This window comes from Urtica dioica, chromosome 12 (genome assembly GCF_054948205.1).
Source record: "Urtica dioica subsp. dioica isolate 48M chromosome 12, U.dioica_male_clone48M_v1_H2, whole genome shotgun sequence".
Taxonomy (NCBI): domain Eukaryota; kingdom Viridiplantae; phylum Streptophyta; class Magnoliopsida; order Rosales; family Urticaceae; genus Urtica; species Urtica dioica.
In genome coordinates this window covers 17965470-18210361 of record NC_142767.1, presented here as the reverse complement: position 1 = coordinate 18210361, position 244892 = coordinate 17965470, and the positions used below count along the sequence as shown (strand labels likewise).

Below are 244892 nucleotides of genomic sequence, written 5' to 3'. Positions count from 1 at the left end.
ACTGATCTGAGCTCCGGTTCGGGAGTACCAACCTATCTTACAACTACGTTGGATAGTGATGCAAAAGATGAACCAACAAGAAGAATCAAACCAAGCTGTCTCGGCCCAAATGGAGTACCATCCGAGCTTGAATCTGTTTGGGTGTGGGTATTATCACTCGGTAACTCAGCTGGACTTATTTGTACTTTAAGCTCCTGATCGCTCGGGGATGGGTGTTGGAACTCCTTGGCCGCATGAATTTCAGGCTCGCCTATACATTTCATGGGGTCCGATACAACTCGTAGGTCGGCTAGAGACCCGAGTTCAAGCTGTCCTATAGGGTCAACTCGGAACCTCAGTTCTGTTTGCCTCCTTAGAGCAGCTAGGAACCCCACTTTGTAAGAAAACGTCAGACGAACTCTATTAAAGAAAATGAATGGCAAGCAGTAAAAATAACCGATTGATTAAAAGAAAAAATGGTAAAATTTGAGTTTTAATATCAATTATTAACCGAACTGAATAAGGCAGTCAACGAAATTTTTACCATCAAATTATATTTTGGTCGATAATTTATTTTCATTCAGATAAAAAGCCAAACAAGACATTTATTTACCGGATAAAAGTTTTAAATGATTTTTTTTTTTTTATTAAAAATGAAAAATCGAATAGAAAAACCGTAAAAAAAACTTTAGAAAAATATTCTATGTTTAAAAAATAAAAATATACACAAAAAGTACGCGGCGGGGAAGCTAGATCATCAACAATATCCGAGAATTCAAAGACGTCACTGAGAACTATTGATTATTTTTATATTAAAAAGTCTATTGGTACCGAATAGAACACGTCTGAATGTCTAAATACACCGATAATAAATTAGAGCAATAGTGTTTTAAAAGTACAATATTTTCAAATTAATTATTGTTTTAAATAATTTTGGTAAGAAAATCCAAACTTTCGTATTAATCCATCAAAATATCAGGACAAACAAATAAGTTAAGTTTTTTTTTTGGCATATTGTCATTGCCAATCAATAGGCTTGTAATGAGTAAACCTATAATGGGTTCAATCAATAGGTTTTTTTTTTGGCATATTGTCATTGCCAATCAATAGGCTTGTAATGAGTAAACAAAAGTGGAACTAGGATAGCCTAGTGGTAATTCCACACCATCTCCTGTGTGGAGGTCGTGGGTTCAATCCCCACCGCAGCAAAAAGCTGCCTTAAAAAAAAAATGAGTAAACCTATAATTACGATTTCAACTTTTTTAGCCGTCATTCACACATACCATTTGGGGTTTTATAATAAACCATAATCTTAACCATATTAAAAAATAATAATTTTCTTATTTTTTTTCATCTCATTCATGCTCTAATACTCATGATGGCAAGTTTGGAATTTTTTTTTTTTTTTAATGGAAGCTTATAGTTGTAAGGTAAGATTTGAGTTTGATGTGTATTTTACCTTCTTTTGTTTATTTGCATTTTAGAACATAGAAAAATTATGTCCACTAGTAAATATGCTTCGGGTGAAGAAGAAGAAGAAGAAGAAGAAGAAGAAGAAGAAGAAGAAGAAGAAGAAGTAGTTGATTTTCAAAAATTAGATCTTGAAAAATTTATTAAAAAACGATTTAGTAATCAACACAGGTGAATAAAATATAAAGAAGTGAGCGAGTATTACATTTTATTTTGTATTTTATGAAAGCTATGTATTATTTAAATATTTATTAAAAAATAACGACCAAGGCTTATACTTTTCTTATCAATTTGTTATATCATTATTGATTTTTTTTTAATAAGGAACCGTTTTTTAGATTTCAGTTCAGGCCCGATAAATGTTGGGCCGACCTTGACTTAGACCTTCTAAATTTTGAGGCCCAAAGCAATAGCGCTGGAGCCGGCCATGGTGAAACAAATAGGTCCTAAGTAGTACTCAAAAATTTAAATTTCTATAAACATATTCATTGACAATCAGCCATGTTGTTACATTAATTGGCGATTTAATGTTGGCAAAATATTTAAAGAATCGTGATATATTATTTCGGATAGAATTGTGTCTTGTTACGATTATTCAGGAAGCGTTACAGTTTCTGTTGTAACAGTTTGCACAACAATTACGGCCCATTCACTTTTGGGCTTTTCTATTCCGAATTGAAGTATGATTCCAGTGTGCATTGATGATATAATGGGCTGGTGATCCTAATCCGACTTCAAAATTCGTTTTGACCTAATTTTCTCTATAAATAGGTCATAACCACACCATCTTCACTCACGCCTTTGGAGAGATTTATTTGAGTGTTTTAGCTGAGCTTAGAACGACCTGTGTTCAAGCTTTTAATGTGTCTTTTACCTCTGCTTTGTTGCCTATATACGGGTGATTGTATTAGAAGCTAGAGGTTAGGTTTTTCAATTGTTTTTGTTGGGAAACACGTTTAGAAGTCTCGGGAGAGATATTCTGTGGGAATCGAGGGGATCTCGAACTTAGGGGGAGCCTGAGTTGCTGTTGAAGATGATAGACGTAGGTTGGGTAGCTAGCGAGGGAGTCGTTGAGTGTAAATCCGTATTGTACCACGTTATCATAGTAAATTGCTTTCCACCGGGCAAAGGCCCTCCAGACGTAGGCACGAATTGCCGAACTGGGTTACCAACTCTGGTGTCTATTTATTATTTCCGCACTCATATCGTTTATCTTTTGTTTCTCTAAATTTCAGCAACTGTCGCACTTTTTGTTACAAACACTTTCTGAAACAGTTTCAGTAATTTCAAGCCAACTTTTGTTAGTTTGGTTAAAATAATAATGAGACTCGGTGCTATGCTATGCTAGTATAAATTAAATTTTTACGTATAATTTTTTGCATATGACTCCCGACAATGTATTAGATTTCTTCTGAAATTTCACTAAATTCTTCATAAAAAAAAAAAAAAAAAAAAAAAAAAAAAAAAAAAAACGATTTAAATTTAAACGACATATATTTTTTTAAAAAAACTTGAAAACGACATAAACAAACTTAAGACCGAGTAAGTAAAAGGAATTTAAAGTAATGGATAAAACACAAGTTCGACTTGTTTAGAAAAACAATCAACTTTTCCAAATAGGAATCCTAATTCGACAATGCTTTTGTTTACCTATAAAATAACACCTCGAAACCACTTTCATTATTCACTCCACACAACACAATCGCCGATCATCGACTCACACCAAACCAAACCATGGCTACCAAAACAAACTTCATCGTCCTCTTTCTCTTCTCTCTCTTCATCTCCGCCGCCGCCACGGCCATGCCGGATTCTCCGGCCGCCGTGTGCGCCTCCACCCTCTACCCAAGAGTCTGCCGGTCCTTCTTCGCCTCCGTCGAATCTCCGGCGGCAGTGTCTCCGTACTATCACGAGAGACAGTTTCTCATCGAAAGAGCTCTGAGAGTGTCCTCTCTCGTCCACCGCCGCCTCGGAAACACCACCCACTCCGACGCCGCGGCGGCGGTGGAGGACTGCCGTGAGCTCTTCCAAGACAACGTCGAGCTCATCAACTCCGTCGCCGACGATCTCCGCTCGCTCGAACTCGAATACAGCCACGACGCCGTTCACCGCGTTCGGACCCGACTCAGCGCCGTCGTAGCCAACGGCCGAACCTGCCGCGAGGGCTTACCGGAGAGTGTGAGGAATCACGAGTCGGTGGTCACTGCTTTGAGTCAGTCCCAGAGAGTCTACAGCGTCGCTTTGGGGTTAGTCACTCAGGCGCTGAGTCAACGATCGCCGCCGCACCGGAGAAACTCCGGCGGAGGACATCACCACCACCACCACCACCACCACAGCCACCACCACAATGCAGGCCAATCTCCGCCGGCGCCGATCAGAGTGACTCAAAGCTCAACTCCGCCTCCGGCGAGGGTCTCCAGCGACGGAATTCGGAGTGACTCGCCGGCGCCTGCGGTGGTTCCGGCGCCGATAATGCCGGAGGGGATGCAATCGCTGACTGACGTGATTAAGGTACCGTACGTGCATGTGTACTTATTATTGATAATTTGTATCGCTTTATTATATGAACAGTCCAAATTAGTTGCGTTATAGCTAGCTAGGCACCTAGTAATACTATAAAGGAATTACGTTCATTACTTGCATGGATGTTTTCTTACTATGCTTTGCCTTTCCGTACTATTATTAATTAGTTTGCTTACAGTTGATTGCATCCAATTGATATACTTTTAGCTTTAGGTTTATTATATTGGGAAGTTATTCAATAAAACATAAAATAAATTTTATAGTTCTACTGCTACCCTAATTATTTCTGATTGTATACAATTACAAATTTATTGTATCTCTATCACGTAACTGTAGTAATATGATGATATTGTTCAAATTATTTATTCTGCTATATTGTTTGATAAAAGTCAAAGTGAGCAATATTTGCACCCATCAATTTTAAATAATTTGTTTTAACGTGTATTTTTTTTTCTTCTTCTAATTTTTAAAGAGTTTGAAGAAACCATCCAAGTGTCTAACGTGCAAACCGGGAAGATTGTATCTTCAAGGACTACGAGGGAACGGAATTCCAGTGGGTGACGCCGTGACTGTCAGCAAAGACCGCACCGGAGATTTCGAATCCATCTCAGACGCAATCAACTCTGCGCCGTATAGATTAAAGCCTAAAGATGGCTATTTCGTCATATACGCCAAAAAAGGAGAGTACAAAGAATACGTCAGCATTACGAGACACAAAACCAACATACTTTTGCTCGGCGACGGAATAAACAACACCATCATCACCGGCAACCGGAGCAACGCCACTGGCTGGGGTACTTCAAACTCGGCCACTTTCGGTAAGTTAAAAATTTACATAAATGCCCTCTTCAATTTTTTATATTCCGATTCTAACGGCAAAGCCCTATAAAAAAAAATACGCACAGGTGTCCGAGGAGACCGGTTCATCGCGATCGGCGTGACGTTCCGGAACACGTACGGCCCGGGATCCATGGCTGTGGCGGTGCGGAACCAGGCGGACCAGTCGGCGTTCTTCCGGTGCAGCTTCGAGGGATACCAAGACACGCTCTTCGCGCACTCGGGGAACCAATTCTACCGCGAGTGCCATGTGTACGGCACCATCGACTTCGTCTTTGGCGACGCGGCCGCGGTCCTCCAGAAGTGCCACGTCATCGGGCGGCGCCCGGGCCGCGGCGAGACGGTGGTGGTTTCGGCGCAGAGCCGCGAGCAGAGCGACGAGGCCACGGGGATTTCGTTCCACAACTGCACGGTGGACTCGGCGGAGCCGGGGTCGGGGCTGGTGTTTCTGGGCCGGCCGTGGAGGCCGTACTCGAGGGTGGTTTTCATGCAGTCGTATTTGGGTGAGGCGGTGGATCCGAGGGGTTGGATGGAGTGGGACACGAATCAGACGGAGCACAGCACGGTGTACTACGGCGAGTATCAGAATAACGGCCCCGGCTCCGGGATCGACGGCAGGGTTGACTGGCCCGGGGTCACGAGAAACTTGACTGACTCCGCGGCCGAGTCGTTTACGGTTCGCAGTTTGACAAACGGCGGATCTTGGCTTCCGGATATGGACATACCTTTCGACATTGGCATGATATAGATTCTTCTTCCTCGGGACAATTTTTTTATTTTTCTCTGTTTATATTTTTAGGTTTTTTTTTAGGTTGATTTTTTTTTTGTTGTGATATGCAGCCAGCTTAAGTGAGCTGGAATTTGAGGAAACTGCATTATTTATTTTTGTTGATTATTGATGTATTTTGGGTAAATTGGTACATTCAAATAGTAGTTGCTTTTGTTATGCACTTGTGTTAATTCCTAACTATATTAACTCAAGGGTATGGGAATGAATACGAAGGTTATATGAAAAGGTTAAGAGAAGAAACAAGTGATGGAATGACCTAGAAAGAACATTAGCAAGATTTATAAGGAATATAGAGGAAAGCTACGAAGTAAAGCAAAGCAAAGCAATGCATGAGTAGTTACACACCTAAGTGTTAAGTATGGCGTACTATTTGCAGACCTTATTGACAATCAGTTTATGGAATTCTAATTGGAAAAAATAAAAAAAAAGATCCCCCTAGACTTGAGCTTTTAATCAATTAGCAAATAAGCATAAACTTTCACCGTTTAGGTTGGAATCAATAATTTTGAGTTTTGACGTTATCTTTTTCTGATTTTCTCTGTTCTAAGTTTAAGAGCCAAATCAAATGACTGTCTAATATGAGAACTTGAACCCATTACACATTGACATCTACCCAACAATAAAAATAAAATAAAAAAAACACTAATGTACAAGAACTCTCTTACCAGTAAGCTTTCAGAGTGTAAAATCCTTATAAATTGTGATCTGAGAGTAATCAACAGGAAATAGGAATACACTTTTTATGTAAACAAATCAGGGAGTTTTACGATCACTACCGGTTTCTTCTATTGCTCGCTCGAACTTCATTTCAACTCTCTTTCCTGCAACAGCAAACACTTATTCATCAGAATATTTGTCCAAATATTTATCCCCTACTTTTTTTCGCCCTCACTTTCACTACAATTAAAAAGGGTAAAATCACCTAGACCTGTAGTTAAAAAAATAAAAAAAAAATAATACTCACTTCCTCTTTCTTCGGTCGATCCCACTATTTCTGATATCAGATTTCCCAACAGAAGATCCCGGCGGGTTGTTAGCAAATTGCATCGGAGAGAGACCGGTGGCGGCGGTGGGAACGGTGGTTGCCGCCGGGACAGGTGGCGGGGTCGGCACAGGCGGAGCCGCTGGGGGCTCGGGAAGTGGTCTCGGTAATATGTGTTTCAGTCTGTTGTTTCTATAGTTCTTCCAGAAGTAAAATTGCTGTCTGTGCGCCAATTCCTATAAGTTATGAACCCCAAAAAAAATTGGTAAAAAATGCTCTTATATAACACATGACAGCAAGTTATCAACTTCATAGTTCCAAAAATTAAGAAATAAAAAAATAAAATAAACCAACTCAAACAGGTTTTTTGAAAAGGATATTTGAATTGGTATATCTTCCTATTTCTGATTAAAAACTAATAAAAATGTTAGGACCTGAGATATTAAGGGTAGCATAATAAAATAGTATATAGTTAGGGGGTTAATTATAGAATTTAACGGGCCTGAAAATTCTTCCGCAAGGAAGTAATTCCTATTTGGGACCTCTCGAATGTCCGACACCAGTCATTATAATTCCTTTTGCTCTTATCCCGATTAATACAAAATATGGAACAGCGGTTTAATTTATAACTCAAAACAGTTACTTAAACTGACTTTATCCCGAAATGTTATTCGATGGGTGGGAATTAAGATCGCAAACAGACTAAGCTAATGGTCAAAAACTCACCTTGTTTCCAGGATGAGCCATTGCGGTACGGAAGTTTGCATTTTGGAGAAGTTCGAGAAAAAATAAGCAATGGGGGTACCTGAAAATCAGCCAAGAAAGTGAATACACAGATTCACAAGATATAATTCAAGGACGGAAGAAAAAATAGTAGGGTTAGAGCTCACATTATAAACTTGACATATTCGGGCCGTTGCCAATACTGAAGATACTTTAAGTAACCAATGAATGCTTCATCTTCGAAATACCGATTCTGAGCCAAATCTGTATAAAAAAAAAAATATAAAAAAAAAAAAAAACCCGAGGTAATTTAAAAAGAGTTCAACTTGATTAAGACGCAGAGATATTCAGAGACATGATTGAGAAACGGAAAAGACTTACAGTGTATATACGTAGGATTAGCTAGGCATTGAACGAATTCCAATTCAAGCAAGAGCCTTTGTCGTCCATCATCGGGATCCTTGTACACGCTCTTTCGCCTGCAAAATCTCCAAATTTTCACACAATTGTTGTTTCGCACACAATCGAACTCGGTCCTTAACCACACAACTTCAAACGTAGATTAGGGCTTAAGAAATCATCAACATTTGGGGTCGAGACAGCGAACAGCAGATTAATATAAGCTCTTCATATCGTTTTTCTCACGTTTTCTCGGAAATCAAACAGAGAGAAAAGCGGAGAGGAATCTATTTAGAAATGAGAAGCGCAGTGGAAACTTACGAATTCGAAGTGTCTTCCGAAGAATCGCTCTCTTTGCCTGACGCCATTGAAAGAAAGTTCCGAAAATTCTTGTTTCCCAGAAGCTGGTTGATGACTGGACTTGGGTGCGATGAGTAGATCTAATTGAAGTCCATATTCTCTTACAATTGGGCCTTATTAAGGAACGTTTATTTGGGGAAAAATAAATTACGTAACTATGAGTCTATGACACATAAATTCCTAAATTCTCAAGTGTGATTGGAATACTTTAAATATCTGGACAAAAATGTCTTTGAGATTATGCTTCATATTTATTTTGTCCGTTTCCTTTGTTTTATTATTTTCGTGAATACTATCGCCTCCGACGAGTATAAAATAGTAACTTGTTTTTTTAAAAGAATATGAAGACATAATTAAACCCGGGCTATATGGTACGAAAGATGAATGGAAATCCCTTCCTTCCGGCCTTGAAATTCGAGCAGAATGATTCCTTCCGCGGGAAAGTGTGAGTGGAAGGATTTCCTTCCAGTGGATGAGCGGATGTTGACTTCCACCAACGGGAATGATTTTTTCCACACGTATAGCTTTATTTTTTATGTTTTTTTAAAAATAAAAATTATGAGCCATTCAATTTGAGGGAATTGCAAATCCAACGGCTCTAAATTGTGCAAAAAAATGATTATGACCGGAAGGAAATTTATTTCCATATACATTGAATGGAAATTTCATTTCCAAATCCAGTGAAATTTCGGTCAATATTGCAAAGAATAATTCCTTCCAAATCCGAAATTCCATGACTCATGGAAATTGAAATGCATTTCCTTCCGCATACAATAAATTATGTATTTTTAAGTAAGAATAATCAGCGAGATATTATAAGATTTTTTTTTTAAAAAAATATGGTAACTCGAATTATGTTCACGGTGCTGGAGAGTTAGCTTATTATTTCTAAATAGCTCAAATTTTAAAACCTTCTACTAATACTTCTGTATTTTTTTGGCAACTTTTTCAATATTTTAAATTAAATTGTTTTAACACAAAGTAAAATGTTACATTAACCTATGCCATTAAATAAAGAAAAATTAGTCGATCTAAGCCACATCAAACGTTGCAATTATAATCTAGCCAACGTTTCGTTTAATTTTCGAATCTAGCCAAATTTGATGACGTGTCATATTTATGTAAGATGATATTTACTATATTAGTCTTGGTTTGGTTTCAAAAATACTAGCCAACATTTTGAAACTTGGTTTTGTAGCCGAATTTGTTATATTCGGTTTATATTTCGAATTTTAAAAAAAATTCTATACTTGGCAAAGTTGGTTATTGAGCGTTTTTTTCTTTAATGAACATTATAGCCGTGTAAGCAAATACAGTGTAAATGTTCGTAAATTTTTGTTAATCTCCGTTGCTTTATTAATTTATGTTAATTATGGTAAATTTACATATGTGCAGATAGAGCCGATTTATTTCCTTTCCTTTAATATACATTTAATACGGTATTTTTGTTTTCCAAATTTATTTTCTAATTTTGAAAGGGATTTTATCATAATTACGTGTATTCATTATCTTGTTTGACTTATTCAATCAAATAAATATTTCCTTTCCCTTTTAATTACATCACCGAATCTCATATTATGAATTCAAAAAGCTGAAATTAAATTGCTGAAATTATAACCGTGTAAGTAAATACAATGTAAATGTTTGTAAATTTTTGTTAATCTCCGCTGATTTGTTAATTTCTGTTAATTATGGTAATTTTTTTGTGCATTTATTGCATTAAATTTTATCTTTTAATTACATCACCGAATCTCCTATTAAATTAGCTAAATATCCAATTAAATTGCGAAAAAATATGAAATTAATTGGCTGTATACAATTCAAACCGGTCAAACGTGGGCTAGTGTTTTGATCAAGTAAGTATAAGAAAAATGGTAAATTAGGTATTTTATATCCGTAAATTTCAGTAAATGACTAGATTGCAAAATTTACCAAACGTTGGCTAGATTCCAAAAACCATGTTTCAAAATGGTTACGTTGCTAGTTTACCCTTAAATAAAGGAAAAATAAAAAGTCAAATAGAACAATAAATAACAATAATTTTTTTTTGTTGTAAAAAGTGGTATATATGAAATGAAAACTAAATATGCTATTTGAGGTATTAAGTTTGAAACAGTTCCACTTTACTTTATCTGCCTTCAATGGTCAGCACTGGAGACGATAAATTAGGAAAAATGCCTCTTTCTTTTTAAACTTAATCCCTCGAATTGCCTCCTTTACTTTTTTATTCCTCCATGTATAGTAAATATATATTTTTGCTATACTTTGCAGGATCTATCTTCTTATTTATTTATTACTATTGTCAAGACATTTGTGGCCTATAATAAAACTTGGAAAAACGAGCCCAAAAAAATAACCTCGTCTTGAGAGTTTACTTGATTTCGATCGCCAGTCCGGTTTGAACAATATATCACTTCACTGCATGACCTACCAATACTAAAAATTTTATGCTGTACTCAACTCCAAATTTCAGTCCAAGTCAATCTTGATAATTAGAGACTTCTTACATAATTAAAGCTAGATTCCCAATACCCTCAATGGTAAAACACCTCATGAACGAATACGACCCATTCATGTTAAATTTTCCAGTCTCGGCTTAAAAAAGATTACAAATGTAAAAGAGTGATTATAACTAAGAATTTTCCAATCACACGCTAATAATAGGTATTTTTTATCCTCTTGAAAACATATAGTTGCGTCGTCTCACATCTCCTGAATATGATAAATCTCTTCTCTGCATTGTCCCAATTCAAGAAAATATGAAATTGGCCACTGCTGAAGCAAATGACAAGTTCTTACAGGCACAGAAACATTTTCGGGGCAGTCCTTTTTTCTGTTAAAGCCTCCCAGCCCCGAGTGATCATCTAAATCCTCAGTATGGTCTGTACCTCATCGGTCGCCTGAACCTTGGAACCCTCCTGAAAATTAGAGAGACCAAACATTGAATACAAAACCTTTTCTGTAATATATATTTCTGGGGAAACATTAGACAATACACTAAATAGTTTTTAAAACGGGTTCTTCTTCTTAAGGCTTCAAGTGCTGAATCGCAACAACCCATTTAAAGGCAATTATTTAGGACCAAAAACTGAAGCGAACAGACAAAATAATCTGAAATGTTTGGGCTTTTGATCATATCTTGAGGCATTTATCATACCTAAACAAGAAATGACAGCTATGCCTATCTAATTGACCTTATATTACAAAACATAAATTTTCGAGATTATGAAGATTTATGTCCTCACCCATAGCCATAAGTTGGGTAGAAAACTCCTCCGGGAGGCATGAATGGCCTCCGGGGTCGGGAGAACGGAGAGAAGGGACCGCCGCCCCTCCTTCCTCGAAACTGCTTCAATCCAGGAACATTTGTCCTCTTAGCAGAGACCTATCGACGTTCACGAGCATAATGACCATCAAAAGACTGAACGATGATTATTATTATTACTATTATTATTATTATTATTAAGTGGGTAAGAATATGGGAGAAAACTAGGGAACCTTTATTTGACGACCGTGCAACTCTGATTCATTTAACAAGAGAGCATTTTGAACGGCATCAACTTCAACAAACTCGACATAGGCGAATCCTTTTGGTTGTCCGAACTTGTCTGTCAAGATTGTGACTCTGTTGACAGTTCCGCAAGACTGAAAATGTTGTTGGACTTCCTCCGGCGTGCACGCATAGTCGACCTTCACTCAAGAAATACAAGTTAAGGCTTTAAACATTATGTTCTCCAAAAGAATAAAAAGTACATAATACACACATGAGTGAGCTTGAACAACATATTGTTCTTGTATAGAAACCTTAAATTTCATACAAAGAAAGCTTGGATATAAAAAAATTAAAACTAGCATTTAGTTAGTCCTAAATACGTTTTAAATATATTTAAGCCTAGGGTTTTAAAAATAGATATTTAAAACTAGAAAGTCTTAGCCCTAGGGGTTGATCCAGTGGTAAGATTCTAGGGAATTTATCAGTCATCGGTTCGATTATCCAAGGTGCAACAATTGGGGACACTGGGATAGTCTCCCAGTCTATAATGCTAGGCCTCGTGGATTTAGATAGGATTAACCCAGACACCACAGTTACAAAGAAAACTAGGGTTTAGTCCCTAGCTACGGATTTCTAGGCGAAGACCTTTAGAGAGGCTAGAACCCAGAGCCTCTGGGAAATAAACCAAGGACTTGGCCGCTAAAATCACATACAGCACTTTCCTCAAGCAAGTTGATTTCATGATTGATTACAACTGATGCCTGAACTAAACTAGACTAAGGGATAAAGTCCATATAACTAAGCAAAAAACTGTCTAGCAGAGAATACGTAACGATAAAACTAAGCTATCAAAACTGTCTTGCAGAGGATATGTTACTATGAGCAGGGTAACAATGAAACTAAATTAGCTTTCACAGAGTATTAAGGACTTCAAGTAATGCCATCCATAAAGATCTCATGTCCCAGAGTACCTTTCTTTCAACCCTCCAAACAGTAAACCAAAGTGTATTACAAACTCATGGAGAATCAAGCCCATCATCTCATGTGAGGACCCATGTTCCAATGTACTCATACAAATCCTAACAAGTTCTAGAGATTAATAAACAATGACGCAGCGGAAACAGAGTGGAATCCAGTTTATTGTAGATAAGAAGAAGAAAAAAAGATGGAAGTCTTGATATAAACAAAGTGGAATCCAGTTTATTGCAAATTAAGTAGAAGAAAAAAAGATGAAAAACTCATATGACCGATATAAACAAAGTGGAATCCTAAAAACACAAAATGCTACAATGTACACATTAAAATTCTTACAGACTCTCGAGACTACAAAATAATGAATTCTGCTCAGCGATTCACTTTGCAGTAAATTAAGAAGAAAATTAAAAAGATGGGATCCTCACATTACCGACGTAAATCGAACGGGCATCCACCTCCTCTTTTTCAGCTTGAGTTGCAGATGTATTGGATGGATCTAAACATATATTCAAACGAAATCAAAACATGTACCAGTGATGATCTCGCACTGTGACTAAACGAAGCATATGACACATCGCAAATTCAGATACATCGTGAAACAAAAATTTATTTCACAAAGTTAGTACTTTGTAAAAACATGGAAACCCCCAAAATTTTAGAGTAAATTGAAACACATCGCCAAATAAACTCAAATTTTTCATAAGATTCTTATCAGTGTTACTAATCTTGCTTAATTAGAAGCTCATTTAGCCTATCAAACAATTCAAAAGATCTTTACAAAAAAAAACAACGAAAACATGTCTCTAAGTATCTTCAAATTCACTGCTAAAAACGTGCAATTCATATATGAGAGAAGAAGAAAAACAGACATTTTAACCTAAAATCTAAAAATCACACACAAATATAAATATATATGTATGTATATATATATATATATATATATATACATACATACCTTGTACAGCGCCCATCTCCTTCTCGACCTTGGCCTGCATCTCGCGAAGAGCACCGGCTTCTTCCTCCATCTCCTTCAGCCTCTTTTTCATATCCTCCAAGTCCTGCCAAACAACAAACCCTAGACCGATTAAAACCAGATCACGAGCCGCCAAAGAGCAAGAGGAAGAGAAAGAATAGGTGCCTTGGAGTTAGGGTCGTCGTATTCCTCTTGACCTTCCACGTCGTTTTCAGTCCGTTCGTAATCAGCTTCCATGTCGCCGTCGTCGCCGGGAATCTCAGCGCCGTAGACCTCGTGCTCTTGCTCGTCCTCCATAGTTACTCAATCTGAAACGAATTATTCGGTTTCGATTTCGGAAGTACGGACTTTAGGACTGGTTGTGTTGGGTTGAGTTGAGTTAGGGCACAAATATTATATATTTAGGGGCGATAGTTCGTTTGAGTGGTTGAAGAAGAAAGGGTTAATCTCGGAATTTGGTCGTGATATTATGCTCTTTTCTTATTGAAATTTATAACTAGACCGCTTTAAACATATGATTTTAAATCTATTCTAAGTTTGATAATTTTTAGGCATATAGTCAAATGATTTATGTGTCAATAATTAAGGTCTGATTTGACCTTATTTATTAATAAATTCGTCATTTTTTCTCTAATTTTTTTCAATTTTTTTTTTTCATCAAAATTTCAAAAATTCATATATTTCTCATACGAACTCGAAATTGAGTGATTTTAGATCCTACAAATTCGTGGCGTCGAGATATTCAAAAATAAACTCATTGTGTTTGATGAAAAATTATGTTTAATGCATCATATTTACGTTTCCATATATTTTTTTGATAATTTCAAAAAATTTCAGTTATTTCTATATTTGAGGTAATAATGTGATTTTTCTACATCCATTATATTAAACATGATTTTTCATCAAACACAATGGATCTATTTTTGAAGATCTAGGCGTCACGAATCCGTAAGATTTGGAATCACTCAATTTCGAGTTCATATGAGATATATATGGTTTTTTGAAGTTTTTATGTAAAAAAAAATAAGTGTAGGAAAAAAGTATGAGAGAGAAAATGACGAATTTGGTAATAAATAAGGGCAAATCAGACCTTAATTATTGTCACATAAACTTGTTCGTTATTTCCTAAAAAGTTGTGAAACGTAGACTAAAAACAAATTTCATAGTTTCATTTTGCCTAGTTTGCTACACTGCCCTTTCTTATTTTTGTTTTATCAAATATAAATTTAAATATGATTTCTTTTTAGATAAATGTATAGACACTGAAGAAAATCCATGTGCACTGCTCATGTCATCATTCATTTATTTTATTTTGGATGTGTTTGATATATTTATCTACTAAGAGGTATACTATTTCATGATAACATCAAATATTATGACATTTTAAGAAATTTAATTAAATAGTTGTATTTAATAAGATCTTTTTGTTTCATCTACATTATATATGAAAATAGATGTTATATATTATAATGAAGCTATAATTAATTTTTTTAATTAGACATGACATTATTGCGTCTAAAGTCTTGTGGTAATCGCTTAGATGATTGAAATACATTATAAATTATTGTGTGACGTTACATTATAAATTATTATAAAGATATGATCGTGTTATATATTTCGGGGCCGATAGTTCGTTTCCTATGGTTGAAGAAGAAATGGTCAATCTCGGAATTTCGCTATGTGGGTGATATTATGCTCTTTTCTTATTTTTGTTTTATCAAATATAAATTTTAATATGATTTTTTATAGATAAATGTATAGACATCCGGAGAGAACGCCGGCGACGAGGGCGGAGAGAACGCCGGCGATGAGGGCGGAGAGAACGCCGGCGAGGGTGGCAGAGGGCGTGGCGCCGAGGGCGGAGAGAAAGTGGGAATGGGTGGCGGAGGGCATGGCGGCGACGGGGGAGAGAGCACCGGAGATGGCGGCGACGGTGGAGAGGTCGGCGAGTTGGGCATGAAGCATGGTGGCCATACCGATGATCTTCTTTTCTCAGGGAACCTTCTCTCCATTTTGTTTCTGTTGAGTTTATCGTGAGTCTATGCGTATATATTTCGGGGCCGATAGTTTGTTTGAGCTTGAATTTGGCCTGTGATTGAAGAAGAAAAGGTCAATCTCGAAATTTCGCTATGTGAGAGATATTATGCTCTTTTCTTATTTTTGTTTTATCAAATATAAATTGTAATATGATTTTTTTTAGATAAATGTGTAGACATTGAAGAAAATCCATGTGCACTGCTCATCTCATTATTCATTTGTTTTATTTTGGATGTGTTTGATATATATATATATCTACTAAGGGTATACTATTTCATGATAACATCAAATATTATGGCATTTTAAGAAATTTAATTAAATAGTTGTATTTAATAAGATCTTTTTGTTTTATCTACATTATAGATGAAAATAGATGTTATACATTATTATAAAGCTTTAATTAATTTTTTAATTAGACATTACATTACTGCGTTTAAAGTCTTGTGGTATCCTCTTAGATGATTGAAATACATTATAAATTATTGTGTGACGTTACATTATAAATTATTATAAAGATATAATCGTGTTACATATTTCGGGGCCGATAGTTCGTTTTAGCTTGGATTTGGCCTGTGGTTAAAGAATAAAGGGTCAACCTCGGAATTTCGCTATGTGGGTGATATTATGATCTTTTCTTATTTTTGTTTTATCAAATATAAATTTTAATATGATTTTTTATAGATAAATGTATAGACATCCGGAGAGAACGCCGGCGATGAGGGCGGAGAGAACGCCGGCGAGGGTGGTAGAGGGCGTGGCGCCGAGGGCGGAGAGAAAGTGGGAATGGGTGGCCGAGGGCATGGCGGCGACGGGGGAGAGAGCACCGGAGATGGTGGCGACGTCGGAGAGAGCACCGAAGATGGCGGCGACGGTGGAGAGGTCGGCGAGTTGGGCATGAAGCATGGTGGCGATACCCATGATCTTCTTTTCTCATGGAACCTTCTCTCCATTTTGTTTCTGTTGAGTTTATCGTGAGTCTATGCGTATATATTTAGGGACCGATAGTTTGTTTGAGCTTGGATTTGGCTTGTGATTGAAGAAGAAAAGGTCAATCACGAAATTTCGCTATGTGGGTGATATTATGCTCTTTTCTTATTTTTGTTTTATCAAATATAAATTGTAATATGATTTTTTTTTAGATAAATGTGTAGACATTGAAGAAAATCCATGTGCACTGCTCATCTCATTATTCATTTATTGTATTTTGGATGTGTTTGATATATATATCTACTAAGGGTATACTATTTCATGATAACATCAAATATTATAACATTTTAAGAAATTTAATTAAATAGTTGTATTTAATAAGATCTTTTTGTTTTATCTACATTATAGATGAAAATAGATGTTATACATTATTATAAGCTATAATTAATTTTTTAATTTGACATTACATTACTGCGTCTAAAGTCTTGTGGTAACCGCTTAGATTATTGAAATACATTATAAATTTTTGTGTGACTTTACATTATAAATTATTATAAAGATATAATCGTGTTAAATTAAATCAATAATTGAAATAAAGCTTTATGTCGTCACGCCTTACTTATGATTTTATTGATAATTTGTCTATCGTTTTGGAGTATGTCTAATTTTGGGCATCAGACGATAACGGAAGGATCGTTTTCAATGACGCTGACATTTTGTTCCTATCATAACGAAAATTTCCAATTGCAAAAGTCATAAATTTCAAGTTATCGAAAATGGTGCTAAGGATATTGGAAATACTATTTGAGATAATTTATGATATTAAATTAAAAATTGTAGCAACATCATTTCAATCAGAAAAAATATATCACACATTGTCGCGGCGAGTAAAAAATGACGGAATAAAAACAACGGAAATAACCGATCATTGCCGTTGCTTCCAAGATTCCTTTGGAACTGAATATTCCAACTATCGGAGCGGTAGTTTCGATAGCATAAAGCCAACCATCGAAATCAGAAGTTTCAATCTCTTCCGGTTTCGATGTCCAAAATTAAGTATGGCTAACACTAGTGATATATTGTTATCACAAGAGGTAACCACAAAAATGGGTATCTAACACATATTTGAATAATAAATAAATTTTCAAAAAAATAAAATTTGCATGCATAAAATTTTAAAAAATATAATTTGTGTATAAAATTTTTATATATAATTTTCGTACACATTAAAATACAAATCACTCACGAAAAATAAAAATAAAAATAACTATTGTGGTTGAAATGTTGAAGATTGTAACTTGGTTGGTTTGATATCCCAAATAAACTTTTGTCCGAGTGGCATTTAAAAAATTATTTCAAGCATGATATATATAAGAAATTCCGTGTCCAGTTTGAGTTAGTTACGTAATTCCCCATCTAAAACCCACCGTTGGAGTCCAATACTTATTCTAAAGCCCAGTCCCGTTACGCGAAGAGTTGCCAGAGCCCAATTCGCTCCAACGGAAAAAGTGTCCGTTGAAAATTTGGCGGGAGATATCGACGCCTTATATCATCAACCCAAACGCTTCTTCTTTCCTTTCTTTCCTCATTCTATTTCTTCTCCAAGATAATTTTTATTTTCTTCAACTTTCTCGCTCACCAAACCATAAACAATTCGTTTGTGTTCAGATCACAGAACAAGAAATAAATAAAAAATGTCGGAGCTTCAACCTGATTGGTGCTCTCCAAAACGCCTCCAAATCAGTCCGACCACTCAGTACGATTTCCAGGTACGATTCCGATTCTCTCTTCTTCGAAATCTTGATCCGATCACTGATTTCTTGATCTTCTATAATTTATCGCTTTATCATCTGTACAGGGAGATCGGTTTATACCTAGTACGAGTTTGATGGATCTAGATCAAGCCCATAGTTTGTTGACAAACCGAAATAGACCGCGCTATAATTCCAGTTTCGGAGTAAGTAATAACAGAACAATCTTCATTATTTTTCCTTCTTCTACTTTATTTAATGAATTCAAGAGTTAGGGTTTATGGTTTATTCGTTTTTTTTTTTTTTTTTTTTTTTTTTTTAAATTATAATCATTGGGTCTGTTACAGGAATCATACCGCAGAAAATTAGAGGAGAAGCTGAATTTGGACTCCAAAGGAAACCCCTTCAGAATGCTGGTTTTCAGAGGAAGCCCCAAATCAAACCGTCGATCGTTCCGCTGCATCGACGAGATGCGACGAGACGATGCACAAGAACTCGAAAACAACGCCAAACAGAAAGTTCTTCGAAAAGTGCCAAAGGTGAACGTTGTTCGAAATTTCTTTAGCCGATCAACTATCTGCGACCCAGCATGTTTAGTTTAGCTTTTCTTCTGTTTTCTTTTTTGTCAGAAAGAATCCATGATTCTTGATGCTCCGAATATCAAGAACGATTTCTACATGAACATCTTGAATTGGGGGAAGAATAACGTCCTCGCCGTCGCTCTTGGCTCGCAGCTGTATCTATGGAATTCAGAGACTCGAAATGTGGATACCCTTTTGAAAGAGGCTGACCCGAGAGACTACCCGACAAGTGTGGCCTGGTCTAGGGATGCCAAAACTTTGGCCGTCGGTTATAAAGGCTCGAACCTTCAACTTTGGGACGCCGAGACTTTGCAACTCGTAAACAACAATCTCTCTCTCTCTCATGATAATAATAACAATAATCATACCATTCTAGTTATTTCTCTTTCGTCGAGTCAAAGATCCTAACTTTGACCGCAAACAGGTTAGAAGCTTCGGCGATCACACAGAACGGGTCGCAGCTATTGCGTGGAATGGTGACACTCTCACATCGGGAAGCAAAGACAAGTCGATCATCAACCATGACAGTGAGGGTTTTTGCATTCTTCTATAATTTATTTTAGTTTGGTTCGTGTTTGATATTAATTATACTGTCGTATAAATAACTAGATTGGTTCGCGGCTCGAATTGTGAACTGAGTTTTTTTTTTTTTTTTTGGCAGTGAGGGCGGGGAGGAATGTGGCGTCCCGGGTGGTGCGGGCCCACGGGGATGAGGTATGTGGCCTGAAGTGGTCAGAGCGAGGCAGCGTTTTGGCAAGCGGAGGCAACGAGAACTTGCTCTACTTGTGGGATTGTTCGAAGATGAGGTCTTCGAGTTTTTTGCACCGTTTTGAGGACCACACGGCGGCCGTGAAGGCGCTGGCATGGTGTCCCTACCAGCCGGAGCTGCTTGCCTCCGGAGGCGGGACCCAAGACGGGACCATCAAGATTTGGAATACTCAAAAGGGTGTTTTAGTCAATACCTTACACACCCATGCCCAGGCGAGTTCTCTGTCACTAAACCTGTCCTATGGAACCAGAGGGGGTTTGAAGGAAGCAAATTAGGGAAAATGAAATCGGGCATTTTGTCGTGCTTTGTAATATTTCAGGTATGTGGGCTTGAGTGGAACAGACATCACAAAGAGCTGCTAAGCGGACACGGTTTCACTGCGGGCGAGCCGCCGAATCAAATGTCTCTCTGGCGATACCCGTCCATGACCAAAGTCGGAGACTGGAAGGGTCATTCGTCCAGAATTCTCCACCTTTCTCAGGTTCGGTTATTTTCATCTTAAAAAAAAAAAAAAAAGACCAGTATAGACCTGATTTTTTTTTTTGCAGAGCCCAGACGGTTTAACTGTGGTTTCAGCCGGAGCAGACGAGACTCTACGATTTTGGGAGACATTTGGACCGCCTCGCACAGACGATTCAAAGCTTTCGGAACTCGACGGTTTTTTGTCTTTGAAAACCTCCCCAATCAGATGATATTAGGAACAGAAAACTAGATGTGAATGTCAACACAAACACAAGATTTTTTGTAATTTTATTCTCGATGAAATTGTCGCGGATACAGAAAGAAAGCTTATATAATACTAATAGTGCCTGCTGAGTAGACCCTCTCTCTTAGTCACAAGTACAATAGCCAAACAAAAAGCACTCTTCTTTTCATAGTTATATTTTATTGTCGTTGAAAAAGCAAAATGAAATTGATTCCCTCTTCACGCTTGGTTGTTTTGCTTCATCTTGTTCAGCAGCTTGCCTTGGCAGCTTCAAGCCTGGCCGTCACAGCGTCCCATGACACAAGCTTGTCCATAAACAGACTTATGTAATCAACTCGACGGTTCTGCGCAAAATAACCAAAGATCTCAGGTTTTAGAATAAGAGAACAAGTTATAAGGAAAAACCGAATTCCATTACTAAGTCAGAATAACAAAAACTGACCTGGAAGTCGAGATAGTAAGCATGCTGTTGAAAGAGGACAAACAAAAAAAAGAAGTTAGTAATTTGCAAATTTTCATTTTCTTACATAGAAGTATTTGAATTTATATAATTCTGTTAATCTATTTACCTCCCAGACATCAATGGTTAGAATAGGCTGCAATTAACAAAAAAGGAAAAAAGTTCATTAGCCAAAATACAAGAAATGAGCTTTTTTAGGTGATATATATTTGTTCATAAAATAAGTCGATAAAATCACTCACGGAAGAACCGAAAACGAGAGGGTTCACGGCGTTCGGGGTCTTAACGATGGACAACTTCTTGTCTTGGTCTGTTGGACAAAAAACAAAAACTATCAGAGGCGTGACATAATTAGAGTCGTGTGACTTAAACAAACAAAATGTCGAGACTTACACACAAGCCAAGCCCAACCAGACCCGAACTGGGTAAGAGCGGCGGTCCTGAACTCCCCGACAAAGGCGTCGTACGAACCGAAATCCCTTTCGATGAGCTCAAGAAGCTCGCCGGTCGGCTTTCCTCCGCCGCCGGGTTTCATGGATTGCCAAAAGAAATCGTGGTTCCAAACCTGCCCAAATTACCTCACTACCCTTAATACCCGGTGCACTAGAAACTAGAAAGCTCAAAGAACGGGGCTTTTACGTAATTTGTACCTGAGCGGCGTTGTTAAAGGGCGGAAGAAGATCGCCCTTGTTGTAGGTGGCGAGGATGACCTCTTCCAAGGACAGAGGCTCGAGATCGTTCCCAGCCACCTGTTTGTTCAAATTGTCCACGTAAGTCCTGTGGTGCTTTCCCCAGTGAAACTCCAGTGTGTTCTTGCTCATATGCGGCTCCAAAGCATCCTATATTCACACAGTATTTAGTCGTCAACAATAATTTACTGATTTGGTTCTAGAGAATATTGCATTAGTGTGTTTGGTTAAGATTAGCATGTGTTGTGGTTTTTTTCTAATGCTAATATTTTTCTAGGGTAATCTAAATCACACATATTCACTTTCCTAGGAATATTTTTTAAACGTACCGAACTGTTAAGTGATTTTCTAATCATCTTTTTGTTGTCCTCCTATAAATTGCATTACTTGGCCGTGTAGATCTAGTATGATTAGCAAAAGTGTGGAAATAAAAATCACTTCAAATGATAAAGAGATTTATCTCTGTCTCTCTCTCTCGGGACTTATCACAAACAGCTGGTGGGCAAACAAATGTAGAGAGAAAGCTACGGAAACTATGAACCCAAAAATTACCAGTGCATATGGAGGAGGCTGTAGCTCAAACTTGGCGCTGATTGTACTGGCCTGATTATATATCAAGGAAAAAAAAAAGTAATTAAATACTAAAAAAAAAAAAAAATTAGTACAGTAAAAGTTCAAATGAAAAAAGAAAATGGAATAGTTATACCATTGTCTTGGAGAATCGAACTCTGCGAGGGACGGCGAAATTCGCAGTCGATGGGAAAGAACTAAGCTGAAGAGTTGGCTTAGTAGTCGATGAGACTGGTAAGACTAAAGCCACCATTTTCAGATGGGTTTTAATACTATCTTGAGAGCTTCGAGAGTTACGTGGTTGAATTGGTAGGTGAAGAAATGAGGAAAGTGTCGGCATTTTTGGTACTACAAATTGGCAGTACATGTACTGGATAGACTCGCTGTACTAACTAACCCTGATTAGCTAATTGGTCGTCGAGTTAGAGGGTAGTTAATTGCGGAGCTCTTTTGGAAAAATAAAAAATTAATCAAGTGTTAATTCATTTGTTCAGTTTGTAATTTTGGTTTCGTCCTAATTTACAACGATTGTTTAATTAATGTTTCGAATAATATCGTTTTTTCGAGTCTTATCTTTACGTTTTGCTTTTTGATAAAAAGGATGATTTTGGCACTCGTATGGTCACCACACGCCAGCTATAAGGCGATCTTGGCACCACCATTCCACACGCCACTCGTATATATGAATTTTTTAAATAAGAAATATTTGATATAGGACATTTTGGCTCTAGGATTCCACAAGCCAATCTTATTTGGAAATAAGACATTTATGTGTAGAAAAAAATATTTTTTAAAATCATAATAAAAGAATTGTGATAGTAAATAGTCAATTCACCCCAAAATTTTATTTTATTTTATGAATAAACAATAAAGTTAGGTATCTTCTTACAATTTGCTACTTTATTTTCTGCATAACGACATGCTTGAAAATATAAATTTTCCTTTGATTTTTGTGTTTTGTTTTTAAATAGAAAACATAAATCGTTTTTTGGTAACATATAATTATATGAAATTGAGCGTCGTTACCTCATTACAAAAAAAATTTATTAATAATAATGATCTCTGATTTATCTCACTATATACGATGCATCATTACTTCTCTAAAATTGAATGCTTTGATCTATGGTGTAATTAGTTCAAATTCTTTCATAAGCGGAATTGAAGATTTGAGGCTCAACAATCAAGTCGGGCCCCTTTGTCCAAAAGCCACCTCGATGACTAAATCTGATATGTCATTCTCTCATTCTGACACTTTTATTTTTTTATTCCTCTTCAAAATTTCGAAAACTCGTATCTCCTTCATATGAAGTCGGATTTGGGCGCTCCCTATAGATTCATGTTGACGAGATCTTGAAGAGCATAGTCACTGTATCAGTTGAAATTTATATTCACCGATGTTAAAGTTCACCGAAGAGGAACTCCGCCCACTGATAGTTTTTTGACCACCGACAAGAGGTGATTTCCACTTCCGATCTAAAAAGAAAATTTACAATGTGGGTTACTAAATCCATCAACATATTTCTCACATTGGTGATCGGAGATACTTCAATTTGCCCAAGATAAGTTTTAATATCTTCTTTATCTCTGATCTCTTCTTCGGTTTTTAGAGAATGACTTTCGTATTGATTTGGTGATTATCTGAAGTTGGTGTTGGTATTTTTTTTTTAAATCGCGCATAGTTAATATCATAAGTCTCATTGACTTGATTGTTCCCAAAGTCTGAATATCATAAGTCCCCCCCTCCCCCCCTTCTCAAATTTGGTGTGTCATGTCTTGCTCTACAAGATTATTATTTCATTTGACTTGTCTTTTCTCTTGAAACGTGACCGAGTGACAATTATTTTCGTTAAGGTAGAGTGTAATGTAGATTTTAATCTAGGTAGTGAATGATTATACTTATTTATTTTATCATATTTGCTCTATAAGATTATACTGGTCAACTTGAACTTTTTTTCTTATTCTCGTTTTTCGATTTAGAATGATGTACATCAACCATATTTGTATACTTTGAATTGCTTATTATTTATATAAAAAATAATGACTACAGACTTTAATAAATTCTAAATTACACACAATTTTCGCACGTGATCCCTCCATAAACAATTTCCACTTCTTAAAATAGCACACTAAAAAAAGGTCATATTTGCAAATTCATAAAATTAAATCATTCGCGCCTCTTTATATATAGTAACCGTCATTTCATACGGTACATCCCAAAAGGTGCAAAGCAACGGTCGACCATTTTAACGAGTCATGCCCATTCCCAAACCATTTCGCTTCTTTCTCTTTTAAACAAACCAAAATCCATCAAGATTCAATTCAACGTATTCAATTTTTAAAAAAAAATGGACTCAAACAATTCCATAAATTCACCGATAACGAACACACCATCACCGATATCCGCCTCTCAAACGCCTATCCAACTCTCCGGCTTCCTCACCGGAGACACAATCCAAGTCACCGGCGACACCGGTGACCTCCGATTCTCCGTTCGCCTCGACCTCGTCAACAAAAAACTCTTCCCCGAAGAAAAACCTGTCGAACCAGAAGAAGAAGAAGAAGAAGAAATCTTCAATTCCTTTTCCTCCGATCCCTACGCGACACCTGTCGCTTTTCCCGGAGAAAGCGAGACCGCCGGGATCGGCGGAGGCGCGACGACGAGGCTGAGGAGCGGGGCTATATCTCCGGTGTCGTACTTTCCGCGGGCTTCGATCGGACGGTCGACAAGGGTTCGGAGTCGGAGGAGTAATAGTAAGACCGGAGATGTGTTGGAGAGGATGTGGAGAAGGAGGAGTTTTCCAGTGCGGCCATGCACATCGTACTCGTTTTTCGTGATGTCGTCTTGGGGACGTGTCAAGGCTTCTTCGTTCGCCGAGACGAGTAAGAGGATTGCTCAGATGTGGTACAAACTTCCCGCCAATCAGAAAAAGGTTTGTTTTAGTGTCCTATAATCCTGAATTTGTGTGATTAATGACATTTTAGTTCGTTATTTTTTAGGATTTTAGTCTATAAGTTATTGATATTGGCCCATGATACATTCTTCAGCGTTATAAATCAAACTAATTAGAATATATTTGGACTTTGATCCTAAAAAAAAATACTAAATAAAAGTTTAAAGTGTTTTTTTTTTTTTTTTTTTTTTGTAATATGAGCTTAAATGTTCTATCTAATTAAATCTGCAATATATGTGGATATATAAATGAAAAATAGTAAAAAAAAAAACAAAAAAAAGTTAAACAATTTTGGATTTTTAGGGTAGATTTTTTTTTAATTTAGGTACTGGATTTTTTTACGTAAAAAAAAGGATCCAAAATGCTATAAAATCAATATATTAGAGAACAAAAAAAAAAAAAGGTTAGAGAACAAAATACTATGATCATAAAAGTTTCAAGAGTATTGCGTAAAAAATTAATTACATGATTGAAAAAGTGCTCAAATGTTGGTGTTGTGTGTGTTTGTGTAGTTGTATGAAGATATGGCTGTGAAGGACAGTGAGAGATACAAGTGGCAAGCAGAGCTGTTAGAGCAAAGACCGTTTGAAGATGTCCAAGAAGAAGATCATGGGATTGGGCTGTGAAGTTTTTTTTTTTTTTTTTTAATTCTTATTCATTATTCATTAGTGCTGAAATGTTTGAAGTTTTGTGTGTTCGTTTATTCTATATTTATTTTTAGTGACATTTTCTACCAATCTGGTTCATAAAGTCGTATAGATAGTATTTATAGGAATGTGAGCGGGCCAGAGCCCAGAACCAGAAACAAGTCAAATTTATTTGTGTAGTCAATTCATTTCAAGCGTAGATTTAAAATTACATGTCAAACTCAAAAGAACTATCAAAGAATGAAAAAGAGATCTCAAAAAAAAAAAAAAAATGAAAAGGGGAACCTTCTTTCCCAAGAAACAGAACTATTCACAAACTCAGAAAGACAATCGTGTTAAAGAGAAAATGGCTTTGTATGCACATCAAATTGCACATTGGCTGTCAGCTGTGGTTCTTGCTGCAAGTTAACGCATAAAAAAAAAAATTATAAATATAGTAATTTAAATAACAAAAAATTAGTGCTTAGAAAAATAACAATCTTTTTTTTTTTTTTTTTTAATATACCGTATACCTGTTTTAGTTTATAACCTCCAGCGGACAACATGGTGATGAGTGAAGTGACGAGACCGGCCCCGAGGCCGCTTTCTGCGTTCCTTACGGTGGACCTCATCGCGGTCAACATATCCCCATAAGTAGTCCCGTGCCCACGCTCGATCGCTTGTATGAAAGAATAAGTCATCGCGCCCGTTGAAGCGCCGTTCGAGAGAGACTATATATGTCGAGAGAAAATAAAATTTATTTTTTCATAATTCTTGAAATATGTTACATTCCGAAAAAAATTAAAAAAAAAAAAAAATTATGTTCACATACGGAAGTATCTGAGGAGATTTGATTGTCATCGCAGCCGCTGAAGGAAATGACTTCGCCTCCGCTCGTTCCTTTCCATACGCCTGACCGCGGCCGATGATCCTCCCACGAGTACTTCCCGTGTCTACAAAAAACGATATCGAGTTTCAAACACAAACATACCAAAAATATATTATGTATCACTATAGGTGAGATAAACAGACATGCCCTGCTCTGTTATTAGGCAGATTAGGCACCAATTTAGGGAAAATGATATCATCAAATTATCATCTGGTGCCTATCTAACCCAATGATTAAAAACCAGCTATTTATTATCAATTTTCAGTTTGACATGCTGCTGAAAATGAATATCCGATGAAAAATTGCCGGCCATACAAAATTCTTGTGAGATTCCGGTGAATTATATAGTACTCTATCCAAAATTTGCAAAATATTCAGTAATCCGGAAAAAAAATTCAAAATTTCCATTTTTTTTTACCTCATTGATATTTAACTAATGGATAAAACAAATCATCAGCCAACTACATTTTAAATTTGAAGAAACTGCTTAATTAGCCCAATAACTGTTTCACAAATAATTAAGCTAAAATTCTCTAGCATCCCCTTTAAATTCAATAACCAATAGATTCTTTTGACCAAGTTCATAAACACTTAAATATTAAAAACAACAATTCGAGGATGGTTAAAAAATCCGAGTCGTCACCTCTACGGGTTTAGCTTGGATGACAAGACCTCCTGTCCATAAGGAGACCTCTGCGAGAGTACAAGGGTTCAATCCCTAATAAACTTAATATTTATTGACGTTTGAAGATTATATCTTGTGCTTAAATGTTTAACGTAATTGATGATATAATGTATGATATAAAAGAAAAAAAAATCCGAGTCGTCAAAATTTTAAATTTGTTGGTTTTCTAATCCTTTTTCCTCTTCCTCTCTGTTTTTCATATTCTACTATAAGATTTTATGGAGCCCCATCTAAATGACGCGCGCAATATAGAGTTCGGCATCATGAACTCTTTGAATTTTATCCTATTGACTGGGCTCATCCCCCAAAAGTATCTTGAAATCGGAATATCTTAATGAAACCGTGGACCATTTTCCACACAAGTAAAGCTAACCGTCGGGTCTCACGACAGAACAACACCCAACACCCATATTTGGGGCTCTCGGGTGCGTTTATCAATAGAGCAGAACACATAAAATTTACCTGTCCATTCTGCAGAGGAAAGGCAGGTCCAACACGGTGCCGCTGTGACAAGCGTCGATGATGGCGTGGAGTTTGACTCCGGCGGGGAGGGGCTTGACAATGGTGGCGTTGATCTCGTCGTCGACGATCATCCCGTGAGTCTCGAAGTCGACGGGGCAGAGGGTCTCGTCAAACCCGTCGATCTCGTCCCCGTCAGCGTCCTTTTGCTGGGACCCGTGGCCCGAGAACTGGAACACCAGCGAGTCACCCGACCGACACCCTTCCACCAGCCACCGCAGAGCCGTCCTAATGTTCCGCTTCGTGGGCCATCGGGCCGGGTCGCTCTCTTCCTCTGAAAGGTGCCTTGTATTGTAAGAAACCGTGAATCACACACCACGCTTCTTCTTATATATAAGAAGTAAAAAAAAAAATAGTATTTCATTGAATTTTATGAAGACGGACATTAAAAGAGATTATTATTATTATCAAGGAAAATGTCGTTCATTGTTTTTTTTTTTTTAGACTTGATTACAATTCTCTTTAATTAATTTTGCAATTTTTTTTTTCTCATTCAGTGTTAATTTGTCCAAATAGCAGTTCCAGATTATCGATTAAATTAATTAAAAATATCATTTCATTGAATTTTATGCATAGAGAAAAAAAGAAGATTATTATCAGCGAAAATGTCATTCTTAGTCGACAGTTTAGTAGTTTTTTCATCGGCCTTAATTTCTCCACATAGCAATTCTCGATCATCGATTTAAATTCATAACAAATGTAATTTTCTGACAAATCGACACTAAAAGTCAACCAATAGAACCATTAGGGAATAAATTTATAATGATCAATAAACATAAGTCCAATTCTACGATATAAAACTAATTGGTAAAAAAATTGTGATCAAATTGAGAATATAGATGTCATTTTCTCTTGTAATGATGATGATGATGATGATGATGATTGTTATTATTATTTTATTACCTGTGAGCATAAGAACAGAGGATTCAGGGAATTTGAACCTGTTGACCAACAAGTACTTCATACACTTGGCGTCGTTGATGCAACCTTTCAGCTCTCGCCGCGTGTCCTTGTACGACACCCCGCATATCACCGCCCTCTTCCGTCCCCGCCACGCCGGCGACGGCGGTCCCGTCAGCGCGTGGCCGTTGGGGGACGGCGGCGCGTGGAGGTGGCCGCGTCGGAACAGGTGGAACGCTCGTGGAGATGCTGCGGCGACGACGGCGCGTGGATCGTCGACGAGCGTGACGGCGTTGCACAGCGCGCACCGGATTGATTCGGCTCCCGAGGGAAGCTGTAGAGGGATTCGGCAGTTTGAGCAATCTACTAAAATGGACATTGTTTGTATTCTTATTTCTTCACTTTTTCGCGTCTTGAGAGAATTGAGAGAGAGAGAGAGAGATTTTGAGAGAAATGAATTATTGGACGTGTTTTTCAAATGTGGAAATGGTTTTGGTCGACGGAGAAAGGAAGGAGATGAGAAGTGCAAGTGGGTGATCTTTTCTAAAAAAAGAATTGACTAGGTATTATATTATATGATTATATATCTAGTGTACCTTCCTTTAATTCCATGTTATATACTATATTGAAAAACACGGTTTTGTGACATTATTAGAATATGTTTGAATAGGAGGAGGTCCAAAGTGTGGTGCTTGTGGTGTGATGATAAATTATGGAGTGTGATTAAATTCTAGGTTCTAGATTCTAATAGATTGATGCATAACTCTTCTTTAAAAGAATTTTAATGTTGACTTTGTTTAATTATAAGAATGGAAAAAGGCATGATTTTTTTTTTAAATTTTTTTTCTTTTTATTTTATAAAGAGAAAGAGTGATTTTAATATAAATCAAAACACCAACAGCCGACAAATTATTCCAAACCGTTGTACCTTAAAAAGTGAACTTATCTGTGCCGTTGATGAGTTATAGCAATGCCAAGAAATTAAAATAGTTGGAGAGTTAGACTTGTACCCAAATTTTGTTGGTGAATTTAAAGTTTTTATTTTTATTTTTTATCTTATTCCTAAATAGAAACAAAAAACTCTACCTTATAATGACAATAATGATATATATTTAATAAAATATCAAACGTGGTTATGATTACGTGTGAAGATAACAATGAAGAAGTGTATGAATTCTTATTTTGTCTTCACATGCTTGATATAATTAAGAAAAAAAAATATTATATTATATGTCTCTTGTTTTGCAAAGTTAATTAATCAGTTATCAAAGAAGTCTATTGGATGTAACCAGTGAAATCGCATGATCCATGCACATACATACCGAAGATGCATATAAATTGAATTGGTGTGGTATATTGTATACATTCATATCATTATATGTGAACAATAAGATTTAACACATAATTGAGGATTCAAAGATAAAGTTTCAAACAACTATTTCGTCCTTTCTTTTTCCTTTTTCTTTCCTCAGTAGTTGCAGGGACACAAATATACTTTTGATAGTATCACATTAATATAATAGATTTTAGAAAATGTTGGGTATACATGAATATAGTTTTGATATTATCACTTTAATATAATAGATTTTAGAAAAACTTGGGTATGAAGAAATGTTAAAAACTCAAAATTTATAATTTCTTTTACAGATGTATGCTATGTTCGAAATTTCAAAATAAAAAATAGTACTGGTTAAAGAAGGCTACTTCAAACTTGATATAATGCTCTAACTCTAACTTGAAAAATTTCCTCTAATTTGATCCTAAAAAAATATTTAATAAAAGTTAAAACAATTTTAAAGAATTATTTTTTGGGGTAGTATGAGCTTAAATGTTCTATCTAATTAAATATACAATATATGTGGATATAATAGTAAAAAAAAAAAAACAGATGCCTAATTCTGTAACTATCTCAAAACAGATGCCTAATTCCCTAAACAACTCGCGTTTCAAATGCTTTTTGAAATATCTCATGTGTTAAAAATCTGGATAAAAATACCTTTGGAATTCTTATTCATGTATATATGCCTGAATTATTTTTATTTATTTTCGTGAATTTCTTTTCTCCTTAATAGTCTCTGAAAAATATACTTGTCGGCGAAGACTTATTGGCACAATTTAGAAGCGAATGGGAGAGTTGATAAACAAGAAAGAATGTATTATTAAAAAAAAAATGCAAATAGTGAACAAAGTATTTTCGAAATAAGAATGAGACGGAAAAAAGTTTTGAAATGGAGTCATTTTCGTTGAATTTAATATTTTCAATTACATCTTGATATTTCACCATCGCATTTTGATTTCAAATTTCCACTTCGTATTTTCTAAAATTTGGTTAAATACTTTTATTAAATTTTAAAATGGTATTTTTATATTTTCAAGTTTTGAATTTGATATATTTCAATGTATATATTTTTTATATTTTAATGTATATTAAATTTTAAAATGATATTTTTATATTTTTCAAGTTTTGAATTAGATATATTTTAATATATTTTTTTTTATATACTTAAATTAAAGTTTGTTATGAGGTAAAAAAAATGTGGTTGAATGTTCCTCACATATCATGATTTGCTTTAGGTGAGCCTGATAATCGTTGTTATCTCTACATCTCTACCTGTAGCTTATAATTCCCACCCAATCCCATTTTCAACCACTGGGCATAAGTAGCTTATAATTCCCTTTGCTTATCTCTACCTGTCAATTCAGTAGCACAGACAAAACAAGAAGTTCGTCTGCGGTTCAAAGAATAGCACCAACATTTTTAGATCAAGCTGAATTTAACTCGTGTATAATCTAAATCCCGATTTAACGTTGCATCAAGTAGATCGCAGCAATGAAAACGATAACGTTGTTTACGAATATTTGCTGATCTTGAAGCCATAAAGTCTTGGCACATAGCTTTGACTCGACTTGTGTGGCCTAAGGTGCTCGTAGCTCAAGTAGAACATATGAGGGAATGTTGTCCCAAAATAAGCTCCATCAATATCTATTAATACTCAAAGGAAACAAACAAACAATCTCATTGAATCACTAATTACTTAGCTAGGTGCCTTGCATCACAAGGATACTCTTTTGGTCTTTGAATTTTGGCGCGTAAATATCTTGGCATTTGGGGCAGTAGATTTTCACTGTCCTCGATCGAGGCGTGTCTGACTCACCAACTGGCAAACATCTTTGTTCACTACAGTGAAATCTTGGGCAAACCCCAAACTCACATCTCCTATATTTCTCCACCTGAAAAACATAACTGCTATGAATTAATTTTGGCTTTTTTGCATCCAGATCCCTAAACTTTATTGGTTGTAGCGGATTGACCTCTATCTTCTTTCTACACCAAGAATTTCTTAACTTTGAGAATTTATCTAGCCTGGATAATTTTTTTTGGAAACAATCTCAAGTGCGTGACTCATATAAATTAAACTTGTTTTTTAGGGGTTAAAATGGTCCAATTATGAGTTTGGAACAACAATTAATAGGGAACATTATACGAAGATGACTGAGATGTGAATAGAATGTGAAAAAGAAAAATGGTTTTTTGAGTATAAAATCACAGGAAATGAAAATTTTAACTTAAAAAATAAGGTCACACACTTGAAATTCCATCCGAAAACCTAGAAAATTCATCAACAGGTGCCAAATCTGCAACCTGTGTACTCGTGCGAAAAAAAAAACTAAAAAGACTATGCCAGATCCGCAAATAAGCCATAAATTGTTGCTCCGCCCAAAAATAGTTGAACAATCTCAAAATATCGATTTTCTTACCATGGCAGACAATCCTTTGGTGGTTAATATGTAGCGAGCATGAACAAGACCGTAAAGTATCTCTGCCGCCAATTCGACCACCTCATTTTGCTCATCGGTGAACTCGTCTGTTTCAATTAAGTTGTGACATCGATATTCCTAATAAACAAGTAAATAATACTTCCAATACAAACAAAATTACACTTTCCATGACAAATAGTTATTGTCGCGCAAAGATTTTGTGTGCGACATAAATGCCAGTCATACGAAACCAAACTGTCGCGGAAAACACATATAATATCGTATATAACTTATACCATGAGAAGATTCAGCGTCCAAAATCAAGTCAAGGGCATAATCATAGCAAGGCACTTTGGAGCTTAAGCCATTGAGATTGGTGTCATCAAGGAAATATGATTCGTCAACTTGGCAAAACATTTCATTTCCTTTTTTATTGCAGAACCGTGTCACCCAAGACTCAATCTCACGATTTACTTCTTTCATGTTTGTCTCTGTTTCCTCTGCATTCATAATCAATGTTGCAAATCAATAACACAATGAATCAACCAAGTTAACACACACACACGTGTAGGATATTAATTTGCAGTATTGCCAGCCAGCCAAATTTCTATGATAATATAACAAATATTGTATCATTCACTATATATAAATATATAAAAGTACTGGCCTTCGGTGACAGTGGTTGGTGATGACGTGGAAGGGACTGGGATGTCTGTGACTGGGCTTCCTGTGGTGGAATTATTTGATGTGGACAACGTCTGGCGATGATCTTGATGCGAGATTAAGTCTCTCATTATTAATTAATTCGTCAACATGAATGAAATGAAAGCATATTATTTTTGTTATATTACTATGATTATTATCCACTGATTTGGCAACCGCACACCTGGATCTGGAGAGTAATTAACTGACAAAGTCTCTCTCCGGATTTTCTTCGTTTATAAACAAACGTGAAAAGGGAATATACAAACACGTATACGAAGTACAAACATTGTATATTCCTTGAATAAAAAGGTTGATAAACGACATATACCGTTATGTCGTTGGGTGAGAAAAAAAAAATTGTTTGAGAACTATATAACAAGATAAGTTCTTTAAATACCTTCTCAAAGAAGAAGTATTCATTTCTTCATATAGAGAACAATAATTTTTATTCATGACCATTGATATATAAGATTATATATATATAATTTTTTTTAATAATAACAAAGAGCCTTGATGTTTATGTATGTTAATTCATTAAAATCCAAATAGGTAAAAGACAAGAAATTAAATTTCCTAATAATTTTTTTAAAAAACTGATGCGAAGAGCTTTAATTAAAATACCCTAATAAAAAAGGTAAAAAAATTCGAGATTACATACATTTAATGAATTTTGAGAAGGTGAAAAAGCTTCCTAGGCCTGGAGAAGAAAGACAACAATATATGCACATCAATTAAAAGCACACATTACATCAAATTAAAAGTTTTGCTAATCTTATTGCTGTATAAATTAAAACAAAATACTCTACCTACAAAAACGATACATTTGATCAAATACTAAACGTGGTTATGATGATTATAAAGAAAAGTGAAAATGAATTTTCTTCGATCAAACCCAAGGTATAAAACTTAATATAAGTCGATTTTTGTATAAGTAAGTGTTAACTCTTTTTTAAAACAGTTTAGTTTTATGTGCTTATATATGAATATGATTAATTACTTTTGAAACTATTTTGAAAAGCAAAATAAAATAGATGATTGGGCTTTTATATTTTTGTAAGCCAAGCCCAATTATTTTAAAAAGGGTTTGTTTATTCTATTTTATTTTATTTTTTGAAATTACTTAACTCAAAATAATTTTTCTACTTTTTATAACTTAAGGAAACACTTCCTTTTTAATTATAACATTATATTATATAACATTTTAAGTAAATCATTGTTTTGTGTTTTAAGTTATGTCACGATTTTGACTGATAGGTTTCGGAAAAAAACGGTTTCAATGAGTTGTAAAACCCTAGGACGTTAGACTAGGATTTCTTCCAAGTCATTAAGAGAGGAAACAAGTTACGTTTTCTATAAATATTTCAACCGATCGGGACTCTATTCTAACTGGAATATATGGTTGAGTACGATCTCTTATGTTCCTTAGCTTAGATTTGAGAAGAGACGCTAAGGTCTTGTCCTCAGAATCCGATTTTATATCTTTGTCTCTGTCTATGTCCATATATGTGGCTATGTTTTCTCTGCTTCTCTGAATTGAGAAGGTCTGATTGGAATAGTATTAGTGAAATTTTACTTTTCTCCTTTGGTGAGAATAAGTGTTTTAGCGTATCAATGAGAGACGGGCTAATCATGCTCGATATTAGACTTTTTCATTTCCTAGATAAGCTCCTAAATCGCCTTAAGGTTGGCCTCAAGAGGAAATGAGCTCTCATGAGCTGGTGTTGAAGTGAACCTGAAGGTCTCGGATACAATAAGTGCCGAAAGGAAAATAGCATACATTGGGAGCAAATAAGCTTGCATGGTGTGGATTTCGGGTAAGTGAGAATTGGGTCACCTCATTATCAAGGGTTTCACATGTTTATGTGCATTCTTTATGCTAGTAATAACGACTAGGTGAAAAATTTGAAACTTTGCAAACTAATTAATCTAAACTAATCAAGATTAAGGCTTCGACCACTATTATCAAATATGTAGATTCGGGCTAACAACGCAAACCTTTATTTATGTGATTAGTTAATCATTCCCTTAACTGCTACTAACAATTTGGTTTCACCTGACAGATGGGTTTACTGGAGAAGCAAGACAGTCGTCTCTCAGATTCCAACTGAGAATCATGTCCTAGAGGCTTTAAGTGTCATGACTTGAACTCTCTTTAAAACACTCACGTCGAGGAAAGTGAAAACTCTAATTAACTTGGAATTCATTGTGAGATATTCTATGATAGCAAAGAATACCAAAACACGAGTAGAGCCATTTCGATGGTACCGAGATGTTACAAGACTTATATTTTCACAGTGGGGCCAAAGGTTGGCATAATCAACCCTGTCGGCCCAGGTAAATTATATTTAAAAACGGTACCATTAATGGATCTCTGACTAAATCTTCTAAGTCACCATCACCAAGATGACTTTATGCTCAGGTATGAGGTAGCTTTCTTGTCTGTTCTGAAGGTAGTGACACCAAGTACTTAGTCTCCTGAAGGTAGTGACGACAAGTGACAATTGATCTTGTATGATTGACAGATTGAGTAGGTTTATTCATATGAAAATTAATATTACAAATTTCTCATCTTGACTTTTCTAGACTAACTTTTAGAATTGACTTTTCGTATCCCCGATTAAGAGATATTTTTGAAATGCTACTTCTAAATTCTAATACAAACAATATATATACAGACATCAGCCCCAAAAAAAATAACCAACCAACTAATCCAATCATAACTGCACTCTTCAAATTTATAATGAACTCAAGCATCAGGTAATATTTATCTTTTCCTTTCTTGACCACTTTATCTTTTCCTTTCTTGACAGCACCAAATTTATCTATTAATTTCTTCTTGTTGTTTATTTCCAGACTCCACCATTGTTGTGTAGCTGTATTCTTCAAACCTGCAAGAGTTATCAGGTAATATCCAGACCCCACCATCTTCAAACTTTTCTACTTATTATTCAATTACTTATCTAAAATCAGAAACTCCAATACACCAAGCACGGTCGAAACATAATGCTTCTACTAAAAAAAATTATTTTCTTCTAACCTTTCTAAAAAAATATAGATCTAATTTATTTTCCTCTAATTTGTTTTCTCGATTAGCATTAATACGCAGAATATTGTCAGGGTGTAAAACAATCGAAGAACATTATTATGAATATGTACGTAATATGCAAGAGAAAGACTTACTTCAATATATATACACAAACAACACATTAACACAACTAACAATCGGAACTCAAAGTTGGAAAGAAAATTAGATTATATCGTCATTAGCTGGAGTTGGACTCAAGATTAAACAACGGAATCAATCAATTAAGAATTCCAAATTCCAGCCACTATTATCATCAAATCAGTCCTCTCGGTCTCAACAATCACTTTTATTATTTCAAATTACGAATATGAGATGAGTTTCAATCTCATTTTCAGATTCAAACATCACAAGCCAACTAATTCTACATGACTCAATCTATTTTCCCGAACAGTTTTCGTCAACAACAACACAAAACCGAAACCCCGATTTCAATTTCCAAATTCGGTCTAATAAACACATAGAATTCGGAAAGAGAATTCAAACTATAACCAACGACATTACTTGAGCTCCAATTAAAAAACCCATAACTAAGAAACCTAGGGGCTTGTTTGTTTCTTAACTTGAAAACTGTTTTTGACTTTTCTAACTTGAACAGTTTTATCAAAAAAACTGAATTCACTGTTTGTTTGATGATTCTTAGAATACAACTCAAAAAGTTTTCAAACTGTTTTCTGTTTAAATGAAAAAAAAATCAGAAAACAGTTTCTAAGTGTTTTCCAATTTTTTCACTCAACTTTTTTAAACAATCGGAATTCCATTTTATAAACTATTAATTGGTCGTGATCCTCTCGTCGAGCACATAAGTTTTCACTATTTTTAGTCAATATTATGTATCAAAATTTGATATTTGTTGTATTGACTACAAAGACAAACGGTGTTTTCCAATGAACTTGTGAACAATCATTATAACTAAAGGTACGACCATTATATTCGCAACAAAGACTTTCAATTAGTATATATCTCGACGTCTAATTCTTATGTGAATTAATTATTACACTACAATTACAAAAAAAACTGAATAAAAAAAATTGAAATCCTTACCAAACAGTTATTTGAAAACAACTGCAAAAAAATTCTTTTCCTTAGTACAATCGATGCATCTTTTTTTTGTTTACCATCTTCTTCTTTTTCTTTCGCCATCTTCTTCTTTCTCATTTCGTATGACGCTTGAGATCTTCTTCTTCTCCTCTTTTTTCACAAACACGAGTGCCAAGGAATCCCCCTTCAGATGATAGAAAACTAATCTATCGCTCAAAAGAACTCGTCGTGGGTCAAGTATTTTGGGGCTAGGGTTTCGGTGTATCTCAAAATGAAGAGGCGAGGAAGAAGATGTGGTAGTTTTTTTTATTTATGTTTAGAGAATTTTATGTCAGCTCCAACACTGATTCACTTCAAGTACATCTCAGCCACACGTTGTCTTCAATCCGATGGCTCAGCTCTCTCCTTCGTTCATAGCCCTCCGACCACCAAAATCGACGCTGCAGATCTGCTCCAGAATGAAACTTGCGTTTCATTTGAACGTGGAAAATCACAATCTTGCGTTATTCCCTTCGGCAACAACGAAATGGGTTTCATTAAATCTCCAGCCCACCAGGCTTTAGCCTTCTCTTCTTCCTTGCTGTATGTGCTTGGCCCGAGTGAAGATGTTTGACCTTTTCATTCTAACTATGTGTTCAATACTTTAGGACCAGAATCCCATAAGTCAAAATTAATCCAAACATATGACTTCCATATATGTGTAACTACAAAAATAACCAAAGAAATATTTTTTATTTTCTTTTGTATTTAATTTTGTTATTTACTTAATGGTCACAAAAGAAAAGTTAGAGATCGTTTTTTGTTTGGTATGTGAAGTTAAAAAAAATGGAAATTTGTTTGAAGATTTATTGACATTTTGTCTTTTAATTGACATGAATGTCAATATATCTTCAAACGATTCTGGAAAATTCTTTAAAGAAGATGTCAATAAATTTTATGCATGTCAATAAATCTTCAACATATCAAATTCTTTGAAGATTTATTGACATCCAGAAAATTTATTGACATTGATGTTAATAAATCTTCAAAGAATTTCTCAGAATCGTTTGAAGATTTATTGACATTGATGTCAATAAAAAGACAAAATGTCAATAAATCTTCAAACAAATTTTTAAATTCTTAAAACCATTTTTTTTTCTTTAGATTTCCCAAATTATTAGGTATATATGAGGTTTTAGAGGGAGTGGAATCATGAAACACGTTGATATGGACATAAATCGCTCTCTCTCCTCTCTTTCTCTTCACCTCCACGTCAATTCATCTTTTTCTCCGTCATGATTTATTCTTCTTCTTCTTCTTCTTCTGTGTCCAAAATGAAAAAAAAACACTAATACACAAACCAAACCCAAACCCTTAAGTTAAAGTCATGACAATAAATCTAAATCATTATCGATAAATGGAGAGTGGCTCGAAACGAGATTGATTTCGTATGTATAGTTGTTTTTTTTTCCAAATTTTTCAGGTTTCAAAAAAAAAAATCGTAATATCGATAATGTCAATAAATCAAGTAGATTATTGACGATAATGTAAATAAACTAGACAGATGAAATAAAAGAAAATGATATTTCATTGAGGGTAGTTTTGTACCGATAAATACAAGGAAGACATAATTTTGGATTAATTTTGACGTATTAAAATTTGGTCCAAAAGTATTGAGGAAGTCATATTCCTTATAACTATAAAAATGCCATATTTGTATTCCATATTTCACTAATCATACTAATCAATTATTGTAAAAATGGTTGATTAACGATCGTATTGTTTGTTACAATATTCACTTAAAAAGTTGGAATTTCATCGATAAGTTGTAAATTCCATAAATTTAAAATTTGAAAGATTACATAAATATGATGTTCTCATTTGTATTGAGCAATATATTAATTATATGATGCTTATTACCTTGATTCATGTTCAATGGATAAACATTTTCAAATTTAACTCATATAATTATGGCCATTCCAAAGAGATTAATATAGTTATTTGTGCTTCTTTCACCTATATATTTATGAATATATTTAATTTATCATTATAAAAAAAATGCATCAATCATTTCCGCGGCAACGCGTAGGTATATTGCTTGTTATAATATAATAGTTTCTTTTTCTTTTCTTTGTACTTTCTAAGTATTGTTATCAAAGTAAATAATTGATGTGATAAAAAAACAGACATTTCTATTTTGAATAACTAAAGAATGAAAATAAGATAAATTTACATATTTAGAAGCATGAACTTGTGGAAAAGGTTCTATCTTTCTCAGTTACTTAAATTGAAAAAGGTTTCATAAAATTCCCACCCAATCCCATTTTCAACCACTGGGCATAAGTAGCTTATAATTCCCTTTGCTTATCTCTACCTGTCAATTCAGTAGCACAGACAAAACAAGAAGTTCGTCTGCGGTTCAAAGAATAGCACCAACATTTTTAGATCAAGCTGAATTTAACTCGTGTATAATCTAAATCCCGATTTAACGTTGCATCAAGTAGATCACAGCAATGAAAGCGCTGACGTTGTTTGCGAATATTTGCTGATCTTGAAGCCATAAAGTCTTGGCACATAGCTTTGACTCGACTTGTGTGGCCTAAGGTGCTCGTAGCTCAAGTAGAACATATGAGGGAATGTTGTCCCAAAATAAGCTCCATCAATATCTGTTAATACTCAAAGGAAACAAAACAAACAATCTCATTGATCACTAATTACTTAGCTAGGTGCCTTGCATCACAAGGATACTCTTTTGGTCTTTGAATTTTGGCGCGTAAATATCTTGGCATTGGGGGCAGTAGATTTTCACCGTCCTCGATCGAGGCGTGTCTGACTCACCAACTGGCAAACATCTTTGTTTACTACAGTGAAATCTTGGGCAAACCCCAAACTCACATCTCCTATATTTCTCCAACTGAAAAACATAACTGCTATATTAATTTTGGCTTTTTTGCGTCCAGGTCCCTAAACTTTATTTGTTATAGCGGATGGACCTCTATCTTCTTTCTACACCAAAAATTTCTTAACTTTGAGAATTTGGTACCCGTGAGTCCGTGACCCTCTTATCTAGCTTGCACAATTTTTTTGGAAACAATCTCGAGTGCGTGACTTGTGTAAATTTAACTTGTTTTTTAGGGGTTAAAATGGTCTAATTACGTGATTTAATAAGAGTTTGGAACTACAATTAATAGGAAACATTATACGAAGATGACTGAGATGTGACAAGAATGTGAAAAAGAAAAATGGCTTTTGAGTATAAAATCACAGGAAATGAAAATTTGAACTTAAAAAATAAGGTCACGCACTTGAAATTCCATCCAAAAACCTAGAAAATTCAGCAACATGACAACAGGTGCCAAATCTGCAAACTGTGTCTTAGTGCGAAAAAAAAAAAAAAAAAAAAAAAACTAAAAAGACTATGCCAGATCTGCTAATAGCCCAAAAATAGTTGAACAATCTCAAAATATCGATTTTCTTACCATGGAAGACAATCCTTTGGTGGTTAATATGTAGCGAGCATGAACAAGACCGTAAAGTATCTCTGCCGCCAAATCGACCACCTCATTTTGCTCATCGGTGAACTCGTCTGTTTCAATTAAGTTGTGACATCGATATTCCTAATAAACAAGTAAATAATACTTGCAATACAAACAAAATTACACTTTCCATGACAAATAGTTATTGTCGCGCAAAGATTTTGTGTGCGACATAAATGCCAGTCATACGAAACCAAAACTGTCGCGGAAAACACATATAATATCGTATATAACTTATACCATGAGAAGATTCAGCGTCCAAAATCAAGTCAAGGGCATAATCATAGCAAGGCACTTTGGAGCTTAAGCCATTGAGATTGTTGTCATCAAGGAAGTATGATTCATCAACTTGGCAAAACATTTCATTTCCTTTTTCATTGCAGAACCGAGTCACCCAAGACTCAATCTCACGATTTACTTCTTTCCTCTTCGTCTCTGTTTCCTCTGCATTCATAATCAATGTGCAAATAAATAACACAATGAATCAACCAAATTTAACACACACACACATATATAGGAAATTTTGTATCATTCGCTATATATAAATATACAGAAGTACTGGCCTTCGGTGACATTGGTTGGTGATGACGTGGAAGGGACTGAGATGTCTCTGACTGGGCTTCCTGTGGTGGAATTATTTGATGTGGACAACGTCTGGCGATGATCTTGATGCGAGATTAAGTCTCTCATTATTAATTAATACATCAACATGAATGAAATGAAAGCATATTGTTTTTGTTATATTATTATGATTATTATCCATTGATTTGGCAACCGCACACCTGGATCTGGAGATTAAGTAACAGACAAAGTCTCTCTCCGGATTTTCTTCGTTTATATACAAACGTGAAAAGGGAATATACAGACACGTATACGAAGTACAAACATTGTATATTCCTCGAATAAAAAGGTTGATAAACGACATATACCGTTAAGTCGTTGGTTGAGAAAAAAAAATATTTTGTTTGAGACTACTCAACAAGATAAGTTCTTTAAATACCTTCTCAAAGAAGAAGTATTCATTTCTTCATATAAAGAACCATAATTTTTATTCGTGACCATTAAATAACCAAGAGCCTTGATGTTTATGTGCGTTAGTTCATTAAAATCCAAATCGGTAAAAGACTAGAAATTAAATTTCCTAATAATTTTTTTTTAAATGATGCGAAGAGCTTTAATTCAAATAATAAAAAAGGTAAAAAATTCTAGATTACATACATCTAAGGAATTTTGACAAGGTGAAAAAGCTTCCTGCAGAAGAAAAACAACAATATGCACACTCAATTAAAAGCACATGCTCGATCGACACTTTTGAGTTACCAGATGTGGTTGATAGAAAAACTAACTGAGGTCCACCGACCAAGGAAAATAGAAAAACTTCTAATGATCCATTCTTATTGAATCCATTTCCACTCTAACTACAACCAAAATAAAAGAAAATTGAAATATATAAACTAAAGTTAAACAAACGTTAAGTAAAAAACAGAAAAATGAAACAAAAAGCCTTTCGAGGTGAGCAGATCCAATCAAACCAAGGGAATTTGATACTCATCTACATGGTATCCGCGGCCCAGAAAATCAAGTCAGGGGCCAAATTTGAAAAAATAATTCTAAGAGGGGCAATTTGAAAAATTTATATAAATTTGAGCCAAAAATATAAACAATGCTAAAAATTTTAAGTAAAAATTACAATTTCTAAAAATCCAGGGGGACATTTGTCCCTCTTGAGCCCAAAATTGCTCCACCCCTGACGACAGTTGCAAAAGAATTATCATGCAAGACCATTGAACATCCGTAGTGCCGCCTCTGATCATCGTACCCAACCACGGTTATTAGCGACACACCCACAACCAGTGACGGAGCCAGGATTTCAATAAAGGGGGGGGGGGGAGGGCAAATTTGAGAAATATTTTTTAGGAGGGGCATTATTGAAAAAAAACATACAAATTTGGGTCAAAAACATAATTATTTGTAAAATTTAGGAGTAAAATTATAAAAAAGTATAAAAATTTGGGATTAAAAAAATAATTTTGAAAAATTGAAGGGGGGCATTGGCCCACCCTAGTCCCCACCTGGCTCCGTCAGTGCCCACAACGGCATGTCAAGCCTTGACATCCACCAGCCAAAGACACGCTGCTCCTCAAATAAGGTAAAAAATGTAATGCAGAAGAAGAGCTCAATAGCCCGCCACCAGAGCTCCGCGAGCCCCACAAGTTGCTGACCCAGATTTTTTAAAAAATATGAAATATAAATTATAATTATAATATGCAAGAATTTTTTTAAGAATTTTCTTTTTAAGTAAATTTTTAAAAGTTAAAGGGGATGGTCTCCGCCATTGACTACCACCACCGCTGCGAGCAGTGGCGGAGCTAGTAATTTCAATGAGGGGGAGCATATTTGAAAAAAAATCAAGTGGGACAAATTATAAACTTTTGTAAATATTGTAAGGTAAAAATTGCAATTTTCAAAAGTCTAAGGGGGCATTATTATTGTCTCAGCGCTTGCATTATAGCTACCATAAAGGACGACAGACTCTCATAGATAGTTCCGAGTCAACAAGCCCTGGGGATAAGTGGGGACGCGCCAATTTAAGGAAAAAAAAATGGAGAAGCTCTCTCCCGCGGTTAGAGATAATATTTTAATTTAGGTAACTAGTATGGTGAGTTTACAATATGTATCTCACACGCACACCCATATAATAGTACAGATGCCATACCAGAATATAATAATTAATATTTAACCACATCTCATATTGATTATTTTCTAAAAAAAGTCTACCTATAGGCATCAATTTTTCTTGTGGCAATTAAAAGATTCCCATGCTTAATTTGCCTAACAATACCATCAAGTAATAAATGACTAGTAAGAGATGGCCGGCTAATAACATGTAAAACACTTAGAACCAGCCGTCATCTCCCATGGAGACCCTCAAACTTTCATTTTGAAGGCTTTTGCATTTCCAATAGAAGACACTAAACCTTCATTATGGAGTTCTAAATAGTATACTCTCATATTTGAGGGTGCACTATTTGAATCCTAAAAAATTATGGTGTAATAATTTATTAGCCCTACTCTTTCTATAAATTGTTAAAAATTACCCAATTTTACAAAATTTAGCAATTTTTTTTTTTGGGTACATAAACATAAAAATATTTTTAATTAGATATTTTTTAATCAATTGATATATTTACTAGTGGATAAATATATATAAAAAAAACATATATTATCAATATTATACATTTAAATTAGGACAAACTATAATTCAAGAGTAAAAAATTTAATACACTAACACTCAAATAAATACTCACTGACTTTATGGAGACACACGTACAGTAATTTAATAAGGGTTTAAGCACAAATTAATAAGGGATTAAAAAAATTAAGACTCATTGACTTTATGTAGAATATGTGTAATATTACGTATTAATATGATTAAACATTAAGGATTAATATGCAGTATTTAAAAATTTATAAGAATAAATTTGAAGGCCAAAGTAGAGGGCCCTTAAACCCTGATCAATTTGAAGATAAGGGCCTCATGCCCATTGCAGATGCTCTTAGTGCGTGCATATGTCTATATATATAATATATGCATGTAAAATACTTTACACACGAGATTAAATAATTAATAATTGGTTAGATATATCACTCAGCAAATGGAGAACAGCCATGCCGTTGGGTTATCTCTTCTTTTCTCTGCATGCCTTTATATGTTCATCCAGTTCATTAACCCAAAAGGTCTCGACTCATTAAATCTCACGTTTCAAAATTACGGAAACTCAACGAAGGTACGTAAATAAGCTTTACAAATGTACTGTGTTTACGAAGCATATATATCTCTGAAACATTTTTTTTTTAATACAGACGACGAACATCCAAAAAGATGCCCTGGATTTAGCCCTTTCAAAGGCCTCAATGGCAAACAAGACCGTTATAATAGCTATAATAAACAAAGCCTACGTGGAGCAAGAAACCGGCGATGATCGCAACACGAAGCGAATGTTTGACTTGTTCTTGGACGGCTTTTGGGTCGGAGAAGGTACACGTGGCCTGACCGACCACCTTCTGATCGTGGCCGTTGACCAAACCTCGTTCGAGCGGTGCGAGTTTTTGCGGCTCCGATGCTTCAAGCTCGAGACCGAAGGCATGGATTTTGCGGCGGAGAAAGTGTTCATGTCAAGTGATTTCATCAACATGATGTGGCAGAGGACTCGCTTTCTTGGAGAGGTTCTCAGTCGTGGGTATAGTTTCATTTTCACGGTTAGTCCATTTAGTTAATGACATTTTCAATGGGTTTGTGACGTGGCAATATCAACTATAACAAAATGTGAATGAGAAAAAGGGACATGAGATCAGAATTCGTAAAAGGAAAAATTGTACAAAATAGTCATCTGAAACTTATTGATTAGCAAAATAACCAAAGTTTCAACTTTTCACCAAAGTAGTCAAATTTACGTTTTCAAACAAAATTTGACAGCTAAGGTTAAATTTTTTGACGATTATTATAAGTAATTTATCACTTTAAAAAAAATAATCTTGAGGTAAAAAACACTTTTGAAATATGATTACTGCACATTTTGGATATTTCACTAAATTAAAACAAATCTTAGTTATTTTGTAAATTCATAACTTTAAATTGACTATTTAGCTACATCAACCTTCCTAAAATGGTAATTGTTTTAAAATTTAATAATTTGCTATTTTTTTTCTTTTCTTTTCATTCATTTAAATTGTTTACATCTATGTTGACACACTTGATGAATTTATATTAATAAGTTGTAAAAATGTAAATAAAATTAGCAAAATGTTATAATTATAAAGAATAGAGGAAATGCAATGTATTTTTAGAATCAAATTAATTTAGGCGTGCTATTTGAAATTAAAGTTACTATAGGTAATTTCTTTGTAGGAAAATAATATTGTAGTTTTAAAAACCTTGTTTATAGGACTAGTCTAAGCCGTCTTAACACAGTAGAATATGGACTACGTACCTTTGAAAATGATGAACTTAGGATCTTGTATTTGGATCCTTTTTTTTAGCCATTTAACATCATAAACATATTATAAACAAGAGTATTAATTTGTCCATAAAAGTAAATTCACGAAAATGATAGTTTTCGTGTGCAATATTTTTCGTAAATAAAAGCCACATATTACTTGATTATATTACAAAATTATTTCGCGAAAGATGACATTATAAAATTTATAATGCAAAGCAAAACATAATATAGTTTCTTAATATATATGTCTCTAATAGTTGTATGCTACCAATTATAAAACTATGTGATGAGTACGGCCCTATAAACAGTGACGGATCCGGGATTTCAATCAAGGGGGGGCAAATTTGAGAAATATTTTTTAGGAGGGGCATTATTGAAAAAAAAACTTACAAATTTGGGTAAAAAAACATAATTATTAGTAAAATTTAGGGGTAAAATTATAAAAAAAATATAAAAATTTGGGGTTAAAAAAATAATTTTCAAAAATTGAGGGGGGGCATTGGCCCACCCTGGCCCCCACCTAGATCCGTCACTGCCTATAAACCATAGTTGTATGCTACCAATTACGGCAAATGATGATGGTTTTAATTAGGGTGATTATTAATATTGGTATTAATAAACTTATGTTAAAGCGGTTTAACTTTTATGTAATAACGATATAAATATAGTACTTAGTTTGGTAAGTAGCTAGTTAATTTGGCCATAGTAGCAGTGCTGAGGAGATCGAAATAATGGCTAGTTTGTATTTATATTTACGGCAATAGTAGGCAGAAAAAATCCGTTCTAGATATAGTAGCACTATATATGTGTAATAAAATTAAATTATCTTACTACTTTTTTTCGACATTTAAATTCCTAGCACTGTAATTTTATGTCCTTTAAACAATGCCACTAATTTTATGATGTAATAAATATTAATTGAAATGGCAAACACACAAATAATTTAGATCTATAATAGTTAAAGGGGCATATAAATTATCGTTTTATACGTACGTAAGAGTATATTAACATAACTACACATACATCATATTCATATAGTAATATCGGAGGTCCAAAATCTCATCATAAAACAATAAATAATGCACTATTTTAGAAAATATAAACAAAAGGTGGATTTAATTATCTCTAATAATGGTTAATTATATACAGGACACAGATGTGATGTGGCTAAGAAACCCATTCCAAAAGCTGAGCAACGACACAAACATAGATCTCCAATTCAGCGTTGACTCATTCAATGGCGACCCAAGTTACAAAGCGAGCCCCATCAACACGGGCTTCTACATGGTGAGGTCTAACAACAAGACCGTTTCGCTGTTCGATTCTTGGTACGCAAGAAAGAACTCCTCCGCGGGGATGAAAGAGCAAGACGTGTTGCAGAGCATGGCGAGAGAAGGCGCTTTCGAAGCCCTAGACCTAACGGCTAGATTTCTGGACACACTCCATTTCAGTGGGTTTTGCCAAGATAGCAGGGACTTCCGGGCTGTCACAACGGTCCACGCGAACTGTTGCCGTACGATCAATGCCAAGATACACGATCTGACGGCTGTTATTCGCGATTGGAAGAGGTTTAGGAGCTTACTGTCTTCTAACCAGTCAACGACATCGATGACGTGGACTAGTCACAAGGCATGCATGGAATCATGGCACTAATTAACTCATACCTCTATATTATTATTATTATTATAATATTTTTATCGAATCTCTTATATATCCTGTCATGCATCATATTCTCACCAAATAAAACCTTGTAATGTAGGATTTAATATTTTAAGTTATAGAAACAATTTATGCAAAATTTCAATATATCTACGTATATATTATAAGTATGAATAAAGATTTAATGTTCGAGTGATGTATCACATAAGCCACATCTTCTCTATAACTATTACATGTACTAGCTAGACAAAGGATTATAATATAACGTAAACAGAAATGTAATACAACATAAAGTATGTTATATGGGCTACGTCATTATTTATTTAACTTCATTTATATGCTACGAATTATTATTTTTCGTTTAAATTGTATTATCTAAGATGCCAGCATGCATGATCATTTTTTAGAGCATGAGAATATAAATCATATTTATATATATATATATATATATATATATATATATATATATATATATATATATATATATATTATAAGTATTAGATTATCTAACAAACTTTATCATTATTTATGGTTTTTAAAATATATAGAGAGCGTTGGTTTAATATGTACTATAGGTAGAGAGAGTGTTAAAAAAAGTATAGAGAGAGAGAGAGATTTAATTTTGATAATTTATAATAGAGAGAGAGAGAGAGAGAGACTTTTTGGATTTTGATAATTAAAATACTATTGTACTAAATTGCTTTCTACTGGACAAATGCTCCCCAGATGGCATCATGTTGCGATTTTTACGCGCGCAAGTGCACGTGTCGCTCAAGTAATATAGTGAATTAAGTACGAGTGTCGATCCCACGAGGAACAAACTTAATTAACAAACAAATTAACTAGCACGAATTGAACTAAAGATGGGATGGAAAGATGTCACAAATTATTGACAAGTTCTAACGCAAATAAATAACAAAATACTCAAATAAAAGTTGTAAGCAGAAAGAGAGGCTAAAGACCAAGGCTTCACGGGTTTGTTCAACGGTTTGGATACACGAATTTGACGCACAATCAATAATCAACTCACTACTCTTTGCTAACCATACTCACGAAAATAATATTGCTAAATCTCTCTCGAGCATCTAACAACCTATGTCAAAATTAGGAAAATCTTCTCTCGATCTCAATCCCTAACAACAACATGCATTCATATCAAGAGCATTCACACGATTCTATGGCAACCTAGCTATCTCTAGCCTAGGCATGCATCATAGTAATTCAAACCAAAACACTAACAACATAATCTTTCTCACTACTACAAATTAACATATTGGGTGCGGAAGGGTATTAGGTGCGACATGCACTAGTACAAAAAACAGCATTGGGTGCGACTTTTTTCGCACCTGAAAGTCAATTTTCGCACCCAATGATACCTTTAGGTGCGACTTTAGGTGCGACATTTTCGCACCCGAAAGTTCGCACCTAAAGGTCATGGGTGCGAAAAGTCGCACCCGAAGGTCATAACTTTTAGGTGCGGTTTTTCGCACCCATATTTGCACCCATAAGTCAGAAAAAATGTGCGAAAAATTTGGCGGGTAGGCCAACGGGTGCGACTAGTCGCACCCAAAAATTTGGCTGGTAGGCCTTTGGGTGCGACCAGTCGCACCCAAAAATTTGGCGGGTAGGCCAACGGGTGCGACCAGTCGCACCCAAAGGCCTACCCGCCAAATTTTTGTAGAGCCAATATGAGGTAAAATTGTTTAGGATCATTTCCGTCCGATGCATTCTTGAATGTAAACAAGTTAGGGTATTTGTAGACAAAGAAGCCCACAATTTATGATATTGTAGACCTATAAGTTGGAGACATCTGTGGTTGTAGACATATATGTCTACAATTACAGTAACCGTAGACATATAAGTCTATAATGCGAAAATATCTAGAGTATCCCTCGTGTTTAATCGAAATGCGAGATTTATCCCCTCTATTTCTAGAAATATCAGACATATCCCTTCAGTTTAATAAGGGGTTATATCAAATTAATCTCAATTACATTAACAAATTTTACTAATTATATCAAATTAATTTCAATTACATAATTAACAATTTTTATAATTATATCAAATTAATTTCAATTACATAATTAACAATTTTATCAAACTAACTACATTATTAATACATTTATACATATAAAAAAACTATTTAATTACCTAACTAATTAACGATTAGACTAATTATACTAATTACAATTAATCTAAATTAATTAAAAACACAATTAAAAAGGCTTCGAGAGGCTAACCTGTATGCGGGACTTGAGCACGGCGAGGCTGCGAGAGGCACGACGGTGCTGCGACGGGGAGTTCGTGGGCGTCGCTGCCTGGGTTTCGCCTAACCAACTGAAACAAAAAGAAAAAAACACACATACACACTGAGTAATTTATTCCGTTTTATATGCAATATCAGCAGCATTGTCTTTTTCCTAAGTGTCTAGAAACCAAAAGCAGTTGAGAAACGCAATGCAAACAGTGAGAGCACATGATCATGACAATAAGCACATCTATCATTTATATATACACGAAAATTTTAGATAAAATACCCAATAATACTCTGGTTGAGAGACGGACCTATGAAATTTGATCTCTTTGGGCTTGGCTATACACCTGCTGCGATTACATAAGGCCAGAATTAAAAAAAAGTCGGAAATGGAATTCAGATTAAAAAAAAAGTTGTTGAGCAAGGACGAGGAAGTGTTACCCGAGCCGAGTCAAACAGATAGAGAGGAGAATCTAGTGTTTGTGCGGCGAGGAAAGGCAGAGGGCGAGGGCGCTGGGTAGGTTGGGGGGTCGTCGAGTTTGTGGGACTGCGAAGCCAAGTAGTCGGCGGGCCCGAGCACAGACAGCCGTCACGCAGTGGTAGTCGCTCGCCGCGGGAGCAGAGGCCGGGCGGAGAGCCGTCGGTGGTGGTCGGAGAGAGCGACGGTGGACTGTGGTGGTAGGAGAGAGGGACGGATTGATGAGATAGGGTCGGATTGAGAGAGATGGAGTGATTATGAATGAAAATCGCATAGAAAATTTCTTTTATATCCTGACCTAGACTTTCGGTGCGACTTTCTCGGACCCAAAAGTTTCATTGGGTGCGACAAAGTCGCACCCAATGACCTGTGACGGACTATTGGGTGCGATAAAGTCGCACCCAATGACGTGTGTCAGTACTTTTGGGTGCGACTTTGTCGCACCCAATGATATTTGAAAACAGAGGGGGGAAATTTGGCCGCCGAAAAATTTAAGACATGTGGGTGCGACAGAGTCGCACCTAATAGTTAGGATACAGTATTGGGTGCGACTTAGTCGCACCCAAAAGTTTTGACGGACTTTTGGGTGCGACTTATCGCACCCAACATAATAAAAAATCGCGAAAATTTTCCAGTGCTTGTTTGACTTATGTGTCCGACTTTTCGCACTCGAAAGTCTTTTGGGTGCGACTTTTAGGTGCGAAAAGTCGCACCCAAAAGTCTTCCGCACCGAAAAACTATATTTGTAGTAGTGATGTCGCACCTAAACCCATATTAGATGCGACATGTCGCACCGGATACTCATCCGGATGACTAAAAATTTCGCTAATGTTTAGTGTTATTCTGTGCGACAATGTCGCACCTAATATGAAATTGTCGCACCTAATACCTTTAGGTGCGACAAATGTCGCACCTAATACCTTTAGGTGCGACATTTTTAGGTGCGACAAATGTCGCACCCAATGAGTTTTAAACTTAATTTTGTCAGCGAATCCCGCCGAATTTTTTTTGGATCTGGGATTTCATATGTCGCACCCAATATGATTATTAGGGTTTTAAACCCGACTTTTCTCATTTTTTCACACATTCACTCACTCTCTCTCTCTCTCACCGTCTCACAACGTCTCTCTCTCTCAGCCAGCCCCCGCCGCCGTCCTTCCCCGCTCCGCCGCTGCCGGCCCATCCTGGTATGTCCCCATCTCTCTCTCTATATCTCACCGGCCGTCTCTCACCGTCTCACTCTGTCTCTCTCTCTCAGCCAATCCCCGCCGCCGTCCCTCTCCGCTCCGCCGCTGCCGGCCCTCCCTGGTACGTCCCCCTCTATTTCTCTCTCTCTCTCTGTCTCACCGGCCATCTCTCACTCTGTCTCTCTCTCCCAGCATGCCCCGCCGCCGCTTGGACCAGCCCCGCCCCGCCGCCTGGACCAGCCCCCTACCCGCCCACCCCACCGCCGCCTGGACCAGCCCCCCGCCCCGCCCCACCGCCGCCTAGACCAGCCCCCTGCCCGGCCGCCCCACCGCCGCCTGGACCAGCCCCCCGCCCCGCCGCCTGGATCGATCAGCATCCGGTCTATTTCTGATTTTATATTTTTTTTTAATTTAAAAAACATATTAGGTGCGACATTGTCGCACCTAGAGGTATGACTATTAGGTGCGACATGTCGCACCTAATGCCTTTTGCTACGGGTTATCCGATGCGACGCCGTCACACCTAATAAACTTTTAGGTGCGACATTTGAAGTATTCGGTGCGACATTCGTCGCACCGGATAACGTTTTTTGTCCTAGTGTCTCAAGCATCAAGTTGTAGTACAAAATCATGAACAAGGTAGCTAATCTCGATCAAGCATTAAAACATATTTGAATTAAACAAAGTAGTAGAGAATGGAAATTGAATTTCAATATATTAAATCATATCCATAACCGAATCCTAAACCGGCTACGCCATAGTCCTTAATAATGAAATTAGTTCATGACGTAGCGAGAAAATAAAAGAATTAGGAAGAAGAAGAAACCATAATTAAAAACTAAATTGAAAATTAAAATACGGGAGTTCAAGAGTAAAGGAGAAGAATAAAACTGTAATTGGCGCGAATTGATGAAGAACGGCTCTCCTCTTTTTCTCTATCTCTCCCAAATACTAAGTGAAAACAATAAAAAAAAAAAGTGCTAAGATCCCTAAACAAGAGGTTGAGAAGTGTATTTATAGGCTTAGGTCGAAATTAGGGTGTTTCCTCTAATTTTCGGAGTAGACTGGGTAACAAAACTTGATCCGACGGCTCAGATTGCTCCAGAAAACACGTTTCCTTCTTTTGGTTTCGCGCACCTCGCGACGCGTGGTAGATGGGTCGCGGCGCGAGGTAGATCTTCTCGGGAGGTCGCGTTCCGCGCTTGACGCTCGGGGATTTTCAATGCTAAAGTTCTTCAACCTCGCGGCGCGCGGTATGGGGGTCGCGGCGCGAGGTCAACACTTCCATACCATTGCGGAACGCGCAAACTGCTCGGAGATGGCTCGGAATGATTTCCAGACCTCGCGGCGCGCGCTATGAGGGTCGCGACGCGAGGTTCTGAGGTCTTCTTGCTACATTCTTCATTTTTTACTCGCTTTTTGATCCCGAATGCCTCGATTTGTACAGATTTGCCCAGAGTATCATAAAAATCTCACTTTTGACCTGAAAACCTTCAAAACACACGAAAAACCTCAAAACTGCTCTAGAACAAGCTCGGATTTAGTCTGGATGATTGGAGTTTTCTACGTACGACACGCACCTATCACATCACTAGCTGAAATGGGTCATCAATTAGTTTATTATTTTGTATTCGTTATATTCACAAAGTATTCTCATAAATTTAAGCGACCGTGACAGAAATTGCATTTCATTAAGTTTCATCTCAAAACCAATTTTTAATCAGAGAAATAACTCATGACCTTATAAATTTATCTTTGTCCTGTCCGAAACAAAAGCTACCACTATTGCTCTTGGGGCCTCAAGTAAAGATGCGGTCAAATTTCATATAACTACCGGTTAGAAAAATCTCATAGATTTCCTACCATCGGTTTTTCCGATTGTATGTATCCGCACAATACAAACATTTATTCCTCTCCACAAAAACCATAGATTTCACTTCCCTATATATATTCACATACAAAAACAAATCCAAAAGCTCGCACAAATTAAAAAAATTAAAAAAAAAAAAAATGTCTTCAATAACAATAATAACGGCCGTCCAATTATCCTTATTAATAACCCTCGCCGGAGCATACGACAACCTGATGATACCGCCGGCGAAGAGCCAGCTGACGTCATGGTGGAGCCACGTGGTGAGGCCGGTCAACGAGCGCGGGTCGAGGCTTGACCCGGCTCTTGCGGCGGCAGAGAAGGGCGCGAGTGTGGTGACGGTGAGGCAGGACGGGAGGGGTAACTTTAGGACTGTGACGGAGGCCGTGCAGAGCATTCCGGCGGGAAACAGTCGGCGCGTGGTGATCAACATCGGGCCCGGCGAGTACAGAGAGAAGGTGACGATAGATGCGAGCAAGAGGTTCGTGACTCTGTACGGAAACCCTAGAGCCATGCCTGTGCTCACCTACTCCGGCACGGCGCTCCAGTACGGCACCGTTGGAAGCGGGACTTTGATGGCCTTGGCCGACTATTTTGTCGGAGCTAATCTCATTATTAAGGTATGTATATATAATATATATATATATATATATATATATATATAGTAAACCATTTTAAATGTTGACTATTTTTGTGTTTTCATTTGATTCATTCGGACCAAGAATATAGGTCATGTTATTATTTTTAGTATTTTTTTTTTAAATATTACAATATTAAACAGTAATAACGTGGGCTTATTACAGTTTATATAACAACCGGATTCATTAAAAATATTCTATACTAAATTTTTATTCTCGAGATTATCTTTTTTTTTTTTTTGTCGCGAGATTATTATTTGGTAAAGCACAACAAGTAATAGTGCGAAACAAACAATAGAGTGCCACGTCATCATGTGTTATAAACCGACGAGACAGTAGATAAAAGAGCCACGTCCTTAGCGTGGAAAATTGACACACAGAAAATAAAACGGTGAGCACATGAGTAGGAGAATTTTAGTATGTCAAAAAAATAATTAGAAAAAATAATGAAGCAACTTGAGCAAAAAAATCGAAAACTTTAAAAATATGTCGGATCCGACCGGATCGATTTAAGTCACTAAAATTTAACTATTGCGTATGACCATAGCCAATGACATTTTTTGTTTTCTTTTAATGTTACTTGCTCAAAATTGTATTTAGTTACTTGCAATAGCTGAATTAGTTTGGGAGTTTTAGTGCTATATATCATTTTACAAAGTCAGTTAAAAAGTTTCTACTAACATTCAGTGACGGAGCCAGGATTTCAATCAAGGGGGACAAATTTGAGAAATATTTTTTAGGAGGGGCATTATTGAAAAATAACTTACAAATTTGGGTCAAAACATAATTACTAGTAAAATTTAGGGGTAAAATTATAAAAAAAATATAAAAATTTGGGGTTAAAAAATAATTTTCAAAAATCGAGGGGGGGGGGGGGGGGGGGGGGGGGGGGGGCATTGGCCCACCCTGGCCCCTACCTGGATCCGGTCACTGCTAACATTGGAAAAATATAAGAAAATACCTTAAAAAAAAAAGAATTAGGGATTTTAAGTTGTTTGAATGAGGTAGATTATTGGTTTAGTGCAAACTTGGTATAAAATGTTGCGTGTGGCTGATATTTTGAACAGAATTCAGCTCCGCAACCAGATGGGATACGAAAAGGAGCTCAAGCGACGGCGCTGAGGGTATCAGGAGATAAATCGGCATTATATAACTGCAAAATCATCGGATTTCAAGACACACTTTGCGATGACAGAGGAAACCATTTGTACAAGGATTGCTACATTGAAGGCATTGTTGATTTCGTCTTCGGGAGTGGGACTTCTCTCTTTCTGGTACACCAACTTTTTATTACAATACAAATGATATATCGAAGATTTCAGTACAAATTACAAGTAATCTTTTAAGCTTCATAATTGTTGATGATCCTTTAACATCCGACATTTTTTTTCCTTCGGATAATTTTAATTTTTCGTGACTGAAAGTCATCTCATAATTTGAGATGTCATTCGTGTTTACCACCGAGCTAGCCTCTTTAATTGTTTAACATATGATACTTGATCACCGTACTCATTTATGAATAAACTAATAAGTATGGATCTATTTATTATATAAACCATTTTATTTTCGTTTAACATATTTTCCAACTTAAATAGTTTGTTAATTTAAATAAATAAAAAATCAAAACTACTATAGTCTAGCCCTGATAAACTATATCTTTAGAGTAAGATTTTTAATGTTATTGTTAAGTTTATAGATATGTGATAAACTGTTAAGGCGATGAATTTCATTAGAGTAAGTTTAGAACTTTTTATGTGAGCAAAAAAAGTTTAGAACTTTTTATGTGAGCAAAAAAAAGTTTAGAACTTTTTTATAATTAAAACGTTAAAATAACAAAAAAAAAAAAATAGAATTCTTTTAGCAATAGATCTATAGTTTACATAATATAGTATCACTTATATAATAATTCAACGACTATTTACGTTAAAAATAACCATTTATAAATCGTAACAAATTTAAAACTCAAAACTAGTTTTTTTTTTCAAATATTAAATTACGAATGGCGTGTGCGCGTTAATTTATTTTATTTTATTTTGGGGACAGAACACAGAGCTACACGTGGTAGGACCCCCGGGGATGTCGGTGATAGCAGCGCAGGCTCGGGAGTCGAACACGGAGAGCACGGGATATTCCTTTGTGCACTGCTCCGTGACCGGGGGCACGGGTCAAACCTATTTGGGTCGGGCCTGGCAAAACTGCCCGAGAGTCGTCTACGCCTACTCCAACTTGGGCAACGCAATCCTTCCCTACGGTTGGAGCGACAATTTCCACCCCGAACGACGCAGGTCATTAATTAATCAATTAATTGACGGAAATTTCATCGACCTAACTAGCTATCATTTATTTAGCTGATAAAGAAAAAATTGTACAAAATAGTCATTTGAAATTTATTGATTAGTAAAATAGCCAAAGTTTCAATTTTTCAGCAAAGTAGCCAAATTTACGTTTTCAAAAATAATTTGACAGCCAAGATTAAATTTTTTTACGATTATTATAAGTAATTTATCACTTTCAAAAAAAATTATTCTTGGAGTAAAAAAATCTTTTTGAAAAGATTACTAGACATTTTAGCTATTTCAATAAATTAAGTCAAACTTTAACTATTTTATAAATTCATAACTTTAAATTTACTAATTTATGTGTTTGATTCTTATATTAATTGGTACAGGACTGTGTTCTACGGAGAGTACAAGAACATGGGAATTGGGTCAAGGATGATTGGGCGAGCCAAGTTCTCAAAGGAACTCACACCTGCTCAAGCCAAGCCTTTTGTTAGCCTTGCCTTTATCAATGCTTCTTCTTGGTTGCTACCACCACCAAGCTTGTAATTTATATCTACACATTTATACATAAGTACGTGTGTAAATTATATATGCATGCATTTAGAAAGGCTTGTGGTGCAAAATTAATTTTTTTTATTAGGTTTAAATAAGAGCACGAGAGACAATTTTGTCATCGTAGATATGTAACTAGCTTATAATAATGCGCTGTATGGAATGAAGCTGTAGAATTTCAGTCTCAAATCATTATCACGGTGTGCCAATAGTTTTTGAGATCTCATAGTTTTTTTTTCTTCTAAAAAAATTAGGTTAGTAATAAGTTTTTTTAACCTTGAATTCCATGCGGTTCCGGTTTTAAAAAATAACACATAAAACTAACTGTTTTAACTTTAAGGATGAAAAACTACTTCATAAATTAACTCTATACATAAAGACACATTTACTAAAATAAATATTTAATATTTTTTCATTCTCTTGTGTTGTTTAAAGAAATCATTTTAAATTAGGGAAAATGACGGTAAAAATAAATATTTAATATTTTTTCATGCTCAAATTTATACTTATATACCTATTTTTTTTTTCTTTTTTTATGTGGCGAAAATAGCTCATGTTAAATTTTAGTTGCATTTAAGTACTTCCGTCGTTAACTTCAAACGAAGTTCAATGTGGAGCGCATAAATTTAATGTATCGATTTTTGTATTAAAAAAACAATTAAAATATCTATAAAAAATGAAAAGAATTATATAAAATGTTAAAAAAAAAAGCTAAATCATATTTTTTAAACAATAATGAAACCCCTAATCTTGTTGCTCTTCGTCAAGATTCATCAAAAGTAGTGGTCGATCGTGTATGGTGCTGCACCACCGCTCCACCTGATATAGTTTAGGACCCATAACAACGAAATCCTCACTCCAAACACGCTGATATCACTCCTCAGTACCGCACCACGCTCCATCGATGAAGAATCTCGAGACCAAGGTCAACGGTCTAGCGCTCGCTCCAGCCCCAGAGAAGAACACGTCCACCAAAAGTCTTGGAGGAAGCGTGATCGGTCCGTCTGCCGTCGCCGCAGAGGCGTGACCTAGAGCGAGGATTTCAGAGACCCACAATTTCAAATTGTTTTTAAAAAATAATAACTTAGGTTACTATCCAACCAAAACGTTTGAAATTGTTATATAGTCAATGTTTCATAAATCTTAAGTAAATAGTCATAAAGATGACGTGACATTTATGATTTGTCCTTTCATTAAAATAAAAATGTGGGGTATTTACATAAATTTACGCGCATGAATACATGGACATAGCTATTTACCTAATATTTACGTAACTTAACTATATAGCAATGTGAAACCGTAAATATGGCTATATATATATCCAATACATGTATCCCATATTTGTATTTTTATTTTTCAATTGATTATTTCAATCAAAAGTAACATATATAAATAAATAAATATAAAAAAAATAGTAATTGGGATACATGTTCCGCTCCACTTTCTAGATGTGACACCGAGGCAAAAATCGGTATCATTTATTTAGAATATATATATATATATATATATATATATAGTGACGGAGCCAGAAAAGCCCATCAGGGGGGGCTAATTTGAAAAAAAAATTCAGGGGGGGGCTTGATTGTAAAAAATTTATAAAAATTGGGCCAAAAGTATAAATTTTCAAGGGAAAAAATGTAATTTTTTTTAAAATGGGCAAAAAGTGCAAAAAAAAAAATTTGAGAGTGGGCTTAAGGCCTTAGTTGGCTCCGTCACTATATATATATATATATATATATATATATATATATATATATATATATATATATATATATATATATATATATATATATATATATAGTGACGGAGCCAACTAAGGCCTTAAGCCCCCTCTCAAATTTATGAGAAATATATATATATATATATATATATTTCTCATACGATACCAATAAAATATAAAATGGGATACCGCATGATCTCATATGCCTATTTTTAATGTTGAGCGATAATAATGAAATTAGTGAGTTTTCAGCAATTTGTATTTTATTATTAAATTTTTCTTGTTATTTTTGGAATCTCAATGAAAAATCAGCTACTCTCATAGAAAAATATTGAAATTTTGAACCCAAAAAAAAAAACAGTGAAATGAAATTTGTTTCCGTCATTTTTCTTGTAAAATAAATTTATTGGCCGATTTTCGACGAGTTTAATATTGATTATAAGTTAAAGTTATATATAACCTTGTACATGAAAGTTAGGATAAAAGCTAGTAAGTTGGGTGCGTCTCGTCAAGCAAAATCTCGTTGTCTAGAATTAGTTGCAACAAAACAAGACACATATGGCAAAAATTTTGACAAAAAAATATTGTAGATAATTTTGCTGACTAAAAATAACAACTACGTTTTTATTCAATTAGAAAATAACAATACTAACTATTAACAGTTAACAACTATTTTATTTTTCAAAATCAACAGTTCCAAATCGATTCTAGCTTGTCTTAAATGATCTCATCTAAGAAAGAGACTATTATTGTATGTCTCATATTATTCAAAAAATAATACAAAATCGAAAACTAATCAATGGTAATTACAGCTGACGCCCCCCCGTTTTTAGATCACCAGTCTTTTGACTATTATAGAGTAGTTTTAGACCAGAATAAGACTAGTCCACGTCATTAAAAAGCTCTTGTTTAAATAAACGGAAACAACCAAAAATTGCAAAATAATAATAATAGTTGCATCAAAATAAAAGTTGTAACAGCTAAATTTATGTTTGCAAAAAACACGGCTTTTCTAGTATTCATTAAGGAAGTTCGCCGCCTATAACATAGCGAATTGCAAATATCCTTAATTACTTGAAGCTTAAGCGTCAAACAACTCATAAACATAAATAGTTAGCTATACTCATTGAGGCAAATTCGCATCATATATTAATTAATTGACCTTACCCCCATTTTTAGCAAAACTTCTGTGTCCTCTAACTAATGCTTTTGGCTGAACATTAAAAATGGTATAGAAATTTCCAATAAGGACAGTCGTAAATATTAAATTCAGTACATTTGTACAAATATTAAAAAAAAATGTTTGGAAGTTTAAAGGGATAATGCTAACTATATATTTTATTGAGAAAATCAGTTTAAATAATATTAAATATAATGTTCTGATGTATAAAAAAATTAAATATGAAATATTGCTCTTATATTGAAGAAATACTAAAAAGTAATTTAATTAACTTTATTTTAACAAATTTTTCAATGAATGGGAATATCCTAAGCGTGGCAATATATGTGTATATATATATATTAAACTAAATACATTGATGTAAGATGTATGTAAAACAACAAAACATACATTGATTTTATCACTTATTACATTACATCCTAATTTATTGACAAAAGGAGTGAGTTGAAACTTGAAACAGATTTGGAAGGCAAAAGACTAAACATATAGAACTGATAGCAAGTAAATTATTGAAGCATAAATCCCTCACATTATAGAGCATCGCTGGTAGAGCTTAATTATCACAGGCTGTGGCGTATTAAATACAAATAAATTACGATCTGTCACGATTCTACTCGAATTCCATACGTTCGATAATTGACTAACACAAATTTCCTTTATTAGACCGCAAGTAATTAATTATTTTAAAAAACCCATCTGTATTCCCCCACTTTTTTTTCCCTCCACAAAAACCTTACAAGCTAATAATACTAATAATCCGTGATAAATAAATAAAAATATTACAAAAACTTAAAACCAACAACCCCCGAAAACACCTCCAAATCCTACATATTCTCAAACACCCACAAAAATATCCATACAACGACACATATATAAAGTATAAACCCCACAACTCTCTTCCCATCAATCCATTATATGCAATAAAAAAAAAAGGTCAATCGAAAAAGAAAAAAAGATGGCTGCAATGAGGACACGCAGAGGCCGCATGACCGCCTTCTTGACGATCCTCATTGTCGCCGCCGCCGCTGCCACGTCAGCTCTCGCCGGAGAATCGCCGGCGCCGGCGAACAGAGCGCAGGTGAACTCGTGGTTCAACCAGCAAATTAGGCCTCACAACGAGAGGAAGGGCTCGCTCGACCCGGCTCTTGCCAAGGCCGAGGCTAACGCGCTGATCGTTAAGGTGAGGAAAGACGGCTCCGGGGATTTCGTGAAAATCGGGGACGCGATCAAGAAATCCGTCCCCGCCGGGAACACGAGGCGTGTGATCATAGACATCGGCCCCGGAGTTTACCACGAGAAGATTTTGATTGATTACAGCCAGCCCTTTGTGACCCTTGTTGGATACTCGCCTAATGACCGCCCCACCATAACTTACGGTGGGACGGCGAAGCAATACGGCACTGTCGATAGCGCTACCGTCATCGCTCTCGCCCCTTATTTCGTCTGCGCTAATCTTATCATCAAGGTACCGGAAGTCAAAAAATTAAAATTAAAATTAATATACTATAGTTGTTTTTACTAATTTTGAGTTGCATTGAAATTTTTAAGATCATAAGTTACTAGCATTAAATGTTAGTTTTTGTTTACCATGAACACCTCCCTAAAAAAAAAATACACTTTTTCTAGCTTTTATTTTTTTTTTCTCTTTTTATACCCACAAAATTTTTAAAATAGCCCCCGTTAATTATTTATGCATATTAATCTCCCCTAATTAACATTTTTGCTTACGCACGAGTCATCCTATGCTCGTGCTCAGGGCCGACCCAAACTCACCGGGGCTCTAGGCGATTCAATAATTTGGGGCCCTATAATACTAATAAAAATTTAAATTTTCAAGGTAAAAAATATAAATTTTTTAGAAAATAGGCCAAAAGTGTAAATTTTTAGAGTAAAAAATGTAAATTTTCTTAAAAAAATTTAGGGGTCCATTCACATATGGGGTTCTAGGCCTGGGCCTAGCCCGCCTTAGCCCAAGGCCGGCAGTGCTCGCGCTAATATGACAACATATATTTAATATAATTAATACTATTTGTCGAGTATAATGAGATGTTGTGAGATTTAATTTCGTTATCGAATATTTATATTTTGTTTTCATGGGTTTTAAATGGAATGTAGAATTCGTCGCCGAGGCCGGACCCATACAAAAAGGACGGACAAGCATTGGCTTTGAGGATTAACGGTGACAAGGCGGCCTTCTTCAACTCGAAATTCATCGGATTTCAAGACACGTTGTGCGACGACAGGGGTTACCACTTCTTCAAGGATTGTTACGTCGAGGGCACAGTCGATTTCATCTTCGGCCGAGGCACTTCGCTCTACGTGGTACATATTCATAATAATAAATAACAAGGGCACAATTAAAATGAATTAAAATAATGAAATATTTATAATAACGTGAACGGTTTGGTTTGGTTTGGTCTTGGTCTGATCAGAACGCGGAAATATTTGTGCTCGGAGACAAAGGGCTCACGGTGATAACGGCTCAAGGAAGGAGTTCGGCGAGCGAGAACACGGGATTCTCATTCGTCCATAGCAAAATCTCGGGCCTAGGAAAAGGCACGACGTATCTGGGCCGGCCTTGGGGAACCAGGCCCAGAGTCGTCTACGCCTACACCGACATGAGCAACGTCGTTCAACCCTCCGGCTGGGAGAGCAAATCCATGCCCAACGGGTATGTATCTCAATTTTTTTTCAAAAAAAAAATTGATTTGTCGTTTTGGTGACTAAATGTCGTTTTATTGTCATTGAAGAAATATGTACTACGGAGAGTACAAGAGCACCGGAGCTGGTGGAGGGGCACATAGTAGAGTGAAATTTGGAAGACAGCTCAGCTACAACGAAGTCAAGCCTTTCCTTTCTCTCTCCTACATCAAGGCTTCTTCTTGGTTGCTTCCTCCTCCAAAGCCATGAGACTTCACTTCATATATATTGACTATGATTTTGTTCTTGAAGAAAACAAGAAAAAAAAAAAATTGTGACATAATTTAAGCGTGACTCGATCGATTGACCTAACTGCATATGTATAGACAGAAATTATTTAAATTTATACCGCATTGATTATACTAGTGAAGGAATATATGTTGTTGTTTTCTTCTTAAGTAATTGCTGTATTTTAAGTACCTCATAAACTAATTTTATGATCCTGATAAATAAGTTTTAATTCCAGTTTACTGTTGCAACCTAAATACGTACGTGTGTGAGGCTAACAAGTTCATTATATTAAAAGAGGAAATGAATACTTAATATTTTAATCTGGATACACTTAAATACTTAATTTTTTTTCGACGTCTAAAATACTTATTCTTTATTTTCAGTTACACTGTTATTACACCGTTACTATTAAGATTGTTAAGATACACATGGATGGCTCAAATTTAAAGCAATTTAATTTTTTCTTAAAAAACTAATTAAGCAAAAGCCCCGATATTTGATTCGCCTTCCAATCGTCAACATGGAGCTTCCGCACCGAAGCAACATAGTTCGCCAAAGAAGCCATCGATGGCGGTTAGGAGGAAGAATGTATGGGAGGTGGATCTGGAGCTGCGAATAGTTCATCGGATGTGGTTGAAAAGACCATGGACGCCTCTTATTTCGATGTGGTGGTCCTCACGGCCAAGTTGTTCGGAACCCCTACACGGTCTAGGAGCTTCAGTTGTTTTCCGGGAAGAGGAACCTCGTCCCGATCTTCTTAAGCTCGAATGCAACCCCGACATCGCTGTGAAAAAGGTTGACCCGTGAGGAACCAGCCGGGAATTCGTGGAAGCCTAGTCGGAACTGGCTCGTTTTGGTGGGTTTCTTATGTTCGTCAGATTTCGTCTAATTCATTTATATTTCCTCCATATCAGCTTATATTTGGGTAATTAATATCAGGAAATGGCCTCAACTAATAGCAATTTTGACAATTTGAACAAAAGTAGTATTAACTATGTATTTGTACACTTTTATCAATATCTGTAGACATGAAAGTATACAGTTGTCATAAACTGTAGACTTACAAGTCTACAATTAACAACAATTGTCCATAGATAAGTATTAAAAGTATCAAAAAACATAGTTGCTACTATTTTAGTCAAAAATATCAAAGTTGCTACTAATTGAGGTCATTTCTCATTAATATCCTTTGTTGTTCAAGCAAGGGGATAAATATTTGGACAAATATTCTGATGAATAAGTGTTTGCTGTTGCAGGAAAGAGAGTTGAAATGAAGTTCGAGCGGGCAATAGAAGAAACCGGTAGAGATCGTAAAACTCCCTGATTTGTTTACATAAAAAGTGTATTCCTATTTCCTGTTGATTACTCTCAGATAACACTCTGAAAGCTTACTGGTAAGAGAGTTCTTGTACATTAGTGTTTATTTATTTATTGTTGGGTAGATGTCAATGTGTAATGGGTTCAAGTTCTCATATCAGACAGTCATTTGATTTGGCTCTTAGACTTAGAACATAGAAAATCAGAAAAAGAAAACGTCAAAACTCAAAATTATTGATTCCAACCTAAACGGTGAAAGTTTATGCATATTTGCTAATTGATTAAGCTCAAGTCTAGGGGGATTTTTTTTTTTTCAATTAGAATTTTCCATAAACTGATTGTCAATAAGGTCTGCAAATAGTACGCCATACTTAAAACTTAGGTGTGTAACTACTCATGCATTTCTTTGCTTTGCTTTACTTCGTAGCTTTCCTCTATATTCCTTATAAATCTTGCTAATGTTCTTTCTAGGTCATTCCATCACTTGTTTCTTCTCTTAACCTTTTCATATAACCTTCATATTCATTCCCATACCCTCGAGTTAATATAGTTAAGAATTAACACAAGTGCATAACAAAAGCAACTACTATTTGAATGCACCAATTTACCCAAAATACATCAATAATCAACAAAAATAAATAATGCAGTTTCCCCAAATTCCAGCTCACTTGAGCTGGCTGCATATCACAACCAAAAAAAAAAAATCAACCTAAAAAAAAACCTAAACATATAAACAGAGAAAAATAAAAAAAAATTGTCCGGAGGAAGAAGAATCTATATCATGCCAATGTCGAAAGGTATGTCCATATCCGGAAGCCAAGATCCGCCGTTTGTCAAACTGCGAACCGTAAACGACTCGGCCGCGGAGTCAGTCAAGTTTCTCGTAACCCCGGGCCAGTCAACCCTGCCGTCGATCCCGGAGCCGGGGCCGTTATTCTGATACTCGCCGTAGTACACCGTGCTGTGCTCCGTCTGATTCGTGTCCCACTCCATCCAACCCCTCGGATCCACAGCCTCGCCCAAATACGACTGCATGAAAACCACCCTCGAGTACGGCCTCCACGGCCGGCCCAGAAACACCGGCCCCGACCCCGGCTCCGCCGAGTCCACCGTGCAGTTGTGGAACGAAATCCCCGTGGCCTCGTCGCTCTGCTCGCGGCTCTGCGCCGAAACCACCACCGTCTCGCCGCGGCCCGGGCGCCGCCCGATGACGTGGCACTTCTGGAGGACCGCGGCCGCGTCGCCGAAGACGAAGTCGATGGTGCCGTACACGTGGCACTCGCGGTAGAACTGGTTCCCCGAGTGAGCGAAGAGCGTGTCTTGGTATCCCTCGAAGCTGCATCGGAAGAACGCCGACTGGTCCGCCTGGTTCCGCACCGCCACAGCCATGGATCCCGGGCCGTACGTGTTCCGGAACGTCACGCCGATCGCGATGAACCGGTCTCCTCGGACACCTGTGCGTATTTTTTTTTTTATATAGGGCTTTGTCGTTAGAATCGGAATATAAAAAATTGAAGAGGGCATTTATGTAAATTTTTAACTTACCGAAAGTGGCCGAGTTTGAAGTACCCCAGCCAGTGGCGTTGCTCCGGTTTCCGGTGATGATGGTGTTGTTTATTCCGTCGCCGAGCAAAAGTATGTTTGTTTTGTGTCTCGTAATACTGACGTATTCTTTGTACTCTCCTTTTTTGGCGTATATGACGAAATAGCCATCTTTAGGCTTTAATCTATACGGCGCAGAGTTGATTGCGTCTGAGATGGATTCGAAATCTCCGGTGCGGTCTTTGCTGACAGTCACGGCGTCACCCACTGGAATTCCGTTCCCTCGTAGTCCTTGAAGATACAATCTTCCCGGTTTGCACGTTAGACACTTGGATGGTTTCTTCAAACTCTTTAAAAATTAGAAGAAGAAAAAAAATACATGTTAAAACAAATTATTTAAAACTGATGGGTGCAAATATTGCTCACTTTGACTTTTATCAAACAATATAGCAGAATAAATAATTTGAACAATATCATCATATTAGAACTATAAAATTTATTTTATGTTTTATTGAATAACTTCCCAATATAATAAACCTAAAGCTAAAAGTATATCAATTGGATGCAATCAACTGTAAGCAAACTAATTAATAATAGTACGCAAAGGCAAAGCATAGTAAGAAAACATCCATGCAAGTAATGAACGTAATTCCTTTATAGTATTACTAGGTGCCTAGCTAGCTATAACGCAACTAATTTGGACTGTTCATATAATAAAGCGATACAAATTATCAATAATAAGTACACATGCACGTACGGTACCTTAATCAAGTCAGTCAGCGATTGCATCCCCTCCGGCATTATCGGCGCCGGAACCACCGCAGGCGCCGGCGAGTCACTCCGAATTCCGTCGCCGGAGACCCTCGCCGGAGGCGGAGTTGAGCTTTGAGTCACTCTGATCGGCGCCGCCGGAGATTGGCCTGCATTGTGGTGGTGGCTGTGGTGGTGGTGGTGGTGGTGGTGATGTCCTCCGCCGGAGTTTCTCCGGTGCGGCGGCGATCGTTGACTCAGCGCCTGAGTGACTAATCCCAAAGCGACGCTGTAGACTCTCTGGGACTGACTCAAAGCAGTGACCACCGACTCGTGATTCCTCACACTCTCCGGTAAGCCCTCGCGGCAGGTTCGGCCGTTGGCTACGACGGCGCTGAGTCGGGTCCGAACGCGGTGAACGGCGTCGTGGCTGTATTCGAGTTCGAGCGAGCGGAGATCGTCGGCGACGGAGTTGATGAGCTCGACGTTGTCTTGGAAGAGCTCACGGCAGTCCTCCACCGCCGCCGCGGCGTCGGAGTGGGTGGTGTTTCCGAGGCGGCGGTGGACGAGAGAGGACACTCTCAGAGCTCTTTCGATGAGAAACTGTCTCTCGTGAGAGTACGGAGACACTGCCGCCGGAGATTCGACGGAGGCGAAGAAGGACCGGCAGACTCTCGGGTAGAGGGTGGAGGCGCACACGGCGGCCGGAGAATCCGGAATGGCCGTGGCGGCGGCGGAGATGAATAGAGAGAAGAGAAAGAGGACGATGAAGTTTGTTTTGGTAGCCATGGTTTGGTTTGGTGTGAGTCGATGATCGGCGATTGTGTTGTGTGGAGTGATTAATGAAAGTGGTTTCGAGGTGTTATTTTATAGGTAAACAAAAGCATTGTCGAATTAGGACTCCTATTTGGAAAAGTTGATTGTTTTTCTAAACAAGTCGAACTTGTGTTTTATCCATTACTTTAAATTCCTTTTACTTGCTCTAATGTTTACGTCTTAAGTTTGTTTTATGTCGTTTTCAAGTTTTTTTTTTAAAATATGTCGTTTAAATTTAAATCGTAATTTTTTATTTATTTATTTATTAAGAATCTAGTGAAATTTCAGAAGAAATCTAATACATTGTGAGGAGTCATATTAAAAATTATACATAAAAAATGTATTTAATACTAGCATAGCATAGCACCGAGTCTCATTATTATTTTTAACCAAACTAGGGTGCAAATCAGAAAACAGTTTTTATAAACTAACAAAAACTGGCTGATTGTCAATGAAAAGTTTATAGGAAAATAAATTTAAATTTTTGAGTAACTCCTTAGGACCTATTTGTTTCACCATAGCCGGCTCCAGTGCTATCGCTTTGGGCCTCAAAATTTAGAAGGTCTAAGTCAAGGTCGGCCCGACATTTATCGGAGCCTTAACCGAAATCTAAAAACGGTGCCTTATTAAAAAAAATCAATAATGATATAACAAATTGATAAGAAAAGTATAACCCTTGATCGCTATTTTTAATAAATATTAAATTAATACATAGCTTTCATAAAACACAAAATAAAATGTAATATTCGCTCACTTCTATATGTTTTATTCACCTATGTTGATTACTAAATCATTTTTTAATCAATTTTTCAAGATCTAATTTTTGAAAATTAACCACTTCTTCTTCTTCTGCTAGTGGACATAATTTTTCTATGTTCTAAAATGCAAATAAACAAAAGAAGGTAAAATATACATCAAACTCAAATCATACCTTACAACTATAAGCTTCCATGAAAAAAAAAAACAATTTTTCCAAACTTGCCAACATGAGTATTAGACCATGAATGAGATGAAAAAATAAGAAAATTATTATTGTATAACATGATTAAGCTTATGGCTTATTATAAAACCCCAAATGGTATATGTGAATGACGGCTAAAAACGTTGAAATCATAATTATAGGTTTACTCATTCAAGCCTATTAATTAGCAATGATAATAAGCCAAAAAAAAAAACTTAATTTATTTGTTTGTCCTGATATTTCGATGGATTAATACGAAAGTTTGGATTTTCTTACCAAAATTATTTAAAACAATAATTAATTTGAAAATATTGTTCTTTTAAAACACTATTGCTCTAATTTATTATCGGTGTATTTAGACATTCAGACGTGTTCGATTCGGTACCAACAGAGTTTTTAATATAAAAATAATCAATAGTTCTCAGTGACGTCTTTGAATTCTCGGAGGTTGTTGATGATCTAGCTTCCTCGCCGCGTACTTTTTTGTGTGTATTTTTTTTTTTTTACATAAAATCATTTTCTAAGTTTTTTTACGGTTTTTCTATTCGATTTTTCATTTTTAATCATTTTCTTTTCTGGGCCATTAAGCCAAAAAAAAAAAAATTAAAATCTTGGTTTTATCCGGTAAATAAATGTCTTGTTTGGCTTTTTATCTGAATGAAAATAAATTATCGACCAAAATATAATTTGATGGTAAAAATTTCGTTGACTGCCTTATTCAGTTCGGTTAACAATTGATATTAAAACTCAAATTTTACCATTTTTTTCTTTTAATCAATCGGTTATTTTTACTGCTTGCCATTCATTTTCTTTAATAGAGTTCGTCTGACGTTTTCTTACGAAGTGGGGTTCCTAGCTGCTCTAGGGAGGCAAAAAGAACTGAGGTTCCGAGTTGAACCTATAGGACAGCTTGAACTCGGGTCTATAGCCGACCTACGAGCTGTATCGGACCCCATGAAATATATAGGCGAGCCTGAAATTAATGCCAGCAAGGAGTTCCGACACCCACATCCCCGAGCGATTGGGAGCTTAAAGTACAAATAAGTCCAGCTGAGTTACCGAGTGATATTACCCACACCCAAACAGATTCAAGCTCGGATGACTCGTCGATTTTTTTTTTTTTTTTTTTTTTTTTTTCATTTGGGCTGAGACAGCTTGGTTTGATTCTTCTTGTTGGTTCATCTTTTGCATCACTATCAACATTAGGTATTTTATGTCGTCATTTACTCTTATATTAATTCAGGCTTATTATTTTGACAGGAAATTACAATATGTGAAATGAACGATATAACGTGGATCCAAAAAAAAAAATGAACGATATAACGTATGTTTGGAGGCCAGTCTTGATGTAGTGATTTTAAATTATTTTTAATGCAATAATATCAATTATTAGTAAAAATATATATATTAAACATAGATAGTCTGGCACATTCATTTTCCAGAATGTTCAGTCTTCAGTGCATAAAAACGAAGCATTAATTCAAATAAATAAGGATTCACTCCATACATCTTCTGTCTATGCAATTGGGCAGATAAATGAAGATTGAAGAGTAAGAGACAAAACACAAAATTATTCCACATTGATTTGAGCATTTATGTATTTAAGATTTTGAGCATAAAATTTCGTATTTTTTATAAAAAAAAATAAAAGAATAAAAAAGAACATAAAATTCCCTATTAATAACCATCCTGAAAAAAAAAAGTGCATTCTATAAATATAACAAAAAACAAACTTTTTTTTTTTTTTTTTTTAGTCCATATTTGTCAAACTTCAGAAATATAATCAAACGGACTGATAAGCCAAAAAAAGAAGTCTGATTTGCCCTTATCTATTAATTAATTCGTCACTTTCTCTCTTTTATTTTTTTCCTACACTTTTTTCATAAAAACTTCAAAAAAATCATATCTATCTCATATGAACTCGAAATTGAGTGATTTCAAATCCTACGGATTCGTAACGCCGAGATCTTCAAAAATAGATCCATTGTGTTTGATAAAAAAAATCATGTTTAATGTCATAGATGTAGAAAAATCACGTTACTACCTTAGACATGGAAATAACTGAAAATTTTCGGAAATCATCAGAAAATAAATGAAAACCTAAACATGATGCATTAAACATGATTTTTCATCAAACACAATGAGTCTATTTTTGAAGATCTCGATGCCACGAATCTGTAGGATTTGGAATCACTCAATTTCGAGTTCGTATGAGATAGATATTTTTGAAGTTTTGATGTAAAAAAAATGTTTGAAATAAAATAGGAGAGAGAAAGTGACGAATTAAAAAACAAGAGAGAGAAAGTGATGTATTTAGAAAAAAAAAAAACGTTATATTTATTTAAGGATAAATATGAAATTTTAACGCATTACCTCTAGTGTCACTTAATATAATTGGCTATTTTTCTAAGTTAAATTCCAAACTTTGAGTTTAAAGTGTCTTGGTTAGTTGCAAAATTAAAAAATAAAAAAAATAAATAAATAAAAAAGTCTCGTGTAATGGAGGCCCCACATACGATGACGTGGCACAAATCCTAGCCACTTGTCTACGCACATAAAACGATGATACATACAAGAAAGCCAAACGAAGCGATAGACGAACCCAAACACCCAAAAAAAAAAAAAAGCCATGGCAACTTCTCCACTCTCCTCATCTCTCCGCATCCTCAATCTCTCTCACTCCCACCACCGAAGACCTTCCGTGTCGCGACCCGTTTCGACTCGGACCCGACTCGCTCGCCGTAGAAGCTTCGCCGTCCGTGCAGATCAGAACGACATGCTTGGAGACTTCGGGGCTCGGGACCCTTTTCCGGCGGAAATTGAGAGCAGGTTCGGCGAGAAGGTTCTGGGAAACATGAACACAGAGCACAAGATTCTCATTCCAAACTTGGCCGCCTTGTCTCTCGCCACGCTTCAAGTACAGCCTCTCTCTCCTCTTCAGCCTCCCATGTCAGAAGATGATGCTAAGAAGATTCTCCGAAAGGTGATCTCTTTTTTTTTTATATATATACATTGTGTTCGACGAAATGACTCACTGGGTGTTGATATACTGTGAACATAATTAAATGATTGGTGGTGTTATGGGGTCCAAGTTTTTTTTTTTTATTTTTTTTATTTATTTTATGTGATAAGGTTCTTGTACAAAAATAGTCAATTTGAAAGTTTTGAAACTAATAGAAATTGCAAAATAGTAAGGTTTGTGTGAAATAGTTCAATTTCACAAAATTGTACAAAAATTGGCTATTTTGCTAATCGTATTTTTTTTTTCTAGGTGATTTATTTTTCCTTGCTTGAAAAAAAACTCACATTCTTAAGGAAATAAAAAAGTGAATTTGAATTTTAGGAGAGGTATTTTATTTTGGAGTATTGGATTTATTTTTGTTAGCGTGTGTGAGTAAGAAAATCCCGTTGATATAAGTTGAAAAAAGCTATAATAGTATACATGCATTTTGTTATTTGATATGGTGTGCTTAAGTTAGAGATGTTTATTTATTTCCTTTTGGGCTGTAGGGATTAGCTTACTCTAAGAGAAGGCCTAATAATTTCCAGTCGTAGTCACTGATAATTGTTAATTCAATTTATTGATCCTTTTCTGTTTGTTACCAATTAGAGCTTTAATATTGAACTCGCTAATGACTTTGTGCACAGGTTCTTGGTTGGAGACTGATAAATGAAGAAGGCGTATTGAAGCTGCAATGCGTGTGGAAACTGAGAGACAATCAATGTTGTGTTGATCTCGTTGATATGATAAACAAGGTTGTTGAATCTACAGGTCATTTGCCACAACTCCAAGTGGAAGAATCTAATCAAGTCAAAGCTACACTATGGACGTCTTCCATTGGTAAACAAACGTCTTTCTTCTTCTACTTTTTTTTTTTTTTTTTAAATAATTGGGTTGAAGCTGAAAAGGGTTTGGTTGTAATTGCAGGAGGATTGAGTATGAATGATTTTATTGTGGCAGCCAAAATAGACGAGATAAAAACATCAGATCTTGTCGCAAGAAAAAGAGCTTGGGCATAAATATATGTGTAGTTAAGATTATTTATTGATCCTTGTCAAATCAAGATAGATTTGTGTTGCTGCACATGTTTATAGAGGCTTTAGACATTCTTGGAATGTAAGTAATATTGAAGCAACGGATAGTAGCGCTTGTCTTTAGAAGTCAACAATTTTGAGATAGTAATTTTATACGTATAATTATGTGTAAAATGATCTCTGGACCATTTTTCAAACTTTATAGATATCGAGCAATTCTTGGATGTATTTTCGCACACCAGCCTTATTGCAGTTTTAGTACTACTCATATTTTATCAAAATTTCAACGTAGTCCGAACTATCTGGTATCACCTCTTGTAGCTTTTAAAATAATCAAGACCATGGCTTCAAGCAATCACGTAGGAATGGCGTTCACTAGCTTGTATAATGACAGCCATCAACAGTGGCGGAGCCAGGATTTCAATTAAGGGGGGCAAATTTGAGAAATATTTTTGAGGAGGGGCATTATTGAAAAAAAACTTATAAATTTGGGTCAAAAACATAATTATTAGTAAAATTTAGGGGTAAAATTATAAAAAAAGTATAAAAATTTGGGTTTAAAAAATAATTTTCAAAAATTGAGGGGGGGCACTGGCCCACCCTGGCCCCCACCTGGCTCCGCCTTTGGCCATCAATACCTTTTTGTATCTAGTTTTGATGTATCGATTGCAACATTTAATCTCGTTGGAGTTTTAGGTAAGCAGTGGTAATTTTAGGTATTTCTCTAGGAAAACATTATGTCGATCATAAATTTCTCAACGAATGAAACAAATTGGAGTTTGGAGAATAAGTATTTTACATTTGATATCTTCGTATCCGCGAATCCACAAATTTCTTTCTCACCTTATATCTTTCATAAACTGATCGATTAGGATATTACTTGATTTTTTCAATAGTAGAAAGAAATATATTGTTCCATTTCAATGTTTATTTCGTGAATTCGGGATCGGAGGCGAAGGAGTTGGCGATGCTGATGGCCCGACTCTACATCGGCAATCTTGGGATGATTTTGTTACGGAACACTTATCACGGTGAAAGATCTAGTACAATTGAATTCACAGCTTCGAAAACCTGGAAGTATTCAATCCCAGAGGTTTGGATACCGGAAGCCAAACTGGATTCGTTCACAACCGGAAGCAATTACTGGGATTTCGAGACACAGGGTGTCATTCCCAACATAGTTAGAATGGCAAAGGTCTCTTCCGTTTCCAATAGTACAACACAATGTGTGCTGTTTCAATCTCAATCCTCTCAGGGGAAGAAAAACAATTTTTATTTATGAAATTACTACTTAGAAGAAGGTTGTTCAACTATGTTGATAGAACTACTTGTTGAACAACTTATTGATTTTAGCAGGATTAATTAAATCGACAATCAAACAGAAAGCAATAAAGTACACATAAAATTGGTAACCATGTTCGGTGATAAAGCATCTACTCAGGAGGAATGATATGTTCGGTGGTGGAGAGCAATTCACTATAATAATCGAAGGTACAAGGACTCAAGTTTGCAGACTCCGTCTCAAACAACAGTCTCCTCCAATCTCCGATGAATTGCAATTTGAGCTTCCCTCAGCTCTGAGACTCCCTCTCACTTCCACACGACTTTTCCTATCGAAGATCGCACGATCCTCTCTCGAAGATCTTCTCAGCGTAACAACGCAAACACACGAACTCACAAACTCTGTACAGATAAAGCACAACTGTAGTAAGCTATCTTAAACCAATTGTCGATGTGGATCTCCGATAGAGAGACTGGTTTTAGGTTAATGTCCGTGTTTATAGACCTAAAAGTGCCAATCGACCTAATGAAATTCTAGGGGGATTTTATAGGCATCAATAACATAATCTCCGCAAATTAAATCAATCAAGAAACCAAATTTGACAGTATCTCCATAAAAATTAGAACTAAAATTATTCTTTTTTTAGCTTAGTTCGCGCAGACTGTGCCACGTGTCTTGTACAACACAGGTATTGAACAAGTAGTTGCGTCATCATCTTTAACAACTTAGAACACACAGTTTTGTCAAACTATGACCATGCCACAGAAGGAACCAACAATTTATTTGTCGAGGAATAGGAAACGGTCTACCGCTCGAAGCTGTGGTGACGAGTCCAGATCAGATAGCGAGCGAGCTAGCACAAAAAAATCCAATTCAACACTTTTAGAGGCATTGAATATTTGTATCTCTCTTGGGAAGTTATTGGAGACGTGAGAGGCCGGGACTTGATGGCTTTAAAGATTTTTATTTGGACAAATAAATTTTTTAGTTAATGTTTGAATTGAATTTTTATTCAGTATTGACTATTTGAAGTCACTGTTCAAAAAAGTGACATCAATTATAACTTTATATTTTATGTTTTACAAAGATTTAACGTCGTTTTATCATAGAATGAAATTGATTTTGGACGCGGGAGTAATTCCGATGAATTCAGATGAAATTCATCGGAATTCATCGAAAATTACAGGTTAAATTAGCTAAAAAAAACATTTTTATTCGAACTTTGATCAAAAGTATAATTTTGTATAATTTTCAAATAAAAGCCGAATATTGATATTCTTTCAATTTGGATGTCTAAAAAAAATGAAATAACGACCGAAGTTCTAACAGTCACACTCACAACTGAGAAGAGAAGCTGAGAAGAGAAGAAGTCGGCGGGGGAAAAGCAATGGAGAAACTCAAAGCCTCGATTCCAAACAGCCTCAAGCGAACGATTTCCGACGCCACCGTCGATCAACTTCCTCTCTCATCTTCTTCTCTCATCGACTATCTTCTTTGCTTTCCTCCATTTCGCCAGGTACATTTTTCTTCAGTGTATCTTCGTCACTTTCTTAGTGTATGTATCTGTGTATCTCTGTTTCAATTAGGTCACTTTTTTCTCTGGTATTGAAAATCCTAGATGGTTGAGGACTTGGTGGCGAGGTCTGAGGGAGGTCTGTGCGAGAAGAGCGTGGACGAGGCTTTTCGGTTCAAGGCCAACGCTAACCGCCTCTTCTCTGCCGGAGACTATTCCCGCGCTTTGTCTTTCTATTCACAGGTTTGTTCTCATTTCTCTGATTTCAGAATGAAAAAATAATGAAGTAATTATCTGTTGTGACCACAGGCATTGAGAGTTGCTCCCATGGATGCTGATGAGTGGGGAAGAAATCTGGTGGCAACTTTGTATGTGAATCGTGCTTTTACTTTCCATGTAAGGTCTCTCTCTCTCTCTCTCTCTCTCTCTCTCTCTCTCTATATATATATATATATATATATATATAAGTAGATTTGTGTACTGTAGTTAATTGTGCTTTAAATCATTGTATTGTTCTCTGTGCCATTATTATCTGAGTGAAAATAATTAGCTTATGTCTGTTAATTTTCAGAAAATGAGTCTTCTGTCCGAGTGTGTACGCGACTGCAATCGTGCGATTCAAATTTCGCCAAGTTACGCAAAGGTGTGAATTCCTGTTTCGAGTAGGCATTTTATGATATTATTTTTTTGTTTGTTTCTTCTGTGTAAAAAGGAAGATATGTGGAAGGCAATTTGTGCTTTACTTATAGCTGAATTTGAATATTACAGATGAGCAGGAGAATTTGGGGACTTTGTTAGAGACCCATAGGAATCACAAATGAACTCGTTTTTGTTATTTTATGTTTGAGGTCTGGTTGATATTCATCCCTGAATGTGTGCAGGCATGGTACAGAAGAGGTATTGCAAATGCTTCTTTGAAAAATTACAGTGAAGCAATTAACGACTTGAATTTGGCCAAGACAGTGGAACTGTCAACGAAAGGAAAGGCCCAAATAGAAAAGGAGCTCAATACTGTTTTAGGTCAAGCTAGTGGAACATTAACTCCTCCGATAGAACAAACTGTGAAGAACTCGGATACTTTGGGTAAGAAATGTTTTTTTGTTTCTGTTTTGTATTGATGTATCCAAATTTCTACGCTGTAGTGAGATTACATCGATACTAACTTGGCAGACGAGCAACCCCTAAGGAAGCTACAATGTGTCAACACTCCAGATAAAGCGAAGGGTATGGCTTCAACGAGCAACATTCTTCCAGCCTCATTAGTTCATACGGAAGAACCTTTTGCAGCTGTACGACCAGGAAAATTGATCATCAACAAAATGATATCTAGACAACAGTTTTCAAAACCAAGTTTTATTTTATGATATATCAGTCGAATGGCGGGGATATTTATGATTACCCTGTTTTCTATATCCTGTAGATAATTTTGAAGAGCTATCGGGATACTCACTGTCATTACTGCTTCAATGAACTACCTGTTGATAAAGTCCCTTGTACATCATGCTCAATACCGTTTTATTGCTCCGTGAAGTGTCAACTACGAGCAAAAGGGACACTATTTGGTTACCCCAAGAATCACTTCATGAAAGAAAAGCTACCCGGCGTTCTTGAGAAATATGCTTCGGATATAATTTCAGGTGCTGATTCAGAAACAGTCACAGAGTATGTGCCTGAGCATAAGCACGAGTGTCAAAGTGGCTCGTGGCCGTTGGTATTGCCATCAGAGATAGTTTTGGCGGGTCGAATAGTAGTGAAGTCGTTGATGGGTAGAACAGTTTCCCATGAGAATGCTAATTTCTCTGAAATTTTGGTACTTTTTTTTACTTGTCTGATTTATCCCCACCATTAACAGATTTTACTCGATCCATTGTGAAGTGTTTAATGAACAGGTTTGAATTCCTGATCTTGATTTCTGTCATTTATGCAGGAGCTCGCTCACCATTACCCGCAAATGTCCTCCGAAACCAAATTGGAACTACATATATATTCTATTGTTTTGTTATGCTGTCTTGAGCGTTCCGGTAGACTTGAAATTCAGATAAATGGATTCCTTGCATCACAGGTATCTCTCTCGCCCCCTCTCGTTGCTGTTTGAAAATGGCAGTTCCTTTCTTCCGCTATGCAGAAAAAGGAAGCTAATTGCTTGTCATTGGTTTCTGAACTATTATTATTGTCGAGTGTTCTAGAATATTACATTAGATAATTAGATATCAGTTTTTTTACTTATCGTGTGGTTAGGTCTTCGTGTATTCATCTATTTATTTCATTCTAGGTGAGTCGTTGTTTATATCTTAAATTTACATATCCTAATATTATGTTGAGTAGGTTAGACTTGTATTTTATTTCATATTCTGAGGATTAATTAGAAGTAACCATGACGGCTCAATAATTTTTACCTTCAATTATGATTTAAATGTTGCTGCTGCAGTTCTGGGAAGTTGACAATTTTCACCGTCGTACCTATCATTTTTTTTTCCTTATGGCATGTAATATGATCTAAGCACTATCATTGCAAATCTTCCAAGACTTTTTGTCTCCATGTTGTAGGTTATCATTCTTGTATCTCAAATTCGAGTGAACTCTATGTCGATTGTTCGTATCAAATCCACGGACGTAGGGCTTGTACACGAGCATGCAAAATCTTCATTGAGAGCAATGACTAGTAATGTGGAACAGGTCAGTATAAATGTCTCTCGTCAGAATGATAATTTTACAGTATTTACCTAATTTAGATCTCGTAAAGTATGCTTGATAACAGGGTTTTTGCTTTCATAGGTCAAAGTAGGTCAAGCAATTTACAAGACTGGCAGTTTATTCAACCATTCTTGCAGGCCAAACATCCATGCGTATTTCTTGTCACGCACACTATTCATACGAACGACAGAATTTGTAGAAGCTGAGTGTCCTCTGGAGCTTTCCTATGGTCCACAGGTATCAATTGGACCACTCTTAAGCTTCATAACTAAAATTATTCGGAATATGATTAGGGTTTTTTTTTTAAAACAGGTTGGAGAGTGGGACTGTAATGACCGCACCAAGTCTCTAGAAGATGAGTACTCCTTCCTTTGTCGGTGCGACGGCTGTTCGAAAGCAAATTTGTCTGATCTTGTTCTAAAGGCTTTTCATTGTGTGAAACCGGATTGTCTTGGCGTGGTATTAGACTGCACTGTTCTGGACCATGAAAAGAAAAAAATTAAGCACTTCACCGACCGACTCAGTAAGGTACACAATCCGATATTTCTGACTACAAATTTTTCAGACACCTCCGCGTACAAGACACACTCCACCATATGCAACTTTCATTCTTATTTTTAACTTTGTACTTCATGTTAAGATCGAGAGCTCGGAAAACGATGTCATCAACAAAGTTGCAGCAAATGCGTCTTTGTCTGATATGAATCCGGGGTATTGTCTGAAATGTGGCTCTTACCGCGATCTGGAATCTTCAATCGCATCAGTAGATAAATCTTGGAAAGGTGTCAGAAGGTATGTAACAAAACCGGTGCTTTCTATCTTGTTACATACTCCATGTTCAGTCTGGGTACTAAATGTCTTATACCTCATGACAGATTAGAAAATGCTATAGTTTCCGAAGATATATCCAGTTCCAACCTTTCGGATGCCTTGAGATCCCTTAACACACTAAAATCGACTCTACATCCGTATAACCGGAGAATCGCAGTGGTAAAAAGTTTCAACCATTAAAACACTCTCTCCTTTTTTTTTTCTTCTGAGAATCCTTGGATTCCCATATCGATTCAACTCAATTAGCCACATAGATTAGTGTGTTTAATCGACGGCTGTGGGTGATTTGATCTTTTTTTAGGTGGAAGACACCATTGCTCAGGCCTATAGTTTGGCTGGAGACTTACAATCAGCAAGGGACCACTGCAAAGCATCCATGGAGGTAAGTTGACTTTTATAGATAACTCCCAACGTGGTGGGACCTTGACTAATAAATTGCGTCATGATTATTATTATTACCAATTATTTCAGTTCCTTTTGAGTTTCCAAAATTTTATTTTCAATTCAATTTTGATTAGATCTTGGAAAAGCTCTACACAAGCAATCACATCGCCATCGGGCACGAGCTCGTGAAGCTGGCATCAATTCAGCTCCCTTTGGCAGATCCAAATGCCGTCGACGCAATCAATCGGCTTGATAAAATATTTTCGTGTTACTACGGATCGCACGCCGATACTGTATTGCCTCTTCTCAAACTACTTAGGAAACAAGTTATGAATGGTGATTGTTAAGTCTGATGTTCTGACATCATCAAGACGCTCATGTAAAAAAGACCCAGTTTGTATTTTGGTGCAAATGATACCCCTAACCTTATTATTCTACTAAACCATACCAAGATTATGTTTTGAATCCATTTTGACAACAAAATACCATAATAAAAAAAAAGTATCGGTTAGTTGACTAAACAATTTTAACTAGACGGTTCTCGAGATAACTACGCATGGCATAGTGGGATTCTAGAACCAGGGCAAATTGAATGTACAACCCAGTATATAAATAATAAAAAATTCAAATAATAACAGAACTAAATTCCAAAGGGCCTTCTTTTCGCCAAACCTTGCTCTGTGCTTTAATATTGAACAAAGGCGAAATCGCACTGTTAGCTTTGAATTCGATATTCATGGCTAGAAACCAAGGAAAATTTCTATCATTTTGCGCTGCCCCTGAATGCTGAAAGGGAGAAGAATGATCTTGTTCCTGAAAGACAAGAAAAATTTAAATGTATGAAGTACGATTCTTGTAAGGAAGCACAAATGAAAAATTTAGATAAAATGTCGATTTATGCATGTTACGAGCATGGTAGAGTGATCAAACTCGTCCATGAAATTTAATTTAAAGCGTTAAAGAAACCCACCTTTGGCCGTGGGTACTGCAGCTAAGTCGCTCTCTTGCAACTTTTGCAAGTTGCTCCGAGCATTGAATTTTCCGATGCCTGATTGAGCTGCAACACAATGCCAATGCCATATCTTTAGCTTCTCCAATAGCAAAAACTATAATGAAATGGTTTTTCTAAATTCTTCCATAAAGTATCTGTACAAATTTGTTGTGTATTTCATATTTGCAACAGAGAAACTAATGGAGTGAAAACTGACCAGAGTAAAGTTCGCGAGCCTCGTGGTTCTTCGAACTCAGAGCACCCTTTTTCATGAACCCATCGGAATCATCTTCGCCTTCGGAAAAGACCGACGGGCTCGAAAATCCGCTGTTGTTCGCGTCCCCTTTGCTCTTGCGAGCAAACTTCAAGAGCCTCTTCAAGCCTTTCGGAGCGTCTTTCTGGTACAGTATTGCGGGAGGGTTTTCGGCGTTACCCCATTCGACGATATCGGGTTCGTTGGTCTCTTCCAGAAGCATCTGGGACAGAGAATGGCGGACCCGTGGGCTCGCTGAACCCGCCGCAGAAGAGGCTTGCTGAGGTGGCAAGGCCTCTATTTCAACCCAGGCCGACGGTGAAATGATGGATTCTTCCTCGGCTTGAATTTCCGTCGACAACTCTTCGATACTTTTCTTCATGAAGTCACCGTTGTCCTCAGTAGGAACTGAATCAGAGTTCTCTGTGCCACTAGATTCCTGATGGCTATTTATTTGGGGGTCTTCTGAATCCAGAGCAGCAATCGGGTTTGAATCCAGTTCCCTGTGATTCTCAATCACTGTTTCTTCTTCAGTAACACTAGGAACCACATCGTCTTCTCGCGATTCAGCGAGATTTTCGCTGCCTTTCTGAGGTTCTTCTGGTTGAGAAGGATTCTTTTTATTGACGGTTGGGTTAACACTAGGGTTTGCCCTAGAACCCTTACGAAGAAAAGGTTTCGGTTCCACGGGCACTACGGCGCTCTTTCTTGCTACCTTGCTGTACAAACCGGTCTTCGTGGGGACCACGACGTCGGAACATTCCTCGGTTACCACTTTTTTCACTTTTGTAGTGGTACCATTCTTTTTCGGTGCACTTTTCACAGTCTTTGAATTCTTACCACTCTCAACCAGAGGCTCTTTTACGCTTCTCTGCAGCGGCTGAGGCTTTTCCGCTTTGGGGCCGATTCGAGGGAGGGAAGTCGTTTGCTGAGCTTTCCTCCGCGTTGGAGTAGTGCTGGCAGAGGTATTAGCAGTGGGTGTTTTCGCCGGAGATATTGCTCGGGCCGGCGGAGTCGATGGCCACGACTTTCGTGTCGGAGGCAGCGCCGATGTTCGAGGCAAAGCCTTCTTCGGAAGAGATGCTTTAGGCGCTTCCTTGATGGGTTTCGCCGGTTGAGGCGAACTGTTTTTCAATGGCTTTTGGGACTTACGGACAGCGGGTTTTTTCTCAACTCCCTTTGCGTTTTTGGAAGTCATTTCGGCTTTCCTCTCGTCGAGAATCTGCTGCATCGCTTTGAACTGAGCCTCTTTCTCTGCCTTCTTCTTAGTGTTTTCTCCGCGAAGCTTCTCGTCCCTCTTCTCCTTGTAGTGGTCGTAAAATCCGCCTCTCTGCCCCGACGGGAGAGACTGCTTTCTGCTCGGTTGAGTTTTCGTATACTTGGCAGGCTTTGACTCCATCATTTGAATCAGCATCTGATTCAACTCTGCTTCCTTCAGCCGATTCCACTCGGTTGTGGCCGCTGACTTCTTAGTATCATCCTCTTCCTTGCCTACATTTGTATCTTCTTCGATATCGATCGGGTCAGAATCACTCTTTTCATATCTCTCCGAGTTGACATGGTCCTCGTGGGTTTCTTCAGTCTCCTGACTTGTGGGTACGGTTTGCAACATCGATTTATCTTCACCTGAATACTGCGGACTCTCGTAGATCTCTGGGTCACAGGTAGCGTCGGCGATATCGCCTTCGTGTTCCCGTTCGCTCTGGCCAGAAGTTTCGCCCATACCCGAGCTCCATCTTCTCAATACTGATTTACTTGCAGTGGCTGAGATACTCGACATTGACTTCCGCAATTGAGGATTTTCTTCCGTGTGATCCTTTTGCTTGCTCTCGAAAAGATTGATCGCATCTTGAACTGACATCCTCCGAACGTGAGTCTCGGTTCTTTTGATTGGCTGTTGAGCTTCTTCTTCTTCGCTGCTATTTCCAGTGCCATCTTTGTACGGGAAGCTTTTATCCCTCGCTGGAATATAGCCTATGCTCTTAATGGTCAGCGCAGCTGCCCGGCGGGACCCACCTCTTCCTATTTGTACTCTCCGCATAGGAGACGCCGACCTTCTTGGTGAAGCGGATCTTATAAGAGTTCGGCTTCTTTCTGCGGAAGCTCTCTCATCGTCACTCGGCCCAGAAGACTCGTCGCTTTCAGATGCATTCTGACGCTCAACCTGAGCAGCTTTTGCAGGCGAAACACCATATTTTACGTGTGTATCGGAAGGCGTCGGTTTTAATGTTTGAACATCTCCTCCGAGCTTGGTTACATCGTTTCTTGAATTGCCGGTGACAGAATGCTTTGTGATTTTTTCGCCATCGCTGCCTTTTCTCTCCTCGTTCAGTTGCGAAAGCTTGTGTAAACAATCCCTGGAACATCCCATGATCTTTAATAAGAACATATAGATGACCAACAACTGAGACCAAAATACATTAGTATTCGTGAAACGTTTTGGTCAGCGAGCAGTTCGACGTACCTTAATTCAACTCCTCCAAAATGTTCAGAAAAGTTAGCCAAATTGGCGATATCTTTCGATGAGCAAATGGCTGAAGCAGCCTTGCAAAACGCAGAGGTTAATTCTGCTCTTAATGCCATCAGCCTCAAGTCCATAGCTCTCAACAACTCATTCCTGGTTATTCGTAAACGTCCATTAACTTTAGCGATAATACAGAAAAAGAAAAAATCGTTCACCGCAAAGAGTTTGACGTGACATACTTTGAAGCGTCCGACGATGCTTTCTCTACTTTGGGCTGTCGCAAAGCAGCAAACATATTAGTAATCCGTTGGTCAAATAAACCTTTATTGAAGAAAGTAGCGTTTCTTTAAAGAGGAGGCGATCCCACACCTGCCCGTACAGAGAAAGATGAAACTTTCTAGCTTCCTCCAATTGCAACATCTCATCTTTGATCGAACTAGTGGTATGTACCACATCGGAAGATCGAACAATCTGTAAGAATCTGCCAACCGTAAAAGAAACCACTATTAGGGAATTGGAAAAATACGCAAGCAATGTAAAAAGATGAAGAAAAAAAAAGGGAAGCCCATAATGAATTCATTGAGAACTAAGGTACGAGCAATCAAGAGGTACCTGCTTAAAGTAGACTTTGTAAACCATGCCACCGCGTTCGAATTTCCCGGTGGTGAGAGTTTGCATGTGGCATTGCATCCTTTAGAACACAGCTCTTTTACCACCGGTAAATGCGGTGAGAGTAACTCAAGAACCCCATCTTCCAAACTTTCGATATCTCCCTCATTGCAAATGCTCACCTCATACCTAGAGCATGCAAATCACAACATCATTTTAGAGTATATCATTGACTCAAAACAAAAAAAACAAGAGAATGTTCATATAAACTGATGTCATTACAAGGTATCTATTATTATCGTTAGACAAAGAATATAACCTGTTCTGAGATGGAAAAATCTGGATTTCGGCGTAACGAAGAGGTACGTGGCCATCCACTCGACCCGCCATTTTCAAATTTTAACCCACTTGCTGCTTAAGTAGGAAAATTTTCCTAAACAAGTGAAAAAAAATCAATATAAAAATAGCTTAATTTAATATATTTAAAATAAATGCTAGTTCCGATTTAGCAACTGAGCGGTTCAGAAATGTTAGAATAGTACACTAAAACTAATTAGGAAATAAATTTAAATGGAAATTAAAAATTAAAAATATATCCCTCAAAAGCACCAGATTAGTCCGAGTCTTCTTCCGGTTACTCTTTATCACCAAGCATATATGCTCTCACCATTCAACAAGCCAAGAATATGTTGCTAAAAAAAGATACAATAAAGTAATCGAACTGTAATAATCTCAATGCAAATCGAATCAAGGAAAGCAATATTTAGATTCCACATCAAGCAAAAAGAAAATGCATTCTCAATCAGATCTAAATGATAAACAAACCAAAACCCCATCGAAAATTTGAACTTAAATAGGAATTCGTCGCCGCGCTAACCAGGCGTTGAAAAACTAAATATATAAATAAATCATCTCAAAAAGGTCAAATGCTAATCTAAACAAACCGACATTGTACTACATCAAGCTCGTACAACTAAAATCCAAATCCCAAAGACAAAACCAAAAAAAAAAAAGAGATGATATAATCGAAGTGAAATCCTATTAGTTTCAGAGAAAACAATAGATGCAATCATTTTGTTTTACTTCGTTCTTCTTTACCTCCGGGCGAGTCAATGCAGCGAGAGTGAATCAGTGAGTGAGTGAATCGGGAGATGAAACTCAGAGTCGATATGGAAATGAAAATGAGAGAAAGAGAGAGAGAAAATAAAACAAAAGTCTTATCAGTGGCAACAACTACTCTGCTTAGCTATAAGGCATTTATCTCTCTCTCTCTCCTTCGTCTCTAGTCTACTCTACTGAGTTTATTTAAAAAATAAAAATAAAAAATAAAAAGTAAAAAATAATAAAAATGGAAAATATTAAATCACATGAGGAAAATAGAAAAATGATCAATTAAAATATCAATTGACCATTAATAATAATGTGAAAATAGTGGATTAAAAAGAAATAAAATAGAATATACCAATATAAAGGCAATAATAAGAAAGAACTATTGATACTCTTCAGAAAAAAAAAAATACTAATAAATACAAATTGTTTTTTTCTGTTGGGTTAAGTAAAGAAAAGATAAAATCATTTACTCAAAAGCCCAGACACGTAGTCCATTGCGTCTGTGTTGTTGTGTGTGTTCGACTTCGCTATAAATTCAACACCAAAGTTGTATGTCATCGTCCTGCGTGAAACTCACGCGCTCTGTTATTACATTGTTTCCTTCCTCATCATCTCTTCTCTTGTCGGTTTTCTTTTTTTCTTTTTCTTTTTTGATCAAAGGTTTTCTTTATTTTCTTCTTCTTTTTTCTTTGTTTTGCTTTTTCTTAATTTAATTCTATAATTTTGTTTTGATTGATTCCATTTTCGAAAGCAACTGGCGCTTCATGGCTCTCCCTCTTCACACTAAAACCACATGGTCGTGTCGTGATGCTCAAAGGGACAAATTTTAAGAATATAAAATATATTTTTTTTGAGCTTTTGTTGATTTCACGGGATTTTTCTTTTCTGTCAATAAATTTAGCACTAATCATTTGAAATTCAAAGGACATGTGTTCTCATTTTTGCTTTCAAGATCTAAAAATATGCCTAATGGCACACACCCTTTTGCTACGACCCCTTTTTTTTTTTTTTAATCTTTAATGTTTTCTTAAGTGATCTGATTGACAAAATAAAATAAATAAATATAAAAGGTGGAAATAAAAAACATATCTAAATCCATGAATGCTAATAAAATCGTTTATTTGGATCGGCAAATAGCTTTAACAACTTCTATAATTGCGATTGTCAGAATGCAAAACTCTAATACAGCCCCAATAAATTGAATCCTAGAAGGCAAGCCAAAAAGTAGATTTTCTTATACACAAGACCTCAATAAGTATCTAATCAATAGAGACCACTAGAATTTCATCTCTGCAAATTCGTCAACGAATTAGATGTACGTAACGTGTATGCGAAAAATAAAAGTTGGAAGGCATAAAATATCATATTATCGTGTATGGTATGGGCACCATAGAATGAAAATAACGCCCTTGCTTTGCTTCCTATTTTCTTTTTCATTTTTTATATTTTACTTCAGGCTATGAATTTTTTTTTCTCAAGACTATGATGGTCTGTCTAGGCTATTTATATTAAAATTGTAAGCAAACAATGTACAACTTTTGTGGCCAAGGAAGAGACTGTATATATTGACGAAGGAAAATGGAAGTTGCCGAATCTTAAAGCTTTAACTTTACTCATGGCTTCTTTGCTTTGAGGTAAATAACACACTTCAAGCCATGAAAAATTGCAATACATTATTAAATAGGAAAAATCATCATAAATCTTACAAAACCCGAAATCTCAAACAGAAAAGCTTGAGAATGGAAGTTTGGTTTTTGGGTTGGCTATGCCAACTAGCGAGAAAATTAAAGTACATAATATTACTTTGTGGGAATTGTATGAAGCATTTTAAAACTAATGACAGGAACAAGGCCTTTCTCAAAAAAAAATAATAATAATAACATGAAATGTCTATAAGAATAATCGTTAAAATAGTTTTTTCAAATTGTAAATAGTTTCAAATTTTTTATAAAAAAAAAATTTGTTTGCTATTTGTTTACAAATCATTTATAATTAAAATCCCAAATCACTAATTAATTCTGCACCAAACAAGCTGAATATTATTTAGAACGTTTAATTCAGCCACCATCTTAGAAATATTACACTTTAAAAATAGTATTAGTTTTCCTAATTACTTTGATAAATGGATTTAGGCAGAAAAAAAAAATCGGGATTCCAACGATGAGATTAAATTCGCATTGCTTAGGTAAGGAAATAAAATGAAATTATGTCGTTTAACAGCAAAGAAAAGGGATATTATCACATGGTTTTTCCAGCGCATGTCATAAGGCAAGTCAGTGGCCAAAAAGGGCTCACTGATATGACCTATTAAAGCCCTGAGCTCCATGTTTTATTTTTCACTCTTTAGTTTTTCACCAACACTTCAACCTAACACCACTTACATAAGGGAAAAAATTAACAATAATGTCAAGACTCAAGACCATGTTCTTTGGCAGCTTATCTATGGCAGCATTGTTTTTAATACACCAGACTAGAACGGAATATTCACACAAAAATAAATAAAAAATTAAAAAGCACTCTATGCATACGTATTAAAATTCAATACCGTTACATTGCACAGAAAAGAGGGAATAATATTTTTTGTTAAAACAGACTCGATGGTACAAGCGATGATTTAGTGATACAAGCACGAGGGGTTCTTGGATGGAACAGCACACAGACACAGACTCAAAAGTACTTGACAACAATTGATTGCGTAAAAAACAACGATAATGAATCTAATAGAGACACCAATCGAAACCCAAAAAACAAAAAACAAAAAACAAAAAAACCAAAAGAAAATTTAGTTGGACCATACATGTACTAGACCGTGCCTGTTGCCCGTGTAGATCTCGTTACGCTCTTCGTCGTAAAAGAGAGCGGTAATGTCTTCCAAAGCTTCGGCGACCATGCTTCGTATTCTCGAGGTTTGGGCTCGCTTCTTCGACTTGCAATTACTACTGCACGGTTTGGAGCCACAACAGTTTTCGCTTTCCATCGGGACACTATTACTTGCCCTTATTTTGGCTAGACATTTCCCCGTTAAAATGTTACTGATATTTATCGATCCTGCTGAGATTCAAATGCATTTCAAGTATTAGACACACTGGACTAACTTCACAAACACGGTTAGCAAGGTTAAGAATCAGAGATTGCATGAACCTGATATTCTTGTCAAGATAGTTGGGACTTTAGATATTAGAAAAATTATAATAATAATTAGATGAGTAAGTATTTAGTATAGAATACTTAGAAGCTAAGTTAGCCTATAGATAAGAGGAATTAGTAAACAAGAGGGTCATGACTCGTGAAAAATGTAGGAGACATTTTCCTAGTGGGAGAGTACAGACCTCTTAAATGTTCCAATATCCATCACTATAATTTATTTTCTATTATGTTTACAAACAAATACACCAGTTTGTATCACAGAACCTTCGGATTTCATTGATTACAAAATAAAAGAAGAAGCAGGGGACTCTCCGAGATAGTAAACTTGTTCCTTCCTAAATTATTATATCTAACCTCTATTTATAGATTTATACTCTTAGTAATACTATTTATTGCTCTAAACCGTCAAATAATTAGTTCTATATCTGTGGTCCTACTACGAGTGAGATCAAAGTATATGATCAATCCTACACCAACGACAAGGTTGTAACTTATATGGCTGATTCAATTCACTGACCATTTTCATGAACTCAATCTATGTTCTAAACTTCTAGCCAGGGCATGGCTTTTCCAATGGTTGCCCTGCTTATGATAGACGAAAGAAGATCAAGTTGAAAAGGAATTACCACTTCCTTCGGATAATGGATCATCTGAATCGGCCTTGCAGTAAGAAATGATGAGGTCTTGATCGCTTGTGATGTAAATGTTGTTGGTGTTGCAATCAGGGTGCCACAAAAGGTGGTCCTCGAAAGAAGTTACGAGCTCGCCGCGGAAGTTCCAAACAGCCACAGTTCGGTTTCTGAATGTCAGAAACAACTGGTTCTCGTACAGAAATATGAAAGCCGACGGTGTCATAAACTCGGTCCTGCTGACTTCGGTCAACTCAAAGTTGCGAACCTGCCAGATCACCAGTAAGATATCAAGGAGGTACCAAGATGAAAACTTCTAAAACAGACAGTAGATTTACAAAAACTACTCTCACATCAAGTATCTGGAGGTTTTCATTTTCTTGCTTGACCAGAAGTTTCTCATTGAACTGTTCGATGAAATCCACCTTCTTATTTCGATGCAGTGGATGGTTGAATGATTTAAGAACAGTACCGTCTTCGATGGAGAGAATCTTGAGAGGAACATGGCCACTAGCCTTGTTTAATATCAACAGCATGATCCCGGGACTGTTAAAAGAAATAAGGGAATTAGAGAACGAGGGGTTATAAATAAAAGACTGGTATATGAGAAGAAAGCATACCTGATCTTTATTTCCTGAACATTTTTATCAGAAATTGAGTATAGCATTGTATAGTTCTTCAGGTCAAACACCTTGTATATACTGAACAACACAAAAAAAAAATAAAAAAATGGAGCGATGTCAGCGTTGTATATCTAAAGACGAGCTTATAACGATGATGTATGAACTCTGATCAAGCAGAAGATTACTTATCCTGTGCAGAATATGTGAGAACTTTCCCATTTACATCATCAAACTCTACAAAACCAGGCCATTTCAACGACTCTGATTCGAAAAGAGCAAAGCCAGCGTCTGGTTTTCCTCTCCGTATGTATCTGAACCATTAAAGAAAAACATCAAGTTTAGCAAATAACCAATACAAAACAAACAAACAAACGAAATTAGGACAACACAATACCAAAGTAGCTATTTATTTCATTTACTAGTAGTGCAGCAACTACTTACTCAATCCTTGTGCTCCTACACTTCAAGGAACTGAAATTGTCCGAGGCATAAACCGAAACTGTGATAAGAGAGTCATTATTTTTGTTGTAAAACAGGCTGCGGATAACTTCATCGGGACTGACGTTGAGAAAGCATATCCTCTGGTTCGTCTCTGCATCAAGTTAAAGAAAAAGTTTAAGATTCATGTCAATCCAACTGAAACAAAAGCATTAAGACTGCTTAGTTGATTATATTACCTCTGCTGAAAGCTGCACAAGCACCGGACTGTGCAAGAGCAAATACGATATCACGAGCTGCAACAATCTCAATGATCTTTGACCTCTTCCGCAAAAAGGGAAGCACCATAGAACAATGACCTTTTGGGTCATGTGTGTCGTACGCTTCCTGGAAAAATATTGTGAAACATATGATTATTTAATAACTGTAAAACCCAGCAGGAATAGTACAACAAATCCTAAACATTCTATTTACTAAATATCTCAGATGAGATTAATCACTCAATTTTGTTTCTCCTTTCACTATTCTATTCTCCACTTTGAACATTATTGAGCAAAGAGACATCTACGTGATCCAGAAAAGCTTCGATAAACAAACAAAGATTATAATCACAGTTTTTAGTATCATATTAGACAAGCGCAATCACTTCAATTCTAACTATAAAAGGTATTTTTCTAGGAAAAAACTATAAAACCTCAGATGTAATAAAAAGTGCCACAATTAAAAAAGACCAAAGACCCTAACCACCAAATAACATAAACCCTCAAACCATCTGGTTACTACAAAATTATGATTAACGAACGGGTCACTTTAAATCTTCTACAAGAGTAATTCTAGTACAAGGATCAATCGTAGTTATTCAAAAATCCCTTAATATCAACCTAAAATGTCCAATTTAATCATTCTTTTCTAATGGTAATCCACACTTCAGACTCGAAATGCTTCTCCGTAAAACATTTACAACACAAAAATTCCACTCAATTACCCAAAATTAGACACGACCCAATATTCAAACAACCTTACGAAACTATTAACAAAAGTTCAACTCTTACAACCCTTTCACTAAACTCAATTGCACAAAAAAGTAATTCGATATCCAGATTTTTCATCCCTGAATTCAGAAAACAAAAGCCCTAAATTTTCCTCGGAAACCCTAAATCAGAGAAGCACAAACCTGGAGACGAATATTGCGAAACCTCTCTTGCGCGTCGCTCATGGTGAAAGCTCTGTCGCGCTTGGAACTGATTTCTCGTCTCTGGAGCTTCTTAACGCTGTTCACGAACCCGTCGACACCACCAACCCTAGGTCTCTTCTTCGCGAGAACTCTCCGACCACTGCACGGCCTAGGGCTCGCCGATATCCTTCTTCCTCCGACCTCCATAACCCCCCACTCTCTCTATATCTATCCCTTCCTATCTCTCTCTCTCCCCTTTTCTCTCCAAAACCCTCGCTTTGAACTTCAGACTCTCTAATCACAGCCCTCTCATCTCAGTCCCGACTCCGGATACCAAGATTCTCCAGCTCAACTCCCATGGAATGCAAACCCTGACTCTAAGGGCTTGCTCTTCCTTTATTTCGCTTCCGTTCCCTTCTTTAGCTATCTCTTTTCTCCTTCAAACAGACGAACAAAGAGACCGGGGTTTTTTTCGAAGAGTAACAACAAGATCGACACTTTCCTTACTTATACGATTTTTTGAACTGTGTATTTTTTAAATCTTGCAAATCAGATTTAGAGCGAGAGCGAGAGAGACAGAGCGAGGAAGAAGACGAGAGAGCAAGACGAAGAGATTTACGAAGAGCGAGAGAGAGCAGAGAGAGTGACAGATGATTTCATTTTCAACGAGTGTGTGTTTCTGTGCGTCAATTTTCAAAATCCAAATTTTTTTGATCGACTCCGTTGGGCTGGGCCGATTAATTGTTCATTTGGGACTCTGGGCCGAATAGCCAAATTCTAGGGTATGGACTCGCCTATGTTTTTTACAAAAAAAAAACCTGGGAAAAAATTCAGTATTTTAGGATAAGGGATAATTCTACGACCCTTAGAAAGTTTTTGACCAAAATTTAATACTTGTTTCTTATTTTAAAATTATAATAATTTATTGACAAAGTAAACTGCATTTATTGAAATTATTATTATTATTATTATATATATATATATATATATATATATATATATTTAAGATGAGACTTTCTCTCTCACGAAACATTGTTCAATGAACAGTGTTTTTTTTTTTACTTTTCTTTTTGGAAATTTAAAAAAAAAAAAAAAGATATTGGACCCTAAATACAAGTAGTGTTCATTCGTACCGATTTTTTTATCTGTAAGATAAAAAAAAAATCGTAAAACTTTAAATACATTTTTTCAAACCTAAATATTTATGGACATATCTCTGTATATATCTTTTTTCAAACTAAAATATATTAATTATTCCGCAGCAACGCGCGGGACATATATTGCTTGTAACATATCAATAAAATATGTTTTTTATTGATAAATTTTGTCATAGTTTTGGAATAAAAAATAATTATTGAATTTAGGTCAAAAACTTTCTAAATGATCATAGTTTTGGAATAATACCTTATGATAATTGCTCAAGATAATAAATTACCCAAGCTACCGCCTTCAAAAACTTTTTATCAAAGGATGAGAAAGATTAAAGTCGTTGCCCCATATAGAAATAGGTATTTGTACGATAAAATTTACAATTTCTTTTCAATTTTTCGGACCTCTGATCATTCAAGGTCTCATAGTTAACATTCTGCTCAATATATTTTCCAATTTTATTAAAATGCTAAAATTTTTCCAAATACGTTAATTCAGCTTAATAATAGTATGTTGATTTGTTTATTGAGAAACCTAAATACCTTATTTGATAAATGGTTCGAGAAAAGCCAAAGTCCACAAGAAGACATTGTTTGGTGCTAGTTTGTATTTATTTTTGTTACGCTGTGTTTTTTTATTCCCTTTACACCTTATTCTTAGCTCAACTCTATTTTCAATTTTCCGGGAAGAGAAACAGAGTTCCTGAAGAAGCAGCTTGGAGTTCCAATGGTGCTGGAAAAGGTACCAGATTTGACATATTTACGACTATGCTTTATTTCTAATTTTAATCTCTGAGCTTTGTCTAGTATGTAATTAATCACTGCGAATGTGCGTTGTGTGATTCATATTGATTGTTTGCGGTTTTTCATTGTGATGTTTTTATGTTTTATAAATCTCTAATCTTCAATTCCTGATTTTTTTATAATGCCTAGTTCAACTCATCATGAAAAATGGTACTTCAATCATCAATGCCTCTAAAATTTTTATCGAAGCATGAAACAGTTTCATCGCCAAGTGTATTAGGGACTAATGAAGAAAGTGGGTCAGGACATGTTCAAAGAGAGCAACGTTGACCCGTAATTGACGAAATATGCAAAGGCAATTTGTTGATAAAGGCTGTTGGAACAAACATGTTCAGATCAAACAAGAGTGGGATTTTGGCACAGATGCAAAAGCATCTCGAAGAGCCTAATGCCTCGATTAAGAGGTTATTTGAAGAAGTCCAAATGCTAAAAAATACCATTGAAAGCATAAGTGATGCGACATTACGAGAAGAAGACTAACAGAACAATACCATGAAAGCGCAAAATCTTCTTGAGGAAGTTTCATTTCTGAAAGATTTTATCGTTGCCAGTGGGGAATCTCTTGCTTCCACTATGGGATATCATATATTAGTTGGGATTTTTAAATAAATAAAAACTTATTAGTGGTGTTACGAATTGAACGCGGAAAAACTTAATTCTATAGGTTATCAAATAGAAAATCAGCTCAAAACACAAAACCAGCGATAACTTCGATTGGAGGTTATTTGCGTAAAAATGGCGTGAAGAACAAAACACACGAAGAATGAAAGGAAGAAGGAGAAGAAGACGCGTTGATTTATCATGGTTCAGATTCAGAATGAATCCTAATCCAATCAGGCCTTGAGAGAGTCCTATTTCGACGATCCACTATCTTCAAACTGAGTACAAGTACAAATTTGATTAAACCCTTGACTTTGGCTTCAAGCTTCAGCCCAAAACCCAAACAACATCACAACAGTTTATCTATCGTGTTTCTTGTGAGATCGATCTATTCTTGATCGCTTACATTTTCTCTCATATCACACTTCTCTCTCTTTGTTTTTCTCTAACCAGAATGAATGGGATAAGATGTAAACTACCTAGGTCAGTGTTTATATACTCATACATTTCTAGTTATGACTTACCTAAACAACTTGCAGCTCCTATCTAATTCTTCAGCCCGTGCTCTTGAGTTATTGCTGACGTGTAGTCATGATGACAAGGCACAACTTTTACAAGTGGCTTATTTGAACGAATGATCCTTGAATTTTCCGCGCGTAAACTGATGTCATTAATTTGTACAAAGAAAAAAAAATTAAAGGGGACAACATTCGTTATGTTACTCTCATAACATTAACTAGCTGTTGTACTTAATTTAGTTTAGTGGTAATTGTATGCTTCCTCTAAATTAAAAGTAGTGGTTCAATCATCATTGTCAATAAATATTCCCTCAAAAAAGACATCAACAAGTTAGTAGAGTTGGTGGTATTTTTTCATGTAACAAACAAAACTTAGCTAATAAGTCAAATTTAATATAAAATTTGAAATAATTAAGTTTTGAACAAGGTTGTATTTTCAAATTAGCGACAAAACACATATGTAATGTGCAAGGTCAAGTGAATATTCCCATGTAAGAGTGGCTTGTTATTATATTTATATTTTGTCGATGATAAAAACTTGCTATAACATTTATCTTAACTAAAATTATGTCGTCTAGGATACGATGATTAGAACAAGCTGGCTATAACATGTCCGAGTACATGAAAATTAACTAGGCCAGTTATACGTAAAACATAAAAATAAAAAGTAAATACAGTAATTAATATTAAGAGTGCTAATGATAGATGAGATGAGAGCTATATAGAATGTCAACAATAAAGAGCTTCATTTTCTTTCATCTTTTTGCTTGTCTTTTATAACTTTTTATTTCATTGTATGTGGGTTTATTAAACTCAAATTTAATAGTTACATTTTAATAATCGTTAAATACGTGGCTTCCTATTTTTTTCTAAATAATAATCGTTGATTTCGTGGTCAAAATAATTATTTTGTAATTATATGGCCACGTTTATTTATTCGATTAATTTGTCTTTTTTAAATGCCAACTTTTTCGGTATTTATTTTTTATCAAATTTTTATCTTTATAAACTATAATGAATGTCTTTCCTCTTCATTTTTCCTAAATCTCCATATCTTATCTAATGTCTGGGGTCCCTTTTTATTTTGATAGGATATACTAATTATTGGTTTCTGTTTTTTCTTAAATTACTATTTGGCTAAATTTTGTCGGAATTTATTTGTCCAAAATGTCTCTGTAATCTGAACTCGACCCGATCCATTTTATGGCTGTTGTGATTAGATAACAAAGTCCATGTGACAATCAGTTGAAAATTAGTTCTTAAAAAAAAAAAAAAAAAAAAAGAGTGGTCCATTTGTTGAGCTTGAAACTCGTCTGAAAGGTCCAATCCAAGGAGGAAAAAGTGTGGTCCACACATCACATCTAAGTTAGATATATTACAGCTACATATGAGCGTGTAATATCAATAGGGTAGTCAAACTGAAAGTGGCGATAGAGAATCTAAGCCAACAACGTTAGTTTTGGTCCATGTAAATAAGTATATATCGTTAAGTAATGTTACCTTAGGAGTAACTAGTTAGTCTTGGACATGCGTGAGATAATGAATCTCCTTGTTTATTTGATTCCGCAACAAAACCAAATTCCAAGTTTGAGATGTTAATCTATCAAGATAATGAATCTCCTTTTTTATTTGATTCCGCAACAACAAAACCAAATTCCAAGTTTGAGATGTTAATCTATCAAGATAATAATGAATCTCCTTTTTTATTTGATTCCGCAACAAAACCAAATTCCAAGTTTGAGATGGTAATCTATCAAGCGGGTCAGTACAGCCCTCTCAGTCAGTCCCCATCTATTTTAGTATTGTTGTAATATATATATATATATATATATATATATATATATATATATATATATATATATATATATATAAGTCTTAGAATAGTGCAACTAAGAGCATATCTGTAAAAAAAATGAGGGGGATGGAATGTGAAAAATAGAATATAAGAGCATAAAAATCAAATATATAAATTGACAAAATAAACTTAAAAGGTTTAAGAAAATAATTTTTTCATAAAATTTATTTTAATTGTAAGAGCATATAGAGGGGATAATATTTAATTTTACTAGATAATAGAATATAAAAGCTATTAAAAGAAATTAAAAGAGGCCAAGTACTTATTCCATCATATAAAAACGGACTAGAGTGCGAAATTGAAAAGAAAGAGAACTACCCGTGGCGGAGCCTGCTCACACTTCTAATATCGGGACAAATTTAAAATCCTTAAAATTTAAGTTTGGCAAATATATAAAAGTGATTTGTCGCTTCTAAATTCTAGATATTTAACATTTAAATTATTTAATAAAAATGATGATATTAGAAGCGGTTACCCACTTCTAAAAGCAAAATATCGTTTGTCGTTAGAAGCGACTATTTGCTTCTAAAAATGCAGTAATTATCAGTCGAAATAAACTGCTAATCAAGAATATAATCAATCAACGGTTCAAGGCAAATGTCGAATATAAAATACCCTAAAGTAGCAGTTGAGAGCCAAAAAATGCAATATATATGCTCTTAAAATAGGACTAAGTTTGAGCCAATGGAAAGGCTAATCAAATATTTAACACAGTTATTTATAAGTCTTCGATAAAGATTGATTTGGAGGATGGTTCTAAAATAAGCACAAAGCAATGCCAATTTGCTTGTAAATAGAAGCCAAAACCAAAACAAAACAAACAAAAAAAGTCCAATAGAACTAACTGAACTAAACGAGCAATCAAACAATTCATGGTCCAAATCGAATGGTTCCACTTCAGATTGTCTTATATTGCCGAATAGCAATGCCTAAGAGTTTAGTCTGTCCTTCTGTCTGTCTACGCATCATAAACTATTTAAAAAAAAAAACAAAAACAAAAAACAATAAACAATAAACAAACACACACACACACCTATGATTCTCTCAAGTGGGTGAAAACGACAATGTGTACGTCGACGCTCTCGGACCGTTTATTATTATCAGAAATACAGGCTTGCGTCCAAAGTATCCTTATATATATCTGATATCTCATGTGAGCTCTGAACTGAGATACCTCAGAAATTCCAAAGTGTACGCCTCTAATATGTACTTATCTCATAGCATGTAACTTTATCTTTTATTTCTTTTTCACTTTGCGTGACATGTGTGTGTGTGTGTGTGTGTGTGTGTTATTTCTGTTATTTAAAGCCTGAATTGTTATTTGGATGTTATTGTCATTTAAATTATGGTGGTCTAGGTCAAATTACTGGAAAAAAATATGTGTTGTGATTGTGAATTCTTAGAGGCACGAGTCTTAGTGTCCGTGCCTTATATGTACAAATTATTGAGCAAGTTATTTACTTATGAAAGTTTAAAGACTCATATGAGAGTATCTCTTCTGGCGAGATCGAACCAAAGTTCACGCCATTCCCAAAACAATAATGATCGCCAGTGGGGACACCGAACTTCAAATTGGAGGAATAATTTACAAAACATAGAATTATTAACTAAATAATCATGAATAATTTGTCAATTATCAATAAAAAGCTAACAATGCTATTAATTAACCTAACTACCACAAACTCAATTCACGAAATTACATTAAGTTTCCAATTAAACAAACTCATTCATTATTATTATTGGAGAAATTGCGGTATAAATACAAAATATTTTTGAGTTCATACACTTATATATTCATTCTTCTAAGAAAAATCTCACGGACTAGGTCACTTGAAACGTTGGATTTACAATATATTTGACGTCTTAAAAATATGCTTAAAATATAACCATATTTGGTGATGTGGCATCATTAATCGGATAGTGGTACCGTTTGGCATAGCTTTGTTTAAAAAAAAACGCTTTTAGATTCAGTTTTTCTCAAAAAACTGTTTTTTTTTTTAAACTGACAGGTGTTTGGTGAAGTATTTATAAAACAGTTGTTACTGGTAATAAAAGCTGATTTTGGGTTTTGTAAAATAAATATATTATAGTAAAAAGACTAAAAAAGACATGTTTAAAAAAATTAAATAATAATAATTAATATGATGATTTATATGCATATACATGAATTATAATAATAAACTAGATATATATGGACAACAAAAATTTATTTTATTTTTAAAATATTTTTTTTAATTATTAACCAAAAAAAATTAATAATGTTTTTTAATAATTTTTTAATATAAATTAGATAAATTTTTTTATTTTTAATATAAATTAGATAAAGTTTTTTTTAGGAGATAATTTCGAGATTTCACAAAAAATGAGAATATTAAAGTAATTGTATATCAAGATACATAAACGTTTTTTCCAAAAGTTAGGATTCTTAACTTTTTCGTTTCATGTACAATTTCTAAAATCGCTTTTGAAGTTTTTTCTAAAAATTGTTTTACCAAACGCAAACAAACGGTTTAGTTTATTTTTTTTTTTTTCTAAAAACAAAAACAGAGATTCATATAAGCTTTACCAAACGGGGTCAGTATTTGACATTATTGTTTTTAGCATTTTCATACATTAATTTTAGTAAATGACTAATTCATTAAAATAAAAGAAAGTTGGCTAGTTCATTAAAATTAAGTTTGACGTTGGCTAAATAGTTACGGCGCCCTTCTTTTAAATTGTAATCTCCATGTGTTTGTTTAGTGACCTTTCTGCTAATAGAGACACAAATACAATATTTAGTATTTACATTGACGAAAAAAAAAGCAATACACAAATGTATAAAATTCAAAACAATAAATATTTATGCAGCCGTTAATCCTAAACTATATACCTAGATCTCCTTTAAAAACTAGACTTATATCTACAAAATAGCATATAGAATTCTTACCACCATAATTACATTTAGGATAATTAAGTTAAATAGCCTCCTGAAAATAGGCAATTTATTTTTAGCCCACATTTTGTTAATAAATGGTAAATAGCCAGGAGGATTTATTTACAGCCAATATAGGACGAGACTACCCTTATATTTTCCCGCCCATTAACCTCATGAAATTTAATATCATTAAACGCAATATCTTCGGATAATAACTGCCGTGTAATTATAACCACAGATCACGCAATCTTCTCTCTCATAGAAACAGAAATTTCAAACACGAAATTCCACTCCTTCTCTTTCTTCTCTTCTGCGCGCGGCCACCAGCACCAGCCCGAGCTTCTCTTCCTCGCGCGCGCCATCCCGCTGAGACCGAGCGCCGCCGTCTTCTTCTCCTTCTTCTCTTCTGCGCGCGGCCACCAGCACCAGCCCGAGCCCGAGCTTCTCTTCCTCGCGCGCGCCATCCCGTTGAGACCGAGCGCCTCCGTCTTCTTCTCCTTCTTCTCTTCTGCGCGCGGCCACCAGCACCAGCCCGAGTCCGAGCTTCTCTTCCTCGCGCGCGCCATCCCGCTGAGCCGCCGAGCGCGCCGCCGACGAAGAGACACCGGAGAATAGGTGGAAGTGCGCTGGAGAGTTCAATTCCAGCAGTATCTTTGAATGTGGGTTGTGGCTTCATGAAAGTGTTTGGCCGTGTCTTTGATTTTGAGTTTAGGCCGAGTGGTAAATACGAAGCTTATTTACAGTATATATATTGTAAATACGAAGCTTATTTACAGTATATTCATTGTAAATACGAAGCTTATTTACAAAATATTCATTGTAAATACGAAGTTTATTTACAGTATATTCGTGGCCAAATGACAGTATATTATCGCCAATAATGAATGAAAATAAAGATAATAAATGCTAATTATATTGAGATATGGTGTATATTCTATTCTGCCACAAAAATAGAAACAAATTTTCTAAAACCAACCGCTATATATTTCAAATACACACGTCCAACATATCAGGAAATGCAATAACTGCTTTCCAAAACAGTTTATTCCGAAAATAAAAAAAATGAGAATAAAATATTAAAAACCGATATTAAATGAGCCAACACACGTCCATATAACTACTTTCCCTTTCGGTTTATTTCAAATTTAAAAAAAAAAAAACTGCCTCTAATATAATGGAGGCGAAATTAATAAGGGCAAAACAGTAAAAAAAATTCAGTTAATATTATGCCACGTAAGCGTATTGGCTATTTACAGACAATTAACGAAAGGTTGACTAAAAATAAATCGGTACACATTTCGTGGCTCAAGCAGCCAATTATTTGTTACATTTATTCCTCAAATGTCTCCGTCGGCTAGTGACAACGTGGCTCGCTACTATTCTCTACCCTACTCGGCATGCTTCATGTATTTCATTTTTAACTTCGCATGTAGTATTTTTTTTTTTCATGCAAACATTTTCATTTTATAACAGCTATGTCAGTGTTAACATCACTTTAATTTTCTGTTCGATAAGAAATTCTAGTGTGGGGGTCCTGGCAAAGAAGATAAAATATATCTGTGGGTGTGGGTTACTGCAATATAAATGCCCTTTTTTTTTTAGATTTTTCATTTCATATCCCAAGAAGGAGATATTTTTTGTTTTCTTATTACGATGGAAGAAAAAAAATAAAATTGACCCCGTATCTGTTCTAGTATGTTTCAGTAGAGACAAGGAGAAACAGCATTCATGAATCATGCTTACCAACTAAATTCTTATACTATTCAGCATAATAAATGTGAATTGTTTTGTGTTACCCTAATTTCTACAATTTTTTTTAGTTTTAGTTTTACTTTTACTTCAATTCTTTTTTGCTTAAAGGTTTGGACGGTAACGCATTGTTACATTTAATGTAGTGAGTTGAAGTAATCCTAATAATTACAATTACTACTAATAAGTAAGTGGGGTTTCCCGTGATGAAAGATAATACGTTTGTGGTTTGTGGTAATTAGTTTGATTTAGTAACAATTTCACACATATTTTATCTAAGACGTCCTAAGTTCAAATCTCATAAGTTGCAGAAATGCCTATAATTGATTTCTTCTGTGTAATACTAATCGATAGGGCAAATCAATGCAATTTAGGGTCCCTTTGAGATTTTTTCTAAATCATGTAATCTTGGTCAATATTGCCACATGCGTTTACAATGCTATTATATCATTTAATTTTGCATCTCAAAAAAAAAAAAAAAAAAAAACTATTTGGGTAAATGGAATCTCAAAATTTTGTTCCGTTTTGCCCAAAAAATAATAATATTGGAGTTCAATTTTAATATTGTTTACATAAGTGTTAAAGTCATGATTAAAAAAAAAAAGTGTAAATCCTGAACTGCTTTGAATATTTTTTTTCAATGCTAGTATATTTTAATTTTCAATTTTTGCATTCCTAAACGGTGCGGGAACAGAGTGTTTCAGTCCAAAAGTAAAAAACACCGCTCCCATCGGTTATAAAATTAGGGAGAGGACAATACATATATATATATATATATATATATATATATATATATATAATATATATAGAGGAAATGGCGGCATAAGTGCCCAAAGTTTTCGGGTTTTTACACTTATGTACCCAAACTTTTTTTTTCGCGGCATAAGTGCCCAAAATCACTTCTCCGTTACGCTGTTAGTGTTTTGGACGTTAAATATAGATGGTCTTTGAAATGGAAGGTTGTGACTGATTTGCTTAAATAAAATAATTTTGAAACGAAAAATAAAAAAATAAAATAATTTTGAAACGAAAAATAAAAAAATAAAATAAAATACCTAAATCCCTAAACCATAAACTCATTCGCTCGCTCGTGTCCACCTCACCCCACGCCGTCCCCTCCACCACCTGATCGAACACCGGCGGCGAATCTCCGCCGTCGAAACCGCCGCCCCGCCTCCGCCGGCACCGCGAAGCAGTACTTCCGCGCCGCCGCCTCCGGGAAGTACCGCAGCGTCGCTAAGACGGGGACGGCCACAGATGCGTTGTCAATGGCCGCTTTCTTTCCGACAGATACGAAGCCCTCGTCGGAGACGCACCGGAGGCCGTTCTCCGCCGTGGGGCCTCCGCCGCCGCAGTCGATGTGGAACTTCTTCTTGCCGTCATCATCTATTTGACGTAAAATATAAAAACATAATCTCGGTATTTTATATACATGATGATTAATTGTTACCTGTTGGTGTTGGTGTGGATTGAGAGTTGGAGAGGAGAGGGGTCCAGAGGAGGCATAGGAGGAAGATGCGGAGATACATCATAGCTTTTTTTTTTTCTCATAATATGCGAAAGAGGCCTCTATGCGAAATGGTCTTTATCTCGGTAGTTTTATTTCTCAATTTATTATAATTTATTCTCGTTTATTAACTCAGACATTGTATGATGAAGACACGTGACTCGCCGTTTACATTTAACGTCCAAAACACTTACAGCGTAACGGAGAAGTGACTTTGGGCACTTATACCGCGAAAAAAAAAGTTTGGGTACATAAGTGTAAAAACCCAAAAACTTTGGACACTTATGCCGCCATTTCCTCTAATATATATATATATATATATATATATATATATATATATACACACACATATATTACGTCCATATGCGCAAGTTGAAGCAAATATCCTAAAAAATGAAAGAAAATTCCAACGAAGCACTACTCATCTACGACAACAATTAACCTAAAGTAATTTACTCCATATATACACATTGTTTACACAATATTATTAGCAAAAAATATATTATATGTACGAAATACAAATGAACTCACTATGTAAAAAAAAAAAAGGGCCTTCTGCAGCCTAGTAAATTGAACTCACTACGAATGTGTTGTAAAATTACCGATAGGCTAATCTAAGAATCACAAAAACAAGATAAAAACTCGATGTAGCAAATTAGCTCAAATAAGTTTGTCGGCCATTTACAAAAGTAGTCATGATTTGCAAAGTTATTAAATAATAGCCACAGTGATGTTGAGATATCAAATATACCATTTGTGAAACACTAAATAACATACATACTAACAATCAAAGATCGTACATCATTGAGACGTTTTTTGAGGGATTATATTCGGAGAGAGACCAATGCGATTGATTGACATACCAAATCTCATGTTTAATATCATCTCCTTATTTACAATGATTTTTTTCTTTCTTAAGTTAATGTGACATAATTTTTCCCATATTGAACATTAAATCTCACATTCTCCCATCTGAAGTAACATCACATTTTGTCCGTTTGTAAAATAACAAGCCATATCAACAAATTAGCTTGCAATTAAAATCGCAATTACCGGGATATCCAGTTCTTGACATACACGAAGTAGTTGAAGCAGTCGTGATATATGACATATCCTTTACGAAATAATAACAAAAGCCATGTTTACCTCGAGCAGACAATTCTAAATAACATTCGTAAACATAATAACTACAAGCAAGTAGCTTGTTTAGCAACAAAAAAAACGTGTAAATTTGAATCTAGCTAAACCAAACGAACTTTTTTTTTTGTGTGTAGTATTTTAAATATGTTATTTGAACTTGGTCGCTTTCATTTTATAAACAAACAAAAGGTGTAGATGTGGATAGTTGTCGACAAAACAAAAAAAATCATTATTTGTAATTAAACGTGGAATCTGCCCTACGAACGTGATATCTGAGTATAAGTAATTGTGACGTAAAATAAAGTTACTAATAGGTCATTATAACAAACCGCCAAATATGTTACGATTATCTGAGATCGAACGTAGGAAAGTTACAAATAAGACATGATAATTGTTGAAATGAGAATCCTCCCGGTTTGAATTTGTATTATACATGCATTGAATTCCCGTCGATGAGATTCGAAACGGTATGGATATGAATTAATAACAAATATTAAAATATATAGAACAATATATGAAATTGAATAAATGTAGAATAGTTATTAATTGGATTTGAAGGGTTGGGTTACATGAATAAAGAAAGTGTTTATTGTGTCGGATCGGAGAAAGAAGAAAATTAGATGCTAGTTTTGTGCTACGTATGTATATTTATAGTAAAACTCATCATCGATCAATGAGCTTGAGGATTTGCGGGAAACATGTCCTTAGCGAATAGTCGTCTTCTCTTCTCACCAGCTTGTTCCGAATCACAGCGTATATTTAGATCGGTCTTGCCTATTAGTCTGGATCTCGCGCGAGACTAATTCCTTGCTTCATTACACTTACTTAGAATGGGGTCGAGCTTGCTACTCATTAAATCAAATGGGTTAGACCACATTATTTAGGCTCATTATGGTATTTCTTTTAAGGATGAAATCTTACGTCAACAATGATAAATTAAATTGTCAAATTTTTTTACGATTAATTGAGATAAAACAAGGGAAAGCTACTAATAAGTTATGATAACAAACTGCCAAATTTGTTACAACTAATTAAGATAAAACAAATGAAAGTTACTTAGAAATCATGATAGCAAACTGTCAAATTTGTTACAATTTAATAGACCGAATTAATTAATATTAAAAAATGTTAACAATAGTTGTAACTTGTAATTTAGGATTAAAATTAAAATGGAATAAAAACTTTTGAAATATCAACAACAATAATCTTTCATTTTTTTTAAACCGACAAAAAAAATGATAAATTAGTAAAATGTAAACCAATATCAAACACGTATGAATGGCAATTCTCTTTAGAAAATTGAAATATTATGAATTATTTTCATTAAATTAATTTCAAGTGACTTAAATTGAATTATTTCTCTAAACTTTATAAAACACTAAAAATAATTATTCGTGGTTAGATATAAATTCTGTGGGGACATAACCTTTGTCTTTTCTTATTTGGAAATTGTATTAGAGAGATATGCTAACAAAAAGTGGATGTACACTTCTTATAGTTACTGATTTATGCCTTTAATATCCCTACATATAGATATATTTTTATTAATTGGTCGAACTTATCTTCGGATTTATTTGTTAGAGAGAGAGAGAGAGGTGGAACTTAACAATTTCTTATTCTTATAAACTCTATGACTCTATCTGCTAAAATAATACATAAAAAAAAAAGTATCTAACGTCCATATGTCATAACTCATAACTCATAAATGATGTGATCCAACTTGTTAATTAGTGGATCCTTAATCTAACGATATGACTTCGAAGCTCGGACAGCCTCGAAAAAATTAGAAAAAGATTGCTAGATTCGATCGATCAGACCTTCAAAGATTTAATGCGGTGCACTAAAATATAGTAATAGAATTTAGTGATTAACCCACAATTATAACATAAGTCGCATGCTCAAAGTAGCAATAACCAACTATCTAATTATATTCTTATGATGACGATCAATGTCAATCACACTCATCATCAATGATAACTCATTTTTTTTTATTAAATAGCATATGTTGGAAAATTGAAAATTGATAACTAATAGATAAACATCTATTAACTAATGATATTTTGTCTAATGGGCCAAATAAAATTATATTCCCTTGAGTGGCCACCATAACTTGGCTTGGTTCGATTTGTCGTCAGAAATTTTTATAATTATTTTCAAAGCATGATAAATAGAAAGTTTTTTTTTTTCTATCATTCATAAGTAAGTTTTTTTTTTTTTTTTTCATTTTTATGATGCAAATGTTATGAGAAATTACATTCAATAACAAACATGTCATAAAAAATATCTATTTAATGATAATTATAATTATAAAAGTGAAATAGAAGTTTAACTAATCGATAATGAGAAGAAAAAAAATATCCTTTATTTAATCATATTTTTGAAATAATCCTCACAAATTTTAGTGGTTTAATTTTATTTATTATATATGAGCTGAGATGTAGTTGAGGTGGAAGCCACTCATCAATTAAGAATTATAACAAATAAATGCACTTTTGAGATTTTCGTACTTTATTTGTTCTCGAGAAATTATAATGATACCTTTAAAATAAAAATAAAAAGATAAACATATCTATCCTCAACCCAAATAATAGAATTAGATCCAAATGCTGATAAAAAGGTTTATTACTCAATGGATTGTGACCACTAGCCATAATTAGGTCACAATGATACTCCCCAGCGATATTCACGTAATGATTTAGATTTTATTTATTTAAAAGTATTTTTACATGTAATATATATATATATATATATATATATATATATATTTAAAATACTGTATATTAATTTCTAGCTTCATTAGTATTAAAATTGAAAAGCTATGTCTATTTGATTTAAATATAAAAAAAATACTTGTCACTCTATAAAATTCATGTTCTCTCTCATTTGCGCTCAAAATCAATAAGTACTTCTCCATATTGATAAATATAGATAAATTTCATATTGTAGACTCTAAAAAATTGACAAAATATTGTGACATAATCTCTTATGACGAAAATATTTAAAATTGGGTTTTTGGCTATTATTTGGACAAAAATATCCTTGAAAGTCTTGTAAACACCATATTCTCTTTTTTTTTTCATTTTTTAATTTCTCTCTCTTACTCTAAATCTCAAATTCTCTAAAAAAAATATTAATTTCATCGATTGAAGTTCAAAAGAATGGATAAGTTTACTTGTTTAATCATTTCGAATCAATTTATATCATGTTATATTTGATATTTTTACTTAAGGTTAGATTCATCTTTATAAATCTAGAATTTTATAAATATTTGCGATGGTTTGATAATGCCTAAAGATAAAATTCAACAAAATTGGAGATGAAATTTAAGAATTTTTTGCGATGATTTGTGATGGTTTAAGATGACTTAGATTATTAGTGGGATAGCGATGGTTTACGACAGTTTAAGATGGTTTAAGACATTTTAAGATGGAACAAGAATTGAGAGATATCTTGTGTAAAAATACACATATTCATATATTTTTAAAATAAAAATAATGAAGAAAAATATTTTCATTTTTTAATAAAGAAGTTATCGCTACTATAAAAAAATGAGCTTTGCTAACGTGTTTTCAGCGGTGTTTTTTTTGCGTCATTAAAACACGATTTGTAATTGCGACTGGTTTTTATAGAAAAATTCCAATAAAACAGCATCCCATCATTTCATTTAACCTGCAATCGAAACGTATTAATGCCGTGTATATTTTGAACTCCATTGAATATACAAAACCCAGCCATACAACGCCATAGGTTTATGTTTATAAATTTCAAATACTATTAGCTAGCAAAAATTCGTTGAATAAACCTAGTTACTGGCCGACGCATGAAGCATGATTTTAATGGCGTTCAAAATATGAACGCCATGAAAACTTTACGCCCATAGCCACATGGCGTCTCTTGGTTGGACATAATTTTTAATGGAATTCTATCAAAGCTAGAAACATGAATTTTATTGCCACGTCCCTTTACACGTGGATTTTTTTAATGGTGCATTTCTACAAATACCATTAATAAATTTTAGCGGCACTAGTTTCTATGGCGTTTAATGGCAGATTTTGAATGCTATTAAATGCAATTTTTTTTTTCTAGTAGCTTGTGTACTGAAATTAGAAATTAAGGATGTATTGAGATTATTTCATCTTGAATGATAACTTCTTCAAATTAATAATGTACTTGAAATTATGAACTTAAATATGAAAACAAGAGAGATGATGGTGAAGAGATAGATACGGATAAAGAAGCAAAAAAAATAAATGAAAACTAGTGGACTTGTCACAACGTAACAACATAAATATAAATATGAGAGAGAATGATCAGGAGCCAAATCTTTCAACTTTACTTTGGGGAGTCTCTATATAGATGTAAATTTATTTAAATCTGAGTTCTTATAGGTTTGTTTGCATTCCAAGCTCAAAAATTATACACATCTTTGTCCTTAATGAGGTATTTTATTTATTTGAATTGTTGAGTCTCATTTGACATGAAATATATATATATATATATATATATATATATATATATATATATATATATATATTTCAAGACTTTCAAAGTTTACATAGGCACGGATTTATATCAGGTTATATTTGATATTTTTACTTAAGGTTAGATTCATCGTTTATAAATCTAAAATTATATAAATATTTGCGATGCCTAAAGATGAAATTCAACAAAATTGGAGATGAAATTTTATAAATATTTTTATATATCAAGACTTTCAAAGTTTACATAGGCACGGATTTCTCCCAAATAAAAAAAACTTTCAATTTATAATTATTTATTTATTACGTTGAATAACATACCTAAATAGTAGATGTCATATAGTCCCCCCATAAATTTAAGTTAGGAGGGGCTAATATGCAAAAAAAAGTTGATGAGTGGCTGATTTGTAAATTTTTAGAGTAAAAAATATTAAAAATAAATAAAAAAACAGGCAAAAATGCAAAAAAAAAATTAGGGGGCTATAACCCCCTCTGGTTCTTTACTGGGTTCGTGCCTGTCAGTGTGTGTGTGACTTCACAACTCACAAATATCCAATTTAAAATAAAATAATAATAATAATCAAGTAAATTGTAGCTCACATATAATTGAGGCCCCTTTGGTATTTATCATGGTGTATACTATTTTCTATCAGAGCCAATACACACACACATACACAGTATGTCCACAACTTTAATAATAGCCCGTTTCACACACACACACTAATATTGGTCCTATACTTTCTCTTTCTACATGTGTCAAATACAGCTCAGTCCATCTCTCTCTTCCTCTCACCATCCCTTTCTCTCTCTATAAATAGACGCGTATACACTCACGAAACATAACATAACACAACACAACACAACACACACACTTCTCAAACAGCCTTCAGAGAGAGAGAAGAGAGAGAGAGAGAGAGAGAGATGGGTCAATTACTATGGAACTCTAATGATAATATTATAGTTGGGGTGAGAGTTTTGATGTCTCTACTATTCATAGGACTGGTTTGGGTTTTGGTTCACTTGTACAACAACGTGTGGTTGAAATCCGAGAGGCTTCGAGTGAAGCTGAGAATGCAAGGCATCAAAGGTCCAACGCCGTCGTTTCTGTACGGAAACCTCTCGGAGATGCAGAAGATTCAGCTCCGGGCCGCCAAATCTTCTCCGACGGCCGTGCGCGGCGGCGATCGATCGGAGTTCGTGGCTCACGATTACACATCCACTCTCTTCCCTTACTTGGAACAGTGGAGAAAAGAATATGGTAAGCTTTATAATTAGCTCTTTTCTTCTCCACAACCCTAGCTATCAACTTTAATATATTCATTTTTTTTATAGCACAATATAAAAAAGTTTTAAATATGCGTAAAAACATTGACGTTACCGGTATGAAATTTTTTTTATATATATTATATGTAAAACTTTATTTTATTTCGTGGTGAAGTAATTTCTGGTCATGAATAGTTTGCTTAGCAAAATCCAAATAAGTTACTATTTAATTATAAAGTGTAGACGAGGTGAAATTAATATCTTCAAAATAGCATTTATTTTTCACTAAAAAAATAAGTGGACATTCGGATAAGCTCTAAACTTGTGTCGTAGTTGTATATAGTATATTAGTGGGAATTTATCAATAGCAGAATTTGTGCTAAGAGCTATAAATCGTTCAAGAAAATCTCTGGATTCGGTTTTGGAAGTACAGTCCAGTTTTAGTTTATCTGAGCTCAGCGGTATCAAAGTATTGGGGATATTTATATGCGATAACAGCTTGGCAATTTTCTAATCAATAATGTACGTTTATTATGCTATGATTTTATTATTTAAGTATAGTTGGTGACATTGACTGCATTAAATGAACGTTTGAACTATATGCTAAATACATGTTTTTACCTTAAATCCTAGCACCGGCATTTGCAATATAAAAGAATCTACAAATGAAATTTCTTGTACTAAATTCCATGTCTATATATATATTTAATGATATCCTGGAGTTACTTGGGTCACGTTTTCAATAATAAATTTCTGAATAAAAGATCGATCGCTTTGATTGGCTGAGTTTCCGAAATTCCGAAATTGTGTAACTCATTCTTGTCCCCTTTCATTATTGAAATGGGTCAGCTATATTGTTTTTATTAACTAGCTTTCGTTTGATGAGGAAACAAGATATGTCCCACTACATGGAGATGAATTGAATAATTAATAAATGTGCATATTTCTACGCTGAAACTCAATACATAAAATACATAACGCTCGTATAAATGAAAAAAATTATATAAAAAACCATTCGAAATGAATTGACAAGTAAAATAGCTAAAATTTTAAATTGTGCAATAATTTTTTAGTAGAATAGTTACAATTTGCTTTCATGGTGACTTACACATTTCTCCAAGGTGTGAGTATTTTAACAACTGAATTAGCCACTCTCATCCTAATATAATCACAATTAATTTTCTAATTATTATTTTTTTACATTGATAATAAAAATACTATCCCTATATTAAATAGTTTTATATAATTTTTTTTTTATTAATATTTACAATTTTTATTATAAATGGTAGCTACTTAGCTCGAAGTTAAGCAACTTTTTTCAGAAAAATAATAGTTAATTGTTCATACTAAAACAGTACCTATATTGTTGTTTAAATTAATTATGGAAAAACAGGATCGTTATACACGTATTCAACTGGGGCAAGGCAACATTTGTATATCAACCGCCCAGAGTTGGTGAAAGAAATGAATCAAAGCATTACATTGGATTTGGGAAAGCCTTCTTATATGACTAAGAGACTCGCACCTATGCTTGGCAATGGCATTTTGAGATCCAACGGAGTTTTGTGGGCACAACAAAGGAAAATAGTTGCTCCCGAGTTCTTCATGGACAAAGTCAAGGTAATATTATAAACCTCAAACCAAAAGGCTTCTAATTTTCTATAAATAATTTGTATTAATAAACGTTTAGTTAGTTTTGCGCTTATATATATTGCCACCGAAAAAAATTGTGAGTATATATTGTGATTAAAATCTACAAGTGTTAAAACGTTATATAATAGTATTAAAAAAAACGTTATATAATTTATTTCACCCTCTCTCTCTCTCTCTCTCTCTCTCTCTCTCTCTCTCTCTCTCTCTCTCTCTCTCTCTCTCAATATATATATATATATATATATATATATATATTCATTGCGCCGGCATTTTCCTTCAGAAAAGGGTATAATTTAAATAATTAGGAGATTTTAAATCATGTTACTGTGCTAAAAATATATAATAGGGGAAATAGTGGTAATAATACTCAATGTTTGATCAAAATACTATTTATATACTTAATTTTTTTTTTTTTTGCAAAAATACCACATGTTACCTTATAGTGGATCCGTTACTACTCGGACCGTTAAGTTCAAACAGAAATATTAACGGTAAAGTATTTACGTGTTACTAAATTTGAATCTTTGAGTATTTTTGCCTAAAAAAATGAGTATATAAATAGTGCTTTGTCTAAACTTTAAGTATTTTTGTCACCATTTCCCTTATATAATATAATATTAATTAGCGGTGAAAAAATAAACTTGTATAAGTTTCATGAAGCATATGTAGAGTATTTTTCATTACAAAAACACTTTGTTTTCTTTCTTCTTTTCAAAATGAAATAATTTATTTTCAAAGTCAAATTATTATAATTAGCAAATTAAAAGCAATTCTTGTTTTCAAAGTGAAATAATTTATTTTCAAAGTCAAATAATTAAGGTAAGCAAATAAAAAAGCAACGCAAGCATCCAAATACGAGTGTCGATCGACATTCGATCCCACCAAGGGCGAATCTCCATTTTTAACCCTTATTCAGTATGTTTGCTTTATTTCTTTTTTGCTTTTTTTGTTCTTATATGCAAAAGGCCAAAATAAAACAGAGAGCAAGAGAGAGAGAGAGAGCAATTTCTAGCAAGCAACCTGCACAAAAAATAAAAGTTCACCTTCAAAAAAAAAAAAAAAAAACCTACACAAAAAAAAAAACAATAATAACAATCTGGACAGAATTTTAATTGAAGTAGGGCTGATCTTTGTCTCTATGGTTTATGTTTTTTAATAATTTACATTTTCATAAAGTGGGTCCCACTGAATAATGTTAGATGTGTTGGCAGGGCATGGTGGGGCTTATGTTGGAGTCAGCCGAGGCAATGGTGAGGAAATGGGAAGAGTGCATTGAGGCCAATGGAGGTATGAGCGCAGAGATTAAAGTGGATGAGGACTTGAGAGGCCTCTCGGCAGATGTGATCTCTAGGGCCTGTTTTGGAAGCTCTTTCACCAAAGGCAAAGAGGTTTTTTCTAAGCTTAGAAGCCTCCAAACCACTATCTCTACTCAAGGACTGCTGTTTGGAGCCACTACTAGTCTTGGGTACATGCTCTTATAATCTCTTTTATATGAAAATTTTATAATCGTCATGTTTTAAACACTTCCATTGTGTGTGTGTGTGTGTGTCTGTGTGTGTGTGTGTGTGTCTGTGTGTGTGTGTGTGACAACAAGCATTGAGTAGCAATAGGATGAAAAGGGATAAGATTTATGAAAATGGTGAAAAAAATGAGAGTACCTTGAACTTGGAACGATCACGAAGAAATTAACGATACCTTTTTTTTTATCTTTCGTGTTGCTCAACCTTATCTAGTCCGATATCATTTGCTCGATTGTGTAAAGTCCGCAGTTGTAATGAAACGGGAGAAAATATTAGTTTTTGTGTCCAACGTTTAACATTATTTTTTTAATATAATAAAAATACAATTAGTGTTGTTCAATGATTAAAAGAAAATAAATGACCGAGGTGTCGTTGACACTTTGTTGTCATTGCAGAATTTTCGGGGGCAAGAAGAAAAATGAGGTGAGTAGATACGAGAAAGAAATAGACTCTCTAATTTGGAAGAGCATTGTAGAGCGAGAGCAAGAAGAGGAGTCCGAGAGAAAGGACTTGTTGCAGTTGATCTTAAAGGCCGCTAGCAATGACCAAAAGTTGGGCAAGGAGGCGTGCAAGCGCTTCATCGTGGACAATTGCAAGAGCATGTACTTTGCGGGACACGAGTCTACAGCCGTGGCAGCCTCGTGGTGCCTCATGCTCCTAGCATTGCACCCCGATTGGCAGGATCGGATCCAGGACGAGATTGCCCAACTTTGCCCCAACGCTGCCCCGGACGCCAATACCGTGCCCCATTTGAAAACCGTGAGTCCAACTTTTATTTTAAAAATATAACATTCAAAATTGGCCTATTCCCTCTACTAGTAATTGTATAATACATTACATTCACGACTAATTGAAATTTTGGTATTTGCAATCTACACCATTTCTACTTGTCATAAATAAATATAAAACAACCACACAATCAAAACTTGCTAATTGAGCTTTAAATCAAACACTACTTGCAATGACTCAAAAATAATATGTTAATTAAAACTAATGACTAAATTAATTGAAAATTAGGTGACAATGGTGATCCAAGAAGTGATGCGCCTATACCCGCCAGCGGCTTTCGTGTCTAGGGAGGCCCTCGAGGAGACCAAGCTCGGGTCCATCACCATCCCCAAAGGTGTTTGCCTCTGGACACTCATCCCAACCCTCCACCGCGACCCTGACGTGTGGGGCCCGGATGCTAATGAGTTCAAGCCCGAACGCTTTGCCAACGGTGTTGCCCAAGCTCAGGTCCACGAGACCCACCAAGCTTATTTCCCATTTGGACTTGGGCCCCGCCTCTGCCTCGGCAAGAACTTTGCCATGGCCGAGCTAAAAGTCATAATTGCCATCATCGTCTCTAAGTTTGTCTTTTCTCTTTCGCCTAATTACCACCACTGCCCCACATATCACATGATCGTCGAGCCCGGCCACGGCGTACAAATTATCATCAACAAGAGATGATGATCAATAATAAGCATCAAACTAGAGGTTTATGTTTTGTTTTTGTTTCGGTAGCAGTATATAATATTATAACGAATGCTTTTTTTTTTTTTTTTTTTTTTTGTTATATTGATAGGGAAATGTGTTGTTGTGTTTTTTTTTTGTTCTTCCGTAGATTTAGACCTTTAATTTTGAAGTGAGATATGTCAGTAGTCCATGTGGTATAAAAATGTATGTTATGAAGTTTATTGGCTCCGACTGAAATTAATGAATTTAGTGTAGATATTTGTACGGAGACTTTAACACTATGCTATGTATTGTTTGTACTTTGTACACTCTTATATCTAAGAAAATTATTTTGATTTTAAAAATAAAAAAAAAATTAAAAGGCCAAGTTGTTGATGGAAAACGAAAACGCTTATGAATAGTTTTTTTTTAAATGGTCTTGCTCATAGCTCCTCGATCAAACCCGTGAGGGCTGAGTCGAAGGAAGAAGAGCAGAAGACCTGGGATGTATTATACTGCAGTCAACCGCCAAAGTACTGCTCCGTACAAGGGGCGGAGCTTCCCCGGAGATAGCAAACCTTTCACGCACACTAGAAGGGAACTCCTCGAACTTACAGAAACCCGAAAAACGATCTTTAGCCGCCCATTGACACAATTCATGAGCGACTAAATTCGCCTTCCTACTAACCCAGACAAAAGAAATACTTGCAAAAAACTATAAATTAAACAAGATAGCTTCAAATAGTGGAAGTAGAGACCACACCGGGCACTGCTTCTTGTCTTCTAAGCTATTCATGATCGCTTAATTGTCTCATTGAATGACTACCTTCAAAACGTTCTTGAACTTAGCCACCAACACTGCTTGTAGCACTCCCAGCATTTTCGATTCCACATTGAATCCACTGTGACGGGGCTATGCCATAACCACTTGAACTCTCCGGAAAAGTCTCGAGCAACCATTCCAATCGCTCCTCCTCGATGTCCAAAAGCAGCATCAACATTCATTTTAATGAAGCCCTTTATAGGCTTCTCCCACATAGGCTATGCAACAGACTCATGAGCCCTTGGACCAAGCTGGGTAAGGAAAACATTTTCCCTTTCTAATCTTGGCTTTGATTTGGCCCAAGGATCTGTCAAAATTTTTGCAGCCCGGATTGAAGATGCTATTGTTGCGCCATATCCACACTTCTTCCAGGATTACACCAGCCTTGATCAGAAATTCCCATTTAGTCTCCGCCATTTTGTTCCACTGTGTGTTTACCTTGAAGATAGCCTTGACGATGTCCAAGCCTTTCGTCATCACACTGAAACCCCATCTCGTCCCGGCCGCTTCCGCAAACCAGAATCTTCTCGCATTATCACAGAGGAAAAGCACATGCACCATTGTTTCCCCCAAATTCCCACAAACCCGGCACAAGTCATCTGAACCCATGTTCCGCTGCAGAAGTTTATTCGCTGTCGGCAAGCTCTCGGAAGCAATGCGCCAAAAGAAAAATCTGACTCGTTCTGGATTTTTCATCTTCCAGATATCTGACCAAGTCTGGTCTTTGGGATCGAATGGAGCTCGATGAGCTACGACTACCGTTGATTTGATTGTGAACACTCCGGTGTGATTTGTTGGTGGATCGAGCTCGCATCGGACACGAACGATCGCTCCGATGCGACTCGTTTGATATGATTCCACCATATAACCATATTAATGCGGAAAAATAATTAATTACGCTGATCATAAGCTAATTAAATTATGGTTATAATTAACAAGATCTAGTTATGTTTAATTAATTTAATTCACGAGAGCATATTTATCAAGCAACCGATTTGAACGAAAAACGAATACTTACAGTTTTTTGCTCACGAACTGAAAGCTTTCACAATCCGTCTTCGTCTTGAGTTGTCTTGATGAAGGACTCGAGGATGACACCTTAGTCTTCCGAAACGTAATCTCCGAGGCGAATAAGAAAGATGAGTGGGCACAGTCTTTATCTCACTAGATCACGAAACTAGGTGTTTCAAGATCTCTCTCTTATTTTACTAAGAACGGAAACGAATTTCCGAGGGGAAGGAGAGACTGTTTTGCACGGCCAAGGTAGCCTAGAGTGCACGAAATTATTAGGTCAAAATCCTTAATTTTTGCCTTCTCATGAACCCTTATTTATAGTAGTAAAAAGGAGATATTCATGGAATCTTCCAGAATATTTTATTTCCTTTTATTGTGTTCACACTGGTGGATTAAATCTAGGCCATTGGATCTCAACAAGTGAATCCTACTTTTTCTCTCATCCATCAGATCAATATCTATGGGATAATATTCTCTATTTAAATAGATAATATTTTATTTAGTGAGAAAATAAAGGAGAATATATTATTCTCCTAAATATTCTCCTAAATACTTTCATTTAAATAAGGAGAAAATATAGAACAATATCTTATATTTTTCTCCCTCCTTTATTTAAACAACTAAAGAGAAAATATTGGTAAATACCAATATTACAAAATTCGAATTTTAGGCACACGGCCAAGGGGGGATTTGCGCAAACCCTAGTGCCAAAATTCCCAAATCCGATTTTCATATTTTGTGCAAGGCCCAATTGCTTAAAACTCAATTAATTATTTATTTACTTGGTCCAACAATAAACAAATAATTAATAATTATTTATTTACTTGATCAAACAATAAATAAACAATTCTACCATAAATATTTATTTAATTCTGCGAATACCCGTTTTCCAGAATTAATGCTGTCAATCACAATTACAGCAAGTGAGATTAATAACGATAAACATTATTATACGAAAGTTCTTATCCGTCTTTATCAGAGCCGAATCGGGGACTATGGATCTAGTAATAGAAGCTTAACAAATCCGATGAAAAAGACGAAATAATCCTTTCTCTTTTTCCATCGATTCGTCTAATCTTGGTCAAATACTCCACCTTGTAAACCAAGACTGAACTCTCCTTTATACTAGAATTATATTTACTCATCGTGACGAGTGTCCACTGATATAGTCAGTTCGTGATCAAGATCCTCCAGGTTCAACCCGTGTCAAGAGAAGTCAATTTTTCCGTTATACTTCTCTTGATACATATCAGCCCTAAGCATTGTTGCTTCCCCAGCGAAAGATTCTTTCGAACGTTACTTACTTCGAAAGTGCTAGCAATCTATCGGTTCTGGAATCAACCCTTAGGTGAGTGAACATTAACCTTCTTTCAGGAAGGCTGGATTCCGTATCTGTAAATCACTTCCTACTCGAATAATGCTCTGAGAAAACTCCCAAGACATAAGCTGTGATTAGCATGAATAGAAAAGCGAATGAGTCAAAGAACTCAGTAACATAACCCAATGTCCATGATCACTTCAGGATTTAGATCAAGTCTCACTGTGACCATCATAGTGGCCTCGGTTAGTGTGTCGTAACGATCCTTAAACGACACATCTACACCAAGACCTGTCCAGGTCGTACACTTACCACAAGTGTAGAATGCTCTCACATAGTGATCAGCCTTCACATATGTGTTCCACATATGTGACTTTAGATATAGCTTTCCAGGCATATATCAGTCATCGACCTCGTTTTAGCTCACCGCCCGAACTCAGGTGCCCAACACGTGACTCAGTTAGATACGGAGGCTATGGAAGATAGTTGTTATTGATTCTAATTGTTTAGAACTCAACCCACTAATCATATAATGCTAATAAAGTAATCTTATTATCGAATTTAGTAATCATTATCTTCAAGTGGGCAATATTCCCAACATGATTCGCCTACCACACAAGTTTACCTCCCCCCGGGCTCCGGTGGAGCCGAGTTCTCAGAATCCAGCTAGCCTCCTCCGGCGGAAACATGGACTCGATTTTCGCCGTGTCCCATCCTCTGATGTCCTCCATCAAAAGCTCATTGACCCAGATATTGGACTGGGTACTCAAATCTCTCAGCCTAAGCGTTCTATTCTTGGAGAGACACGAATCCCGAAAGACTTTCACTGCTTTTCCATCTCCGATCACAAAACTTGTGTTCTCCTTCACTATGCTCCTCGCAGCAATAATATCTCTCCAAGCCGGGGAGTTTCCTTCCTTTACCTCAACTTCCAAAAACCTCTCCTGAGAGCAATACTTCTTGTTTAGAAGGTTTGCCCACATCAAATTGGTCTTTGCCACTAGATTGAAACCTAGCTTTGCCATGAATGCCAAATTAGTGTCCTCAAACTTGCGAAAACCGAGTCCTCCGCTATTCTTTGGTGGGCAAATTTTATCCCATTTGATGAGGGATAAATATCTACCATTCTCATTGTTTATGGTCCACCATAACTTTCTAGCCACCTTATCAAGAGAGCGATAAAGAGTATTTGGAGGCAAGTAAGTGGACATAGAGTATGTGGGGATACCTTGAATGACCGTGCACACACGGGTCGTACGGTCGGCTCTCGAAATGGTCTTGTCCATCCAACCTTCCAGCCTACTATGCACTTTCTTCTTGAGAAACTCGAAAGCCTTGTTCGGATTTCTTCCCACCAACAAAGGATTCCCCAAATACTTGAGATCCCTCACACTCCTTCATGTTCAGCCGATTACCGATCACCCTCTTCACACTCTCGAGACAATTATTAGAATAAATTATCCCGGATTTGGCAATGTTCACCTCTTGACTGGTCCATCTTTGATACTTCTCCACACAATTTCAAACCGTTTCGACCTCGGTAATCGTTGCTCGACAAAATAGAATGGATTATGAATAGTTGTTGTGTAAACGACGCATGTCATAGCGCTTGAAAAATAACAATCGAGAGAATGCTATACATCTATACACAGATAATTGCTTTTAAACTAAAATCATATGTACTATATGGTAAATATAAAAATAATTGTTCCCATAATTACTTTCTTTACCGACTCGAGCCGCATGCGATTATGAAGCTCTCGTATTTAACAAATATAATATTATTTATTTATTTATTTATTTTTCTATAATTTTTTATGCTGTTGTGTTTGGATTTTTATTTTGTATTCTCACATTTCAATTGTGGGTTTATTTCTCGAAGACGTATTTGTCTTTCGAATTTTTTAGTCGAGGTTTGGCCGTACAAGTACTAAGATGTCTTTTTTTTTTTGTGGATGATCCTCATGTGTTTGGATTCATCTATTAACCTTGAAGAGTAAATTAAACGAGTCATAAAATTGGTCTAAATATAGTGTGTACGATTGTTTATACACGATGTGTCATCAATCGATATTTAATTTGAGGTTCTACTTTTATTTGTAGATTGTTCTTTAAATTTGACATTTGTGATTATTTTAGATGTTATTTAATGAAAAAGCTTCTTATTTATTTCAAAATAAAATATTATATATATATATATATATATATATATATATATATATATTAAAATGGGAAAAAATAGAAGGATGGTGTATTTAAAATGCAACATATTTAAATAACTTATCGTTACGAGCATCTTATATATCCAAAATCTCAATTGGGCCTCGTGGGCGGAGACAAAAAACAAATAGAATTATTTTTGAGCTATGATCTCCTTTATACTTTAAGACCAAAATTCAATAAGTTAAAATTAATAAAAAAACATATGACTTTCTTATATGTGTTTGTACAAAAATACTTTTAATGAAATATTGTTTTATTTTTCTTTTTTATTTAATTTTGTTATTTATTTAATGATCACAAAAATAAGGTTATAGATAATTTTTGTTTGGTTTTGAAGTTAAAAAGATGATTTGTTTTTGAAAAAAAAATTTGTTTGAAAAATATGAATTGAAAATTTATTGACATTTTGTCTTTTTTATTCACACGAATGTCAATAAATCTTCAAATGATTCTGAGAAATTATTTGAAGATTTATTGACATCGTTATCAATAAATTTTATGGATGTCAATAATCTTCAACATAGCTAATTCTTTGAAGATTTATTGACGTACCAAATTCTTTGAAAATTTATTAACATTGAAGTGTTTATTAAATTGCTAAAAAAATAAAAGCGATAGAGTGAGACCCAGTTTGAATAATTATGGATGTTTACACATTAGAGTGTTTATTTTTAATTTGCTTAAAAATAATATGAATAAGAAATTTTTTTTTTTTGAATGATCTGTTAAAATTTAGCATCTCCTGCATTGAATTTTAAGTTGCCCTAACATAGAGCCTCTAAGCAGTTTAAAAGAAAAGAAGACAACCCACTGCAATTTCCACAAAGGATTTAACGATTTTCTTCCGCTTGGGCCTTTGTTGCGGTCCATTTATTCAAGTCAGTATTCAGCCCAACTTCAACACACCTATCACTGATCGATGGCAGTCGTACGGCGGCGAACCCGGAATGGTCAGGCTGATCTCCAATCGGACGGCCCCATCTACTGAATCTCATCAAGCAAGAAAAATCCCTCCTTCGACTGATTTTTTTTTTTACTTGGGAGGACGAGAGGTTTTTCAAAGACTTTAAAAAAAAAATTGACTTTATATTAAAATAAAAAGAAAAATAACATGTATATACATTGTGTTTTTGTTAAATATCGAGTTTAATCTTTAGTTTTCAAAAATAACACGAGAGGTATGTTTTGAAGATAATTTGGTAATAGTGCAAAAATAATACAAATAAAATATACATAAAACCACCAATAATATAGTATTAGAAACCAAACCACTCATACTCATCCTCTCTCTCTCTCTCTCTCTACCGATACTCCATGGGTTCACGCCATTGATGAACAATCGATGTTTTTTTTTCTTGGACTATGATTTTGGTTTGGTATAATTTGATAGAAGACAATAACAACTCCAAATCATAATTGAAGCTTTTTTCCTTTGTTTTTGGACTTGAGATTGGACCGGTGTTTCTCAAAGAACAAAGATTTGTTATCGATTTATTTCTTCTAAAATTTTATAATGTTGCTCAAGCATCGGATAAACAACTTTTGGTTTTTGTTTTCAGCCTGTAAAATTCTTTTCTCTTCCCATTCTTCGCGATCTGAAATCCATGCTCGTCGTAGGCTCCGACAAAGGTTTCGCTCGATATCACCATCGCCGGAGAGTCTACGCTCCATATATTTTGAACTCATCGAACTCGAAGAGCTAATCAGAATCAGAGATCGAAGAGAGATCGTCGTTGGCGTGATGAACAATTGAAGCTTCTTTTTTCGGCGTCTTTGTAGGTTTGGTTTGGTAGACTTTGGTAGAGCATAATAACAACTTCAATTCACAATCATTTTTTTTTTCTTTGTTGTTTTTAGACTTGAGATGTTACCGATGTTAACTCAAGATCTGACATAAATTTCATATCTCCTGAGATTATGTTAGATACATACACACATACACATATATATATACATACATACACACACACACATATATATACACACATATATATATATATATGTATGTATGCATTGTATAAACCAAGGTTCGACTTCCCGGGGGTTCCGATCGGGATCCCCTGAACCGGAGGGGACCGGGACGGGACTTGCAGAAACCGTTCCCGTGAACCGAACCCGGTCGAACTGGACCGGGTCCCTTTTTTGTTTAAATAATTTGTTCCTCATTTCGCGAAACCCTATTCTCCCGAGGAAGAAGTGAGCCCATCCCGTCCCGATCGGACCCCGTTTCTTCTCTACGTCGTTTGCTCAATTCCCGGTCAGATCCCGCGAATTCCTTCAATTCTGGTCTGCGTCCCGCCGGATCCCGCCCATCCGAAGGCAATTTTGTCCAGATCCCGAGGAACCCGAGAGGTATCATCCGATTTTTCATTTTTTAGGATTTTTTTCAATTTTTTTCTTATGAATTGTCATTTATTGTGATGATATTGTTGAATTTTAATTAATTTCGAGATTAGTTGATTATTGTCATTATGAAATTGAATTAAAATATTGATTACAATTAATTTAATGATTATTGTGATGGTTATGTTGATTTTTTTCATATGAATTGATGGTTATTGTGATGAAATTGTAGAATTTTAATAATTTCGAGATTATTTGATTATTGTCATGATGATGGTCTTGAAATGTTGAATTAATCTTCATTAGATTATGAATTGATGATTATTGTCATGATTAAGTTGAATTACTTGAAATGTTGATTAAAATGAATTTGATAATTATTGTGATGGTTACATTGAATTGAAATTAATTTGATGATTGTTATGGTGATTTGTGAATACGTGGAATTGAAATGATTATGATTATGAAGTATGGCGTCCGACCCGGCATACAAGTATTGCGAGGCCGTCGAAGGACGACCGAATGCAAGCAAATGCAAATTTTGCGGGTACATCATTAGCGGTGGTGGAATCACTCGTGTGAAAAATCACTTGGCGAACATAGAGAATACAAAAAGTGTGAAGATGTGCAACAAGGTTCCTCATGAAGTACATGAGGAAATGCAGGAGTTACTCTACGTACGCTCTCAAAAGAAGAAGGAACGTGAGAGTTTGTGTGAGTCGATGCGAGCTGACCTTCAAAAAAGTCTAGGGGATTTTGACGAAGTAATAGACGAAGGTCCCGGTGGATCTTCGGGGTCCTCTGATCTAAGAAGATCGCACTCCGGGATCAAGAGGTTGGCCAAAGCCGTCGATCGATTCTTCATTCACGAGTGACGAGACACTCAAGACACTCCACGTATAATTAATTACTAATTAGTGTGCTTTATATTTTGTCGTACGTGTTGTAATAAATGTTTGACTTTATGGTACTTTATGTCGAATTTTATCTTGGTTTGAACTTTGTGTTTTATATTTTGTCGTACGTATTGTAATCAAAGTAATTTAGTTTTGCAAAATATGAAAACTTCAAAAAAATATGTTTATTTTTGCAAATTATTTGTCTAAATACCCATCGGGTTCCTACATTTTTTGTCGGTTTTCTCTACGGTAAGCGGTTTGCTACCGGTACCGGTTTCATTTTTTTTGTATGAATACCCCTCGGTTTTATCTCCGGTATACGGTTTTCCCCCAAAATTGAGGTCCCGGTACGATAACGGTAACGGTACGACGATCCTTGGTATAAACAAACGATGAAATATGAAATTAGGTGAAGAAAAATAACTAGAAATGAAAGTTCTCTGTATAAAAGAAAATGAGTGTAGAATCGAAGAAAAATATGACGGTGGTAAAAGAGAGAGTTGCTAGAAAAAAAAATTGGAAGAGAGAGTTGCTATAAAGTAGGTGAAATTATGTTATTTTTTTGTTGTTTTTTTTTTTGTTGTAAATGTTATATTTTATTTTTATAAGGTTAGTTAGGTAATATCACAATAATATAACCAAAATGTGACCAAATACTCGATGTCCGTTAAAAAAAATTAAGGGATGAGACACAATATCATCAATGTAGGTTTTTAAGGTTTCATACTTTCATATGCTATTTTTCGAATTTAGAGGGGCATGTCTGAAAGTTGAGGAGGATTTAATGTAATTAATCATTTTTTTAACCTAATAAAATCGTCTTACGTGGCATACATTTGCCCTACTATCCACTATAAATTCATCTTCAATCTCTGACTTTGAAGTCATCAGTTCGTTTTCGTTTGGAGCGGCGGAGTATTCTCTCTTTGGTACTCCCTCTCTCCAAATCTCTCTTTTTTTTTCGTCTTTCTTGTGTCCGACATTTTCTATCTGTATAGATATCAAGCTCAATATCTATGGCATTTTTAATGATTAAGATATTGTTTTGCGAAATATATAGCTTAAACTCTTCTCATGTACACTGACTAGTTATCAGATTCTTAGCTTTGCTTATATTTTACTCGCTGCCGATTTCGTGTTTTATTTCATTTGCAGTTGAATAGATTTCTTGATAATCCGTTGGCTGTTTATCCTATCTAGATCTATTTGTGTGTATAAGTCCACGTCTAATGCGTTTTAAGAGTTTTTTTGTGTTTCGTTAAATTTTCGCAGTTGATGTTGAACTGCTTTGCGGTAAACAAATAAGTGGTTGATTTCAATGTAAATGGTTATAACTAAATAGCTGATTAAGTATAAACGTATAGTGTGTGTATTGTTTGTTTTCATTTTATTTTATCTATCGGAATAGTTAAAGTCAATAACTTAAAAGTATGCAAAAGCTTGTATGTTGCCTCTGATGATGATCACAAACAATACTTTCGTTCTTCCGAGATATTTCATGCGGAAAAAATGGAGACCTGAACTGAGGAGGCTAATAGGATTATGTATGTATGTTTCTCTTGTTTTTCTCGATCAAGAACATCTAGCTATTTAGATAAGTTGATTTAGTTGCTTAGATACGATTTAGTTAGCTAAAGGTTTAAGATTTGTGTATCAATCTGTATGAATGTCAGCCTCTGAGGATGATCAAAACATACTTTCGTTCTTCCGAGATATCTCATGCGGAAAAAATTGGAGACCTGAACTGAAGAGGCTGCATGGAATTCATATCAACCTATCACAATAAATTTGTAGCATTTAAAATCGGAAATTGTATATTCTTAATCAACCAGTCCTCTCTTTTTGACTGAACAATCAATTATCTGCTCTAGGTTGTTGTAATAAGTTCTATTCCTTACACGGAATATAGTGTTTTCCGATTATCTACACTTAATATTCGGATATGTTGATTCAGTTGTAATCGCCTCTTATGATGACCATCATAATAACTTTCGTTCTGCTGAAATATTCCATGTGGAAATTATTTGGAGACCTGAACTGAAGAGGCTAAAATGATAATGTAACCATCTTTGATTTCTTTTTATGTATAGTGTATGAGGTTTTATGAGACCTCTAGATTAGTAACTTAAAAGCTAATACTATGATCTATTTTCTATATCATTATTATTTTTGTAGAATCAGATTTGAAAGATTTTAGTTCCCCCTGTTACTAAATTGTAGCTCTGTGTGTGATTGTGTAGGTTCAGATCTTAATGAAGAAAATATTGGTTAGAATTGAATGCAAAGATGAGGAGCTGGACTGGGATGGTAAATTAGAGGACATAGTGACCCAACGGACTAATGACGTACCAAAGGTAAATCATTAATCACTAATTTGTCTGATGGAAATATTGTTTGCGGTCTATTTGTGATTGAGCTGTGAGTAACAGGACTTGTTAGTTAGCTTCTAGTTATTCTCGGGAGCTTTTATTAATGAGAAGTGAAGTAAACTTAGATGTAGTGACAGTAAGCAATTGATTTATATATCGTGAAACTGTGTGCGAGATGTATTTATTGGTGGTATAGTTGCTGATATGGAAGCAAACTTAAATAATTCAGATCGTAATATTGAAGTTTATTATATTAGCAAACTTAGTGTATGAGCATTAGTGAACTTTTGTTAATGGTTTTCACCATGTTTACAGGTAAGTACTCTAGTGTCGCTTCCAAGGCTTTCCTCTTGCCTCTCATTGGTCAGACTGCCGAAAATATTTTTCGGTAAGACATAAAATTTTTCTTGATTCGCTTACAAGCATGCTATACTTTAATCCTGATTTAAATGGGTTTTCATCTGAAACACTGAATTAAGTCATGGTTCATGTATAGTGTATACTACTGATACATTCAGATTTAGATAGGTTTAAAAGTTTCTGAAGGATAATTCTCTATAATACTACGATGTTGTATTTTATTTTCTGTCTACACTAACTGTCTTATCTTATTGGCTATCTGATCAATCTACATTGTCTGCGAATTGATATATAGGGAGGTAAAGAGGGTTTGTGCATTGGCTGCTCCGGGAATGTTCTGGTCAATTCTTGGCCAAGCTTATTTTGCTTGGGGGTCCCTTTTGACAATCGATTGGGGAAGGAGTTAATTTAGGAACAATACCAATTCGGAGGGATATTGTTCCTTCGTTGGGTCTGGAAAATGGTAAAGCCAGGACGAGTAAATGCGGGTTTGGGAAAACAGGTGACTGAGTAAAAGTAACTCCGATTGGGTTTGTGGCAGTACACTTGTTGATTATTGTAAAAATATATTTATGTACAGATTATTGTGATAGTTCATTTTTTTTTTCATACGGATATGCGAGTATTACCATTTTGTATAAATGAATGTAATTGAAGTTGTAATTTAAGTGATAGTTCAATTATTCAAATATTAAAAATATAGCCTACTTTATGTCTGTCTCTCTGGTACTATACTACTATGTCGCATGCTTGTCGTATTATTTTTAAATGATAAATAATTAGGCAAGTTTTCACTCACTGTTGAGGTATAAATTTAGTATATGAGCTCTCCATGTAAGATTTTTTTTATGTACTTTAATTTTATTTTTTTATCTATATTTATTGAGAAAATAGTTTATGATATTATAAATTAGTATTTGGCGATATAAGCTATAAAAACATGAACATTTGTATTTTAGTCAACGTTTTATAAATTTTTTGTAAATAGTCAAATGTTTCGTAAATAGTAAAAAATATGATGTAATCAATGTTATTTATATATATTTACTAAAATTTTACTCTGTAAATAGATTTACGTGACTATTTATAAAAAATTAACTAAACGTTGGTTATTAAAAATTTTTAACGTTTCATATGACTAAAATGGTTAAAAATAGTTTTCGTTAATTTTTGATAAATAGTCACATAAATTTTTAATCATATCAAATAATATCAAATAATATAATTTTTGATAAATAGTCACATAAATTTTTAATCATATCAAATAATATCAAATAACATAGTTTTCGTTAAAAATCGTGGTTATCTAATCATATCAAATAATATAAATTTTTAAATAGTTTTCGTTAATTTTTGATAAATAGTCACATAAATCTATTTACATCATTAAAATGACAAAAAACGTTGAGTAAATTTTTAATAAATATGTGTAAATAATATTGATTACGTCATATTTTTGGTTATTTACGATATATTTACAAAACGTTGACTAAAATATAAATGCTTATGTTTTCGTGATTTATATCGCTAAATTGTATATAAATACGGAAATGCTTTTCAACACGGGTCACGATGTTGAACGATCCACTCACAACGTGACACGTGGACACGTGGCACTGAACATCCACGTGTCACATTGTGAGTGGATCGTTTAACGTCGTGAATAGGACCCTATTCAACATTGCTCATTAATCTCTCAAAACCTCAAACACTTATTCATCAATACGAGCAACGAAAGTCTAGAAGAATCAACATATTAAAATATATAATTTCGCACGTGTAGAAGAGATTCTTCAGTCAATGTTCTTTCTTCCTTTGAATCTGTTGCCACGAAATCATCTTACGTGGCATATATTTGCCCAACTTTACTAAAAATTAACTATATAAATTCCCCGTCAGCCAAAGCAGCAATCTTCAACCTCGCGAAGCTGTACAGAACGAACTCTCTCTGGTAACATCACTTTCCTTAAATCCTCTCTTTTTTCCAGCCAACTTTTTTCTCGCAGTATAGATTTCAAGATTCACCGCCATTTTAATCGTATCAAATAGCTAGGTCTATCGATAGCATTTAAACTCTTCTGCTAAACACTGACTAGTTCCCCGATCTTAATCTTTGCTTCTAGTTTTTCTACATAGAAAAGAAGACTCTGTATTTTATTCTATCTGTAACAGATTTCTTTGTAGTCCGTTTGTTGTAGATCAGATCTAGATCTGTAGAAATGGATGTATTTCAATGTCAGTACCCTAACTAATTCCGATTAGTAGAGAAAGTGTATATAATTAATGACGATTCTATTCTATAGATTGCGTTTTGCAAAGTGGTTTATTTCTCGAAATAATATACACACATAGATTTACTTTGTTAGAATGTTGTCTCTGAAGATGAATCATGAGGAAAAAAATTGGAGACCTAAACTGAAGAGGCTAAGTAGAATTATATTTGTAACATTTAGTAATTTAGATACGTTCCTTTTGTTGCTTAGATTATAAGATTGGTGTATCTTTTTGTATTGATTTACTTTATATTGGTACTAAATTGAACTCTTCCTGTGATGGTTTGGGTTCAGATCTTTTTAATGAAGAAATTGGCGGTCAATAAAGGAGAAGATGTGGATGTAAATTTGGAAGACATCGTTGCCAAACGGACTAATGACATACCAAAGGTACATGTTATTGAAGCTTTGACTAAATAATGATATACTTTTTCTTAGGTTTGTTATGAATTGCTCGTCTTAACCCTAAATTGCTGCGTACAACAGTTTAATTAGCATTCAAATTTTCTTCCAGTGGCTTTCATTTGATGATTAGAGAAGTAACTGGAATGTAGTGACTTTAGCAATTGGTTTGTATGTACCGTAAACCTGTTTGTGAGGTGTATTTATTGGTAGTATAGTTATTGATGTAGAAAATTTCTTGTTTCTTTAGAGAAAATATAGTTATGGATACATTAGCATTCTTCAAATATTTGGACGACGGCCTGAAAATTTAGTTGCGGACTTATATTATCAACGTCAGTAACTCTAATTCATGGCTTCATTACATTTTACAGTTGAATACTCCGACGATGCCCTTACGGATGTCACCTTGCCCTATAGCATCCAAATTTGCCAGGGTTTCAAAGGTAATACTTTAGCTTTCTTTGCTTTGTAACGTGCAAGGTATTGTTTATCTGATGTAATTTTTACTTATAGTTTTTCTAAGTTGCAGAAGAATTTGTATTTTGTTTTATTTTCATTATTTCAGATTTCTTTACAGTCTGTTTGTTGTTAATCTGGTCTAGATCTGTTTGTGTACATAATTTAGCGCGTGATGCATTTAAGTAATGATTGTGTTTTTGCATATTATTTATCTATCTGGTAGCAAACTTATAATATAATACTCATTTGTCTACAAAGTTTATTTGTATGTTAGTCTCTGAGGATGATCACAAAATACTTTCGCCCAAGAGTTTCATGCGAAAAAAAAATGAGAGACCTGACAGATGAGGCTGTGTAGAATTATATAGCCTAACATAATGTATACATACTGCTGTAATGAACTGAAAAAATTGTGTCTTTCTTTTAATTAACCCTTTATCTTCCTTTTGGGTTATTTATTATACATATATATTAGGTCTGACTTGTGTGATAAATTCTATGCCCTACATGGAATTTAATTTTCTTTTATTTTCAACATACAATTTATAGGTCTGTTGATAGCTGCTTAGGTATGAAGTAATTTAGTTCCTGTACTAAATTATAACCCCGTTTGTGATGATTTGGAATTCAAACCTAATTATTTGATTATTTATTTATTTATTATTCTCAGCATTTGGCTATCTAGGTATGTTGATTTAACTGCTTAGGTATGAATGAATTAGTAGTTAAACGTATAAGATTGACATATTTTACTGTATTGATTTAGTTTCTTCTAGTGGTTTGTGTAGAAATGGACTTTATTCTTATACTAAATTGTAACCTTGTTCGGGATGGTTTGGGTGGTTCAGCTCATGGTATTTATCGGGATTCGAAGGAGATTAGGAGGATGAGGATAGTAATTTGGTAGACAGAAGTTACGCATCGTACTAATGACATACCAGAGGTAATAACTTGTTCACTTAAATTTTTTTTCAGCAGTGAAAAACTAATAAACTTCTGTCGAGCTTTGTTATAAATTGTTGTAACATGACTTGCTTATTAGATTCCAATTTTCTAGTGAGCCTTTATTTATGATTAGAGAAGTAACCAAAATGAAGTGACTGAGAATTTAATTTATATATATCGTGAAACTGTTTGCGGGGGCGTATTTATTGGCAAAGTTGGGGGCGTATTTATTGGCAAAGTTACGTATATGAAAGCAACTTAACTCACTGGAATGACAGTCTGAAAATTTATTATATAAAACCTAGCGAACTCTAGTTTATGGCTTTCATCACTCACTTTTTTTTTCACCTCAAATACTCGGTGTTGTATTTTTTTTTTTTTTTTTTTCAGCTTTGTGAATTGGCTGTGAGTCTATTTCAATCGACAGATTGATAGGGGAGATGAAGAAGTGTTCTTTGGGTCAAATTCTAGGCCATTGCAGAGTGCTCTGTGGAGGTCCAGGTTCTTCTCGGACATTTGACCATCGGCTCTTGATCAAGGAACCTGATGAAGCATAGTTTTGAGACTATTCCCTAATGCGGTCTCTGGGTTGAGAAAGAAAGACCGGGCCGGATCTTCCCGTGTTCACTGGAGTACCAAAGTGTCGTTTTGCCACTTTTTCTCTGTTGAACTTTGAGTATTTGGGTTCTGGGTCGAGAAGAAGCTCTGGCCTTGTCCAGTCCCACTTCTCTGAGTGCAAACAGCTATAAAAGTGTTGCCAAAGTTCAGATTCCATAAATTTTCTGACGGCGGTGACCAAGCGACGTGGTGCTCGAAGAGACGCTGCGAAGAGCTGCTGGGAGGAATGATATTAATGTTTTCTTTGTGTTTTCTTTTTAGTGGTTTTCTTTGTGTTTTCTGATTAGCAGTATTGTTGATTAGGATACGCTAATAATATGCATTTATGAGTCATGTCTCAGATTTCTAAATGATAAGCCTCTAAAATCTGCACATTTGTACAGCGCAATGAATGGCCTACTAAATATGTAATTATAAGATGTATTGTGAAAAGAAAAAAAAAATGCTCAAATTGCGTCTCAAAATAGCAGCGACAATGTGAATTTTTTTATTTGGATCGTGTTAGGATTAGCACGCGGAAAAACACAAAACAACGCAGAGATAACTAAACGTAAAATCAAACTGGATCTTGAACGAAACTTGTGCAGGAAGTTATCTTCCGACTCAAACACAAATAATCAGAAAAAGGAAGAAGAAGAGAGAAAATGACACAGTATTTATCCTGGTTTAAATTCAATACGAATCTGAATCCAGTCGGAGCTCGAGAGAGTCTTTGTTCGACAATCCACTATCTTCAATCTAATGTACAAAACCGTCGATTACAATTCTGCAAAACCTAGCTTCGTTCTCACGCAACCTAGTTTCTTCACGATTCCGACAAACAATCTTGAGTTCTCTCCTGACCTCTCATGCTCTCAAAATTTCTACTAATCTCTCTCGACTTTCTCTCAGTAAAATCTCAGGAATTGGGGAGAATGAATTATAATACTAGCCTGATGCCAAGTCCATGCTTATATACACGCACGGAGAGGCTTACACACGCGCTTTGGCATAACTGATTCTGCCAGCGTGGACGATGACGAGGCATACCGTCCACAAGTTGGCTATTTGTTTTTAGTTTTATAGTAGAGGGAAGACAGTATGGATTTGTTAATTGTAATAGTGAAGTGATTACTTTACGCGCATAATAAATAAATTGGAAATGACTTTTCGTATTTTATCTGTCTTTCGTTTTTATTTTATATTTTATAAATACTTCGTGAAAAATAAAAACAATGAACAAATTGATATATATACACACTTAATAGCTGAGCATCTTTAATGGTTTGTAGCTTAACAATTGTGAGGACTTGCTAGCAATTAGCAAAAGTTGTAAGCTAGTTGCTTACCATTATTTTGCATTTTACCTCTTAGCTTAACTAAGCTACCTTGCTTAACTAAGCTACTAGCTTAGCAATTAAATGGGTCAATTTTTTATTTTATTTTATTTAATAAGTGGGAATTGAATAGAAAATAATAATAAAATATTAATTATTGACATGTAGGATAAAGTTAAGCTAGGATAGTGATTTAGCTTACCAATAGAGAACAAATTTGCTTAAATTAGTTGTAGCTTAAATTGCTTATGTGGCAAGTTAAGCAAATATGGTATTTGCTTACCATTAAAGATGCTCTATGTGCCAACCATTTATTTATTTTAATCAATTTTTTGTTTTTGTTTTGATCAATGAGAGTGCCGTTTGATGTGAGAATTCACCTCAAAGCAATCTCGATCTTTCAAAAGAAAGAACCGATTTGATTTGTTAGTCCGTCTCAAACTTTTATCAAGAGATCAAATAAATTTTAAACAATTAAGAAAAACAAATAAGCAAATTGGAATGAAGTAACTAACATTGGCACTGCGCCTTTTATTAAATCAAATTGAAAAGGAATATGATAAAATGAAATAAAGTAAAAATAATGGGCGAAGAACAAATAATCCAGGATTTAGAGTTTTGTTCGAAGAGCGGACTGATAGCCGAAAAGAAAAGAGATGATTTTACTATTTATCCATAAAATCCGCTTAAATTTAGATGGAAAGGGCACTTGTATAACAATAAAAGTTTACGGTAAACATATGTCATCTTTAAGATTAAGATTAGGGGGTATTTTTTGTTTATATTTCAGATTGTAGACATTATTTTATTATTTTATAATTTTTTTAATTACAATTTTTTTTGTCGAAGAAATTACAATTTAAATAATTTTTATTTGCTTATGACTAACTGAGCGGAGTCTCATTTAAAAAATACAAGCAAAAACCATTGCGTGTCTCCTCTCCATCTATGTCCGCTAACAAAAATAAGCCACCTCGTCGTTTTTAACTAATGATAAAAAAAAATACATAATATCCATTAAAAAGTGATGATGTGTTTAATTTTACAGGGTTATAAAAGGGTACAGAAGACGACAGAAGATCTGACTCGAATGAGAAATGCGTGTAGAATCAAATGAAATTTCACACGTGTTATGATAGAGATCTTCTAGAATATTTAACTTGTATCATATGGAGTCATCCTACGTGGCCTATATTTGCCCTAATGGACTTGAAAATTCATTATATAAACAACCTTAACCCTCAGAAATGTAAAGCATCAGAGATCAGACAAAAAGAGTTTTCATTTTCATATAGCGGCGCTCAATTTTATATTCTTCGGTATACTCTCTCTCTCTCTCTCTAACAAAAAATAGATCTTAAATCCCTTTTCAACTCGCTGGCTAATCATGTGTTGTGCTGCTAAGCCTTGCTTCTATATTCCTCTGAGGATGATCACAAAATACTTGAATTTCGTTCTTCCGATATTTTTCATGAGGAAAGGACGAGTGAGATGTGATCTGAAGAGACCAAGTTGGATTTATTAAGCATAATGTGAAATCAGTAACTACTGTGTGGCCTGTTTATTTTCTTTGATTGATCCATCTTTAGTTCTAAACCCTAGTTTGAATCCAGTTTTTTCTGATTCTCAGAATTTAGTTCCTTAAACCTGGTTTTTTAATCGAATGTTAAGTGATAATCTGATAGGCGTTCGTGCCTCAGTATATTTGCCTCAGTACATTAACCTTCATTCTGCTGAAATATTCTATGTGGAAATCTTTGGAGATCTGAACTGAAGAGGCTTTATATATTGATAAAATACAAAGAGCATTCATACCATGATACTAGTATTTGTATATTCACTAAACTGAAATTCAATCTAGATCCGTTTCTGAACACACAGAGACATTCGATATTTGATGATTTATAAGTGCGAATTTCAAAGATTTTTGTGGTGCCTATTACGTACTTTAATATCTATTAATACGCAATCTAGATCTGTTTATGCTCGCACACACACATGTGGCTTCTCAATAAGTCAATATTAAGGTTTTTATAATGCCCTATTTGCCCCAATTGCTGTGTCTGCGTGTGTTAATTTTTTTTTTTTTTTTTTGAGGAATCTTAATTGGTCTCTGTTAAAACTTAAAAAAGTATTATTCCGCCGTTTGGATTGTGTATTGATTATGTGGATGTGTTTTGTCTGTACAATATTCTTGCCAGATTCAATATGTATTTGTAATTCTATACTTGTGCGGTGTTTTAGGTTCAGATCTTTACAATGAACATATTAGTGGTCATTGAAAGCGAAGATTCGGAGGAGGACATGGATGGTAATTCGGAAGATATTATTACTCAACGGACTAATGACGTACCAAAGGTAAACATTAACCACTTGTTTCTCTCATGAAATCATTGTTTGCATTTAATTGTTATTATGTTGTAACTTGTTTGTACAGTTATGCATGGAGTTTTGTTATCTTGACTAGTCTCTGTTGTCAATTGAATTGAAATATGTGAAGAGCTTTTAGTTTGTATCTTCTTAGTATACAATGCTTTGTTTTCTTTAATTTCTTTCGTCTGCTATACATATATATTTAATAAACACTCACGTCGATAATTATATATATATCTATATATATAGGACACAATCCCGCGAAATTCAGCTTCCATGAACTTTCGACGGCGAAGACTAGGCGACGTGGTTCTCGAACACACCTAGGAAGAGCTGCTCGGGGAAATATTATTCATGGGTCTTTTTTGTTTTCTTTTTTGCAGTGATCTTAGGCTGATTAGGATATACGAAGAAACCTAAGAATTACAGTAGCGAGAAAATATTAATGATATGAACAACTATTTGGAGTAAATCTTAATCCAGTTAGATCTAGAATGCATTTATGAGTCATGTCTCAGACTCCTATTGCTATACAATGTGGATTTGTTTATTTGGGTCGGCTATATCTTTGTAGTTTTCTAGTAGAAGGAAGACAATGTGGATATATGTTCATTGTAATAGTGAAGTGATTACACCCATAATGAATAAAGTGGAAATGACCTATCGTATCTTATTTATAACTTGTTTTTATTTTTTATTTTATAAATACTTGGCGAAAAAAATAAGAAATAAACCCAGGATATACTTGGAAGATGACTTATGTGCCAACTTTTTATTTCTTTATTCAAATTTTTGTTTTTTGTTTTGTTTTTTTGTTTAGATAATTGAGAGAGTATTGTTGCCCTTAAATTTGTATTTGTTAATAGGCTTTAAACTTCCGTTATGAGATCAAATATATTCTGAACAATTATGAAAACTAAATAAGCAAATTGGAATGAAGTAGCTAATATTGGTGCCGGGCCTTTTATTGAATCAAATTGAAAGAAATATGACAAAATTAAATGAACTGAAAATAATCGACAAAGAACAATAAGAATCTGGATTTTAGATGTTAAATAGACCGGAAATAGAATATAGGTTTCTAGCGTAAGGATAAATGTATTCATTTATGTCCTTAAGCTCCTACTTATAGGCTTCAAAGAGAGGGTCGTATATATAGTGAAGTGATTACACGCATAATAAATAAAGTATTGATCTCTCGTATCTTATTCATACTTTGTACTTATTTTTAATTCTATAAACAATTCGCGAAAAAAAAACCACAGATAAACTTGGAAGATGAATTACGATGAAACTTTTTAATTATTCATTGTTTTTTTTTTCCCCCGACAAGTGAGGGAATTTTCCTTAAAGCAATCTTGATCTTTTCAATAGAAAGGAACGGTTTCATTTTGTTAATGGGGATAAAATTTTCGAACAAGATCAAACAAATTCTGAACATTTATGAAAAACAAATAAGCAAATTGGAATGAAGTAACTAATCGAATTGAAAAGAAATCTGACAAAATTAAATGAAAATAAAATAATTGACAAAGAACAATAAGAATCTGGGTTTTAGACACTGTTGTGTTTGGTAGTTAACTCAAAAAGTTTTTTGTTTTCTGTTTTCTAATTTTTGTAGTTGTATTGAAAAACTGTTTTGTAGTTGTTTTCAAAAAGTTGTTTGGTACAGTTTTCATTTTTGTTTTTGAGAAAGTGAAAAAACTGAAAAAAGTGTTTGGTATAGTTTTCATTTTTGTTTTTGAAAGAATGAAAAGAGAAGATGAGGAGAAAGAGGAGAGAAGAGAAGAAATTTTTTTTCAAAAACACATTTTATTTGTTTTCAGTTTTCTTTACTTTTTTCCAAAACAACTTCAAAATTTTTTGAAATTTTTTTCTGAAAACACTTTACCAAACATGTTTTCAATTTTTGTTTTCAATTTTTTCAACTCAAAAACTAAAAAACAGTTTTTGAGTTGCTTACCAAACATGCCAGTGCTCGAAAATAGAATTTAGGTTTCTCGCGTAAGGAAAATTGTAAGTATTTCTATCTTAATCTCCTATTCATATGCCTCGAGGAGGATCGCCAAACTTCTGTTCTCCAGGAGCACATCGGGTTGAACTAGTCTTCCCCTCTTTTCATCGTGTGCCAGCTAGACCCGGTATCAGAATAGCGGTTAAGAAGAACGTATAACCGACACTTAAGATCCTTAACTTCATGAAGTTTGGATGGAGTCAAGGCTCATCAAGCCATGTCTCATACATGGGCTAAGCCTCAAATAGCTTATTAGCTCGCTGCTTGCTTTACTATTAATGTCTTATAATTAATAGGAGTTCTTATCAAACTATCCCGCAACAAAGTGCGGTCTCTATTCTGAATCCAAATCCAAAATAAACTAATTTAATAATTTAAATTTATTTTTAAATCAATATAAATTAATTATTAAATAAAATGATGAGATGATTTATTTTGATTGGAAGGACAACAAGAGAAATACCCCAAAATGGGACAGGGCTCCAAATTCCTCTATTCTAGTATATAAATAAATAATGAAGAAACAATGTAAATAGCAAAAAAGAAAAAGCTCAAAATTCGTAAATTTAAACTGTTGTTACAACCCAAATAGAAGTTTGGCATTTTGTTGCGAAATCGATGGAGTCTAAAGAGTAGTGCAGCTCAAATTTAATAATTTTCTCCAAGATATCATAAATCCCAAAATCCGAATATTGATCTGGTCCGGACCAAAAATTAAAAGAACTAGTAGTCTTGTTGTGCGTGAAATACACGCAATTGGATAAGTACCAGGAAAACGTAGGACACCTGGCCGGTCCTGTCTATGCATTTCTATTGCACACGAATAGACACGTGTCTTCGAGCTTCGTGACCCTGACCCATCCTTTGTCTTTCCCGGCAAACCTGAAAACCCTAAACCACTTTGTGCATCGTATAATCCGGTGATAGAGTCTCAACCGATGTACCTCGACCTGCAATAGATCGTCGGAGCATGGCCACCTCACGAGATAGCTATGGCACATGAACCTGTGCCCCTTAACGGAGGGACAAAAATGGATCACCAGCGCAACCTTATCCACGGCGGTGATCACCGAATCGGAGATCTCGAACGATATCATCGAGCCCTTATTCTCCGGTGATTTCAACCTTCCATACTTAACCGCGTACACTATATTACCTCCTAGGATCACCACGTCCGCGATCACCTTGTAATCCGAACCTGATAGCCTGGTCCAAGACAATAAGTCTCTGCCGGGTCGGAAAAAGGATAACTCGTGGGGATCGATAAGCAACACAATGCACTTGTTCGGGTTCGCCACCGGGTCGGCGGTGATTACAGTTTTGTGAATAATATATGGGTGGAAAATGGCGGGATATTCCGTGAAAAATAAAACTTAGGTTTAGAAGGCGAATCGTATGATGTTCCACGTCAGCATTGTTTATGGAAAAAAGGTCGATAAACGTCATTGTTTTCGGATGCGACGTCGTAGAAACGCCACACGTGTTCGTCAGTTCTAGCCGGAATCAGAAGCATTGGAGGTTGATGGTCGCGCGACACGGCATTTCGCTTGACGTTGTTGAACTCCAACGTGGAGCGCCACGAGACGCACATAGCTCCGAATCGGATATAATCGCCCAACGGCTCTAGTTTTTTTAAGATATCGTCAAGAAGATTATGTGGTAATCCTTCCCAATATGTAAAAACGGACAAATAATTACAAAGGCGTCGAACATGTTTGTTTGATTTATTTATTTATTTTACACGTACTTGTACGGGTACTGTGGATCAACACAGTTTCAATATATTACATGACACTGAATAGAATAAAAAATAAAATAAAACAATAGAGAAGGTGTGTTACCCATTGTGCCATAGCAGTTGAATGATCATACGCAGGGCCGGCCCCTACCTTAAGCGACATAGGCAATCGCTTTATGCCTCACATTCATGTTTGCTTTATGTTTAGGTTTCATTTTTCTAAAAAGTTAATATAAACAGACCCCAATTTGATTTTATTTATTTATTTAAAAGCCTATTATTTTATATAAAATGGCCTTAATTAAAAGCATAATTTTTAGTTTTGCCTAAGGCTATAATTCATGAATTGTTTGGCCCGCCCTGAATTCATACATTATTATATGTACTATTTGCTTTTAGTTGGTGCTCACTTTAGTCGGCCGTGTAGCTGACTGAAGATGTACTTAGATTTCGGGATCTTGAATTGACTCTTCTACCCTATCTCTCTATGCTTTGATTGGCTTCGAATGGATTGGGCTTTGAGGAAGCCCAAGAGTCAACAGCTGCAAGGTTGACCCTTTGTGTGTGTGTGAAGAAAGTGACCCCTCTGCTTGCTAGGCTTGTTTTTAGTAGGGGTGGCAATTTGGTCCGGACACGAAACACGAAACGGTTACGACACGAAGCGGATTTGGATCTCAATAAATGGATCGGTTCTTAATTGGATCGAACACGCTAACACGATTAAATAATGGTTTAAAACGACACGATTACGGTGACACGATTACGGTAACACGATAAAAAGCCGATTAACACGATTATTAAATGGTCGACACGAAACACGATTACGATCCGCACGAATATGACCCAATTAACACGATTACGAATAATAGCACGATTACGATCCATTTAAACACGATTAATATTATATATGTAAAATTATAAATTTATAACTATAAATATAAACTTATAATTATAAACATAAAATTGATATTAGAAAATATGATGTAATAAAATAAAGTATATTCGTATGAATATCAATTCACGTAAGATAACATATAGTCAATAGTATACCAATTGACTTAACCGGAGCAATAAGACTCACAACTCATATCGAATAATCACAATTACTATAGTATCATAATAACGTATTAAATTCAATTTTATTTTATTTCAATTTTAATTCAATTCATATCAAACAATCACGATTCACAATCACAATAACAATAGTTTCATAATAATGTATCATATTCAATTTTATTGAATATCAATTCAATTCAATTCATATTGAAAAATCACAATTTAAAATTGACAATCACAATAACTATTATATCATAATAACGTATTTATTTCATTTTATTTTATTTCAATTCAATTCACTTCATATCGAATAATTTCAATTCACAATCACAATCACTATCATCTTATAATAATGTATCATATTCAATTTTGTTGGATTTCAATTCAATTCATATCGAAAAATCACAATTTAAAATTGACAGCCACAATAACTAGTCTCATAATAACGTATCATATTTAATTTTGTTTTATTTCAATTCATATCGGAAAAATACAATTCACAATCACAATAACTATCATCTCATTATAACGTATCGTATTCAATTTTTTTATTTTTTTTAATTCAATTCAATTCACAATCACAATAACTATAATCTCATAATAACGTATTATATTCAATTTTATTTGGTTTTAATTCAATTCAATAACTATCATCTCATAATAACGTATCATATTCAGTTTTGTTTTATTTCAATTCATATTGAAAAATTACAGTTTAAAATTGACAGTCACAATAACTATAGTCTCATAATCACGTATCATATTCAAATTTTGTTTTACTTCAATTCCATTCATATCGAACAATCACAATTGACAATTAACAATCACAATAACTATCATCTCATAATAACGTACCATATTCAATTTTATTTGATTTTAATTCAATTCAATTCACAATCACAATAACTATCATCTAACAATAACGTATCATATTCAATTTATTTTATTTCAATTCAATTCAACTCACAATCACAATAACTATATTATCATAATAACGTATCATATTCAATATTATTTGATTTCAATTTAATTCAATTCATATCGAGCAATCATAATTTCAATTCGACTATCACAATAACTATAGTCTCATAATAAAATGACTTATTACCTCCATTTGTTTTCAAATTCAATATCTAATTTTTATCCAAATAAAACATTCATATAATTATAAATTTCTATTATTATTTCATGAAACTATAAATAATTAGTCTAATATTTAGATTTGATATCCCTCCATAACATTCCCTCCATATTCTCCATAAAATTTAAGTTTAGTCTGCCGTTAATTTAAAGAGTCATAAACCATATTATTTAAATTAAATATATCATACTCAACTTATTTAAATTAAATACACCAAAATAGGGTATTCAATTTCCCTCTATTTTTTTCTTACTTTCCCTCTATTTTTTTGTTCCATTTTTCTTACTTTCCCGCTTTTTTTTTTCTTCCCTTTTTCTTAATTTCCCTCCAAATATTTTAGATTCACCTAAATTCCCTATATTGTTTTCGTTTCCATTTTTATTGCTAAAAATATAAAACATCAACACCACAACATTAAAGCAACAAGCAAGGTTCTCTCTCTCTCTCTCTCTCTCTCTCTCTCTCTCTCCCCCTTATCGTCAAAACCCACTCTAGTAGTCTAACAAACTAAGGGCTTCTGCTTTCTTTCCTCTTCCAATGCACTCATCATCATCACACGGTCGCTTCTTCTTAAGCTTCGTTCTTGCTTTCCTGACCTCGCTCTCCACCGTTGCTTTCGTCGGCGATCCCTACATTTTCCATGATTGGTCTGTCTCTTACCTCACCGCCTCTCCTCTCGGAGTCGTTGTGGTGATCGCTGGCCTCGTGTGGAACCCTCCAACGTCTTGCGCGTAAGTACTGCACATATGTCTTCTTATTCCAACGATTCCGTCTTCCAAATACTTCCACTAATACCTTCTTTTCTTTTCTTTTTAAATCGCAACACACGTTAGTACACTCATTATTTTAATTTACATGGCATCAAACAAATTTGAGAGTTGATTGCGAAGAGTGTGTGGGTGTGTAGATGGGCTACAAAGGTGTTTGTGAACAGCGACGAAGCTTGCAAATACGGCCGACGCGAAGTCGGACTCCCCAGCCACCTTCTCGTCTTCTTCGAAGGTAATAACTCCATTCCATTCCATGGCAAGCACATACATTCCGATCCTGTTCAGTCCAAAGGAGGTTTGATGAGTGTGATGTGAACAGAGCACGGCGGGTCGAAGGAGGAGTTCGGGAATGAGTAATGCTGTTCGAGTCACTCCACATGACACGTGGAAGTGGTTGGGACCGTCCATCAACATGTCCCTGCCAAGCTTCAGCGGCCGCACCGACACCACTCCTCACCTCCTCAACTACTCTTGCAACATTCACTCCAGGTAGGTACATCACTCCCCTTTTTTCTGTTGCAGAACTCGAACACCGTACACCGTCGTTGCTTGGTGGCATGAGCCGAGCCATCGCCAATACTAACTGTTTAATTGTCTAGACTGTTTTTTTCATTGATTTGTATATGTTCCATGTTATTTTGAAAAATGTTTGTTTTCTCTTTATTTTGTTCCATCTCTTTCATTCTAATTCCCTCTGTCCCCATTACTCTCCAAAGCTAGCCTATTCCTCTATGCGTGAATTTTTCCTCGTCGCTCGTCGGGAATTCCCCCTTCAAGGTAAAGGTTTTTATTTAAAATCTTTTTTTTTTTTGTTTTAACCATAGACTATTGCTTAAAAAATTCTGATTTTGTTTGGGATTTTGAATTTGTGGATCCCACAGTTAGGAAATATTTGTCTCTTGAGAGTTTTTTTCTTTCTTCATACTCTGAGGTTATGTAATTATTTGTGCTTTGGGTGATTGTCGACATGATTCTATGATTCAATATATCAAGCTACCAATTTTTTCGTTTGTTGATTATTGATTGCTGATTGTTCTGAGGTGATTGTTGATTGCTGAGGTTATGTTGTTTTAATTATTTTAACAAGAAGACTATTTTAGTTAATAGCTAGTTTTGTTTGTTGTGGTTACTAAACAATTTACGTTCCACGTATTTGGTTTAGCATTGAGCTATCTCATTAAAGATCCCAATCAGCTATATATTTATTGCCGTGTCTCTTATGATCACCGTGTATCATTGGCCTACAAGCTTGGTGATAGGGTGGTGATGGTTCACGTCATTTCATTTAGAGGCTCTTGGTGGTATTGGTTTGGTGTCAATCTAGCTCTTAGTTATATTTGATTTAAAAACCTAAGCTGTGTATGTATAAAAAGTGTATAAGTTTGAACAATACTAATATATTGAATCTTGATAGGGTGGTGGTGGTGAAGAGTGACTCACTCTGAGTGAGACGTTAACTTGACAGAAGTGATGGAGAATACTTGAATTTACGCAGTTTTTCTAGATTTTCCTGACTACAAGATTTAAATCATCTTGAAATAGTGAATTAAGTTTAAGTTCATAAAAACGATTAAAACACGATTAAATAAACCATTTAACACAATTATTAAATGGTTTAATTTAAACGGTTATGGATCTGTAAAAAAAATAAATGGTCGGATTTGGATCTAAACTTCAAACACGATTAATAAATGGTCGGATTTGGTTCTAACAATTATTTATGCAAACACGATTAACACGACACGATTACGATACGAACACGAAATTGCCATCCCTAGTTTTTAGTTTGTAACGATAAAATATTAAATTAATAACTAGGTAAGTATCAAATACATAGAGGTTAAATATGTAGAAATCGATATAGTGTCGATATTTCAAGCAAATTATAAAAGAAAAAGAAGAAAGATATAGTGTCTGAAATTACTGTTTTTGCGCAATTATTGCAAAAAGTGTTGTAACAGAAAGTACAACAATTGAAGAAATTTAGAGATCTGAAATATAAATGATATGAGTGCATAAGTAATTAATAGACACCAAAATTGGTAAACCAGTTCGGCAAGTCGTGCCTACATGTGAAAGACTTTTCCCTGTTGAAAGCAATTTACTACGATAACGTAGTACAATAAAGATTTACTCTCAAACGACTCTCTCGCTAGTTAACCCAACCTATGTTATCCTCTTCAATAACAACTTAGACTCTCACTAAGCACGAGATCCCTTCAGTTCCCACAGAATATCTCTTACAAGATATCTAAACGTGTTTCCCGTTCTCTCAAAGTAAAAACAAATTCTCTGCTTCTTATACCCACAATGAACCCATATAGGAACACCTAAACTAGAGAGTGTACACAATAAAAAAGCTTGAACAACTAGTTCAAAACTTTCAAACAAAAATAAAGTATTCAAATAAAAAAAATTTCGAATGAAAATTATGAATGCGTGAGGATTTTGTGAAAACAAATATATATAGCAACAAATTAGATCTTCCAAAGTTGACTTCCAACTTCTGGACCCTTAAATATTGCTGAAAATTTGAACAAAATCGGATTTAAAAAGTCAGCTAAATACGTTGACCAAATATGTTGCAACATAATCTGAACACTTCGGGAAACTTCCACAAACGTATCGCAATCAAATAATTGTGAGATAAAACAATAGAAATTTACTAATAAGTAACTGCTAATTTTGTTACAAATTACAATTAATTGAGATACAATTAAAGGTTACTAATAAGTCAATCAAACAGTCGAATTTGTTACAACTAATATGCCGAATTAATTAATATAAAAAAATGTTAACAATATTTTTAATTTTTGACTGATCAATGAATAACATTTACACTGAAAACTGAAACATATCTATTTTTTATTAAATTAATTTCAAGTGGCCTAGATTAAATTATTTATCTAAAATTTAGTAGCTTTAAAAATAATTATAGATACAAATCATGTGGGACATGACCTTTTTTTTTTTTTTTTTGAAAATGTATACTAGGGAAATATGCTATCAACGTGGATGTACACTATATATATATTTACTGAGTTATCCCTTTAACTTCCTATATATATATATGATTATCTATTGGTCAAACTTATCTTGGGATTTATCTTCTCTTTATTTGCTAGAGCAACCCCAACCCACACTAACTAAATTTAGCGTGGGATGAGACATATTTATTGTTTAAAAAATCATAAGATATATATCTACATCTACTGCCACAAACCAACTAAATGCTGTTTATGAAAGTCATTTGTCACTATATACCTCAAATACAAAATCAGCTTTTTGAGTCACCACCTGTGTAAACAAATTAATTGAAAGTATTAAAAAAAAAAATTAAAAAAAAAGAAGGAAAACCAAATCATATAAACATTTCCCCTCTCTCTTCAGTCTTCTCCATCCTTTCAATATGAAAGCGACGTACCAATAATAATTAGATGGAGGATTCAGTGTAATTACACACCTTGGGCGCGAGGCAGTGAAATTAATTTGATATACATTTGTACAAATTCAGATCATCTGTCTTTTTTTATGTCTCTTTTAGTCCCAATCAAAACAAGACATATCATCGTTTTATTTAATTAATAATTTATATTATTTAAAAATAGATTAAAATAATAAAATTAATTTATTTTGATTGAAAAGACACTAAAAGAAAACACAAAAAAGAGACAGAAACATCAAAATACATAGAAATTACTGATATAATATCTATTACGAGACTATTTTGGGTAATATATTATTTAACATGAAAATACTATTATTATTGATCTTATACTACAATAAAACGATCTCAAGATCTAATATATGGCATCACAATTTAAAAATATCCAATATATGATTTAAGAATAACAGAGTAACTAGTAGGTCACATATAATTGAGGCCCCTTTTTTTGTTACATCATATGGGTGTATTTTCTATAAGAGCCAATACACGCGCAAACACACTTATCCACAAATTTAATAATAACCTGTTTCACACATTGACTAATATTGGACCTGTATACTTTGTCTTTCTTTTTTTTTTTTTTTTTTTTTCCTTTTCTTTTTTGAATCAATTATACTTTGTCTTTCTATATCTGTCAAATACAACTCAATCCATCTCTATCTATTCATCTCTTAATCTCTTTCTCTCTCTTTATAAATAGACGCATACACTCACGATCAATGACGAAACATAGCACAAAACAATACACAATACACACACTTCTCAAACAGCAGAGAGATAGAGAGAGAGAGAGAGAGAGAGAGAGAGAGAGAGAGAGAGAGAGAGAGAGAGAGAGAGAGATGGGTCAATTACTATGGAATTCTAATGATAATATCATAGTTGGGGTGAGAGTTTTGATGTCTCTACTATTCATAGGACTGGTTTGGGTTTTGGTTCACTTATACAACAACGTGTGGTTGAAATTCGAGAGGCTTCGAGTGAAGCTGAGAATGCAAGGCATCAAAGGTCCAACGCCGTCGTTTCTGTACGGAAACCTCTCGGAGATGCAGAAGATCAAACTCAGGGCCGCCAAATCTTCTCCGGCGGCCGATCAGCGATCGGAGGAGTTCGTGGCTCACGATTACACATCCACTCTCTTCCCTTACTTTGAACAGTGGAGAAAAGAATATGGTAATTAAGCTAGCTCTTTTCCTTCTCTATAACCCTAGTCATGGCTAACACTCAATTTTATTTTTATTTTTATCAGGCTAATATGCAATTAGTTATTCATTTTTTTAATAGGCTTTTAAATATGTCCATATTATATATTATTGGTTTGATAGCGAAAATATTGATGTTATCGCCATGAAATGTAATTTTTTATTTTATTTTATATTTATATGAAATATCTTTGATATATATGCAAGACACATGTGTAACGTTTTCATTTTAATCTGTTGTAAAGTATTTTATGGTCATTCTAATAGTCTTGCTTGGCAAAATCCAAATACGTTACTGTTTAATTGTTAAGTGTAGTACACGAGGTGAAGTTAATATAGCTCCAAATAACATTTAATTTTTTCTTTGTACTAAAATAATAAGCGGATATAGGATATTTGGATAACTCTAAAATCGTGTCGTTATTGTTTATAGTATATTAATGGAGATTTATCTCTATAAATAATCGCTCTATAGAAAATCTGGATTCGATTTTGGACGTACAGTCTAGTTTTAGTTTTGCTGAGTTCAGCGGCATCAAAGTATTGGGGGATAATCATCTATGTGATAACAACTTGGCAATTTTATATTTAATGTACATTAATTGTACTATGAATTTATTAAATATATAGTTGGTAACATTGACAGCCTTAACTTTTCTTTTTTACAGTGCATATTGACTGCATTAAGTGATGTTTGAACTTTGAACTATACGCCAAATACATGTTTTTACCTTGAATTCTATCACCGGCATTTGCAATATAAAAATATACAAATGAAATTTCTGGTACTCAATTCCATGTCTATTTTTATTGATCGGGGATTTACTTAGGCTACGTTTTTAATATTGAATTTTTGAATAAAGAAGAACGCTTTGATTGGTTGAGTTTCCGAAATTCCGAAATTGTGTAGCTCTTCGTGTCGCCTTTCATTATTGAAATTGGTCAGCTATATTGTTTTTATTAACTAGCTTTTGATTGATGAGAAAACAAGATGTCCCACTACATGGAGATAAATTGAATAATTAATATACACGTGTATATTTCTACGCTGAAATCCAATGCACAAGTTATCTAACGCTCATATAAATGATTTTTTTTTTCCACACAAAATGATATGAGTTGAAAAATTAATTGATTAGTAAAATAGTTACAATATTAAATTTCCAATAAATTAATAGATATTATAAAATTTTAACAAAATATTCAAAGTTACGTTGTCCATTAAAACATTGTCAAACTTTTTATATATTTTTTTTGAAAGCTATTTGTTCATATTATAACATATATATACATATAATTGTTTTGTGGCGTGATTGAGCATATAAAAATTGCTGAAACTTATCATAAAAATTACAGGATCGTTATACACGTATTCAACTGGGGCAAGGCAACATTTGTATATCAACCGCCCAGAGTTAGTGAAAGAAATGAATCAAAGTATTACATTGGATTTGGGCAAGCCTACTGATGTGAGTAAGAGGCTCGCACCGATGCTTGGCAATAGCATTTTGAGATCCAATGGAGCTTCATGGGCACACCAAAGGAAAATAGTTGCTCCCCAGTTCTTCATGGACAAAGTCAAGGTAATACTTCAAAACCAAATGGCTTCTAATTCTCTATAAACCAAAAGGCCTCATGATGATAATTAATTTGAAGTAGGGCTGATATTTTTGTCTCTATGATTTATGTTTTTTAATAATTTACATTTTCATAAAGTGGGTCCCACTGAATAATGTTACATGTGTTGGCAGGGCATGGTGGGGCATATGTTGGAGTCAGCCGAGGCAATGGTGAGGAAATGGGAAGAGTGCATTGAGGCCAATGGAGGTATGAACGCAGAGATCAAAGTGGATGAGGACTTGAGAGGCCTCTCGGCAGATGTGATCTCTAGGGCCTGTTTTGGAAGCTCTTTCACCAAAGGCAAAGAGGTTTTCTCTAAGCTTAGAAGCCTCCAAACCATTATCTCTACTCAAGGATTTCTATTTGGATCCACTACTAGTATTGGGTAATATGACAACCTTAAAATTTTAAATAATTATCATGTTTTGAACACTCTTATAGGATGAAAAACGGATAAGATTTGTGAGTATGATGAAAAAATTGAAAACTAAATTTTCGCGTCTCACGTTTTGAGTCGCGGCCCATAATATTATTTTATTTTAATAGAATAAAAAAGCAATTAGCGTTGTTCAATGATTTAAGAAAATATAAAGGATCGAGGTGTCGTGATCATTTTTTTGTCGTGGCAGAATTTTCGGGGGCAAAAAGAAGAACGAGGTGAGTAGGTACGAGAAAGAAATAGAATCTTTGATTTGGAAGACCGTTGTAGAGCGAGAGCAAAAAAAGGAGTCCGAGAGAAAGGACTTGTTGCAATTTCTCCTAGAGGCCGCTAGCAATGACCAAAAGATGGACAAGGAGGCGTGCAAGCACTTCATCGTGGACAATTGCAAGAGCATGTACTTTGCCGGACACGAGTCTACGGCCGTGGCAGCCTCGTGGTGCCTCATGCTCCTAGCATTGCACCCTAATTGGCAGGATCGGATCCGGGAAGAAATTGCCCTAATTTGTCCCAATGCTGCTCCGGATGCAGATACCGTGCCCCATTTAAAAACCGTAAGTCCAACTTTTATTAAAAAAATTAAAATACAAAATTGTCACATTTCTTGTCTAGTAACTATACAAATGCATCACATTCACGAGTAATTGAACTTTTAATATTTGCAACTTACACAATTTCTATCAATTCATGTATCTATATAGCTAGCTTGGAATTTGTTAAGTTTTATGAGCTTAAATTAAACTAGCAATGACCAAGGAAGAAAAAAAAATATGCATTTCATTTATCCATTCATTTTCATTCTCATGAGTTCCAAAAATGTCATGTTGATTACAATTACAATTAATGACTATATTAAATTTATAATTAGGTGACAATGGTGATCCAAGAAGTGTTGCGTCTATACCCACCGGCGGCGTTCGTGTCTAGGGAGGCCCTCAAGGAGACCAAAATCGGGTCCATCACCGTCCCCAAAGGCGTTTGCCTATGGACACTCATCCCGACCCTCCACCGTGACCCCGATGTGTGGGGCCCGGATGCTAATGAGTTCAAGCCCGAACGTTTTGCCAACGGAGTTGCCCAAGCCCAGGCCCACAGTACCCACCAGGCTTACTTTCCATTCGGCATTGGGCCCCGCCTCTGCCTCGCCAAGAATTTCGCTATGGCCGAGCTAAAAGTCATAATTGCCCTCATCGTTTCCAAGTTCGTCTTTTCTCTCTCTCCCAATTACTGCCACTGCCCTGCCTATAAAATGATCGTCGAGCCCGGCCATGGTGTGCAAATTATCGTCAACAAGATATGATGATCAATAATAAATATCAAGCTACAATTTATTTAAAAGAATAATGTGTCAGTGGTAGAGCATATGGTATAAAATGAATGCTATGAAGTGTATTAGCTCTGGCTGAAATAAATCATTTGAATTTACATTTTTTTTATGTCTTATTATAATTAGTATGTGGAATTTGATGTTGAAGTCACAACAATAACACATTATTTCATTTGTATCACAAATAAGTTTAAATTGCATTCGTGTGTTTTTTTTTTTTTTTTTTTTTTTTTTTTTTGCATATTTATCACCTATACAATGTCTTAATATATTACCCTTTTATTTTATATCCAACAAGAATCCATATCCACACCCAAACTCTAATCTCTCATCAAATTCCCTCCCAAACCCTAATCTTTCTAGCTCAAACCCTATTTGACACTATATATTCCAATAATTGGCACTTGAGTTGCAAATTTATTTTCAAGAATATATCTGATTTGTATTCTTTTATTTTATTTTATAATGTTAGTATTTATTTAGAGTTTTTTACATTGTATATAAATTATTTAAGTTATATAAATCATATACTATATTCTAAATCATTTACTTATGTTAATAAAAAAATCATATTTTTTTTAATTAGTTACAATAATTTATGTTAATGGTCTAAAAATTGGAGATGAGTTTTTGTAATTATATCTTTTTTGTTATTATTTTTCAAATTATAGGCAAAGTTGTAATCATTTGGAATTTTTTAATTTTTAATCACAATTTAACTATGGGTTCTCTAAATATATAGCGTTGTAAATATAAAAAACTACTATGCAACTAATTTTTCTTTAATAATAATTAGATAGCCATGTCTTTTTATTAGCATGGCTAAATTTATGTTAATAACCAAATTTACGTAATGGACAAAAAATATATATGAAATGCTTGAATTGTCTATGTGATCTGAACAATTATTTACTTATAATTAACGATAGAGTTACCAATTCACTACTTTTTAGTGGTTTAGTTATTTAAAATTTGTTTAGTTGATTATTTTTTTGTTATTTTTAAATTATAGACATTTTAATTATTTTACACTTTATTTAAATTATAAATCTTTTAATTTCTGTTTTCTTATGACTAATTGAACGGAATCTCATTAAAAAAATAAAAATACAGAAAAAACTATTGTGCGTCACTATGGGTTTTGACCCTAAGATTAAAGACACCAAATGAAGAATACATAAACACTAGAACAAATAAAGGCATCCGTTGCGACGATTGTCGCACTAAATGCCTCAAAAATCGGACCTATAATAGTTTGTTAGATTAAAATAACTAACAATTTCTCATATAATCTAGACTTGGATACTCTCATCTAGATCTATATTGCGAGTCTTCTTCTCACACATAAACTACATAACCATCGGTTCTTCAATTTTCTCGGTGACACGAGCATTGGATCCTTGTCTGGATCCCGAATGAGACTGGGCTCTTCTTTTCGATCAGAGTGGAATTTTCGGCACTCTGATGCGTGGCGTTCGTACACGTTACAAGTAGAGTATTTGATTTTGCTTTTATCTCGATCTCGACAACGGTTATCACTACTGTAATTTCGTAGCTCATTTTCATCCGTGATGTTAGAAATATTACTTCAATAATAATATTATTATTATTTTTTTTGAAAAATAAAACCGACAGCTTAGAACAAAGGAAATAAAAATTACAACACAACACTATTATGAGCGAAGGAAAACAAGATGGAAAGCAAAGGCCGATGACCGTTCGACGGTTTCCTTAAAGTAATATTGCCCTCCCCGTGGGTGCCGGAAACGACGAGCAATTTACCTCCCAGGATACAACGGCGGAAGCGAGAAGAGGTTTGCACCAAACGGACTTCTCCGGCGAACTAAACCTGTAACAGAACTGAACACCGACTACAAAAAGAAAAACAATTTCTGGGAGAGAGAAGAAGCTGAGAGGAGCAAAGGAAACTATGTGTTTCTGTGTATATGTTCGAATGAGAAGAGCAAGCCTCTATATATAAAGGCCAATGCTGCGTTGGTTTAAGTTCCAAAAGTGTCCAGCCTTAAAGGCATTTAAAGCAGGTTATTACAACCATTTAAACCACCGTCTTCAACTCACGGCCAAGTGAACAGTCACACGTTTTTCAGCCTTAATGGCATTATTACACAGCCATAAAGAGTACTTAAAGCTCAAAGAACCATTGAATTGAAGAATCCAAACTGTTGGCTTTAAGTCTCAAAAGTACGCTCTGTCTGGTCGAGCTCATCCAGTCGAGCTCGTCCAGTCGAACTGAAATGACTTCGTCACTAAAACCAGTCGAGCTCGTCCAGTCGAACTGGAATGACTTCGTCACTAAGTCCAGTCGAGCTCATCTAGTCGAGCTCGCCTCGCCCAGTCGAGCTCGTCTAGTCGAGCTCGCCTCGCCCAGTCGAGCTTGAATGACTTAGTCAGTTCGTCCATTCTGTCACTTTCTCAATGTGACATAAAGCATACTTCACACATCAATTTCTCATTCATTCTAGCTCTGATTTTGGCAAAATTATAATCGACATCCTCTCCATCTATGTCCGCTAATAAAAATAAGTGACCTCGTCATTTTTAAGTTTAAACTAATGTTTAAAAAAAATATCCATTAAAAAGTGATGATGTCATTGATGTGTTTAAGTTTACACGGAAATAAAATGATACACAAAACGACAAAAGATCTGACTCGAATGAATTGCGTGTAAAATAGAATCAAATGAAATTTCACGTGTCATGACGAAGATCTTCTAGAATTTTTAACCAATTATCATATGGAGTCATCCCACGTGGCCTACATTTGCCCTAACTGACTTGAAAATCCATTATATAAGCATCCACAAACCCTAAAAATGTAAAGCATCAGAGATCAGACAAAAAGAGTTCATTTTCTTATAGCGGCGCTGAATTTTATTTTCTTCGGTATACTCTCTCTCTCTCTCTCCAACAAAAAAATAGATCTTTAATCCTTTTTCAACTCGCTGGCTAATCATGTGTTGTGCTGCTAAGCCTTGCTTCTATATTCCTCTGAGGATGATCACAAATTACATTCGTTCTTCCGAAATATTTCATGAGGAAAGAACTAGTGAGACCTGATCTGAAGAGACCGAGTTAGATTTTACTAACCTGGCATAATATATATACCGATTTCATGAACTAAAACCTGTGTCCTGTATATTTTCTTTGATTGATCCATCTTTAGTTCTAAGCCCTTGTTTGAATTCAGTTTTTCCAATTCTCAGCATTTAGTTACTTAAACCTGGCATTATTTTCGAATAGAATGTTGAGTGAATATGATTGGCGTTCGTGCCTCAGTTATATTTGCCTCTGATGACGATCAGTACATTAACTTTCGTTCTGCTGAAATATTCTATGTGGAAATATTTTGAGATCTGAACTGAAGAGGCTTTATTGATAATATACAAACAGCGTTCATACTACGATACTAATATCTGTATATTCACCAAAATGAAGTTCAATCTAGATCTGTTTCTGAACACACATATATTCGATTTTGATGATTGATGAGTGCGAATTTCAAATATTTTTTTATGGTACCTATTACGTACTTGAATATCTATTAATCTCATATGCAATCTAGATCTGATTATACCCGCACACACACATGCGATATTGGACTCTCAATAGGTGTTAATTTCAAAGTTTTTATGATGCATATATATATTTAGTATGTCTCAAGTTGTTCTGTGGTTTGTGTGTGTGTTTTTTAGGAATCTAAATTGCTCTGTGTCAAAACATAAAAAGTATTGTTCCGTCGTTTTGGATTGTGTATTGATTAAATATGATTGTGTTTTGTCTAGATTGGATCTAGATCTGTTTATGCACACAAATACACATACGATAAATGATTCTCAAAAGATGCCAGATTCTAGGTTTTTATGATGCCTATAAACTCTGTAATAATTTTTTAACTGCTGCGTTAAAACTTAAGAAGTGTTGTTCCGTCGTTTGGGTTGTGTGTTGGTTACGTGGATGTGTTTTGTCTGTAAAACCCAATGTTATTGCCAGATTCAATATCTAATTGTCATTATTCTATACTTGTGTGGTGGTTTAGGTTAAAATCTATATAATGAACATATTATTGGTCATTGAAAGCGAAGATTCGGAGGAGGACATGAACGGTAATTTGGAAGACGTTGTTACTCAACGGACTAATGACGTACCAAAGGTAAATCATTAGCCATTTGTTTCTCTCATGAAATCATTGTTTGCATTTAATTGTTATTATGTACAGTTATAACTTGTAAGTTTTGATTTATGCATGGATTTTTGTTATAAATCTCATGTCTTGACTAAACTTGCATGTCTATTGAATTGAAATATCTAAAGAGATTTTAGTTTGTATTTTCTTAGTTTACATTGCTTCGTCTGCTTTTATTTCTTTCGTTTCCTATACATGTATATTTTAATAAACAATTAATCTTGATGTTTTTTTTTTATTACTTATATATATCTTTCATGAATAACTAGGAAACGAACCCTGGGAAGTTTAGCTTCCATGAATTGTCCGACGGCGGAGACTAAGCGATGAGTTTGTTGAAGACTTGCTCTGTGACCGTCACTGCTTGGAAGGGCTGCTCGGGGAATTATTAATCATGGCTTCTTTTTGTTTTCTTTTCAGCAGTGTTCTTAGGATTTTATTTTTATTTTTTGAAAGTATGGGACCACGGCGGCTGATTAGGATACGTTAAGAAAGCTAATTTATAGGTTAGCGGGGATTTGGATTTTTTAGGATTTAATTATTTGCTTATTGTTTTCTGTAAATAGGGGGAGAAATCCAGGAGGTGATTTCTTAGTTTTATAGGCTAAGGATCACAGTAGTGAGAAAATATTAATGATATGAACAACTATTTGGAGAAAATCGTAATCCAGTCATGTCTCAGATTCCTAAAATATAACCCAAGATATATATATATATTAATATATATATATATATATATTAATATATATATATATATATATATATATATTATATATTACATGAAAAAATAAGCCTAGATGGCAACAGTTGATATACAATGTGGTTCTGTTTATTATTATTATTTTTTTGAAACTTGGTTTTGTTTATTTGGGTCGGCTATATTTATTAGTTTTTTCATTGTATTACTGAAGTGATTACACGCATAATAATAAAGTGGAGATGACCTCTCGTATCTTATTTATAATTTTATTTATTTATTTATTTATTTTATAAATACTTCGCCCAAAAAAAAAAAAAAAAAAAAACCCGGATACACTTGGAAGATGACATGCGCCAACTCTTTATTTATTCAATTTTTTTCTTTGTTTAAATAAGTGAGAGTTTTTTAACGGGGGCGGACTAGCAACGTAGCCAAATTGAAAAATAGTTTTTAGGATTTAGCCAACGTTTGATAAATGTTATAATCTAGTGATCATTTACTGAAATTTACGGATATAAAATAACGAATATGCCTTTGTGTAGCCGTTAGCCAATGTTTCAGCCATCTCATTTAGAAAGTCAACTTCGTCAGTTAAGGATTCCATAATGGACGCTTGAGATTGAAATTTTAAATATTTAGAAGACAATAAATAAACGTAATCTATGAACACAATATAGAAAGTGAAATAAATGTTGATTATATCAATAAACCTAATATCAGACTTGTAAAAGTTGAAAACATTTATTAAACCAATTTTTTAAAAAATAAACCAAAATCCTTTATTTCTCTCTCATTCAATGAATTACACTTTCTCGTACTGTTACTCTCTCCCCACATCGCGATCTAACAAAAAAAAAAACCTTAAAAAATTCTTTTTCATACGTTCTATACCCCACAAAGATTCTCGAACCGAAAGTACCCTAAGATCCATACCCCACAAAGATTCTCGCCCCGAAGAACATTGAAGGAAGTCTTAGGTTTTTTGGATTTTTAGTTGGGTAGAATTGAAACAATTTGTAGTTAATGTGTGTTAATTTTTGTTAATTTATAAATTACTAACTTTATTTTTTGTAAATTTTAGTTTATTTTGTTTACCGAACTTATCTCTTTCAACTTAATCAATGCATAATATTTCAAAAGAAGAACATGATGATTGAAAATAATAAATTATAGAATATGAAAAACAAATATATAAACATCAAATATTTTGACATATTTTTTTTTCTTAAGAAGATGATAATAATACACAGACAACGATAATACAAAATAACATCAAGAATGTACAACAAGTAGACAAAAATAAACCAAAATAAATCGGAAGCACCCAACCCACAATGAATCTCTGTCACACACAACGCCGCGAGGAACTTTAGCCTCACCCGCCTTGTGCGATGACTCAATAGTGCCTTGATTAGATCCGAAAAACAGGCTACAAAAAAAGTTCAGCCTCCTCCGCCTTGTGCGACCATGCGACCATCCCCACTGACCATCGTCCTCGTCGTCATCGGCCTCATCGGTCCTACATTTCGCGACGCCATATATTTGCAGAGATATTTGGATCGGAGGGCTCCGATGGCAGATGGAGGAGCGCGAGCCGAGGGGGAAGCAGGATGGAGAGGCAGATGATGGTCGCAACAGTGGAGAATTTGCTTTTGAGTAGTCTTTTGGGTAGATATATATATATATATATATATATATATATATATATATATATATATATATATTATGGAATTCGTGAGAATATCGAATAATAAAGCTCGACTCAACCCAAAAAATATGTTGTCTAAATTTTGGATTCGGGAGATATTCAAAGCAACTAATTGCAGTACAAAAAAGACATAAAATATTACGGAATAGGGCTATTCTTATCAGTCCAAGAACATTGTGGACTTATTCAGAAGGCTAAACATGATAGGAGTGAAGCCTTGTACCAGCCCTGCAGTCCAAATGTACATAAGACGAGTACATGGCTCTAGCACATGTGTCAACTAAGATTCTCTGGATATAGTCGCTGTTGGGTGAGCTCAATGTCCAACTTTGTCACAAACCAGTAATATGGTGTGATAACCTGGGAGTCGCTGCAAATCCAGTACTACATGCTAGAGCTAAGCATATAGAGCTGAACATTCACTTTGTAAGAGATATGGTGTTGAACAAACGCAAATAGCTGATGCTCTCACTAAAGGCCTCTCAGTATCAAGGTTCGTGAAGATGAAGTCCAAGCTTCATGTAGAAGAATCCCCATGTCGCTTGAGGGAGACAGTTAGAGAGGCTGCCACCTCATCAACCACATCAGATAAAGAAGATGAAGGAGGTGGACATATAACGTGACATGGCTGTTAGTTTTGTTGGAAATAAGTAAATAAATAGTATTTATTTACATGTGTATGGCTGATTTGTGGCAACAATTTGAGTGAGGTCCACTCATCGGATTTGAATAATTCCAAGTGATATGGATTCCTCGTAACGAGGGGTATAAAATTGAATATTTGTTTGCCAAAATCGACCTAGGATGAATGAGAAATTGATGCTCAAAGTAGGCTAAAGAAACACATTTATATTGTGTTGTGGAAGTGGAATACCAAGAGTCCCACATTGGGTGGGGATGTGTGTTGTTGTAGTGTTTAAATACTATCCTTTTTAATTAGTGGATATCCAAGTGCAAGAGAGGAGAGTGTGTGTGGATTAACCCTTAACCCCTCACGCGCGCGCGCACACACACACGCGCACCACCGCCGCCGAGCCGAGCCGAGCCGAGAGGGGTTAATGTGCCACCTTTTCTCGGTGGGGTTAATGTGCCACCTTTTCTCGGTGGGGTTAATGCCATAAAGGCTGAAGACGTTGCACGGTTTTGAAAAGTAAAACAATGCGTTAAATTGCCGGTTGTAATAGCCTCATTAGGAGCGTTAAATAAGGCTGGGCGTTTTTTTGGATTTCAAAACCGTAGCCTTGGCCTATAAAAAGTGGCTTCAGCTCTCATTCAGAGGACACACAACAAATCCTTCTCTCCCACTGTTTCGAATTTCCTCCTATCTAGAAAATTTTATCTTTTCTTTTGTCGTGGTGATAGTTTCGCACAGGTCCTAGTTCGCCGAGAGTCAAGCCTATTAGTGCTAAGCTTACCTCTGTAGTCGTTGTATCCTGGGAGGCTTTCACTCACGTTTTCCAGCATCCGTGGGAGAGCGATAAAAAGCTTCAAGGAAACAGTCCAACGGGCCTCGACTGTTTCTTTCCATCTTCTCCGATTTGTTTTTCCGAATCTAAGGTGTAGCCGGTTTTTTATTTGTAATTTGTTATTTCCGTTTTATTTTCCTTTCATGCAACTTGTCTTGTATTTTCGTCAATATTAATATAATATTGCTAACAAGTTTGACTATTTGTAATAACTATAATTAGTTAGACAAATAGCTTGTATTTAAAGAAAGCAATGATCATTGAATCAGTAATAAGAAATCAGTTAGAAGAGGCTATCTCTCTAACATTCATCAAATCTATCTCTCTCTCTAGAATCTAACTGTGGTATATCAATGGCTGAATTGTTATCCATGGTAATGCTATATAGAAGGTTAGTAAGGATAAAGAATGGTGTGAGAACTTTGACTGGGAATATTCATATATAAATATATTTAGGTCTTTTTTTTTTTTCTTTTTTTTTACTAATAAGCTCAATAGTAAAAGGATAAGAACAGACTTTGGAAGAAGAAGATATTAACATGTTCTCTTCTAGAAGAAGAAAAAATTAGAGGATAAAGTAGAGAGGGAGGATTGAAAAAAGAAGGGAACATATGATTTTTACTATTTTATACATAAAATCCGCTTAAATTTAGATGGAAGGAGCACTTGTATAATAATGTAAAAGTTTAAGGTATACTTTTGTTGCGTTTAAGATTATGGGGTAGTTTGTTTATCGTGTGAGAGTTTGGGATGAATTTTTGTAATTAAATCTTAGTTTTGGTTATTTTTCAAATTATAGTCTAATTTTAATTATTTTTAAATTATATTATTTTCTTACTCACAATTTTATTAATGTAAGCAAATTAATGTTTATTGCTTACGAGTCACGACTAATCGAATGGAATCTCATTAAAAAAGAAATTCAAACAAAAAACATAGTGTCTCCATCTATATCCCCTATTAAAATAAGCCACCGCATCATTTTTAACTCATGTTTTAAAAAAAAAGCGTTGTAAATTTGTAGCGAAAACTAAACTATAAAATTGAGATGTAATCAACGTTTGCAAACGTTTAGAAAAATAGCCGATGACAATTATATTTGACTTAAATATCCTTATATTAAACATGTTATAATTAACGAAAAAATGTAAATACTTTAAAAATTCGACAATTAATGATAATTAATATACTAATTAGCGAACTCTAGCGGAATTCTTCAGTAGTAGACAAGATTTTTCATCCAACACAATTTTTGAATCTCTTCTCGCCACGAATCCGTAAGATTTGGAATCACTCAATTTCGAGTTTATATGAGGAATATTTGGATTTTTGAAGTTTTGATGAGGAAAAAAAAAACTGTTATTAAAAGAGAAAGAGTGATGAATCATTGTAGCTAAAAAAATGGTTGGAATGACAAAATGAAAAATTTAAATGGTTTATTCAAATTCTATCTCATCTTTTTAGCTATTTTTTAATAAGTTTATAAACATTGACTATATCCAAACGTGATGTTTGGATTGACCCGTTAAGTTACAAATTAAAAAAAATACATAATATCCATTCAAAGGCGATGAGTTGTGTTTGATTTTACGGGGTTATAAAAGGAGACATACCGATTCGAATGCGTGTAAAATAGAATTAAATGAAATTTCACACGTGTAATGACAAAGATCTTCTAGAATTTTTAACCTAGTATCATACCGAGTCATCACACGTGTAATGACAAAGATCTTCTAGAATTATTAACCTAGTATCATACCAAGTCATCCCACGTGGACTATATTTGCCCTAATGGACTTGAAAATTCATTATATAAGAACCTCCAACCCTCAGAATGTAAAGCATCAGACAGAAAGAACTTTCATTTTCTTAGAGCGGCGCTGAGTTTTATTTTCTTCGGTATACTCTCTCTCTCTCCCTCTCTCACTCACCAACAAAAAAACAGATCTTTAATCCTTTTTCAACATGCTGGCTAATCATTTGCTGCTAAGCCTTGCTTCTATATTCCTCTGAGGATGATCACAATATACTTTCGTTCTTCCGAAATATTTCATGAGGAAAGAACTGTGAAACCTGATCTGAAGAGACCGAATTGAATTTTATCAACCTGGCATAATATTTATACCGATTTTATAAACTAAAAAACTTTGTCTTGTTTATTGATCCATTTTAGTTCTAAGCCCTAGTTTGAATTCAGTTTTTTTCCAATTTTCAGCATTTAGTTGTTTAGATCTTTTATTAATTTTATTTCATTTAGATCTGAAATTATTTATAAATCGATTGTTTAGTGAATCTGATTGGTGTTCGTGCCTCAGTATATTTACCTCTGATGATGACCAGTATATTAACTTTCGTTCTGCTGAAATATTCTATGTGGAAATCTTTTGAGACCTGAACTGAAGAGGCTTTATTCATAATATAACAAGTGCGTGCATACTATGATACTAATATCTGTATATCCACCAAACTGAAATTCAATCTAGATCTGTTTCTGATCACTGCGGACATTCGATATTTGATGATTAACGAGTTTTAATTCCATATGGTACCTATTATGTACTTGAATCTCGAAGAATCGCTCTGTGTGAAGCTGTATTTTATTTCTTTGGTAGACTTGATGGGATAGAACTTGTCACCGTTATTATATTATGGAATTTCTGAGTCTATCAACATTATATATGTCGAGTCAATATCTAACTGTAAATCTACTTGTGATGGTTTAGGATCAGATCTTTATCATGGAGACATTGGTGGTAATTGATAGCGAAGATCCGGAGGATGACGTGTCTGGTAATTTGGAAGACATTGTTGCCCAACGGACTAATGACGTACCAAAGGTAATTCATTAATTGCTTGTGTTTGTCTCATGGAACTATTACTTACAGTTAACTTGTTACTGATGTTCGCTATGAATCTAATAATGTTATGTGTCTAGTTTTCTTTAATGGTGTCATCAAGGAGTTGCAGCATATAATAATCGGAAATGTTTGTTGTGAATTTGATTGCAATATCTTATTATGAGTTATTAGTGTTTTCTGTTTTGTTTACATTGATTATATGGATAATAGGAATGAAAATAGTTCTTGTTTCGTAAACTGTTTTTTTTTCTCCTTATAGTACCACTGAATCATTTTTTTTTCTTTTTCGTAAACTAGATTGACTGCTAATTATGATAAAAGGAGTGGTATTAACTAGTGTTTAGGAGTCCACATTGTACGTAATTGAGTTATATTGTACACATATGTATTGGTGTTATTTAGGAATTTTAATTTATTGTATTATGATCTGAAATGTTGACGTATCTGAACATTGTTGAACTCTAGTTTATGAATTTTATCACGTTTTTTCAGGCTCATACTCCGGCGATACTCTGCTAGGAATCGCATCTTGACCGCCAGATCTTTATATGCTTTTTGGTAAGCTTTAGTTGTCTTACTTTCGATCAACCATTGCATCGTTCGTCTGAATTTAAATTGCCATGCTGTTATGCGTAAAACCTGAATTACATAAAGAAAATCTTTCAACAAAAGAGAAGTGGAGCCATGCAAAAAAGCTAATCTGTTGTAGTTGCTGATAATATTTATTTGGCTTAGTACAAAGTATATGTCGAATATGAACACTATTTATATTTTATTTTATACCCAAAAACATTTTATCTTACTTACATTACATTGTCGTGATTAACTTTGTTGTAGTAAGCCATCATTTTTTTAAAAAGTCTAATATTATTGGGTCCATTAAGAAAATAGACAACTTAAACTTTTGATATTGCTAAATAGCCGACGTTTAGTAAATCTTAGGTAAATAGTCATTTTCATGTATTTACAGACGTAAATCTTAGATAAATAAAAAACTTTCGTATATTAGGCCACGCCATTATTTACGGCTGTTTACTTAAAGATTTACCAAACGTTGGCTATTTATCAATGTTAAACATTTAAGTTGGCTATTTTCCTAAATTTATGTTATTATAACTGTTTTTCATGCACTCATCATATACTTTTACGGCTCACCGACTTTCGTTTTTTTGTTCAGAATTCAGAACCACTGCAAAGACTGGCTTTCTCTGGTGCGGTTTCAAGTATATCCCGGCGAGGATGCTTGCTTTCGAATGACGACCACTTGTCAAGGCCAACCAACAGCTCGCGGATCTCGAGATTACTTTCTCCTAGTCTTTCCTATAAGGGCGATTCTCTATGGTTGAAAATTCCCTGGAAGTAATGGAATGGATGACTATGGCTGTTGGGTTGTAAGAGCATCTGCGCGTGCTTTATGAGCTACGGACTAAACCCTATAAAAAAAATGCAGTGCTTTAACATAGTTTTCTAGTGACTTGTGGATGTGGGTATGTAAAATGTGAGTGTAAAGTGTTCCAGTTGTAAATTGTAACATACTTGTGTGGTAATAAAGTGATTAATTACACGTACAAAATAGATCTGTTCAAATATTGTCTTGTGCTCGTCTGTTTTAAGGGATTTTGGTGTGAGAATGACTAGACGTTTTTTTTATTTTTTATAATTGTTTTATAGATATTTTTAAGAAGAACTAGTTAGAAGCAGACAGATGAGTAATATCCTAGCAAATCAGCATTAGGCCATGCGGTGCAGTTAAACCTCCATAAAAGAAGAGACCGCGGTAGAAATAATTAGGCAAAATACCATGATAGGTTTGTAATTGTGTATCAAGCACTATCAAAAGTTTTTGTTAAAAAAAAGAAAGAAAGCATTATCTAAAGTTCAAAACTAGGGGTGAAATCACTTCGGTTTGGTTTTGAATTCCTTTTAAATAGCCAAATTATCTGAATTTTAGTTTTTAATCTCTTGGACTTATAATAGGACCACTCTGTTCAAAATCAAAATTTGGTTATCCAGTTATATAAAACCAGCAATATAAAGTTATAACCTATAAACACAAATGCAAACCAAAAATAAAAGTAGGGGTGAGACTATATTACTTAGGTTTCGTTTTGATCCTTTATAATAGCAAAATTATTATCCAGAAAATATAGCCAAATCTCAATTTATCGGTTTTTAATTCTTGGACTAATAACCGGATCGGTTTATGTTCAAAATCAAAATTTGTTATCTAGTTATATAAACCAACAATATAAAGTATAAACACATGCGCAAAAAAAAAAAAAAAAAAAAAAAAAAAAAAAGAGATTTCAGCTAAGGACAAGTGATGATGAGGCCGAAAATTTCTAGAGAGACCACCTTGGATCAGAGCTGCCATACCAATGTTGAGTGAGAACCGGATGGGTTAAAGATGTAGGCCTTTAGAAAATCTCAATCCATCGAGCATGCCGCCGCGACCTCACTGAAACCCGCTCGATGTTGCTAGCTCAATTCTCGTCGCCGTTCCCGAACCCAACCTCTAAACCTTACCACTCTTTCTCGATAAAGATAACCTCCCAGTCACATTCCCTCGTTCGAACCGTCATGAGCCAACAGTCCAAAAAACATTACAATGGAAAATGTAGGAGGTCGCCGCTAGGGTTTTAAGCTTAAATTGATCAATTAATTAGAGTAACTAAGAGAGATTGGTCCACTTATCCAATTCCAAAATTAACGTTAACACTTAACCCAACCTCTAGAATTTCGATTATATTTGGAAACTATTTCCGAGATTCTTCTTCAATATTTGATTATGTTTTAATTTTAATTTTTTTTATGAGTTAATGACGAAAAAAATACTCAAAGTTTTAAGTTGGATACACTTAATTATTATTTTTTTTACAAGTAAAATATTTAATGTTAGTTTTTAGTTTGACCGTTAGATAGTAACAATGAAATTAAAAACTAACATAAAAAATAGTTGTGTCCTCGATATAAAATTTTAAGTATTTTTGTGGTCATTAACTCTTCTTTTATTTATGAACAATAAGTAATGTCGTTTCATTCTGATTTGACTAATGTCATACTATACCTGAAAAATAACACACTATTCTATATTTCTATTTAGTCTAAACAAACTAGAAATCCATATTTTCTAGCCAAAGAAGAAAAAAAAAAAAAAAAAAAAAAACTCCATATTCAATTTATATATTTCATTTAATTTTTTACATTAAACAAAATTACCCATCGTGCACGTGTGACGGGTCTATTAATAGGAGGGCAATCCTGTAATTCGATAAATCCGATTAGCTTTCTATCCAACTGCCTCAACCAGACAGAAATTGATAGAGAAACGAAGAGCAGAGAATGACAACCATGGAGCTCAAATGGATCAAAACCAGACCCAAAAACCCAATCAAACCACAAGCTCCTTCGTCTCTTCCGATCTACATCTCAACCAGACCCTCTCACATTAACCCCGACGAGCTCCGCCGCCTCTACACCGCCTGCGAACTCTCCGGCCACCGCTTCCCCGCCGGCCCCGTCGAGGACCGCAAGCTCCGCCTCGCGCTCGCTCACAGCGCCTTTGTCGTCTCCGTCTTCGGCCGCCGCGAGGATTCTCCGCGGAGCGCGGTGAGTCCGCAAAACGGCGATCTGGTCGGCTTCGGAAGAGCCGTTTCCGATTTGGGACTAACGGCCGCGATTTACGACGTCATGGTAGGTCATCATAGCTCTAGATCTTATGTGCAGTGTCGAACAATTTGAGTGAATTTGACTGAATTGTCTCTCTCTCTCTCTCTAGGTTGTTCCTTCGCTGCGAGGATTAGGGATTGGAAGACTGATTGTTCAGAGAATCCTAAGGTAATTCAAATCAAGCCGAGGATTACGAATCGATGTTTGTTTGTCTCTTAATATTTTCCTTTTGTTCCAACTCTTTGGCGTAGAATGCTTACAAGCAGAGACATTTATGATATAGCAGCTCTTTGCTCAGAGGATGAGAGGTGCACATAATTAAGTTTAATTCCTACTTGAAAGATTACAAGTGTGAAATTTTCGAATGCTTGAAGTTTTTATTATTGATTTATTGTCACTCAGGCCTTTCTTTGAAGCATGTGGATTTAGGGATGACATTTTGAGCTCTACTACAATGATGTATACACGGAGTGCCTCAGCAAGCTCAGAAGCAACCAATCAGACGGTGACAAGTGCCGGTCGGAAGCTCTTGCTAATCCCACCACTCAAGACACCTCTTAGAGTTCAGAAGCCTTGATGACTGTAAATATAGAACCTCACAAACTCATGTCTTATTTTCATTTTTTTACCCAGTTTAATTTATGGGTATGGTTATGCTAACTTGTATTGTAGTGTGTGAACATAGAGCTAGTGAAAGAAGAAAAAAAATGCCATTTTCAACAGGTAGGACCTTTCACGTGTTGAAAGTTAATATCATGTTCACAGTTCTCACTGTGGGCTATTTGAAAATCTTCTTAACCATATTTATGATTAGATTAATATAATGTCCCTGTGCACGAAATCCGATTCTTGCCCACCTGTGAGGCACTTTTGGCCAGGAAGATAAAGGTGAGAAAAGAATGAAAATCAGGGGATAGAGATTACCCAATAATGGTGCTTTGGTATATAAAATACTATCTCGCCCTCTAAAAGTAAAGTAGCCTTGTTGATAATGCACTACATCTTTTCACCCACATTTCCAACACTTTATCCAAAAACACAGCCTTGATATAAAAACACTGTTTCTCTTTTCCCCGTTTTCTTGCCATGGGAAAAATTTGGATTGAAGTCTGCCTGATCTCGGCTCGCGGGCTCAGGCGTTCTTCGTCTCTGTGGAAGCTCCAATGGTTTGCCGTCGGGTGGGTCGACCCGAGCAACAAGTACCTCACCAGGATCGACTCTTGTGGGAACGCCAACCCGGTGTGGAGGACCAAGTTCACGGCCTCGTTCGACGACTCGGTGTCGAACCCGAACGAGCTTGCTCTGAACGTCGAGGTCTACAGCAGAGAGCCGATATTCCTGCGCGAGAGGCTTCAAGGCACGGCCACGATTCTACTGAGAGAGTTTCTGGCGAAGCGCGACAAGGCTTCCGAGGCCGAAGAAGAAGGAGGAGAAATCGGGAGCTACCAGCTGCGCAGAGGAAGCTCCAACAAACCTCAAGGGTTTATTGACGTGTCGATACGAGTTTCCGAGGACAAGGAAGAGCCTTACTCTTTCCTAGGTACATATTTCATTTTCTTTGGTTGGTTTTATTTTTTTATTTTTTATGGTGAAGATGTAATCCTTGCTTAGAATCTCACAAGTTTGTCCCTTATAGGTAACGAAAAACATGGTAATTCTATCACCTTGGCTACCGGGGACGGGCCTTCACAAGCCTTACCTGCAGAGATTCCCTTGGCTTCACTTCACAAACCGGCGATTCAGTTTCAAGCTCATACCAACCACTCTCACCCTCATCCGATACCTTTCCCGGGAAACTATTCCCCGTCGCCGGTCCGGCCAAGCTATCCAATGATCAGAACTCCTCCGCCGCATCCGTTTCCGCCGAGTAATGTTGCTTATGGACCCAGCAGTTTCCTCCAGGGACAGAATCGTCTTTCTGACACTTACATCAACGTCCCGTCATCGTCTACGGCGCCTCCGCGGGGCCGGGGAGGAGGCGGGCCCGGACTTGCGATGGGCCTTGGGGCCGGAGCTCTGGCGGCCGGGGCTGTGATCTTCGGCGACGACTTCTTGCCGGGGTTTGATGTTTCTGCTGGTTTTACTGATCCCACTCTTGTCATATCAACCGATTCCCCTTTTTAATTACAAAGTCTGTAGAGCAATAGAGAGCTTTTAAAATGTTTTAACTTTGATAGTAGCCTGAAAGAGGATGCAAATGGTAATCTTGTGTTGCTTAAATTAGCCTAAACTACCTCAAATTAATTTTTATCTTTTATTTGCCGTCTCTATCAATTTCGCTTAGTAGAGCTGTTATTATGCACATGGACTGCCCAAATCTAGTTCTTTTATTTATAGATTAGGTATTTGCGGCATATACTTTGTTACTCATATAACTTACAGACTCCGAGAAACTACTCAGATGGCCCAAGAACACAAAGAATCTAGCACTAAGTCCGAGTCAAATAGGCCCGAGGGCTATCGAAGGTTAAAGAACGACTCGTTCATAAGTCAAGAACGAACTCTACCAAGCAGAACTTCGAAGAGAATAGAAGATGGTAGGTCAAAGACTAGTCAAAACAAAACAAACACGTATAAAATCAAAAGCAAAATGCTCATCTCAACGGTTGAGCCAAATTTACGAAGAATAACCACCCACTACACACGAAGTATGAGCAGTCATGCAATAACCGTCCAAAACGTGGGATTGATCACCCCACGTCTTGAATCCTAACATGGTTATAAATAGAAGAGAAGAACGCTGAAGGAAGAGCACTTCACTTTCTCACACACAAAGTACAAGTCCAAAGCTTCACACATCGTTCAACAATCTCGTTTACTTACTCTTTTTTTACTAGATTAGTCTATATTTAGATAATATTTTGCCTAGACCTTCGAAATTCTCAGGATTGCGTACTCGGAACCAAATGCTCTTCATGAGATATATATTGTACTAATTTCATCTGTCACATGCAAAATTACTAAATACTCACGAGAAATCTCTATGGTCACCTATAAATTCTAATTTACAGCGGTAATGTTACCTTAATCATTGTTTCAAACCTTTAGAATACTTGTTTCAAACGATGTGATTTAAGGGTAAATTTTTTAGACGAAAAACCATTTTAGACTTAAAACTTTGTTGGTTTTTTTTTCGGAATTCCGTTAGTGTTTTAAGACTTAAAAATCTTAAACCATTTATTTTTTTTAACCTAATGATTAAAAATAACTAGCTTTTCTAATTAATTTTGACCGATGTTAAAAAAACTGATAATATATTAATTAATATCATTTGGCTGCAACCGGTTCAAAATTACAAGGTTGTATATAAAAATGGTAATGGTTGATGCGCACATGATGAATGAGAAACACATGTGCAAGAATTGAAATACTAATTACCGCAACTGCGGCGATATCACTGATAAATTGCTCAATGCTGGCAATATATCGCTGGTATTCCCAATAATACATGTTATCATTACATGTATATGCAATTTTGCTAACACCTCAATGAACTCGAAGCTAAAACAGACGCAGAATTGCTCTTAACAACGAGCAACGAAACATCTTTGTCGAGGCTTCTGGTCTCGATCCACTCACCGGCCTCAGACTCTAGGTTTGTAGACTTGGAAATTTACTCTTCGTGTATATTCACCTTCCTTAAGCTCGCAGTAAAGAAGCTTGTATATAAGCTGTCAATGGTTTGATATGCTCGGGTTAATTTAGAAACACACATGGTATTTTTTTATTCATAAAATTCGATTAACCTTCGAGATTTATTTATACTAAATAAAATAAAATAAATTAATTAGTAATTTGTCCTTCTAGATCTAACATGATAGCCGAGTTCGTTAATGAGAATTGACGAGAGGTCTCTTTCTTTCTTGGAATACACTTCATACACTAACTCTCATCTGTCTCAAATATTCTCTTCCGATCTCAAACTCTTATCTAAACTGATGGCTGCTCCGCAAAATCGCCAGAAGGTTTGAGAAGAAAATTGTTGACTAGTGATACGAACTCGTCCGCCTTTTCTTCGTGAGGCAAGTGACCGCATTGCTTGATCACTTGAAAATGTGATCCGGGAATGGCTCGTGAGAGTCTCTCCGCGTTCCAAGCCGGGACTATTAAGTCGTTATCGCCCGTGACAATCAGAACTGAGTTTCACACACAAGAGTGGTCATCATAACTTGTTACCATCACCACCATTATTACTGTTTAGCTTTGAAGGTAAGGTGTTTTTACTTACCTGGACACGAGATTTCGTGGAGTCTTTGACTTAGTGGCGCTTTTGATTCTGGAGCGATGTCAGTAAGCATTGACGCAGTGTGTTCGATTAGTGCCTTATCCCAACCCTTGGTCCTTAAGGGCTGTAAAAATATGAACAAAATCATTTACCAATAGTAAGATAGATCATCAAGGAAGGATAAAGTTATATCAATGTCATTACCTTTGTATAGCCAGCAAGGACTTCTTCAGTGGCTAGATTTGAGTTGTACCATGATTTCTTCACGGCCATGAGTCCAAATTTATCGATGATTATCCTTATCTAAGAAAGTGAAATAGCTTATTGTACATCACACAAAGAGGTCCCAAACGCAGGCTGTTTTGGAGGCAAAAGCTTACCAATGCTACTCCAAAAGCTGATCGGAGAAAATACTTCAAAAAGTCCTTATACAGAGAGTTGACGATTCCAACGATACCCTTCACAGCTTGTGTTAAGGCCCGATAAACAAACACGGAAAACTCGAACAACGGGCTGCAAAATCGAGCCAATTGATTCCACGGGCTCTCTCTGCTCGAACTCTCTTCTCGGACCTGATTGTTACCTTTGACTGCCTCTCTCCGGGATGTGAGAGGAGCGAGAATTGCAGGGGCAACGAGGATCAAAGCAGCAACACGTTCCGGGGCTTCGAAGTACGTATTCACCGCCACAAAAGCGCCGGCCGAGTGCCTGATACATCAAATTCGACAAAGTTTTATTCTCCAAGCATAAAACTGTTTAGTGTTCGAATGGGCTTGGTCGGAACAGAATGGCCTGCGATGCAACAAAAAAACATAATATTCCCACAACATTGTTTCAGGTTGAAGGCCCAATCTTGATTCCAAAAATCGCTGATGGTTTTCGAACTCTCCCAAATTGTAACCTATTTTTCGACAAAGTGAATTTCTTTCATTTGTCCGAGGTTTTTTCCCGCCTTGGATTTTCCACGTATTTCTGTGTTCTTGTTTTTCATATCAATCATCAATTTACTACAGAAATTCTAGTCACCAATGAATTCAGTGGCGACATAACTATAAGGGATATAAAATGAAACACACTTACCCGACAAGAATGGCCTTCTCAGCTCCCAAAAGGCCGATGAAGTGCAAAGTGGCGAGCACCGAGAAAGCCATAGAGTATGGATTCAACCCATTCTTCGCATCGGCTTTTCCCTTAGAAAGTTCAAGTCTTGATGTCAGCCCAAATGCTGGCCTGTCAAAGGCGAGAACTTTGGCACCAACCATCGCGGCCAAACACTTCATGACCCTATTCCAAGAAAACACAGAAGCCCCAAAACCATGAAGCAGAATCATGGGAAAACCAATGACTCTACTCAAAGACTCGTCCTTTTCAGTCGAATCGGGATCGCATATCTTGTGGTGTAGTTTTACACCTCTGAACTCACAGAAACAGCTGTCCGGATCGGCCAAAAGAGCCGGGTCATCGACCAACTCGTCTTGGTCTATCCCTGCTATACTCTGCCTCTTCTTCGTCCTCATCCTCTTCGCTTCCTCGTCCCACAATTGCCCTACAAAAAAACAAAACAAAAAAAATCTAAAACTACTAGAACCCCATTCGTTGGTTCCATCTAAAAGTGAAAGAGCGAGCCAAAAGCATTTTACGTTTACTATTTACCAGGGAATTCAGCGCTAGAAGAAGAGACGCCAACAATGTGGGAGCAACGAGAAGAGGGCTGTGAATGAAGAAGCACATGGTGAAAGTGTTTGTCTTTATAGAAGCAAGTGTGGGAAAGAGAGTTGTGATGTACGTTCTTGAGCTTGGCGTTTGGCTCTGAAAGAGAGGGAAAATGGTGGGACATTGATACGGTCTTCATTATTATGGGCATTGAATGGTATAATCCACGTTTTACAGACACCCAAGAGTTTTTTTCAGAGAGAGAGAGAGAGAGATGTATATTATAAATACAGGAAAGTTGTAGAAAGAGAGCATTAAATTGAGTAGATATGAGTGGTGATTTGTGGGAGAAGCATAGCTAGTGGTTCTTCATCTCCTGCTCAGCTGACTTTATTTATTTATTTTTTTTTTTTTTGGTGATAAATTGTCTTGGATTAGATTGGATTGGAAGAAAGAAAAAAAAAAAAGTAAAAATATTTAAAATAGTCCCTGAAGTTTGATCAGTTTTCTTAAGTTGGTTGTTTAAATATAATTATTGATGGCCATTGCCCCATTTCCACGAAGTAAACGGATTTATCCGGATCCTGATAAAAATAAATCCGGATCTTTCAACAAAACGCAAGGTGGTTCTCATCCCTCGAAAACTCAAAAAGAAAAATGGAAGCTCTAGTCTGTAAGAAACTGGGCGATCCAACGATCGAATTGGGAAATCCGAATTCGCCTATCGTGATTGAGAAGACCCATCCGATTCCCCAACTGGTTTCCCCGGAATCGGTGAGGGTGAGAGTGAAAGCCACGAGCTTGAACTACGCGAATTACCTTCAGATTCTGGGCAAGTATCAGGAAAAGCCACCCCTTCCCTTCGTTCCGGGCTCCGACTTCTCCGGCGTCGTCGACGCCGTGGGACCCGCCGTGACGAACTTCAAAGTCGGCGACCAAGTTTGTCTCTTTGAGAGCCTCGGAACCTTCGCTCAGTTTATCGTCGTCCCCGAGACTCGTCTGTGAGTTTTTCTTTCATTGGTCACCCTCGAAATCAGCTTAATAAGTTTCTCATATCGTGATGTCAATTCAAAGTTAGAGGCGAAACATTTTTTTGGACAAAGAGAGAGGCTTGATTCAAAATTGAAAATGTATATGAATTTATGTGTGATATGAAATTTGGGAATGATTGTTTGGTATTTGGGATAGGATTAAAGTGCCTGAAGGATGTGATTTGGTTCAGGCCGGTGCGCTTCCCGTTGCGTTCGGGACTTCACATATTGCTCTTGTTCACAGAGCTAATCTGAAACCTGGTCAGGTATGAATGAGTATCACCATACTTTTTTTTTTTAATTCCGGTAGCCGAGTAAATCGCTATTTTATCGCCTTTTTCTGTACGATGATCGACTAAGGATTTGAGGATCTATGCATTTGTACGTCAATAATTCTGACCGCACAAAAACTAGCGAGGATGACCGTGATTTTCCGGTAGCATTTCTAGGAAAAGGAATCAATTTTAATAAAATGTGATTGGAATTCACAATACGGCTGTTTTTTGGTGGACGATGAATAATTTTGTCGCGTAAAACTGCCGGTATATTAACCATCTAAGTTTTATTTGACTGATTTTTTTCTTATTGACCGGTTGGAAATTACTAATTAGTAGCGATCATCGCTTGCTCATGTGGGCATAGACTATAGCATAGTAGTACTTTACGTTGTTTTTGAGCCAATAATAAAAAGGGCGAAAATGGAAATTCCAGGTATTACTGGTACTCGGTGCAGCCGGGGGTGTTGGTTTGGCAGCCGCGCAGATCGGAAAAGTTTGCGGTGCCATTGTTATCGCCGTAGCCAGGTACTTAATTTTTCATTCGGGACTCGAAATATGTCTTACATTCAATCACCACAAGTTGGTTTTTTTCCTGTGTGTTATCTAATTCTTTTTTTCAGGGGAGCTGAAAAGGCGGAGTATCTGAGAGCACTGGGCGTGGATCACGTAGTGGACTCGAGTAACCAAAATCTCATCCAAAGCGTCAAGGAATTTCTCACGACCAGAAAGCTCAGAGGCGTCGATGTTCTGTACGATCCCGTCGGAGGCAAGCTCACAAAGGAAAGTCTGAAGGTGTTGAATTGGGGTGCGAACATCTTGATCATCGGCTTCGCCAGCGGTGAAGTGCCTGTCATCCCCGTGAATTTGTCCCTTGTCAAGGTTTATTTCGATCGCTAGCTTAGTGAATCATCGAGTTTTCAAGTATTAAACGGTGTGAACATAAAAATACCAAATAATTTATAACCATTTGAGACTAATTGATTAGCAAAATAGCAAAGATTTTTAAGTTTTTTTTTTTAAATAGCCATAGTTATGTTTGTCCAATTTTTTTATACACCGACAGTGTATATAAGCAATTTACCAGTGTCAAAAATTTTATTGGTACATCTTACTTGACATTTTTGTAATTTTTGGGTATCTCACTCGTTTTAGACAAATTTTGGCTAGTTTGTGAATTTGCTAGTTTCAGTTGGCTATTTAGCTAGAATATCCATAATTTAAATACTTTTTTTTTTTAACAGAACTGGACGGTGCACGGACTTTACTGGGGTAGCTACAGAGTAAATAGGCCCAGTGTGCTTGAAGACTCTGTTAAGGAGTTACTATCCTGGGCTGCCAAAGGCTTGATCAAAATCCACATTTCTCACACTTACAGACTATCCGAGGTTGGGAAGTTTACAATCCCCTTTTTCTCTTCAAATTGTGCTCTCTTTTTTCTTTGAAGTATTAATTTCTTCTGGGGATCACATTGCTCGCCAACCAATATCGTAGTTCGGTTTGATGATTCCGTTTTTGTGTTTTTTTTCGTGAAGGCTTTGGTCCTAATGTTTTTCAATTGCTTAAATGTTTACAGGCCAATCTCGCGTTTTCTGCGATTAGCGATAGGAAAGTGATCGGAAAGGTGATGATTGTTCTCGATGGCGGAGGATCTAAACTTTGAACTGACCGTGAAATAAAAATAAAAAATAAAAACCTTGTAAAGTTCTTTTGAGGGAAATAAAACTTGGAGCTGGAAGGCAATAATAACTCCATGTCCGTGAGAAGTCAATATAGACATAATAAAGGCCATACACCCAGTTTTGAGTCATATCTAAGTCATTTGCGTTCTTCTCGGTCAGTATGTGTATGTTTAACTCTTATCCACTCACTATGATTATAGACAATCATTTTTCTTGTTTTATACTCCTCCTTGATTGTGAATGGCTACACGTTTGATCTTGAAGTAAATCAAAATCTGCAGAAACTAGAAGTGCATTTCCGAGTTACAGAAGTCACGCTCTCCTCTATCAACTTCTAAAAAACTTTCTGATAAAAAAAATTATACTATTTGAACTTTGAACACTTGATAGTGATGTGGGATTTTGTTCATCGTGTTCAATCGCCGTTGTCCCACTCAAGAATAAAAAACGTGCTAATATCAGCATCAAGTTTCTCTTCTCGTATAATAGCAACTGCCACGTCATTAATACCAGGGTAGGAAGAAAAATGGCAATTTGAGAGATAAATTAGGTTGGACCAAAATAAGGACGAGGTAATAAAGTAAAAGTAAAAGTAAGAAAATAAAAAAGTAAAAGTAGATATCTGTTTCTTAAGCAGTACTTTTATAATGTTTACATTATGTAGGCGTATAAAATGCGAAAAGCCCAGCGACAAATACAATACAGATTATATGCCTTGAGCGAGGTAAAAACCGTAAAATAACATTCAGGCTTTTGAGCATGAGTAAAATAAAAAAGCTCAAGCTGAGCGAAAAAAAAAACTGAGTTGCTACAAAGGTGACTCGGAACTTCCCAATGTCTAGGCACAACAAATTACCAGACTTTACAAGAACATCAAAATTTTATTAATATGGTCATCATCCCAGAAGAAAAACACTTGCCACTGAAGCAACTTTCGCTCCATCGCCATGTAATAGTAGTAGTAAGAGGAAGCAACAGAGTAAGATGTTGAAATATTTACATGTTTTAGTAGGTATCATATATATATATACACAGAGTGGAGAAGAATATACTTCTGATAAAGCAGGTTCGATAAAGAATGGATCGTCTATACGGGTCTACTGTCAGTTTTCAGAAACCGTATGTGTTCCTGCTGCAACATTTGCCCTCCATTCACCGCATCAAAACTGCACCTATAGAAACTGAAGACCCAAGAAAAAATATACATGAGTCTTTTTGGAGATGTTACGATGTTGAATATGTTTATGAATGAATATCTTTAGCCTTCGTTTGCAACCTGAATTTTACCAATACCAAGGAAAATGAATATAATGCGGAAAAGTTTTGTGAAAATCGAAAGAATTTATTGTTTTAGGAGTCGAGGTATATTAGAAAGAAAAAAAAAATTCAGTACTAATTTATTTTGTTATTAAACATAACCAACATCCTAAAAACCGAAGCTTTAGGGATGAGCTGCAAGGAATTGAGTAGAAGGGAAAAAAATAATAATTTTTTTTTATATGAATGAAGGGAAAAAAATAAGATTTTTTTTTTTTTATATGAATAGAGCGATTTCATACCTTCCATCCATGCCAACGATGATTACAGTGTTCTGCGATCCAAATGCCGCCATAAACTGAGTGGCTTCAGGCAAGTGAAACTGAGCAAATGACCATTCCGAACTAAAATATTTCGGTAAAACCCCTGGAAAAAATGTTGTAAGGTACACGGTTTAAGATGCAAAAAAGAATCTGTTCAGCAACAATTCTGTTTTGTCTCCTTTTAAAGACGCTACTAGCTCAGTTTTTGTAACTTACTTCATTGACCCATCTATTTTTACCTCTCATAAAAGCCAAGGACGAACTAGGATTGGCACCGGTGTTGGGAGCGATAAGAGCATCAAGGGACGTTGACGAATTCTGGTGAAACAGAGTCTGAGTCTGGCGTTGAGCGGCGCTCAGATTAGCATATGAATCCTCGCCAACAACTCGGACTCTGAGGCTGAATATATGAACGGTACCTTTGTCACTCGAGGCCGCCAGCCACTGAACATTTGGCGAGAGTGAAATGCCATATATTTCTGCTCTGTCCACTCCTCTTCTTACCTACACAAAGTTTATTACGAATCTAGTTCAAACACAACGTTAACACTTTTATGGGTATACAAATTACAAGTGCTCGATTATAATGATCCACCGGGAAAAAAAAACAATCATTGTGATCTTCGGAGAAATGGGAGAAATGGAGCTCTTAAAGCACAGAACATAATGTTAGGCTCTGGGATGTAAGGGTATAGCAATAATAATAGATAAAGGGTTGAATATAGAATAGCAAGAAGTTAGTTAGCCTATATATAACAAGAATTAGAAAAGATTTAAATACGAAAAACAGTCTGAAAAGTCTTTGATAAGGAAGTAGCTCCGATTGGGAGTGCGGACCTCTCGAAAGTCCGATATCACCTATTGTATTTCATTTCATTTATATTTCAGTTAATATAAAAAATATCAGTGCGCATCACATAAAAGCTCACGTTACCTCTTGTAACCGGGTCCCGTCCATTGTGTTGAAGATTCTTATTAAAGTCCCCTTCGTACTCGCAGTTGCGAGAAGCAGCCCATCCATGGTTATCGTAAAACAGGCGATCTGAGAATCGTGAGCGCTGATTAGCTTCGTCATATTGAGCCCAAAGTGTTCGATTCGCACGTGCCCTCGTTGAAGGCCAGGGCAAACAAGCACGGACGTGCTCGAGTGGTGCGAAAGGCAGCATAAACCCCTCGGGTTCGCCAGAGTCTCGATCTGGTGAAGCAGCTTCAGATCCATGAAGTTGTAAACGTATATCTTGTGCTCGAGGACGACCACTATGCGATCCCGTCTCAGTTTCACCGCGCGGACCTCGGACCTAAAAGCGAACTCGCCGATGCATCGGCTCTGGTGATCGTCCCAAATTATGACTTTGGTCGGCGGGTACTGGGAATTGGCTCCTCCTCCGACAAGAGCGAGGATATTGCAGCGGAACAACATCTCGACGATCTTGAATCCGCCGCTTTTTAGGTCGCGCCGAAAGGTTTCCTTGAAGGGCTCGCAGTTGTATATACGAAATCCCCGGCTCGTTCCGGCGGCGAAGCAGCCGTAGTCCTGATTCCATGAAAGCGAAAGCAACTCTGTCTCGTCGTTGTCGCTCATCTCTGGCTCAAGCTGGTTGAGAGAGCCGGATCCGTTATCTGGAGATTCATACGAGCCGATCCTTGTTGATGTAAGGATTCCTCGAGATGTTGAAATGGTTGAACTCATGTTGTCAGACTTAATGGGTACGAGAAATTACTGCACTTGAAATCACCGGGTAATCGAAGTTTAGTGACATGAATAAAGACTAACAATCATGCTCTAAACCAACAAAAGGTAAATGCATAAGAAAGCTTGAATATGTAAGATCATTTCAAGTACTTCAATATGAGCAAGAAATTAACGAACATCTTTCTCTACAAAACAAAAGCTCTCTAATAAAATAGACTTAAGTGAAAACCCCTAATTCACTAACTTCGTAAAGAAAAGAAACTACAATTCGTACAAAGACAAACTAATGTGATGATTCACGCAACCCATAAAACTTAGGTCACAGTGAAAAAGCACTAAACTAAGAAAAAACGAAATCCAAAGTCTGAATCTTTAGAAGTCCAGCAAACTTTTAGAGGAGCACAATCAATCATGATCTTCCAAATAGTTACCTCCACTTTAAACTCCAAATATGAGTCAAAGACAAATCTCACACAGGCTTATGAAACCCTCAAATGTGTATACCATGACCTCTCAAACCCAAACCTCCTAAATTTTTCAGCCAATCTTATATAATTCAGTCGGAGTCTCCCAATTGATCAAAACATCATACCGCGTAAGGTGGGATTGAAGATCAGAAAGATGACACATTGCTATTGATTTCATACCGCGCGTGAATTGTGTTCATGACTCATTTATATGGGATCGCGAATAATACATTTATATTAATACGTACGGATATCAGAATCGGATAAACTCCGGAATACGAGATTTTATACCTTAACAGCCTAAATTGGATCGTGTTTCACAATCAGCGAAAAAAAATGAAGAAGCGAGTGATTAAATATGAAAAATCAACGATTGACAAACGGTAAATGAAATTCACAAAATAGGATGTGAAAGAGTAATTCTTAAGAATAGATATTCGATTGGGCGAAAAATAACAGAAGAAAAGAAAAACTCACCCGAAAACAATTGAAAAAATTTGAAGAGCTAGACCATCGTCTCCGATCGTAAATAGTGTAACACCATATCTGGCGTCTCTCACAAGACACCAATGACGACGACAGTGTTCTCGTCTCCTATTCCTCTCTCTCTCTCTCGGAGAAAAAATAATCTCTTTTTATTATTTTGTTATTTTTATTATTATTATTATTATTATAATTTATGTCGTTTATTCCAAATCTTGCTTTGTGGCGTGTCGTAGAGCCATTTTTACTTTTCTTTTAGACGTAGCCTGCAGAGAAAATAGAAAATGACAATGCTCGTCGACATTTCATGGGATTATATGCAAATGATCGTCGACATTTTTTCAAAAGAGGTGTTGGGTTGTATAAATACCTAATCTTCTTCGTATTGGTATTTTTATACATTTTTTTTGCAAAAAATTAAAAAAAAAAAAAACCAACTTAAATGTTTGATATTGCTAAATAGCTAAGGTTTGTTAAATATTAGGTAAATAGCCATAAATGATGACGTGGTTTAATATGACAGTGAATATTTACGTTTGTAAATATATAAAATTGGTTATTTACCTAATATTTATCAAATCTTGACTATTTAGCAATTCTCAACGTTTAAATTGATTATTTTGTTAAATTACCATCTTTTTATATGAATATCAAATGTTACCTTTTAATTTTAATTGCAATGTTATTACCCATATCGATAGTATATAATACATAATTTTAAAATCGCGACTCATATGCTTGTTTTTTTATATATATAATTTCAAATTTATATAGTCATTCTTTTCCCTTGCAAAATAATACTGATTTTCATACTTATATATTGTCATTCAAAATTCAGATAAGCTCAAACTCGTTCCAGTTCCACCACAATGTCGCTATTGGAAGTTGAGCTTGAGGACAACTCGTCACCGTTCAAAATGCTATCTCGTCAAATTTGATGTCGTATCTATCTTCTGGGAAATCTCGCCCAATCAATGTTGATGAAGAGAGTCACAACATGATGATCATCGTTGGAGACATCATCTCCTCCGTCACTTCAGCACTGACGAAAAACTGTCGACTAGAGACGTGAGTTCATGATGAGACCCAAACCCTAATCTTTCTCCACCACGCGACTAACTCGTTGTTTACCTTGAAGCCTAACAAGCATCCATAGGACAAGATTTTGGCAAAGATGGTCGACTGAGGATTCGACATGTATCTGACTATGTGTACATACAAGTGGATGAACTTACTTAAAGGAGTTCAAAGGCTAACCATCACCACTATGGAATTGCAGTTAGAGGTGCAAATTTGAAAAAATAATTAAAGAGGCATATTTTAAAAAAAATCATATAATTTTAAGCTAATATTAACGCCTCGAAAGGAATGTAACACTTTTGACTAAAAGCTAACATGAAGTATTTATACCGCCGAAAAAAAATAAGTATATAAGTATGAAAACATGAAATTATTAAGCATTTATGTTGTCATTTCTAAATTGTTAAATCTGATCAATCTATGCATACTTCGTCTATGGTTAACTGTGTTGGCTTAACATCATTTGCAAGGATTGAACCCACAACCTCTATTATAGAGTTGGTGTGGATTTATCACTCGACCAAACTAGCTATTGCATATTTCTCTTTAATTGATATTCCAAATTTACATATAACTTATCATTCAATTTGAGTATTAAGTTACTAACAACTTAATATAGAAAAAGAAAAGTAAAAGTACTAGGGTGAATATTATAATTTTGAAAAGTTCAACTTCAAGGGGCATTTGCCCCAATGGTCATTAGTTGGCTCTGTTAGTGTCGGAGTCCCGAAAAAACTGTTAACGCCTTTGACTAAAAGCTAACATAAAGTATTTATGCTCCCGAAAAAATAAGAACGAGTATATGAGTATGAAAATATGTAAGGAAATTATAACATCTGAGCTATCTATGTGTCTCTTATATGATCTCGTTACTTTATCACCACGACAAAGTTGTATGAGGATGAAAGAAAATCAGATATAATTTCATTTCTTGCACAATTTTTTTTTTTAAAATGAGATTCATTTAGACCTCGTATGGGTATAGTCGCTGATACTATAAGCTTTCGAGAATTAATAGGCCAAGGCAGGATTAAAATGATGTATGACTAATTGACATAAGCGATGATCACATGTAAACCTGGCCTAGCGGTATTAACCGCTAGTCCCGTCCCGGCTAAAGCCCGGACTCCCGTTAATTGGCCAAACGGGAGTCCCGTCCCGTTAAGTAATGGGACGGGACGGGAGTTTGCCTAACGGGAATTCGGGACCCCGTTAGGCATAAAAAAAATTAAAAAAAAAAATCGGTTTTAAATGAATTTAAATAATTAAATAGAGGGATGTAATTGAAAGGAATTTAAATTAAGTGGGTAAAAATGAAGATTTAAATGAAGTTCAATAATTATATACAAGGACTTAATTGAAAAGATTTTGAAGTAAATGGGTAGAAAAAATAATTAAAAAAATGTGAAATTAAAAATGGGCCTCCTAAAAAACCTCACCGACCCCTAAAAAGGTGCGACGGCGAGGAAAAAGAGCACCCCTTTCCTCGTTAATTATTTGAAAATTTATCCCGGACAAGGGCCGGGATATCCCTTAGTTATACAAGTTAGTCTAACCATTTATGTTTACATTTGCGAAATCAACTTCAAAATCGTCAAGAATATCGAAGCACATGAATGTTTCTTGTGCTCGATTTCTATGTTGAATCCAATCCTTACCGCACGTCAATGTTTCGACCATCTCCGGTTTCAAGCTACATCTTCTATCGTCGATGATACGGCCCGCGCTACTAAAAGCCGTCTCAGATGACACGGTTGAAACGGGGATGGTGAGGATGTCTTGTGCCATAGATGACAAGACCGGGAACCTCCTCGCATTCTGTCTCCACCAAACCAAGAGGTCGATGGCTTCGTCATCCGTCCTGACCCAATCGTTCTGATCGTACTCTTGGATCTCCGGATGGGACCGTGCGTCGGTTGCGCTCGACCTCGTCTGACTTGTCCCAGCTTCTTGTTGTTGAGGTGATGGGCTGTACGCGGGCGCGTTGACGAAGACATTTGTGTATTGGTGTCTTCTCGGATACTGCGTCTGTGATTGAGATGGTTGTGCTCGGTATTGCGGTAGGAGTTTCGCCTCGTATACCTTGAAAAGATCAAAAAAAGCTTCCACGATCCTCGAGAGATCAAGTGCAATGTAATCTTGGTCCACAAAATAGTTTCTAATGTACTTCAGAAATTTTTTTAAACCACCAATTTTACATCGGACGTCTAGAATGGCTCCAAAACCGTATAATAATGGAACATTTCCAGCCCCCCAATATTTTAAAAACTTGGCTGTCATTGCTTGAATAGAATCTTGAAAAATTGTTACGTTTTTATATTTATCAAGATGCACAGCAATTGCGGTCATAGTATGAAGACCGAGAAAAGAAGTAGGAGTGTAAACAGCAGAGAGATAACAAGTTTCTTTGTAAAAAATGTCGAGAAAAGAAACAAATGATTCAGCCATCCTAATATCATATTCGGATATAGCGTTTTCCCCATGTTCGCTGTTAATGTAAGAAACAATAACATTGACGTAATGCTCGGATAAGAAGTTGGTCAACATGAGAAAGGTAGAATTCCACCTAATTTTGTTATCTAGGTGAAAGGTGCGTTTTTGGAGACCGTTTAGTCTAAGGCGTCTCTTAAGCTCATCTACTCTAGAGGTTGAACTATTTATCCAACTAATGTAATTCCTAATCTTGTTGATCGAAGGGTCATAACTAGCGGCTCCGGCTTGAACTATGAGGTTTATGATATGGGTAGCACAACGTTGATGCAAAAGGGTATCATCAACGTTAAGTTTCTCCTTTAACTCCCTAATCATGGCGTTGTTGCTGGTGGCATTATCTAAGGTTACAGATATAATCCTATTGGTCAAACCCTACTCACCTATAACATTAACTATGATGTCTAAGATGTTTTCACCAGTGTGAGAACCTTCTATCCTCCTAAAGGCAATGATACGTTTGTTTAGGTTCCAATCGTCGTCTATATTTTGCACTACAACGCTCATGAAATCCATCTTAGATTGACCAGTCCATATATCCGAGGTTAAGGCAACGCTATATCTACCAGATGATATTGTGTCTTTCATTTGTTCCTTTTCTCCTAAAAACCATTTTAGGATATCGGATCTCAAGGCTTTCCTAGACATAATTTGAATATTTGGAATTATAGAACTAATGAATCTAACGAAGCCTTGAGATTCGATATGACTAAAATATTGATCGGTGGAAACAAAATATTCTACTAAATCACGTCTAAAACTTACGGGATCGATGTGATTTACCTGGCTTGACGAGGCTCCAGATGGTGTCCCCTGGCAGTGCCTGTGATGACTCCACAATAGCGACGTCCCGACTCTTGTGTTGTGAGCGCTGAATATTTTGCCACAACTGTGACATTTTCCGGCTTTTTCGCCATTCGCAATCACCTCTTCAAAGAAGGTCCACACAACGGACCTAGCACGATGTCGTGGTGGTTGTTGTTGTTAAGGTGGTTGTTGTTGTTGTTGAGGTGGTTGTTGTTGTTGTTCTCGTCGTTGTCGGGTCTCCTCTTGTTGTTCACGTTGTCGAGGTCGTGGAACTTGACTTCGAGGTTGAGGTGGTGGTGGTGGTGGTGGTGGTAGGTCTTCTTCTTCTTCTTCCTCCTCCTCCTCCTCCTCCTCTTCTTCATTTGGATTTTGGGTTTCATCGTCATCTTCTTCTTCATTTGGATTTTGGGATTCACGATAATGTTGCTCGAATACTTGAAATTCTTGAAAAGCCACTTCGGATGGCGGAATTTGAGCTTGATAGGCTTGCTCTGGATCCATTTGAGGGTAGTATGGCACTTGGGTGTTTGGAATTTCGGTGAATTCCGAATGGTTGAAAGTAGGAGCAACATAATTTGGATCGAAGGAGTATTGGGTGTTTGGGTCGGGGGCGTTTTGAGATAAGTGCAACCAATTTTCTTCAAAACGGTGCATTTGTTGACCTCGGGAAGCTCTTCCCCTTCGACCTCGGTTGTGGGATGAAGATGCCATGAAAAATCGAGAGAGATTGAGAGTATTTGAGATTGAAATTGAGAGAGTTTGAGAGAGTTTGAGAGAGAGTGAATGAAAGGTGTGAAGAAAATGAATGAATTGGGGGGGTATTTATAGATTTTAGAAATAAATGGGTTTAAAAAAAATAAAAAATTCGGCCGAAATACTCCAACGGCTATAAAAAAAAGGCCATAAAATCAACGACTCTTTTTTTTGGGCCGTCGAGATTTAAAAAAAAAAAAAAAAATCGCCACGGGACTAACGGGACTCCCGTTACCGTTCGCCAGCTTAATGGGACGGGAGTCCCGTCCGTCAACAGTAACGGGAGTCCCGCTCCCGTTACTGTGCCTAACGGTAGCGGGGATTCCGTCCCGTCCCGTTACCGTTAGGCCAGGTTTAATCACATGTAAAATGTTTATCGAAGATTAAGATTTTTATTAAAGAGTTTTTGGGTTGAATGTCTCTCTTTTAAAGATTGACGTTTATCATATATATGCTCTCACAATTAAAATCCTGCCAAGCTTGTCTTGCGAACTCCTTTCATCATTTTGATGTGACATATTTGAAATCATATATTCTTGCATCAACTACACCACGAACAAATTAATATTCTTCATGGTATCTTGTTAATTTAATCAACGTCTCACAATTAATTAAAAGATTAACTATTACTAATATAAACGTACCATAATAATAATTTGTTAAATGTATAAATATATAGTAATGAGATTTTTTTTAAAAGACATCTGCTTATTATAAGTTATGTAACAACTTTAATAGTTGATGAAAAGAGTGAGATAATTGGATTCTTGAGCTAAATTCTAAAAAAAATAGGGTCTATTATATAGCTTTATTTGCAGTTATGGTTTTTCATTTAGCTAATTTTTAGTAAATTTTTCGTAAATAGTCATGACTAAATATTTACACGCGTAAATTGACTTAAATACTATATCAAATTGTTGTTTATTTACCTAAAATTTATCTAAAACTTACAAAACGTTAACTATTTACCTAAATTTTACAAAACGTTGGGTAATTAGAAATTCCTCCAGCCTTTGGAGGGGACTATTATGGAGCCGTGAAATTCTTGACCGAGTCTCTCGATGGAGAGTGGGAAACGGTGCTGACATCGACGTATGTCTCATTCCGTGGCTCCCGAGAGCCGAAGACTTTCGGATTCAAACCATGGACGCCATTCCTCCCGGAACCAAGATAGATATAATCCTCCAAGCAACTTTTTGCGAGGAAGACGTAGATATAATCCTCCAAATTTCGGCCAACGCCAACTCGGTCTAGGATTCCCTTGCTGGCACTACATCTTAAACGGAGAATTCACGAACAAGAGTGGATATTGAAGATGTTCGAACTGAGGCATCATCTTTTGCCTCCTTCTCTGTAATTTACATTATGTTAAAGTATCATGGGATTCCATCTTAAAACCAATTGACAATAGGAGGAGTAACTCATGACCTTTATAAGGAGCAAAAAAGATATATATCCTCAGTCGATGCTGGACTTCCTAATACACCCCACTCACGTCCAGAATTGAACAACTGATGTGTGAAGTTTGTAGAAACGGGTGACCCAACATCGAAAATGGCTCTGACACAATATTAAAGTATCACGAGGATCCATCTTGAAACTAATTGGCAATAAAAAGAGTAACCAATGACCTTTATAAGGAGCACAAATGATGCATCAATGTGAGATTTCCAGATATATTTTCCATAAAATGTAACATGGTAGCTCATATGCTTGCCAAATATATATGCTTTGAATTTCACTTTTTTTTGCTGCGTGGGACACTATTTTGGCTGAAGTGCATACAATGAATTACTCGTCCTGGTGGCGACCTTTTACTAAAAAAAAAAAAGAAAAAAAAAAATAGACAAATTTTCCTAAACAAGAACTCATCTCTTCAGTCTATTTTTGGAATGTAAGTTTTACTTTCGCGCATTACAATGTTAGATTTGTTGGAGAAGATATCACACTATTTTACAGTCCATTTTATGTAAACAAATGCCCAAGCTCCAACACATTGAATAAATTAATGTTTCCTTTTTATTGATATAATTCAAAACATAACATAATCTCACCTATCCATGCCTTTATGAGTAAAGTATTGCAAATCATGGAAAGACATGAAAGACCGTGCTTTGGCCTGATCTCGAAGTAAGATGAAAACGCGAGCTATAAAAAACTTGTTCCTTAGTCAGCACAAAAGTTGAGCTATATATTATATGTGTGTACGTATATATATGAAATTAGGTGCATTATTCCATATGAGTGGTCGTTAACACCCGTGACTTAATTTTTTAATTGGATATCTATTTTAATTTTGAATAAATAACTCAAAAAATTACTAAACTGAGTTTACATACTAATAAATAGTGATATACATGAGCACATCATACAAATAAAAATTAAATCACGTTAGAAGAAATATGTATTATGTTCTGAATTAGAAATTTATAATAATTGTGAGCCTCTCTAAATAAAATACATTAAAATAAATTGGTATCTAAGTAAAATTTATAATTATTGTTAGCCTCTCTAAATGAATCACATTTAAATAAATTAGTAAGTGGGTAAACAGATACAAACAACGAAGTTAACCTTGATTTTGCACAGCACCGTGGGTGAACAGAGCTTAGTCTTGAAAAACTAGCTCTGACACCATATAAAAATTGTATTGAATGTATATTGACTAACTGAATAATGATATACTTTGGTTCTAATCGAAGCCGTCCAATCCCTAAGTAACTCCATCAATCTTGATTGGACAGTGTAGACTTGAGTAAATAAACCATAACAGATCTTTTTCTTTTGAAGTCCTCAAATCACCGTGGTGCCAATCAATATCTGAATTAATTATATAAAAAAATTGAGGATTGAAAAACATCAGCGGTAGCAGTGAGACCCACCTGACATATGGGGTTCACCTCCGATTGACCGGTGATGTTTATCATTTCGGTATAAAATTACATTATGTATTGAATTACATGTATTGATTATCTTGATAATACCTCTAAAAAATAAAAATAAAAACTAAATAATGTAATAATAAAACATCATTTACCAATAAAATTCAGTTATTCTGACATATTTCTTTTTTTGGAGAACCTCTTTGCTGCCGATGAGAATTGATCTCATTTTTCACTTTGAAATTTGAAAGTGGCCTAAAATTACCGACTAGATTATACTGGGCACTGACATATTAAACCCGCATAATCATACCCATGTGTTCACTCTACTACTTAGTATACTTACCATAACAACGAGGATCATAAATCATAAACACATAAATAAGAAAACAATCAAGATATAATCATATAACCATCGGCTGAGCCAGCGACTTTCACTTGAAGTGGAGCACGGAACTTAATTCGTAGGACAATGAGCAAAGAACTACAAATAAAAAATTTGTATGTATTATATATAAAAATTTGAGGGAGACGCGAACATATAGTATCATAAATAATACATATTACATATTATATATATAAATCTAAGCATAGCCACAGTATCCATTGTCGCAGGCGACGCCGCGCCGGCACCTGTTGCCGCACTTGCCGCAGTTGGAGCGGCTGAAGAGCACGTCGGTGCAGCGCCCGCCGCAGCACCGCTGCCCGTAGCGGCACCGGCGGCCGCACGCCCCGCAGTTGTTCCGGTCCCCGAGCACGTTCCGGCAGTGGCTCTTGCAGCAGTACAGCAAGCTCCTCCCTCCATTCGCCCACACTCCGTCGCACACGTTCCGACCCCGACCCCGGCCCCGCCGCCGCCACGGAGCGGCGGCGGCGGCGCACCGCGTCCCCTTTCTTATCACCTCGTGCCCTTCCCGCCGCAGCGACCGGCTCGGCCTCGACGAAGCCCGAGTGTTGGTAGTAGCGCTGTTGTTGGTGGCGGTGATGTCGTCGAGGACGTACTCTTCGATGTCGTCGTCGTCGATCACGTCGTTGCTGTTGTATTCGGCGGAGGACGTGATGAAGAAGAGCATTGTTATTGATAGGAAGAGAGCTATGGCTGTGGTTTTTGTCATTTTTTTTTTTTTTTTTTTGGGTTTCTATGTTTGTTGTAGTGTGTTATAGTGAGCTATGGCGCCTGTGGTATTTATGATAAACATTTTTGTGATTAAATAGTATTATTCCGTGATGATAGGTCAGTTAATTGTTATTTTATTTGGCTTGTTTGTAGGCTGGATTCTCGGATTCATAATAGTTAATGGCTAGCGAATGAAGAGAAAAGCTAGGAGCAGTGTCAATTTTCTGCCCGTGTATATGAGTTGACTTATTAAATGTACCTATATAATTAGGGTTATACTTATACATGATTTAGAGCCATAAAGAGAAGTTTCTTTCTTTTCTTTATCATTGACAAAGTTCACATTAATTAAAAGGCATTGACCTTCGATCACATGAATTTGTAAAAGTTCATATAAACATGTTTATATATAGCTGTAAGTAAATGTGGGAAGTTTGAATTATTATCATCATCATTATTATTTTGTATTTTTGAATTATATTCCCCACTAGTATCACCAATTCCAAATACTAGACTCCGTATTGAGAGCAATAAAACGTGTGCATGTGTTGCTCAACCTATATGTTAAAAATATAAAAATGTCCTAAATATGGGAGATTAGTTTTGTTTAAATCCTAATTATGGGAGATCAAAAAGAGGGTTTTCTTGTTGTGTAACACTTTTTTTTTTCTTCTGAAAAACGTTGTGTAACACTATGTCAATCAATGAGAAAGAAATAAAAATAAAGATTAACTAAAGAGTACAAAGTGTGTGTGAACTTTTTGATATACCCTAAAAATGTGATGCTATTCCTACCTAAAAGGTCACGGTTTATTAGGTGTGATATAAATAAATTCCAAAATAAAATCAATTTGTAAGGTACTATTATAAACATGTAGATGATCTCTTTTTCAGGCGGGAAATGCGTTAAGGTCACCGAGATGTCATGTTACCCTTACAAATACCCTCCCGCCGGATACACGTGTCTTCCTATGGTTGGTTCGCAAAAACAAAGCTCTCAACACAAACCCAAACCGCACAAACTTCCAGAAGCAAAGTCTTCATGATTGTTTCATCAAAATGCAAATCTTGAAGCTGTTTGTTGACTCACCCTCTCCTACACGTGGTCTTTATTTATTAATTTGGCCGACTAATTTCCTACATTATTTTTGTGACAGTCTCGCAATAGCAAAAATCCAACCTACCTAGATTGAGCGTGTTGACTCAGTAATCTCTTTTGCATCCATGCCTGTCTTTGCTCGTTTATTCATATTCCCATGTTTTGAGCACCAATGTTATCAAAGAAGAAGAAGAAGAAGAAAGTTATTATTGCAATATATAGACAAGTGGGTATGCAATTTGCTACAAACTAATTTGTTAGCCTATAAGAGAGTTGATCATTTGTTAGACTTGTTTGTCTTAAATGACATTTGAACATTCTCAACTGCATCGTGGGATTGAAAGTAAACTAGTGCAATGTATTATATATATGACAATTAACGTTTCAGTTTGCATCAAAACACGATCGTTGTACCAATAAGAGTTTCTTAATACAATAAAAAAATCGTGTTTTTGCTTAAGAGTTGCAATTATTAAGGATCCCCGTAAAAATATATATATATATATATATATATATATATATATATATATATATATATATGTGAAAGAATTTAGAGATATAAGATGCAACTTCGTGATACTTGACAAGTATTAGAACCACAAAGCTAAAAAAATCAAAGAAAAAACTAACAAAATTCGACTCAAGGTAAATGAACGCCAATAGTCATAATCTCATAAGGCATGTTGATTGCAGATTTGTCGAAGATGTAGTAGCAAGTTTTATAAGGTCATGAATTACTTATTTCATTGTCAATTCATTTGAGATGAAACTGATAATTCTAAACACGACTCTTCACGAAAACATCGACAATGCAAAAACTTAATCAAAGTAATCAATTGAATGTGAAGAGACGCAATAATTCATGATAAAAATGCACCATGACTCTAACACAATATGTGCGTAAAAGACACAAATAAAACATTTACGGTCTGATTTCTATAAGCTAGATATATATACATAAATTGAACTTTATTTGTGCTCCTTCTAGTTCCAATTTTTTACGTCGTCACATTTTTGTGAGCCGTATGATACATGTGTAAAATGACTTATTTTATGGTTCGACAAAACGGTCCAAGATGTCGGTTCAACTAGTTGATCCATCTTGGCTTGCTCGAACAGATGTCTTGAGATTCGATTTGTCCTTGATTTTGTGGTGGTTTCCTTATTCTTCATAGATTTTTTCCGATTTGACTTGCAACGAATATTTACTACCGAAATCTTCTAAAAAACCCTAGAAAGTCATTCCGGCTCATTTTGACCTCTATAAAACACAATGTATTGTCTTTGGATGTCATTTTATGCATTGCAAGCGTTATGATAGAATGCTCTATTTGAAAATCGAGAAACTTATTTTTTTGTATTTTGTTTATACGTGAATCTCTATTTTGTTAGTACCATTTTTTTCTGAGTGATGTAGATTGAGATTTGTAATCTTGATCTGTCCATTCACGAAATGCTCTATGTGTGAGTCAAACACTTGGGGAAATGTTTGAGTTAAAGTGAGAGAATTTCATATTCACATGAGCTTATATTCATTAGTAAGAAAACGACATTACATTGTGGGTCGTTCAGTTAAGTGTACTACATTCTACCTTCCTGAGTGGGACTTAATCACTCGCACGTAGATATAATTATTTCTTAATTGGCAGTTACTGCACTAAGAGTACGTACTGCTATTTGATTTCCTACTTGTAGGTGCAATTTGAGTTTATCAATCATGTAATATAGTTCAATATTGATCAAGATGGAGTTCAATTTTTGTTTGTCTCTATTCTTACATACCAACTATAAAATTAATTAATTAAGTATGCACTACATCTATATACAAACATAAATTAATAAATGGCATTTTTCTTTGATCCAGCTCAGCTAGCTACCTACATGGGCAAAAGAAATTATGTTACTACAACAGTACAACTTGGATTGGGCTGAGATGGTTAACCGTGCTTGGTGACATTTTGTATGGGTCGTCACAAAACCAATATGTACACGTCATTATTTTGTATTTTGTGGATATGATTTTGTTCCTTCCTTATGAAGCTAGTGATATCAGCAACAACAGATGATATCATTCTTTTCGATCAAAAAAAAAAAAAAAAAACAACAGATGATATCACTAGCTTGGACATGTTTCTACTTTCTAGTGTATTTTTTTATTTTTATTATTTATTAAAGTCGAGTTAGAAATAGAATAATAATAAAATTGGAGTTCTAAGAGAACCACTCTTTATCGCTTGGTAAGTAATTTGATAAGACCCGCGGAATTTTCTGTAGAGTAGACAGACAACTCGTTCCGATTATGCATGTTATTAATAAATTAGGAACGGTGAAGACTGAAGAGCACAAAGAAAATATATTCAATGAATAAATTCTCTTTTTTTTTTTTTTTACTTAAATGACACAATCCCCTTATATTTTTTACACTCTAATATAAATAATAAAACCCTCATTTTTTGTGTCTGTAATTTAAAAACCCTAATGATTATTTAAATAGCAACCCTTAACTCCAAATTTTATCGAATTTTATCCATAGATATATTAAAAATTAACAACAAAAGTATTAAGGTATATTGTATTTAAGTTTTGCAATTCTTAATGACAACGAATTATATAGCCGGTATAATTATAAGGTTCTTCTTTTCTTACATGGTCAAAATATTTATGCATAAAAGTTAACAAATTTTGGGGCTATGAAACTTTTAAATAAAAAATATTTGCGTATGATGATTTTATTAAACAAGTATGTATTGCAATTAGTCAACCATCCACCTCCTTTTAAGGATCTAATCAAAATTTCATTTTATTTGGAAAATAATCCACCAGACCGAAGTTAATAAAATTAATCGAATAATTAATTGAATTAACTTCGGTCTAATGAACTATTTTCTCAATAAATAAAATTTGGACTATTTTTTAAAATATGATGAGTTATTGGACTACTTATCTAATTGTCCATTTATTAAACCATAAACAGAAAGGATTCTTTTATAATAGTGTTTTCCCTTGGGGAAAGAAAAAGTAAAAAAAAAAAACTAAGGTTGTATTGTAGAATGTATAACACAATATTATTTCGTCATCATGTTAAAATTCAAGGTTTCTTCGTGATATTTTCCCTATCAAGTTATAGTACCTTTTTTTTTTACTTCAACTATAGGTAAACCGCAACTGTATAGGACAACTTTTATTCATAATGTTTTACGCAAATGGACATTTCAAGTGATAATTAATTTGTACGTCAATCATTTTTTTCGCGATGTATTCGTAACCAACTGATCTTTCATATTATTTTTTTCATCAATCAATTGGAATCCAAATATTTTTAACAAACTATATGAGCTGACAGTTTTATCTTAAAAATAAGATTACGTTGGTGGCATCTTGAGATTTCCCAGAATTTGAAGAAAAATTATGCAAAGAGCAACAAATGCCAAAAACAATTTTCAAAGTCCATCACGGACCATGAATTAGTGGTCTAAAAATTAAGAAAATATGATATATTATACTTAGAGATCACTAATGTCCATATATGATAAACGTATAACAAACGATCATATAAATAAAAACAAATATCCATTAAACGGTTTATCTCTCTCTACTCTATATTATTATAGGAGCAACAAACAAACAACCTGCCAAAAACTCAAGAATCTATGTAAATATGAATGATGTTAAAGGAAGCATTGTCTTGTAACTTCTCTGTCGTCTGAATAATAATTTATACATAAGAAAACCGCAAGTGGTGGGACATTAGGGTTTTTGTAAATATCAAGCTATACAACACTCATAATTACTGTTACGTGTGTGTGTGAGAATAATTCCTTTGTATATTGATCAGGACAAAAAAGTAAATAAATTATATGTGTAACTTATTTATATATATATATATATGGCACTTGAATCAAGGATATGTGTAGACATACATATCGTATATATAGATGCATAGGCAGATATATTAAAGTGACCAACAAAGTGCGTTACTTTCAATAAACCAGAAAAAACTAGGCTTCAAATTTCAATGGAATATTGGTGGGTTCTCGCTGCAACATGACCTGCTTAGAAAAGCTTTAGTAGATCAGAGATATGTGGAATAATTACGAGAAGGAAAACTTTAGCGTAAAATAATAATATCGTTGCCTGATATAACAATTCATTGCATTGAAGAATGAAAAGGGTTAAAAATGTGGTGCGCGATGAGTTGGAAAAGGCCAAGACATACCTACAGTATTCAACTTTTCCCTGTCTGGTAAAACCTATCAATAATGTGGTAAACCGTAAATATATGAGCATGCAACTTAAGCACACACACATATACATATATATAGTATAAGAAACCTATAGCTTAGATTATATAGACCTGTAATAGGAGAGAAAATTAGCAAGTTTTTTGGGGAAAATGAGGAGTTACTTTTTCATCTCACGTATATAATTATAATAGACATAATTATTAGCATTTTTTTTAATTAGTAGTATATATGAAACACGTTAGAAGAACATAGATATTGAGGCCATTAAGGTTATCTTTGTAAAGAAGTGTGTATATACTTTTTTTTTTTTTTTTTTTGAGGAAAGTGTATATACTATATAGACGTGACAATTTCTCATGTACAAAACTGTAAAAGAGTACCTTTGCAATTACTTGACCGTGTCAGATAAATTATTGTACTACTCAGCTACCACTGATCAAGGAATGAATTACTATTGATCATCAAAGATAGATTGTGCATGAGGAATACACAACATCAATTATATATATAAACACATAATTATGGATGCACGAAAAACAAATATAAATATGGTCCTTTTATCCTTTATGATGCATGATCATTTAAAGAAAAACTTGCATGTGCATATGTGAAATGGTAAAATACACATATATATATATATAATATTTTTAAATGGTGATTTTATATATATATATATACAAACACACATATATATATATGCGTGTGTGTGTATATATATATATATATATCAAATGGTAATTAATATATATATAATGAATAATTTGTTGAGGAACACAAGAAAATGGAGGGCAAGGGAAAGGAGGAGCTCCCTTCAGTCCAAGCACAGAGAAAGAGGGATGCAAAATATCTCCCGCTTCATTCACACAATCACAGTAGAGAAATATACATATATATATATATATATATATATATGTGTGTATAGATAGATATATGAAATATCTCTTTCTTTTTCTACTGAGTGTTTGAGTGAATGAGTCGGCAGTTACTTCACAAACCCTATTCTGTCCTATCCATGAGTGGGCTGAAGGAAGCTCTCACTAACCATTTTCCTTTCTCTCTTACACGTGTGCTAATTGTTGCATGACTTGCAAAATTAATCAAGCCCTTTCAAGCACTTCTATAGTGGATCTGAAAATATCATAAGAACAAGTGATATTAGGCTTGCTAGCTCATGTAACAAATGTGTATGTATATTGGAAGAAAAAAGCATGATCAATTAGCAAAATCATTCTAATTTTTCAGAGATGTCAATGGCATTGACATTTAATGATTCCCAAATCAAATGCTCTCCAAAACCAGTCATCCCATATATATCTTAAAACTTTAAATATTGTTGCTTCAAAACTTCGGAAACACTTTCATTTGCATGCTATTGATCCCTGAATTCACCTCTAATATTTAACTTAACCACTTTTAATGAATAAAAAAAATCATTTCATTGTGAAAAACACACCCAAACAAATACCTAAAAAACTAGTATATTTTTTTAATGAGTTGCAACTAAACACGAGAATCGTGGACTAGATGATAATTTTGACTTATAAATGATAATTTTGACTTATATTTTACAGCAACATATAATATTTTTGCCGTATTTTGGTTTTTATACTTCATAGCTCATCAATATATACATCTACCTTTTATTTTCCGAAGGCTGATAAAACTGACATTTTACCAGATTATTTGAACCCCCAAAGTTATTAATCAGAAGAAAAATGAATAACCCATTTTCTGCTACATATGAATTAATCAGAAGCAACACAGTCACAGATTACGTGAGAGCCATAGTGAAATCGCGAGATGAAAGACGATAATCTAGAGCAATATATACAGTTCAGAAAGTGGTAACAATATTTAGGAAAAAAGAACAAAGAGAATTATAAAAGTAATGAATAACCAACATATGTGATCTGAAAAATGTCACTATGACAGATCGTCAAAGAACTGTCTTCTAAAAAGAGCGATGTAAAGAGAGGCATATTTATGAACACTATAAAATAACCGATCTGAAAAATGGTGGAAGAAGATGATATATAGCAAGTACAAACGGCAACAATTAAATGTATAAATATGTATGATAGTGTTCAAAGAAATTGGAGAAAGATGATAAAACTTAACTTGCATCTGTTGGAGTAAATTGTGATGGAAATCTTATACCTTCCATCGTTGAAACCCTAAAAAAAATAGCATATGTACACATGAAACCCTACTCTTCTCATATCCCATTTTTTTATGTGGCAACCGCGAGGAAACAGAAAAACTAGAAAATAATAAATAGGGTATTGAAGAGGAGGAAAAATGACTTGCCCAGAATAAAAGGAGGATTTATTTTTTCTTTTGTTCTCTTCGATTTTTCTCTTTATTTAATAGTAAATGAAATGATGGGTCACTATCTCCATGAGAGTCAGAGACAAGGAAAGTGACTCCAAAATCTTTTAAAAATCTAACACAGGGTAGAGAGAGAAAGTAATAGGGCATAGTGTGGGAGATAGAGAGGGTAGGTTTTATTTTCTGTCTTCAGGTGATTTTGTAGCAGATAATGTTAAATAAACAAGAAATAATGTGAAAATTAAATAAATTTTTGAAAAGCTAATTATATTAAAATTTCACAAAGAAAAATAGCTATAACATATCATTCTTTCTTATTTGCTTATCAATTTTTGAAAAAAAAATAGTAACTTCTTTGAGGGCATTTCAAAACTTAATTGAAATGTTGTCTTGTATTTCGTTATTTAAAAAAAAAAAAAAAAGGGAAAAAAAAAGTAGAGGGTCATATCATATGGTTGTATATATGGTTGCTATCAATGGACCGACTACATAAATAATCCTATTTATTTATGCATGCAAGAAATTCTACTATTATAATAATTTACAAACATGTTTACTAGTCTTTTCATTTCTAAATTAGATGAAGGAATAATATCATCGAACATTGTAAATTTTCTTTGGAAACGTATGTTAATATGTAATTTTATGTTTTAGCTCAAGAAAGCAAATAAGGCCCTACATGTAAACTTTTGTGTGACAGTTTTTTTGTTGGGTAAAAGACTAGTGACGTAGACCAGTCCCAGTCAATAAAAATCACTACTCTGGACTACACTCTCATAAGATTAATAGCATGATTCATGAAGGGAATATGATACTTTTTTCTAAATTTTATAATCAAAATTAATATCTTAAAAATTCTTCTTGGCAATTCTTAAATAGACAAAAAAAACAAATTATCGGACCTTAAATAGACAATTAGTAAGTATAATAGATATTCTTTGCGACGACCAATGAAAACATTACGAATAAAATAGATATTTTTTAATAATGTGTTGTTCCTCTTTATAATAAAAAACCGTCCGATGTAAATAATAAACTATTGACGGTGGAGCTATGGTACTTTGGAGTTTGGAGATAAATTTTGAGTCTTTACTTTGACAGTATTATATATCCTAAATAATGAGACTTATTTGGACAATGGTATCACATTGGAGACAACTATTCATTCATTTATTTCATGTGATTCTGTCCATTCATTCTGTGGTTTGATGCTTTGATTGATTGATCGACAATTTCTCAATTTTCTCACTCCTAGCTGTGCTGTCTCACATTGCAATGTAACTTTTGATCTGAAAAAGAAGTTCATGAGTTAGGAGACTCAGCTCAGGAGGATGACTTCTCTCTCTCTCAAATTTGGCTTTAGCTTTTTATAGTAAATAGTCATTTAATTATTAAGCTAATGATATTTTGTTTCTTAAATTAGCTTTTTGAGCAAAATGGTTAGGAATTTGTGCATTAATCGTTTTATACAATTTAACCACTAAACTACTCAAAACATGTCTATATTTGACTTGTTAATTTTATAGAATAGACTAATCAAATTAGAATCCTATAGCTTTTTTTTTTTTTTTTTTTGAGGAAAATCCTATAGCTTTCTTGAACCATTGAAAGTGAACTTTAACCAATGTTTGATTAATAATTAGAAATTAGCTACTTTTATTATTAACTTACAAAAAAAAAAGTCAAAATGCCCTTTAACTAAATTTAATTTTAAAAGATAAACAAATAAAATTAATTGCATAACATGGTACCTTTTTTAGAAAAAATATTTAATTAATATTTTACTTTATTTTCTTATTTTTCTCTCTTTCTCTCTTTGTGCACTCTATTTTTTTCCTTAATTTTTAGTCACGTATCTATTTATACTGGTTTATAACACTTACTATTGACTGTTAGTTACATCAAACAAAAGGTTAATATTGTTTCTTTATTACATTATTCAAATAAATATCAATCATCTGACTTTTTTTATATGTCAAAAATATAATAAATTACATTCACTAATATATACAAATATCTAATTTTGAAGTAAAATTATATGTTTTATACAAGGATAAAATAATCTAAGAAGTCGTATTAACAGTCACTCATTAAAATATAGACATTTATTTTTCACTTTTTAGCTATATAATAATAATTAAGTATTGATAATATTTATAAAAAAAAAGTATTTGCAATATATTCACACTTTTTCTTCATGTAGATCGGTGGTTCTAACTTCTAAGGGGTTGACTATACTGCCATAGTTGGTAGTTGTTCTTTTAGAAGAAAAAAAATTTGTAATTAATTTATAATTGTGCTAGAGACTTTACTGGTTATTTTGGCCAAGGTTTGAGATTACGCATTTTTTGCGTGGAGTATGCGCTGGTTTTTCGTCTACCACAAGGAGCTGAAAGTCGTTCATTAAAAACAGGAAAAGACAAAATAAAAAATAAAAAATAAAAAATAAAAAATCAGTTTTTGCACACGTTTTTATTTGTTTTATGTGAGTTACTCGTCTCAATACAAAACGTAACCAAAACCTTAGGCAACCACGCAAAAAATTAGAAAAATGAGTGAAAATAAAACAGTCCGAGTCATACTAATAGGAAAGTCAACAACATCATCAAACTTAGTACACGCTTTGATTCAAATTTGAATATTTAAAAGGAAAATCATTAATGAATATAATATAATAAACAAATTAAATATTGATTAAAATAAGTAACTTGTGAATCGTCAATAAATTTTCGTTAATTTTTATTTATGCGTGTAATAAATAAACGAAAATAAACCAAAATAAATAGGCGAAATATTCAACCGACTTTTAAACAAAGTATAAACAATATAAATTGTTAAATGACTAACAAAAGTCACGTCATCAATTGTGGCTATGTTTGAAACTTAACTGAAACGATGACTAGATTGCAATTTGCACGTTTCAAGTGGCTTAATCCATATAATTTTTCAAAAGGAAATTGCCACAACTAAAACTCTTTTGGGGATAATTTACCTATTTCTATTAAAAATAAATAAAAACCATATATATTAAGACTTTTTAGTTACTAATTCGTCACTAAATCACTATAATTAGTGACAAACTCGTAACTAAAAAGTCTTAATATGGTAAATTTTTCATTTTTATAAAAATGGATAAATATTACTCCTAGTTTATTTATCCATCTCCCAAACCAAAATCTCATTGCACGATTTTGCTAAAACTCGCAAGTTTCCGCAAATATGGTTCATTTCTCGACCAGTCGAAGATCAAATCATTCTCAATACCAAGGTTCGAAATGCCGTTTTCGTTGCCGTTTCGAGCCTCCTAATTTACGGAAAATCAACAAACCGATGGAAAACCGAACGGAAAAAATGTGGAAAATGGCATTCGATTTGCCATTTTCAAATGTCGTTTTCCATGAAAAACCAAGCCGATGGAAAACCGAACGGAAAAAATGTGGTAAAATATATTTAAAATATATACATGTAATACATACATATATTATTCAACTTTTAAACATATATAAAGAAAATACATTATGTATATAATCTTTTTGAGAGATGCTATTTATCACGGGTCACGAGCCCGAACGATCCACACATTCATTGACACGTGGCAATTTCTTTTTTGTGTTTGATGCTTTGGTGGGGAGTCGTGCGAATTTGTGCTCGGGCTGAAAAGCATTTCTGAATCTTTTTTAATATAAAATTGTGTATATATATATATATTATTTTATAAATGTGTGCTATTAATATATATAAATTTTTTTTAAAAACAACAGTAAAAAAAATGACAACAGGGAAAAAAAAACCGACAAAAAAAGAAAAACGACAGACAAAACGACAGATGACGAAAAACGATAAAAAAACGAAAAACGACGAAACGAAGAAAAAAAAACACCTTTCGTCGGCCAGAGTCCTCTCGGCTAGCGACTTTTTCGCCGGAAATCGACGATTTTCGTCGACATTTGAAATCATGCTCAATACCAAGAAAAACCCTCGGTTTTCAAGGGTAAGAGGATTAAATTTTGTAACATCCCCAAATGTTTTGGTCAGTGGCGGACCCACGTTGTAGCCTCAAGAGGCCTGGGCCCCCCAAAAAAAAAAATTCAGGCTTAAAATTATTTTTTTTTTTCCAGCCAAAATTCAGTTTTGGCCCCCCCCCCCCCCCCGCTTCCGAGTCTGGATCCGCCCACTGGTTTAGGTTTATGGATTTTTCGTGGAATTTAATTTTTAGTTATTGAGCTCATTCAGAGTATGATATTTGATTTCCTTAGGCCCCGTTTGGTTAAGTTTTCCATTCCTGTTTTCTGTTTTCTGATTCTAAATTCTAGAAAACTGTTTTAGAAAAACTGTTTGGTTATAAATTCAGAAAACAGATTTAGAATAATGTTTCTGTTTTCTTTGAAATTTGTTTAGAAAACAGAAAACAATGAAAAGTTGTTTTCTATTTTATCTCTATACAATTGAATGGAAAACATAACCAAACAACATTTAAAATATTCCGAAACGTAATTCTAAATCTGTTTTTTAAATTTAAAAATTAGAATAAGAAAACAGAATTTAAAAACAGAAAACGAGTTTAGAAAACTAAACCAAACGGCCCCTTAGTTTCCATAGCCGATCATGATGTCATTCGTTGTGTACGAATGTGGACAATATATCATAATTAATGAGGATTTATTATGATTAAAAAAATGATAGATTTTAAAATACAAGAAAACAAAGTGAGGCTTGAGATACTAGAAAGGTTCAATATAGGTGTCCAGGGTGAGCTAGAGTCCTCCTCAAAAAAAATATTTGCATCTTTTGTCAGTTTTAATTTTTTTATATATTTTTTTCCAAAAAATTTATAAATTAGTCTACCTTGAACTTCTTTGCATATTAACTTTTTTAGTTTAGATTTCTAACTTCGTCCTTATATATATCATCTCACTTAGATCATCTGTAACTCACTCCATAATAGAGTGCGATGTGATGAATGGGGTTGGATATACTTCAATTCAATTTCATTTCCCACTCCATATAAAATTACAAATATGTAGTTTTACTATTCATTTCACTCAGTTTTTTAGTAGAATTTTAATCATATTTAAATAATTTAACTAATTGCGAAACAACCTCGAAATTTATTATATTTTAATTTTATTATGTAATTATATAAATTTATCACAAAACCATTATATGTTATTCTAATTTGGTATGAACATCGATAAAAAGTAGTCATTAAATGGCATATATACAAATTGAAATCCTAAAAAATAAATTGCTAAACTTAATACACTAAAGAATCAAGTGCAAACAATAGGATAGATATAATACATTATAAAATTAAGTGCAAACGCATTGATAGATCATCTGTGAGAAAAGTATATTAAACTGAAAAAAGATATGTAATATTTTTAAAACTAAAGGAATAAATCACATATCTCGATTAAACACAGGAGATACTGCTGACACTTTTCCCTTAGAAATATGTTATATCGCAAATACCCTCTTTTCCATTATTTTTTTACCAAAAAAAAAATTGAACTCCCCAAAATACCCTAAATAAAATAAATATTTATTTACTAGTTTATTAAAAAAAATTAAAACTTATAAAAATAAATCTTTATCTTTTTATAAAAGAAAGATTTTGATTTAATTATATATATAAATAGAAAATAAAGAGTTATTTCAGAATATTTTGGAGAGTTCAAAATAAAATTTTGGTAAAAAATAAATGAAAAGAGTGATATTTACGATATAACATATTTTTAGAATAGGTAGGTGTCATTTATATTAAACTTAAAAAAGATGCCTCATATTTTTTAAACTGACGAGATAAATTACACAATTCGATTGAATACAATGGATACATTTAATATTTTCCCAATTTTTTACATCAAAATATCATGTGTAAATTATATTTTTGGAGTTTTCAAGGTATCAAGAGACTTTTTTTTCTTGTAAAACTGGTGTCGAGTGTCGACACGATGTGTTGGGTCAAGGGCTTTTTTTATTTTTTTATGATGAAGTTAAGATTAATATAAGGATTCAAGCCGAGTGATTCACATTAGGACAAGTCAAAATAAAAAGATACTCTCTACCTCCCCTTTTCTTTCATTACCCAATTGGAAAAAGTTTGTTGGATATCCTTTTGTTCAAGAATTGTATCATTTGCATACGATATTTACAATTTTTTTTTTCATTTCAGTGGACAAGATTTGCCGTAGTGCAATGGAATATATATATATATATATATATATATATATATATATATATATATATATATATATATATATATATATATAATCGAGGGGAGGGGTTAGGTACCAAAATGTTCACTGTGTAGTTACTAGAATGATCTTATGTATCTTTTAATCTAAATGCAACATTATCATCACTGCTACTAAAATTCCAGTTCCCAGTGCTCTTCTCTTTTACTATATCTCTGCAGATTCCACTCAGAATATATTCCAAAGTTTCCAATAAATGGTTTGTTGCTTCCTTAGCTGTAGCCATATGCGACGTAGAGAGTGCTAGAATTTTTGTTTCTTCATTTTGTTCACTAGTCTTGTTTGCCATCATATTATTATTACTATTTATATATAGAAAATACCAATAATAACACTTGTGCAGAGCATCAGAAACAACGTGATGGTGGGCAAAAAAAAAACAATGGCCCATAGGACAGTCCTTTGAGCAATTTGGCCTCAAAACGTTCACTTCAATGATAACCAGCAAAGCAAAGAATATATTTGTTTGCTCAAAACAGCAGAAACTATAAGCTCTAACTCTTCCACATCACCGATTTGCAAAATGACTTGCTTTAATATGAGATCTTAAAGCGTGCCCATTCATGAAAAAATTTCAAAAAACCCAGAAAGTCAGAACCCAATACTGTTTTTTTTTCTTTTTTTTTCTTTTCATTAGGGTAATATTAAATCAAAGATGTAATAATATATATTGCAGGAGTCAACCCTACGAAGCTTGGATAACATTTTCGTGGTCCCAAAAGGTGTACTATTTTTCTTTCTTTCAATTATTCAAACAATACTAAATTGAATTTTCTTCCCAGTGGTCTGTTCAATTTTCAATATTTTTTTTCTTCCACCAAGTGTAAAAATTGATGAGCTGTTTTTGTGATTCACCTTTTGAGCACTAACAGATGGTAATGGTGTGAAGATGTTGCAGGGATGACAAAGTTGCTGGTTGATCCCCACAACTATCTACAATGGGGAGCAAAGAATTCTGACATTATAAATAGGACCACCAGTGTCCTTGTTATGCACAATCTTTTTCTCTTTCTTTCTTTTTTTTCTTTCTGATCCCTGCTTTTCCATCAGACTTCATTTGTAGTCATTTATGGTAGCGAAAGTTTTCAAATATTCTTTTGCCGATCAACCACAGACTGTATTTATCTAACCATATGGTAACTGGGTAAGAAAATACTTCTTTTCTGCAACTACAATATGTGAGTGTGTGTGTGTGTGTGCGCGTTGGGTGGGAAAATGCATAGACTCTCTACTCCATATAAAATTCCACGTGCACATAATGAAACAAATCATTATTGATATTGTCATACTCTCAGCAAAAGGCTCAGGAACCCTAACGTAGCCTACAAGTGAAAAGAATCCCTAAAGCCAAACCTAGCTAGCAACACTGCCAGCCAGAATCGACCCCTCTCTGAAGCGCACGGGGTTATTTTTCTTTCCTTCAAACTTTAGTTACCGGCTTCTAAACATTTAGCCAACCATATCTACAACGTATCAGTAACTCGTGGAGTTGCATGAAGTAAATAGTTTCAAGATGTTTGTAAATAAAAGGCGCGAGTGAGGACGAAAGAAACGTTTATATTTACACCAAATATTGACATACAGCGCTGGATGAGAAGAAAAAGAAAATTCAGCCTAACCACCTCATCTTGTTTTCGGGACCAACCGAGCTGATAAAAGCCTTGACTATGTCATATCTCTCGGTAAAAGTGTCGTATCTCTCGGTAAAAACTGAAAATACATAAGACCCCTGACCAGTTCATACCTCGTATACATGTGTGTGTGTGAGTACCTTCTGTTAGATCTGCTTGAGCCGGCTAACTGATTAGATGGCTGTAACAAGTTTACTTATTCATTCTGTTCGCTGGTTCGACGAGATGGCTACGTTTTTAGTGAAAGAAGGCTTGTGGTGCAAAGCTGATACCTTTTTTTTCTCTCTTTTATCTCAAAACAACTGAAACAACAAATTTGTTGACCCGTCTCCAAATGTTCGTAAATGTGGAGGCTTAACCACCGCCCTGCATAGAGGGCAAGTCCGTTCTCTCTCGAACCTGGAAAAACAAGTAACCCTCTGTCAGTCAATTAGATGAAGATTAAAACTACACAGAAACTAGAGTAATATATTTGTTAGAACATTTAAACACTTCAAGTGCTTTTACAAAGCAGGGTTAGATAGTATACAGGCCATCAGCCATTACTATTAATGTTTCACACAACATGTTAATACATTACTTAAATGCTGTCAGCCATTACTTGGAATGAATTTTGACCTAGAACACTTTGCACTAACACCATGTATATAAAACAAGTGCTAGAAGAGAGTTATTATGTAAAATATTTTTATTATTTTTTGAAACCCACATCCGTGAAAAGAGTTTATGGAAAATGCTAGAACTTATCAGGGTTCTGCTTCGCAAAGAGACCATCTAAGAATGCAAATAGTACCAAGACATTTTGATTCTATAGTTTGTCTTAAGTTGACACGCCTAAAGTTAACTGTGTACTTCATGGTTTTACCCAGGTTCAGTTGCTCCAATGTACAATAATTTTACAGTAGGCATGGTTTTGAAAGAATCATATATTCACGAAAGCTTTGACATACCAAAGCTCTTTATACACACTCAAGAATCACGTGCTCTTACGAGCTTCAGCAAAGACAACTATTTCTCCTTGAACAATTATACTGTAATGTCCGATTGTCTCAACAAGTACAATGGAATTATGATGCAAAATTGTTAAATTGAATGCAAAAACTTACCACTCTGAAACGCAGTCCTCACAGAAGATGTGCTTACAGCGCAAGAGAATTGGAGAATCCATCTTTTCTTGGCAAATAGCACAAAGATCTCCAGCTGCATTTACCTAAAATCAAACCCAACCAGGTAAGGCACATCATTTATTAATAAAATGAAAGAGATAACCACCGTTATTCAAATGCTACTATATTTACTAAGTTAAGGAGACAAAAGCAAGATACATGCATAAGCCATCTGCTGGTATCACGCATATCTTCCTTTCATCAAGATAAAGCAAGCGATAATAAAGCTTTAGTTATTATATAACTAGTTACAGATTGTAGTTTACTACTATGCTTTTTAAAATAAATAAAAAATAAAGCTTTTGTTTATATATTAACCAAAGCTTTGGTTGCAAAATATACATTCTTAAATGGAGATTTTCCAATGCACATCAGCAGATGAAAATGGGTGAGAGAAATAAAAAATCAGGATGTATTATACATTTATTTTAATGGTGTTAAAAGATCATGTCCAAGTGACGTCAATAATAAATGGCCTTAAAGCCCTAAACCATTTAAATTTCACCGAGGTTTTGCCAATCTGCACTAATGCAGGATAATAGTTTAAGCATGATACGACCAATATATATATATACCTGTTCGGGTGTGGCATGAGAGCCATAAAGGATTTCCCTCCGTGATAACGCATTCACAGCAGATACGAATAGTCGGACCTAAAACAACATAAAGTGTTGCCACAAATGCTTAATATTTAGAGATCTTAATTTTGAAACAAACATTAATGTACTTTCCTAGTTACCTTCTCGACAACAGATGTGAGCTTATAAGTAAGATACAATCCTGTTGTTAGGGACGAGAACAGGCTTCCATTATCCTTGTTCAAGAAGAACCGATACCAAACAGGTGTTGGTAATAAAACACGGTACAATAGCAGGGTATACTCAATTAGGGTTAACAATTGTCCCTGCAATTTGTTATGGCCATAAAAAATCAGGAGGTGGACACAGATAACTACTAAAATTCAAGAGCTATATTTTGTGTAACATATTTATGTCCTGTAGATATATTCAAGAGCTAAACTTTGTGTTCACATTATATATTCTATAAATATCTACTGGATATAGGTTATTACCTGCCGACGGAAGCTATAGCCTCTTCCATTCTTGTAATACACAAGAACCAGACATTTTACAGCCATTGCAGCCTGCCTCATCAATGTATCTGAAAAAATTGCAGCAGTGTTAGTCTAATAAAGAATTAACAAGACAAGCAGCAGAAAAAAAAAAAAAAAAAAAAAAAAAAAAAAAAAAAAAAAAAAAAAGAAGAAGAAGAATGGCTCAGGATGATATTTAGAGAAATAATGCACGATCAAAGTAGATTCGAAGAACACCCTGGCGGAAGTTTTATCCCAATCCTATAAGTATCAGACCCATATATATAACTTGCAATAATTCAGCAGTCAACCATCTAGCAACCCATTACTGTTAAACAAGTAAAATAATTAATACTACACAAGCTCAAGCCTTTCAACTTCAGCTAAAATATAGTACTGTACAGAGAAAAAGAAAGAGAATGGAAAACAGAATTCATACCATTTACCAAAATGATGAATATGGCATGCCAGAATTGTGGAGTTGCTTTTGGAGGAAGCATGATCAATGGGTACAATATATCATCATTCCGAAACCACCAGTAAATAACAGCTACGTGAAGCATAAATCCGAAAAAAATGCCAACAAGTACATAACTTTTCCTCTCTCCCTGTTATGAAACCATTAACAAAACGAAAAATTAGTCCCTCGTCTACTCCAATGGATTTTAAGTTATATCAGAGAGATTGCAATCTCAAGACAGACCTTTAGAGCAGTTTGCCTCCGAACGATATCATTTGATTTGAACATGACAGCGGACACCCACACCGTTGCGAAAAAACCTGTAGCTCACCAAACAAAAATAATCAATGGCTGCAATGACAATAAATACTAGAGAATATATGAGACAAAAAACTAAAGCACTAAACTCAGTTAACCAAGTTATCAGCCCCACTGTGTTCATATTGTGAGAGACCTATAAATTGAAGTACAAGAACTACAAGGTTGCCTTAAACCACTACAGATAGAATTGATAAAGAGTTCTACACCAATAGGAATGCAAAGTGTTCACATATAAGCAACTTATATCCTTCTTGCTGTGATACCAAATATCAATCAACATTGCTGTACTTATATATATAATATAATAATGCAAATGAAGTTCTATAAGCTTTAGCTTCTAATATCATCTCTAACAAACTTGCTAATGCCTTCAACTAATTAGAAATGAATCCAAGTACTGTAGAACTACAACACATTTAATAGAAATTACCAACACTCTAACAAGAAATCACTATCTAAAGTAAATGAGTCTCTTCCTTTCGTACTTGTCCCAATCATCATCAATGAACACGAGAGCAATTCAAAATAGAATGTCTGGCGAAACATTGCAGTAATAATAAACAAAGTTTCAATCGAAAACTCAAGAGAAAAAAAAAAAAAAGGTACCTATCAAATGCTGACGAATGAACACAACTAGCAAGAGAATCGAGAACGGAAGAATCTGTTCAATCCACTGAGCAATCTGCTGAATATCGTAGCTCTGGTACCCTGGATCCTCCATCTCGCCTCCTCCGCTGCCGCTTCCGAAGTTCTCGGGCCGAGCCGCCGTAGGAGACGGCGGTACCAACGGCTCTCTCTCCCTCGCCGACCCAGGCTGATGATCGTCGACCGACGCCGCCGATCCTTCGCTTCCATCGGCGCAGTCGTCGTGTCCTCCTCCGCCGATGATTCGAATCGAAACTTCGCCGGAATCGTCTCCGCCACCGCTGGCTCCGGCGGCGCAGGGCTCGGCCGACGGACTCTGGGAATCGGGCGAGCGACGAGGCGAAGTAGAAATCACGGCGGCGGCGGCGGCGTTGACCGCGGCGGAACCGGCGGACCTCGCCTGCGGAGGCGCTAGCATCAAGCCGGAGTACTCGAGCGCCAGCGACAATGGCGATCGAGTCAGGTTTCCCGCCAGGAAATCTCGCAACACGTCGAGGCCTCGAGATATGCCTCTCCGAGGTTCTCCATCGCTGCTCGCCGCGTTTCTCGGGGACGAATTCGCGAACGGGTTATTATCGGAGCCGTGACTCTGTGCCTCCATTGTTAACAACCCTCGAGCTCTGCCTCACTCTCTCTCTCTCTCTCTCTCTCTCTCTCTCTCTCTCTCTCTCTCTCTCTCTCCTTAATAGAATAAATTGTTACGAACGACACAGAATCAGAAGAAGAGAGATTCGCTCTTCCTCGTAAACAAAGATTTTTGAAAACAAAGATTTTCGTTTCCTTTTAATTAATCATAAACAGCTTGTATCGTTGATCCAGTTGTTCCAAAGACGGACGATTCGAGCCGGTATTATCTGAGGGACGAAGTTATTTGTTTTTTGTTTTTTTTCCTGCTTTTTGCCTTTTTCAACACGGGCACAACAATGTAACCAAAAAAAGTGTCTATATAAAATATATATTATTAAAAAAATAAATATCGATGGCGATAGGAAAGGAATGAATATTTCCCCATTTTTATTTGATTAAATCAAAGGGGAAGTAGCGAGGTATCGGAACGCGACCGTTGAACAACTAAAAGTCAATCCTGAAATTTTTGTTTAATTTATTATCCCATTTTAATTATGCCAACGCTCTCTTTAACTACACCAGTTAAGCAAAGTTGTAATTGCACAAATTTGTTCGATGCAAAACTAAAAAGGACATCCACACCGTCCATATTTCTCTGTCAAGTTTCTTGGTTCTCCTTTTAGCCAATTGATCTTCTGTTCTTTCTAACCACTTTCCTGGCTTTATTTCACTTAGTGGATTCATTAATTAATCAATTAATTAATTAGAATTTCGCAATTGCGCGTCTACCTATGACAACAGCTTTTTTTTCCCTCACATTTGCGCGTATTATGTTTGATGTTACAGCTTTGATGACGAGCATTTCAAAATTCAAAGAAACTTTCGCAAAGACTTTATTTATGAGACCCTTCAACACTTCGTACACATGCTTGGAGTGAAAGAAACGACCATATTTATGAGAAAGGACCGAGAAAATATCTTTTAGAGAAACTTGCCCGTAACTAACACCAAAACAGAGAAAGTCATTACGTTTTTCCTCTTTTCTCTTTGGTCAAACTATGTGTTCTCTAAAACAATCGAAAAGAAGAAACAAAAACGCCTTTTTTTCTCAGCTTTTATTGTAGTCTCATCTTCATCTTCGAGGGTGTCTCTTTTAACACACTGACTTCACATTACTCCCTAGATTGTTGTCGTTCACAAGGTCTGTATGTCGTAGAAAAAAACCACTACGACGAGGACAAACAAGTCTAAGAACCTCGATACACATACAAGGGTTCAACCTTTATTTTATGGAAACCCTTTTTCCAAGCCGGTCGGTCGTATAGCATATTAGCCCCTCCAGTTGTCTTTCTGACGCCTAATCTCCCCGAGGGCTTCAACAGAAGATTTGCACCCGACTTTCTCCTGTAAAATAAGAAAAATAAAAAATATAAAAAAAAAATTAAAAAAAGGACTGGCAGATTAGACAGGTGTAGAACAAAATCGGCGAACCTGAATCTCCGGCAAATTGGCCCGCACGAACGGGTTCGTTTCCATCTCTTCCTCGATGGTCGAAGGAATTGTCGGGAGATCGGACTGGCGTTGCTCCCGGGCCCACGATAGCTTTTGCTGTATCTTCTCATTGTCTGGCTCGATGGTGAGAGCAAACTGCAAGTTTTTCACCGTGTACTGTCGGGGCAATATAAACCACGTCAGTTCTTCACCTGCGAACAAGATTAGCAGATGATTGATACATTTTAATCTTTGATTGTGTTTTTTTTGGGGGGCTCTTTTAATTAACCTCGTGGCCACAATAAACTCGAGTCGGTTTCGGCAGTGAAGCTAATGTGACACACAGAGACTGATGCATTTGTTCCGCAGTTCCCTCGAAAAACTTCCCGCAACCCGCAACAAACTGTTTATTTGACAAAACATTAAAATTTACCGTAAAGTACTGAAGAAAACAATCTTTGCATATCATCAACCACATGAAAAGTGGTTGAAGAGCGTAAAAGGAAATCACTGAGCTATATATCCCAATTGTTCATTTTCAGTTAGGCAACGTAATACACTGGAGATATGTTTCGGTTTATAGTAACAACTTACTAGTGTGTCACCGGTGAAAACAGCGGGGTCTTCGTCCTCTTTGCCGGTCACATAATAGCTTATGTGACCTTTGGTGTGGCTATAAAGAAGAGTATACAGACAAGCATTAGTATAACAAACCACCAAGCACAAAACAATTCTTCACACGTACATACATAAACTCGACGAGTGTGCAAACAATACAAACGCGATAGATTGGGTTGTCGAGAACGAACCCATGTCAGAAACATAAAGGGAGTTCACAAGGTTTATAAGATTATAGATTACTCATTTCTTTGCCCATTGCTTTTGAGATGGATCTCATACTGCATTACTACTTCGAACACCAGCACAAAGACCCACCATCTTGAATTTAAAATCTTCTATATTACTCCTCTCGTTACAAATTGCTTTCGAGATCAAACCCAACGAAACCTAGATTAGAGTCTACAAATGCCAAACGAACAGCCATCCAAATATTATGGGATCCGGACCCGAAAAAAATGAGCGAAAAAATCTACCATCTTAAAGGCACATGATACACACACACCTAACAAAGTTTATGAAGTTTAAGGCCGCTAGTTACTCTGAATGATTTCGAAATAGAACCACAATATCATCTATCTTTCAAATTTTATCGGCCTCGCTCCCACTTTCTTTCCCTATTTCACCTCCAACGATCTCTCAGCAAGATGGCCTGTGCAGTGACTGAGCTGGCAGTGCACAATGAGTGTAAGCTCGAGTTTCTTGAGCTCATGATGAAGAGACCGTGTTGTTTCATAGTTCGGGGAGCTGAGCAAAGACGATGATGCCCTCACTTTGCACCTTCCAGGGAACGAGTTCCGATACGCTATCTATGACCACGAGTTCATGAACGTGACCGCCCAACATGTCAAGGGTGAGGAATAAGATGATCTACACTGATCCAAGTAGGGACAGAGCCCTTTACGGACCACTAGGGGCTTAAGCCCTCAAACCTTGGTTTTATTTTTTTCTCTTTTTTTTTAGTTTATATAGGAAATTTTCATTTTAGCCCCCCGGTAAACTTTTTTCAAATCAGCCCCCTCTAACCACCTCCTCTACCTCCGTCCCTGGTTGCAAGCCACCGATCGATCAAAGATGGGTCTCGATGTGATCCAAAGCCGGAATAGCTGAGAGCCAAGCCCCAAAATTTTATCCCAAATGTGAATCCCTTATCCTTATTATCTGGTCTCTCTCCTCTATTTTATAATTTGAAATGTCCATAGCCTACGGGACATGGGATTTTTTATGGTTTTAGGCGATAGAACCCCAATATCATACGAAACATTTCAGTTCTATGCTAATATAGAAATGGTAAAAGAGAAGAGAATCATTACCAAGGAGTGTGAAGCGACAACACAGTGACATCAGAGCCGAGCGATATCTTATCCCCGTTCTCGACGACGTCGGTGCAACCCTTCACGTTGTCTTTGGAACCGCCGTACACTTTTATTCCCGGCACCAACTCCTTCAACTTCTCATTCCCTCCGGCGTGATCCCTAATCAAACAAAAACCATAGAAATCCAGAAACTGTATTTATCAACAAGCGATTCGATAGAATTAGGTCAAAGGCTCCAACAAAGAGTTCATTTTCGAACAGATCCTAAATCCGAGACCTAGAACAAGACATGGATTTATCGAGTGTGGATCAATTTGGTAGTACCAGTGGTGGTGAGTTGTGAGAACGAGCTTGAGAACGACGCCGTGTTCTCCGGCGACTTTGAGGACCTTCTCCGGCTCGACGGGATCGACCACCGCCGCTTCTTTAGTCGTCTCGTCCACGATCCTGAAACGGCGATATCAAATAATTCAGTTCAATTGATGGTAATACAATCACTGAGTAGGAAAGTCAGAGAATCGATTGTTCGTATACATACAGGTAAGAGTAGTTGTCTTCTAAGCAAGGTATGTGATAAATCTTCATTTTTGTTATTCTTCTTCTCTGTTGCACGGTTTGTTTGAGTTCTGGACTCGTTTTTATATTCAAAGCGAGGATCGTAACCGTTAAAAAAAAAAAAATAAACAAATAAATAAAAATATAAATATAAATAAAAATAGAAATCAACTAACAGTTAAATTATCGTTTCCGTCAAAAAAATATTCTCAAATACGTATTTATCGAGAATAATTTAGTGAACAAATATGAATAAATAATTATACATAAAATAAAAATAAAAATAATATTTTCATTATATTATAAGTCATAATTCAAATAGTTCAACATGATAAATTAAATACCAACACTAAAATGAAATATTAACAACACAACATTTAACAATTATAATATGGGTCCATGAGATATATAATCATATTTACAATTTTACATTGTTCTATAGTAAACGTTTCGTAAATCTTAAGTAAATAGTCACGTTCATGTATTTACACGCGTAAATTGACATAAATATTCCACTATTTTTTTCAATGAAAAAGCTAACCAAAAATGTCGCGTAATGTTTGTCACTATTTACCTATTTATGAAACGTTAATTATATAGCATTCTCAAACGTCTTAGTTGGCTAATTACTTAATTTTTGTTATAATATTCATGCTAAAAATCAACTAGTTATACATAAAATTCATGTTCCACGACCAATTGACAAAAACCAAAAAACACATTAAAAGATCTGATAAAAAATTGGAAAAATTTAGATACAAACTGATATTAATACCAATAATCAAGTTAGAAACTAATAGAACTTAATTATAAAAAATCACAAATAATTTCATTAAAAAAATTATATTTTATCAAGGTTTGAAGTTCGTCGGGATTTGAAAACTTACCAGTCTCCAAGCTCGCTTTTCGCCAGGACGCAAGGAAGAATCGCCTTCATACTGACCATTAAAGGAAGGAATCTCTAGGATTTGGGAAAACAATGACGAATCGCCTTAAGCCGAATGGGAAAAACTCTAAAACTTCCCGATACTTTTCTGATTTTGGTCTAAGTTTTCTCTTAAATATCATAGTTTTTTTTATAGAAAAAAAAAAAAACGCTTAATCAAGTTGGGTTTCACGAACTAGACACCGAACCGATTTCCGTCCGATTTTTATCACGGTTTTCAAAGTACGACGTGATTTTGTACGAACCAGTACTTAGACTCTCCAAAATTTTGGTATCTGTCCGGTGTCCGCTTAATTCAAAATAATAAAAATATCATTAATTATTTTTAGACTTTTCAGCGTATTTGGTCCCTAAATTTTTACGTTTGTGACTTTTGCTCCCTAGTTTTTTTTTTCAAGTAAACCCCATTACCTCAAACTCCCAACCTTTGTTTACTGGCACAAATAGTCCTTCGGTTAAATGAAAATTAGAAGTATGACCTGGCTCTGATTTTATTGACCAATTTTTTTTTCTTCTTTTAGAATACTCAAATTATTTGCGGCTTGATATTCGTTGAAGCTCATAGATGCAAGAATAGTCACTATTTGTGAATACAAACTCGCTACCACATCTTTTTTAGCAAACAAAAAATATCACTCCCACATTGATCTAGGTGATCCTAAACTTTCACTGCATATATATATATATATATCTACACTAAAATCTGATATCAAATTGGGAAATTGACATAATAATGTCATCTCCACGTCATTGTACCAAAATTAACTATAAAGCAAATATTAATTTAATACATCTATTACTCATGACTTGATGCAAAAATTATAATATCATTAATAAATATGTCACAAAATTCAAAATTTCGTGACAGATTGGTCACGAATTATTTGGTTCTCTTGATAGATCGATCACAAAAGTTTAAAACTCTTGAACGATTTATCACATAATTTTGAATTTTATGACCGATTTATCATGAAATCTTAAATTTTCGCAAACATCTAATGTCCATACATTTGTATACACATGAATAAACTAGCTTTTCTTATACGTATACATATACGATATTCGGTTCGGTGAAGAAATCAAAAATAGCTTTTCTTTAAATAAGCGTGGTAAGCTTTTACTTGATTTTTTTTTTCTTTAATTTCTATCAGCATCTATACTTTCTCATCTATGTTTTTACATTACAGATTATTTTCATAATGGGTATATTTATACACAAATCGATGACGCTTAATTGAGAGAGAATTACAAAAGGAATCTTGGAGGTTTTGTCGTTCTAAACGGCCAACAATCTCGATCCCACGAAGCAACTCAACCTTCCACACAGCCAAGCCGGAGCTTTCTACTTTCCGACCGTATCAGTGATCCGATCAGTACACGGCTCCTACAACGAGCTTTTTTTTTTTTTTTCAAGTCAGCTCTTCTTTCAACCAAAAGCTATACGACAAGAGCCAAGTGTTTATTTATTTGCGTTCAAGTGGGAGAAATTAGAATCAAGCTTTTGAGAATATGGGATTATAGTCTCGTGGGGGATGAGATGCCTGCCAACTAGCATGCCCACTATTGTTGAGAATAAGTATAGGGTAAAAAAGTAAGGGAAAAAAAAAATCTTAAGGTATTTTTATTAGTAAGCAATTACTTTTCCTGTATTTAGTAATAAATTTGTAAAATTTTCCTTTAAAGTTGATTATGGTCAAATGCCAAAAAAAGTTGGTAATATTAGGTCAATTTCGCTATCTAATTTTGACAAAGACAACATGTTTTTTTTTTCCGCCCATATATGTTATGAATTTCTTGATGTGAGAATTATTGTTCAAGGGAAAAAGCACAAAGACCATACATATTTTTGACACCCCCATAGTCATATACTTGACTACCCTCACGAATCCAAATACTATGTTGAATCTTTCATCTTTATTACGACAAATGAGTGCGTTTTTATACTTCCTAATCACTTATATCTAAACTTGAGCTGTTGCAATTTCTCGGGTGGATTTGATATTTTTTTAGTGTGTTTTGGTGACCCACGGGCTTGGGAGAGCGTGTCGATGTTAAGGACGTTATCGGGTCATTGCGCGATATTTCACAACAATTCAAGACGATTCAGACACGTTTGAGCAACTTAGAGTGAAACACGAAATATGGCGTCCACTTCTGCATATTTTGAGAGTCTATATTGATTTTTTTGGACCAATCTGAGGGAGAGGTTCGAATCATCGAGGCATAGATGATTTGGATCCGTTTTTCTTTTTTCTTCACCACTCGGACAATACAGGAATGATTCATTAACAACATAATTTTTTTTAATCTTCTGTTTGTGGAAGTTGATTTAAATAGTAATAGGTTATTTATGAAAACATTGGCCTTTTTATTTTTATAATTATAAATAATTATTGTTATATCAGCTAAAAAAAGTAGTAATGGAAATAATGTCACAAAAAATAAAATTGACCGAATATCAGCCATTAAAAAAGCTCGAGATAGTTGTGTGGTGAATTCGTTTACTCTTTTTTTTTATGTTATTTTTTTTATTAAGTGATCAATCAAATATTTACTCGAGTCTTTCAATTAGCTGAGACATTTTTTTAAGCATGTTTTAACATTAGAGCCCATTGAAAGTAAAAGATTTATAAAGCAGTCAAAGAATTTATTAGACGAGTAAAATAATCAAAATATGAAAGTACCATATTTCAATAAAAAAAAAAAAAATTACCCTCCGATTAAATTATTTGTATAAATCATAATATATTTAATCACGGTGTCAATTAAATTATTTGTCTACTTTGTTGGAAACATAAAGCTTTTTTTTTCTAATCAATTAAATTAAAATGGCTATTTTCTGTAAATTTTTTTATTTATCAAATTATCAATATTTTATTTTATTTTAATAAATTTTTAAATCATAAATCTAAAAAGTATATGACACAACTCAGAATAGACGATGACTATTATTCAAGCAAAACATAGTTACTTTACCGTTAATTAATCTTAATTTAGCTACTTTGATCCATCCCCTATACCCATGTTTTATTCTTATATTCAAAATAAAGAATATCGATTTCGCTTGAATTTTTGTGAAAATGACGTACATTCTCTTCAAATTTAATCTTCTAATATTTCGTTTACTTTTATTTATTTATTGAAGAGTACCTATTTTCTTAACGAACCTTTTTATTGTGTACAATTTTATTCGCCATTTAATTTTTTTTTTTTTTTTTGTTGTAAGGTTTCATTTTTTTTTTGGTTATTGATCATCACGATTTTATTTAAAATAATGGCAAAATCGTCTCAAAATTTAAAATGAAAATATATTTATGAAAGGTTTGAAACATTGAGATATTCAGGAAACTAACTCCATATGTATGGTATCTGTGTAACTCTGGTCTAAATTTTCTTTTGATTTAAGAGGATAAAAATCCAATTATCAAATTGGGCTTGACATATTTGATGGGCCTTAATATTTACAAGCCTGAATCAGTGGCCCACGAGCCTAGGTCTTCTTCTTTTGATTTCCTTCTGGTCCATCCAAATCGCAAGGATATAAAGCCGCAAATTTTCTAGGGTTTGTGTTTTGTCTATCAGAGAACGACGACGAGGAGTTCTCAGCTGAACCAGAAGCCTTCGAAATGGGTAGAAGTGAGTTTCTCTCGGACTCTCCTAGCTTTACGTTTCTATAGGTTATCGATGATCTATCATTCGCCTGTGTTTTTAAGGAGAAAGAAAATGTAATCCCTATCGCTTGTTCGATTTTCGTCGAAAGTTTTTTGCAAATGATGTGTGTTTTTCAGTATCATTTTATCTGCTAGTTTTAAGCCTTGTTTGTCAATCGTTCAATCCATTGATTTTGTTATTCAGGACCTCGTATCGGTAAAAATTTATTGTATTGATTAGATGCTTAGGGTTAGAAACAATGCAATTTTGGATTTGGTATTATTCTGGAGTAGTATGCTTTAATTTCTTAAAGATATACAGGTTTGTTTTATTGCTTTTCGTGTTATATCCTCTCAAGCTGATACGTCTAGGGATTTAATTATCCTCGATCGATTTGTAGTTAAACCCAGCTTCAACTCTCTCGAATCTTAGTATGTGCTATAATGCAGTACATGTTATACTCCTTCAATTAATATTCAATGCCATTTGCTCAGGATTTCTCATTGTATGATTAACAATGGGTAGCCAAAATGTCGGTTAAGTTTTGTAGATGAAGTATTCGATTTATCCTATCTGATGTGTAGTTTATCGCTTAAGCCTCTTACATTTGAATCATATCAAAATCTTATCATCCTTTCATTATATCCAACGCCATTTGCTTAGGACCTCTCACAGCTAAATAATTCCACTAACCATAGCCTACGTGTAGCTTTATTAAGCCTCTTACATTATATCATACCATAACCTAGTAGTTTTGACAATTTTTTTTTGATATCTTCGTAGGACCTGCAAGATGTTACCGCCAGATCAAGAACAAGCCGTACCCGAAATCCCGGTTCTGCCGTGGTGTCCCTGACCCGAAGATCAGGATCTACGACGTGGGGATGAAGAAGAAGGGCGTGGACGAGTTCCCGTTCTGCGTCCACTTGGTCAGTTGGGAGAAGGAGAACGTGTCGTCGGAGGCGCTCGAGGCGGCCCGTATCGCCTGCAACAAGTACATGTCCAAGTTTGCCGGCAAAGACGCGTTCCACCTGAGGGTGCGGGTCCACCCGTTCCACGTGCTCCGAATCAACAAGATGCTCTCGTGCGCCGGAGCCGATAGGCTTCAGACCGGCATGAGGGGTGCGTTCGGAAAGCCCCAGGGTGTCTGTGCCCGGGTCAGCATCGGACAAGTTCTTCTCTCTGTTCGCTGCAAGGACAACAACAGCCACCACGCTCAGGAGGCTCTCCGTCGGGCCAAGTTCAAGTTCCCCGGTCGCCAAAAGATCATTGTCTCGAGGAAGTGGTAAGTGATTGACTGTGATTCTATGTTTGTTTTTTTTGTTTTGTTCGAATGTTTACGCTTTTTACGTTTTTGTTTTTGTTTGTGTGTTTAGGGGATTCACCAAGTTTGGCCGTACTGATTACCTGAAGTTGAAGTCTGAGAACAGAATTATGCCTGATGGTGTCAATGCTAAGGTACTTAGCTCGATGTGGGAGAATGTCCTGTGGAAAGCTTGAGTCTTTTTGGTGATTTTTGTTTTGGGCCCTTTTGACTGATGATTTTTTGTTTTTGTTTTCTGTGCAGCTTCTTGGATGCCATGGACCTTTGGCAAACCGTCAGCCCGGAAGAGCCTTCATTGATGCTGCTTAAGTATCTCCGTTGCTGTGTTCTTCCAAAATCTATTTTCATGCAGAAACGTTTAGAATTTTTCATGTTTTTTCTTTTTTCCGGTCGAACTAGTATTCGGGTTTTGTTATCTCAAATTATGTACTCTACCAACTCAGCTTCCGGTAGTTTTGTTCTTCTCAGTTTCTTACATCTATCTATAAGATTGAATGGATTTTTTTCCCTAAAATTTTGATCGTAATGTCATTATTCCCTCCCTGCAAGTATATTCGTGTTTTTGCTCGAAACCCAATAGGCCATGTTAAAATCTCAGTTAGACTTAGACCAAATTATGTATCTCAAATTTGGTCTTCTCAGTTTAGACCAAAGACAAGTGAACCTCGATACTCAACGAACAATACTGCGAGACCAATGTATGAATATTTCATGCAAGTATGGTTACATTTTGATTTGAAATCAAGTTCAGAGCAAAATAAGAAAGGAACTGAAATCAAGCCATATTTGTGTACACTACCCAAAACAATCGACCAAAGCATATTTAAGTCAGAAATTCAAAAGCTAGAATGAAAAATAGCAAAGAGAAAACAAATCAATCTTCTCAATCTGAACTAGTCTAGGTGTTTATTGGGCGTGTATTTCCCTAGAATCCCAAGAATCAAAATGTCAAGACCAAGGCTGATCCAAGGTCTCCTGAGACTCAATCACAACTACACCGCTCAAACCCTCAAAAAGCCACCACCGCTTTCCCGCTCCCACCATTCTCTACCACCCAACGGCTTCCGATCCTCCGATGCCGATCTCCGCCGCGCCTTGCCGTCCGGGCTCGGCCTCCGCTTCTTCTCCATCAAGGCCGGCGGAGGAGCGTCCAAGTCGAAGCTCGATCCCAGCGTCGTCAGGAAGGTGCTCCTCGAGAAGCCGGTCTCCGCCGCCGCGGCGGCGTTCGGGCGGTACCGCGCGGCGGTGGGGCTTCAGGTGGAGGCCTTCTTCCGCCGGAACTACCTCGTCCTGCTCGGCGTCGGAGGCGTGGTAGCCTGTGCCTTCCTGTGGAGAGTCATGTTCGGGATCGCAAATACCTTTATCGGATTCTCCGAGGGAATGGCCAAGTACGGATTCCTCGCTCTCTCCACCGCCATCGTCGCTTTCGCCGTCAGTCTCTCTCTCTCTCTCATCTCTTTCATTTTAGGTCTTGTTAGGTAATTGACTTTGGATACCGACTATTGTCTCGGTTCTCGAAACCTTAATCCCAACCTTGTATAGTGCGTACGAAACTAGTTCTCTGTTCTGAATTCTGTATAGTTACATACATGACCTGCATTGTAAACAGAGCTCGGTCTCTGATGAGGATCGAGCAAATGATCAAATCCACGTTCGAATCAATGTTTGCACTATAGCTTCGTGAAACCATAGTTTTTTGTTCAAGCCTCTCGGAGATAAGATGTGACTAACTACTACGTGGATCTGATATCATGGTGTGTTGTTTTTGTTTTTCTGAGATAGGGTCTATATGTGCGGTCGAAGTTCACGATTAACCCGGACAGAGTTTACAGAATCGCGATGAGGAAGCTCAACACTTCGGCCGGGATTCTCGAAGTTATGGGGGCCCCACTTTCGGGGTCCGATCTGAGAGCGTACGTGATGTCCGGTGGCGGTCTTACTCTCAAGAATTTCAAGCCCAGATTCGGAAGCAAGCGTTGCTTTCTCATCTTCCCTATTCGGGGTTCCGAGAGAAAAGGTCTCGTTAGCGTCGAAGTAAAGAAGAAAAAAGGGCAGGTTTGTTCTCTTCTCGCCTCCACTTTGGGCTTGTACATAATTTGTAAAAAACAAAAGAAAAATCATAATATTGCAACTAAAAGGGAATGATGTCTCAAGAAATTGGGCTTAGAAGTTTTATTCAGTATCGTTATGTCTTTTTTCAACATCTGATTTCTGTGCCTTTCTGGTGGATGATAAATAGTAGCTTCCGATTGGTCTTGAGCTAGCAGCTAGGATTGCAGATAAATGAAAACCGATTTTTTTTTTTTTTTTTTTTTTTTTTTTTTTTTTTTTTTTTATTGAATGTTTTGGCTCATTTATTAATCGGCCTTCACAAGAAAGAATGAAATTTTGTAGCCTTTATGTACACCCGTTAACAATCATATTCTAAGGATAAGCCTGCGTTGGTCTACTTGAACTCAAGCCCAAATCAAAACACGAAACAGATATCAGGTCTTCTGATATGATCTTGGGTTAGAATTCGACGTTCTACTATTGGATAGTTCTCTTCAAGATAGTCCAAAATCCTAAAATAGAAAAATTAGATAAGAGAAATAGAAGAATAGAGAGAGAAAGTAGTTAATCTTTCAATTCTTCTGTATTCGTAAGGAAGTATTGGTAAACCCGTCGAACTAACACATGAAGAATATTCTAAAATAAAATGGAATAAGGTGTAGCATCTTCACACGAAAATAGTAAACTTGCTACTATTTAACTGTTAAAACTTAAATCAAGCAAGGGCAATGATATGTATTTTAAATGCAGTACGATATGAAACTACTAGCGGTTGACATCCCAATGGCATCGGGACCAGACCAGAGACTATTTCTCATCGGAGACGAAGATGAGTACAAGGTCGGCGGTGGCCTAATTTCCGAGCTGAGAGATCCGGTGGTGAGAGCAATGTCCGCAGCCAAAGAATTCGACGAGCTCGACCAAATCGAAGAAGAAGAGGACGCCGAAAGAGAAATCCAAGAGGCAGAGAGGAAGAACCGCGAACAAGCCGAGAAGCTTGAGAAAGATGCCCAATAACGATTGACTTCGCTCCTGCGTAAGAACATATATATATATATATATATATATATATATATATATATATATATATATATATATAATTTCTCATATTGCGTGATATTCTGACTTAACTCGTATGCTTTTTGTTGACGAGAATCGCTAACCATTGTCCGGGTTTTTCTTGGTTTTTCAGATAAAAAAAATCTCCTTGCTTTTGTTTAGCGCTGCAAGGATTTTGTGTTTCCCTTCTCTTGTCCAACAATTAAGTCGTGTAAGAATTCCCAACACAGTGAAAAAGCTGTGATGAAATAAAGTTCATTGTTGAAGATTAACATGATTGACATGATTTCATACTCCGTTGTTTTTGTATGTCTCCCTTTAAGCAGTTGTACTTTCATTACAATTTTGCAAAAATGAAAAGAAAAATAAATTCTTGTTGTTTAACATCAAGTATCGTCATACTTGTTTTTAGCTTGTTATCCCACGCTATCGATTTCTAATTCTCATTGTGAAAAAAGGGTTATATCTTAATATAAATTTTATTTTAAAGTGTCATTTTCATTTTTATTTTTATTTTGTTTTGCTTTGTTTTATAGTTGCATTTTCATGCTCTTACAAAAAAAGGACAGTAAAACTGAGTTTTTTTATTCTAACATTCACACATATAGAGGGTACAATTGAATGGACATTTGAGGGTGAATTGAGTTTGTTTGAGCTGGCCATAACATTCACACATATAGAGGGTGCCGAATAGCTTTATTCTAAGTATTGAGAAAAGATTTTCGGCACGATTCACGATCCGAAAACGATCCACTCACGGATTGACACGTGGATGTTCAGTGCCACGTGTCAATCCGTGAGTGGATCGTTTCGGATCGTGAACCGTGCCGAATAACTTTACTCTAAGTATTGGGAAAAGATTTTCGGTACGATTCACGATCCGAAAACGATCCACTCACGGATTGAAACGTGGATGTTCAGTGCCACGTGTCAATCCGTGAGTGGATCGTGAACCGTGTCGAATAGCTTTACTCTAAGTATTGGGAAAAGATTTTCGGCACGATTCACGATCCGAAAACGATCCACTCACGGATTGACACGTGGATGTTCAGTGCCACGTGTCAATCCGTGAGTGGATCGTTTCGGATCGTGAACCGTGCCGAATAGCTTTACTCTAAGTATTGGGAAAAGATTTTCGGCACGATTCACGATCCGAAAACGATCCACTCACGGATTGACACGTGGATGTTCAGTGCCACGTGTCAATCCGTGAGTGGATCGTTTCGGATCGTGAACCGTGCCGAATAGCTTCACTCTAAGTATTGGGAAAAGATTTTCGGCACGATTCACGATCCGAAAACGATCCACTCACGGATTGACACGTGGATGTTCAGTGCCACGTGTCAATCCGTGAGTGGATCGTTTCGGATCGTGAACCGTGCCGAATAGCTTTACTCTTAAGTATTAGCCCATCAAAGCCACATTTGGTCACAAAACTGAGTTATCCACCCGCGTTTTTTTTTCTTCTCTAATCATGTCTTTGAGTAAACGACATCTTAACACCGAAGACACAACATAATATATGCCATTGTCGTCACAAGTTGTGAGTCATAACGCAATTCTTTTACTAAAAAGAGAGATGATTACTTCATTGTTAAGTTCTTTTTTATTTGGTACTTTATAATCCTTGGATTTTGTAAGAACGACCCCACCATGTGATGGTTAAAGATCTTTAGTGAAGTCAAAACAAGGAAATAATCAACACTAACTTTATCTTCCCCTGTTTTAATGAATGTTTTCCTTTTTTTGCCGCATTATTATTTCTATACATTTTTTTTTGAAATATTATTTCTATTCATAAATTTGGAACTTCTATACTATTTAGAGCGATGCATTTTTTGAAAATGCAAAAAAAAAAAAAAAAGATGACATTGAAACCCAAATACAGGTAAAATTAGATGTAGCAGTTGGAAAGAGAACCACCATGTAATAATTCATATATTTTTACCAACGGTTTCTTACAATAATTCCTCTTAAAACAACAATTATATAACCAAATAAAGTTGCAACAGTTATCAATCTTCTAGGCTGAGCAAAATGCTCAGATAATGGTACGTTTGCCGACACTTTTGTTCACACTTTAAAGACCAAACATGCCTTTTTCTTCCTACTTTCTCTACCATATTTACAGTCATAGTGATAATCATGTTAACATAGACTATAGACTAGATTACAACATGATCTCATCAAAGATTTGCGAAGTAGTATTAGTAAAGCATTGAATTTGTTTGTATAATTTTATTTCTTTTTTTTTAAATCCTTTTATCTCTTGGCACTTTCAACAAGAACCTGATGCTATTATTGTTGCTTAATGTTGTCTTGGGTCTACAAACAAAGTTCACTCTACGGAATTATGTCATCTTTCCTTTTGGCACTCAACTTTACACATGAAAGTTGTTCTTAACACAAAAATCTTCTTTCCCTACAGTACTAAAACAAAACTCTTGAAAATGTTAATACATCTCTGCTTGTAAATATAACTTATATAAGTACATAAAACACTTAAAGCTGCCAACTTAAAGATTTCTATTGTATTTATTGGAGATTTTGTTTTTCACTTATATTTTTCAGTCAGACGTTGTTCAAAGTTGTTTCACAATCAGAAAGAAATGGATGCTTTGGGGGTTCAGTCTTTCAGCAGCTACAAGCTACTTTTTATTTTATTTTATTTGCATTATGCTATTTTTAACTGTGCTTGCTTGCTTCCCTTTACTGCTTTTACACATTTGCCCTTAGGTTTTTTGTTTTAATTAGTTTAAGCTGATTATTATTATTATTATTATTTTTTTTTGCAGTTCAATGTTTGCATGGTCTTTAGCAGAAATTTGTCCCACTAAAATTCCCTCTTTTTTAAAAGAGCAAAATCCCAACTTTACCTTTTCCTTTAAATGAGAGCATTCTTTCTTGGATTCTTTTATATCTCGCCACCACTCTTTTCCTTATTCCTTTTCCACTAATTTTATAATATATCGCCGGTGGTTAACAAACCTTTAAGTACTATTTTTATTTTCCATGTTTGAAAAAGAAATGAACTTTAGTTTTGGCGATTAAGTTCCTCTTTCGATAATGGAGTTGCTTTTCTTCCTCCTCCATGTTTCTTTTTGGATAAAAGTAGAGTAAGTGCACTTTTTCTTTTCCGATGCCACAAAAAAGCTAGCAAGACAATCCATATTCTTTACCATGTTTAATATTATGAAAACCGTTAATTATTGAAATGAAACCCCAGATCTCACTTATATCCCACAACAAAAAATAACACCAAAGAAGAGATTCCTTTTTAAGTGTTAGTCACAAGTGATCACTTGACAAATGACTAATTTTGTGTTGTCTTTCATTTCATCCATAAAAACTAGCCACCTGAGCTAACTTATGTTTCTTTGTTGAACCCAAAAAAAAAAAAAATGAAGAGCTCATCCATAATTTCACTCCCTTTCCTAACACTCTTCACACTACTCTCAGTCTCAACTTTGGGTGAGCTAAACTCTGACAAACAAGCTCTTCTTGACTTCTCATCCTCAATCTTTCACTCCAAGAGACTCAACTGGAACGCCTCAACCCCGGTCTGCTCTTCGTGGATCGGAATAACTTGCGACGCAAGCAAAACCCGAGTGGTTTCAATCCGTCTACCGGCGATCGGGCTCGCCGGAAACCTCCCACCAAACACCATATCAAAGCTCAGTTCCCTGAGAGTCCTGAGCCTCAGGTCAAACTTCCTCACCGGAGACATTCCTTCCGACATTCCCTCCATCCCATCTCTGGAGCTTCTCTTCCTTCAACTCAACAACTTCTCCGGCGAAATCCCTGATTCTCTCTCCCACCGCCTCGCCGTGCTGGACTTGTCCTCGAACTCCCTCTCCGGCGATATTCCCGCCGGAATTCAAAACCTGACTCGCCTCGCGAAGCTGAATCTCCAGAGCAACCGAATCTCCGGCGCCATCCCGGCCGGCCTGACAAACATCCCGAGGCTAAACCTCCTGAACTTGAGCTACAACGACCTCAACGGCTATATTCCAATCTCCCTCCAAAACAAATTCCCTCCCTCCTCATTCGCCGGAAACAATCTAGAAACCACTCTCTCTCCTCATATGCACTCGAAAAAACCGGAGAAAAAGCACAGCGCAGACTCGATCATCGCGGTGGCCATAGGCTGCGCCGCGGCAATCTTCCTCGTCACGCTCGTCGCTTTCTTGTGCCTCCTGAGAAAGCGTTCGCGGCGCCTTGCCGCGCAAGAAAAGCCCAGCTCGGCCACGACAGCAAAGTATCACAACAACGACAAAAGCAACGACAATAGCAACAGCAACAGCAACAACAGAAACAGCGAGGACAACACGAAGGAGTTCGGGAGCGGGGTCCACGGGGCGGGGAGGAACAAGCTGTCGTTCTTGGGGGGTTGCGGTTACAGCTTCGACTTGGAGGATCTTCTGAGGGCTTCGGCGGAGATCCTGGGGAAGGGTCACGTGGGGACCACGTACAAGGCGGTGCTGGACGAGGGAGCCACCACGGTGGTGGTGAAGCGGCTCCGGGAAGTTGTCGCCGGAAAGAGGGAGTTTCAGGACCAGATGGGGGCCGTCGCCGGAGTCGGGGACCACCCCAACGTGGTGGCGCTCAGGGCTTATTACTACTCCAAGGACGAGAAGCTTTTGGTCAATGATTACTATCCCGCCGGTAGCTTGTTCGCCCAATTACACGGTATGCTTTATTCCTTGTGCATTTCTGACTTTCTGGTTAGTTTTTCCGATGGCTCGAGCCTGGAATGTGGTTCCAAATTATCATTATTGAGCCCGGTTTCAGCACTGACCGGCATCAGTAAGCCATATTTCTGTCATAAAATAATTATAAACTTCTGAACTTCTCTAAAATTTCCAAATACTCAAAAAAAAGTTCCCGAATCATCAGAATCCGCGTCGCCTGTACATTTTTTTTTTACGAAAATATTGCTCTTCATCACCGCACCGGTGACAATAATAAAGATGAGCCCCCGGACTCATCTGTATTAGTGTCATTAGTAATGACACATTAGTACAAGTAATGAACATTAGTGTTCATGTTTTTTATATCAAAATTTTAAATCCCCTGTAAAACAGACTGTTTGTAGTTTTATAGTGCACAACTATTATCCTTGATTTACATAAGTCTCTTGCAATTTCAATGCTGGAACATAAGAACACATCGTGACATAGACATTGTTTGTTTGTTACAGGATTCAAGGGATCAGACAGAGCCCCGGTGGACTGGGAATCGAGAGTGAAGATCTCTCTCGACGCAGCCCGAGGGATCGCACACATCCACTCGTCGTCGTCTTCGATCATCCACGGCAACATCAAGTCCGCAAACGTCCTCCTCTCCGCCGACCACCGCGCCTCGGTCTCCGATTTCGGCCTCTCCCCTCTCACAGCCCCTATTCCTCCTCCTCTGCCGCACCGCCACCACCACTCCCTCGGCTACTGGGCACCGGAGGCCGCCGCCGACCCGCGGAGGCTCACCCAGAACTCCGACGTCTACTCCTTCGGCGTCCTCCTCCTCGAGATTCTCACCGGCAAGTCCCCGCTCGCCGCAGACTTGCCCAGGTATGTTCATGAGTTATTTCAAAAGTATGACAACAAATGTCATGAAAAAAACTATATTTAATGACAAAGATGTCAAAAAAAAAAAAAAACCAGTTTTAATGACAGTTACAATCTTCTTAATGGAAAAAATCTTGCAATTAGTCGTATTTTCAAAATAATTCTATTTTTGAATGCATTTTTTTTTTACTATTATTTATATTTTTTTTCCTTTTGATTTACATTAAAATTGCAAATTAGCTCCCTTCGATCATGAATTATTTCAAAAGCATGACTAATTGGTAGAATTTTTCCCATACTATGACTGAAAAAAAAATAGGGTTAAGTGGTTATATAATCATATGAAACGTTGGAAATTTCTAAATAGCCAACGTTTCGTTAATTTTTGATAAATAGTTACGTAGATTTATTTACGCATAGTAAATTTCTAGTAAATATGTGTAAATAACGTTAGGTACATCATATTTTTGGCTATTTACGAAACATTTATGGTTACATACGAAAAATTTAAAAAAACGTTGGCTAAAATGTAAATGTTTATGTTTTTGTGGCTTATATCGCTAAATATTTGAAAAAAAAAATATCATGAAAAACTACATTTTATGACAAGATGTCACAAAAAAAAAACTTATTTTTAAAGAAAATAAGTCTTAAAAGTGGATAATGGAAAAAAAATCTTATATTTTTTACTATTTATTTATTTTGTTCTTTTAATCTACTTTTAAAAAATTACAAATTAGCCCTCTCTGATAACGGAGTCTGGTTGTATTCCTCGTAGGTGGGTGAGGTCCGTGGTGAGGGAGGAATGGACCTCCGAGGTGTTCGATGTCGAGATTCTCAGGCATCGCCACGTGGAGGAAGAGATGGTTCAGATGCTTCAGATCGGGCTTGCTTGCGCCGCAAGGTCGCCGGATTCGCGGCCGACCATGGAAGACGTCGTTGGGATGATTCGGGAACTGGGCGGCGCCGATGCCGGATCCGACCTCAAGAGCAGCGCTAGGCCGTCTTCCTCTGCTGATCACTCTGATGATAATTCCAATGCTCAAACTCAAACGCCCTGAAAAAAAAAAAAAAAAAAAAAAAAAACATGTATTTTTGATCATATGATAATACATGTATTTTTTTTTTTTTTTCAAATAATTCTGAAGTGTTAGTTTGATCATATGATAAATTGGTCGGTTTTAGTGCGTTTCTTCTCATTTTTTTATAAGGCGGACTTGGAAAATATTTGAAGTTTTCAATTTTACTTGATTATTTATTGTTTAGTACATCTTGCCAACATTGTTATTTATTGGGTTCATTAGGTATATAGCCATATTTACACTTTCACATAGCTATATAGTCAACCTTTCATAAATATTACGTAAATGACAACGTCCATGTATTTACACGCGTAAATTGACGTAAATATCCCACTCTTTTATTTTAATGAAAGGGCTACCAGAAATGACACGTTATGTTTGTGGTCATTTATTTATTATTTACGAAAGGTTGGTTATATAGCAATTTGAAAGTGTATATATGCCTAGTTATCTAATTATTTGTTATTATAATAATTATTATTATTATTATTTTTTTTAAATTGCTGAGAGAATTGCGTTTAAGGTAAGACACCAAGACTTGAATTGCGCTTCTTTCTGCTGGAAATCTGCCAAATATAGTAAGGTTCATATCAGGGAACTAAAACAACAAATGTATTTTGAACATATACAGGAGATAAAATTTGTAAATTTATGTCCGCAAATATTGCAACATTGCCAGTCAATTTTAGATTCCCTCGAATTATCCAGTCATTCGTCAGGCCAATACTGAGTTCTAATTTATCATCATCATTTCTTTGTTCTTGCTTCCCCCTAGTAATATTAGTATTTCTTTAAATCTCCATTCTCAAACAAATTGTTATCAAATTTTTTGTTGATGCAAACAATTAATTGACAAGAATTCAGAAAGTTCCACAGTAATATTTTTTGTTTCCCCTTTGAGGCAAGTTCTAGAATTTTGTTTGCCAAAGTTTTTCAGATTTGGACACTGATCAAATGGGAAATTGTTGGATTAAGGTAACGTCTATTTTATTCCTATCCTAAAATTGATGGAACATATGTTGATATGAATCCCTATGTTGTTGGTAATGAAAATGTTGAAGGTTGTTGTAGTACTTCGGAGATATGGCGAATTACGATGACTATGCCGAATTCGAGCTCGCCAGTGGAAAGGTACAGCTCGTCAATACGATGGAAAGCTGGGAGGCTAAGCTATCCGAAGCAACCAGAGATGGCAAATTTGTGAGGGTTTTTATTTTTTATTTATTTTATTTTTTAGCATACGTTCACGCTAACGATACAAAAATAACGGTTTGTCAAATGCGCCAAATCGTGAAAATTGCGCGGTAACTTTGTTACAAAATTCTGCCAAGCAAAACCTTTGTGTGACAGAATTTTGTCGCGCCATTATTTTAAGATTCTCTTATTCTATTACTTTAAATAATAGAAGAGCTAGACATTTAATTCATTTGGAACCAACCCCATGCTAAATTTCTAGTCTAATCATACAAAAACATATCAATTAAGACAACATTTATGCGTTAAATTTTGAGAAATCTAGACAAAAGCTGAGTTATATTTTTAATATTTTGATTAAGTAAGGGTAACCCTTGAGCTATTTCGAATCGTTTTTCTATAATAATATAAATATAACTAAAATTAATTTGAAAAATGCATAAACTATTTATATAAAAGGAGTATATAAAATGAAAAAAGTAGCCATATAAATGTAGATATACATGCAGACATGTTTACTTATGGTAAAATGTAAAATTAATTATAGCTACTAATTACGTGACAAACACACAGCTTGTGGCGAATTTCAGTGCACCGTGGTGTAATCCGTGTCAAAGTATAAAAAATACGTACGTTGAAATAGCCGACAAATATCCCTCCATCTTGTTCCTCACCGTCGACGTCGACGATCTCGGCGTAAGATATCAAAATCCTCTTTTTAAATAAATTACTTGGACTGCAAGTTTTGAGATATGTTTTTTCGTTGGTTGGCTCAGGAGCTGTGTAGCGAATGGGGTATCAAAGCCACTCCGACATTCTTCTTCATAAAAGAAGGCCAAACCATCGACAAGCTCGTCGGCGCCAACAAGGAAGATCTTGTTAAGAAAACAGCCGATCTTGAAACCCCAACATCGATTTGAATAATTATTTTTTCTTTCATTTTGTTACATATATTTTGTAAATTCGAATTTTGTCGTCTTGAGTGTCTCTCGTAGAGGAGAAACGTTGAGAATTGCTAGAGTAATTAAGCGAAAATAATGTTGCTTTGATTAGTTTAGAACTTTAGATTATACCAATAATTCTAGTGATTAAGGGTGTTTTAGTTAAATAGCTCATTAAAAGTAATAAATTTGTAAAATAGTTGAAATTTGTCCAAAAAATTATTAAAATAGCCAAAATATTGAAACTTGTGTTTATTTTCCAAGTGAATGAACGTGTGTTTTAATTACTCTTTCTCACTTCTCAAATGGAACTTTAAATTTGTAGGCACGTTCATATCAAATCTCTTGTGATTGCAAAGCAATTTGAACATCTTGTTGTGAGACTCTAAGATCGGCTTGTTTAGTTTACAACAACTGATTCATAGAGTATGTACAAAACAAGCTCATAGTCGGTGATATAAGATCCGGCTGAGTCAAGATTATTGACGATGTTTTTTCATCTTAAAAATGAATCCTTAATTGAAGAATTTCCTTTCTTTTGAGCAAAAATCGTAGTTGCATTATGCGAGCTCGAGAGTTTGTATGAGACGAGGCGACGATAGTTTACCAGACTTCGGCTGAGCTTCGTTATCGATTTATTTATTTGACCTTACATGGCCCCTTGTCAAAATAAAGTAAAAAAAAGGAATTCTAATTTACATTGAATTATACTAATATAATATAAGGGGGAATTACCCTAGCTTGCACATTTTAATCTTTTTTTTTAGAATAGATTTTTTGATCATATGATTTTTAGAATAGATCACTTCTTATTGTTTTTATTCCCTGAAAATCTCAATTATACTGTTTTTCTAAATAGATTGCTTCTCATTCATTGTCCGAGAGTATCTCAGTCTTAAAGTTTCTTTCTTAATATAGCTCAACTGATATTTAGCTTTTTCGTACTTTTCTTAGTTATTCAAATATTATACTAGAAATTTAAGATAGCAATTTAAACGAGCTATATATCTTTGGTAGAAATTATATGTATGACTTTGTTTCCAAACTTAATTCCTTATTTGGTAGTTTTACTTGATTTCCCTACGTGTGATCTTAACGCCAAGATTTAATCTGTAATTAGAAAGCCGAATTCAAGTATACCAGAGCTTTTTTTTTTTTTTTTTTTGAGCAAACCAGAGCTTATTTATATATGCAAATGTAGTTGGTTCACATACAACACACACAGATAAACTCACTTTCACTCTCTCGTCTTTGGGGATGTCGTTTGAAAAAAATGTCATTTTTGGTAGAATGTCGTATTCCAAATATGTCATTTTTGTTGGATGTCGTTTATCAAAGCACGTCGTTTTCGGTTATATGTCGTTTGCGAAAAATGTCGGTTTTGGTGGGATGTCGTTTGTCAAATATGTCGTTTTTTGATGGGATGTCGTTTCTTAAATATGTTGTTTTTGGGGGATCTCGTTTCTTGAATATGTCGTTTGTCAAAATGTTTTCAAATATGTCGTTTAGTAAATGTATTTTTCTGTTTCCCGTCGTTTTTGTCGACCTTCATTATCTTTCATTTGGTGCCTCGTTTTTTAATCTTTATTGTTGTCGACCCGATCCGAGCCGAGCGAAATGGTCCGCCGAAAAGCCTCTTTCCATCGCGAATTCAAAGGAGACTATATCGATCTCTCTTCTCATCCTTAACTGATCAAACTCTTACAGAAACAAGGTCAGAATTCGATAATTAAAATTAAAACATTGATTCGCGGTCGGTGTAGAATCGATTTATTGTCTTCTAGAAATATCCGAAACTAGTGTGTGTTTGGACGGAGCATGGAAAATAGGATGAAATAATTTTAGGTAATATTGTATTTTCTGGTATGAGAAAGTTTAAGGGTACGTATAATGTATAACTAAACGTGAAAAATGATGATTCAAACAAATTTGCACATTTGTGGTCTTAGATTTTTTATTTTCCTTCTCTCTCTCGTGTTTCTTCGAATTCAGCTTTTCTTTCAAATTGTCATATTCCATCGTAAAATTCGAGTTACAAACAGTCTCATAGATTCAGGTACACCATTGATGGACTATCGTAGTTTCTTGTGTAGGTGATAATCAGGTTCTTTTCGCGGACAGAGTGTTGAAGTTTTCGGAGAATCGCTCTCCAGGCCGTTGAGAAGATGTGTTTGAGCGACTGAGCGACGATTTTTATAAGAATAATCGGTTCCGAACCAAGACAATGTTTTGCAATTTTTTAGCGGGAAAAGACACGAGGAAGATAGCCGTTAAAATGTTCTTATTTATATTTCTATATTTCTTCTTTCCTTTGAATTTCATACTGTAAAACAATGATACTGATACACATCAACATCTGTCGTTATTAATTACACTAAAACGAATGTCGTTTTTTCTTCTAATTCACTATATACGAGCAAATTAAGATAGCAATTTAAACGAGCTATATATAATCTTTGGTAGAAACTATATGTATGACTTTTATTTCTTAATTATTCATATAGCTCAACTGATATTTAGCTTTTTCGTACTTTCTTAATTATTCAAAAATTATATTAGAAATTTAAGATAGCAATTTAAACGAGCTATATATCTTTGGTATAAACTATATGTATGACTTTTTTTTTCCAAACTTAATTCCTTATTTGGTATTTATTTTATTCCAGAAATACGTAGTTTTTTTTACATCAGTTCCTTATTTTTTTTAGTTTTACTTGATTTTCCTACGCGTGATCTTAACGCCAAGATTTAATCTGTAATAAGAAAGCCGAATTCAAGAAAAACAGAGCTTATTTATATATGCAGATGTAGTTGATTCACATACAACATACACAGATAAACTCACTTTCACTCTCTCGTCTTTGGGGATGTCGTTTGTAAAAAATGTCATTATTGGTAGGATGTCGTTTTCCAAATATGTCATTTTGGTGCGATGTCGTTTATCAAAGCACGTCGTTTTTGGTGACATGTCGTTTGTAAAAATATCGTTTTTGTTGGGATGTCGTTTGTCAAATATGTCGTTTTTTGTTAATCTCGTTTGTCAAATATGTCGTTTTTTATGAGATGTCGTTTGTCAAATCTGTCGTTTTTGGTGGATGTCGTTTTTCAAAAAAGTCTTTTTGGTAGTATGTCGTTTTTCAAATATGTCGTTTTTTGTGGGATGTCGTTTCTTTAAAATTTTGTTTTTGTTGAATGTAGTTTAACAAAAATGTCGTTTTTGTGGGATGTCGTTTCTTAAATATGTTGATTTTGGGGGATGTTGTTTCTTGAATATGTCGTTTTTGGTGGATGTCGTTTGTCAAAATATCTTCAAATATGTCGTTTAGTTCTGGGATGTTGTATTTTCTTTTTGCCGTCGTTTTTGTCGACCTTCATTATCTTTCATTTGGTGCCTCGTTTTTTAATCTTTATTGTTGTCGACCCGATCCGACCCGAGCGAAATGGTCCGCCGGAAAGCCTCTTTCCGTCGCGAATTCAAAGGAGACTATATCGATCTCTCTTCTCATCCTTACCTGATCAAACTCTTACAGAAACAAGGTCAGAATTCGATAATTAAAATTAAAACATTGATTCGCGGTCGGTGTAGAATCGATTTATTGTCTTCTAGAAATATCCGAAACTAGTGTGTGTTTGGACGGAGCATGGAAAATAGGATGAAATAATTTTAGGAAATATTGTATTTTCTGGTATGAGAAAGTTTAAGGGTAAAATGCATAACTAAACGTGAAAAATGATGATTCAAACAAATTTGCATATTTGTGGTCTTAGATTTTTTTTTTTTTTTTTTTCCTTCTCTCTCTCTCTCGTGTTTCTTCGAATTCGCCTTTTCTTTCAAATTGTCAAATTCCATCGTAAAATTCGAGTTACAAATATTCTCATAGATTCAGTTACACCATTGATGGACTATCGGAGTTTCTTGTGTAGGTGATAATCAGGTTCTTTTCGCGGACAGAGTGTTGAAGTTTACGGAGAATCGCTCTCCAGGCCGTTGAGAAGATGTGTTTGAGCGAGCTGAGCGACGATTTTTATAAGAATAATCGGTTCCGAACCAAGACAATGTTTTGCAATTTTTTAGCGGGAAAATACATGAGGAAGATAGCCGTTGAAATGTTCTTATTTATATTTCTATATTTCGTCTTTCCTTTGAATTTCATACTGTAAAACAATGATACTGATACACATCAACATATACATCTGTCGTTATTAATTACAAAAACGAATGTCGTTTTTTTCTTCTAATTCACTATATACGAGGAAATTAACCATATATTCCTACACGAAGGAACTGAGATGGATTATTGTTCAGTGAGAGACATCGGTGAAGCCTCTGAAGGGATTCTCGCCGGACTTAGGGGTGGTCGCCGGAGAATCCACCGCCGGCAAACTCGTCCATCGCTCGTCAAAATTGGCAACGCAAAGCTCTCCTTCGACTGTGGGGACGAATCCCGGGTTGATCTCCCGAGCCTCGAGTTTCTTCCAATTTATGCACTTAAACCATTTGTGCCCTCTTATTTCCTCACTGCCTTTCTCTCCGTTCCCGAGCCGTTTGCTCGGATCCTTCTGTAGAAGCTGGAGAAAGAAAAAAAAATATTATTTTTTAATTAATTAAGATCAAAGGCAATGTTTTAGCTAAATAGACAATTAAAATTAATGGATTTGTAAAATAGTCAAAACTTGTTTTATAATTAGTAAAATAATTAAACCTTAAAACATGTCAATAAATTTTAACTCTGTTGATAACAAAAATTGACAGTGATAAATTATTTATATATAGAATGGTCAATATTTATATTCATAATGTGAAACAAATTTAGAAAGCATAATTTTAGTTGTTTTGCTAAAAGCTTAAAAAAGTCATTCCTAATTCAAATTTATAAATGACTATTTTGTATAAATGTTTTTTTACGTTACGAGTGAAAGTAATTGTAGAAAGAAACTATACGTACCCCTTTGAGGAGTGAATGTGCTTCACTTGATAAGTAGGATGGCAATTTGACCTTGTCTTTTACTATCTTCTGCTGAATCATGTGTCTGTTTCCACCGCTAAATGGAGGCTGAATAAAATACATAAAAGAACAAATTAATAACAAACAAACTATGTAATTAAAGTACCAAAACAACTAGCTAGTAAGTAGTTTGATATTCCTCTAAATTACCCCCCGATTATAATCCTACCCTGTGGTATATAATTTTTAAATTAAAATAACGAATAGTATTCCATATCCTCTATTTATTTTTGTGTCTCCTACGTCCCACAATATATAATAATTAGAGAGTTAAGCATATAGCCACCTTATTTTATATCTCGTACGTTAAAATAGTCTAAATTAAGTACCTCTCATAGTATGTGAGACATCAATATGAACTGATTATTTTCTTAATATTTGAATAATTAAATTATAATTTTAACTGAGAGTAACTATTCGGCTATTTTATACTGTTTCTTCTTAAAAAAGTGATGATACATTACATTTTAAAAAAAGAGAGAGACTATGCCTTACAAAACATATATTAAAAAAAAAAAATAGTATAAGCAAAATACGCACCTTTCCGGTGAGCATTTCGAAGAGAAGGACTCCGACGCTCCACCAGTCGGAAGTCTTATCGTGGCCGCGTCGCTGGATAATCTCCGGCGACATGTACTCAAGAGTCCCACACATCGAGTTCGATCTTGTGCTCTCCTCATCAAACCGCTTCGCGAGTCCAAAGTCCGTCAACATTACCTACGAAAAACACGATCATCAAAGAATTTAATCAAGGCCTCGAAGAAGATAAAAATATATAAAGTGGTCATTTGAAACTAATTGATTTACAACATTGTCAAAGTTTTAAATAACTAAAATTACAACGCTAATTTTTTTATATGATTTATTTAAATAATTTATCACTTTAAAAAAATTTAGTCACACGATCCAAATTTTTTTTATTAAAACACTCTTCAAAATTAGTCTTGGCTATTTATCCATAACACCCCTCATAAAATAATTAGATGTTTTGTAATGGTGTTGATTTTTTTTATTATTAATTTTATATGGCTTGTGTAACTACTCACATGGCCGTCGGCTCCGAGAAGGATGTTTTCGGGCTTCAAGTCTCTGTGCATTATGCCGTGGGAATGGAGATGAGACACCGCCGACACAATCTCCGCCGCGTAAACACGTGCCAAATCCTCCCTGAATATTCAAAGAACAAGCGTCGTCAATTTCACCTATTAATTAATAAGTAATATATTCCTTATAAAACAAATCATTATGATATGTAAACACACGTGCCTGAAAAGGCCTTGGCGATAGAGTTGGAAGAAAAGATGTCCGCCGTTGACGAAATCTAGAACCAGGTGTAATCTGTATTTCGTCTGCATATATATAGAACAAAACGACACAATGATTTAATACTTTTATTATAAGGTATACATGAAAAAAAATAAAATAAAATAAAATAAAATAAAATCAAAAGCTAGATAACGGACATTTTTGCCGAATTTTAATTAGGTAACTTTATTTTTAGAATAAAATAGTTGGCTTAATGTTAAAATTTTCAACTTTTTTAAACCAAATAGTGATTTTCGATCTTTTAGATTAGGCATGAATTAGAGATTTTGTCAACAAATTAATTGATTAATAATTAAATTAGGTAAAATCAAAATATTCGAAGGTACAAAAATTGATACCTGGAAGGAGTATCTGAGACTGACGATGAATGGATGATGAATCGCAGCCAAAATCTCCCTCTCGGAGTTGATGTAATTTGCGTGATTCTTCTCCAAAACTCTGTCCTTCCTCACCACTTTCATGGCAAATATCTCGGAGCCGCCGATCTTTCTAACCTGGTACACTTTCCCAAAACCCCCACGCCCGACCACCCTCAACACCTCGAACTCTCTCGGCCCCGCCACGTCATCATTGTCCTCGTCATCGTCGTCGTCGTCGTCGTCTGAGAGATTAAGCTGGTTGATGAGCTCGGGGTAGTCGAACGGAAGAGGACCAAAGACGTCGGAGAAATCGGGCTCTATCGCTCGGTTCTTGTTATTATTCTGCCTTATTAACCCGCACAGTAAGTGCGGTGACACCATGTTGCCTTGCACTTCAAGTCACAAACCCTAACGAGTATTATTATTTATTTTATTTTTTTTATCTCGAGAGAGAAAAATAAAATATATTGTATTGTGTTTTAGGGTTCCGATGAATGATCGATCAATGGTGCATATATATAACGTAGGAGTAGGATTTTATGATTAGCGATCTCTCTGATATATTTATTGTGTGTTGCTTATACGCATTAGTGTATATTCGGGTGGGGAATTGGGAGTATTTTTTTATACACGTGGCTTGATCTTGTTGGTTGGTTTTGAATGAAGGTCCAGCAAATTAAGCAAAGTTCGATAGGATTTGGTTTTGGAGTTTGTCATGTGAACGTCTTATGTATGTAGTGGTGTTGCGACTATAGGAGTTAAAAGAAACACGTTTTGCAAATGTGGTCACATCACACGCGTCCCACGTCACACGTACCTATGCGCGTATACGTGTGAAAATTCTATGAAAATAACTCATATATCCATGTTATTATTCCAAATATTAAGTGTGCAAACAATTTGTTAAATATTAGGTGTGCGACTCTCATGATTTTATTTTTAGGGTAGGCCTATTTATTCATGAAATTTATAGAAAAATTAAGCTTTTTTGTGAAAAATAGTTAAGCCATTTAAAATGTTGAGATTACAAAATAGTTAATATTTATAAAATTTAACAAAATAATCGATTCCACTTATGTGCCAATCCAACTAGGAATGACAATGGGTACAGATTTTAATGGGTACACCAATACCAGTACCGGTATCTGCCTAAAAAATATCCGCTAACCCGTACCTGTTAATCCAGTTTTCCTAACGGGACGGGTAACGGGTCCCAAAATTGAGCACTCATTAAACCTTTAAAAAAATTGTCTCAAATTAAGTATTAAAAACAACATGATTTTCATTTAGAGTCGAAAAAAACCCTCCTTCATGCATAAAAAATCATCACAAACAATATAACTTTATTAGAATTAGAAGAAAAAAAAAACCCCTTCATGATGTAATCTAATGTTTTCTTCACAAATTATCTAGGTTTTTTTTTTTTAAGTTAATGGGCGGGTTAACGGATTAACGGGACGGGTATTACATTTTCTCTACCCGATCCGCTAAAATGCCAATGGTTAATACTCGTTTACATCGGGTAATTAACGGGCGGATTAACGGATTTCGAGTAAAAATGTCATTCTTAAATCCAACCATAATTACAATCCCATTATAAATTTTGTATATAATTCAAAATTTATTTTAAAAAATAATATTTTAAATAGCAACTACGTGTGATTTTGTTTGGCTTTGAATTATTTAAATTCTCTCTCTAAATAAAAATGCTCTCTCTCTCTCTCTCTTAATCAAGACGGTCGAAGTAGCGGTGTTTGACATTGGTGCTTGGTCGAGGGTTGCCTTTAGAGACAATTTGACAGGAGCCTCTGCAGGCAGTGTCTCGAGGACGGCCGTCGCCTATGGTGATCCGCAAATGGATATTGTTGGTTTTGGTGTACAACGAGACGCGATTGATTTCGATGAGGTGGCATTGTCAAAGTCAACATTGCGACAGGCTCAAAATCTCCCAAGTTAGCGGAGGTTATGGATCCGTTGGATCCTCTTCTTCGTGGTGGTCTAAGCCGATGTGCTTCATTCTTCATGTATAAACTTATCATACCTAGATCAATCCATTTTGGTTTTTAAGGTTGCTTTTGTTTTTTTTTTCTTTAACGATATTTTGTTATGATCATTTGTTTTGATCTTTATTTTTTGGATTGGAGATGCATTACTCATGAAGAATCATCTTTTACTTTTTCGATTCGAATGTTTTTATTACGTTTGTTTATGAAGAATCATCTTTTTTCATGGTCATCGGACATCAGTTGGTATAGATCTCTTTACGACTTGGTTTTGATGGTGTTTTATGGTTTGTATTGTATTAAGAATAAGCTATATTCTCCCGTATTTATAGATGCTTTACCCTATTTCTATAAAAAAAAATATTCCGTGTAATTTGCAAAAAGTAAATAAATAAAATACAATGACCAGACTTTTAAGTTCAAATAATGGCACGTTTTCACGAGCATTTATTAAAAAAAACACACACACAAAGTTATACGGGCATACATACACATACACACAACTTCTTTTTCACTAAAATGTTTAAAGACGCATGACAAGATCAATTACTACACAATTAAATATGTCCTAAAACAATACTTAAAAGATCTTGTCACCCACAAAATAATTGAAAACGTTCTAATTAATCATACAAAACATTGCTACATCTTAAAAAGAACTAATTATTAGCGGCGAAATCAAGAGGAAGAATATCCGACGGAGGCGGCGGATTTGACGAGCAGACCGAAGAGCATGAAGGGGTTGGAGAAGAAGGGGCTGTGGTCGGAGTCCAAAGAGTAGACTTGACTAGGCCGCCACCTGGCGATCATCGCCTCTTGCTGCTCCACCGTAACGACCCGGTCATGCACCGTCTTTATAAACACCCGCCCCACTTTTGCCACGTCATTATCCTCGTCATCATCGTAACAAAACTTGGCGGATAGGATTGCCGTTAGAGGTCCTGGCCTTAAAAGCATGGAAGCTAACGTCGAATCCTAAATCACCACACATACATATTATTAGTTAATCATTTACTATATATTGGTGATTATCATAGTTCACATATACCTAAAATTCAGTTATACGTATGTAGTTAATCAAGATAAATGAATAAATCAAGCTAGGCTATAAGTGAATTTTTATATAATATTGTCCAGGAGCAAAAGATTAATTAAGCCAAATAATCTGTGCCGCCGGTTATTAGGAAGTAAATGCTTTAAAACTACATTACATATAATAGAAATATTGTTTTTTTTAGTGTAAATATATAGTCCCTTAATTATTTTGCAGGGTTACATTTCAGTGCTTTTTTTTTTTTTTTTTTTTTTTTTTTTACTTTTTTCGTTTATGCAGTCCACTCCAAAATAACTTAAAATATAATTAGACATTTAAAAAATTACCCCTTGAGCTTCTTAAGTTGGTTGCACTAATTAGTCCTTAAACTTTTCGGATTTTTGTATTAGTCCTCATGCATCTGAATTTGTTCAAAAATTTGATATTGCACTTGAACATATGCTATAAAAAATTGTCCCAAAAAGTTGTCAAAATGTATTCGTTTGAAGTCAACTAAAGAATAATATATATCCTAATGAGTGAATGATCCAACAAGTCCTACAAGATTATGAATATATAGATATAATTTTTTTTTAATAAACCTCCTTAAATGATCTCATGAATGCACGTACGGCCGGTGAATAATGATGCTACTATGGTAATAGTAGCATACTCTACATATAGAGAGGGGTCTTTTTTTAAAAAAAAAACAATAATTTAAAAGTGCTTGTTGGAAAAGTTGAATCAAATTGTAACATGTGGTGTGGGGTTTTGCTGTGCCATGCCCCAAAAAAAGCCTACCAAAGAGATGAGAGACAAAAGGAAAGAGGCCATGAATATAAAGTGATATATATAGTGCTCAATTATTATGAATTGAGATTGCAAAGCAAAATTGAACTTACCTCTTGAGGGCTCATGTGATAAGCGATTTTGCGTTGGAACTCTTTCTTGATTAAAGCGCTTGTTGGGGGTTTATCAATCCCAGCTCCAAATCCAAGCTCATACACGTCACCGTATTCAGACAAGTCTGGTGTTCCCTGTGTTTTTTTTTTTTTTTTTGTCATGGGGGTAAAAAAAAAATTAGTGTGAGTAAATGAATCTAGCAATTGTCAATGATTAGAGGTAGATTGGGAATGGGAGAAACTGTAAAAAGATTAAAAAAAAAAAAAAAAAAAAAAGAAGTGAAATAATAAATTTAACAAGACACGGTTTGTGGAATTGGATATTTGATGGTTTATTTTGGATTAGACAATTATAAACATGCCGACAAGAGAAGACCCCAAATAATTGAAAAAAGTTGGTAATTATCTTGGCAAAGTAAGTTTGGTTTCTTTCTTTCATGACTAGAAAGACGTAAATACCTAATACCATCTCTCTCTCTCTCTCTCTCTCTCTCTCTCTCTCTCTCTCTCTCTCTCTCTCTCTCTCTCCACTCTTCATGGAGATTAAACTGAATAATAAACAAATTATAGGACACACTTCATAGATTATCTTTCGATTCTAAACACGAATAAAACCTAATAAAACATACCCCTATGTATTCCAAAATAGCGAGAATATTTTCATTTCCTAGGTTCTTTAGAGTACTTATTTATACATGTTATAAGTTTTTTTTTTTAATGAGTTATATATAATTGTGTGATAAAAACTCTGACTGACATCAGACAAGCGTTACACTGTTCGGTTTTCAACACCTTTGCCATGCTTTGTGGATAAGCAATCTGAGCTCATCTTCTTGTTTCTGTTTTTTTTTTTTTTTTTCCCTTCTGTGCCAACGCAAAATACTAATAATAATCATCATAGAAATAATTCAAAAATGAAAATCACTTTTTGTTCGTCAGCTTAATTGATCGCCACCTATGAAAAATTCATATCATGTATTAAATTTTGTATATTTAAATCGGCCATCACCCAAATTCAACAACCAAAAAAAAAAAAAAAAATTCCAATCAGTACCTAATAATAGAAGACTTTTAATCTGTCTCCCACATAAAAATGAAAAAAAAATAATAATAATAAATTACTTGTTTAAAGTCTTGTTCGGTTGAGTATCCATGCTTGAGCATCGTCGCTGCCACATAAACACACAAACGGATTTTCTTAGCGAACTTCTGAGTCATCCGAGTCACACTCAGTCCTCCAGCACTGTGACCCACTAATATAACCTGAAACCAAAACAAACAAACAAAACACAATAATTATTAATTAATTAATTATATGCATGCACATATATATATAGGACATATGCGGTTTTATTATTACCTGTTCATTTTCCGGCAGAGAAGACATGAGGGTGAAGAGAGGCTCGTTGTATTGGTCAAAACCGAGGACGGAATCGGCGTCGGAGCGGTCAATTCCGGCGGACTTTAAGTCAACGCAAGAGACTTTGAAGCCGGAATTTTCCATGAGACACCGGATTTTGTACCAGCACCAACTTCCTCCGCCGATTCCATGGACTAATACGAAGTGTGGCTTCATTGTTATTTGCGGTGGTGGTATTACTACTATTGCCGGCTCTTCCAATTCAGGCATTATATAAAACTATTATTATTAGTTGTTTCTGTTTTTCTTTTTTCTCTCTTGAAACTTTGAAACGTCAAGTTTTCTATTAATGTGATCTATTCTCGTCTGTGCTTTTATTTCTTTTCCCCTCCATTTGTCCACTTATACGTGCGTAGATGCCTCGAGTTGGATATGGAGCTAGTCTTAGTGCCTCATGATTTTTATTTTTTATTTTTTATTCTTATTTCACTTTGGAATTATTCGAATATTTGAAAGAAAAAGAAAAAGAAAAATAAAGTGTACGTGGCATTTGATGTTTATACAAATGTAGTGCTCTTAATTTGTTTAGGTTTTTTTTTTTAAGTAGCTTTCATTGACCGCTCATTTGTCAAATTGTCATACATATATTAGTTGGCAATAATTGATATATAATTATATATTATGCATTTGTAGATATAAATAAACATTTTATACAAGATCACTCTAATTAGTAGTTTCCTATTTTAAGGGTTGATGATGTTTCATTGCTCACCTAAATAAACATCTCCTCGACACATATTTCTCATTCTGCATCACTTTATACTCATTCAGTTATAATTTAGTATATTAAAAACAAATACTCTTGGTTTATATTTGTTTAAATGTTTCCTATTAGCCAAGTTTTCATCTTTTTTTTTTTTTGGTTAACATATATAAAAATTATCTATTCCTCCAATATACGTTATTTTCTATATTTTTAAGAAAATTAGCGGAAAAAGTATATGAAGAAACATTTTACACGATATAGTTTTCTTTATTTATTTATATCTAATTAACGTAAACCTTTTTTTTGTGACATTAAGTTAAAACACCAAAGGATATATTTGCATTTTTTTCCAACTAGCAATAATATATTTTTAGACAAGTGAAGAAAGATGCTTCATTAAATTATTTTTTCAACTATATATAAACTGTTATCATAATTTATTATATATATATATATAATTTTTTTTTTATATCACAACTTTTGATATGTGGATGGCGACAAATAGAAAAATAGGTACATGGAAATGGGCTCAAACTCAACACCCATGACGATCAAATTGAATCCATTGAATGAGATTCACCACCAATCTCATATCAAAAGAGTCTCTCTCACACACCACTTCACTTCTTCCACTGTTACCAAGTACCAACGCAATAAATTACTCGTGTTAACACGCGTTATATAATATATAATAAAATCATCAGGCAGAAGAAAAAAAATCTTTGAAAATGGAGATTTGTCGTTCCACTCAGATCAACAAGTTTTTTTGTTTTTTTATTTTTTATTTTTTATTTCTCTCTTTTATGTATGTTATTGCGTAATTTATTTTAAATTGGATTTTGTCGGGTATTTGACATGGATTATTTTGTTCTCTTTTGGTACATGGAAAATCACGTATTTGTCTGTTTTATTCCTATTTCCTACGTTGCAGACAGGCAGGCCAGCAATAATGTCCGCAAATTGAGTACATTCTCAATTAATTTTGATATATATGTTCTGGACATCAATTTGATTAACGGGTCAAAATTAATAATTTCATTATCCTTAAATGTTGTAGTCAATGTTAAGACCAGCAATATAAGAAACCCAGATAATTAGGCCAGGCAATAGTTAGAAGAGAAAAAAAAACATTGAAAACAAAAAAAAAAGTCCTTATTTTTCGTAAAAATATTAGTGTACCCAGCATTTTATATCATTTATACATAAATACACATATATTAAAAATTAGTGCTGCAAGCTGTCATTGACAAGTCTATAGGCTTCTCAAGGGTCAGTCCTATGGTCTTATAATCATGCTCATAAGCAATTAAGCACAATTGAATCCAAGATTGAAAAAAATATAGGTTTTTATTATATATTTTTGCAATTGATATTAATCAGTATGGAGGTTTGAAGTTTTGAATGAGTAATGTAATTTTTTTTTGTTATTTATTTTATTTGTATATGTGTAAGAGTGGTTTTTCTCAATTTATGCAGAATTTTGAAATTTTAAACTAAAACAAGCGGTTTTTATAGTATTTTTATTTATTTTAATTGGTAGTTAATAAGGGTATTTTAGTTCATGACTATATTACAATACATCAAATGTCGGATATTTTGCAAAACTCAAATTTTAATTTGACTAGTTAACTAAGGTATCTTTCCTAGAGGTTCAAAGACTATGATAATGTAATTACAATAATTATTATACTAACTAGATCAATTTGATCCCAAAGGTCCCCTCATTGAACATTTCTGTTAAACTTTCTTATATAATTTTGTTTATGAAAATTACATGTTTGACTTTGAATCATATAATTAAAATTCAAAGTGTACGTTGGATATGGTGTCTCTATGTACATTTGTCCACATCCTTGACACATCAACAACTAGACATTTAAACCTTTAGGACTCGATTAATATACGTGGACAAAGCCAGGGGGGTATAAATATAAATTTGTAATAACGTAAATTTTAAAAGAAGTCAGAGAATTTGAGGTTGCAATAAATAATTATTTTTTACAATGAATTACAGGAGAATTATTTTTAAAAATAAGTCCAACTGGCTTGTCCATCATATATATGTACAAGTAGCCGAGTCTAGTGATTGTGTTGTATCGATTGAGTCATGAGCAATTGTAAACACAAAGCGATGTTTTTTTTGTTTTTTTTTTTTTTTAGAAAACGTGGACGGGACCACGGAGATTATATTAAACTCTCACTCAGATGGCGGAAGAATACCGTGGTTACAAACATGGGCTAATACCACGGTGGTCGTTCACGACCTCTTGTAAAGCACAAGGAGGCACGAGTCCCAACCACCGGGCGCCCGCAACATGAATAAGAGCAAAGCGAGCCATATTATGGGCGGCTCTATTACAATCACGAGAGTGAAACAGAAAATCCAAAACCAAAAAATTAGAAGACAAGACATTGATGTCGCTAAGGATCGTTCCTAGCTCCGTCACCGGGATAACGCCACTCCGAATAGCCGAGATAACTTCCATGCAATCAGATTGAATGACAACTTTCTTCCAGCCCATATCACACGCAAACAACATACCTTGAAGAATCGCCGTGGCTTCCGCATGTGGAGGGGATAGTCCTTGGCTCCTCGCAGCGATCTCAGACGCCAACACCACTCCCCTGGAGTCCCGAGCAATGCATCCAACACCCACCACATCCTCGTGCGCGTCGATAGCCGCGTCGACCGAGATTGCAATCATATCCTCCGGCGGGGGTTTCCACGACCGAGCCTGGACAGCAGCCTTGGGCTGCTTGTGGACGCTTAAGGCACCTTGGTAATCATCGACGTAGCCGCATGTCCATTCCACGAGATTGCTCGGCGCCCACGCGCTCTTCCCGGCACAAATATTATTCCTGTGGTTCCATAATTCCCAAATCAAAGCGACAAAGAATTCAAGATCACGTACCTTAAAGGACTCCATAACTCTCCAAAAAATGCCTATCGTGTCCGCACCATTTGCTTCACGCACCACCTCCTCGAAGCCCCCGATTTTCCATACTTTTCGAGCCCATGGACATCCCCAAAAGGCATGAAAAATCGTTTCCGTACCGTGCTTACACACCGGGCAGCGAGCATCTTTAGTGACATGTCTCCGTTCAAGCACCGATCGCACCGGGACCCACCCTTTACACACCCTCCAAGTGAAGAGCTTAACTTTGGGAGGGAGTTGTAAACCCCAAAGTTTTTTCCACCAAACAATATTACCGGAGGGGGATGAAGGGCCAAACACAAAGAGATGTTAGAGATCGTAATTATGGCTCTTTGTACTTGAGCGAGTGTGATTTCTTGTTCGGAATACAAAGTTTTTAGAATTAGCGATTGGAGTTTAACCGAGAATTCTCACCGGAGAGAATCTTTGTAAGATCTCGTGTAATTGCTATTCAAGTGTGTGAAACGACAAATAAAGACTCATCATTATTTGTTTGATGTGTATTCTTTATTTCTTGTGTTCTAATTAGTCTTTTGGTTTTGAATTCTGTTTTTGGTTAATTAATTCTCACGTTGTTTGATCTCTTTTTGCGCTAATGGGTGTGTTTGGGATATTTTTATTAAAAGTGCTTTTAGCTTTTTTATAATCTCAAATGTTTATTTGGCATTTGATAAACTAGTTTTTTTAAAAGTAGATAAGTGTTTTTGATGAATTTAGAAGAGAATTCAAAAGCTGGTTTAGTAGTTTTTGAAAATTGTTTTTCCCTTCATTTTGTTCAATTAATATTGTATCATTATTAATTATTTTGTTTCCTCACACAATCTTACTCTCACTTTTTATGGTTCTCAAGACTTATAGTCGTAGTAGTATACTACTTGCTTTTTTTTTTTTTTTTTTTTTTTTTTTGTGCGAATACGAACTTTTGGAATTGCATTTTAAATTTAGTATTTTAAGTTTTATTATATATTCTTATTAGAATTAAGAAACAATTTTTTAAATAGTCATTAGAAGGGAATTACTACAGAATTTTTTAAACATGATTTTAAGTTATACATATATATTTTAAAGCTTACACAAAGTTTTTAGGTGAATTCTATAAATCAATATATATTTACAAATTACGATAATATATATATATATATATATATATATATATATATATATATATGAATCACTACATTAATAACTATTATTTAATATTTAAAGAGATGTCTACTCCGATCTTTTTCTATAATGATGTTTATTTTACCAAACGCTAAATCAGTTTTTGCTTTCAGCAAAAAACTAATTTAAAAATAGTTTATCAAATACTTGCCTATTTTTTATAAAAATAATTAAAAAAAAAAACAAAATCTAAAAACATTTTTTTTAGATATATCACACAAAAAATGGTGTAATCTGTCTCATGCATTCCAAGTTTTTAATTTTTTTTATTCTCCTCTCTTACCTTCATATGTGAGGGTTCTTAGCGTAGTATCCATATTTAAATAATAAATATAAAATAATTATTAAAAAAAAAAAAAAAACCAAAGCGAAAAGCAGTTCCACAGTAAAAAAAAAAAAGCTTTGCATAGATTCTGTCGATGCCCCACCCAATAAAAAAAATTAATTGAGCAAAACTGTAAGAGCATGTCCAAAATGATAAAAGGGGGAAAAAAAGTGGGGCATGATTGAACAGTAAAACATATGAATCTCCCCTATATCAATTTCTCAATATAGTAAGGACCCACCTAAAAGATAGATAAAAAAGGAAAATGAATAAGCTGTAGCATTGTTGATTACAACTTACAAGAAGTTCATATATACACACCACCAAGTGTTTATTGCGTTGGGCCTTTTTCGTTTAGGTGAGAGTAAGTTTAAATTAACCAGTTTTTCAGAAAATATATTATCCACATAAAGTACTCCATATGACTTTAGTTTTAGTAGTGAATCATAATGTTATTAAACTTATTTTTTACTAAATTATAGCAGTATGAAATAGCTAAATGGTTACTCTCTATTACAATTATAACTCAATTATTCAAATATTAAAGAAATAATTTCTACGTCTTCATAATATAGCATATTAGTTTTTATTTAGTTTAGACTATTTTCTTAATTTTTAAATAAATCGGCTAAAATTTTAACATACAAGTTTAAATAGACTATATGTCTAAATGTAAAGAGTAAGCTACACTTAATATGCATATTTTTTTTAGAGATTAAATCTTTAATATACATCATTGTATATGATGTGTATGTTGTATCTATGAATTTTACCTTTGATGGAATTGAAATGAATTTTAAGCTTGCAAATAAATCTGTTATAATATCTAATTCATTATTATTATTCTTTTTAAGAAAAGAAAGATAAGCATTCTTTTTTTTTTTTGTGAATTCTTTTAATTTTGGGTGATTAGTGAAATAAATACTTTATCCCAGCTAGTTAATAATATAGTTTGTGAAAAAAAAAATATAGCTAAAAAAATAATTGGCGTGATATTAAAAACGATATACTAATAGTAAATATATCCACAGCTTGCAAAAAAAAAATGGCCTTAATTATGGAGGAGCATTAATAAAAGAAATAAAGATTAAAAGTATATGTTACGAATTTGGTGATATTAGGCACATGATTAGATATTTAAGGTGAGATGTAGCTGTCAGACGTGGATGACTTACTTAATTAAATCTATTTATATTTTGAAGTGCCAATCTTGATTTTTAAAAGTCTTCACACCGCTAATCCCTTTAGAATATAAAAGTTACAAATTTTAGTTTAATTACTATAAAAATATTGTTAATTAGTGTTTCTTTGATCAAACGAGAAAAAAATTAGCGTTGTTTTTGTTTGTTTGGAAAACCAGCAACCATCATAAACGACGAGAGTATGCGAAACGGTAACTTTAGAATAAAAAAAAACGACTATTAACAATGATTATCTTGGTAAATAACAGCAAGTAAAAGAGATCTCTAAACTCCAACAAACCATAATCGAATGGCAGTGGCGTTGATCCAATTGGACGGCCAAGTGTCGGAGGTGCTCCACGGCATAGCTCAGTCGTACTTGCCTGCGATCAAATCTGCTGGCCCTTCTTCCCGGCGGCGCTAGTCATGCTGGCGCTGTGGAGAAGCCCCATGGTGGAGTCGCTGATTCTAGGGCTTTTCCTCGACCTCACCGCACTGAGACTCGCCAAGATCCTCTTCCACCGCGGTCGATTGTGAAAATTTAGGGATTCAGAGAAAAAGAGGAAGTCTGAATAATTAATTGCATTACAAAGAAATAGAATAGTCTGGGTATATATAACCATAATACAACAAAAAAGGAAATAAAAAAAGGGAAATAATCATAAATACAATAATAATAATAATGACTAATATGTTATATATACGCTAATAAACCGCACTACAACAGCGGCATGAGCGCCGCCGTAGTTGTCAACCACTTCTCGTTCCTCAGCGGTCAGTCTTCTCGTGTCTTCTTCGTGGCGGCGCTTCTTCATCTCTCGACAAATTCTTTTTATTCCTTTGTTTTTTTAAGTATGTACATATATTCAATTTCAATTTGGGAACATATTTGTTGGTATTAATATCGTAATTTAAGCTTTTATTTTGAATGATCATCAATTGATTTCTTTATTTTGATTTTTTCTTAAAACGAAACACAGTCCAACAAGGATATTTTTGACATACAAATATTGGCTGAAACGTCACGCCAACGAAGCTGGTTATTTTT

At 35.1% G+C, this 244892-nt stretch overlaps 31 protein-coding genes, 3 long non-coding RNA genes, 7 other non-coding genes and 2 pseudogenes across 47 annotated transcripts; 25 read left to right on the top strand and 18 right to left on the bottom strand.

The window, feature by feature from the left end:
- Nucleotides 1-6247: 6247 nt before the first annotated feature.
- On the bottom strand, nucleotides 6248-8139 carry MED31 (SOH1 family protein). Of its 2 annotated transcripts, XM_089603390.1 has the most exons (6): nucleotides 8025-8139; nucleotides 7686-7783; nucleotides 7472-7568; nucleotides 7308-7386; nucleotides 6564-6817; nucleotides 6248-6420 (listed from the first exon to the last, which is right to left on the bottom strand). In XM_089603390.1, the coding sequence occupies exons 1-6, from the start codon at nucleotides 8069-8071 to the stop codon at nucleotides 6408-6410; spliced, it is 588 nt and encodes a 195-aa protein (XP_089459516.1). In that variant the 5' UTR covers nucleotides 8072-8139; the 3' UTR covers nucleotides 6248-6407. The 2 variants fall into 2 exon arrangements, with proteins under 2 accessions (XP_089459516.1, XP_089459517.1); XM_089603391.1 differs by lacking the exon at nucleotides 6248-6420 and having other exon boundaries at nucleotides 6560-6817.
- A 2424-nt stretch (nucleotides 8140-10563) lies between these two features.
- On the bottom strand, nucleotides 10564-13804 carry PABN1 (polyadenylate-binding protein 1). The gene is made up of 6 exons (XM_089603279.1): nucleotides 13670-13804; nucleotides 13487-13589; nucleotides 12957-13027; nucleotides 11562-11753; nucleotides 11309-11448; nucleotides 10564-10981 (listed from the first exon to the last, which is right to left on the bottom strand). The coding sequence occupies exons 1-6, from the start codon at nucleotides 13799-13801 to the stop codon at nucleotides 10936-10938; spliced, it is 684 nt and encodes a 227-aa protein (XP_089459405.1). The 5' UTR covers nucleotides 13802-13804; the 3' UTR covers nucleotides 10564-10935.
- Nucleotides 13805-18153: 4349 nt separating this feature from the next.
- Nucleotides 18154-20261, top strand: LOC149379822 (cell division cycle 20.2, cofactor of APC complex-like). Its single transcript, XM_089602662.1, has 8 exons — nucleotides 18154-18237; nucleotides 18327-18425; nucleotides 18567-18758; nucleotides 18849-19118; nucleotides 19225-19327; nucleotides 19462-19781; nucleotides 19889-20050; nucleotides 20118-20261. The coding sequence occupies exons 1-8, from the start codon at nucleotides 18163-18165 to the stop codon at nucleotides 20259-20261; spliced, it is 1365 nt and encodes a 454-aa protein (XP_089458788.1). The 5' UTR covers nucleotides 18154-18162.
- Nucleotides 20262-20288: 27 nt separating this feature from the next.
- Nucleotides 20289-22346, bottom strand: LOC149379821 (superoxide dismutase [Fe], chloroplastic-like). The gene is made up of 8 exons (XM_089602661.1): nucleotides 22131-22346; nucleotides 21977-22027; nucleotides 21386-21574; nucleotides 21129-21300; nucleotides 20978-21045; nucleotides 20845-20871; nucleotides 20718-20741; nucleotides 20289-20619 (listed from the first exon to the last, which is right to left on the bottom strand). The coding sequence occupies exons 1-8, from the start codon at nucleotides 22332-22334 to the stop codon at nucleotides 20524-20526; spliced, it is 831 nt and encodes a 276-aa protein (XP_089458787.1). The 5' UTR covers nucleotides 22335-22346; the 3' UTR covers nucleotides 20289-20523.
- A 1993-nt stretch (nucleotides 22347-24339) lies between these two features.
- Nucleotides 24340-25650, top strand: LOC149379820 (uncharacterized). The gene is made up of 2 exons (XM_089604063.1): nucleotides 24340-24924; nucleotides 25458-25650. The coding sequence occupies exons 1-2, from the start codon at nucleotides 24340-24342 to the stop codon at nucleotides 25569-25571; spliced, it is 699 nt and encodes a 232-aa protein (XP_089460189.1). The 3' UTR covers nucleotides 25572-25650.
- Nucleotides 25651-25746: 96 nt separating this feature from the next.
- LOC149379819 (metacaspase-1-like) lies at nucleotides 25747-29106 on the bottom strand. The gene is made up of 5 exons (XM_089603774.1): nucleotides 28568-29106; nucleotides 27608-27938; nucleotides 26404-26524; nucleotides 26105-26302; nucleotides 25747-25990 (listed from the first exon to the last, which is right to left on the bottom strand). The coding sequence occupies exons 1-5, from the start codon at nucleotides 28941-28943 to the stop codon at nucleotides 25928-25930; spliced, it is 1089 nt and encodes a 362-aa protein (XP_089459900.1). The 5' UTR covers nucleotides 28944-29106; the 3' UTR covers nucleotides 25747-25927.
- A 2307-nt stretch (nucleotides 29107-31413) lies between these two features.
- LOC149379818 (casein kinase II subunit beta-1-like) lies at nucleotides 31414-33117 on the bottom strand. The gene is made up of 5 exons (XM_089604062.1): nucleotides 32991-33117; nucleotides 32620-32823; nucleotides 32324-32430; nucleotides 31630-31795; nucleotides 31414-31547 (listed from the first exon to the last, which is right to left on the bottom strand). The coding sequence occupies exons 1-5, from the start codon at nucleotides 33115-33117 to the stop codon at nucleotides 31414-31416; spliced, it is 738 nt and encodes a 245-aa protein (XP_089460188.1).
- Nucleotides 33118-39635: 6518 nt separating this feature from the next.
- LOC149379817 (casein kinase II subunit beta-2-like) lies at nucleotides 39636-41356 on the bottom strand. The gene is made up of 5 exons (XM_089604061.1): nucleotides 41230-41356; nucleotides 40907-41110; nucleotides 40610-40716; nucleotides 39879-40044; nucleotides 39636-39796 (listed from the first exon to the last, which is right to left on the bottom strand). Exons 1-5 carry the CDS (start codon nucleotides 41354-41356, stop codon nucleotides 39636-39638), a joined length of 765 nt encoding a protein of 254 aa, XP_089460187.1.
- Nucleotides 41357-44281: 2925 nt separating this feature from the next.
- LOC149379816 (uncharacterized protein At1g28695-like) lies at nucleotides 44282-47576 on the top strand. Its single transcript, XM_089603694.1, has 3 exons — nucleotides 44282-44454; nucleotides 44531-44926; nucleotides 46816-47576. The coding sequence occupies exons 1-3, from the start codon at nucleotides 44323-44325 to the stop codon at nucleotides 47317-47319; spliced, it is 1032 nt and encodes a 343-aa protein (XP_089459820.1). The 5' UTR covers nucleotides 44282-44322; the 3' UTR covers nucleotides 47320-47576.
- A 5678-nt stretch (nucleotides 47577-53254) lies between these two features.
- Nucleotides 53255-56580, top strand: LOC149379815 (putative pectinesterase 63). The gene is made up of 4 exons (XM_089604060.1): nucleotides 53255-53734; nucleotides 54820-55026; nucleotides 55796-56037; nucleotides 56421-56580. Exons 1-4 carry the CDS (start codon nucleotides 53255-53257, stop codon nucleotides 56578-56580), a joined length of 1089 nt encoding a protein of 362 aa, XP_089460186.1.
- A 3861-nt stretch (nucleotides 56581-60441) lies between these two features.
- On the top strand, nucleotides 60442-62494 carry LOC149379814 (putative pectinesterase 50). The gene is made up of 4 exons (XM_089604059.1): nucleotides 60442-60951; nucleotides 61602-61808; nucleotides 61919-62157; nucleotides 62237-62494. The coding sequence occupies exons 1-4, from the start codon at nucleotides 60442-60444 to the stop codon at nucleotides 62394-62396; spliced, it is 1116 nt and encodes a 371-aa protein (XP_089460185.1). The 3' UTR covers nucleotides 62397-62494.
- Nucleotides 62495-64508: 2014 nt separating this feature from the next.
- LOC149379813 (pectinesterase pseudogene) lies at nucleotides 64509-66815 on the bottom strand (annotated as a pseudogene).
- A 3577-nt stretch (nucleotides 66816-70392) lies between these two features.
- LOC149379812 (Transcriptional coactivator/pterin dehydratase) lies at nucleotides 70393-72062 on the top strand. Its single transcript, XM_089602401.1, has 3 exons — nucleotides 70393-70786; nucleotides 71452-71644; nucleotides 71732-72062. Exons 1-3 carry the CDS (start codon nucleotides 70433-70435, stop codon nucleotides 71821-71823), a joined length of 639 nt encoding a protein of 212 aa, XP_089458527.1. The 5' UTR covers nucleotides 70393-70432; the 3' UTR covers nucleotides 71824-72062.
- A 2383-nt stretch (nucleotides 72063-74445) lies between these two features.
- Nucleotides 74446-79030, top strand: TPR9 (Tetratricopeptide repeat (TPR)-like superfamily protein). 2 transcript variants are annotated; one of them, XM_089602378.1, is made up of 15 exons: nucleotides 74446-74636; nucleotides 74739-74876; nucleotides 74943-75029; nucleotides 75205-75276; nucleotides 75515-75716; nucleotides 75804-75922; nucleotides 76054-76443; nucleotides 76561-76695; nucleotides 77181-77309; nucleotides 77409-77564; nucleotides 77640-77855; nucleotides 77968-78119; nucleotides 78203-78317; nucleotides 78460-78540; nucleotides 78677-79030. In XM_089602378.1, exons 1-15 carry the CDS (start codon nucleotides 74508-74510, stop codon nucleotides 78887-78889), a joined length of 2334 nt encoding a protein of 777 aa, XP_089458504.1. In that variant the 5' UTR covers nucleotides 74446-74507; the 3' UTR covers nucleotides 78890-79030. The 2 variants fall into 2 exon arrangements, with proteins under 2 accessions (XP_089458504.1, XP_089458505.1); XM_089602379.1 differs by lacking the exons at nucleotides 74446-74636; nucleotides 74739-74876 and having other exon boundaries at nucleotides 74948-75034; nucleotides 78677-79024.
- Nucleotides 79031-79112: 82 nt separating this feature from the next.
- Nucleotides 79113-84118, bottom strand: LOC149379810 (uncharacterized). The gene is made up of 9 exons (XM_089602377.1): nucleotides 83958-84118; nucleotides 83179-83292; nucleotides 82863-83048; nucleotides 82620-82731; nucleotides 82490-82524; nucleotides 82251-82403; nucleotides 79751-82143; nucleotides 79513-79599; nucleotides 79113-79355 (listed from the first exon to the last, which is right to left on the bottom strand). Exons 2-9 carry the CDS (start codon nucleotides 83247-83249, stop codon nucleotides 79306-79308), a joined length of 3087 nt encoding a protein of 1028 aa, XP_089458503.1. The 5' UTR covers nucleotides 83250-83292; nucleotides 83958-84118; the 3' UTR covers nucleotides 79113-79305.
- Nucleotides 84119-86470: 2352 nt separating this feature from the next.
- LOC149379809 (Transducin/WD40 repeat-like superfamily protein) lies at nucleotides 86471-90660 on the bottom strand. Of its 2 annotated transcripts, none has more exons than XM_089602985.1 (8): nucleotides 89981-90660; nucleotides 89046-89193; nucleotides 88810-88960; nucleotides 88554-88679; nucleotides 88366-88446; nucleotides 88099-88291; nucleotides 87743-88013; nucleotides 86471-87020 (listed from the first exon to the last, which is right to left on the bottom strand). In XM_089602985.1, exons 1-8 carry the CDS (start codon nucleotides 90185-90187, stop codon nucleotides 86752-86754), a joined length of 1446 nt encoding a protein of 481 aa, XP_089459111.1. In that variant the 5' UTR covers nucleotides 90188-90660; the 3' UTR covers nucleotides 86471-86751. The 2 variants fall into 2 exon arrangements, with proteins under 2 accessions (XP_089459111.1, XP_089459112.1); XM_089602986.1 differs by having other exon boundaries at nucleotides 86471-87017.
- A 16841-nt stretch (nucleotides 90661-107501) lies between these two features.
- Nucleotides 107502-112959, top strand: LOC149379808 (cytochrome P450 714A1-like). The gene is made up of 5 exons (XM_089602337.1): nucleotides 107502-107954; nucleotides 109353-109579; nucleotides 110824-111077; nucleotides 111528-111891; nucleotides 112150-112959. Exons 1-5 carry the CDS (start codon nucleotides 107618-107620, stop codon nucleotides 112579-112581), a joined length of 1614 nt encoding a protein of 537 aa, XP_089458463.1. The 5' UTR covers nucleotides 107502-107617; the 3' UTR covers nucleotides 112582-112959.
- A 9118-nt stretch (nucleotides 112960-122077) lies between these two features.
- On the top strand, nucleotides 122078-124613 carry LOC149379804 (uncharacterized). Its single transcript, XR_016294186.1, has 4 exons — nucleotides 122078-122115; nucleotides 123427-123540; nucleotides 123871-123943; nucleotides 124211-124613. It is a non-coding gene; the product is annotated as an uncharacterized LOC149379804 (long non-coding RNA).
- On the top strand, nucleotides 122636-122718 carry LOC149379807 (small nucleolar RNA Z159/U59). The gene has a single exon (XR_016294322.1). It is a non-coding gene; the product is annotated as a small nucleolar RNA Z159/U59 (small nucleolar RNA).
- LOC149379806 (small nucleolar RNA Z159/U59) lies at nucleotides 122859-122940 on the top strand. Its single transcript, XR_016294323.1, has one exon. It is a non-coding gene; the product is annotated as a small nucleolar RNA Z159/U59 (small nucleolar RNA).
- LOC149379805 (small nucleolar RNA Z159/U59) lies at nucleotides 123149-123233 on the top strand. Its single transcript, XR_016294321.1, has one exon. It is a non-coding gene; the product is annotated as a small nucleolar RNA Z159/U59 (small nucleolar RNA).
- Nucleotides 124614-125816: 1203 nt separating the features above from the next.
- Nucleotides 125817-129069, top strand: LOC149379803 (uncharacterized). The gene is made up of 5 exons (XR_016294216.1): nucleotides 125817-125866; nucleotides 126483-126578; nucleotides 126965-127036; nucleotides 127901-127995; nucleotides 128388-129069. It is a non-coding gene; the product is annotated as an uncharacterized LOC149379803 (long non-coding RNA).
- Nucleotides 129070-143198: 14129 nt separating this feature from the next.
- LOC149379802 (cytochrome P450 714A1-like) lies at nucleotides 143199-147226 on the top strand. Its single transcript, XM_089603337.1, has 5 exons — nucleotides 143199-143641; nucleotides 145027-145253; nucleotides 145422-145675; nucleotides 145920-146283; nucleotides 146598-147226. Exons 1-5 carry the CDS (start codon nucleotides 143311-143313, stop codon nucleotides 147027-147029), a joined length of 1608 nt encoding a protein of 535 aa, XP_089459463.1. The 5' UTR covers nucleotides 143199-143310; the 3' UTR covers nucleotides 147030-147226.
- A 2835-nt stretch (nucleotides 147227-150061) lies between these two features.
- Nucleotides 150062-150145, top strand: LOC149379801 (small nucleolar RNA Z159/U59). The gene has a single exon (XR_016294328.1). It is a non-coding gene; the product is annotated as a small nucleolar RNA Z159/U59 (small nucleolar RNA).
- A 216-nt stretch (nucleotides 150146-150361) lies between these two features.
- LOC149379800 (small nucleolar RNA Z159/U59) lies at nucleotides 150362-150445 on the top strand. The gene has a single exon (XR_016294324.1). It is a non-coding gene; the product is annotated as a small nucleolar RNA Z159/U59 (small nucleolar RNA).
- A 6694-nt stretch (nucleotides 150446-157139) lies between these two features.
- LOC149379799 (small nucleolar RNA Z159/U59) lies at nucleotides 157140-157222 on the top strand. Its single transcript, XR_016294327.1, has one exon. It is a non-coding gene; the product is annotated as a small nucleolar RNA Z159/U59 (small nucleolar RNA).
- Nucleotides 157223-157456: 234 nt separating this feature from the next.
- On the top strand, nucleotides 157457-157540 carry LOC149379798 (small nucleolar RNA Z159/U59). The gene has a single exon (XR_016294326.1). It is a non-coding gene; the product is annotated as a small nucleolar RNA Z159/U59 (small nucleolar RNA).
- A 3731-nt stretch (nucleotides 157541-161271) lies between these two features.
- Nucleotides 161272-162242, top strand: LOC149379797 (Acyl-CoA N-acyltransferases (NAT) superfamily protein). Its single transcript, XM_089603471.1, has 4 exons — nucleotides 161272-161685; nucleotides 161771-161829; nucleotides 161913-161969; nucleotides 162064-162242. Exons 1-4 carry the CDS (start codon nucleotides 161335-161337, stop codon nucleotides 162236-162238), a joined length of 642 nt encoding a protein of 213 aa, XP_089459597.1. The 5' UTR covers nucleotides 161272-161334; the 3' UTR covers nucleotides 162239-162242.
- Nucleotides 162243-162302: 60 nt separating this feature from the next.
- On the top strand, nucleotides 162303-163927 carry LOC149379796 (Calcium-dependent lipid-binding (CaLB domain) family protein). Of its 2 annotated transcripts, XM_089603468.1 has the most exons (3): nucleotides 162303-162384; nucleotides 162770-163201; nucleotides 163298-163927. In XM_089603468.1, exons 1-3 carry the CDS (start codon nucleotides 162303-162305, stop codon nucleotides 163783-163785), a joined length of 1002 nt encoding a protein of 333 aa, XP_089459594.1. In that variant the 3' UTR covers nucleotides 163786-163927. The 2 variants fall into 2 exon arrangements, with proteins under 2 accessions (XP_089459594.1, XP_089459596.1); XM_089603470.1 differs by lacking the exon at nucleotides 162303-162384 and having other exon boundaries at nucleotides 162746-163201.
- Nucleotides 163928-165361: 1434 nt separating this feature from the next.
- On the bottom strand, nucleotides 165362-167963 carry LOC149379795 (alpha/beta-Hydrolases superfamily protein). Its single transcript, XM_089603028.1, has 6 exons — nucleotides 167540-167963; nucleotides 166967-167432; nucleotides 166267-166594; nucleotides 166091-166189; nucleotides 165890-166010; nucleotides 165362-165797 (listed from the first exon to the last, which is right to left on the bottom strand). Exons 1-6 carry the CDS (start codon nucleotides 167748-167750, stop codon nucleotides 165592-165594), a joined length of 1431 nt encoding a protein of 476 aa, XP_089459154.1. The 5' UTR covers nucleotides 167751-167963; the 3' UTR covers nucleotides 165362-165591.
- A 149-nt stretch (nucleotides 167964-168112) lies between these two features.
- On the top strand, nucleotides 168113-170748 carry LOC149379794 (GroES-like zinc-binding alcohol dehydrogenase family protein). Its single transcript, XM_089603029.1, has 6 exons — nucleotides 168113-168540; nucleotides 168728-168836; nucleotides 169282-169373; nucleotides 169469-169727; nucleotides 170090-170233; nucleotides 170422-170748. The coding sequence occupies exons 1-6, from the start codon at nucleotides 168197-168199 to the stop codon at nucleotides 170506-170508; spliced, it is 1035 nt and encodes a 344-aa protein (XP_089459155.1). The 5' UTR covers nucleotides 168113-168196; the 3' UTR covers nucleotides 170509-170748.
- Nucleotides 170749-171128: 380 nt separating this feature from the next.
- On the bottom strand, nucleotides 171129-174889 carry ATG18C (autophagy-like protein). Of its 2 annotated transcripts, none has more exons than XM_089602340.1 (5): nucleotides 174745-174889; nucleotides 173042-173832; nucleotides 172347-172611; nucleotides 172087-172210; nucleotides 171129-171708 (listed from the first exon to the last, which is right to left on the bottom strand). In XM_089602340.1, exons 2-5 carry the CDS (start codon nucleotides 173795-173797, stop codon nucleotides 171615-171617), a joined length of 1239 nt encoding a protein of 412 aa, XP_089458466.1. In that variant the 5' UTR covers nucleotides 173798-173832; nucleotides 174745-174889; the 3' UTR covers nucleotides 171129-171614. The 2 variants fall into 2 exon arrangements, with proteins under 2 accessions (XP_089458466.1, XP_089458465.1); XM_089602339.1 differs by having other exon boundaries at nucleotides 173042-173827.
- Nucleotides 174890-183242: 8353 nt separating this feature from the next.
- Nucleotides 183243-183892, bottom strand: LOC149379792 (protein GRIM REAPER-like). The gene has a single exon (XM_089604457.1). The coding sequence runs from the start codon at nucleotides 183875-183877 to the stop codon at nucleotides 183347-183349; it is 531 nt and encodes a 176-aa protein (XP_089460583.1). The 5' UTR covers nucleotides 183878-183892; the 3' UTR covers nucleotides 183243-183346.
- A 6388-nt stretch (nucleotides 183893-190280) lies between these two features.
- LOC149379791 (uncharacterized) lies at nucleotides 190281-191645 on the bottom strand. Its single transcript, XR_016294043.1, has 2 exons — nucleotides 191341-191645; nucleotides 190281-190350 (listed from the first exon to the last, which is right to left on the bottom strand). It is a non-coding gene; the product is annotated as an uncharacterized LOC149379791 (long non-coding RNA).
- Nucleotides 191646-199278: 7633 nt separating this feature from the next.
- Nucleotides 199279-204141, bottom strand: LOC149379790 (uncharacterized). The gene is made up of 8 exons (XM_089602338.1): nucleotides 203085-204141; nucleotides 202401-202477; nucleotides 202137-202305; nucleotides 201677-201765; nucleotides 201344-201508; nucleotides 201180-201257; nucleotides 200545-200648; nucleotides 199279-199837 (listed from the first exon to the last, which is right to left on the bottom strand). Exons 1-8 carry the CDS (start codon nucleotides 203722-203724, stop codon nucleotides 199732-199734), a joined length of 1428 nt encoding a protein of 475 aa, XP_089458464.1. The 5' UTR covers nucleotides 203725-204141; the 3' UTR covers nucleotides 199279-199731.
- Nucleotides 204142-204565: 424 nt separating this feature from the next.
- On the bottom strand, nucleotides 204566-207763 carry GLY2 (Metallo-hydrolase/oxidoreductase superfamily protein). The gene is made up of 7 exons (XM_089604190.1): nucleotides 207654-207763; nucleotides 207440-207562; nucleotides 207113-207274; nucleotides 205776-205854; nucleotides 205471-205584; nucleotides 205182-205358; nucleotides 204566-205094 (listed from the first exon to the last, which is right to left on the bottom strand). The coding sequence occupies exons 1-7, from the start codon at nucleotides 207698-207700 to the stop codon at nucleotides 205020-205022; spliced, it is 777 nt and encodes a 258-aa protein (XP_089460316.1). The 5' UTR covers nucleotides 207701-207763; the 3' UTR covers nucleotides 204566-205019.
- Nucleotides 207764-212125: 4362 nt separating this feature from the next.
- LOC149379788 (large ribosomal subunit protein uL16) lies at nucleotides 212126-214105 on the top strand. The gene is made up of 4 exons (XM_089603588.1): nucleotides 212126-212252; nucleotides 213051-213552; nucleotides 213644-213725; nucleotides 213835-214105. Exons 1-4 carry the CDS (start codon nucleotides 212243-212245, stop codon nucleotides 213898-213900), a joined length of 660 nt encoding a protein of 219 aa, XP_089459714.1. The 5' UTR covers nucleotides 212126-212242; the 3' UTR covers nucleotides 213901-214105.
- Nucleotides 214106-214392: 287 nt separating this feature from the next.
- On the top strand, nucleotides 214393-219389 carry LOC149379787 (uncharacterized). Of its 2 annotated transcripts, XR_016294204.1 has the most exons (5): nucleotides 214393-215022; nucleotides 215374-215646; nucleotides 216394-216679; nucleotides 216836-216913; nucleotides 219274-219389. XR_016294204.1 is itself a non-coding variant. In XM_089603587.1 (4 exons), exons 1-3 carry the CDS (start codon nucleotides 214537-214539, stop codon nucleotides 216658-216660), a joined length of 1026 nt encoding a protein of 341 aa, XP_089459713.1. In that variant the 5' UTR covers nucleotides 214395-214536; the 3' UTR covers nucleotides 216661-216679; nucleotides 216836-217197. The 2 variants fall into 2 exon arrangements, 1 of the variants encoding a protein (XP_089459713.1); XM_089603587.1 differs by lacking the exon at nucleotides 219274-219389 and having other exon boundaries at nucleotides 214395-215022; nucleotides 216836-217197.
- A 286-nt stretch (nucleotides 219390-219675) lies between these two features.
- Nucleotides 219676-223531, top strand: RUL1 (Leucine-rich repeat protein kinase family protein). Its single transcript, XM_089603586.1, has 3 exons — nucleotides 219676-221391; nucleotides 221903-222269; nucleotides 223045-223531. The coding sequence occupies exons 1-3, from the start codon at nucleotides 220104-220106 to the stop codon at nucleotides 223325-223327; spliced, it is 1938 nt and encodes a 645-aa protein (XP_089459712.1). The 5' UTR covers nucleotides 219676-220103; the 3' UTR covers nucleotides 223328-223531.
- A 900-nt stretch (nucleotides 223532-224431) lies between these two features.
- Nucleotides 224432-225462, top strand: LOC149379785 (thioredoxin H-type pseudogene; annotated as a pseudogene).
- Nucleotides 225463-229587: 4125 nt separating this feature from the next.
- Nucleotides 229588-232644, bottom strand: LOC149379784 (serine/threonine-protein kinase AtPK2/AtPK19-like). Its single transcript, XM_089603526.1, has 6 exons — nucleotides 232154-232644; nucleotides 231756-231838; nucleotides 231536-231656; nucleotides 231030-231206; nucleotides 230430-230537; nucleotides 229588-230052 (listed from the first exon to the last, which is right to left on the bottom strand). The coding sequence occupies exons 1-6, from the start codon at nucleotides 232553-232555 to the stop codon at nucleotides 229786-229788; spliced, it is 1158 nt and encodes a 385-aa protein (XP_089459652.1). The 5' UTR covers nucleotides 232556-232644; the 3' UTR covers nucleotides 229588-229785.
- Nucleotides 232645-234540: 1896 nt separating this feature from the next.
- On the bottom strand, nucleotides 234541-237914 carry MES17 (methyl esterase 17). Its single transcript, XM_089603737.1, has 4 exons — nucleotides 237473-237914; nucleotides 237235-237375; nucleotides 236113-236247; nucleotides 234541-235152 (listed from the first exon to the last, which is right to left on the bottom strand). The coding sequence occupies exons 1-4, from the start codon at nucleotides 237740-237742 to the stop codon at nucleotides 234856-234858; spliced, it is 843 nt and encodes a 280-aa protein (XP_089459863.1). The 5' UTR covers nucleotides 237743-237914; the 3' UTR covers nucleotides 234541-234855.
- A 2549-nt stretch (nucleotides 237915-240463) lies between these two features.
- On the bottom strand, nucleotides 240464-244210 carry LOC149379782 (uncharacterized). The gene is made up of 2 exons (XM_089604057.1): nucleotides 244146-244210; nucleotides 240464-241097 (listed from the first exon to the last, which is right to left on the bottom strand). Exons 1-2 carry the CDS (start codon nucleotides 244208-244210, stop codon nucleotides 240464-240466), a joined length of 699 nt encoding a protein of 232 aa, XP_089460183.1.
- Between the last annotated feature and the right edge of the window lie 682 nt (nucleotides 244211-244892).

Excerpts from the sequence above, each read along its gene's own strand:
- MED31 (XM_089603390.1), bottom strand. The coding sequence starts at position 8,071 with ATGGCGTCAGGCAAAGAGAGCGATTCTTCGGAAGACACTTCGAATTC. Across the intron at positions 7,569-7,685 it reads TAATCCTACGTATATACACT|ATTTGGCTCAGAATCGGTAT; the intron begins GTAAGTCTTTTC and ends TTTTTTATACAG. Across the intron at positions 6,818-7,307 it reads TGGCTCATCCTGGAAACAAG|GAATTGGCGCACAGACAGCA; the intron begins GTGAGTTTTTGA and ends CATAACTTATAG.
- PABN1 (XM_089603279.1), bottom strand. The coding sequence starts at position 13,801 with ATGGAGGACGAGCAAGAGCACGAGGTCTACGGCGCTGAGATTCCCGGC. Across the intron at positions 11,754-12,956 it reads GTTCGATTTACGTCGGTAAT|GTCGACTATGCGTGCACGCC; the intron begins GTGAGGATCCCA and ends TCTTGAGTGAAG. Across the intron at positions 10,982-11,308 it reads TACCCAACTTATGGCTATGG|GAGGGTTCCAAGGTTCAGGC; the intron begins GTGAGGACATAA and ends TCTAATTTTCAG.
- LOC149379822 (XM_089602662.1), top strand. The coding sequence starts at position 18,163 with ATGTCGGAGCTTCAACCTGATTGGTGCTCTCCAAAACGCCTCCAAATC. Across the intron at positions 18,238-18,326 it reads CCACTCAGTACGATTTCCAG|GGAGATCGGTTTATACCTAG; the intron begins GTACGATTCCGA and ends TCATCTGTACAG. Across the intron at positions 18,426-18,566 it reads GCTATAATTCCAGTTTCGGA|GAATCATACCGCAGAAAATT; the intron begins GTAAGTAATAAC and ends GGTCTGTTACAG.
- LOC149379821 (XM_089602661.1), bottom strand. The coding sequence starts at position 22,334 with ATGCCGACACTTTCCTCATTTCTTCACCTACCAATTCAACCACGTAAC. Across the intron at positions 22,028-22,130 it reads TTCGATTCTCCAAGACAATG|GCCAGTACAATCAGCGCCAA; the intron begins GTATAACTATTC and ends ATATATAATCAG. Across the intron at positions 20,742-20,844 it reads TAACCATTGATGTCTGGGAG|CATGCTTACTATCTCGACTT; the intron begins GTAAATAGATTA and ends CTCTTTCAACAG.
- LOC149379820 (XM_089604063.1), top strand. The coding sequence starts at position 24,340 with ATGGACTCAAACAATTCCATAAATTCACCGATAACGAACACACCATCA. Across the intron at positions 24,925-25,457 it reads TTCCCGCCAATCAGAAAAAG|TTGTATGAAGATATGGCTGT; the intron begins GTTTGTTTTAGT and ends GTGTTTGTGTAG.
- LOC149379819 (XM_089603774.1), bottom strand. The coding sequence starts at position 28,943 with ATGTCCATTTTAGTAGATTGCTCAAACTGCCGAATCCCTCTACAGCTT. Across the intron at positions 27,939-28,567 it reads CTCTGTTCTTATGCTCACAG|AGGAAGAGAGCGACCCGGCC; the intron begins GTAATAAAATAA and ends GGCACCTTTCAG. Across the intron at positions 26,525-27,607 it reads TTCCTCTGCAGAATGGACAG|ACACGGGAAGTACTCGTGGG; the intron begins GTAAATTTTATG and ends CGTTTTTTGTAG.
- LOC149379818 (XM_089604062.1), bottom strand. The coding sequence starts at position 33,117 with ATGAGAGACTTAATCTCGCATCAAGATCATCGCCAGACGTTGTCCACA. Across the intron at positions 32,824-32,990 it reads ACCAACCACTGTCACCGAAG|AGGAAACAGAGACAAACATG; the intron begins GCCAGTACTTTT and ends TTATGAATGCAG. Across the intron at positions 31,796-32,323 it reads CCAAAGGATTGTCTGCCATG|GTGGAGAAATATAGGAGATG; the intron begins GTAAGAAAATCG and ends TATGTTTTTCAG.
- LOC149379817 (XM_089604061.1), bottom strand. The coding sequence starts at position 41,356 with ATGAGAGACTTAATCTCGCATCAAGATCATCGCCAGACGTTGTCCACA. Across the intron at positions 41,111-41,229 it reads ACCAACCAATGTCACCGAAG|AGGAAACAGAGACGAAGAGG; the intron begins GCCAGTACTTCT and ends TTATGAATGCAG. Across the intron at positions 39,797-39,878 it reads AAAATTCAAAGACCAAAAGA|ATATTGATGGAGCTTATTTT; the intron begins GTATCCTTGTGA and ends GAGTATTAACAG.
- LOC149379816 (XM_089603694.1), top strand. The coding sequence starts at position 44,323 with ATGGAGAACAGCCATGCCGTTGGGTTATCTCTTCTTTTCTCTGCATGC. Across the intron at positions 44,455-44,530 it reads ATTACGGAAACTCAACGAAG|ACGACGAACATCCAAAAAGA; the intron begins GTACGTAAATAA and ends TTTTTAATACAG. Across the intron at positions 44,927-46,815 it reads GGTATAGTTTCATTTTCACG|GACACAGATGTGATGTGGCT; the intron begins GTTAGTCCATTT and ends AATTATATACAG.
- LOC149379815 (XM_089604060.1), top strand. The coding sequence starts at position 53,255 with ATGTCTTCAATAACAATAATAACGGCCGTCCAATTATCCTTATTAATA. Across the intron at positions 55,027-55,795 it reads GTGGGACTTCTCTCTTTCTG|AACACAGAGCTACACGTGGT; the intron begins GTACACCAACTT and ends TTTTGGGGACAG. Across the intron at positions 56,038-56,420 it reads TTCCACCCCGAACGACGCAG|GACTGTGTTCTACGGAGAGT; the intron begins GTCATTAATTAA and ends TAATTGGTACAG.
- LOC149379814 (XM_089604059.1), top strand. The coding sequence starts at position 60,442 with ATGGCTGCAATGAGGACACGCAGAGGCCGCATGACCGCCTTCTTGACG. Across the intron at positions 60,952-61,601 it reads GCGCTAATCTTATCATCAAG|AATTCGTCGCCGAGGCCGGA; the intron begins GTACCGGAAGTC and ends AATGGAATGTAG. Across the intron at positions 61,809-61,918 it reads GAGGCACTTCGCTCTACGTG|AACGCGGAAATATTTGTGCT; the intron begins GTACATATTCAT and ends TGGTCTGATCAG.
- LOC149379812 (XM_089602401.1), top strand. The coding sequence starts at position 70,433 with ATGGCAACTTCTCCACTCTCCTCATCTCTCCGCATCCTCAATCTCTCT. Across the intron at positions 70,787-71,451 it reads CTAAGAAGATTCTCCGAAAG|GTTCTTGGTTGGAGACTGAT; the intron begins GTGATCTCTTTT and ends CTTTGTGCACAG. Across the intron at positions 71,645-71,731 it reads ACTATGGACGTCTTCCATTG|GAGGATTGAGTATGAATGAT; the intron begins GTAAACAAACGT and ends TTGTAATTGCAG.
- TPR9 (XM_089602378.1), top strand. The coding sequence starts at position 74,508 with ATGGAGAAACTCAAAGCCTCGATTCCAAACAGCCTCAAGCGAACGATT. Across the intron at positions 75,030-75,204 it reads ATCGTGCTTTTACTTTCCAT|AAAATGAGTCTTCTGTCCGA; the intron begins GTAAGGTCTCTC and ends GTTAATTTTCAG. Across the intron at positions 77,565-77,639 it reads AGCTTTCCTATGGTCCACAG|GTTGGAGAGTGGGACTGTAA; the intron begins GTATCAATTGGA and ends TTTTTAAAACAG.
- LOC149379810 (XM_089602377.1), bottom strand. The coding sequence starts at position 83,249 with ATGGCGGGTCGAGTGGATGGCCACGTACCTCTTCGTTACGCCGAAATC. Across the intron at positions 82,525-82,619 it reads ATCTTTCTCTGTACGGGCAG|CCCAAAGTAGAGAAAGCATC; the intron begins GTGTGGGATCGC and ends GCTTTGCGACAG. Across the intron at positions 79,600-79,750 it reads GGCTCGCGAACTTTACTCTG|CTCAATCAGGCATCGGAAAA; the intron begins GTCAGTTTTCAC and ends ATTGTGTTGCAG.
- LOC149379809 (XM_089602985.1), bottom strand. The coding sequence starts at position 90,187 with ATGGAGGTCGGAGGAAGAAGGATATCGGCGAGCCCTAGGCCGTGCAGT. Across the intron at positions 88,292-88,365 it reads GTTCAGGAAATAAAGATCAG|TCCCGGGATCATGCTGTTGA; the intron begins GTATGCTTTCTT and ends TTCTTTTAACAG. Across the intron at positions 87,021-87,742 it reads TCCATTATCCGAAGGAAGTG|CAGGATCGATAAATATCAGT; the intron begins GTAATTCCTTTT and ends TTTGAATCTCAG.
- LOC149379808 (XM_089602337.1), top strand. The coding sequence starts at position 107,618 with ATGGGTCAATTACTATGGAACTCTAATGATAATATTATAGTTGGGGTG. Across the intron at positions 109,580-110,823 it reads TCTTCATGGACAAAGTCAAG|GGCATGGTGGGGCTTATGTT; the intron begins GTAATATTATAA and ends ATGTGTTGGCAG. Across the intron at positions 111,078-111,527 it reads GGAGCCACTACTAGTCTTGG|AATTTTCGGGGGCAAGAAGA; the intron begins GTACATGCTCTT and ends TTGTCATTGCAG.
- LOC149379802 (XM_089603337.1), top strand. The coding sequence starts at position 143,311 with ATGGGTCAATTACTATGGAATTCTAATGATAATATCATAGTTGGGGTG. Across the intron at positions 143,642-145,026 it reads ACAGTGGAGAAAAGAATATG|GATCGTTATACACGTATTCA; the intron begins GTAATTAAGCTA and ends TAAAAATTACAG. Across the intron at positions 145,254-145,421 it reads TCTTCATGGACAAAGTCAAG|GGCATGGTGGGGCATATGTT; the intron begins GTAATACTTCAA and ends ATGTGTTGGCAG.
- LOC149379797 (XM_089603471.1), top strand. The coding sequence starts at position 161,335 with ATGACAACCATGGAGCTCAAATGGATCAAAACCAGACCCAAAAACCCA. Across the intron at positions 161,686-161,770 it reads CCGCGATTTACGACGTCATG|GTTGTTCCTTCGCTGCGAGG; the intron begins GTAGGTCATCAT and ends CTCTCTCTCTAG. Across the intron at positions 161,830-161,912 it reads ATTGTTCAGAGAATCCTAAG|AATGCTTACAAGCAGAGACA; the intron begins GTAATTCAAATC and ends TCTTTGGCGTAG.
- LOC149379796 (XM_089603468.1), top strand. The coding sequence starts at position 162,303 with ATGGGTATGGTTATGCTAACTTGTATTGTAGTGTGTGAACATAGAGCT. Across the intron at positions 162,385-162,769 it reads AAAAATGCCATTTTCAACAG|TCTGCCTGATCTCGGCTCGC; the intron begins GTAGGACCTTTC and ends TTTGGATTGAAG. Across the intron at positions 163,202-163,297 it reads AGAGCCTTACTCTTTCCTAG|GTAACGAAAAACATGGTAAT; the intron begins GTACATATTTCA and ends TGTCCCTTATAG.
- LOC149379795 (XM_089603028.1), bottom strand. The coding sequence starts at position 167,750 with ATGCCCATAATAATGAAGACCGTATCAATGTCCCACCATTTTCCCTCT. Across the intron at positions 167,433-167,539 it reads TTCTAGCGCTGAATTCCCTG|GGCAATTGTGGGACGAGGAA; the intron begins GTAAATAGTAAA and ends GTTTTTTTGTAG. Across the intron at positions 166,595-166,966 it reads GAGAAGGCCATTCTTGTCGG|GCACTCGGCCGGCGCTTTTG; the intron begins GTAAGTGTGTTT and ends TTGATGTATCAG.
- LOC149379794 (XM_089603029.1), top strand. The coding sequence starts at position 168,197 with ATGGAAGCTCTAGTCTGTAAGAAACTGGGCGATCCAACGATCGAATTG. Across the intron at positions 168,837-169,281 it reads CTAATCTGAAACCTGGTCAG|GTATTACTGGTACTCGGTGC; the intron begins GTATGAATGAGT and ends TGGAAATTCCAG. Across the intron at positions 169,374-169,468 it reads ATTGTTATCGCCGTAGCCAG|GGGAGCTGAAAAGGCGGAGT; the intron begins GTACTTAATTTT and ends TCTTTTTTTCAG.
- ATG18C (XM_089602340.1), bottom strand. The coding sequence starts at position 173,797 with ATGAGTTCAACCATTTCAACATCTCGAGGAATCCTTACATCAACAAGG. Across the intron at positions 172,612-173,041 it reads ACGGGACCCGGTTACAAGAG|GTAAGAAGAGGAGTGGACAG; the intron begins GTAACGTGAGCT and ends AACTTTGTGTAG. Across the intron at positions 172,211-172,346 it reads GTCCTTGGCTTTTATGAGAG|GGGTTTTACCGAAATATTTT; the intron begins GTAAAAATAGAT and ends CATTTTTTCCAG.
- LOC149379792 (XM_089604457.1), bottom strand. The coding sequence starts at position 183,877 with ATGACAAAAACCACAGCCATAGCTCTCTTCCTATCAATAACAATGCTC.
- LOC149379790 (XM_089602338.1), bottom strand. The coding sequence starts at position 203,724 with ATGGAGGCACAGAGTCACGGCTCCGATAATAACCCGTTCGCGAATTCG. Across the intron at positions 202,306-202,400 it reads GGAGGCAAACTGCTCTAAAG|GGAGAGAGGAAAAGTTATGT; the intron begins GTCTGTCTTGAG and ends GTTTCATAACAG. Across the intron at positions 200,649-201,179 it reads CTCATGCCACACCCGAACAG|GTAAATGCAGCTGGAGATCT; the intron begins GTATATATATAT and ends GTTTGATTTTAG.
- GLY2 (XM_089604190.1), bottom strand. The coding sequence starts at position 207,700 with ATGAAGATTTATCACATACCTTGCTTAGAAGACAACTACTCTTACCT. Across the intron at positions 207,275-207,439 it reads CTCACAACTCACCACCACTG|GGATCACGCCGGAGGGAATG; the intron begins GTACTACCAAAT and ends TTGTTTGATTAG. Across the intron at positions 205,359-205,470 it reads GAGTTTATTGTGGCCACGAG|TACACGGTGAAAAACTTGCA; the intron begins GTTAATTAAAAG and ends TTGCCCCGACAG.
- LOC149379788 (XM_089603588.1), top strand. Across the intron at positions 213,553-213,643 it reads ATCATTGTCTCGAGGAAGTG|GGGATTCACCAAGTTTGGCC; the intron begins GTAAGTGATTGA and ends TTGTGTGTTTAG. Across the intron at positions 213,726-213,834 it reads CTGATGGTGTCAATGCTAAG|CTTCTTGGATGCCATGGACC; the intron begins GTACTTAGCTCG and ends TTTTCTGTGCAG.
- LOC149379787 (XM_089603587.1), top strand. The coding sequence starts at position 214,537 with ATGTCAAGACCAAGGCTGATCCAAGGTCTCCTGAGACTCAATCACAAC. Across the intron at positions 215,023-215,373 it reads CCGCCATCGTCGCTTTCGCC|GGTCTATATGTGCGGTCGAA; the intron begins GTCAGTCTCTCT and ends TTTCTGAGATAG. Across the intron at positions 215,647-216,393 it reads TAAAGAAGAAAAAAGGGCAG|TACGATATGAAACTACTAGC; the intron begins GTTTGTTCTCTT and ends TTTTAAATGCAG.
- RUL1 (XM_089603586.1), top strand. The coding sequence starts at position 220,104 with ATGAAGAGCTCATCCATAATTTCACTCCCTTTCCTAACACTCTTCACA. Across the intron at positions 221,392-221,902 it reads CTTGTTCGCCCAATTACACG|GATTCAAGGGATCAGACAGA; the intron begins GTATGCTTTATT and ends TGTTTGTTACAG. Across the intron at positions 222,270-223,044 it reads CTCGCCGCAGACTTGCCCAG|GTGGGTGAGGTCCGTGGTGA; the intron begins GTATGTTCATGA and ends TATTCCTCGTAG.
- LOC149379784 (XM_089603526.1), bottom strand. The coding sequence starts at position 232,555 with ATGGTGTCACCGCACTTACTGTGCGGGTTAATAAGGCAGAATAATAAC. Across the intron at positions 231,839-232,153 it reads GTCTCAGATACTCCTTCCAG|ACGAAATACAGATTACACCT; the intron begins GTATCAATTTTT and ends ATATATATGCAG. Across the intron at positions 230,538-231,029 it reads TCGAAATGCTCACCGGAAAG|CCTCCATTTAGCGGTGGAAA; the intron begins GTGCGTATTTTG and ends TATTTTATTCAG.
- MES17 (XM_089603737.1), bottom strand. The coding sequence starts at position 237,742 with ATGCCTGAATTGGAAGAGCCGGCAATAGTAGTAATACCACCACCGCAA. Across the intron at positions 237,376-237,472 it reads CTCTGCCGGAAAATGAACAG|GTTATATTAGTGGGTCACAG; the intron begins GTAATAATAAAA and ends TTTTGGTTTCAG. Across the intron at positions 235,153-236,112 it reads ATCACATGAGCCCTCAAGAG|GATTCGACGTTAGCTTCCAT; the intron begins GTAAGTTCAATT and ends GTGGTGATTTAG.
- LOC149379782 (XM_089604057.1), bottom strand. The coding sequence starts at position 244,210 with ATGCCGTGGAGCACCTCCGACACTTGGCCGTCCAATTGGATCAACGCC. Across the intron at positions 241,098-244,145 it reads GCCACTGCCATTCGATTATG|GAATAATATTTGTGCCGGGA; the intron begins GTTTGTTGGAGT and ends ATGGAACCACAG.